This window comes from Oryzias latipes, chromosome 15 (assembly GCF_002234675.1).
Source record: "Oryzias latipes chromosome 15, ASM223467v1".
Classification (NCBI taxonomy): domain Eukaryota; kingdom Metazoa; phylum Chordata; class Actinopteri; order Beloniformes; family Adrianichthyidae; genus Oryzias; species Oryzias latipes.
In genome coordinates this window covers 21054691-21297912 of record NC_019873.2, presented here as the reverse complement: position 1 = coordinate 21297912, position 243222 = coordinate 21054691, and the positions used below count along the sequence as shown (strand labels likewise).

The 243222-nt window shown below is 39.2% G+C and overlaps 3 protein-coding genes and 2 long non-coding RNA genes across 37 annotated transcripts; 4 read left to right on the top strand and 1 right to left on the bottom strand.

Moving 5' to 3' along the window:
* Window positions 1-10961: 10961 nt before the first annotated feature.
* LOC101174691 (annexin A5) lies at window positions 10962-23163 on the top strand. 3 transcript variants are annotated; one of them, XM_020709550.2, is made up of 15 exons: window positions 10962-11087; window positions 14452-14721; window positions 14964-15037; window positions 16915-17133; window positions 17302-17389; window positions 17535-17629; window positions 17739-17852; window positions 18033-18123; window positions 18196-18275; window positions 18387-18443; window positions 18751-18844; window positions 18974-19069; window positions 20255-20313; window positions 20590-20712; window positions 20812-23163. In XM_020709550.2, the coding sequence occupies exons 2-15, from the start codon at window positions 14454-14456 to the stop codon at window positions 20869-20871; spliced, it is 1518 nt and encodes a 505-aa protein (XP_020565209.1). In that variant the 5' UTR covers window positions 10962-11087; window positions 14452-14453; the 3' UTR covers window positions 20872-23163. The 3 variants fall into 3 exon arrangements, with proteins under 3 accessions (XP_020565209.1, XP_011482725.1, XP_011482726.1); XM_011484423.3 differs by having other exon boundaries at window positions 16909-17133; XM_011484424.3 differs by lacking the exon at window positions 10962-11087 and adding an exon at window positions 11151-11252 and having other exon boundaries at window positions 16909-17133.
* A 1764-nt stretch (window positions 23164-24927) lies between these two features.
* LOC101174943 (disks large homolog 5) lies at window positions 24928-63958 on the top strand. Of its 5 annotated transcripts, none has more exons than XM_023963099.1 (34): window positions 24928-25689; window positions 38384-38452; window positions 40051-40225; window positions 40614-40757; window positions 42118-42301; window positions 43045-43304; window positions 43469-43781; window positions 44421-44651; window positions 45364-45548; window positions 46082-46207; window positions 47499-47631; window positions 47737-47864; window positions 47938-48113; window positions 48213-48316; window positions 49237-49329; window positions 51022-52068; window positions 52346-52466; window positions 52555-52699; window positions 54113-54213; window positions 54359-54448; window positions 54635-54803; window positions 55325-55402; window positions 56241-56403; window positions 56649-56782; window positions 57920-58084; window positions 58178-58361; window positions 58941-59089; window positions 60049-60219; window positions 60346-60536; window positions 60632-60775; window positions 61018-61145; window positions 61348-61457; window positions 61721-61830; window positions 61908-63958. In XM_023963099.1, the coding sequence occupies exons 1-34, from the start codon at window positions 25386-25388 to the stop codon at window positions 62009-62011; spliced, it is 6129 nt and encodes a 2042-aa protein (XP_023818867.1). In that variant the 5' UTR covers window positions 24928-25385; the 3' UTR covers window positions 62012-63958. The 5 variants fall into 5 exon arrangements, with proteins under 5 accessions (XP_023818867.1, XP_023818866.1, XP_023818869.1 ...); XM_023963098.1 differs by having other exon boundaries at window positions 54113-54246; XM_023963101.1 differs by lacking the exon at window positions 55325-55402 and having other exon boundaries at window positions 54113-54246.
* A 1319-nt stretch (window positions 63959-65277) lies between these two features.
* Window positions 65278-66147, top strand: LOC110016474. The gene is made up of 2 exons (XR_002291765.1): window positions 65278-65890; window positions 65987-66147. It is a non-coding gene; the product is annotated as an uncharacterized LOC110016474 (long non-coding RNA).
* Window positions 66148-68195: 2048 nt separating this feature from the next.
* On the top strand, window positions 68196-227289 carry LOC101174692 (calcium-activated potassium channel subunit alpha-1). 27 transcript variants are annotated; one of them, XM_020709517.2, is made up of 34 exons: window positions 68268-69534; window positions 111760-111927; window positions 139128-139189; window positions 148743-148836; window positions 149342-149453; window positions 161753-161828; window positions 162007-162082; window positions 163181-163351; window positions 165538-165629; window positions 171373-171483; window positions 171577-171682; window positions 171873-171955; window positions 172042-172111; window positions 172584-172739; window positions 173676-173785; window positions 173899-173967; window positions 174947-174958; window positions 177521-177607; window positions 177703-177779; window positions 179585-179593; window positions 184328-184501; window positions 188254-188286; window positions 188640-188720; window positions 192297-192390; window positions 196484-196610; window positions 197372-197596; window positions 198428-198620; window positions 210755-210868; window positions 214882-215012; window positions 217327-217521; window positions 218146-218264; window positions 218354-218578; window positions 219441-219469; window positions 223066-227289. In XM_020709517.2, the coding sequence occupies exons 1-34, from the start codon at window positions 69235-69237 to the stop codon at window positions 223215-223217; spliced, it is 3933 nt and encodes a 1310-aa protein (XP_020565176.1). In that variant the 5' UTR covers window positions 68268-69234; the 3' UTR covers window positions 223218-227289. The 27 variants fall into 27 exon arrangements, with proteins under 27 accessions (XP_020565201.1, XP_020565176.1, XP_020565180.1 ...); XM_020709518.2 differs by lacking the exon at window positions 165538-165629 and adding an exon at window positions 165357-165448 and having other exon boundaries at window positions 68270-69534; window positions 188643-188720; XM_020709515.2 differs by lacking the exon at window positions 165538-165629 and adding an exon at window positions 165357-165448 and having other exon boundaries at window positions 68270-69534.
* Window positions 200545-203386, bottom strand: LOC111948833. The gene is made up of 3 exons (XR_002874818.1): window positions 203207-203386; window positions 201476-201601; window positions 200545-201196 (listed from the first exon to the last, which is right to left on the bottom strand). It is a non-coding gene; the product is annotated as an uncharacterized LOC111948833 (long non-coding RNA).
* Window positions 227290-243222: the final 15933 nt, after the last annotated feature.

Genomic DNA, 243222 nt, shown 5'->3' with positions numbered 1-243222 from the left:
GATGGCAGGGAAGAGATGAGGCTTTGCTGAAGGACGCAGGAAAACATTTAGGAAGGGCTCCCTCTAGTGGTAAATCTCAAATATTTCACTTTTTACACAGACCTGTTGTGCAAATGCATTAATTCACCTTTTCTTCTTTCTTTCATGCTTTCTGGTAAATAATAACAAATACTTGACACTATACTATGTGTTATAAGATGTAAATAAGGTAAAAAATGTAATAATAATGTAGAAATAGAATAGCTATTACATATAATGTCTATATTTCCCTCCACAAACCTATATAAATGTATATAGCATATCTGACCCTACTTTTTATGTAAAACCCAACCCCAATATTCTTTAAATTCAATGAAAAAATGTGTTCCCAGTGGTCTTTTAATCATGATTATGCCAATTTTAGAGAAAAAAAACTGTGTTGTTTTCCAGGACATAGTTTTTGCAGACCAGCAGGAATTCATCAGTAATTTGCCTCGGAGTTAGCCCGGCCCCACTTCCTGTCACCCATCTATTTTTCTCTCCCGCTAGCTTACTCCTTTACTGTCCTCCTTACATTGGCTCCCAGCTGAATTTAGAGTTGATTTTAAAAATTTTACCTTTCATCTGTAGATCATTCAATGGACAAACTCATACGTACATTGCTGACTTTTTAATCCCCTATTCTTTGGCCCTGAGGTCTTCAAACCAAAAGCTTTTCCAAATCCCTCAAAAATCCACTATAAAACCAGAGTAGACCTTACATTTCAAGCTGTTGCTCCTTGTCTTTGGAGCCCCCTCCCTTTGTAATTACATTGAGTGTTTTAAAAGTCAGATCAAGATGTTTTTATTCAGAAGAGCATTTAGTTGATCTAATTTAGTCTAGTTTTACTGTGCTTTATAAGTTTAGTCTGTGATATGTGTATGATGACTGGTTGTAATTTTACTGTTTTTACTATGTTGAATTACTTGTGATTTCTCTCTGAGAAAGATGCTATAGAAATAAACATTTACTTTACTTACAACCACACAATTATCCTAACATTACTGGTCCAACTAAAATGCCCAGCAAGAACAGAGCTATCCTGCCAGAGTTTTGAACCAGATGCCAGCTCAGATGAGGAAAACAAAGACATACGTGGATCAAATTGTATTCAAGTGGATGCATTGGAATGAAGAAGAGCAGGAAGCTTGTGGCCTGCCAAGCACATTTGTGAATTCACAAAAGAGAGATTTTCCCAACGGCGTTTTTTCGTCTCCTCTTGATTCACCGTGATATGACCATGCCCAGATGGGCATGTTTCACATACGGAAAATGATAGGCCCGCCCACACCACATAAATATACTCAAGTCCTCCATACTATACAGAACACTTGGAAGGAACCAGGGCGTTTGTAAGGAAGTAAGTGTTAAATTTACCTTTAACATATCATTTTGTTATTAATTAGTGATACTTTTGTTTACACCATGTGTTCTTTTAACGGTGGATGTTTTTCTGAGAACGTCTTGTGTGATTTTCTGTGACTTCGACGCAGCTTTTTTAACCCTCTTCTGCTTCGCTTTACGTTATCGTTAAGTACAGTCTATGTTTAGTCATTGTTTATGACCTGTGTTATAAATGAGTCAACAAAAGGAAGGCATGTCGTTGAATTACGTTGAAGTAGCCATGTAACAAAATTGAACTGTTAGCTAGTTTTGCGTCCGTTGGTTATGTTGTGATTAGCCAACGCTAGCATTTCGTGCTTTACAGTTTGTTCTTCAACACTTAACTTGTGGTTTTGTCACGACTTATTATAACTTCATAACATATAGGTTAATTGGTTAATATAACTTATCCCTATAGGTGTGAAAGCGATTGTGCATGGGTGTGTGATTGTGGACACTCTACCTGCCACAAAATGGCGACCTGTCCAGGATGCCCCCTGCCTTCGCCCACAAGTAGCCACGATAGGCTCCAGCAGCCCCGTGACCCCGAAAGGGAATAAACGGAAGAAGATGAATGAATAATTATAACTTAAGTTATACTTGATGTAGGCTATGTCCCCCCTCTATTTGACATGAACAGGGGGAACATTTAAGCTGAAGTAGCTTTGCTCTTTGCAGCTACGCTGCAGTCAATATTGATTGAAGAAGGAAATGAAAAAAAAAAGTTGCTCGAAGAAGGAAACGGTGAAAAAGAAAACCACCGTTGTACATATATTTATGTACAAGTACGAGTCTAAGTTCTCTCACCTTTAGGATAAATCTCATAAGTATCCATAACACAATTAATGCATAACATATTCTTTAAGTATTGTTTTGTTGTGGTAAACAAATATAAAATGTAAGGAACGTTTATTTTTTATAGAGAAACACATCAGGAAAATACAAGAAGCTTCTGCTGAAGTTCTGCGGTGGAAGAGACAAAAAACAACCAGAAATCAAATAAATCAATATTTCTTTCATATCTCTATGCAATATAGACAACCTGCAAACTTGCATGCCATTACAATACTTTTAATGTAACACTTATGAAGTCATTCAAATGCCCTTCAGCAGCACATTATTCATTTTCTACTTATGATTCAACTAAAGGTTTCTTTTTTTTCTTCTTTATAGGTTTACTAAACGATATATTCAATTACAAATGGCCATGAAATGAATTTAACAGCACTTCAATTTAATTTGATAAATATGTATATGTTATTTTTTTTACACTTCAAACACACACCCACACTCACAGATGTGCCATGGATTGTGATTGTGAGCCATACTGGACGGAAAATGTTCAGAATGGTCAGACTTCGTAGTTTGCTTGGGGGCAAATCGAACAGCGTGACAAGCAACAACGCACACGGCGCCGGTCCGCAGAATACTAACTGTAAAAGCTTTGCTTGAAGTTGCTTGATTCCTTTGTCATTCATGTCTTCCTCACATCCAACAACCCCTAAACTACAGACAGGGACTTTTAAATGTCAAATAGTCAAGTAATCAGCTTTGGGAACCAAAAAAGAAAAAGTCTTTCCAGTTATCTGCCTTGAATTTTAACCATCTAACTCCTCTCAAAACAAGCCTCAAGTAAAGCCATCACTGAATGTGTAGTGTTTTTACATTACAGAAACAGGCGAAGATGATCAATTGACAGATTTTTATTAGTTTAATGCAGCTAAAGTTAAGCAGCAGCGAAGTTCTTCTTGGTCAGGAGCCCCTGTGGAAGCAGCCATAATTAAATACTTAGGTTTTAAAGCTGCTGCACTGCATGTCTATGTGTTTTCCTTGTCTGATTGTGGTGACTCACCTCTGTTTTCTGTGTTAGGAATGGTCCGCCAGCAAAAGAGTTTCCGAAGGGTATAAGAACTTTACATTGGATCTGGGGAAGGAACCAAAATCATTGTAAAGTTAAGAGGGGAGATTTAGAGTAGTAATTTTATTATTTGAGTGAATTATTGAAATGGTTTAGGAACATTTTAGTGAGTTCTATTTTTGTATGGGTAAATATCTGTTTTTATAGGGGAAACTTTGAATTTACCGGTATATATTTTAATCTTCTGTGTAAACAGATTATCTGTGGGAACCTGGGTAGATGGTGGCTCCCAAAGGAGAAATCCTATAAAGGTGGGAGTTGTAACCATTTGGAGGGTTGGTTAGTGGTTAGAGCTTGGGGCATGAATGTGAAATGGCAATTGAAGAAATGGAAAATAAAGATTTGAGCTAAACCCAAGTCCTGAGACTCCACTTGTTGTTCTACCATGATGATGGCCTCTGAGACTTCGAGCTGAACGTGATATGTAGGCATGTTGAAGTCCCCATTTTCAGCTCTTCCTCACCACCCAGACCCATGCATCATTTTGGGACCCAGGTTTCTGTCGGGGAATTGATGTTACCGTCGATGTTTCATTTCACAGAACAGAAACGTTCGACCTGGCAGTTAGGCCACAAAAGCAAACCAGCTCTTTATCTGGAGGCTGTAGGATCGCAGCGCTAATCAGCTCCAGCTTTAAGACTCATGTAGTCTCTGTAAATCACGCGTTTAGTTTCAGAGTTTTTCCATCATCTGTCACTACTTGTGCTGTAATGTGTGCGCTTGTTATCATTTTTGTGTGTTTGGTAAGCTCGAGTGTCGGTGCCGATGTGGAAATTAGTTTAACAAATATAAAACAGAATGTCTAGCTTTATTTTTTATTTTTTGCTGTTTCAAAACCTCTATCCAAGCATCTGCAAATGTTGAGATCTGTGTATTTTAAGTATTTGTGTGTCCGTGGCATCATGAGGCGGTTAGGAGTGACATTGGAAAAGACAATGAAGCTACTGTTACGACAGGGGATTGAGGGAAGTACCCAGGCGCAGAGAGGAGGAAGAGGCAGGAGGTTGCAGTGGAAGCTACAGTATAATAACTTAAACAAAAACTACAAAACAAAACCACTGCATAGCAGGCTAGCAAAAACTCAACACATGAGACACTCGAAGGGGTGGCATGAACTGAACTCAAAACCTGACAGAAACAAAAGAGAACCAGAACACAAAAGTAAAGAAACTAAAACCGTGACGCCCCCCTCAAGGAACCGCTCCGAGGTTCCAAAAAAAAAAGGTTATGACGTTTTTAACATTAATGAATAGTTACATTTATTTTTCATTACATTTAGTTACATGTATAAGTTATATTTGGTCCTTTGAGGACAACCACTATGCTGATGTGGCCCTTGGCGAAAATTAGTTTGACACCCCTGGCCTAAAGGGAACAGTATTCAATTCCATATATCGCAGGCCGGTCTGAAAAACTAAAAAGGATTTTCAGACAACATAACATCCCAGTCCATCTCAAACCAGTTAACACTCTCAGACAAAAACTGGTTCACCCAAAGGACACAATTCCTAGCCACATACAGAGTAATGTTGTGTACTCTATCCACTGCAAAGAGAACTGCAATGAACAGTTTATAGGAGAAACCAAACAACCTCTACACAAGCGGCTTTACCAACATCGCAGAGCCAACTCAAGTGGACCTGAGTCTGCAGTGCACCTCCCCCTGAAGGCCACAAACCACTTGTTCAAGGACAGTGAAGTCTGAATTCTAGCCAGAGAGAAAGGGAAGGTTTGAGCGAGGAGTGAAAGAAGCCATCTTTGTAAAGAAGGACAAACCTTCTCTTAAAAAGAATAGTGGTCTCAGGTTTATTCTTCCATCCATCTACGGCAGTGTTCTGAAACCCAAACAAACCGAACCAGGTCGTTGACAGCTGAATAAGATGACCAGCTTGGGGAGGGAGTCACTGGCTCCCCAACCCCCAGCTGAAGACAAAGGACTCTTAATCACCCGAAACCATGTAGGCTAAGTTGACAATACCGTCCAGTTTCAGGTCTGACTCCTCCCACACGAGCGGATATATACCAGCTCTTTAACCAGCTAATTCAGGATTGACAAAGCCTTTTGAAAAGGAGGTGAAACATCTTCTAACTTTAAAAACTAAGTCCAGATGACAGCCCCTAAACCTACTATTATAAAGTAATGAAAATCTATAGTGCTTTTTCTTAATCAAGTTAATTTATTGATTTCTCTAACCCAGCCCTAAAAGATAATGCATATTAAACATTGGTTTTATCTGATGACTCAACTACTGTTCAATTAATCTCCAGTTGGGTTTTTAAACATCCCTAAGACTAGACAATGTTTGAACAGACCTTACAGCAGATAAAACATATTTAACTGTAAAACTCTATACTAAATTGACATTTTTCCTTAATTTAACTGTTGCATGATCTCTCACGGAGGAAAAAAAGACACTCATTTAATCATCCAACTGCAGCAGTGGTTTATTTTCCTTTGATTGGTTTGCATTGGAAGTTGCAAAATGCCCCGCACCCCTTAAACTATTTCCAGACCTAATGTGTTTTCAAAATAATTTAAAGTCCTCTGAACTGAACGGCATTGCACAGTTGCATGAAACCCGGTTTCTACACATCCTTTGATCAAAAGTGACTTCATGATCTCTCTGTTTGCAATCACATGGATAAACGTGGATGGTGAATCTACCATTTATGCACTACTTTCTGTGCATGTGTATTGTTGAGGGTGGGGTTGGGGTCCTGTTTGAAATCTAGACCCCATGTGCACTACCAGCATGTTTGTCCCTAAATTTACTCCCAGCTTCAAAAATAGACCATTTATAAACAAGAACTGATTTTGTGTGCACATCAACTGGATCTATTTGAAGAGGTCAGGGACAGCAGAGCTCAGGGATTGGAGTAGACAGCACTCTCTGGACCAGTGTTTTTCAACCAGTGTGCTGTGGGAGATGGTCAGGTGTCCATTCACTGATCTAAAACATCTCTTTGTTCATACAAACAGGCCCTGATAAAACACTGAGTAGTTAGGAATATGAAAGATCATAAAATATGTTTTTCTTTGTGCTTATTTGATTCTATAAAGACAAGATAAGATTGACGGTACCTCGATTTGGCCGCAGCTTCAGCTCTGTTTTCGGAAAAGTCCCGCCCCTTTAACTGTGTCCACCAATCATTTTTGGAGGCTTAATCATATGTCATCAGTCTGACCAATCAGAAGTGGTTAAAGTCTTGACTTCATTGTTCCGATTAGCTCATAAAGTCTCTCAGTTCCAACAAAAATACCAGCCAAAGCTCGTCTTTAGCGCTGTAGCTTTTTCCGGTTTTAGAACTTGGAAAAAGTGAACAAAACAATGAAGCTCAGAGAAGCAAGTCTGTCTGCCATCTGCAGCAGTTTTCGTACTACATCTCCCATGATGCAAAGGGCTAAAGTGACAGCGTCTCAGCGTAAAATGAGTCTTCTCTGTTAAACCTCTTTAAACCACAGCAGACACACATCAAACAGTTTTTAAATCTTCTTGATGAAATCAGAGGTCAGCAGTTTAGTTCTCCTTCAAGGTTTGTGTTAATTAACAGCCAAACATCCCAGAGTTTGGTCCAAGTCATCTTTCTAACTGAAACACTTTTCTAATAACGTCTGGATTATTTTATATGTTAAACTTAAGAAGTAGTAAAAAAACATTTAAGAAACAGGATTAAGGTTAAGTGGCCAAAAGACACAATTAAACTAGATTCAAACAATTAAATTATCTAAAGAGTTTTCAAATACTTCATCTTTGATTAAGACAAGAGAAAAACTAATACAACTTCAACATGTTCACTTTTTGTGTAGCACAGAAAACATAAATGCAAAGTTAGTTTTTTTGTGTAAATTTTTATCAAACATATTGTGGTCATATAATTGTTCAAAAATTACAGTTGCCTTTGCACTAAAATTGAACTAAATACAAAAATTAATATATCACTATTTAGACAGAATAGATTTTTTGTGAGGTTACATTAAATTGCCTGTTAATAAACTGAAGGTAAAAAAACTAACAGGATAAAATTTCAAATAATTTACCGGTAGTTTAATATTATCACTGAAATCTAATTTAACTTTTATTACAACCTTTAGGAAAAACAGCTGCAACTTCCAGCTTTTTCTGCCACAGTGATCACAAAAATGCATGTGAGATTGTGGAGGGACTGTACATCAATACTGACTGTTAGTTTCTCCTTTTCTCAATTTTTGGATGCTGGTGTTCCGCAGGATTTTTGTCAAGGCAAAAGTGTGCCTTGGCTCTAAAAAGGTTGAAAAACACTGCTCTAGACAGGCCTGCATGGAAGTCTATTTAAATGCACTGCTCCCCTTTTTACTGCTGATCTATTTAATGTATACATGTACCGGTACTTAAATGTCCCACCAGATTTCTGCAGCTCTCATGGAAAACAGTCATGCAAGATTTATGGGATCATTAGGAGAGGTGACGAACTTTTGCATTACTTTGTTATATAACAAAGCAATAAGTGGCTTTGAGATTGTATCCTCTTTTAGAAACCCTGATATTATGTTCCGATTCCACCTATTTAGGCCAAATAATTAAAAAAATACTAAAAAAACAAAAAAGCAAACATCTCAAGAAACTTTTAAAAACTCTTCTTTAGAAAAAATTCTCCTTGCATTGTGATGACTGTCAGCTTGTTTCGCTGCAGCTGAAAGAAGTTGTTGAGATCAGGGGTGTAAGAAAAAACTACCCTGACTTTAACCCTGAACTCGGGCTGAAATCCGCCTGAACTTGCTTACTCTGGGTATGTCGGTTCCAAAAGACCGGATACGCTGTCGCTGCTCTAAAACTTTGGAACTCTCTGCCCCTGTCCATAAGAGTAGCTCCATCACTGACTATTTTTAAAACCCGCCTGAAAACCCATTTTTATGCTCTGGCTTTTAATACAACATTAGACTTCTGTTATTGCTGTCTTGCTGTACTGGTTTTATTGTTTTTATCTCTCTATTTTTAATCTTGTGTTTTAAGATGTTTTAGTGTTGGTTTTCTTTATTTCTCGTGTTCAGCACTTTGTGTCGGCTGCTGTTGATTGAAAGTGCTATATAAATAAAGATGAGTTGAGTTGAGTTGAGTTGAGATGAGTTGGCGTAATTACGCTCGACTTGGTAACCCTGGGTTAATGCACGTGCACTTCAAGTACATGAAGACATTCTCAATGGACCGCCGATTTCCGGAGTCACCATGGAAACGCGCTGAGAAAAAAAGAGAGCGCTATACAGTACGTGAGACAGAAAAGCTTATACCCCCATAAAAAAAAAATAATACGGCTGAGTCAGCAGAAAAATAGTTTCTGTTTGGAGACAAATAACATACAAAGTAAAGCACGAGTTCCTATCTCATGGATTTGTAGTATGAAATTTGTTGTAATTTATAATTTCTCTGACTTTAACAGTAGTTCACTCATCACTAGTGGTGCCAAATAAACTCATCATTCGCTCCCTCCTTCACAGCCATGATGCAGAAAGAATTAAACATAACAGGACACAATAACTCGGCAAAATACAGTAAAACAGCTACAACTGAACACATTTGGTCAGAAACCCACACTTTAACCCAAATCCGTCCAGACAGGCAAAGGGAATGGTATCCCACAATTCATGGGGTGCCGATCTAACAGCAGCACCAAAGTTACACCAACGTAATTGAATTATTTGAATGAAAGTAAAATAACTGTCTGATAACTACGTGTTATTTTTAACCCTAGTGCTATCCTATGACATGACCCTACCCTTACATTGACTTGTTCTCCTTACCATGATAAAGGTGGATAAAGATTTATCTTAACTGAAGCAAGTAATAAAGTTATGTGGAAAAAAGTATTATCTGAGCTTCTTCATCCACTAAATCCTCTTCAAATGGACATGCCATGCTGCTTCACCTCTCTGAAAACAAACTAACCTTCAACTAAACCTGCTCCAGACCAGGTTATGTTCAGAGCATAAGTTGCTATGGCAACTTGACATACCCTGAAACATACCTCCATTTTTGGAACTGAAAGCTGAGGTTATCCGCTTCCTTAGCCTCAAACTTACCGTGGTAACTAGCATAACCTGCTTTCTGGAATACCCTCCTGAGGATGGCAGGGAAGGACGCAGGAAGACATTTAGGAAAGGCTCCCTCTAGTGGTAAATCTCAAATATTTCACTTTTTACACAGACCTGTTGTGCAACTGCATAAATTCACTTTTTCTTCTTTCTTTCATGCTTTCTCATAAATAATAATAACAAACAAACACATGACACTATACTATGTGTTATAATATGTAAATAAGGTACAAATTGTAATAATAATGAAAAAATTAGAATAGTTATTACATATAATGTCTATATGTCCATCCACAAACCTATATAAATGTATATAGCATATCTGACCCTACTTTTTATGTAAAACCCAACCCCAATATTCTTTGAATTGAATGAAAAAATGTGTTCCCAGTGGTCTTTGTTTATGTCCGTTTTTGCCAAAAAAAAAAAACTGTGTTGTTTTCCAGGACATCGTTTTTGCAGACCAGCAGGAGTTCATCAGTAATTTGCCACAGAGTTACTTTGCACTGTTAGCGCAAAGTAAGCCCGGTCCCACTTCCTGTCACCCATTTATTTTTCTCTCCCGCTAGCTTACTCCTTTACGGTCCTCCTTACATTGGCTCCCAGCTGAATTTAGAGTTGATTTTAAAATTTTACCTCTCATCTGTAGATCATTCAATGGACAAACTCATACGTACTTTGATGACCTTTTAATCCCCTATTCTTTGGCCCTGAGGTCTTCAAACCACAAGCTTTTCCAAATCCCCCAAAAATCCACTATAAAACCAGAGTAGACCTTACATTTCAAGCTGTTGCTCCTTGTCTTTGGAGCACCCTCCCTTTGTAATTACATTGAGTGTTTTAAAAGTCAGATCAAGATGTTTTTATTCAGAAGAGCATTTAGTTGATCTAATTTAGTCAATTTTTACTGTGTTTTACTTTGTTTAGTCTGTGATATGTGTATGATGACTTTGTTGTAATTTTCCTCTTTTTACTATGGTAAAGTACTTGTGATTTCTCTCTGAGAAAGATGCTATAGAAGTAAATATTTACTTTACTTACAACACCACTAACCTAACATTACTGGTGAAACCAAAATGCCCAGTGAGAACAGAGCTATCCTGCCAGAGTTTTGAGCCAGATGAGGAAGAGCAGGGAGCTTGTGGCCTGCCCGGCAAAATTTGTGAAATTATAAAAGATATATTTTCCTTACAGCGTTTTATTTTCATCTGCTCTTGATTCACCGTGATATGAATAAAGAAATGCTCAGAAACAGTTTTAATCCTTATTATTTTAATGTATGTACTTGATCATGAGAAAAATACTACAAGAGCTTGTTAAAAAACATTTTTGTTTAAGTGGGTCTAAGTGGATCAATGATTATATGTATAGGCGCAAAGTTAAAGATAGGAGATCAAAAGTTGGCTTTAGGAGCTTTGCATTACGTCATGGGTTAAATTACTCAACATATCTACAGATACGTGTCCTACAATGGACCTGTTGTTAATTGTCATGTGGCCCGATTTGTCACCGTTTCCATTCTGCCACGCCTTCATAGTATAACAGGCGCTAAGCCGTGTTTGTTTATGGTCGCTGTGAGGAAAAGCTGGATGGGCGTGGTTCGCATATGGAAAATATAGCCCCGCCCACATCACGTAAATACACTCAAGTCCTCCATACTAGATAGAACTCCGGGAAGACACCAGGGCATTTGGAGAGCAGTAAGTGTTAAAAATACCTTTAACATATCATTTTTGGTATTAGTTAGTGATACATTTGTTTACACCGTGTGTTTTTTTTTAATGTTGGATGTTTTTTGAGACCGTCGTGTGGTTTTTTGTAACTTCGACGTAGCTTCACCACCTTCTCGCTTTACGTTATCGCTAGTAAGTAAGTACTTCCTATGTAGTCTCTCCATGATTGGTTACGAATTTCTGTCATATTTTTATGAACTGTGTTATGAATGAGTCAACAAAAAGTAAGGTATGTTGTCGAATTAAGTTGAAGTAGCCACGTAATAATATTATCTGTCAGCTAGCAAGCTAGTTTTGTGTCCGTCGGTTATGTTGTGATAAGCCAACACTACTAGCTTACTTCAGTACAGTTTGTTCAACACTTGTGGGTTTTGTCACGACTAATTATAAACTTAAATATGACGTAGGCTGTTTCTCCCCCACGATTTGACATGAACAGGCTGAACATTTAAGCTGAAGTAGCTTTGCTCTTTTTCTGCAGCTACGCTAACGCGCTGCAGTGAACGTTGCTCGAAAGAAGGAAATGGCGAAAAAAAAAAACCGACCGTAGAACAATTTCAATACTATGAAACAGGAAAGTCAAGCTTTAGGACACAATTGGACTAATGTACGTCGGCTAAACTGGAATCCGGGTAATATAACGGCTCGAAAAGGGAGTCAGTGGGTGGAAGAAAAAGACTCAAAGAAATACTTAATAACCACCCCGCATCTAATATTTGCAACTTACATGTTGCATTTTCAAAGCTAGGTAGCCATAACTTCCTGCTGTGCTGTTGGTAGTATTCCAAAAATCCCTTTGAAACTTTCATCAACAGAATCTCTTAGCTTGGGCATTTATTTACAAACAAAACATTTCTCCACAGAGTTGGAGTATTTGGAATAACTGTAATGTTGTTTATAAAAAACAAACCTCTGTTTTTAAGTAGCTGGTTCAATAATGGCATCATTTTCCTCAGTCATCTATTCAAAGAACCTGGGTTGGTATGGAACTACTCAGAATTTATTATGCAGTATAACATCCCAAGAACCGTCTGGGCCTTTGAATGTTATTCAGGGTTTTTACAGCACTCCTCCCTTGACTCTTATTCCTCCTGATGAATTCAAATCTCCTCTATGTAGTTTCTGCTACACTTCTACTAAACAGTTGAGCTCAAAAATCAGAGCTTTCTTCCAGTATAATTTGGTTTCTGTTCCATCAGCTACTTTTTTGGGGCTTATTTTATATCTAACATTGAATGGAAAAAAGTCTTTAGCACAAACATTCTTCTTAACAAACAAAGTCAAAGAAATCTCATTCAAACTAATACACAGGTTTTATCCAGTAATGCATTACTTTACTAAATTTAAAGCTGACTTAAACATCAGTTGTACTTTCTGCCAAAGGAAACCTGAAACATGCTCTCATTTATTCCGGAATTCCCTTTATAATTTATGGAAAAACATCCACAAATTCATCACCAACTCTATTTTTGCTGATTTTCAAATTCATAGTTGAAAATCATAGTTTTGAACGCAAAGATCCAGATGCTTTCTTTTTTATAAATATGTAGTTATTCATGGCTAAATTTCATATTCACAAAAGTAAATTTGCTAATAAAAACCTGAGTTCTTACTGAAATTTGAACTCCAGCAATAATTAAGTCTTTTGGATTAGTGACATAAGTTAACTCTTTTTTTACTCTTTCTTACTTTTAGTTACTTATTTATTTCCTTCTGTGCTTGTTTTATGTGGTTTTTATTGAACCCCAGGTTGTTTGAAAAACTTATATTACTTATCATTTTGTTCTAATTAGTTAAGATTTTCAAAATATCCAAAAAATGTTAAGTATTTAGAACTGTTTTTTTCTCATATTGTATTGTTATAAATGTTGTATTTTTGTATAGTATTTTACAAATGTTCAATCAAAAAAAAAACCTTTTCATTCTCACGCCTTACACCAGGGCTGTCTAATGAGGGGGCAGATTTTCTGTGATAAAAATGTTCGAGGGGCAACTATTTGACTTTACTTTTTTTTTTTTTAACTATTTCAGTAACATTTGACACAAATGAACATTTTATTACATTGGCATACTTTTATATACTCTTTCTTTTCTTCACATAAAAAAGTAGAAGAAAAAACATATACCGGTAAATACTTTTCTCTTTCAAAATTACTGTCATTTTTGTTCTTTCCCTGTTAGCTTGTTTTAGACAGGATGTCTCATCTGCTAGTCCCTCTTGATATTAAACTGCTTGAAAACAGCCATAGTTTTTTGGCATATAAGGCAGATAGTTTCATATTTCACTGAATAAATATGCCATTTTCCCCTTGTCCTGGAAGCAGTGGCCCTCCCTGTCAACATTTACCTTTTGTTTTTACAGTTGACATAAAAATGACCTACAAAGGGTCACGTGGTGATGTAGCTATACGTTTACAACTTCTTACAACGTAATTCAGCCAATCACAATCGAGAAATCCTACATCTAGTTTCGAGAAAAGACTGGGCGTGATTTCATTGTTTTTTTTTGTTTTTTTTTTCATATGAAAGAAGCCTGTGGACCTGTGGAAATTTGAATGCAGGCCACATTTGGACTTTGCCTGGCTTACACATTCAAAAATGAATTTCCTTATTGTAGCTGGTTGATTTGATATGATCGCTGTCTTCCAATGTCATCACATTATTTAAAAATAATAGTCCATATTAAAAAATCACAGATTTAATGGCAATAGTCTTCATACTTGGGATAAAGGTATACAAAGTAATGAAGACTGTTGCCATCTGCTGTGAAAATTTACCCGTTCCCTTCAGATATTAACGCCTCTCCCTTTCTGAAGCTGCATGGTAATATGTTTTTACCGGTTTTGTAAACGAGTTACGCTTTGTAAAAATCCACCAAATAAAAAAAACAAAACATGAATACTTTAGATGTACAAAATAATAGTTTGTGTCTTTTCAAAAATCTACTTTACGTATTTTTCTTGTTGCACATTTTTAAGGATTGGAAGTAGTGCACTTTTATAATTATTCCCCCATACATCTACACAATAAATCAAGATATGGAAATTCCACAATTGCTGCCTCCTGTTGCTTTGCCCCACCCTCGTTATGCCTGACCAATGACTGAAGAGATCTTTAGTCATGTGGTTTTGTTTACAAGCTTTAGTCCGGGACAGGAAAGTTCCCTTGATAGAAGTCTCAATGTTTGACGAGTAATACATAATACATACGTGTGCCATAGGTGTTATCACTAGATATAGAACTTTTTATCAATGCAGCTGCACCAAATTATTATTGTGGATTTTCTAATGACTTTTGGCTTCAGCATTGATTATTATTTCTTTGTTTGTAGAAATGAGTTACCCAGGATACCCCTCTCAGATGGGTGGATACCCCCCACAGCCTGGGGCTTACCCTCCCCAACCCGGGGCTTATCCACCTCAGGCGGGTGGATATCCACCACAGCCTGGCGCATACCCACCACAACCTGGCGCTTACCCGCCTCAGCCTGGAGCTTACCCTCCTCAGGCAGGGGGTTATCCTCCTCAGCCTGGAGCTTATCCTCCACAGGCTGGAGGCTACCCGTCGCAGCCTGGGGGTTATCCAGCAGCACCACCTCCAGGTAAACTATTTGCAATATTCTTAACAAAAAATATTCAGTTGCGTATTTTGGGCTAGTAAAATATCAGAGTGCCCAAAACCGTGATTGAGTGGAGTAAGATGTGGAGACCACCCGCCAGCAGTGGCGTGACAGGCTGCTGCTGATGATGATGAAGAAAATATCAATGTGTTATTGGTTTTCCATTAAAAATAAACTTGTAATTGGATATTTGCCATTGTGTTTTTTGTTTTTTTTTACTCCAGGAAGTTGGGGTGGAGGCCCTGCAGGTGGATATCCATCTATTGGAATGAGCCAGCTATCCAACCCTGGCTACATGGTAAGTTTAGTCCGTAGTAGTGATGGGATTTAGGGCTTTCTAGAGGGAGCTGGGTCTTACCCTTAGCACACACTGCATCCAGTCCAGCTCTGGTGCGGCCGGCAGAGTTTTTGTCGTGTGAGAAGCACTGGTCCTCCCTCTCTGACACTCCGGATCCATTTCTTTGGCTTCAAATTTTGTTCAAAGGCTGGAATTGTCCAAATGTCTAAATTAAAACGACCTAAGCCAGAAATAAAGTCATGTTAGTTTCATGTCATTAGTTAGTTAGTTTTTCATGTTAGTTTGTCATGTTTCATGTTAGTGAGATGTTCCAAAGGTTTGGTTTATCTGTGAAAGTCACAACCTTAGTCAGTAGATATGATGTAGGTGGGTGTTTCCCACCCCCTTTCCTTGAGGAATACTCTCCTGGATGTTTTCAATGCTTTTCTGCTTAAACACCTTATGCAGCTCATCACTAACCTTTTTTCAAACATTTTTCTGTACACATCATTTTGCACTTAACTGCCTGGGGTGTACCCGTCTCTTTATCTCGAAGGCCGGTGGAATATCTTCCCTAATATCCAATCATGGTCCACACAACCCTCACCCACCTAGAGAACAAGAACGCGTACGTTCGACTGCTCTTCGTGGACTTCACATCAGCTTTTAACACCATCATCCCGCAGACCCTCACCCAGAAACTACACACACTTGGACTGAGCCCCACTCTGTGCAACTGGGTCTTGGACTTCCTGACAGACAGACCACAGTCTGTAAAAATCCGCAACGTCTCCTCCTCCCCGATCACCCTCAGCACGGGCTCCCCCCAGGGCTGTGTGCTGAGCCCCCTCCTGTTCACCCTGCTGACGCACGACTGCACAGCGAGTCACCCCAGCTGTCTGATCGTGAAGTTTGCGGATGACACAGCTGTGGTTGGACGCATCTCCAACAACGATGAGTCTGACTACAGGCAGGAGGTGGAACATCTGGAGAGCTGGTGCAGAGACAACAACCTCTGCATCAATGGGAAGAAGACCAAGGAGATGATCGTGGATTTTAGGAAGGACAGATGCCCCCCTCCCCCCATTCACATCGGAGGGGACGCGGTGGAAGTGGTTTCCAGCTTCAGGTATCTGGGCGTGCACATCTCCAGCGACCTCACCTGGAGCACCAACACCTCCTGCCTGGTCAAGAAGGCACACCAGCGCCTTTATTTCCTGAGGAGGCTCAAGCGAGCTGGGATGGGGATCCCAGTCCTGACCTCCTTCTACAGGTGTGTGGTGGAGAGCGTCATGACCTCCTGCATCACGGTGTGGCACGGCGGCTGCTCTGCGGCAGAGAGGAAAGCTCTGCAACGAGTGACCAAAGCTGCACAGAGGACTGTGGGCTGCAGCCTGCCGTCCACCACTGACATCTATACGACCAGATGCAGGAAACGGGCCTCTCGCATCCTGAAAGACCCCACCCACCCCTCACACCCTCTGTTCTCCCTGCTCCCCTCAGGCAGGAGACTGAGGAGCATAAAGAGCAGGACCACCAGACTGAGGAACAGTTTCTTTCCTGAAGCAGTCAGACTGCTTAACTCCAGTTGATCACTGCACCCCCCCCCCCCCCCCCCCTATGGACAAGAAGCTAATTCCCAAGTGCAATATCACAGGGCTGTGCAATACTTAACATAAAATACTGTGCAATTTGAAAAATACTTCTGTGCAATACTCATCAGGAACCACACCATAACAGACTGATATTTACTGACATTATTATTGATATATATTATTTATGTCTGAATGTAAACGGCTGGCCCGGGACCAGAGAGCCTAATTTCGTTTTATCATGATAAAATGACAATAAAGTTTCCTGATTCCTGATTCCTGATCATGTGTTTTTTTTAGCCACAGCCAGGAGGACCCATGCCCCCAAACCAAGGGCCTGCCATGGGATATCCCAGTCAGCCCACCCCTCAAATGCCTGGATACCCCAATGCACCATCACCCAATCATTCTATGCCTGGCTATGGAATGGCCCCAGGACCCATGCCAGGGTACCCGAGTGCCCCGTCTGCAAGCCCCTCCATGCCAGCCTATGGAGGAGGGGCCATGCCAGTTGCTCCTGTAACTGTAAGAGCAATTATCAACATGAAAGGATTCAATATGAACAAATGCTGCTATAAATCTATCAACTTTTTAACATGAATATGCTATTTTTATAAATCAAAAAATATATTTTTCAAAAGCAAACTCATGATTTTGTAATAACACTATTGGCATTGTAATGATTGATCTCAGAAAGGACTTGGGGGAACCATCACTGACTTTCCTGGTGCCGATCCCCTTAAAGATGTGGAAGTTTTGCGGAAGGCCATGAAGGGCTTTGGTGAGTCGTATGAAGTTAAATGATCCTGTTGTAAATAATATTGAAAAAGTAAAATTACTTTATGTGGGAAAAAAGCAGAGATGTAAAATGTTGTATTTTTATTGAATATGGACTTCTAACTTTACAATTATGTCTGTCTTTCTAGGAACTGATGAGCAAGCTATAATTAACTTGCTGGGGAGCCGGTCCAATAAGCAGCGTGTGCCGTTGCTCCGAGCTTACAAAACTTCATACGGGAAGGTAACCGTCTTGCTCATGGTTTAAATAATGTCATGTTTTGGTCACATCGATTTATTTTTTTTCTAAGATATTTATGTACAAGTACGAGTCTAAGATCTCTCACCTTTAGGACCTGGTGAAGGATCTTCATTCAGAATTGTCTGGAGACTTTAGGAAGCTGGTCTTGGCCACATTAAAGACCCCTGCTGAGTTTGATGCATCTGAACTTCACAGTGCCATTAAGGTAAAAAATAAATAAAATAAATAAATCAATGAATAAAATTCTGAACCACCAATCATTAAATGTATTGGAATAAACATTATTGCCATTTGCCTTTTTGCATAAACATTTTTTGTATAAAATAATACATAAAATGTTTTTAGCCTACAGATATTCTCACACTACATGTTGTTTTCATGGCAGGGAGCAGGCACTGATGAGGCCTGTCTGATAGAGATCCTGTCCTCTCGCTCCAATGCTGAAATTAAAGAGATAAATCGGATTTATAAACAAGGTGGGATGCAGCGGGACTCCTAAAGCATATAGCTGTATATTTGTTTCTTCATTTTTTTATTTGTAATTTCAGAATATAAAAAATCGTTGGAAGACTCCATTAGTGGGGACACCTCAGGGCACTTTCGCAGGCTCTTGATTTCTCTTGCTCAGGTATGGCCACTTTTTATCTAAAGTTTATTTGAAGCTACTCTGATGATTTATCCTACTTACTGATTTACTAGCCTGTTTTCTAATTGTGTTTTTGCTGCTTTATGTCTGCAGGGAAACCGGGATGAACGAGAGACGGTGGATGCCTCCCTCGCTGCACAGGATGCTCAGGTCAGTCTTAGTTCTTTGCTTATAGACAACACTCACAGTTTTGACATTTTCTACATTATCTTCTGCTGTTTTCTTTGTGTATTTGGGTATTTTTGTTGAATGTTCAATCAGAGTACAAACGTTGGAGGAAAAAGCATCATGCTGTTCTAAGCTTTTTTTATTAAATTAAATCTAATTTTAGTTCTTAGTTGTTTTTGGACCAAAAAATACAAAAACATTCGGGTGTGTTACATTATTTAACCTTAGCTTTGAAACTTTTAAACTTACTGAAGACTTTTTTTTCTTCTTACTTCTTTTTCTCTCATAGGCTCTGTATGCTGCTGGAGAAAATAAACTGGGAACAGATGAGTCCAAATTCAATGCCATCCTATGTGCAAGAAGCAAACCTCACCTCAGAGCAGGTAGATAATCGTGTACTTCAAAAAAACCTCAAATAAAATGTAATATTTTATAAAGAACTAAATTAGGTATAAATGTTAAGTCTTAGGTTTATTAAAAGCTGACCACAAAGTGAACTGTGGTGTGTGCAGTGTTCCATGAATACCAGAGGATGTGTGGAAGGGACATTGAGAAGAGCATCAGCAGAGAGATGTCTGGAGACCTTGAGAGTGGCATGTTGGCAGTTGGTGAGAATGCATTTCTTCACAACAACAAGAACAAGTTTCACATTTGTTTTTCAATGTAAAGAGAATTTCTTACAGGACATATTTAATCCCACAATTTGCCAATCTAACTTCCAACTGTCTCTATGGTTCCACACTAAATGTAATCAGTGTTTTATAGTTTTTTTTTAAATGAATTTCAAGCTTCTTGTGTCAAGTTGCAATTAATGTTTTTCTTTCATTTGTCTTTTTGCAAACATCTATCAGGCGTATGGTACAGTAACTTATGACTCATGTACATTTAACCACTGGTACTCTTCATCTGTTCTTTAGTTTGCTAGTCAAATGGTGTGGACTGCAGTGTTCAAAGTTAACACAGTTTCTGTGCTTCAGTTTGTTTGTGGAAGTTTTATGGTTTTTTTCTCATTTGCATTTGTCAAAAAGATAACAAAGAATTGAAAGCTGTCTGAATATTTGACCACTAGGCATCTTGCAGCAAGAAAAAATCTGCCTGTTCAGTGGGGCAAAAAAACAAAAATCATATTGTTTTACATTATGAATAATTATTGATTTGCATGATGGGGCATAAAATAAGTATTTTGTTTTGACAAAATTTTCCGTCCATCATTTGTGATGTAACCTTAGTTTAACAATGACAGAGGTGAAATTTTTCCATCCTTCCCTTTTGAAGTGAATTTGTAATAAACATTACCGGTAGCTATCTCAATTTTTTAGGTTTCTAGTATCAGTGACTGTCAAATACTTTTTTTGCCCCACTATGCCACTATTGTCTCTTTAAAAATGATTAATAACGACAATTAAAATTACTTTCTCAATTTTTTTTATTTTTATGCAACAAAGTAATTTCCCCTCAATTTAAATTACTAACAATCTTTAACAGAGGTTTCTGATCAAAACTTATAGGTATGACACCTTGATAGACAGTTCTTTCATTCAAATAATAAAGTTAAATAAAAAAAGTCACAAGATATAATGTTATGTTTTGCTAATTCAATATCCAGAGTAAATACAAATATTGATTCAGCCAGCTTCTGCTCTGTTTTTTTCATTTTCTTTCCCACCTGTGTTACATTCTAATCATCATCTTGTGTTGAGTACATTTGCTGTGTTTTTGGTAGCTTTAGTATTCATATAATAATCTTCCCTCTATGTACATTTAATAACAGACTGTTGTTTTCTGTGTTTCAGTGAAGTGCATTAAGAACACTCCTGCCTACTTTGCCGAGAGACTTTATAAAGCAATGAAGGTTTGATAAGAATTTTCCAAACTTTACTTCAAATTTATAGACACAGTGTTTATACAATGTATGTTTTTTTATTTGATTTGAAATGCTTTATTTCAAGCAATCAAGTAAAAAAATAAAACACAAAAACATTACAATCAGTAGTTATGCATTCATACAAAGACGTATCAAAATTAGGATATTTAGACATCAAATTTAAAGATTGCTTGAAAGGGAGTGAAAGGAAGATAACTTAAACAATCCCACCCCTGTTTTATGTGTTTGTGTATTTGCTCACAGGGAGCCGGGACTAAAGACACTACCCTGATCCGGATCATGGTCTCCCGTTCAGAGGTTGACTTGCTGGATATCCGGAAGGAATATGTCAAAAATTATGGCAAATCTCTGTACACAGCCATTTCTGTAAGTATCCATAACACAATTAATGCATAACATATTCTTTTAGTATTGTTTTTTTTTGGTAAACAAATATAAAATGTAAGGAACATTTATTTTTTACAGGGAGACACATCTGGAGACTACAAGAAGCTTCTGCTGAAGTTCTGCGGTGGCAGTGACTAAAAACAACCAGATATCGAATAAATCAATATTTCTGGAATATCTTTATGCAATATAGACAACTTACAAGCTTGCATGCCATTACAATACTTTTAATGCAACATTTATGAAGTTATACAAATGCCCTCCAGCAGCACATTATTCATTTTCTACTTGTGTTTCAGCTAAAGGTTTCTTTTTTCTTCTTCTTTATAGGTTTACTAAACGATACATTTAATTACAAATGGCCATGAAATGGATTTAAAAGCACTTCAATTTAATTTTCTAATCTATATATTTTATTTTTTTACACTTAGAAAAAACACACACTCACACAGATGTGCCATGGATTGTGATTGTGAGCCATACTGGGCGGAGAATGTAATGTAGGCTTATAGCAGCTTAGTGCCTAAGTCAAATTTAATGTTTGCGTCTATAAATCTATTCAATGAAGAGTGAAAATCATGAACAATTTTGATTTTTAAAAAAAAAGGGGGTCTAATTGCTCGTTTTTTGGAAAAAAATTTTTTTTAGGACCAATAGTTATCTTAGAATACTTCTTTTATTCAACCAACATGGACAATTATTAATGCAAACCTTTGCAAATCTACTGTGGAAAACGCAGTAGTGTCTTCAAATGTCCAATAATGCAGAGAAAAAGAAGCGCAAAGAAACTGTATTTCAACAGGAAAACCAGTAATGGCTGATAAATGTAGACTAAATGAAATATCCTATTTACAGTTTATTTATAAATGTAATTTAAAATTTCATTGAATTTTAAAAAAAGTCAATTTTATTCTCATTGCTAGATTTTTAAATCAGCTTTAACCCCCTCCATTTGATCATTTTTGTGACTTTCACTTCTCAAATCTCTACACCATGTTTGCGTTTAAATATTTAGTTCATTTCTTTGTGATTTATTTAAAGAAGAAACTCCCATTTGTTACTGTTTTATGCTCAGCATTATGTTTTCTTGAGTTTTGATATTTGCCTTCAAAAAAATATCAAAATGTTGTTTTACAGTAGTTTACAGCAGTCAAGGCCTTTTTGGCAATGTCTTTATATGTGGAACATTTTATTTTTAGTTTCTACAGCTTCCCTTAAGTACAGTATGTACATCGGTGTGCATCATTTATGTGGATTCCCACACGATAGTTGATAATTGTGATCAAAATTTCAACTTAGGACGTCTCACAATCAATACTTATGATACCTCACAGGTGGTTCAATCAATAGAGACGGAGAATTTCTTTAAGGCCTGCATGTCCAGCTGTTGCTTCAGGAGCTCTACGCCTTATTAGGTTCTGTTGGCTTCGCTTTAAAAGCTGTGGACCTGCCCTGACTGTATGGATGCAGTGATGCACTTCACTGGCTTCGGCAGGCAGTGTGAGTTAACTCTGCTACAGTAAAGAACCTGGCATAAGCCTCAGGGAATTGATGGCAGTCATAAAGCGGGCCACATTAAATAAGTCTGCAAAGCCAGGCTGAACGACTTTTTCTTTATGTCATGTCTTGTGAAACTGGCTAGAAATGCCAAAAAAATAAAGGTTGGAGGCTTTATCTTTACCTGACTTGTTTTCATAGACTTTATAGGTTCGTCTCAAAAGCTTTGATATATTCTTGTCAATACTCTAACTTTACAATTACTTGACAAATATTTCTGTTCACAAATATTCTTCCAAGAATGTGCTGTCTATTAAAAAGTAAATAGTCAAACCTAAGGCTTTTTTTTTACTGTGTTTTAGTGGTCTAGTGTTGCAGAATATTGCGAAACACATGCTTTAGGTTTTTCCTGTAAGGTTAGAGGGGAAATCAAAGAAAAACTTTATTTCCAAATCCTGCTATTCAAAGTGCTTTACATAAAACAATCAAGTTTTAGAAAAACAAAAGACAAGACATTGAACTAATGTATTGTCTAAAACCCGTACAGTGCCAAGAAACCCCCCCCCCCCCCACACACACACATCGTGGTAAGAAAAGAAATGCAAGTTAGAACTTATAAGTTTTTGCCTTCTTGAGCGCATCACTGCTTCCTTTTGAAATTGAGTTCCCCCTAAATGTTGTCAAGTATTGTTTTTTTTTTTGTAATCTGCCAAACCAAACATCTTTTTCCTGAAAAAGTACAAAAACTGATGTCAACGGTGAATGTAAACTAAACCGACTGTATCGCCTCTAATGTTTCAGACGCTGTTAGTTGAGTCTATTCAGACTGGCAGCAGAAATAAAGCCATAAAAAATCTTCTGTTTGAGACCATAGGCCAAGTGTAAATGATGTATATCTTCCCTGACACTCTCTTCAATAAAAGATAAGGCTAATATCGGCTCCTTTTTGCTTTCTGAAAACAAATCTTTCAAGCAATATGTCAGAGAAGCCCCAGACAGCCAATAAACACCCATTCACTTGTCTAAATAATGAACTCATTCCTGTCCTTCAGATAAAAAGGCTTCAGACTGTCTGTGTGCATCCTCTGCACCAAGATGCAGACACAATCACCCAGTCTCTGTCAGCAGCAGGCATCCACTTCCCTTTGATGTGAATGAATTGTAATTAATTTTTCATCTGAGGAATAGCACATGGTTGCACAAGTTATAGAGCCAGCATGGCAGCGAGACCGAGCAGACAGGGGGTTGTAGATGTCAGAATGAGATACGGCGCATGCATGAAAAAGGGGCATATGCTTTCAGAGGTGTGTCTGCAGAATCATGCTTCTGTGCCAACGGTCCTCTCTCAGGTGTGGAGTGCAAGCAGAGTGCAGCCATCATTATCATACGGTATCTCAAATTCATTCTCTGATTTGCATTTCATATCTTCACCTATTGCTCATTTGTTCGTGAGGGTCCCGTCCGCTCACATCTGATCCCTTACACAGAAGGTATTCTCTGAAATTGGTGGCAGCACAGCATGCCGCATAAGCCTGAGGATACAGCAGCAGTATTATGCAGGGGATGAATATATCACATATATTTATATCTTAATGTTATTATAGAAAATGCTTTATTGAGATACCTGATTTGAAGGAACATCAAAAGCATAGAAATCATATCAATAGTAGTTTTAATGGGGTCTGACTAATAATTCTTATTTTATGCACAATCATATACATTTACGCAATCTAAATGACAAAAGGAATGTCAAACTGATTAAAAGCTTAAACGTTTTTATTTTAAATGTGAGAATTTATTTTTATGTTCAAAGGTTTCCTTGAATAGAAAGTTACATATTTTTTCTGTAAGTATCCTCTTCAATTCTCTTAAAAAGAACTTATTGAATATAAAACACATTTACGGAGAAAAATAGACAAGTGTATCCAAAAGACAGCAATGACCACAGCATGTTCACACAGAACAATTACAGCAAGGGACATGTGATTAAAAAATGGCAAACATCGAATAATAAGGAAAAATAAACAAAAGAAAAAAATGCTTAAAAAACCTTATTAAAAAATTCAGTGATAAATCCCCCTAAAATTGGCAGAAATCTGCCTTATTCTGTTTTTATGTATATACAATTTGTTTTAAAAGGTCATACATAACAGTATTTTGTATGTTTTATCAAAACTAAAATAGATACTGAATATATCTATTTATTTATCTACAAATATGATTTTTATTCCTTTTTAATTTACTATTTCGTTCTAACTTGTTCCAGAGATCAAAAGAAAATGTGTAATGATGGAAGAGGTTTAGTGCAGATTCAGGAGATATTGCAAAAGCTACAGTTACTTTCAGTCTGTGAAAGTGTTGCTAAAGTTGATCAATATTATGTACAATTTTCTTTGACTTTATTTTTAGTGCCACATTTTTCAGGCAATAATAACCAACCACCTCTTATTCCTTCTCGATTCTCGCTTCAAAAAAACACATACACAGAACATGTAGACACGTGTATCCGAAACACGATTACATTAGTTTAACACACAAAACAAATCTCTTTTCATGGACATATGTTTTTTATTTTTTATTTTTTCCACTGACGTACCACATAGTAATGTTTACGCCCATTGAAAAATATGGGTGTGTTTTTGTTCAGGGACCGCCCCCTTTTTACCATATACGGTAATCGAACCGAACGTTGATTGACACAGAGCAGCAGCTGCTGAGTTGCTCAGACATGGCGGAGGATACAGTGTAACTGTGGATTAGCGGAGGAGTTACGTGAGTTTTCCCAGCAGTGGAGTCGGCAAGGGACGCGTGAAACGATGCAGAGGAAGAGAAAAACGTGTTCGTCCGAAGCGAACTGTGAGGGGAACCGGAAAACAAGCTGAACTGCTACAAGCTAGTCTAGTGAGATGGCAAAATGTATCGCTGTTTAGTGCAGTCAACAGCCCTGGGCAACAAATATGGCTTCTTGTGCCTTTCTCAGTATGCTATAAAAATTGTTCTCCCGTGCGACCTAATGCCGTGGTGGCTCCGGCGAACTTCTGCAACCCGTGATAAGTTCAGTTCCGAAATCGCTCGGTACTTTTGATCGGAAAGGACCTTCCATCCACTCCGCCGTCCGCGTTAGCTGGAAAGCTACGGAACTACACCGAATAGCAATGGAGCCAAAGCACAAAGAGTTGCTCGACCAGTGCCACCAGAACTTATTGGAGTCCATAACCGATGCAGATCGAGTTATCGAGCTGCTCATCGTTTCTGGTACCTTGACTCAACTCGACAGGTTCGAACTGGACCAGAACTGTTCGTCCAGCGCCGAGAAAGTCGACCACCTATTGAAGATGCTGATGAACAAGGAGAACGACCATTTCTCCGACCTGTGTGCGGCTCTGGAGAAGGCATACCCCGACCTGTACGCCTCCCTGTTCGGCCACAACGGTGGGGGACCCGTGGACCACTCCACCGGTAAGACCCTCACTGGAACCCGCCGAACCATCAGCCCAGAGAAAGCCCTGCACAGCCAGGCTCCACGGTGAATGCTCTCTGGGTGGTCTGGTGTAGGAGGTCTGCGTGCAAACGTTCCTGTCCACTGAAAACGAAATAAATAGTACTTCTCCTTGTGCATTGGAGGGTCAGAACATTGCATTTTTCTCAGACAGTCATTGTTAAAACTTACTAAATGTGTACTAGAGAGCAGAACTTGATGTCTTAAGTTGACTTTTTTTTACATTTTATTTACACCACCATTGCTATTTAAGTACTGCATTGATCTAAATCTCTGCAATATTTCAGGGTGATTCAACCCCATCACAGGCCCCCCATTTGAAATCAGTTGTATGACGTGGTTTGTGCAAAAGGTACCCTGACTTGTTTCCATAACAACGGGTGTGCTGACATGTTGGACAGTATAAACCCATGCCTGCGTGCATGCTGAAGCCAAGCTTCGGAAGATCTTCTGGATTCTGGAGAAATCCTGCATATGTGGGGTGCATTTAGACAACTCAACCATTCAGAATTTGTTACTGGTGTCTCATTGATTATTGACTCTGTCCTTGAAACAATCCCCCTGACTTAAATGGTTTTGGTTGCTGTTCATGTAGAGATGAAGTCAACCAAATGTAAAAAAAAACAAAACCGAACAGAATCTTGTTTTGCTTTGTTTCAAAGATTCACTTACCTCATGATTCGGTTTAACTGTGTAACATACGGTTCAGTTTTCCATCAAGAATTGTGGCATCCCTTAAGAGTAGATGACTCTCAGTTAGTGTAGTGCCTTTAAGACCCACTCCAATCATCTTTTGATCTATTGCTATAATTATGCCGATTGTAGCCAAAATCCCTGATTGTTTTGTTTTCTAGAACATAGTTTCTGCAGAGAGGCGGTAGTTCATCAGAAATTCACCTCTGAGTTGTGGGCGGGACTCTTGGAGAGGAGTATGCCTGGCTCCGCTTCCCGTCATCCGTTTACACTCTCTCCTGCTAATTTACAGCCTCACAACCCCAACTTAACATTAACGATGCAACACAAATGGCGAGCAATACTGAAGCTATCCAGCTGTACAGCTTTGAGCCAGATGCCATGTCAGATGAGGAGAACTAAGACAAACGTGGATCTATTTGTCTACAAGTGGATGCATCATAATGTAGTGGAGCAGGGAGTTTGTGGCTTGCCGTAGTAGCTTTTATGTCACAGCTGCAAGCTTTATTAAACAGCATTTTTCCTCCATCCTGAGAAAAATGCCTAAAGAAAATGTTAAAAATACCAAAATCACAATTTGCAGTGAAGTGGGTCTTCAAGGGCCTAAATCGAGGATCTTTTTTTTCCACACTAAACACCTATTTTGACTATATTATAGATTTGACCTTGTGGTTTAAGGAAATTACGTGATGACTCTCATTCACCAAGTAGTTCAATGCCAGCAGGCACAACTTTTCCGGGAGTGCTGAGTTGGTTTCTGGCTGTTCTGCTGACGGGATCACTAAAGTACTGAGTGTTGCTGCTGCTGATGCATTCACCCTGCAGTTCTTTACCTGCTCCTACCTGCAAAATTGGTCGCTCGGTTTGCCCATTGATTTCTTTGGCATGACTTGGCAATGTGGGTTAAAGTTTTGCTGCAGTTCTTTGGCCTTTCTTGGACCATTTAGCATTTCTCTTTACATCGTCCCCGTTTACGGAGTCGTAACAGACCTGAAAGTTGACCTGCCCTGTATTGGAGAAGAGTGTGCGCACAAGTAGTGAGTCTGGATTGTCAGCCTGGGGTTATTCAACAGAGGATTAGGCCCTGCTTTGCCCCTCTTTGGTGTAAACTTTCTTTGTGAGGCATGCTTTATCATGCCTCTGCAGTCTGCTTATATATTTTTTAGCTTAGCTTTTGGCTCCCTCTGTTTTTACTTCAAACCATAATGGTTTTCTTTATTGTTTTGAGTACAGCGGTTGGGCTGATGTGATTATTGTTTCAGTGTGACTGAAAACAAGCTGCTGGCTGATAACCTTCAGCAGAAGAGGCTTGTAGAGGCAGCTCACGGGGATGAAATCCTCCGAGCTGTGGTGTGTCAGTGCGCGACGCTGGCTGTGTGTGAAGAGAGGGAATCGGTGTGATGAGTTTTGCTGATAGCAACCCACTCTCGGCTTGTCCTTCCCCCTCATGCTGCCTGCCCGCTCTTGTTGTCTGATGTGCTTCCTTTGCCAGCTGAACCGCCAGCCACTCGCGCATTCGGAATTGGGCGCGCTGGGAAAAAAAACAAAACAAAACACAACACTTTTTCGCTCCAAAGGAAGAAAAAAAAAAAGCTCACACATTAATTCTCATTTTGCTCCAAGCTCAGACTCTATAAAATGTAGTGCTTATTCTGCAGTTTGGTGCACAAGAATGCAAACTGTCTTGTTTTGCCTGGTTTACGCTTGAAAACTGTTACTTATAAGAACATTTGATATAAAATAGCAAAACATTTGCATGCTTTCATTTGCATGGGTTGATTTCACGCATTTGCATGTGCAGTCATCTACAAACGCCACACGGACATCGTTTTTATTTATTTTTTGGTTAAACCCACAGAATGGAATAATAGAGATGTACCTTGAACAACCCCTCCCCCTCCAAGTTGGTCTCCAGGGTCCATGACAGTGATTTAAACACACTCCGAGAGGGGAGCACGATTCTCCTTGACACTCTGCATCGTCCACAATCTGCTTCTTCTGCTTGCAGTTCCTTTTCTTGTCGTCGTCTTTCCTTGCTTTATTTTCCTCTTTTCTGACTCCCCATCTATTCCGTTTGACAATTTTCTCCAATTCCTCAACTGATTCCGTCTGTTAGAGATGCACCAGAAAGACAAGAGAAGGGTAATAGAAAGCGGGGAGTAAGAGGAAAGGCAGACAACAGGCCTTTTGTTGAGGAGTTGAGCAGGCCCAAAGTGCAGAGTCAGCAGCTTGCTCTGTGTATTGCAGCCTAGGACATTGGCCAGTGTTTATGTGTTGTTGGAGGGGGTGCTCTCCTCTCTGTCAATGAGTTTCTGTCCCGTTCCATAAACCACAGTGGTCTCGCAGACATAGTTAGGACCTAGGTGCTCCATCTTGGCTTCTTTAAGTCACTTCTTTGTCCTGTCAGTGTCAGTCATTCAGTAAAAGTCGCTCACCTCGTCCCCCCATTATGTTTCCACATACCCTTTTTCTATTTTATATCTGACTTCGTTTTTGTTTTTAATGTCCACTCCGATCATCTATTGATCTATTGTAAAAGCGCTCCCAGTGATCTTTTATGATTATGCTGTTTTTAGCCAAAACCAAAAAAAACTGTCGTTTTCTTAGACATAGTTTTTGCAGAGCCACAGGAGTTCATTAGAAATTCACCTCTGAAATGTGGGCTGAACTGTTGGTGCGGTGTAAGCCAGTGCTCATTTCCCATCATCCCTTTGTTTACACTCTGTGGCTTACAGCCCCGCACATCCCCAAGTTAACATTAGCAGTGCAGCCAAAATGGCGAACAATATCGGAGCTATCCAGCCAGATGTCTGCTGCGGTGAGGAAAACAAAGACATACATGGATCTATTTGTTTGCGAGTGGATGCATCAGAATGGAGTAGAGCAGGGAGGTTGTGACCTGCCCATTGTAGTTTGTACATAACTACAATCTTCTTCCAACAGCATTTTTTCGTCCGCTCTTGACTTACGATTTAAAAAAAGACTCAAAAACGCAGATTTATGTTTATTTTCCTCATGATTATAAATTTATTTTCCTCCATGAAAAAAAGACCACAAGAACATGTAAAAGCACCAAAAACACATTTTCTGTGTCTATAAAGATGGAAGGGAAGCATTAAATGAATTTGTCGCCCCTTTAGGTTTTTCTTACCCACAGTCGAGAGAACAATAACGGCACTTTATCACCGTATTTAACCCTTCACTGCACTTCACTGTAAAGGAAAATTTAAATGTCCTTCAGTCATATGAAGGTATGTAAAAATTCCACCACACTACCAAATTTACCTCTCCAGTAACCCAACCTTTCATTTCAAAACCATTTATGTCTGCACAGGTCGAACAACGCAATCAGTCCTTCTTAAGGCCAGTCAGCCTTCTTTTAAATGTACAGATGATACTTTGAAGGGTCAAACACTTGTTGAAAGACTATCACACATTAGAATGGGAAATGCAGCACAGGAGGTTACAGTCTCCACCATAAGTCTGTGCCATTGAACGAGGAGCAGCTCGTCGTCTGTGTGGCTGAGACACGGTCTACAATGAATATACATTAAACCTGCGTTTGTTCATGTTAAAGACATTTTAGAGCATGGGATCACTTCCAGTATGCCAAATATTTTGTTGAACTTTTTTGACCAAATTTGATCGATTTCAATATATCTAACAATAAATCAATTTTGTTCTGAAAAAAACGACTAAAAAGCCTTTTTTTCCCCAAACTGAATGAAGATGAATTGTAACAGAAAAGTCATCTTTCAGCCTGACAAATCCCAGAAATGGATTCAAAGGAAAGTTTATTGCATGGTTTTGATCCATTGATATAACATTTTTCAAGTGAATTTCAATTTGAGTAATTGATTCCCCTTTTTTATGATAGATTTTTTAAACCCAGCTCCACTAAATAAAATGATTGTAATAAAAAATGACATTAATAAAATGACTTACTGGGCATGTTAAAGGAAAAAAAAAGTACAGAACCCCCGGTAACCTTGTATTTTTGAATTCAGGTACTCCGGTAAGTCATTTTATAAATTAATTTCCATAAATGTATTCACTGATTTAGCAGATCCTACATTATTTGCTGGACACCAAATTTATTCTCAACTTTAATTTGGAAAATAAAGCAAAAGAACTATAGAGGTTGATGGAGCACATATTCAAAGGAAGTTTTAAGTAAGTTGCTGTGAGAAGATGTTTTCACTAACACGACCAGAAATGAGCAATTTTTCACATTAGTTTACTAGTGCTGCTGTTAAAATCTGCATCTTTTCTAAAAGGCTGATTTACATTCCTTTATTTTATGTTGGTGTCAGTGTAATGGCATTAAAAACCCTAAAATCCACATTTTTGTTTTTTAATAAAAATCTACTTTAAAAGTAACTTCATAGATTAACCAGAGGTTTGCCATTTATTTATTTTCATTTTTTTAACGTTATCACTTTAATATTTTGAAAATGAGTTTAGTTTTAAACAAAGTGGTTGCCACTAGGTCTCTGATCTTATGTATGTATCTTGTGTGTTTTTTTTCACGCCTTTTTTTAATTCTAGCTCATGGAATTTTGGTAAAAAAAATATTTTTTTTAGTATTTAGAATTTCAAAAATTAAATTACATTTACATATATTTACCACTTCCTCTTTTTTGGTGACCTTTAAAAAAACACACTTGCTCCATAATCTTTTAATTATCGCTTCATGCAATGAGTGGTTTCTGAATGACTTTCTCTTACTACACAATTCTTTAAAGTGGCAGCTTTTTACAGTGTTTGCATCAGTGACTTGTAAGAAATCAGACTTTTAAAAAAAACTATTTTTTTACTAAACCTTCTCTGGACATAGAAAAATAGTTCAAAAGGAAATAATCAGTGCTAAACACGTCCTCATTGCACAAAGAGAAAAGGTTGGGCCGATAAGCACTGTCGGGCTTTTGGTTGCAGCTGAGTCCCTCTGACATCAGGATGGACAGACGTGACCCAACATTTACCAGATTGCTTTCATAAATCAAAATAAGGCTTATCTCTGAGGTACACATTGGGGTTTAGTCAATAGTACAGAAGATCTTATTTTGAAAAATGCTAAAGGTCAGACACGGCTCGGTTTGTGTAAAGGTGAATTGGTCTGACTTGGATGAGATGAACACAGAGCTGTTAGTCGGGTCTCTAGCTTATGGTGGAGTAATCCTGGCTCATTGATTCCTTATGTTAAATGTCTTTGTTTTATGTGCAGACTCCAAGAATCAGATGATCTTTGATTTACACTGGCAGTAAGCTTTGCTGGCTTAATGCCCAGAATCCTGCTCAGTTGTGTCCTTACCTCTGCAGAAACCCCACAACTTGCCTTCATTCCTGGAGTATACGTGGTGCATATATGAGCAAATGATGGCACGTTTAATGTAGGGTTGGGTATTACCAATAATTTCCACGTGTGTTGGTTTAGACATGCATACATATTCATACATACATTTAGACATATTTGTATAGAAATACATTAATAATCTATATATGTTTTAAAGATATTTATATTAATCTGATACACTTCACATACTGTAAAATTTACTAGTGAAATAGTAAACCTATGAGACTGTTAACAATCATTATGTTCCGTCTTTCCCGGAGGGCGTGTCAGTTTGGCCACTAGGTGGAGCTCGTGCTATAATATTGCACTTTATTCCAGAAGATTTGAGCAAAAAACAGTGCTTTAAAAGTCTCCTTAAGGGTTTGGAAAATTCATGCCTGTAAAAATATAAAGCTGTTCATTTAGTCAGCAATGTATGTTTAGGTCGACCAAGCGTTAGCACTAGCCGTCCTATGGGAAATTCCATTATATGTTAGCATCAAGCTAGCGGACTTTAGTTTTACTGCTGTTATGTGTTAGGTCACCGGAAAAGGAAAGGCATAGAAGATCTAGCTCTACTTTTATGGATCAATTATTTATCTATTACGCTCGGATTGATTAATCGATTGATTAATCGATTTTATAAACTCAGCCCTAGTGTCACGTGTTCTAGATAAAGCAACCCAACAGCAAAAATAGAAAATAGTACTAAATGCACATTATTGAGACAGATGCAGCGAGTTTAACTTGCCTAAGGATGTCTCAACAGTTCAACAGCATCTCATTTTACTGTCTGGTTTTTGCATAACTAAAAATATTGTTTGTGGAATCTCAATACAGTTGGTAAATGTAAATGTCTTTAGGATGTGGCATTACAGAATTAAGATTAAACCCGTCAGTTTTGCCTAGTAGCAAATACAGGTCACAGGGATGAAAGAAAGCTGAAAGCATTCCGTTGGTTTACTGCTCAGCGTTGGAGAATAAGAACCCATAGTTGTGACAGGATTTTTGCAACCGAGACACCTCCTGTTTAAATGATGTCATCCACATGTGGAGAGCTTGGATTTAAAGCCCCACAATACTGCTGGAAGATATTCTTTCTGCTCTCTAGCTCAATGCTGACACATCCCTCAGCCTCACTTTAGCACACCATAAAAGAAGCCGTTCTGTAGTGGAAAAGGTTGTGAAGCTGAGGACGCTGACGGCGAGCGGGCTGAAGGACATATTGAACTTTGTATATGTGACCTATGTAATTACTGTTAATCTCTGTTAATGAAAAGTGGCTGACTACTGAATGGAGAATTGCTGTAGATCTGTAAAGATGATGCTGTGCCAAGTTGCTCTGTAAAAAGGCGATACATGGAAAAGGTCAAATCTTTCAGGTATAGTCTTAAGACCAGTCAATGTGTTAAAGCAGCTGCACAAATTCAGTGTTTTATGTTTGGGGACTCTTATTTTTCTAATATATAAAATCATAAATCTGAATTACGGATCCCTCAAAGGTAGAAGTGATTTTATTGAGCCTTTTCTCTACCAGCTTCCTAACTGCAAGGATTCATCTTTTTCTCCCTCACTGCAGAATTCACCTTTTATCTCATTCCGTTTCTCCATGGCAACATGTGTCATCTTGGTTAATGTGGCGGAGAACATAATCTGGTTGTTTGAAGCAACTGTAGCTTAGCACTCGGCTTGATTGTGAAGGAAAACAGACGGAGGAGTGGGGGGATGTGGAGCCTCTGGAGTGGCGAGCACTCCCCTGACCTATTTAGATCACAGCAACAGGCCTTTGTTAGCATTGCTTTAGGGCCTTCGCTGTGATATTACATTTGATGAATTGGTTTCACTCTCCATTAAAGACTGGAGATGTGTTCTGTGAAGAGCTTCCAGCAGATGTGAGGATTTCTCTGATTCGCGTGCGTTTTCTGGCTGGAGGTCAGAGGTGGAACCTCTGCTGGATTTTTCCATTGTGAACCACCTTATCTGTTCTCCCCTGAAGGGCGTCGGTTTTATAGAGGCACAGAACACATTAGCTATTGACCAAACTTATAGATTGTGCTTGGTGCTAATAGGTATCAATGATACAACGTATGTTGCTGCTGACTCTGCATTGACTACTGGATAGCTAGTGTGTATCTGACAGGCGGTCCATACTGCATTCACATGCTGATGGACCCAACTAATGAACCCTTGGCACTTATAGAAATCTGTGCACATTTATGCACATTTTTGTCCTTCAGGTCGAACCAGATTGTGAGTTATTGACAATTGGTGAGTTCCTTTAAGGAAGTACGTTTTTTATATTGCTCTTTTTACAGTAAGAATGAGAGTGTTTAACAACACAGGTTAAAAGCTGCATGAAAACAGGATAAAACAATAAATAAATTGTAGAAGATCATAAAATGTCACCTGCATTAAACCCACATTTAACTAAAAGGCTGCTGAAATCAAAAGGTCTTCATGTCCACTCACAACAGTGTTAGATTACTGGAATTTTAATTTAATATATGGTTTTGTGTTCCAAATCGCATGTTTTGAGATATTTATTTAATACGTTTTCCCTATTTTAGAGAGTGGGACTGAGGAGGATTAATATCAACAAATGGTATAAATGAAAAAGGTTGATTGAAACCCATCAGTTTAAGGCATTTGATATCATGAACCTTGTGCCCTTAGGTAGATCTAATGTTTTGTTTTTCTATAGTTTAATTGTCTCAGAATTAATTGTCTAGAGGTCTTTTAAAAATACGTTTTATGTTCCTCTGAAACCATGTCAGTCACATGCTAGGTTTTGGGTTTGAACACTTGAATAGAATTATATCAAAGCTTTATGCATCACTGTATTTACTGCAGAGAAATAATGATTGTTTTACAGTGGGAAACATTTCTACTGATGGGGAATACGTGGAATCAAATCCATCTTTTTCTGCAAATTTTTCTTTTGTTTTATACATACCAATGCTTGCATTACATTTTGCATATCTTTTCATACATTTGAGCATAGAGAGAGGTCTTTATATATAGATAAAAAAAACTCAGATTACTAGAAATCCCCTTTCTACATGGAGCAGATGAATAATCTGTCATTTTATTTCCTGAAGCTTCCTGGAAGCACTGACAGACTTTTGCATATAGCTGTTTCTCAATCGGTTAAACTGTGATTCATTCTTATTGGTTTGGATTGATTGTGTGTTTAAGGGGATCGTTTTAAAAATTATGGAATCTGAAACATAATTTCAGAAGAACCCAGTCAGAATAAAAGATGGGGTCGGGGCAAGTACATGTTATGCCCCTTTTATTGTCTAGGGCAGGGGTGGGCAACATTGGGTTCTAAAATTGGATAGAAAGGCCGGACCACGAGCAGATACATGGAGTGAGAATTATATAACATGAAATGTAGATGAAAACATTTGGATTGAAAATTAGATTCTAAAACAGAATATTCTAGAATTTTTAGTTTAAACTTTTTTCCCCATTTTAGATATTTTTTTTTATTGTGAAGCTCTTTGGTACCTTCAAGGAGTTGTAAAGTGCTATATGAATAAAGTTTCATTCATTCATGATCCTATTAATAAAATAAATAACACTATTTATGAATAAAGCAATGACCAAATAACACCATGATTTTCAAAGACAAAAATTCAGAAAAAAATATACTGATTACATTAAAAAAAAAAAATATTGGATCCTCTCCCGTCATAATCCTAATAAACACTTTGAGGACTGCAGCTCATCACTCATCTAACAGTTTGTGCTAAAACTGAGCAGCTGTGTCCTGCACCTCTGTTTCTCATCCAGTAATAATAGAAAAAACACATTTCTGTGTCTTCTGCTGCAGCTAATCATATATCTGAGTTGCCTCATTTATTGCAGGAGTTTTATTCTAAAAATAACCGTGATCAGTGAAATCCACGGAGAATGATTCCATGCGTTTTTTATGGCATCAAAACTCCTCACTGCATAAATACACTTTTCTCAGACAGACGTGAACATTTTCATCCTTTTCTCTTGTTGAAATTCTCCAACCTTCCTAGCAATTAGGTCCAGGATCTTAGAATGAAAACTGAGATCTGATCGTCGATCACAGATTTCTATAGATCTGAAGAGCCCCGCGTTTCTGTACAGGAGACACGGCACGGACTGAGGAGATTGATTGACAGGGTCTCCAGCCAATCAGGACACAGAACAGGGCGCGCTGTTTAAAAAAGGCAGCATGATCGCTCTAAAAGAATGAGCTAAACCAGGAAAGATGAACAAGATGAGACATTTTAGATGGTTTCGGATCAGGACACAGACTGCAGAAGGGGGGGAATAAAATGCCACGTCTTGATTGTATGGCCAGATAAAAAAATCAAAAACATGGGTCTCTGATGTTCAGTGGGCCGGACCAAACATGGAGGCGGGCCAGATCCAGCCCGCGGGCCGTAGTTTGCCCACCCCTGGTCAAGGGGGACCTAGAGCATAACATAAAAGTAATGTTTTTCTCAACTTTAAATTAATAACAAAACCCACCTAACTGAAATCTTACCTGTGAATGAAAAAAAAGGAAATCAATGACAAAACACTAACCTCCCTAGACTAACATAGACAGGAGAAAACATATGTGAAAGAAAATGGCAGTTCACCCCTACAGCTTCATTTAGACATCACTACGACAAACAAAAGACTACTCGGATTCACAAAATCACAAAAACTACAAAATGTGACACAAACTACAGAAAATGTGAAGAAAGCTCCCTTCTCACAGGCTGGGGGTCCACATGGTGCTTTTAAGGCTGCTGCCATCAGTTTGGGTCCAGTGGGAGCCACGCCTTCTCAGCACCACACCTGAAAGTAATCAGACAGACACACAAAAGCCGCGTTTACATGGGCAAAAGTAATCGGAAAGAACGTCTGATCGGAAAGAAAATGCATCATGTAAACCCGCCATTCGGAATACTCTGCCCCAGTCAGACTCGTTCGGATCAGAATTTCTTTCCGATCGAGATGGGTGGGTGATACCGATCGTTTATCCGATCGTGGAGCAGGTCATTCCGATCGTGTGTCACTACTGCTCTGGTTTACGTCACGCATAGATGGTGTTTCGCTGAGAGAAAGCTTTGGAGCGCATACGGGACCGACCAGCTGCTCTGCGGAGGCCCCGCGTAAAGCGCCGCTCCGCTCTCGCCCCGCTCTCGCCCCGATGGCTCTCCCCTCTCTTACACCCCTCACGAGAGAGATGCCGGGGGGATGCGTGTCCACTGACGTCTGGACCCGGCACCCGAGCTCTGCGTTCGGGTTCCGGTGCCAGTGGACCGAGTCAACCTCTCTGAGCAGAGCAGCTGGATTTATTAATGTGTTTGAGGGGAGGTTGCTTTGTTACGTTTAAAGTTGTGCCCCGACAAAATAAAGGCTGATGTTATTCCCAGACATTTACGTGCAGCCAAGCTGCAGATTGCAGCGTTTCCCGCAGGTCCTGGATTTTTCTTCGACAAAAAAAGCACTGACCACACGGATTAAATATAAAATGATGAGCGAACAGGCACTTCATAATATTCATAACATTAATAAAAGCACGTTTGGAAGATCGCCTCTTTTACCAAGCTGCTGCATAAATATATGTGACAGCAAAGGTTTGTTTACAACTGGACACATTTTCCTTGCGATATTTTCGACACTACTGCGCATGCCCAACTGATTCATTCCGACCGAAAGTGTGACCCATGTGAACGTTTCTTCTAATCGGAAAAAGGTTTTCTGATCCCATGTGCACGGGTGAATTTTAACCCGACCATTGATCCGATCAAGTTATTCTGCCCATGTAACCGCGGCTAAAGATCCACAAAAACAGCAAAGTCCCAGTCTGATAGAAAAAAAATACACAGAACAAAAAGAACAAAAGTAAAGACGGCCACAGCCGTAACACGCCCCTGGCCAAAATAAAACTTTTCCTAAACAAGCATTTATCCCAAGTGGAGCACCTACACAAAGCAGTAGCTCTCACAGAGTACGCCACACAAACTCAAGATGTTTGCAGCTCAAGACACGCTACACAAAGATTTGCTCCTAAACTACTAAACTACTACTAAAACTGGCGATCAGGTGCATCCTACTGTAGGAATGGATGTAGAAGACCACGGGTCAGTTTAGTGTCGTCAGATGTGTTAATGCTTCCCTTTTGAGCATAAGTCCTCTGCTCTATAGGGGGCTACAGCCTTTTCCTACGGGTTACGGCAGCGGCTGTAAAATATCCCTCAGTTTAACGGCGTGTACTGACGCTCATATGGAGAGCGATATTTTGTGTCTTCCTGTTTTTTTATCATCTCCACATACAAAAAAGAAATTGGAAAACCCATTTTAGCCGTGACATTCTGCCCGGTTAGCAGAAACATACGGGACCCTACATCAAAGATGGGGAGACTGCAGAATGAGAGAGGGGAGGTCTAATGACAACAATACTCTAGAGTAATAATATAGAGCCACTTTAGGGTGTTGAAGATGAGATTTAAAATCTAAATCATGCATCTGTTTAATATTGATTTTTTTTTTTTTTTTTTTTTTCCTGCACGACTGAGATTTACGGCCTTGGATCCATTCTTCCATTGCTGCATTTCTGACTGTTTCTCTGTTTTGTGGTCTTTGTTTCTTGGCAGGTTCCACATACAGCGTTCTCTCCACTATGCCGTCTGACTCGGAAAGCAGCAGCTCTCTCAGTAGTGTTGGTATGTTTTGAATGAAAATGCTTGTTGAAATTGCGCTCTGTCAGAGTGGTCAGACTCCAAACACAAGGAGGGCTGAAGTAAAGTCCACTGCTGCTTTCTGAGATAAAGAGGTCAAGAAGTCCACTCGTTTCTTTTTGAACCCTCTCAGTGTAACTCTGCAGTGTGCCCCCCCCCATTCTTTACCCAGGTTTGCCATGTTTGCCTTTCCTTACTTTTGACAAAGGGCCAGATGACTCAGCTGTGTTACATAAACCTCTAAAAGGTCCAAATGTTGACTCTAAGATGCACATAATCCCCAAATTTCCTGTCTTGGATGTTCTTTTGTGGAAAACCACCCCGAACGTGAATTTACAACGATGGTTCAGGATAACTCGCCTGTTTGGCAAACTATTACTGATAAAAAACAAAAAGGGTTTAATTCTCACATTCTTTAACAGCAGATTACTGTTATTAAATAAGTATCACAAATGAATATGAATGCTGTATTTTTGCCATGTTTCATTTCCATGTAAATATTTATGTATCAGTGATGTATGGCCAATAGAGGGAAAAAAGCTGTTACTACAAAATCATTTTAAAAATAGAAGTCTTAATAGTTTAAATTGTGTTTTTTTTGTTGTTGTCGTTTTTAAATCCAAGTGTCTATTAACATGATTTCAAAAAGCAAAATTCTTTTTCCTACCAATATGTTATCTTAACAGCAGAAAAATCATCTCTTCTGGTTGCATTGCGTTTATTTTTAAAATTTATCTACCAAAAATGAATGTGTGTGGTTTGTTTGAATTGTGTCCAGAGAATGTTTTTCCTGAAAAGAACAACATAGTTGAGACTTAAAATAATGCACAAAAAATTTAAATAATGATTTTGTCATTGTATTCTCTTAATAAATAACATTAGTGATGTGATTTTTCTTTAAAGCAGCTCATTTTCATGCAATTAAATAGCTTCAGATAGTTTTTATGTAGAAATTCCTATTTTCTTTAAGAATGGAAAGCTTCACATTCATTTAGTGTACTGTTATGTGAAGACAGTTTGTTAATTATTTGAAGGAAATCCTAAATATAAATTGAATTCAATCCCAATTAATCAGGTATTAATTGTAATTGTGACTTTAACCGAGTGAAATTGATTTATTATTTTGGCAGTGACACCAGCCCTGGTGGAGTTATATTCTAAAGTTTCAAATTAAAGGAGATGCACAACAAATAATAATAATAAAATAAAATAAAAAAATAATAATTAAAGATTAAAATCTACAGTATTTATGTCTAAATCAATAATGCTAAGATGACATTTAAATAATGACCTGCAGATATATCTGACTGCTGTAAGCCCCATACCGAGCATACATTTTCTTATTGAATAATGGATTTTATTTTTTATACACTGATTTGATATCTTGGTTCAATATTTTCTGAATGAAATGTCCTAAAATTATGACATTTTAACCACTTTAGTTTGAATGTCTTTGCCTGTAAAATGTGGAATGGACCAAATGCACTCAAATGCTTTGATTGTACGCTTTTAAGATAGAAAAAAAATGCATGAAGAAAAAAAAACACAAACATTTTTATGTCTATTTGTGCTCACTCCTGCAGGTTCACCTGTTAATGGTGAAGCTGCTTCGCCTCCGCCCGCCACAAACGACAACCGACACCCAGTTGACAGCCTGGACACCATCATACTGCAGCTCCGCCAGGTAACCAGGGAGCGAGATGAGCTTCGGAAGCGCCTGGCTTTGGCATCGCCCGGGACCACCTTTGATGACTGCAGGTGCAAATCTTGGCTCGGGTTCTTCGCCGTTCCTATTGTTACTGCTATTTTAATTTGAACGCTGGCACCCTCCCATAAAGGCAGCATAAAGCTTGGTTGTAATTTCTCCTTCAAACTTGCAGTTGTCACTGAGACCTTAAAGGATGATCTGCTTCTAGTTTTATTCATTACTCTTAGAGTAGTAGACCTAAATGTGCTCTCATCACATTTCAATGTCTAAAATGATTATAAAGAGGTGCTTTCATTTTTTACATTCTTTGTTAAATATTTTGTCATTGTGTTCTCATTATATGAATTTTCTCCCACAAGGAGAAGGTCTTTTTATTTTATTTTTAATCAGCCAATGCTGAACAGAGTTTTGATTTCTTGCTTCTTTTTTCTCCTTAAGGCCAAATTCCAAAGCCAGCCATGACTATGAGCGTCTGAAGAGTCAGTGCATGAGGGCGATGGCAGACCTGCAGTCTCTGCAGAACCAGCATACCAAAACTCTGAAGCGGTGCGAGGAGGCTGTGAAGGAGGCGGACTTTTATCAGTAAGACTACCAGACTGACTTTTGTTGTCATTCATTATGTATTTGTTTTATTTGCTTAAGTAATGGTTGGTGTGCAGCTTCAGTTTCTCAAGCTACCAATGAGCAGTTTATGTTAACTCTTTAACTTATAATATCTTGTGTTCTCCTGCACCTACACTGTGAAATGTCTGCAGATATGCTGCTGCTGTCGGCTTTATTAAAAGAAAGATTCTGTTTTACTGTTTACCTTTAAGGAGAGTCAGTGTCACAAAATCCCAGGATCGTTTAAAAACCAAGGCAACAAAATGGAATGGGATTAAAACTTTTCTTTTTTCTGAAAGCTTTGATACTGAGGCCCATATTTATGGAAAAACTAGGGAAATGTTTGTATTTTAAAGACCCACTCCATGTTTTTGGTGTTTTTAACATGTTCTTGTAGCATTTTTCTCAGGGTGGAGGACATGGATGAAGAAAATTAAGCTTAAAATTGTATTTCTGAGTATTTCTTTATTCAAATAGTCGTGAATCAAATAGCAGATGAAAAAACCTCAGTTGAAAAAGCTAGTAGTTGGGAATTAAACTACAATCGGCGGACCACAAGTTCCCTGCGCCTCTCCATTCCCATGTATCCATGTTTGTCTTTGTTTTCTTCACCTGAACTGGCTCAAAACTGTATGACTGGATAGTTCCAATGTTGCTCACCCTTTTTGTTGCACCTGTAATGTTAGGTTTGGGGTGTGAGGGGCTGTAAGCTAGCTAACTCAGAGGTCAATTACTAATAAACTAGTGCCTTTCTACAGAGACCATGTCCTAGAGATAAAGACTGTTTTTTTGATTTAGGCTAAAATCGGCATAATCATAAGGAAGACCACTGGGAACGCTTTTAGAATACAGTTGATCAAAAGATGATTGAAGTGGGATTTTAAAGCTGTCATCTAAGTAAGTGGGCAATATAATGGTCAGGGGTTTTTCGTTTCTGTTTTCCTAAATGATTTTCACAGATGAAACTTTAATCAGGAATGTGATATTTTTTTCTTTCAGTATTAGAATTAATTTCCTTCAAAAATCAGTTTGTCTGAAATCTTTAGACCCTTGAAATGGATAGATGGATGGATGGATGGATAGATAGATAGGGTCTTTAATAATCCCTGTGGAAATTTAAAAGTGAAATGGCTGACAATCATGAAACACACACACGCATAAAAACACATTAGAAACTATAAAAGTGCTAAAAGGGCTAAAAATCATTAATTTATCCATCTTCTAAACCCGTTTATCCCTTTCGGGGTCACATTCTTTATGCTTCCTGCAATTATGGGTTTCATCTTTTCCGGTTTGTTGTTTTTTTTATGCCTTTTCATATGTGCGTTTTTCCTCCTAGCATGCTGCACAGCCGTGTGTTGGGTGATCAGACGCAGCTGAAAGAGGAGATGGAAACACTTAAGAGGGACAATGCCCAGCTGGTCCGAGAGCATAACCACCTAAAGCAGAGCTGCGAGGAGCTGAAACGACTGCACAGCCAAGACCAAAAAGAGCTGGCAGACCTTCAGCTGCAGCAACAGCAGGTACAGCTTCTCCCCCTCAGACTGCGGTGTCATTGTCGACTCGTCGTTCCACACTAATGTACTGGTATGTACAAAGAAAAAAACGATTTCTCCATAGTAAGACGTCCGATTTGCTGAAGAGTCTTCATCTGGAATGCTATCAAGTGTTATGTCTGAGCTGTAAATACTTTACACCGGGTGACACAAGGGGCTGTCCCATGTATGGTTTTACTGAGGATGACAGTTTCACACAGCACCCCAGGGGACGCTACAGTAGCTATAAGCACAGTCGAGCAAAGCAGAGGCAAATGCACACTGAGCATTTTTCTTAAAGGGCAGCCAAAGAAGAAAGAGCTTGGCTTGGGTAAAGTGACCTTCTCTGCATAGCTGTATGATCAGTGTCTGTGAAGTTTGTGTTGTCGAGCCCTGGTCAAGGCTACCCTCAGGTCATAGCAGCTGTCCCAGGAATTGGGAAGACTGCATCAGCAGGAGCTCAGGATCAGAGCGGCTCTAAATAAGAATTAATGAGGCCACTCTGAAGGGCAGCTACTGGACAGAAATTAGTCAGTGCGGGTCACAGGGCTTTATAATATATGCAGGTTTTAAAAACTTGCACGATAAAGCCTAACCTTTAACATAGCTCATTATTCCTTTCTGTGCAGCAATGCCATCTGCTGGTAAGATTTGGTACAGCAGGTACAAGCTGCCATATAAATGTGGTTCAAACATTATTGGTGTGCCATAAAGTGTGTTGTCTTCTCCAGGTAATGAGAGAGAATGGATCATCAGAGGTGTTAAATAAGCTTTATGACACAGCTATGGACAAGCTTGAAGGTGTAAAGAAGGAGTACGACGCCCTGAGCAAGCGCTACAGCGAGAAAGTGGCTAACCACAACACGGACCTGAGTCGCTTGGAACAGGCGGAGGAAGAGAACCGGCGGCTGCAGAAACAGATGGATGCTTTACTGAAGCAGAGAGACTCAGCCATGCATTACCAACAGCAGTACTCTACCTCAATGAGGAGGTGAGGAAAAACGCCAAACTCCTCATCAACAACTGGCCTGAATGTCTCATGCTTAAAACATAAGGACACTTATCATTTTCTGTCATGCATTATGGCTTGAATCCACAAGAATGGAGAAAGTTTCATATTTTAAGAAAGAAAACTTAAACTTTTGTCTTTTTAAGGTTTGACTCGGTTCAGCAGGAGCTAAACAAGTTGTCGGCTCAGAACAAAGAGCTGCAGAGGGAAATGGAACGACTACAGTCAGAAGTGACGCGCTACAAGAATTTACAGCTCAAAGCGGCCAAGGACTGCGAGAAGTACAAGGATGAGCGGGATTCTGTGTTCAACGAGTATCGCCTCATCATGAGCGAGAGGGACCAGGTTATCAAGGAGCTGGATAAGCTGCAGACTGAACTGGAGGCAGCAGAGGCCCGACTGAAAAACACTTCTTCTGAGCGAGTTGTGGCGAGTGAAGAGTTGGAGGCACTCAGACAGGTATCTCATTTTTTGGAATGTGACCAGCATCATTTGATGCTGTTAACTTTCAACATTATTACAGTAAAGACATCTAACAGAGGGAGCTGGACCAGGGAGATGCTGAGGAGAGAACAGGACAAACACAAAGCTTTAAGTCACATTTCTTTTTTGAGAATGTGTTGCTGGAGGATCTGTCTGTTTGTTCTCTTAGTAAAGGGATTAGATTGTCTCTTAAAAGTATACTTTCTGAGAAAATTAGTTTACTTTTTTGATTTAATCTAAATGAAATGTATAGGTGGGATTATTTGGGGAAAGTTAGAACGATGTAGTTTCAGCCAAACAGTCAGGAATTCTGAAACTCATAACTCTGGTGATAATAGTTAATAAAGTCATTGGTTATTTATTATTATTATTAACTTTCTATTCTGACTTGGGTCAAGGATCACCTTGAAATGATTTCCTTCTAACTGCGGATTACATTACTTTTCCACTCTGAGAAGTCTGAAACCAGCAGATGCTTCCTTCTAAAGAAAAAAATGTATAGATTGCGCTGCTATTTGTGTCATATCACCTGACATTGAACCTCATGGATGTTTCCATTCCTTACATAATTTTACCGGTAATTCCTCCCTTCCCCTTGCGTTTCTTCCGGGACAGGAGCTGAACTCCTCACTGGTGGACCGTGACCGGGCCATCTGTGAGAGAAACGAGCTTTTGGAGAAGTACTGTCATGAAGTGAAGGACAAAGCGGAAGCCCAAAAAGAGCTGAGTCAGGCCTGCAAGGACATCGAGACGGTTCGGGAGGAGAGGGACGTGGCCCGCAAAGAGAGAACCGAGGCCATTATTCAAAGGGATCAGCTGCTCCGAGAATACTACCAAGCCAGACAAGTAACTACACACTGTTCAACTCCCAAAGCCCTGAAAGCATCTGCTCATATCTTTTCAATCTCCTATTCTGCTTCTCATTTCTTATCTGTGGGACGGCCTGTAAATCAGACAAGATTATTACCCAAGCACTTATACGTGTCTTCTAAATGTCATACATCTTGTGTTAAAGAGAGAAAGGCGTGACCTTAATCTTTAAAGAACTACTTTTGACGTTAGTCCAACTTATTTTTGTGATTGATGACAGCGACAGATTGAGGCTAACTCGGATTTATTTGGCCACTAAACGTCCCAATCGCCACAACATTTTATTTTATTTTTTTACATTTGAAAAGCACTTGTAAAAATCCGACAGAAACCTCATCACTGCTCTTCATCCTCCTCACAAAGATCTTTATCTTCACCTGCCAAACCAAAGTTATCACTGAGGATGTTTTATGGATAAAAGTGTCTTATAAGAAGAGAAAAAGTTTCTGATGAGCAGCGTTTGGTTAAAATACTGTTATGAGTAAAGTCTGAAGTGGCAGGAGTTGATCAAACTCTAATGAGAAGTTCTTGTGTAAATTGTGTTGTATGGGTCGGCATGTTGACACACGGCTATTTCCTGTCTGCTCAATAAACAGCCTCCTTTTCCCTTCCTTCTGCATTTCTTGGTAAGTATCCACATTTGCTGTTGAACTTCTAAGTAAAATCTCAATCATGTAAACATTCTTAGAAACAAGACTCCGCCACCTTGGACATGGAACGAGCCAATAAGGAGATCGAGATGCTGAGGAAACAATATGAAGCCATGTCTCAGGAACTGAAGGAGGCTACTCAGGAGGCTGAGGTGGCCAAATGTCGAAGGGACTGGGCCTTCCAGGAGCGGGACAAAATAGTGGCAGAGAGGGAAAGCATAAGGCAAGTGTGTTTTAAGTAAGAGATAATGGCAGACGAAGTCAGAAATGATCAGAAATGAATGCACGCCATGGAAGCCTGAACCTTCGCGGAGGACTGTTGCTTCTAAAAAACATTTTTTAGTATACTTTATTCTTGTTTTTTGTTTTTCAGTTTAGATTTGAGTTTAGAGTGTTGGTTACGTTGTGCTGCTTAACCAACCGCCGACCTCGATTGCAGCAGCAAAGGAAAGTCATACATATGCTGATCGTCACGATAAAGCATCAGTTCAGAGAGAAAGTTCACCTCTTACCGCTTGTTTTTGTCCAGATGATGAAGCAAAAGTTTGTTTTAAAGAAGCCAGCGCAGTGATATAAAACATTTAGCCTATGTGCCCGGAACTTCTTTTTTAGGTGTGCATAATCACTTTTCAATGCACACCCAGCAGCCAATCAGAATTGAGTGTTCACCCAGACCATATTAATGAGGCTGGTAATGAGGATTTCAAAGAAACACGTTGCTCTGTTTTACCATCTGTTTCCCCCCTCGTCTCACAGGACTCTGTGTGATAACTTACGGCGAGAAAGGGACCGGGCAGTCAGCGATCTGGCCGACGCTCTGCGTAACTTGGATGACATGAGGAAGCAGAAAAACGATGCAATAAGAGAGCTGAAAGAGCTAAAGTGAGATGCTTTTGTAATTTACAAAGTTTTGCTTTACTTTTTGTTTATATGTGATTCAGAGCCTGGTTATTTTTCAGGCAACATCTCCCCTCACCTAGATTCCTAGAAAGCATAACTGTTTGGGTAATTTTCAAACATTTAATCTTTAACTTACCACACAAGGCGTAATGCATGTTCAAGAATGTGCTACACGCATGTGCTTGAATGCGCTTTTAGCATACTAGCACATAGTTGGAAGTGGTGCAAATATTGTGAATGTGGAAACAGTCTTTTTCTTTCACAGCTCTATTCTGATAAATGAAAGGCTTTAAGTCATATAATTCCAACCTGGCACAAAAGCAATTATTAATTTCTCCTCCATAATCAATTTTCAAACGGTTGGCACTTCTAATGAAATAAAAGGGATGCCATCCATATCTGAGTCCCTAATTGGTTGAATTTTAACTGATTTAACTCTCAATGCGCGTTAAATTAAATGGTTGCGCGTTCTGTATGTAGAGCCCAAAAGCGGACATCTCGTAGCCATTCGTGAACGCGAGTTTTGAACCCAAAAGCCTTCGCTGTTCATTTAACTTTTCATTGGATGGGATTAAGGCCAATGTGAAGGTAGCATTGCACGTGAAAGAACCCCCTGCTGGCCAAAGTCTGCATAAACCATTTGCATTTAAAAGTTTGATTTTACACAGAGCAAAGTCTTTTATTCTCAAATGTCGATGTTGTTCGCACATATTTTTATGCGACCAAGGGGAAAAACTGTTGTAAATTCACACACATTGCTGTATTGCCCTCACGTATTTTAACCCTAACTGTAACCCCACCATAATCAAATGTGAATAGTCACTTCGATTCTAACACGACGTAACTAAACTAGTTGTTTGCTCGTCTTTATTATACCCAGTTTAGCCATCGCTTTCTGCTTTTACGTTTTTTCTTTCCGTTATGTCTGTGGTTAGTAAGATGTTCTTTGTTTAGCTGCTTGAGTTTCCTCCTCTTTTCTCCATGATGAACACAACACCAGTGGGGTTTTAATGTCATCACCACCCTCAAGGCAGGTCTCAGTGGGATGCTATATATCCTACTGACAAAGAACCTTTTCTTTTTAGTTCTCCTTTAAAGTTGAATTTGGTTTCCAGTCCATGTGATGGCGGCATTTTGAGAAAGGTCTTCCTAAAACTGTTGAACATATATATTTTTGTTATGTACCTTTTAAGTAAGATTTGTTTTTTTTTTCTTGGCCATCCATCATCCGACGACTGACCTGTTAATCTGTATACGATGTCTTCCTTTTTAGGGAGAAAATGGAGACCCAGCTGGAGAAAGAGGCCCGGTTCTGTCAGCTGATGGCCCACAGCTCTCACGACTCTGCCATAGACACAGACTCCATGGAGTGGGAGACGGAGGTGGTGGAGTTTGAGAAGGGCAGAGTAAGAACAAGGCTTTCAGTGATGTGCTCATACACCTATACCAACATTTGATCAAAGAAGCGCACCTTTATAATACGTTTTTCCATATCTATCGAATGATGACAGGATGACATGGATTTGAAGGCACTTGGGTTTGACATCGCTGAGGGGGTAAATGATCCATATTTACCAGGAGATTGTGGAATATTTGTTACAAGGGTGGACAAAGGAAGTGTAGCAGATGGAAGGTTAAGGTACGAGTCACCAGTATGAGCGATTGAAAGTTCAGTTAAGTCTATTGAAATGTTCTTTTCCTTTTGATTTCAGGGTTAACGATTGGTTGTTGAAGATTAATGACATTGACTTGACAAATAAGGACAGGAAGCAGGTGGTAAAGGCTGTCCTTAATGGAGGAGGACTGATCAACATGGTGGTACGAAGAAGGAAGTCTCTTGGAGGACGCCTGGTCACCCCTGTTCACATCAATCTTATTGGACATAAAGGTATTCTAGTATATACTAGTATAGGCTAGATTCTTACTACTTTTTGGCGTTTGTTGCCTTCTGCTTTTGTCTTCATTCCCTTTGTTTTCTGCGTCTCAGACAGTGGAATTGGTCTGGAAAGCGGGGTGTTTGTTGCCGCCATTGTTCAGGGGAGTCCTGCAGCCAAGGAGGGTTCGCTTACTGTCGGAGATCGACTTATTGCAGTGAGTTATTTTTAAGCGGTCTGACTTTTCTGTGCTTTGCTCAAGTTTCCTTGGGTCTTTAATCCCAAGTTTGATCCCTGCCAGTATCCATCCTCCAAATCCAGATGAGGTGGGTTTGGGTTTTAGGTGTTTAAAGTTAACGTAGTAGTTTTTCTTTTTCTACTTACTAAATCTTCTGCTCCAGGTAAAGCTGTCTCTAAGCACATCTGCAGAATACCCACTTCAGGAATGAGAAAGGATAAATGTCAAAAATAGAACTCTAATTCCACATCTGAGGATAGTGGTGGGAAAGCCAAATCTGCTTTACTAATTTTTGGAAGTAGTCAAACTATGTTTTCCTCATAGTAAAAATGAAACCCCTAATTGTCCATTTTACCTTTAAATTCTCTTCCCACAGATGTTCGATATTTTCCAGCAGTTATACTAGTGTGAACATGGCCAAATAGCTGGCTTTGATCAACTTTAATAATAATAAGTAGAAAGTCTTATTAATAGTTATGATATATTTTCACTATGCCTTGAATCTGATGTTTTTTTATCAGCCTTATGATCCTTCAACATTTTATTAAAAAACGTTGAAAGCAGACGGATACAAATTTAAGACTTTAACTGTCCTTCCTGGTTCTGTTTTTGGTTTTAAAGAAAAGGGTTTTATTTAATTTGTACTTTCAGTCACAGTAAAGTGACTAAAAGTTTGTCTGGTTAACATTTTAGACATTTTTGAAGTTATTGTTCTCATTGATATTGTTTCTCATTCTAACTGTACCAAACATTGAAAGATGTTCTAAATCTGCATCTCTTGTCCCTCGCTGCTAGTTGAAATGAGTATACAGTCCCATTAGAAGGAAATCAAAGGAGACCAACATGGTTGCCTCTACGTTGAACCATCAGCCCTTTTTTCAGGTGTCTCTTCTCAACAGATAAATGGAATTGCTCTGGATAACAAGTCTGTGACGGAGTGTGAGGCTCTGTTGAGGAGCTGTAGGGACTCTCTGAGCCTTTCTCTCATGAAGGTGAGTCAACATTTCTCAGTAGCCGCGGTTACATGGGCAAAATATCTTGATCGGATCAATGGTCGAATTAAAATTCAACCGTGTACACGGGCACAGAAAGTCAGAGAAGCCAGACTGAGCCCGGTTTGGACATGTTCAGAGGAAGGATAGTGGATATATTGGTAGAAGGATGTTGGAGATGGAGCTGCCTGGCAGGGGGGCAAGAGGACGGCCAAAGAGGAGAGATATGGATGTCTTAACAGAGGACATGAAGTTGGCTAATGTTAGGGTAGAAGATGTTCATGATAGAGTGAGGTGGAAAACGATGATTCGCTGTGGCGACCCCTGATGGGAAAAGCCGAAAGAGAAAGAAGACATGGGCACAGAAAACCTTTTTCTGATTAGAACGAACGTTCACATGGGTCACACTTTTGGTCGGAATAAATCATTTGGGCTTAAGCAGTAGTGTTGAAAATACCGGAAGAGGAAATGAGTCCCGTTGTAAACAAACGTTGCTGCCATATACTTTTATGCAGCAGCTCGGTAATATACGAGACGATCTCCCAAACGTGAATTTATTAATGTTGTGAATAGAATGAAGCGCCTGTTCGCTCATCATTTTATTTTTATTCCATATGGTCACTGCTTTTTTGTGGAAGAACGGAGCCAGAAGAAGCCAGGGTTATGAGGCTAACACGCGGTAACAACATTAGCCTTGTTTGATGAACATAAAATCCATGCTGGAAATGCCGCAATCTGCATCCTGGCTGCACGTAAATATGTGGGAATAACTTCAGCCTTTATTTTGTCGGGACACGACTGGAAACACAGATCCACATGATTGTTTGAACAGTTTCTAAGGACTGAGCGACATTTCTGCTTTGAAAAGCTCACACACCGCCCCAAAGCCGCTGTGTGAGCTGGAAGTCCGAGCTCTGGTCGGACCCACAGTTTGCCTGAGTCCAGCAGCCGCTAACCCAGAGCGGCAGGACGGATCACAGTCCGAAGTCTCCCAGACATAACAAAACAACAAACAGACACGTAACAAAGCACCCTCCCCAAACACAAGTTACAAACCTGGCCTGCTCTGCTCAGAGACACAGTTCGCTCGGTCCACCGGCACCCGAGCCCGGACCGCGCAGGGTCCAGACGTCATGGGGCACGAAGCGCTCCTCCCCGGCACCCCCCTTGTGAGGAGTGTAAGAGAGCAGAGCGGCGCTTTTGCACCGGGCCTCCGCAGAGCAGCCGGTCGGTCCTGTTTGAGCTCCAAAGCTTTCTCTGAAGCACCGCACCGTCTATCCGTGACGTAAACCAGAGCAGTAGTTACACGCAATAGGATTGAACCGTTTACATGAACAACGATCGGATAAACAATCGGCATAACCCACCTATCTCGATCGGAAATAAATTTTGATCAGAATGAGTCTGATCGGGGCAGACTATTCCGAACGGCGTGTTTACATGACCCATTTTTCTTCCGATCAGGCGTTCTTTCCGATTACGTTTGCCCATGTAAATACAGCTATTCTCTGAACTTCTTTATGCTTAAACATTTAAAAGCATTTGTGCAGAGCATGCAGAGGAATGTCCTGCACAACAGGTGAGCTTCAGCTGAGGATTTGTTTGATGTTGTCTCTGTTGGTGCCATGTCTCCTCATTAGAAAGCTTGAAGTTGTCTTGTTGTGGCTGATTCCTTTGTGTGTGTCTCCACAGTTTTTCCCTCACAGCACATCGGGACAGAACATCTATGAGAGTCTGCGAGAATCATGCGATAAGTCCAATGGGCGCATCCACCTGTCAGAGATACACTCCAGGAACAGCCGCAATCTCAAACACAACAGTTCCACCCAGACCGACATCTTCTGCCCTGACCTTGGAAGTGCGAGCACAAGTAGCATGTCAGGGGAGAGGAGGAAGGTCAGAGCGGAATCTGAAAATATGTACGGCGACACGAACAAACCCTTTTCCACGGGTTCCCTTCACGCCACTGGCCTTCGGCCAATGTCTGACTTGGGATCTGGTCGTTATGGGCCCAGTGCTTTCCAGGAGTGCTGTCCATACACAAAAGGACCTTCATCTTTGCCATTTGAGCCCGTCTCTCCCTCTGAGTGCCTCACTATGGAGACAGCTCTGGAAAAGAAGCACAGTGGGGGCACTTGGCCTAAAATGATGGTGGGAGGCATGTCGGTTGCTCCCGATAACTCCAGTCCCATCACAACAGCCACCCAACTTTCCATCTATAAATCCCCCAAGCAGAGAAAGTCCATCTTCGATCCAGACACTTTCAAGCGGCCTGAAACTCCTTCGTCTAAGATGGAGTACATGGCGGCCAATCAGATTTCTGCCGTTGCTGCAGCTGCAGCCTCACACTCTTCTCAGTCGTCCAAGACCGAGTCTTTGTCCTCTTCATCCACTGCGACACCAACACCTCCAACCCCTCCCACCCGCAGCGACTCCTTCAAATTCAAACACAAACATCAAAGCAGCTCCGCCTCCGACTGCACCATCACCTCAGATGGCAAGGGGGAGGCGGTCATCCCTGTGGCCGCGGGAGACAGGGAGAGAAGTGAGCGGGAACGAGACCGCAACGGAAACCACTACTTCTTGGAAGGCAAGGTCCTGACTTCACGAAAGTCATGTGATGAAGACATCGGGCGGACCAGAGGGGAGGAGCCAGAGGTGAAGAGGCCTCGTCCTAAATCTGCTCCAGCCCTTCGGCGTAGGATGACTCCCCAAACCATAACTCTTCCCACTTTTCAAGTGAGTTCATTCAGCACCTCTGTAAATCTTCTTTAGTTCATGTGTCTGTGATCACAACAAAAACATCATATCCAGCTCATTTCAGGAGTTTGTCTGTTTTCTTTTTTTGACCAAATCTCTCCAGACCCACATTAGGGACCAACATTTGTTTTACTGCTGTGAGATTGATGTGTATTTTCATTCTAGTACATCCAACAAATGGTGGAGAGCTCTCCCTTGGTGTTTTGCTCTGGCTCAGCTGGGAAAATTAGAATTTTGTGTCTTTGATTTATGACAGAGCTACTCGAATGACGAGCATTCACCAGAACCCAGGGACATGCTGCGTTCCTCCCCGGGCCGCTCTCATAGACACAGTGTGGCCTTTGTGCCCACAGCTTACAATGGCACCTTACCTCCCAGTAAGCTTCATTAACATACCCACACACTCTCGTTACCGTCATGTAGTCTAGCTGGTCTTCACCTGGATGTTTGACTTTGTCTCGTCAGATTCGGCCCACCGGGGACTGTCCCCTTGTCCTGCAGTGACTGCTGTGATGAGGAATCCGGTGTACACCGTTCGCAGCCATCGCGTTTACACCAGCAACTGTCCGTCTGTGGCGTCTCAGATCTGTCACCAGCACAGTCACACCAGGTTACCAACCTTTGCCCACATTTACAGTCTTTTAAAATCACTACAAGGAAATATAATTACTGCAAAAATAGGCCCCCTAGAAATAAGTCAAAAATTCTTCGAATAAAAAAAAAAGGTATTTAAATAAGCACAAAAAAATCTGACAATAAGGCAATTCTTATTTTGAGAAAAACATTGTGGTCACTTAAACGGGTTTTCTTAAATTAAGATTGAGTTATATATATATATTTGCATTACAGAAAATAAGACTGTTTTTCTTTAAACTTTTTGGGCCAGTTGTTCAAAGGTAAACTAATCGGATTTTGGTGATCGGATTGGATCAAATCTTGAAAATGGGTTGTTCAAAAGGGACAGAAGGAATCTGAAATCAGATTAGATCACAGAATCCAATCCTAGTTATAATCTGGATCAAACCTTCAGTTTGTGTTGTTCAAAATTTGTCAGGAGGATTTGGATAACTTTGATCCAAAAAAACTGGATTATCCTGATCCCAACAGGGGGTAGGATTTAGAGGTGGATTCCAGGAGGGAAATGTAGAAAAACTTTAAAATTGGTCAAATAATACATTTGTTTCATTTAGTGTTTATACTTGTATTTATATTTTGCACTTGACTTGTGTAACCGTTGTAACAGGGATGAAGTAGATACAGTAGACATAGGCTACCAATTAAGATATTCAGTAAAGTAAAAACAACCAAAGCAAAACTGCAGATCCGCCTCCTAAAAGCAGAGCTTGGAAATGCTGGTATCTCCTCCTCAGATAAAAAAAACTCCCTGAACATTCTTTATTTTCTTAACTATCAGACATTTAGCCATTTTATTTAAGACGTTTTCAAAATATCCACAATGTATTTGTTAATGTATATTTGTTTTCAGATGAGGGGTCATAAAGGAAATTATGAATGGAAGTGGATGTTTGTTATTTTTGTGTTTTGTCTCAGAATAACAAACTCTTACAGTGACCCCAGGTTGGCTCTTCTACCTGTTCTTTACATAGCTGGTAGCCCGTGTTGTGATGTGTTGTCCCATTTAGAGCACAGGTAATCTGGATTTGGTAATCTTGTAAACTGTATATCTGGATCAGGGTGATCCAGTCCAATGTTGCTTTGAAAAAACGGCATAAAAGTAAGAAGGATTACAGAGGAAAAAATCTGATTTCCAAATCCGGATCATTTTGATCCAGATTAAACTTTTTGAACAACTGGCCCTTTAAGATTCTTTTTTCGCAGTGAAAACTACTCACTCTTACATAAAAAAAAAAATTATGTCACTAAATATTTAAAATGTTAAAACCGTTTAAAATCCCTATCTTTTGCATGTAAATATTGATTTTAGCAAGATTTCTGTAGCAGCTGAGTGATGAAGTTTTATATGGAGCTAAATGTGAAATGTTAAGGTGTCTTTTCCCTGCAGCCCGCAGCACCAGGGCCGACTGAGTTTGGACCTGAGCCAGCAGAAGCGCGCTGGCGACTTCTCTGAAAGCTCGTCGTCCCGCAGCAGCAGAGCTTCTCACGGTACAAACTCACTGCCCTCCAGTGCACGGCTCGGTCAGTCTGACACGCACGCACCCACACAGGCAAATGAAGGGCCACAGACTCGGTGCCCCTGTCTCTCCCTTCAAACCCTTTCAGGGCTGTCATTCTTGCATCTTCTTCCCAGGTTCCTCCAGTAATGTTCAATACCGCACAGAGAGGATCAAAATCCCCTCCACTCCACGCTACCCACGCTCCATGCTGGGCTCGGACAGAGGTATACTCTGCTCATCCATCTGGCCTTTTTTTTTGGTTTTTGATTTATGATTGGCAGTGACTGATCTTTTACAATCATTCACGTGTCTCAAAAATTCTAAATACTATATGATTTAAATGTTTAAATACAGTTTCAGTTTGAAACCCTAAATTTGTCGCTTTGTGCTTCTTCCTTTTTCAAATCAAGGCTCCCTCTCACACTCAGAGTGCAGCAGTCCGAGTCTCATCACGCCTCCTCAATCTCCTCTTAATCTGGAGACTTCCTCGTTTGCCAGCAGCCAATCACAGGGCTCGGTTTCCACTTTACCCCGGATCTCAGTCAGTCCTGTGCCAATAGGGGAGCGCAGGAAAGACCGGTACAACTGAAGTTTTTGTTTATTTGACAAACTAACTGCATCTGACTAACGGATTCATGTGTTGGTGCTTTTGTGTGTCTTTGTTTTTAATTAAAACCATTGATTCTCATGTTTGTGGTAGTACAGAACAGTAACACATGGTTTGTCAATAATCGGCAATGAAGATATATCCATCTATAAATATATTTCAATTTACATCATGGTTGTTAAATACCCTCTGGGATCTTTGCTGCCCTTTTTTTCAAAGCTGTTGCTTGGTAACAGGATACAATGGCCAGATGTGCAGTTCCTCACTGAAACCCAAATGAAGATGTAATTCGACATATTAATAATTTTATGGATTTTTCCTCAATCTAAAATTAGATTTGTATCACTTCAAAGTCCAGTAGAATCGCTCTAACATTCCATGTTGTTTTCTAGATGTGTCTCAGGCATTGACTCTGTTACTGTCTCTGTATGTTACATGTCCCCCATTCTTCTCCTTATCTTCCTCCTGCCTCTTTGCAACCCTCCGCTTTCAGATCTCTTTACCGTAATCGCTCTTTTCTAAGGATTCCTCTGGCTGCAAGGCCGAGGTTCTCCTCTCTCAGGAGCCTCAGGTTTGTCATTGCTTCCTGTGATACCAACCAGGGAATGCCCCCACCCTTCCCAGAGTTCACCTTTTTCACACCGATGTAAAAACAAGAAAAAAAAATGTGAAAGCAGCATTACTCTGTGACGTTTACCTGCTCAATGTTGGATGGAAAAAAAGAATCAAATCTTTCATTTACCAACATTTAAGAGTGCTTTTGTTTAGAAATGTCTGCATGTAGTAGTTTATGTGGTGTAAGTCTTGATTACCCACACCTGAATTTTGATACTCCACTCTTTTGCCCTCATAAGTGTCCCTTCCATGTTAGAAAACCCATTAGAATCTCAGTGCATGTCCCTTTCACCCTCACTGAAGACATGGAGAGTATGCATGTTTTATTTTTTTAATGCCTATAGCTAAGACACCCTCTTCCTTTTGAGTGTTTTTGTTATGCAATGCAATTACTATTCAACATCCAGCTTCTGGGTCATGGTCCTATTTGTACACTGCCACTTTATTTACCCTCGTCCCAGGCTGCAGTTCATTTACTTTGTCTGCCTTGGTGAAATTAGAAGGCATGTCCAAAGCCATTTTGTTATGAGAACGCACAAAGTTCATTCAGACTTGATTAAACCTATAGTAGTTTCTAACCCAAAAGTAATAAACTTTTACTTATTTTAGTAGCTACATCAAATACTTATTTGACATACTTTTTGCAAAATTACCCCTTAGATGTGTGTAAAAAAAAAAAAAAAAAAAAAAAAGTCCAAATGTATTTGGACCCCACTTGTGTTTTTTGGCACCTTTGAGGTTGTTTTTGTCTTAAACTATTGTCAATTCATGCCCGTCCTTTTCTCATCCAATAGACCATACCTGGAGGAACCACGCAACGTCATAGTGCACAAGGGTGCAGAGCCTCTTGGCATCTCCATTGTCAGTGGGGAGAACGGTGGAATCTTTGTTTCTAAAGTCACTGGTGGTAGCATTGCCCACCAGGCCGGGTTGGAGTATGGAGACCAGCTGCTAGAGGTAAGAACAACCGACTGTTGTTAGAAATCAAACATCGATGTGAGAAATGTAAAAGGTAACATATTGCATATGCATGCGAGGTAGAAAGTCTTGCTAATTTTTCTACTAGTGATAAATTATTTTAGCTGGATAGTTCCAGTGTTGTAGTACTGAGTGAAGTTCAGTGAAGTAATGTCTCTGTAGAACTGAAGGAGTTCTTGTTCCCAAAGCTTTCCTCCTGATCACATTTCCTCACCTTTAATTAGTTCAACGGCATCAACTTGAGGAACGCTACAGAACAGCAGGCGCGCCTCATCATTGGCCAGCAGTGTGACACCATCACCATTATGGCTCAGTACAACCCCCACATGTACCAGCTGGGCAACCACTCTCGCTCCAGGTAGAGGCCCACTGCAAGTGTGGGTTTTTATTCTGAATGTCGCTCAAATGGCGTATACTTATATAGCGCTTTTCTACCTACAAGGACAAAGCGCAGTCACAGACCCATTCACACAGTCACACACACATTCACACACTGGTGGCCGCTCCGCTGCCACAGGCGCCCGCCTACCACCAGAGGCAAGGTGGGCTCCCTCATGTGAAAAATTCACTCTTTCTTTTTATTTTTTATTTTTTAGAAAATTGCTTTTGATGGGTTTTACCAGCAAATCAGAATGAATTGATTTATTCTTTTTTTATTTTTTAAGCCTGCATTGCCATGTAAAAGGCATTGATGGTTACTAACAAGAAATAAGAGGCTGAACTTCCAGAAAAAGTACAGTTTTGCTGCACAGCATCAAAACAAGTTGAATTTTTTAAAATTCAGTAAAGTTTTCCAACAAGAGTCCAACAACTCTCCAAACGAAACAAGTTCTTTTTCCTATAGTTCTTTTTGGGTGGGGAGGTTTTTGGGGAGATTTTTTTAAAGGTGGCAAATGAAAACACATTTTATTTTATGTTAATTTCAGGTTAACTGATATTTTTGCAGTGCTGAAATCTTTGTCAATAATGATATCAATATAGGTAACTTGGGGAGGGGGCAAGGCCTTTTCCTGAGGGACCACCAAGCCCCCCTGCTCTGCCCCCCGATGTATAGTGAACCTTTATAAAAAACTGTTAAAATATATAAAAAATGGTCAATGTCACAGCCAAAAAAATACAAAGGTATTCTATTACTCGTATTTTATCAAGAGTTTTACATATCAATTGCAGATCAATCAGTTCACAGTCAAAAATAGCAAATATTGTCTCTGTTTGTATGTTTCGCTCTCGGTCTAGAGAAATAGAAGTATGAAACATGTTTACACAAACCGGTTTAGACAGTTTTTAGAACACAGAAGTACTTACGTTCTGATGTAAATAATTTACATGACCTTATAGAGTTGCGATGTTTGTTTCAGACTGCTCACTGAAAGCTGAAAGAGATGAAAAGTGAGGAAAAAATGATCAGGCTCTGAAGATTTTTAGTCAGTTGCCATTAATATACTATGGATTTGTGTTCTGTTTGTTTTTTTTAATCAGTATTTTTGTCTTGTAGCTCTCGCCTGGAGCCGGTCAGCAATCAGTCAACCCCCCAGGGCAGCGGTGCCGCTACGCCTGACAATCACTCCACCATTGATACCCTCAGTGAGCAGGACGAGGGAACACTCACCCCTTCCTCCAAGCAGACCACACCCACTACCAGCCCCCACAATTTCATCAGGTAATGTACACGAACAACAAGGTGCTGTCCTGGATAGATTGTTTTAAGAATGCCTCAGCATAACCAGCTGCTTTCCTTTCATTCTTCTTTCAGAATGCCATCAGAGGGCAGCAGGAAAGTGGCTGAGCCCCGTCTGGTTACGGTGCACCGGCCTGGGGTGGAAGTGGGAGTCACGCTGTGTGGGGGTAATCTGCGGGGTGTTTACATAGAGAGTGTGGATGAAGACAGTCCTGCCAGAGGCTCTGAGGGGCTTCTCGCTGGAGATCTCATTTTGGAAGTATGAGCTCTGAAAAACTAATTTCATGCATGACCAAAAAGATAAAAATACATTTGTTTGTTTTTTATTTAAAGCCACACTATGTCGGTTCTTTTCAGCTACTAGGAGTTAAGCTGAATTAATTCAATGCCCACAAAAATGCAGCCATCTTACCTCATATGATTGTTTTTCTTTTCTTTTTATTGATCTATTTCTGGTCGATACACATCCTCACTTTGTACAACAATCCAAATTCACGATAAACTTTTCTCGCCATGTTCCTCCTTGCTTCTGCGAGAGTCCGCTGTCCGAATTGGCCTGCAGCTCTGTCATCACAAGGCACAACATCAATCTGTCTTTCAATCTCCTCCTCACATTTTCCTTCCAAGTACCGGTACACGACCCGAATCAATACTGCAACACTTTCTGCTGCTGAAAGCTTGGAGCAAAGGCAGCTTTCACAGTCAGGGGAAATGATTTCTCGTGTAAACATTCGTCACATTTCACTTGCTGTCCCTGTTTGCTTTATTTATTAGTTTTGGCTCATATTTTTCTAGTTTCTTCTCTTGTAACAATTCCTTTTCTCCTCTTTCTTTCCAGTATAACTTGGTGAATATGAAGAATAAAACAGCAGAGGAGGTGTATGTGGAGATGCTGAAGCCAGCAGAGACCGTCACCTTCAAGGTGCAGCATCGGCCTGATGACTTCAGCATGATCAAAGATGTCCCGGGGGATGGCTTTTACGTTAGGTTTGTCCATATTTCGATTGAGCCCCTTTTCTTAGTCCCACAAAGAGTAACAGTCTGCGTTTTCTCCAGCGGAGCCCTATAAAAAGAATTTTTCCGATTGCAGCTTTATCCCTAAGCCCCGTTACTCAGAGCGCCTAAGATAAGCCGGACCCTTTGTGGTCAAACCAAGTATGTTCCAGATCCACTTTGGTGCTGCAGCCATGGTTTCACACCACTAATTTAGGTTTTCTAATCCATTCTATTCTCGAGGGTTTTCCATGTCATTAGAAGGTGATTTTATTTAATAGGGAAATTAGGTTCCAGCATGGGCTCTTATTTGCTGCCTGTTGTCACAGCTGCTGCACTCGTCTGTTTTCATATAGGCGAAACAAGCACCTGATGTCATCTGCTGGAAGTGCACTTGATGTTTTGCTGTCACGGATGGGGCGTTCAGGCATAACTGAGGCCTACGCTGTCGATAAATTGATTTTAATTATCGTATTTTTTGGATTAGAATTCACCTTTTTTTATAATTTGGTTTGGGTACCAACTTTTTTTTTTTTTAAATATAAATATCAACAACCTTTAGAGGGAAGCGTAGGCGTGTGTATCAATATTTGCTTCTGAAGAAGCACCGCTCAGTCTTACGCCAGGCTTAGCAGAGTAGTTCCAAAACAACATTCTTCTTCTTGTTTTTTTGTTTAATAAATTTCTCTCAAAAGTAAGACTTATATATGAATTTTTATAATGCAGTTATTGGCTGCTGCCATTTCAACTTTGGAGTGACTTATAGTCAGAAAAATAAATATTTCATCTCCTCATAAGCCTTAAAGTTTGCTGATTCCCAGCGTTGCTCCTTTGATGCCTTCGTTGGCTCACAAATCCTTTTTTTTTTTTTTTTAAATCAGTTTCATACTTTAAGGTTTGAATTTGCTTTGCTCCTCTCGAGTCCTTCTCTGAATTTGTCTCTCCTCCATCAGAGCACTTTACGACAGATTTGGGGAGGCTGAGGGGGACCTCAATTTCAAGAAAGATGACATCCTGTATGTGGACGAGTCTCTGCCAAAGGGCAGCTTTGGAACATGGATGGCCTGGCAGCTGGATGAGAACGCACAGAAGATCCAGAGAGGACAAATCCCCAGCAAATACATGTGAGTGGAAGAAGCACAAGAAGTACAAAGTTGCTTTTCTCTTGGAAGCAAGAATCGTTCTGCACTGATGTCTTAGACTACGACTCCACTCGGTTTAAGCCATTGTCTTTGGTTTGTGTGCTGTAGGATGGACCAAGAGTTTTACCGCAGACACAGTGTGACAGAAATGAAAGAAGATTCCAGTAAGGCGCTCTCTGCAGCAGCCCGCAGGTCCTTTTTCAGGAGGAAACAGAAACACAAACGAAGCAGCTCCAAAGACAGCAAGGAGACGGTGGCTTTGGACACCATCAGCACCGACTCCATCCCTTTCTTTGACGGTGAGGAGGCTTCGGTGTTTGTGTTAAGACCATATGAAGCTTGAATTGGCTGACTGCTCTGGACATTTGATTGATCTGCTTCTTTTCTTGGTCAGACTGTATCAGCCTGGCTTACCAGCGAGTCCAGAAAGTGGAGTGCACCTCTCCCCGACCAGTGCTCATTCTTGGGCCTCTCAGTGACCCTGTGAAAGAGATGCTGATGAAAGAATCTCCTGGGAAGTTCTGCAGATGTGTACTTGGTGAATACACCTCCATGTTTTATTTTTTCCAACATTCCAATGGCTATTTTGCATCAAAAGTAAACTTAGAACTGAAAATAAACTTAAAATTATTGAATTAGTTTAATAAGCTTGTGTACATTCTATTCTATTCTCTCCTTTTTTATATGAATGATGCATTTTATCTAAAAGCCTTTTTAAATTTCACTGTTCATGTGACAATGACAAAGTATCTGTCTATGCATCCACCTTTCTGTCTGCAGAGGTAATGAAGGCATCGCAGCAAGCTATAGAGCGCGGCGTCAAAGATTGCCTCTTTATTGACTACAAGCGAAGAAGTGGACATTTTGACGTGACAACTGTCGCTTCTATAAAAGAAATAACAGATAAGGTAGCGCCTTTTTGTGTTTGCTTTTTTTTTTTTCCCCATCAGATTTTATCAGGTGGACTGAAGTGGCCTCTGCGTCTGCCTCCGATAAGCCTTCAGCCTTTCAGTGGTGCAAATGTTGAACAGCTTTTCATTTCACTGTATCAGATTTGAATAGTTTTAAAGATTTTTTTTCTAAAAAATAGTTTTCTTTTTTCGGTCCCAGGGCTGCCACTGTCTGCTTGAGATTGCCCCGCACGCCATCGAAAGACTCCACAGCGTTCAGATTTACCCCATTGTCGTCTTCATCCGCTACAAAAACGCCAAACAGATCAAGTAAGATGTGATCCTGTTCCAGAACAGATCTGATGGGAAAACGCAGCTTCCCTGTTCTTTTTCAGTGTAAAGCCGTTTGTGGTTGATGTTTTTTACACTCGTAATTACACCTTTGCAAAGTGTTTTGATCTTTGGGTGACTAAAAGCCTAATGAAAGGCAATCGGATGCAAAAACTGCATTAAGGGGCCTCTGCTATTTTGAAGTCAATAAGCTCAGTTGGGCAAGTTATTAATGTTTTTTCTTTTTGTTTGATTGTTTGCAGGGAGCAGAAAGATCCAATTTATCTGCGAGACAAAGTGTCTCAAAAACATTCCAAGGAGCAGTTTGAGTGTGCGCAGAAAATAGAGCAAGAGTACAGCAAATTTTTCACAGGTTTAAGAACTTTTATGTACAGAAAAATGCGTTTTTATGCAATAAAGATTCACCATCAAGTCATTTTCTCTCTTCAGGTATTGTCCAAGGCGGCACCCTCCCGTACATTTGCACTCAGATCATCACTATAGTTGATCAAGAACAAAGTAAAGTCCTGTGGACTCCACTTGGCTGCCCCTAGAGGGAACAGGCTGCCACTACAGTGAGCTGTGTCTCCTCTCCATTCCCTAAATTTTATTTTATTTTTAATTTTTTTTTTTTTTTGCGCTATTACACTACAATGGGCTAGTTGTGCAAATTGCTAGTTTAGAAATATTGGTATGGTTTGTTACCAGAGCCTCTTTTTATTTCTGACAAACTCCAGAGCGGTTAGTAGCACTGAATATCAACGTTCAAGTTCAGTCTTCCTTAAGGATTTCTGGTGGGGTATTTGTAATGCTGCATTGTAAGCGTCTGTTTACAGCCTCAATTTAAGCCTGAATTGATGTTCAATATTAGCTTGAATGCGTGTCTGCTTCCCCTTCATAAACCTCAACACTAATGAAGTTCAGTAACCTTTGTAAACTAATTGAATTATTATTTTTTTGCAAGTATGCATCCATGTAATGACTGACAACTTTTTATTTTTTACTTTTAACTTTATGGAACTAGAATGACAAAATGGATCATGGTTGTTAGCATCTGTCTGGATCAGACTTGTGGCGTTTTGTCCCTAAAGTCCATCAAACCTCCTCAAATGTAGCTGTGGTCTGGCTGAAGCCGCATGCCAGCAGCCGTCGCTGGCTCTATGCATCTGTAGCAGCTGGGTGAGTGGACGGTTAAAGGGCCTTTCAGAAGTGCCTTTGGAGAAGAAACCTGATCTGAAACCAGCCTTTGGGTCTCTGCAATAGAACGTACCATTTAAAGTTTTCTCCCGTTCTAGACTTGGATCCGCGTTTCTCATTTCCTGCTCTCCTAGGATGTTGTTCATGTTTCCTTGCACACCTGGTGCATCTCAATGCAGTGTGCTGTTGCAGGGAAATGGGTAAATCATGCAGGCCAGTGGCTTCAGAGGACCAGGACTTAGACACTCTGCATTCAATTATTTTTGCAGCCAATTTGAAGGTGCAGTCTTGAGCACATGGGACTGGAGAGACTTGAGGAGTCAGCAGAAGCACTGACTAGCAGGTTCACTTCTCAGAACGCACTCCAGGGCTAGACAGACCACTGTGTTACTATCAGTCAATCTCTTTAACATATATTTATCAATTATGAAATAAAACCATATACAGTATGTAGATAAACCAGGAAAAAAAAGATATATGGCTACATATTAAATGTATTTTTACTAGGTTATATGCCTAGGTATGTCTGGTTTTCAACTCATGTTGTAGCAGGTATTTACATGCTTTTATTATTATTTTTTAATTGTAGTTGGTTGTCAGTCACCTATTGATGTACAAATAAGACACACAATTTGCAGGGTAACACCTTCAAGCATTTTTCCTTTGTTCCATTTAAGTGTTAGTGACTCTCTTTATTGCTGTTTCATATTTTTATAATACAGGAAACAAAAATATTAATGAAAAACTTTTAAAAAAAATGCTGCCCTTCCTCTAAACCATATCCTGTATATCTTAATGTGCCAAAATACACTAAGGCAACTTTATCCTTTTATTTTGCACTTGTTTCTCTGTGAACCTTATACGCTTGTCTGTTTTTTCCAGCAGAATATGAATAGGTACTATAGTTTCTACTGTAATTACTAAATGTTTTTATGTATCACATCAGTTCCTTACATTTCATTAATGGCCTTTTATTCTAACCGAGTAAAAAGGATCACTTCTTATTTGAATTATGAAAAAAAGGGATCTATTCTTGCACAGTTTTTCCAATGAAAATTTGTCCACAATTTTGATTATTTGGCTTAAAAAAAAGTAAACCGGTAAACTGCAACATTGCTGTTTATCTGAATACTTAGTGTAATGATGAAGTATGCAGCATTACATGCTTGTATTTCTAGAAAAATGGTCTTTAAAGAGTCTAGATGTCAGGTACGGAAATAAACGTTTCTTTTTATTTTCTAAAGAATGTGATTTGTATGTTGACATTAACATGAGAATAAAACTCATTTTTCTGTATCACAACATTTATTTCTCGATTTCTATGTGTATTTCTCTTTTTTCCCCTGGTTTTTGCCCTTGATAAACTATTACATTTTTACTTGCTGTTTTTGTTTTTCCTAATCAAGCTTGTTAAAAAGGACGAAGGGAAAATGAAAAGCGTGTGATCACGCCAAGTACAACATTGTCCTTCACAGCGAAAAGATTAGAAGTTGGATCTTTTCACTGACAGCAGCAGCCAGTGGCTGATGAAAAGCCATCAATTGGTGAAATTAGATAAGCAAGTGTGGCAGTATCCGCCTGCATCTCACCAAGAGAAAGAGGTGGCCTTGCCTCGGAATAAGGAGGATGAGTCACAAATCGTGTTGTGGATTCTTTCTTAACTCAAAAAGGCAAGTATTGTCACGCCGAACAAGCTTAAAGTTTACAAAGTACTGAAAAGCTAAAAAGAGAGGTTATTTTAAAGATCCTCTTTGAAAATTGTGTACTTGTGGCATTTTTCTGATGATGGAGGACACGTATAAAGATAATTAAGATAATTACATTTCAAAGTATTTCTTTATTCAAATTTTTGTGAGGCAGGAGCAGAGGCAACAAGGGCCATTAATAAAACCTTCCAAGTTTGACGTATAGAAGCTACTAGGGCGAGAAACGAGCTTCCTGCGCCGCTCCATTCCAAGCATCAACGTGTACATGTCTAGGGCAGGTTTACTCCCCACAACTTGATGGTGAATTCCCAATGAACTGCCGCTCTGCAAAAAATGTCCTAGAAAACAACAGTTAAAAAACATTTTTGAGCAAAAAAAAAAAGTCATAATTAAGACCACTGAGAACTTTGTTGCTCAAAAGGATAGAAATCTGTTATTTTTTTTATTTTTACCAATTTAAAATAAAATTATTCATATTAACCTCTTAAAACCTGGGCTAATATTTCAACAAACCCTCTAAACATGTAACCACGTAATCATACTTAACTACAGGGACAATAAAAATCCAAAATGTGATGCCCACACTTGTGGACGGCAGGTCTAAAGAGGTTCATAAACATTCTGGGCTGTAAAAGGGAATATATTTGAAATTGTCTCCTTAATTTTTACACAGTGATTTTTCTGGTGTTTAGAACAAGATCTATTTGTCTTACAGTCTTGAACTAAACTGCACAGAAAAAATTGAACAAATATCAATTCCTCTTTGGGGTTTTTGCCAAAATAAACAAATTATCTTGAGGAAATGCTTTATATTTGAATGTTTTTTCTATTAAATATTAAGATATGAAATAAAACATGTTACATTCCTAAGATGCCTGTCATTTACAGTATATTGAATGAATGAGAACTTTGAAGAAAGGCACAAGCCAAAAGTCTAAAAACGGATATTTGTGCATCATTGTTTGCCTTGTTTTCCATCTAACTGGACAACCCGTAGCTCCACTGGAACTTGCTGGTTGATTAAACGCCTCTAGCTTGAGGTTAATTCCTCTGGGCACCTCATCTGGAGTCACATGGTCCTGTGGCCAATAATGTCCGGCAGAACCACGTCCCTCCAGGCGTCACTCGTGTTCAATGGGGCAAGAAAGCACCCAGTGTCTCAAAAATACTCATTCCAAACAATGCTTGGAACTCAAGCACAAGGGGGAAAAGGATTCCTCTTCTGGTATTACTTTACATTCTCTGGAGAAGGAGATGTAAGATTTTGCTCTCCAATTACCCGCTAAATGTGATGTGCTGTGCATGTGAAGGTCTTCCGTGGCCCACTTCCTTCTGTCCTCCAAGTCCCCTCTTGCCTGTTTTTAGACATGGGCGGGGTCTCAAGCGCTTCAGCCGGGGTGTATGTTTCAAGACAGCTGTTGACAGCTCAACTGAACTCGAGAGGTCTCAAGTCTGACAGTGGGAGGATCTTTATGGTCCTCACTTGGAAGTCATGGCCTTTCTCTGCTCACGTCTGGAATCCTTGTTGAGGTAAAGAATTGTGTTCTTTTTTTTTTTTTTTCCAGCCATCTTTCAGCTTGATGGGGCAGATTTGTATGTTTGTCCTTCTGATTCTGCCCCGTCTAGCATCTCCGGATGTCCTGCAGGATTACCAGCTGACTGCTCTCATGCTTATCTCCTCATCTGTCAAAGCTGCAACTCTCTGCCTCTGCCTCTGCTGCCTGACAGGCATCACTCACCCAGCAGCTGGCCTTCCATAGGGGATAACTAATTTATATCCTCCCCTTTAAAAAAAATAAATAAATGGCAAAAAAGATTTTGTCATGACTTAATGTTGAACAGATTCACTCACTTTAGGGTTGTAGGTTTTCTGCTTTGCTGTGGCACAAAGCAATTTCCTTGTTGGTTTCCTCTTCCCTTTGACATTTGGGGCTTTAATTTAATAACAGTTGTCTCATATTGCCAACAGGAGGACAACCTCCAAGCTCAGTCCTGCTTCTTGAACTCTTGCATATCAGATGGTGGCATCCCTGCACTGTCAGAAATTACGAGATTTTTGCAAAATAAACTGTCACTGCATACAATCTGGGTAGCATGCATGTACATTGAGTCATAACTCTTGGAAGCCATAATACACAGATTGGCTTGTCTTCACCGGTTTACAGCTCCGTCTCTCCTAAGTTTAAATGACACCAGGCTACGTTTGATTTTTATTGAAGCACTAATGAATTACAACCCGGATTCTTGTTTACTTTTTAGAAATGATCTGCACTTGAGATCCAGTGTCATAACTCTACACCTCTTATTCATTTGAGAGGAGAGGCCTGCTGATTCCTAATCTCCCTGTTAATCACAGAATGCAGGAAAAAAATTGCTTTAATGGCACTGTCGCTTAAATTAAACATTATGAAACTCTCTGGGGGGGATATATTAATGGAACTTTATTGCAAATAACCTTGAAGAAAAGCAAAGCCTGTGGCACAGGTGCCTAGGCACCTGATCCTCTTGGGGTCAGTGGTTATTCATGGCCTCCAGCTAGTTGTTTCTCAATATCTGTTGCAACTGCCTGCTTGATTGCGTCCTGCACGTAGCAATAAATTATCTAGTCATTCCTCACTATCGTCACCAATCTACACCTGTTTTTGGCCTAATAGTTAGTCAAGAGTGTTTTAGTGTAATGAACTGGGAAGGGCCTTCATTTGTCTAAATGTATTAGAGGTGTAACGATTCATTTTAACAACAGTTTGATTCATATTATAATTAGTGGTTGCTGACACGATTCATAGTGGATTTTGGTTCATTTTTAACGATCTGATTCACTCACCTAAAATCGACATTACATTTTAGTTTCATAAAGTTCAGCCCACTGTGGTTTTTCCACATCAAAATAATCCAAACGGAACATTATTAGAACATTTTACCACACTGAATGGTCACGTGTTTTTGCAAAATTCAAAGTGTTTCCACACATTAGACTGTAATGATGGTTGATCTTTTTTTTGCCATCTTATGTGTGTTGTCTGCTGTATCCACACTTGCTCGTTTTTATGTCATAATGAAATAAACCGACATCTAAATGTATTTTTCAAAATTGATATAATGGATTTATTTCATTTTGAAACAATTTCATAATATAGGTCGATTTGATTAACAAGTTGCCTCAGACAGATTGATCCTTTTGGATCATAGGAATATAAACTGATTCATTAATTAATTGTTAATCGTGATACCTCTAATATCTAGTCATTCCTCACAATCAGCACCAATCTACACATGTGACTGAACTAAGAGTGTTTTACTGGAATGCACTGGGAGGGGCCTCAATTTGTCTAAATGAAAATTGGGCCTGGCCCTGATGCAGCAGGTAGAACACACTGTTTGCTACCTTCATATCATCATCATCGATTATGTTTTATGTTGAATCCTCTTCCTGACACTACCCTCTGTATTTTTCCGGGCTTGGGACAGGCACAAGCATGACACTGGTTTGTACCCTGTTAAGGGTCTTTTTATTTTTTCTTTCAGATTTTTATTTTTAGATTTTGTATTTCTCTATTTCTTTGGCTTATGGAAGAGCATGTAAACAGAAAGCTCTCAGCATTAAATGGGCATTTTCTTTTCTTTTATGCCTGTCCATTACTTCATTTGTTTGTCTATATATCCTCATGTCCTTTTTATGTATGTATTGATTTACTCATTCATTTATTGTATTTTTTGTACTTTTCTTTTTTAGTTAACTGGACTTTTGCAAGCCATCACATTTTGGGGGGGGGGGGGGGGGGGGGTTTTAAGGGGCCACCCGCCGCCCCTCCCGTCAATTGCCTATATCCGGCCAGGAAGAGGGCCATTCTTCATTTCTCTATGACCAGCCGCAGCTAAAAGGCAGCACTGTCCTTGATGAGACTCCATATATGAACGCAGGTAAAGTGTTTGTGAAAGAATCCTGCGTGGGAGTGGGTCTCAAATGTATGACTGATCGATAACGCCTCTTTTCGAAGCGCGCTCATCTTTGCGACGTGCGTCACTGGCGCGCAATCAAGACGCAAAGGCGCAACTCTTCCATTTCCACAACCAAGCGGCAGAAAGCGGTCGCTCCTCGGAATAAACATCGTCTCCGACTCGCTGCATTCTGTCCATCTTTATTATTAGCGCGTCGCTCCGCCCTCCTACCTGTAAATCTCCCCGCTCTTCTCTGGAGCGGATCTGACAGGCGCGCTCAGCTGGCCGCTCAGTCCGTGCCAGGGCTGCAGGGAACCGAATGGAGGCAGCGACATCCACCCGAGCGCCTGCACTATTCACGCAGAACTGACAACGAAAACCCCCGTGAGAATATGTAGTCTTCTCGCCGCGAGAGAACTCTGAATCAAACTCTCCCCTCCTCTTAACCATCGCTTTTGTTGCGCACCTGAAAGCGTCCAGAAGAAAAGTCGCGGATCATCGACCGGATCCCTGAATGGAAGACGGCTAGAGAGGTCGCCGCTGACGGGCTGCAACAATCTCCACTTGTTTACATGATCGAAGCAGCCTGGACACGGTGTCTGCCATGGCGCACAGCGGCAAAGACGCGGAGAGCCCTTCAGAATGAAGCCACAGGACTCGTCATTATTGCGGATTTCTATGCCCCTCTCCACGAGAGACGCGATTTTGGGCAAGATTTGCGCCTGCGGCGTCTCGTATTTATCCTAAAACAATCGATTGTTGTAATCTTCTGAAACACATAGGGACTTGATCTGGTTGGTGATCTCAATCTACAGCAAAGAAGGGAATCCTTTCTTTATTTTATTCTTCTATTTTTCCCTTTCTTTTTTTTTATTAAGCAAAATGGCTGGTGAGTGGGGCTGGGGACGCTGGCACAGGCTCTCCAAGGCTCCTCAATGCTAGCTGAGGCGGATGGCACGGTTCCCCATGGAAGCGACAGCTCTATGAGGACAAGCAGTATCAATAACAAGCTCGACCAGGACTCTTCAATCCTAATATCCAAGATGGAAAACATGGAACGGTTTGTCATCCCGTACTCCTCCGAGGTGCCCTGCGACCATAATGGACAGCGCATGTGGTGGGCATTCCTCGCTTCCTCCATGGTGACGTTTTTTGGGGGTCTCTTCATTATCCTGTTATGGAGGACCCTAAAATACTTGTGGACTGTCTGCTGCCACTGCAACATTAAAAAAAAGGTACTGTCCAATCCCCTCCCTCTTTCTATTCTACATGAATGAATGCGGTTTGATTAGATGATAAATGTTTGGATACAACTGATGTGAAGCTCCCTCTGAAGGTCCTGCTCTGTTTTCTCAGTTTGATTCATGAAGCAAGCTTGTTGCATTCACCTGTTTTTGTTCTTTATCTTCAGCAAATTTGAATATATCCTTACGTCACACCAGCACCAAACTTCCAGATCTTCACAGTTTCACATCACTCTAAGTATCAATTTCTCCCAGTTGCAGAACTAGAACATTTTAGATGTGGGGGCGAGGAGGGGGCAGAAAGGTGGGAAATGAGAACAGCAGAGCGGAAGGCCAAAGGCCAAGTTATTAATAATAAGTTTTCCAAAAATAAGAATTTCCTCTTCCTCATGAAACGCACAGATTATGGCTAAAGCCAGGGTGCCAACGGCCAAGATGGGCCGAGATTTAATGCCCAGGGGCGTAGCAAATAAATTTAAGGGGCTCAAGATTTTATTTAAAATATTATTTTTGTCATGTTTGCAATTCTTAAAAAAGCTTGTGATAGCCCACAAAAATACACAATCTAAAGAAAGAGAAATGACAAAAAATAAACCCAAAGGCTGACGTTATTCACATGCATTTCTGTACAATAAGCACAAAAACGGATGGAAATTAGTGCACATTGCTCCTTTGCCCACACATATTTTAAGTGCGTCCAAGGCTAGAAAATATTGTTGTTGGTCGCATGTATTCACCTAACCCTAACCCTTCCTCTGAGTTCATGTGGCAAAGAAACAAGGACAGGACCGGCCGCTCGTATTTAGAAAATTACATGCGAAAACTCACTTTTCAAAACAAAAAAAGAACCAAGTGCCGGTCCCAAGGTGGGTAAATGCAGAAGGTAGTGTCAATAAGAGCTTTCAACTTAAAACTCATGAGACACAGATATGAACAGATATGAATAGATAAACAAATCCTGATTCCATAGTTATCTATGCCTTTTAGGGGCTCAAAGCAATACGACACCCAAACTCTCAACACACCTAGACCCCCCCCCCCCCCCCCCCAAACACACACACACATTCTACCTACCTAAATCCCCACTATTCACCCCTCCCAGTTAAATAAATAATTTCCATCCACAGATTTCTACATCTGAAGTGACTGATGGGGAAGACATTGTCCTGCGTGTGCACGACCAACAGCAATAAGATAATGAGGGGGACTGGCTGCTACTTTGCTTGCAGTGGTTGAATCACGGCTGATTTGGTTGTGGTTCATCCATGACTCACTTTCTAGAGCAAGTGGTTCCCTGGATGGACAGGCTGCTTACTTCCTTTATTTGACATTATTTGATTAAAAAAAACAGGAAGACTGAGAAATATCTCAGGTTATAGCTGTCAGGTTTTGTCAAGGAGAAATGGCAGCAGCATGCTGCTTTGACACAATGTTCTTTAGTTGGCTTTGACTTTTGACATGATAACTGACAGTAACTGGGATTTACCTTCATGCTAGATGTTTTAGGATTTCTGTTGCAGCTCTCTAATTTTTACACCTGAACACTCACTCCATGGGAAAGCAAATAAAGCAAACGATTGGTTTAAGGATGCGGGACAATTTTCATCTTGTCAGTGTAGTCGGGTAAGAATTCATTTAACATGAAAGTGCCTTGTTAGACAAATTCCCACTGCTTGATTTATTTTAAACGCTTCTGTTTTGTTTGATTTAACGCTAAAAAAAACCCAACTATGGTTTATATTTCTTTTTTAGAAGTTTTACTCTAGCCTTTGTTTTATTGTTTTTTGAAGACAAAGAAGACACGAATTGATGTTACACTAGTTGTTTTATGTTTTATTTATTTTTACCAATTTTCCCCTTTTTTAGATTATAGGCGTAGAAGTGACGTCTCTTTGGGTGCTACGTTTTTGTTCTGTTAGACACTGTTTTTTTAATCCCTTGACACCTAAATTTATTTCCAGCAATGAAAAAAAAAATTATTTATGTTTTTGCTTTTAAGTGGATGCTAAGTTAAGGTCATTTAAACCTGAAGTGGTTAGATGCATATTTACATCAATAGGCGTCAAGGGGTTAATGAATCAAGGTTGTCAAATATATTTATTCATTTAAAAATCGAGAAATAATTTGACAGAAATAAAACCCCATGTAATAAATACAGATGTTTAACAATAACATAAACATTAGCTTAATATAAATTATAGTTTGGTGCAAAATCGTTTTTCCCTCTTTTATGTGATTCAATGTCAAATGAGCAGAGGTTATTGCAGCTAGTGCGTCTCCCTGCTGCAATATTCTGAACATCAGCTAATGAATCATAATATTCCTTTTCTTTAATGTACGTAGCCCCCTTCCCCTTACCCCCAGACTGAACTGATTGCGGCAAATAGTTTTAATCTTACCCAATTTCATAAAGTTTTCTTTATGGCCTCGGTCTCAGTTACTTTAATTCACCTATATCAGCTGACCGGTCTTGCTAAAGAGAAGCAACTGCTATTTTTTCTAAAAAAATACTTGAAAACATGGGGCTTTTCTTTTGAAAAATGTATTACAGTCCTCCCTCTTTCACTTTAGAGTGTATTTAGACTGAACACATTCGATGCGCCTTTAGTGTACCAGGTTTCGTTTCCCCTGATAATCCGGAACAAATTTTCAGTCTGAATACACCCAAGTGGACCCTGGTCCGGGACCAGAAACCGCTCTCAGATCCATTTTTGGAGGTGGTCTCGGTTTGGTTTTAGTCGGAATGAGCTTCGGTTCGCTCCCACTGTAGCCAGTGGTCACGTGAAGTCAACAGAGTAGGAATGTAGTAACTGATGAGCCGCAGACAAATGCAAAGCAACAACTGTCACGTTACCAAAGAGGAAAAAAGGGTCATACTCCTTACCTGTTAGAACTTTTATTTTAACACAGCTGAAACGCTTCTTACATGCTTTTCTAGGTCTCACTGTGCGATGCACTTGGCGCTGCTGTGACATCATCTTAAAAGCTACCTTGTAGTTCCTTAATGGAAATCTCTTAAAATATAGCCATAGCCATAACGATGAGAACCAGCAACTCATTGAAATGTGATCGGAGGAATTCAGGCTCCTTAAAACAACTTTATAACGTGATACAAATTCTTTTCTCACTTTTTTCTCCACAGTCTATATGTCATAAGCACTTATTGACTTACCTTCTTAACTGTCTTCTTGCTAGTAACCGCCCTGCAGCATCCTTCCACTGGACCTAACAATTTGTGAGCGAAATATAAAGTTTAACCGAAGTCGCAAGACTTCCATAATTTGAACCTCTAGTTTGCCCCGCCCTCATAATTCCTGACCAATTCATTTTTATAGTAACAGTAATTTTTTGGGTTGTAGTGGTTTTATTTTTACCAAGTTTGTTTTTCTCTTGAGTTTTTTTTTTTTTGCCTGAGTTAAAATTACCCAGAGAAAATGCTAGTCCCTTAAACCTCAGAGTTGGGTTAAATACAACCCAACTTGGGTTATTTTGGTTAAACTCTGATCATTAAACATGTCCTCCTTCACTTTAAACCATAACTCTGAGAAAATAATAAAAGGCTCACTCTCATCTTTTTGTGTTAAAGCGTGGAGGGCAAAGTCACGCTGCCAGGTGACTTTGGTGGGCTTGACACTTTGCTGCAGAGGGAAATGGCCTGTTAGGAGTATTAGGACGAGGAAACTGGATCTGTGTGTGGATGACTAGTGCACTAAGCTAACTTGGCATGAATAAGAAACAGGATTTGCTTTTGAGCAGGAGGTGCTGATAGCTTTTTGTGGCAATTCTAGGAACCTGGAATTGGGGGGCAAAGAAGCACAGGTGGAAACTGTAATGTGAGGGGTTTCCAAGGGTTCATGAGTGGGTTGTGTTCTGGTTATCCTCTATCCTTTTGTGCTTAACTTCCGCTGCATCACTCTAGTATTAGACAGAATATTATTATAAATCTTTGTTCCTATTTGTAAAGTGTGGCCAAAATTAAGTACCGGTATGTATAAAATTACATTTCTTTTCCACTTTTTTTTGTGCTGCTTTTCTTACACTCTGTTATTTAATGGTTTAGTTAACCACTCTGCATTATACCACCTCCAGGAGTTCTTATGTGACGCTTTTGTTACGAGAGTTGCATGTGGAGGAGTGTGTAGGCTTTGTGGCTCCAGTTTCTGTTGAGACATGAATGGCACCATCTCCCTGTGAAAAACAAAAACATTGCAAAAAAAAAAAGAGAGGAAAACCTCAGCTGGAACAAGAAACAACACATTCAAAAAGAAGAAAATACTTAGCTATGATTATTTTGATATTTTCATTTATTTCATAAACACAGTTTCTGTCATTTTAAGAGAAAAAAAACATGACAACTTAAAGTTTCTCCAAAAGGGCAATTAATTAAGTATATTTTATGACAAGAAATGCCTTTCATGAACATCAACGAAAGAAAAAAACATTGAATTTTCCAGTTTTATCTCCTCATGTACTATATCATGTGAATGTTCTCTCTGTCCCTAAAGTACACCTGAGGAGCAAGGAGAGCGTTGACTTGCTGGAGCAATGATGCTTTTTAACCTTCATAGGGGTTTTTAAGCATCTGCTGTCCCTCGTGGCATAAAACGATGAAAAGATGACAGAAAAATGAATGTTGTGTGTTGTTATTCTAGGTTTGTTGTGTTTTGTACATTGCAAACGATAAAAATAGTTTATTCTTAAAAATATATGTAATAATTTTATATTTTACCATCACTAATATTATTGTTATTGTTTTTGTTTGATAAAATGACACATACTCCAATTCTATTAAACTGTTGTATATTATTATAATGCAAACATCTGCAATTGTCAAATGTATTCACAAAATTACTAATTTTATTTGTTTAAAATGACAATTTGATAGATTTAGGTATAATCATGTACATTTCTAAAACAACTTTATTATTTAAAAATGAGTTTCTTGGGTTAAAGCCTATTAAATCTTTGATACTACAGGGAATGTAAAAGAAAACGTAATTGTTTGTGATGCTCTGGTGACCAAAACACAGCAGGATCTCCTAAAAACAATACAAAAAATACAGTCAATATTTAATAACTCTGGTTAAAGAAGTCTCATTTTGTTTTATTTCTGTCACTTTGTCTTCTGCCTCTGACCTTGAGTGTTGTCCTTGCATCTGTGTTTGGAGAAACAATGACACAGACAGGTTTGATGTTGGGAATAGAAAATGAGAAAAGATTAGAGGGTCCTCTGCATTTTAGAAAATCTGTTCCACTCAAGTTTTTTGTGTGTAGTATTTCATTGTTTTTGCTGATGGACTTATTTGGTTAACAATAGGTTTTGTTTAAACTGTTTTGCTCTCCATTCAGGATTTATCCTCATTCTTCTGTTAGCTGCAAGATTCTACTGCCTCTACATAAAATATGGAGATCACTAACAGCAGGATCTGGAGGTGTCAGAAAAACCTGTCCAAAGCTCTGTTTCTGGAAGGGCAGACAGGGAAGCAGTGATGCACCAGCAAAGCGCCAGTCTTATCACAGGAAGAGGGTTCGGTCCTGACAGCAAACATCTGTTGCACAGGGCAGACTGGACTGTCATGCATTTTAATCCAAGCTCCAAATGTCTGTGAGAGACACACCAACATAAATCCACCTCTATTCAGCTGCAGGTGCCGTGCTGAGCAGCCTCAGCCTCATCTTCATCTCCTTTCAGGTTGGACATGAGGTTTTTCTTTGTACACAGGCTACACAACAACAATTTTCCAGAGAAATCAGTATTTATGTTTTTTGATGATCTTTTGATAAAAGTTTAAAGCTTAGAGAAAATAAACACATTTGAAAATCCAGACAAATCAGTTGTGTGCTACCCAGTCCTGTAGTTGATGATATAACTTTGTAGTGACACTAAATCTAGCAAAAGTGAAGTTAGTTAAAATTTACCAAGAGAATTTCATCCTCAGCAGTCTGGGCATGTGATGCGCGCTCAAGAACATACTAAACACGGGTTCTTAAACATGCATTTAGCCTATGGTGTTCACACTGGACAAGCAGGGAGGGGCTTCTACCTCTTTTTCTCTCTCTAATGTTTACTAGCACATATATCTGTTCTGATATATGAAGTACTTCTGGCTGGGCACAATTACTAACTTCTCCTCCTTGATCAATTTTCAAATGGTTGGTACTTCTGTGAATCAAAAGGGACACCATCCATAAGTCTCCACCAAATCCGAGTCCATGGTTGATCAAAGTTCAACCTGGTTTAACTTTCAACACGGCATCAATGGCTGCACGTTTTGAACTTACAGCTTGAAGACGGTTGTAGAAACTTGCGTAGCTACACATTAGGCCTGCACAATATACAGCAAATTTATCGTTATCACAATATCAAGCTGTGCAATATGTATATTGCAAAAGACAGTGAAAATTGCAATAAATGGTTACCTCCAATGTGCTAAAACAATCTTAAGGCAACTTGAAACATTTAACGAATCAAATAAATCCCTTTTTGCATTTGACCAATCGGATGGACCCCTTCACGTTGTTGACCAATCAGATGAAGCCCTATTATGTTAGATGTTCACCTACGAGGGTCATTTGGAGTATAATATTTAAACTGTTGCAATGAAATGTGAATGATGTTTTTAGTTGTTTTGCTCTTTGTTTATATACTGCAAGTTATATCGTTATCTCAATATTAATCACCAATATCGCATATCACAAGTTTTCCTCATATCGTGCAGCCCTACATGAACATTAGAGTTTTTTCAACCCTTGTGCTATCCTAGACACTTTAATATTGGGAGTTGGGTCATCTAGACAGTGCGCTGAACCTTTTGTCTTCAATGATTTGTGATCTTCACTGGTGTCCATGGATTACATGAAATCTTTCCACCTTTATCCACCTTTGTCATGGTAGGGAGAACACGTCAATGAAAGGGTGAGGTCTTCTAAGATAGCACAAGAGTTACCAGGATTCCAGAAACAGTCGTTGACGTAGACATTTTAATGGAAGTGGCCGTTGAAGGTGTGTTGTAGAGGGCGGTGCGAACGTAATTTAAACTGTTTTCAAGAAAACGGGGCTAGATTTAAACGTGGACGTCAGAAAAAATAGAAATGAAACATTTTTTGAACTATTACCTCTTTTTTTAAATATATTTTTTAATTTGTCCACAGTAATGCAGAGGGGTCTTGTAATATTTCTAATATTACTTTTTTTGTACTAGGTTTAGAGTATTGGACATTTTGCTCATTTGATGTGACTGGAAGGAGGAGTGCTGCTTGGCGAATCACAGGTCGAGTATTTAGGACATCAGGAGCACGAAACATATCTGTGATAACATAGTCAAAACACAGAGGTGGTGGGAGAAAACTGTTGCAAAAACATCAGTAACCTAAGTATTGATGTTTAAAGCACACGTAATATACATATTTTACACTCTAGTAATATATTTATCTAAATACACATAAGAATCACGATTGATTTCTTTTACAGAGGGGGGTGATGCATTAGGCACAAAGGCTGTATTTTGTCCTGTCTGTTGACATTTCGTTTTCAAAGTGTGTTTCATAGTTGCTTCTAATAAATGCAGCAGCCTTTTTGAACTTTAAATCATCACAGTGCATTTGCCATAACCAAAGATTGTTATTGATTTTCATGCACCAAGACTTGGCTTTCTTCTAGTGCTATATTTGTGGCAGCCTGAGTAACGACCAAAAAATAAAACGCAGAGCACAGCAAACAAGGAATGATCTGACACTTCTCAGTTTGCTCATTTCTAAATGGATTGTGGTGGAAAAACTATATTCAGCTTCTGTATACTCATGTAATTGGCAACTGATCAGCAGTATTTTTCTCTCCGTCCTACTAATCAAAGATGAACTTACTGCATGCATATTGTGTTAAAAGTATTGTGGTGTTTTATGAAATATGGTTTAAAAGGTTTGCTAGGAAATTGTAAATGGACTCCTTCATGGTCAGATGTTTGTTTGTATGTGGTTGTTGAGGCTGTCCACAAATAAATGAGTAAGCAGTTTCCACCACAGCAATCGTGCCAATATCCACTATTTAGCACTGCAGCAAATGTTTGTGTTTGTGAATTAACACTTTTCGTAGTCTCTAAAACATCAAAGTGGCAATTCTGTGCAATATATATTGCCAGAATGAAGTTGCTCTTCTAATATAGGCGTCTATTGGAATCTGCTTTTAAATATGTTGCAGATGGAAACCAAAGGTATGTTAATCTTGAGACCTAGGGTCAGCATCTCTGATCACCATATTTTTGCGTAAAAGGAATGACTCATGAATTTTTTATCTTTCAATGTACATCCTTTTTGGGGTCTTAAATCCCTAAAACTCTAAGCCTGATTGATGGTCATCTTGGGTCAATGGCAGTGTGCAGTGCTTATGTATGTTAATCCACCAACAAGACAAGCTCATATACGAGGCCAGACTATGTTTTTTATAAAGCAGACACCCCAGCCTAACCCCTACAGTACTAAACTGTGCTCCTGTCATGCCCCTACATCTTCTTCAACCATCAAGTGTACTAATAAAAGGACATCCATAGTGTCTGAACTATCTAGAGGTCAAAGGTTTGGATGAAGAGTATACTTGGCTCCACAAGGGGGATATGTTTCGAAAAGGAATTCCCATTATTGGAAATTTGAGACTGTGTCCCAACTCTTTTTCCAGACTGAGTACTCTGCAGGGATTACCATTTGTTTATGTAATGAATTGCTGAGATTGAGTCAGGACTTCTTGGATTGTCTGCAGGGAGACAGAAAATGTCTGCTGGCATTTGGGTGGTTTGTGGCAGGACTTGCCCAACAATGGCTTTGGACCTCTAGTCCCATGCGCTGGCCTAACAAATTTCTTATGTGTTACAGTTTCAGATTTTCACACACAAGATGAATGAATGAAAAACAGTCTAGTTTAGGCCCAATTGATTCAAAATTCATACCCTTTCAATCACGATATTTATCCAGATTATTATAGCAGTTTTTAAATATTCCATGTTGGATAGCTAATCAAATAGAGCCTTCTAAATTTGGCAACAATAAAGCTAGCTGGATCTGGTGGTTCTTGGTTCTATTTGACTGATCACAGCAGGAAATCAACAGCAAGTAGGTCAGGAATGTATGGAACAGGATCCAGGTTGGGAAACCCCAGTTTACAGTTTCATGCCAGCTAGATTTACCCCTTTGATGTTGTTTTCTAAAACCCTTTTAACATTCGTTGATGATTCCAGTGCACCCACATTAGGTGTACTAACCTTACATGGAAGCTAAAATGATGTGCAAATTTGACATCTATGCAGATTGACAAACTAATCAGAAAAAAAGAATCAGTCTAATAACTATCTGTGGTTTGGAGTCTGTATTTAAAGCTGTAGGAATGTTTTGTCTACAACCATCAATGCAGTTTATTTAACTGTACAGAACCTTAGTCTATTTTATTGTTCAACTACTTACATTAAAGCAAAGCATTTGATCAGAAACGTAGTTTCTTGAACATAAAACTAACTAAGCCCAACTATTTAACTCGCGTGTATCCCAATATTAAATAACATTATTGTTATGTAACATTAGATACAAGCTAACAATATTTTAGGCCTTTGCAGCTTTGACAATACTGCTATGACAATTGGTTGCAGCTCTATTAGACTTATTTCTGTATGCATGAGTTGTAGGTGTAGTAAACATACAGATATTTACATAATATTTGATAAAGATCTTTAGTTGACTTCTCCTGTTGAGTGGGTGTAAAAAACCCCACTTTTATAGCTATAATTTAAGATGGAATTACTGATACAAAAAATTAATTTAACAGACATGTGCTTTTTAAGTAATCAAAGCTTGTTTCCCCCTACATTAAGCTAAAATATTGAAGTGCCATCCCCAGTGCTGTAGGTAAATCTAGATATGGAAAACCTTTTAACCAAATTTGATTATACATTTGGGTTAATGCAATATAAAATCTCTGCTAGTGAGGCTGAATCACTAAATAAATGTGTCAGACTTCAATCTATGTGTGTTTAAAGAAAATAAATGAATGTGCTGTTTTAGCACTACACTCAAGAAAATAATTTTTGAAGATTTAAATAAATTTTTTTTTAATATAAATTCAGCTGGAAAGAAAAATGCAACCTTAAAATGCATGTTTATGTTTGTCGTCTGTATGATTTCGTTTGGGTTGTTTAAAAACATAGTATTTCATTCTTTTCTAGTTTAAAAAAGGTAAAAGGTCTAAAAAGGAAAATACATGTTTTAATCAAGTTTGAGAATGATTGGAAGGATTACATTTTTAAATCACACTTTATACGAATCCGTTAAAAAGAGTAATGCAATCTCTCTTTGAAAAAAATGCAAATTTAAAATGTGTAGTCACAAAACATGATATAGTCTATATATTTGTAATCTCATTTTAAAATTAAAAATCGTGTGGTACAATTTATTACTGATCATCAAAAATCTTTTTAACAATTTCAAAGAGCCTTTTGGTCCTCCATTATTTATAGTTTACTTTATTCATAAAAGTTTAAATTGTATTTGTTAAAAATAAAATAAAATACTAGATAGGGAATGCTGAATTATTTGCTGATTGTTTGAATTAACTGCCGACTCTAGTTAACATTTATCTTTTTTGCCAACCACATTATGACGTTGATGCGATTCCTTCAGATGTGTTAACTTCAACGTCCTCCACTTCCACCTCTATGCAATCATCTGGGTGTAATGAACCAGTGGCGGATTTCAGTGCAGTGCATTTGTACGCTGACATAAAGGTGACCTTGAGAGACAGATTTCTTTGTTAAGAACACCTTTGACTGCGTCAGGCTCTAAATGAAAACACAAGCTGAGCTTTTATTGATCGAAAGGGGTTTGGATAGTGTGAGAATTACATCCCAACATCATAGGGTCTTAGCAACTGGTCACAATTACCCTCTAAAGGCTTCAGGCTAAAATGCTAATTGGCCTTTTTTCCCGCAGGTTTTGGGTTCTCTCGTATTTGAAATGGTACGATAAAAGCTTATGTTCAATTTCTGGTTTATTTGTTAGATAATCATTGCTTATGCAATACAGTCAAATGTAATGTCATAAAATTTAAAATCTACATGAACTGAATCTTTTGTAGGCAACAAGAGCAGCCTCCTGACTCTGTATTACATTTGCCAGAGTGGTTGCACTGAATGAATAGCTTCTCTCTCAATTACAATCTTGTTTGATGCTTGGAAAAGTGAAATCCCAGGAGGTTATGCCCAACTTGGGTTTCCCACACTGCCCACCAAAGTGCTGTGAACTTAACACACACATGGACTAAGAGAGACAGAGCAGTTTCAGAGCGACATGTGCTTTGTACAGGAGCGCTTTCAGCATTGAAGTTTGAATGACTTGACATGTACAGATAAGAGCGTGGGTTCATCGTTAAAAATGGATGACAATGTGTAGCTGCCATGCTGCTCCCTGGTACCGTATTCCATTTAGTTAAAGCAGGAGTTAGCTGTTCGGCAGAGGAACCAATATCAGGTTGCATAGCCGTCCAGCTGGCAGACCTTTGGATATTAGATACTTTAATCTGCTTTGACTTTTGTTTCTTCTGCTTCTTTTTGCAGGTTTAAGTTGAAATGTGGGGGATACGGTGTTGTACAGATCAGAATAGAATAAAAAAGTTTCTGCAGTTTTTCCAGGTCGAATTTAGATGATTTTTATTTTTTCAGACACTACCACACATAAATAGCAAACAAACAATGCATGCAAAAGGCATTTGCATAAATTTTGAACAATTGAACGGCAGGATGAGTTGTCATCATTTACCTGGGACTGGGATCATCTATGTTTATCGAGGAATCAGTGTTTTGATCTATCTTAAAGTGTTTGCAAGCAAATGTTGTGCCTTTTTACTGTTTTGTTCAAACAACTGCAGGATTTACTGCATGAAGTCTTGCTGTACGATTTAATTTTGCTAAGGTTATTAGTACAATGATAGTAAATGCTTAGGTGTTGCCTTTTGATCATGTTTAAGGTTCTCCAAAGCCCTTTACACTGCTTTGCTGCTTATGACCAAGTGGGTAGTTTTTTTTTCTCCTTCCCCTACAGTCTTAGAGCCCTTGGCCTGTGAGGGACATAGGGTTACGTTTCCCTCCCTAGGGCACTTTGGCACGTGGCAAGGAATTAAGAGGGACCTCCTGATCTACTGACTAGAAGATAAATACACTATCAGCTGAGCCACACTGCTATTTGTTACAGAAATCCAACTCCTTTGTAATTATTGACAGCTCTACTAGTTCTTTAATGACAGTTCTGATGTGTCAGCAGTCCTGTTTGACCACATTTGAACGTGTCCTGCAATAATTTAGGCCTTAGGTGCTGCTGTGTGCGTATACCGGTAATTTATTTAGTTATACTATCCAAACCTTTTCTGTTTTTATTGCCAACCTCACTGGGATTTACATTTTCTTTTATTGGGACTGAAATTTATCCAAAAAGCAGCATTTTTCTCCCTAGTGTTTATGTTAGGCCTTAATGAAAACTGAACAGAATTTGGCTTATTTTTTTTAAATATGTGCAGTACAGGATCAATCTTTGAAAAACACATTGCCAGAACATTTGCATGTTGTTGTTACTTTTAGTGCTACTCAAATTGCTCAACCTTGGACTTTATCTTAATCGAGCTTTAGCTTCTTAAGCTAAAGAGTTAGCTTAAGTTAGTCCGTTTTAATGGTTACGTTTAGCATACGAGACAAAGTAATCTAAAATATAAATGAAATAAATCCACACAAAACCCTCTGAATAGAAATCGTGTTTAATAAAATAGCTATAAAAAAGGCAGAGGTGATTAAAAGAAAGACATAGCTAATAAAACAGAGCACTATACTAATTTAGCTGCATTTTAGTGGAAAACTATTCTAAATCAGAATTTCAAATCATTTAATTAGCCATTTTAAATCCGAATTTTCCTCATAAATGTTTGTGGGTGGTCTGTAGGCTCTGATGAAATGTCCTGGTCCAGTGTTACTGTTGACCAGGACAGCAGTGGGGAGTAGTTTTGAAAATTCAGACAGCGTAATTCAATCTGCAGAGCTCATCTTAGTCGTGGAATCCATTGGCCACTGTGACATGCAGCAGTTGTGCTCCAAGTCTTCGTTTTGGCAGGACACATTGCATTGAGTGCGCTGGCTCCACGCCACAACTATTCTGCACAAGTGTAAATTTTCAGCACCATGGAGAGCTCAAAGAGGAAAACTAAGCCAAACCAATTTTTTTTATTTTTTAAATGCGCATGGATGGGATGCCAGAGCTGCTGAGTAATTAAAAAAAACCTTGTTGTAGAGTGGCTTCAATAAAAGATTTTGGTTGGGAATTATTTTTAAATTTTTTTTTACTTTTTTGAAACTAGATTAGTGCTTTTCTTTAAACAAAACAATTGTTTGGTCTTCTGTCATCTAATTAAGATAACATATCTATTTTGTCCAGCTCTGTGTACTTCTAAAGTCAATAAAAGAAAATGCTTTGATGAATAGTTAAACCTTTCCCAATTCATTGTATTAAAGATTTTCTATTTGTCTTCAAGAGGAAAAATACTCTCATTAATAAAAACTATCAATAGTTGGCAAAAGGTTCAAAATCAGGTGGCAAACAACTGAAAATGTAGAGGACAAAGCAAGATTTTAAATATCATTAAAATCATTGGGAAGGTTGGAAGTTGTGATGGTTGCTGGGCAACAACAGAACTGATGGAGACACTTGTAGTTTCATAAAGTAATGCAGATGAAATTATTCTGTAAACATCATGGATGTAAACATAAAGCAGAGTATTTCATTTTAGTGAGCTCCCATCTTCTAAATGATCACCTACACATTTTATTTTAATTGTATGTTACTGGTTTTTAATTACATAACAATTTACTGTACACTTCTTCTGTCGCTCACTGATTTCTTCATATTTTAATTAAACCAGTGGCTTTATGGTCATATTTTCGGAATTAATCAGGCTGAGTCAACTGCACTTAAATTTAACGGGCTTCCTTTATTGTGGTTACTTCTATAGTCAAATATTAAAAAGAGCTATACTTGATCATAAAAATAGCTTAAACAGTTGAAATTACCATCCTTTTTTCCCTTAAATGTTAAATTGTTAATTTTGGATCAAATAAAAATACATAAAATATTAAAAATATTATTTTGTCCTAGTTACAGAATATATGGGGTTAAAATAGAATAAAAAAACAATAATTTTCCTTCTAAAATGCAATTTTATGAGAAAATTAGGAATGATTTAAACGTTTTCTTGTTAATTTTCTATCTACAGAGCTTCTCTTTTTAAAAATAGGTACTTAGAAATGAGTTCTGTTTTAATTTGAAACATTTTAAAACTAAGCTGTTAATGTTCTCGGGATTTTTCTTACAAAATGCCCTAAAACAATTAACAAAAGCAGTATGCAAATCTTCTCCAAGAGCCAAAAGTGTTCAAAGGTGTTGACTCTATTAAATATGCTAATATAAATGATATTCTTGGATGCTTATGAGAAAAAAAAATGCTTGGAAGATGAGCTAAAAGGATATCCCCCTCCGGAACTTTTGCTCATCAACTTTAATGGCGATTAGATTTTGCATATTAGATTACACTGTGTGTGGAGCTGACATCCTGTCCTAAGGGGCGTCACAGTTAAGAAACTTGTGTTAAAAGAACTGTCACAGTTCATTCTTTGGGGAGGATAAATGCATGGGGTGAATATTTTAAGGAAACATTAGACAATCAAAATGAAATGTTTATAAAATCTCTAGGATTGCATATCTAAAAATCGTGAAAATGTTGATGAAAATGTAATAATTTTGAGGCAAAAATATTCAAATGCGTAATTAATGCAATTTAGCTATTGAGCTGCTGTAACTAGTTTTCTGTATAAAGTACACTGTTGTTTAAACACGAGGTTTTTCAAAATAAAAGTGGCACAATTAGAGTTTATTTTGTGCTCTGTTTCTATCTGTTGTTATTCAGGTAATGTGTACTTTTTTTTTCATCAATTTTGTGCTTTCAGTGGACCACTTTGTTTTACTGTGCTACTACTTTTCACCAGGCTTTACTGTTGTTAGGCTGGAAACATAAAACAGAGGTCTTGCCAATAAGAAAAACATTCTAAAACACCATGCCTCTGTTGTTCCATTTTTTATATATGTGTTATTGCGATCCTTCCTATATGATGAATTGCTTTTGATCTGGACCATTTATCTTTGACCTTCACAGTTTGCCAGATAAAAAGGAATACGGTTTTACTGCTAGAGCCTGTCATGTGTTAAAAGCTGCATTAACTGTGAGAGCCCTTTATTAAAATAATTTCCAAATGGGTGTTATGGCCTTTAGGCTTGCCAGTGTTCTGTGGGATTTGCGTGATGTATAGGTATGCGCTGCACCCCCCTGCAGCCATCCACGTACCCACCAATTTGTTGTGAGCATCCAGAGTTGACCCATGGATATCAGTCATCTTCTGCATGACTGGAAATCATCTCTCTGAAGCTGCCCATCCTGTGCACTTGTACATTTTACAGTCACAGATGGCGCAAACATGTAAAAGAAGAAAATCATTATTTTAGGGGATTCTGTTTGCAGACAGACGATATTGTGGGGAATTATTTCTTAATTGGTAAAACGTGTGATGATTAGAGGTGTTCTTTCATATTTGGGGAAATAAAAAGATACCATGGACTCCTGTCTTATCTTCAACGTGTTATGAAAACACCAAGCATTTGATCTTGAGGGAATTGTTCCTACATTATGAAGTTATATTCTCACCATGATCTTCTATTATCTATTTTCAAAGCGTTCCCAGCGGTCTTTTAATTATTATTATTATTAGCCATTTTTTAGACAAAATGCCTGTGTCATTTTCCAGGACATAATTTCTGCAGAGCAGCAGTAGATCATTAGAGATTCACCTCTGAGTTGTGGGCGGGACTGTTGGCGAGGAGTAAACCTCCTCTTATTTCCCATGATCCCTACGAGAACACATTAAAAACACTCAAAACAGTGTTTTTGTGTGTGTTTTTACTGTTATCTCTGTATTTTGAACCTTTTACTACTAATGTAGAGACTTTTTAGAAAAAGCTTTTGCTTTTCTGTCCAATGAATTGGAAGTGGGATGTTGCATCTGATCTGTCAGGACAGGACCAAGCTTGAAATCCTGAGTGGGTGTGAAGCTGAAAGCGAAGGTTCAACATCAACAATAAAAACATGTTGGTGCGGCCAAAAAAAAGTTCAAATAAATATTAGGATTTTCTTCTAAAAGACTTTGACTTAGCAAAGTGAATTCATGCTCTAGCCCAGTGTTTTTCAACCAGTGTGCCGCAAGATGGTCAAGTGTGCCGTGGAAAATTGCCCTCATTAACTGATCTAAAAACATTAACCATCTCCAGGAAATCAGCTTTTTGTTCATCCAAACAGGTCCTGATAAAACACTGAGTAGTTAGGAATATAAAAGATCATAAAATACTTTTTTCTTTGTGTTTAATTGATTCTATTAAAGACATTTTGATAAGAATGACGGCAGCGCGATTTAGCTGCATTTAGCTGCTGTAGATCAAAACAGACTATGAGTTTCTGCTTTTTTTTTTTTTTTTTTGGGATGCTGGTGTGCCGCGGGATTTTTGTCAAGGTTAAAGTGTGCCGTGGCTCAAAAAAGGTTGAAAAACACTGCTCTAGCCAACACTAAACCTTCAAGTTGGATTTTTTTTTTACGTTTATTTGACTTTTCTATTAAAGACACTAGGAGTAAGTGACGTTCACAGGATGGTTTCATAAGGTTACTTATTCCCGTTAATAGTAGGGACAAATGAGTTTCTTTTAAAGACTTAAGTCAAGCAATACTTAGCCTTTTTCCATCATGCGCAGGAGAGCTGGTTTACTTGTAGAAGGCATGCAGCTCCAGCTCTTTATGTAACAATAACCTGTCCCTGACACCTTCTTCTTCTTCCACAACACATGCTCAGGCTAAACTGCAGCCACCAAAATATTGTGTTGAGCTGGGTTGCCGAACTGTAAAAGCCCCTCTGGGTTTTACTAGTTTACTGAGTTTATTATTTTTTTTAAGAGTGTGAATTTCATTGTCAATTTCTAATACAAGCTCGATGCGTAATAGAGACCAGAGGTTCAATGTGAAAAACAACCAGCAATGCTGATTTTAGTGAGGCTAAACAAACGTCAGGCATGATTTGGGTGGTAGACTAGAGAGTAAATGATTAAATTATAAAGGCCAGTTCTGTTGCCATGCTGGAATAATTTTACTCCGCTGAGATTTATTAGCTGAAAGAGGATGGATTAGAGGAGGCTGAGGTTCGCAGCTCTTGTTTTACATGCCAAGTTATCTTAAGCAAGCGACGTACTGTTGGAAGTGTTTATAATTCTACAGTGCTGCCATGTTTTTTTTATTTTTGCTGACATCCATTACTGTTTACCTTCTGGCCCTCCATATCTGGGCCTTCCCTTGTCCTCAGCTGTTTTGACTGTGCTAGCTGGGATTTAACAGAGGTAGACTTTACCTGTTAGGTTATGACACTTGGAGTCCATTAAAGAGCCCCCCCCCCCCCCCCCCCCACACACACACACACACACACTTTCTTAAGAGTGTTAACCTTGACCCAGAAATGGAAAACTGCTGCTCAACTGTGACCAGACAAGGAGCCTTAAATAGGGAGTCAAAGGTGACAAAGGTCAGCAGCAAAATTAGGCGCCCATCTGATCCTCTTGTATGACCATCCAACAGACCACCACTACTTCTGCCCCCCGTTCTATGACCATCATTATTACGACTTCCTGTTGATCATTCATAGAGGTATGAAAAACAGGCTTTATGTGATTTTACAGATGCATTCTGGGTGATAACTAAGTCACATGAGTCTGGAGATGAATCTACTTTTTTTAAATAGATGAAGAGGATCTGCTTTACTTTTGTTTAGTCTTCACTAACCATCTTCACACTCCAAAGCAAGCAACACAGAACTGCTGCTGCCCTAAGTGTAGCCTTTCACATTGTAGAATTGTAAAACAAAACAAAGCAAAAGAAACATCCATTCATTCATCTATTTTATTACCCCGCTGTATCCCTTTTGGGGTCACATTCCAGGCTACTGTTGATCAAAGGTGGGGTGCACCCTGAACAGGTCGCCAGCCTGAAATAGGAAAAAAAAGTGAAATAGTAGATTTAAACTAAAAAGATAATAAAATTTGATAAGATAAAGGGAGGCTCATCCCTGCAGTGGTTAATATGTTTGTGTGTATATATATATATATATATATATATATATATATATATATATATATATATATATATATATGTGTGTTTATGTATGTGCTTATTGATTTACCTGATTTACTGATTTGCCTTAGAGGTTTCCTGTTTAATCAGTGCTATAAAAAAGTGTACAGATCATCTTTATGCTGATGTTACAATGTACTGCATGGCGACCTCACACATACACTGTAATGTATTTACTGTATGCAGTGTATATGCTGTCTGCTTCAATTAGTGTCAGACTGAAGTTTGGTAGTTCCTCTAGCTTGTGGCCCTCGTAAAGTGTGACCTACTTTTCTCTTCCTGGAGGGATGCGATCTCCTCGTTTCCGGTTCACGTAGAAGCAGGGGTCAATGATCGTAACACACTGAAAGTGATACTCGTACAGTGAGAGGGTAGGTTTAATTTGTAATGTTAAAAAAACCCCACAAGATTTAACAATTTAGGTTATTTGTGAATTAATAAAAAACATATTTGATGCGGTTTTTGTCTTCTTTTTTTTTGAAAATCAAGGAGAAATCAAAGTAATGCATCATTAATGGGGTCGCTCGCAGGCTTTTTAAAAATGTATTAATGAGCAAAGCTGGAAATTTCAGTGACATAAATGTGTTAGTCTGTCAAGCAGACACACACAAGTTGGTTAAAGTTCTAATCTTAGATAAGGTCTTATGAATAAAGAAAGAGGCTGTGTGTTAATGTGACTTATGGACATGGATAGTGCAGCTGCATTATTGATGGCAGTAAGACTTGAAGGTGGATTTCTTTAACTGGTCATTAATGATGTCACGAGGTAGGTGTTGTTTGGTTTGTTTGTGTCTGAGGTTCTCTGAAGACTGCTTTGGCTCCACCCTGTTTGGTTCTGCGCTCTTCTTCCTGGATGAGTGAACCCATGTTCTCAGTAGAATTAATTGTTTCCTCTGTATATAAAAACTTGCGTTCACGTCGGAATGTTTTTGGTTTCTTCAAGCTTTTATTTTGAAATTTTGGATTAAATTTTCCTCTGAATTTTTCCTCCCTCTTCTGAGTCCTTAGTGCTTTTGCATTCACAATAAAAAAGGAGAATTGTTAAAATAGTTATGACAAAAATCAACTGCTCCTAATTCTTTAATATCACATACTTTCATACTTGATTATAATAAGATAATGACATTTTAATTTAATCATGTATGTATTTATACTATTTTATATTAAAAAGAAATGATGTATTTTTACCCCTCAAAATAAATAATTTATATAAATATTATAAATACTATTGCAAAAGTAAAAGCTTCAACTCATTTAACTTAAGGAAAATAAAAAGAATCTCTTTCATTAACATTTTGTTTTTATTTTATATTTTCTGAGGCACTATATTTTTAACAACCTTTATTCTTATTTAAAACTCTATTTGGACCATTTAAACATTTTACAAGAATGTTCAGTTGTTGTTTTTAACAAAAAGTATTCATGAAGAGGTTTTAAAGTTAAGAAGTTAAAAAAAAAACAAAAAAACTTCAAAATCTTTTTAGTTGCCAGGCTTTTGACACAGCGTGAGGCTTGGCTTTGCTGGTGTGTTTTATTGTTTTTGTTGGTTTGCCCTTGTTTTTATCCTGTGTTTGTATGACATTTATACTTTTTGCTTTTAATTGTTCTAATCTCTTAGTGTTTGGCTTTTAATGTTTTTAATGTACAGCGCCTTGTGTGACCCCTGTCACTTTAAGGCGCCATACAAATAAATAAATAATAATAATAGTCATTTTCCATATGTATTACGCCTGAAGTATATAATAAAATTTAAATTGACAGACTATATTTATGCAATTCAAATATAATTTTTTCAAACGTATGACTAGGATTAAACCACTTGTTTTCATATATTGTCTCAACTATTTTTGTATTTTAATTGGGCAGGTTTTTACTGCAAAGTTTGGATCTTCAATTTCATTGTACAATGGACAATGACAATAAAGCATGTCTGTCTTTCTGTCTGTCTGTCTGTCTGTCTAAATCCAACGTTGCAGGACTAACACTGTAGTTAGAAAAACTCAAATATATCTTCTTTTTTATGACGTCACTTGTTTTCTTTTGTTTTGATTTATAAATATGTTATGAATTATTTACTAAAAGCTTTACTGTAAATTACATAATAACTTATGCTTATGATGAGCCTTTCAGCAGCTTTGCTTCTGCGTTATGCTACATTCATCAATATGGAGTGACTGAAGCTGCTTGGTAATGCATCACAGTGAAAAACATTTCCATTCAGCTCGTGTGGGACCAACATGGTTTCATTAAAAAAAAAATGCTGATTTCCTTAATTGCACACAGACACACTGCACAGAGAACCAGGTGAGTAAGGGGGGGTCTTTCTGTTGCAGAATGTATTTTTAAGCACATTGGAGTCTTCTTGATCTGTAATTGTTGAACAGGGTTTAAAATAGACCGGGCATTTGCAAGCAGCTTAGTAAAAATCGCAGCATGTGATTAAATTAGAGTGCTGTTGGTTCAGTGCTGTAGTAAATGCCGTTTGCTAATCAAAAATTGTTGAAAAAGTGTCTGTTGTCACAGATTTTCTTGAATGCTGTCTGAAAAATGTACTTACTATTTCAAAATAAGAATCTTCAGAAAAATTATATTTGGAAATAATAACGTCTCATACTTGCTTTTGGGAAAAATAAGTGTGTAGCATTGTTTTTGCTTCATTTTGTGTCAAAAGAAAAAGTCTGACAACTGTTCATGTCCTTTTTGACGAGTTTTTTTTTTTGGGTGTTCTGATCCTAAAATCCCACCAGTTCCACACCTCTTTTTACATTGCAGCTCCGCCCCTCTGCATCATCCGATCCAAGGATACACGGCATTCCTATGATTTGAGACTTTCCTCTCAATTCAGTGCAGGCGGAATATATAGCAACTGTATTCAAATTATTTTAAATGAAGGTGTCAGCTTTTTTAATGTCTTATGTGGGTCACATTTAAGCAAGAGATCCTGAATAATATGTGCTAAATGTTTATTTGACACACAAAAGTAAACAATCATGACTTAAAACTTCCCCATTAAGCAAATGAATTGTTTGTTTCAAATAAAAAATAAAAAAAGCAAGTCACTAACGTAAAACAAAAAGAACATTTCAAAGTAAGCAAGATAAATATTTCAACTGCCAGCCTTTGCTTTGTGACTGTTTTTAGCTCATGGCACAATCCTTACACTGCAAAAATGGAAAAGAACACTAATCTTAAGAAGAAAAGAAGAGGTATGTATTTGCAAGAGTGTGACTATAAGACACGTTTCGCGATCCAACTCAAGTGTCACTTGTTCTCATCTGGAGCCCTCTTCAAAGCACCACAATCTGCGTTTTTACATGGTACTGCCTGCAACATGGCACAGAGTTTCGGTTCGGTACATCCAAAGCAAAAACTGAGTAGTACGTGTCTTATAACGACAACTGCAAGGCTGACCGAACATTTAGCATTTAACACAAGCTGATTCTCCCAAAATCTTGTTGTTTTGATGCGGTGTAGAGCTGATCAAAAAAACTCAGTGAGCTCTGCTGCCAACTTATTTGACAGGGTTTAGGTGGAAAATAAGAGTCGGATGCTGAAGGACGCCCAGAAATGATGACAGCATTTAAAAATATCACCAAATGATCACCAAGTGATATATCACTGAATCGATTTTCCCAACATCCCTACTAGATAGTAGTAAAATTATCTGTCCATGCAGCAAATCAATTTATTTATAAAATTTTATAATAAGATAAACAAATCTAGAAAGGAGTTCCACATAAACATTTAGAAATAGAAAAATAACCTAAAAAAGCTAGTTCATAGAAATACTTACATTGGAATATTATATAGCCCAATAATTAGTTCTTAGCGAATGATTTACATTTTTTATGTTTTTATTTACCTAATTGTCGTTCATTTTGATTACAGTTACAAAAAATAGTGCAATAAGTATTAGTGCAGTTAGTATAAAATTTGAACAAGATAGGACTATAATCTTAGTACGAGTTAGCCCATCCTCATAAATCCCCCAAAAATCTAAAACGAGTACTTATTCGTAGAACAGGAAGTTAAATATCTGGTTTCAAAACCATGAAAATGAAAGCGGTCTATTTAAAAAAAAAAACATTTATTGAATTTTAAAATGACCTCCTTAAATTTGAACTAAACAATCCAGTGCAATTTGAGTTTTTTAGAGTCCTAAATCAAGTTTGGAGTAAAATGATTTTGACATATTTTAATAATAATTTTGTATTTTCTAAATCCTAGATCCTAATAAGACAAAACAATTCTTGACTCTGCTGATTCTGAGAAAAGCTTAGAAAGATGTAGAACAAAGATAAACAAGGCAGTAAAACATCTTCAATGTCTAGAAAGAATGTTTTAAATCTTTGCAGGTGTTGAACAGTTTGCAGCGTGATTCTGGGTTTAAACAAAGCAAGAATGAACAGTATTCCCCACCAGAGATTAATAAATCATTAGAACTGAAATACACACATGAATGCAGAGACATAATCAGTTGAGAGTAAATGACAAAGTGCTTGAAGCATGTGATGGCTTTATAAAAGCCTGGGAGGTGTTGCCCTGATTGGCTGCCCACTGTGCGCTGACCAAACATGATTGCATTAAAACCTTGTGAGGATTACTGTGTTGAAGTTTCTGCAGTCCTGTTGTTGTCATTGACGTTTCCTTGAGACTTGGCTGCTGCTGGTGACATTAGACAAATGGGAAGAGTAGATGTCTCATGAAGCTCAGGGCTCAAGTATGCGGCAGCGTTGCACTTGGACTATTTTTCCATCCAACAAGTTAAATATAACGTGATGGTATTTTGGTATTTTGCCACCTATGTTATTAGAACAATTTTCCTTGGAAAGTGCTGAACCTTTAATGTGGATCATTAAATATGGAGGGACTAAATATTAATGGAGTGGAAAATAAAACCCATTAACTTCTATGTTTAAAACATAGAGACAACCAATATAAAATGACTTACTAGCATTTAGAAAGGTTATGTTAAAGATGTGCTATGTTTGGTTGGTTTGACTGAATGCACTGATATAAAAAATGGCTAAATTGTGAGTAGAAGTCTGTTTGATCAGCACAAAAATAGCAATTTTCGAATATACATATGTTTTATGCTGGCTTTGTATGGACATGGAGCAAAGGAGGGGCCCCTACATTTTTTTTTTACATTGTCGCGCTCAATTTTTATGACTGTGTATCAGGGCTGCCATAAGAATAAAAAAAAAATGAATGTGCAAGAAAAAAGTTGAAAAATTTTGAGGACAAAGTCGTAATTTTTTGAAGTTGTAAACTTATGAGATTAAATATTTTACATTATGAGACAAAGTCATAATTTTACGAGGATCATGTCTTAACTGTAAAAAGCCAAATATTTACAAGAATAAATTCATAAAAAAATGATAAAAGTTGTACATTCATGAGAAAAAAGTCAAAAATTTAGGAGAATATAGTTGTAAAATTATGAGTAAGAGGTTCAATATTTATGATAATTAAGTTATAATTTCATAAATCATAAACCGTGAATTTATGAGATTAATTTCATACATTTATGAGGCTATAGTCCATTTATTTAAAATATATATATATATAAACAACAACAAAAAATAAACCATGTTTCATTGACGTGGAGCGCTTTATAAGCAATTACTTTAGCATTGCTTTCACAAATAAATAAATACTAAGTCTTTTAGTGTGTCAACCCTGACTTATTGTAAGAAAAGGACATTGAAAAGAATTTGCAGGACACTGGATCTCTTCAGAAGAAGATTTCCAGCAGGTACATCGTATACACTTCTGGCAGTATAGTTGCAGAGGTCCAAATGCAGTATGGCTCATAGATTCCTAGCGTAAAACATAAATAAATATATATCTGCAGTGATAGATTTACTCATCACATAATGTGGACATAGAGGCTTACACCACCAAGTAGCCTATATTTTTGAAAAAGGATGGCTTTTCCATGTATAATTACAACTTATAGCTCACAATTGCATTTATTATTATTTTTATTTTTTTATGGTGGCTCTAATACTCTGTCGTAACCTTTAGTGGGTTGTTTAAAATTCACCTCTTCATACTTGTTTATTTAGAAGAATTTGTTTCAGTGGAGAATAAATTGCTGAGAATAGGTGCTCACATGAGCGCTGGATCAGGAAAACAAGTTGCAGCTGGTGTGTCAGACAGTCTCCGGGTTGAAACTTGATCAGAAAAAGTCACAAGTTCTGCAGCTCAGGTAGCATATTTGTATTATTATTCATTCAACAAAAACACAAGAAAATCACTCATATGATCAAATTTAACTGACTAAATCTGAAACTTGAGTGCTACATAACTCAAAGTTGGTACCTCATTATCATAGGATTTACTGGTGCAACACACATGGAACATCATTCTTTTTTAAGATCTGTTAAGTCTTAAGACTTCTTGTGGCACAGTTATGCAACATATATAGTGTGTCATGTGATTTTTAAAGGCCATGTGTCCTCATGGTAGCAGCAGTTTTTTTTAGTAATTTTGGATGAACACAACTTATTTTCACCTATAACTCAACTCAACTCAACTCAACTCAACTCAACTCAACTCAACTTTATTTATAAAGCACTTTAAACAGAACAAGGTTCACCAAAGTGCTGAACAATACAAAAATTAATAAAAGCACATGAAAATATAAAGCATAAAACACATAAAATAGGTCCGGATTCCAACTCAGTTAAAAGCCAAAGTGAAAAAATATGTTTTAAGAGCAGATTTAAAAATACTGAGTGAGTTTATCTGTCTGAGGTACAGGGGCAATTCGTTCCAGATTTTTGGTCCGAAGACTGAGAAGGCTCGGTCACCTCTCAGTTTTCTCCTGGTCTTCGAGACGACCAGCTGTGTCTGATTTGTTGACCTAAGGGAGCGGGGGGGATTGTACACCTGAATCAGGTCAGACAAATATTTTGGGGCGAGTCCATGGAGACATTTAAAAACAAATAGGAGAATTTTAAAATCAATGCGTAAGCAAACTGGGAGCCAGTGAAGAGATGCTAAAATGGGAGCACAAATAGTGAGCTGGGTGATAAGGCGGCAGCGTGTGCATACTGTGGGAACTATCAGTTTTTGGAGACAGAACTGCACCTCGCTGCAGCTCGTCACTCACAAGCCAGAAGGTTTTCATTGTAAGCTGGTTTCATAATAATCTCAAAAGGATGCTCAGTCATTTTGCTAATAAAACAGTTAATGATTAATCAAAGGCATGAGTTGTCTCCTCATTTTATTGGCAACATATAAATGAATCAGCTTTGCTTGTTATGCAGTAAGACTCTTGATTCTCACTGTTTAAAAATGTTCTTCTCACACTCATATTGACATTGACTTCATTCCACCTCCTCTCTTCCTTTTTTCCTCTATTAGGCTCTTTCTTTCCCCCCCGTTGCCTACTTGTGTCCCCTGAACCCCCTTGCCTCCTCCAAACCCTGCACACCTACACTTCATCTCACACACCTACTGTCTGCCTGCCAGGTTTTTGTTGCTAAGCAACAAGCAGTAAAAGCTGGACTGCTCATGCAGGAGTAACATTTGTCCATCACAATCTCATCTTTTCTCGTGTGATGTTCACTTTTTTTTTTACATTTCAGACTTGAACCAAATAATTACTAGAATTGTAAATGTCAATGATGATGTCTGCACAATTATATTTTAAAGCAAGTCTGGTAAACTAGTATTAGTTTTATTGATTGAGTGAATAATCAATAACTGATCTTATCATTTTGTTTTCATCTATTTTTTATTTTATTATTTGGATCCATTTGCAGATAATTTGCAGTAAAATTTAAAGTGAAATCCACATATGCTGAAATCTGAAACTACAAAAAAAAAACAAGCCTGAATGGCTTCTAACCCCCCCCCCCCCCCCCTTTTATGTTTCCAAGCTACACATTTTCTTGCTGCTTTACTCCTCCTGATAATTCCCTCTGGCTTTGATGCCTTTTATTTTGACAAATGGGTCTGATGCCAAGATCCAGAAAACACTAACAACACTATTGATTAACACTGGCCATTAACTGGTAAAGGGGAAATTAAGACTTTTTTTTTTTACAGTGAAGCTTCAAAGGAAAGCTGGCAGGGTGAAGGGATTAGTAGTGTGGATTTCCTTGTTGCCTCACTTTGGATCTCAGCTTTGACACGTGTCCAGCTAAACAAGAGGAAGCCGGTGTGGGCTGCCATTGCTTCTTAAGACATGCAGAATGGAGAGAATGGAGGAGAGGACATAAGCTTACTTTGTGCCAACAGTCCCGCCCACAACTCATTTCAAATGAACTCCTGCTGCTCTACAGAAACTAAGTCCTAGAAAATGAAACCTTTTTTATGTTGGCTAAAAACGGCATAATCATAAATAAAAGACTGCTGGGAAAGTTTATACAATAGACCAAAAGATGATCGGTGTGGGACTTTATATGCAGGAAGGAAATCGTTCTGTCATGCAGATACAGCCATAACCCATTTTTGTGCCTCTTCCACTCATTTGTTCTTGGTTCTCATCTGAGTTGCATTGTAAAGGAGCTCTGAGCACCAGAAGAGAACATACTCCATTTTTTTATTTGTCATGTTAACAATGTTTCCAACACTATCTAACAGCTGCAGCATTTACTTTCTGGATTTGTCTTTGTGTTGGATTTTCAGCTGTATTAATCTGAGCTCACAAATACTTTCTTTACCAACCCAGCAAGGGCCAAAATGCTTACTTTAGGAGGCTGTTCTGCCCCAGCTCAACCAAATCCTCACTTTTTCATCATCCGGACATGATAGGAAACCTCTGTTAGCCTTATACATACAGAGCAGGCATGTGTGACGCGTTCATGAATGCATTCTTAAACACGTTTTTAACATGTGGTGTTTAAACTAGACGGTTCCTATCCGATACTACCGCATGTACACATATTTACGAGAGGCTTCGTGTGAAATATCAAAGTGACTCTATTCCTATATGTCACAGACTTGGTGTCATATTATTCCATCCGGGCTCAAACCACAACTGTTAATTTCTCCTCCATGACCAATTTTAAATGGTTGGCACTTCTGTGAATTATAAAGAATGCCATCCAACGCCATCCAAATCCGAATCCTTGATAGGTCAAAGGACTTAAAACCTGTGCAGCAAAGCAAAAGCCCGACAAACACGCACATTTACATAGACTTTTTATTGGAAGTGTACATTTGAATGCGTGTTGCCGAAGTCAATGTGAAGAAGGAATAAAAGGAAATGCCAAACTAAAGTGGGAACAAGAACCCTATGGAAGATTTGTCTGGTTTTGCTGTGAACATCTTTTGATTTTGGTAAAGTTGAATGTCAATTATTCAAAGACAGACAGGATGCCTCATTCCTCTCCGGCAGCTCGCTTCACACTCCACGTCATATCAAAGATTAATGCCGTGCAAATACAGTCCGCCATTCCTCCCGAGACTCTGACCTTTTCTCCTAAACGCGCAGATGGGTTCGTTGCTCTGCCATCTTGTATAATTGAGCGAATCTCTGTGGACTTGAGAACTTGCTGCGACGTTTCATCCAGACTTCAGCCCATTGATCTTATTAACTAAGGTCAAAGACCTCTTTTTCTGGGCTTATGGAGAAGAAACACAGCCCTCCCTGTGAAGTGTGACGGGGAGGCCTGGGCGTGTGCTGATCGAGTAAAAGCCAGGACAATCCGCGGGGTGTCCTCTTCCTTTTTCCCTTTTCCTTCCTCCAGGGCTAAAACATGCAAATTCTGTTTGGAAACTGATTTATTATTCCACAGTGGGGGAGAGAAATCTAAATTTGAAGTGATTAAAAAAGCCTTAAGTGAAAAATCCTTTGTGTTCATTAGCCTCTGAGCTGTTTTCAAATCAAGTCTGTGAATCACTCAGATGATTGCCCTTTTTCTGCCTTTAACAAGAACATTTGCCAGCCAACAATATTGACCCCTGTAGTGTGGAGCAGCATTTGTAGACTTAATCAGCTCATTTAAAAACTGGGGGTAGGACATTACTTAAATCTAGCATTTAAGGATCCACTATTAGTGTAATTGCCCTTTTTACAATTATCTATCAATTAACTGAGAGTGGAACATAAATCTTCCCCTCTGCTGTTGCAGTTTCATATAAAGTGTGTGGTTTAGGCTGAAAATCTGCATTACAGAAGATCCAGGCAGTGAGATCTGTCTCTCATGCAAAGAGTCTCATCTGCTTTGTTCTTTTTTTTATTCCTGGTAGACGGTGGAGTAAAAAAAACTGAGGAGGTGAAAGAAAAATGACATGCAAAGGATGAAAGAATCCAGTGAATTCCAGTGGTTTTTGAGGTGTATCTAAATTGACAAATTTCACAAACGGAAACATTTTTTTGTTCCCGAATTTAATGAATCACGTGACCAACAACTCTGCACAGGTAGCTAGTTTGCATCCATTTTCCTACACTGCTGGGGCCACTGGACTGTCTTGGCTACTGGCGGTAGTAGCTCAGGTTGGCCAACGATTGAAGGATCGGCGGTTCAATCCCTGCTCCCCCCCCCAGTCAACTGTCGTTGTGTCCTTGGGTAAGACACTTCACTCTCCCTGCCTCCCTGTGAGAATGTGGATGAATGTCCCTGTGATGGTCAGAGGGGCCGTAGGCGTGTACTGGCACCCACGCCTCTGTCAGTCTGCCCCAGGGCAGCTGTGGCAACATCAGTGGCTTACCATCACCAAGAATGAAGGGGGGACACACCCTGGGCAGGGTGCCGGCATGTCGCAGGGCAGGCGACCTGTCTATGCCGGGCAGCCCCTGGCATGACTTAAACCCCACATGACTCAGACCAATCATCACTGCTTACTAATGATTTCTGGTTCCAACATGGTGACGTCCACGTCGCAAAAAACTGCGACTGAATTGACTCCTCTTGGTTGGAGCTGGAAGTAGGCCATTTTCTGAGTGACATCTCACTCGGTTCAGTTCTCAGAAGCATTCAATAGTTTAACAATTCCCCACTATCAGAGGAAATACATATGCTGTAAGATATAACCGTTTTGGAAACGGTTGAACTGTCTATTTCAACAAGCTTGACTTTTTTTTTGGCTTGTACGTATCTTCTTTCTGAAAATTAGGGATAGAAAGCCTTACAGGGGTCGATGACGGAAGGAAGGAAATTGGTGTTACTTCATGTTTACTGTGTCCCATTTTCGAGAAGACACTAATTCTCTGCTTCTGCTTTTTTTTTAGATGACAAAATGTTTTTTTTGTTGTTTTTACAGAAGAAAAGCTGTTGCAGTCGTCCCAGCTCTCAAAGACTGTTTAGTCATATTTGTCTTATGCAAAGACTGCAGTATGACAAAACCACTCCCACTCATGAGCCTTCGTGGTTACACATTTTTTGAAGCCACTGATTCAATAAATGACAGAGCTTTCTAACTTTTGAACATTTTAAACATTTATTTATTGACTCATATTTACAAATGTAAGTAAACCAGATTCTAGTCAGATTGATGTTAAAAAAACAAGAAATATTCAAAGAGGTATGATCTACACATTTAGAACGCATGCAAGATGCAAAAAAACACATTAAAACTAAACCAAATATAACATTTTAAAGTTAGTGTCTGTTTGTTACAAAATATTACTGCAGCCATAGTTTTGATTATCATCTACAGGTGACAAAACTAAGTAGATGTAGAAGAATTTGCACTTAAGCTGCATGCATTTTGCATTCTGGTGGTTGGATTTCATTGCACTTCCCACCACTTTGCTGATAAATAAATGTATCAGCAAGTCATATGTGGATGTTGCTCTTTATAGAGCGCCGTCATTGATCAGCGCAGGTTAGACAGCAGGAAGCCAATTAGGGAAACCTTGTAGTTTTCCGCTTGTAGAAAACACATCTCGGGATGTTGTGCACGAGTTAATGGGGCCCCGATTTCAGCTGTCTGTTGTTCACTGAGCTGTTTATTGACGGAGAGCAAGCCAGCTGTCTGTATTTAGGAAGAAAGCTCATTAAAGTGTTCTGAGGGCAACTGGGGATCAAGGTTAAGACAGGTGACTGCTTGAAAGGCCTGTAGTTGTTATTTCAGCTGCTGCTCTCTCTTGAAAATCAATGACTTTTGTGGAAAAGGCGAGCCTTCAAAGGAAAAGGTTTATTACGTCAGTTTTTAAAAGTTGACTCATTTTCAATTGATTTTATTTCGTACCCAACTTTGAATTTGGCCATTTAAGCCAAAGTAGTAATTATACGCCAACAATTTACTGTTTCACCATAAATTTGAAATGCATTTTTTAAATGTTATTACCAACTGTACAATAAATTGTCATTTTTTAAAATCTTACATAAAAATTAATGGAGGTAAAAAATAAACATTGAACCAGAGTTTTCAAAATGCAACAAATAGTAGAGTTTAATTATAAATATTGTCATGTTGCTGGTATGCTGCCTACTTAAAAATGTAAATGGTGTTTACATTTTTTCCAGTTTTGACTTTGTAATCTTTTTTGGAGTGAGTTTTGTTGCCAAAGAAACAACAGTAAATACATTGTTTTATGAGAAAAACTTTTGCCTCAATATTTATTATCATAAAAGGTTTCATGTTAAGGGAAGCTTTTAATGAAACTAAAATGTTGTCCTAAAGACAATTTCAAAGACTCACTCTGAGGAAAAATGTGTTTTTGGTGGATGGGAGCGTTTCATGTTTCTCATGATGGACAACGTATATAAAGAAAATTAAGCTTAAAATTGCATTTCAAAAAATTTCTTCAGTCAAGTCATTGTGAATCAGGAGCAGGGCAGGTCACAAGCTGCGATCCATTCTGATGCATGCACTTGGAGACAATTAGATCCATGGACCGTACGTCTTTGTTTTCCTCATCCAAGTTTGAATCTGACTCAGTTCTTTACAGCTGGATAGCTCCAATATTGCTTGCCATTTATGTTGCACCAGTAATGTTAGGTTGGGGGTGTGAAGGGCTGTCAGCTAGCAGGAGAGCTCGTAAAAGGAGAACTCTCAGTAACAGGGAGGAAGAAGTGAATGGGATTGCTCCGCGTAAACGTTCCTGCTTACAGCTTAGAGGCGAATTTCTAATGAACTACTGCTGCTCTGGAGAAACTATGTCCTAGAAAACAACACAGGTTTTTGGGGGGCTAAAAATGGCAATATCATGATTAAAAGACCACTGAGAACGCTTTGAAAATAGCTCAAAAAGATGATCGGAGTGGTAATTCAAATGAATACTATTGCTGCTTTTTGTTGCTACAGTAAAAAATGGACAATAGAAAATGTGGAAGGAATACTTTCAATTTCTGGATTGAAGCAATAAAAGCATCACATAAATAATTTTAAAGAATATCTGCAACATTTTGTATCAGAAAACTCCAGAGATTTTCCAAAAGCAAATGAAAGATGTGGTAAATTGGATTTTGTGATATTTAAATGCTTTACGACCTTGTTCTTGTCAAGAATGTCTCATTCTAAATGTCTCCTTGGCATGCTTGTGTGCATGCACAGTAAGGAACTAAATGTGGAAATGAGCCTTAGGTCATGGTGCCACTAATGGCTAAAGCACGATTCAGGGCTGATGTCATTGAAGCATGTTTCTTTAGTTTTTATTCCACCTACTTCCTGCTCTGCTTTAAACGTGTACAGTAACTGCCTGTGGAAACATAATGTGGGTTACCGTATGGCTCTTTGTGCACACTTGTCACTAACCATTCTGTATGCAGAGGATGGCTTCTGTGATGGCTGCACATGGACAAATGGGAGAAAAAACCTATAAGCCAAAGGATGGAAGTACGATTCATAACTTCTTACCTTCTGTTTGGAGACTTACAGAGGGGCACAGGTCCTGTCTGGTAAACCTGTAAATCTGGTATCAATTCTTTTTCTGCCCTTGTGCAAAGAAAAGTGTAACATTGATTTTTGAGGTCTGGCAGGGTCATGTAGTGCTTGCAACCTGAAACCTGCAGATTGAGTTATTTGCCTCCCGATTGATAAAGCCTCAGGAGCTTTGAGCTGTCAGATTAAAGAAACTGGGAATTGCCCTTTTCAATTCCCATTTGTAGATTTTTTTTATTTTAAATTTTACCTTCTTTTACTTTTTTTTTAACCACAAGTCTTTTATTTTTATCTGGGGTCACTGAAGCTTTGACTTTTGTGTCAGTGGAGGAGGTTCAGTACAGCGTTATGAATCAACACAACCAAATACTTTCAAGGTTGTTTTCCCTCCAGTTTCAGAAAGTGAAACTAACGCTGATGTATCCTCCTTCCTCGTTCTTGTTTGTGCAAGTCTTAGACTCCCAGTGCTGTAAGCAAGCTTTTACACAATACTGTCCTATTATTCTTTTCTTCCAATCGAGGAAACACCACAGGTATGACCAAAAAACGAACTTGGATTTGAGCCATTTGCAGAAATTTATTTTAATACAGATAAATATATAAAACGGTTTGTCTTCCTGTTTGCCAGGATCATGACTATCTGTTTTGGTTGATCTCCACAAGTCATGTTCTGCTGCTTTGGACAGTGGTGTTTGAGATACAGAACAGTTACTGCAACACTTAGATTTTTGACATCCTTTGTTAGACTCTTCAATCCAAAATCCCCATCTATGTCCAAAAATCACTAATGGAAAACCCAAAATTAAACATTTCCTGAAGCCTAAAGCCTGAAAATCTAGCAGAGAGTAAAGGATTGTGTCGTTTCAGACAATTTTACTTTTCTCACAAGACAACACATTTTAACGCTCCCTTTTTGTAATCACACAAATAAGGAAACGTCATAAACAACAGAAAAGAAAGTGGTTATTAATGATTACCACTCATTACCACTCCATCATGGACACATTTTTTTGTTAGTTTTGTTGACTTTCATGTGTATTTAAAACAAATCAACAAAATGTGATAGAGATGACACATTTAACAAATATTCTGTCCCCCACACTAAGTTACACATGTATTTGATTGCTTTTTACAAAAGTAAACATCAGCAAGCAACAGTTTTGGAGCCTCTTAAGTGGCACATTTCATGATTTCTGAAGTTGGATGTTAGAATGACATAATGTATGATGCAGGCATGTTTAGAACTTTAAAGACTCACTTCGATGAAAACTATGTTTTTGGTGGTTTTTAGCATGCTCTTGTGACATTTTTCAGGTCATGGTGGACATGTATTAAGAAAATTAAGCTTAAAATTGCATTTGTGGTTATTTTATTTATTCTACTGTATGTCACAGTTGTCTTTGACCTCTGACCTGATGGTAGTAAATGTGTAGCATTTCCTCATGTCTCTGTATATGGAACAGAAGGGGGAAATCTCTAGAGAAAAGTAAAAAACAGCTTTTCTCCACATGGTCTTGTCAGATTTAGCCTGCTCATTAAACTGTTCGAAAGGCTAAATACCTCCCGTTGTCTTCGGGTACAGCTGTGACCCAGTGAAGTCTGTAACCCAGAGACACTGGGTAACTGCGCTGGCATCAAAATAGCAAACAGAGGGAACACGACATATTATGAGATTCACTACTTTCTTGTCGCCCAGAGTGAGGCTAAAAATAGTCCCTCACACTGGAATAGAGTTTTCCCAAGCGATGCCTTAGAAAGCCACAGGAACAGCTGTGTTATAGCCAAGTCTTGTCAGATCAGCCGAGTCAGATGGGCACGCCTGTGTGTTGCTCTTCTTTTCTTTCTGTCTAAACCTACTTCCCATTTCTCTTGATCCCATCTGTCTCATCGCCTGTGTTATCTCTGAATGTCAACATCCATGCCTCTTATCAACTAGCCTATTTTTTGGTCTATTTTTTGTCTTTGAATCTTTGTCTGTCCTGATCTGTTATTCTGTTTAGTATTCTTAGCTTCTTGATTCTTGCTGTCTTTATTTGAGTTGTTTTATGCTTTTCCTATGGTGGCCCTGAAGCGCAATTCAGACAAACAAATCATTCAATGCAAAAGCACTTTAAAGATCACAACAATTAAAACAATTAGAAATCAAAACAAAATTCTAGAAACCAAAACAGAATAAAAATTGAGATTAAATAAAAATGGAAAAATCAAGATGAAATGTAAAAAAACAAAAAACAAAAAGCAATAAGAAACTGGAAAATTGGTAGGTACTATGGGACATCACTGGTTGGATGTTGAAGTTTGTCCGACATTTCAACTGAAAGTTGTTTGGTATGAAGCGATACTGGATATGCTCCGTAATAATTATAAAACTTTCATTGGCATGCAGACATTGAAGATGCATTTAGAAAAAATGCAAACGTCAAAACTCAAATGCCATCACCCAGTCAACCATGTCTTTTCTTTTTCTTCTTTTTTCTTTTCCGATACTTTTTTTGTTTCATTTTTTAACATTTTATTTTGATTTCTGGAAACTACTTTTGTTTGTCTAAACGCTTAAGTTTTATTTTGTTTCATTAAAAAATAATTGGTTCCTAAAAATGACTTTTTTTGAAATTGTTGTTGTGATCTTAATTATGTTTTGCATAGAGTGATTTGTTGGTGTTATTTGGACTTCAGGGACACAATATCTCACCAGATCTCGTCTTGCTGTTGGCTCCACTTTTTGTCTATTTTCTTGTGTCATACTTTTTCTGCCCCTCTTTTGCTCATTATTATCAGGCCTCCCCTGTGTGCTCTGTTAATTGGTGCAATTCTAATATTAACAGTGCTCATCTGCTTTGCTATAAAAATGTCTGCACATTTTTTAGATGAACTACATAACATGCATTGGAAAATTAACTAAAATCTGATCATTGATGCTTTCAGTATCCTCTTATTGTTGGCATACAAAAATGAAATTTAAAAAGCGTGTATGTTACAAAAGAAGAGTTAAGGCTGTTTGCTGTCTGCTGCATTGCACAGTTGTCTTAAGAAACTGTGTTGCCTGTTGCCTGCAGCTCTTATCCCAACAGCTGCTTCACATTCTTGGGAGATTCTGCCTGTTAAACATTTATTACATCACTGGAAGGAACTGTTTGGTGTGAATTAACAATAACACCATACATTTTTGATGTGGACATAAGTAAAGTTATAGATGCAAATGTTTTTAGGGTTTGGCATGAGCCAGGGATTGCTGAAGGAGTAAAAAAAGCCTTTTCTTTCCCAGGAAGTGAATGCAAGTTAAGAATTGTCGGCTTCTGTTATGTGGCCTCGCATTGACGCAGCATTTGTTTATTTCTGCCTCCTCTGGAGTTTGTCTGTAAACACATTTCCTGGCTCACGATGCTCCCGCTCTCCCCTAGCTCCCTCTCAGTGTGACATCACAGGTGCGTATACATAGCAAGCAGATGGATTCTCCCATAACAGGCTGCTTCAGTGCCTCTCTCCGGCTTAGTCTACTCCCAGCCAGTCAAATGACCTAGAAGGAATACCTTGTTTACATTATCTCCTCTGATCTGCAAAACCATCAATCTGTGACTTCATGCATTATTCATGGATTCCCCTTCCGCACAAATACGAGGGACAAGAAACTGTTCCTGCTGGCTGTTGTCTTTTTGTTTATTCACAGACCTTCAGAAAAATTGTATTTCATCCTATTAGAAATAATACTGACAATGGACATTACACATCAACATTTAGAGAAGGGTTTGCCACAATGTTCGATGTCATTCTAAAGGTAGTTTTTGGATTGTCTCTCAGTCAGCACCTAATATTGTGAGATGTTCTGTTTTGTTTTAGTGTGTGTGACATCTAAAATCTGGTGTGGACAAATCAGAGGACTTGGTCCTTCTGAAAATGAAAGTCTAGTTTCACTTGCAAGTAAATCCTGGTGTGGTTTACTGCAGTGGGAATGCAAACAGACCATCCAGCAGAAAGAGCCAAAGGTAATCAGATTTAAGTGCTGTCTACAGTGCAAAACTGCAAAGCAAAAATGAAGAAACGATGAAGAGGACTAATGGTACTTTTGGGTTTTCTTTGAGCTTTTTTACCTCATCAAAGTTTGTTTTAGAAAAATTGCCCTTAAAAAAACAGGGTTTTGTAACTAAAGGTAGAATTTTCACTCCGGGCCTGGCTTTTAAAACTTTGAGTAACCTATTTTAACAAAACTGAAAGAAATTAAACCAAAAAAGATCCATTTTTATTAGATCCATTTTCTTCTCTAATGCCTCTAATGTTTGATTGGAAGAGTCTTCTTGCTTAGACAAATGTCTGACAGACATAGAATGTCAGGAGAGTTCCGGCTCACGGACGTACTTGTACACTTTGACCTGCATGCATGCACACTTTGCAGAGTAAATGCAGCATGTGACAGAGGAGAGGATTGCTGGCAGCAGTGCCAAATGATTTCCCAAGGATGACGGACTGACAGGGCATGTCGTCCCGGGTTAAAGATGGAGCAGACTCCAAGTCAGTGCTTTATGTATTAAATCTGATTATACCATGCCTTTTTAAGGCTCATTATTTTTATTCTACTGGCCTACTCACGGTTTAACTTGTCTGCAGAGTGCTGGCATAGTGATTTGTTTGGCACAGCTCTTATATGACAGGCATTCAAGAACGCGCTAAATGTGGGTTCTTGAGCACGCATCTAGCCCATGGTGTTCAGACTGGACAAGTAGGGAGGGGCTTCCTTTTCTTTTTCTTCTGTTTGCCTGTGCATGTCCGCCACCTAGTTGGAAGAGGCTTGGTGCAAAAACGTTGAAGCGGTGCAAAAATCGCCAATCTTGTTCCAAAGGTTTTTCTTTCACAGCTCTATTCCGATATATAAAAGACTTAGTGTCAAATAATTCCGATCTGGGAGGGGTCATGTGGTAGTGATGAATGGATGATCGTTGTTTTGGGCTTCCATGTTCAGAACTTTAATGTTCACACATAGCTACGTAAGTTTCTACGGCTGTTTTTGAGCTCTAGGCATAACACGGCCATTGAACACAGTGAAAGTTAAACCAGGTCCAGGTAGTCGCCTGAACACTTGTTGCCAACGATGGTGTGATCATAGCTTAGGAGGGAGGTGTTGCTTTTTTGTTATAACAGATTTGACTGACTGATATGAAGCCCAGACAAAACAAGATGGTAGATGTAACTGTGTTAGGACAAATTATATGTTACATTTAACATTTTAAAGTAGGCCTCTGCACAATAAATGGCAAATTTATGGTTATCACAGTATCAAGCTGTGCAATGCGCATTTCGCAAAAGACTGCAAAAATTGCAATAAATGGTTACCTTAAATGTGGTAAAACTATCTTATGGTAGCTTGAAGTATATAACTGATCAAATAAATCCCTTTATGCACTTGACCAATCGGATGGAGCCCTTTCTATGTTAGATGCTCCTCTTGTATGTATACCAGGGTTGACTTTTATTTAAATAAAACTGTTGATTGAAATGGAAATGATGTTTTTGATTGTTTTGCTATTTGTTCATGTGTCACAAGTTATATTGTCGTCGCAATATTTATCATTGACATTTTCCTCATATCGAGCAGTCTATTTTAATGCCTTTTTGCCTCTTTTGATTCAACCCAAAGGAAACAGGCACCAGCCAAAAAATATAGTAAAAAAAAACAAGTATTACAACCTTTAATTTTGCAGCAGAACATATTTCCACCAAACATTTTTATTGCATAATGACATCCCCACCTCTCAACTAACCAGCCTATTTGACAATCCATTGGTTTGCCAAGATACCCAACTGAAAATGATCAGATGACATGGTTATGCTTTTTTTAGGCCTGGTTTATTGGCATCGCTGCAGGTTTGGAATTAAAATTAAAATAATGTCGGCTGTGTCAGGGCCACATTATTTTCAATTGTAATCCAATTTGCCCGCTGTCCTAGCTCCATCTGTTGCTGCGCCATCTATGTTATGATCCCTGCAGAAATACCCATCATGTATTTATATGGTTGGCTTAGTGAGTGCTGTATGAAGGCAAACATTGGTCACAATAGTGGTTTTCTGCCCTTTACTTCATACAGATTTTAAATGAAATGTTGTAAAACATCCATCCAATGTCTGTTCCTGCTGTATCCAAAATTGGGTCATGGGTGAATGCTGGGTGCACCCTGGACAGATTGCCAGTTCATCGCGTCAAAAACACACACAAAAAAAACCCCGGAAACATAACTGTCAGCACAAACTGTTTTGGCTTGTGCCATCATTTTTGAATGTCACTGGAGTCATCTAATCCAACTGCAGCCATTTGACATCAAGTGTAGTCAGAAAATGCCCATAATGTTGACAGAGCTCATAATGTGCTAAGACAGCTTCTTATTATATGTCACTTTGAAAAGGAACATTGTAAACTATGTTATATGAGGACTCTGCTGGAACATGAACCTGTCCCCTGGATAACATTTGCTAAAAGCCTGAACACCGTATGCTAGAAGACTGTGACAAACACATCTTTCTGTTGGTCCAAGACAGGAAATTTATGATTTTTGTTGCCTTATGGGCTCAAATAAAGGGAAATCTGCATATATATCTCTATGGGAGGGGGTTGGAGTGTCTGTTTGTGTCAGATGAGTGAAGGGCTGGATGGCAACAGCTGCATGTCGTGACTCTGCCAAGTAAAGCATGTCAGTAAACGTGCCATGCAGATCTGCTCATTCGCTCGGACAAGGCAAGGAACGTTAGAAAGACTGCTTGACAATTGCAGTTTTGTGTGCTTTGCCTCAAGGAACATTTGACATAAAACACACATTAAAAAAAGACCTACACACACTGTGCAATCTGTTATAGAATGTAACATCCAAACAGTTAAAGCTTATTGGTTCCATGATGCAATGACGCTCACCCTGTTTGCAGCGCTAAAAACAACATGCAAACCAACTATTGCTCTGGTTTAAATGATTACTGACAACAATATAATGTTATAAAAAAAGTTATTTTGTTGGGGTGCACAGTGACGCAGTGGCTAGCTGAACGGACTGTTCTCCTCATCCATTCATGCTCTCACAAACTCCACTCTGCAATAAGACTCAAAAGAATTACCCCCACCCCCCAAACAACCCGAAGACACAACACAATACATGGATACAGAATCTACCCCCCCCACACACACACACCCACACCCACACCCACCCATAAACAAGACTGCTGTTAAACGTACATAGTCACTTCAATCACACTGAATGCTGGTCTCTATTTTATTTTATTTCATTTTTAATTTACTTTATTCTCTTTTATCATTATTTATCTTATTTTATTGCTATCTTTATTCTTTGATTGTTATTTTATTGCTTGCTTCTTTGCACTGTCATGCTAGTGAGAAACAACATCTCTGCAAATACTATGTGTGGTGTCATGATTTGAACTTGTCTTGTTTTTGGTCCTTGTTCTGTCTTGTTTCTGTTTCCTGTTTTATTTTGAAAGTCTCCTGTCTTGTCTGTTTTCTTGAGTTTTACTTCCTTTGGTCCCCATCAGCCCTGATCGTGTCCACCTGTGTCTTGTCTGCCCTGTCTGTATTTAAGTCTTGTCTCTGCCTTCCTCCTGTGTTGGTCCATTAGTATTCCTGTTCTGGTGTTCATGCCATGTCATGCCCTGTTCCTCGTTCCTTGTCCCTCGCCACGCCACAGTGAGTTTTCGTTTGGTTTTTGTCATCCTGCTCTGCAGCGCTTTTTGTTTGTTCTTTTTGTGCATTAAAACCCACTAGCCCTGATCCTTGCCTCCTGCCTCTGCATCTGGGTCCAACCGGCTCTCGAGCCACCTCACCGTGACAGAATGGACCAACCATACTTTCTGGACCCAGCAGAGCGGGACATGAAGCTACTAGAGGCCTACTGCCAGGAAGCCGAGCGTACGAGGTCTTACTGGGTTTTTGACCAGGCCCAGTTTGCCTCGTATGCCTGGAGTGGGAGCCACCTGGACCTCACGGGGAGCCGTCTCGCCATGAGGGGGGGTCGTCGTCGCCGTCGTCCCCGCCGTCCCCTTCAACCTCCCCTTCCTGTTCCGGAGGTGGTCCGGCACGCACCACAACCCCTTCCAGTGGTGGTCCCGGATGCCCTCCAGCCCCTTCATGTTCCGGAGGTGGTCCCGGACGCACCACAACCCGCTCCAGTGGTGGTTATGGACGCACCCCGACCCGTCCCGGCTCCCAGGGGGTTGCCGCCTGCACCCCGACCCGTCCCGGCTCCCAGGGGGTTGCCGCCTGCGCCCCGACCCGTCCCGGCTTCCAGGGGGGTGCCGCCTGCGCCCCGACCCGTCCCGGCTTCCAGGGGGGTTCCGCCGGAACCCCGACCGGTCCCCACTTCCGGCTCCACGCCTGACCCGCCTGAGCTCGGCTCCACGCCTGACCCGCCTGAGCTCGGCTCCACGCCTGACCCGCCTGAGCTCGGCTCCACGCCTGACCCGCCTGAGCTCGGCTCCACGCCTGACCCGCCAGAGCCTGACTGCTGGCCCGACCCGCCAGAGCCTGACTGCTGGCCCGACCCGCCAGAGCCTGACTGCTGGCCCGACCCGCCAGAGCCTGACTGCTGGCCCGACCCGCCAGAGCCTGACTGCTGGCCCGACCCGCCAGAGCCTGACTGCTGGCCCGACCCGCCAGAGCCTGACTGCTGGCCCGACCCGCCAGAGCCTGACTGCTGGCCCGACCCGCCAGAGCCTGACTGCTGGCCCGACCCGCCAGACTCCATGCCAGACTCCATGCCAGACTCCATGCCAGACTCCATGCCAGACTCCATGCCAGACTCCATGCCAGACTCCATGCCAGACTCCATGCCAGACTCCATGCCAGACTCCATGCCAGACTCCATGCCAGACTCCACGCCTGACGACTCCACGCCTGACGACTCCACGCCTGACGACTCCACGCCTGACGACGACTCCACGCCTGACGACGACTCCACGCCTGACGACGACTCCACGCCTGACGACGACTCCACGCCTGACGACGACTCCACGCCTGACGACGACTCCACGCCTGACGACGACTCCACGCCTGACGACGACTCCACGCCTGACGACTCCTCCACGCATCTCATGCCGGACCTGCCTCGCCGGACCGCTCGGCCGTCCTCCGGACCTGCCTCGCCGGACCGCTCGGCCGTCCTCCGGACCTGCCTCGCCGGACCGCTCGGCCGTCCTCCGGACCTGCCTCGCCGGACCGCTCGGCCGTCCTCCGGACCTGCCTCGCCGGACCGCTCGGCCCCCCGGCCGTCCTCCGGACCTGCCTCGCCGGACCTCTGGGCCCCCCGGCCGTCCTCCGGACCTGCCTCGCCGGACGGCACGGACCCCGGCCGTCCTCTGGACTCTTGTGCCCGTCGAGGTTTATCCTCCGGGGCCCCCCCCTCATGTGACTTTTGGAACCTCGGAGCGGTTCCTTGAGGGGGGGGGTACTGTCATGATTTGAACTTGTCTTGTTTTTGGTCCTCGTTCTGTCTTGTTTCTGTTTCCTGTTTTATTTTGAAAGTCTCCTGTCTTGTCTGTTTTCTTGAGTTTTACTTCCTTTGGTCCCCATCAGCCCTGATCGTGTCCACCTGTGTCTTGTCTGCCCTGTCTGTATTTAAGTCTTGTCTCTGCCTTCCTCCTGTGTTGGTCCATTAGTATTCCTGTTCTGGTGTTCATGCCATGTCATGCCCTGTTCCTCGTTCCTTGTCCCTCGCCACGCCACAGTGAGTTTTCGTTTGGTTTTTGTCATCCTGCTCTGCAGCGCTTTTTGTTTGTTCTTTTTGTGCATTAAAACCCACTAGCCCTGATCCTTGCCTCCTGCCTCTGCATCTGGGTCCAACCGGCTCTCGAGCCACCTCACCGTGACATGTGGAATGAAAATAAACCAAATGTTGAATCGCATTTATCGCCTAATGGTTATCTGGTCCGAAGGTCCCTTGGTGTGTATTTGAATGTGTGTGATGAGCTGTTCAAAGTGTATCCCCCCTTCACCCAACAGTCCAGCAACCCTGTGACCGCGAAAGGGATTCAGTAGATGTTTTCTTTTTTTTTTTCTTGTGACATTTGATAAACTTAAGAATTGAATGCCTGTTCCAACCAACAATCATTCTGTCTATTCACTTTTGCTTAACTACACAATTCACTTTCCTTCCAGGAGGTTCAGAAGGTGAACAATTTTGCCAACAACCAGGCGGCAGATCGACCACCAAAGGGTCCCGATGAAAAGGAGGAGGCACCAGCCAGTGAGGTGGGATGGATGACTTCAGTCAAAGACTGGGCCGGCGTCATGATCTCAGCTCAGACACTCACTGGCCGAGTTCTGGTAGGTTTTTCATACATTTTGTTTTGCTTTTCGTGTGTTTGTAAGACCGCAAAGTCAAACACAGATAACCAACAAAATATTTTAGAAAGATAATGATTCTAGTTGACATATTTTCCCTCCAAATGCCATCTTTTTACTTACTTTAATTGCAACTCCGTGTGGGACATACTTTACTGTTGGGAAATTAGTTTGGTCCCACTGAGACTGAGCAATGTTTAGCCCTCGCTGGATCTCTGACAGCTGGTGAGCTGGCAGTGTCCAGTCTTCCCTGCGCTGCAGTGGCCTCTGAGCAGCATGCTTCGCGCTTTGGTTACACTCTGCTGTACTTCTGCCAGGCCGACACATGAGTGTACTTTTACTTATGTGTGTAGGTGTGTTTCATGGATGATTCATTTCTCAGGTGCCAGAGGAACCATACCTAACAGTTGTGCTCAATGTAGTGGACATAAAAGAAAATGTATTGGTTTCCTGAATATAATATTGAAAAATTCAACTAAGCTGCATGAGTGTAAAACATGCATCTATTCGTTTTTTTTCCTTCCTGTAATCTCTTAATAACTTTCTCAAAAATCTTTATATTAGTCCAGTTGAATTAGAACATCCAAAAAATGGAAAAATATGGGTTTTGAGCACTTTTTTGTCAGGATGAAATTAGCCTCTTTCTGTTTTATGCTGTCAAAGCATTCTCCCACATCTTAAGTGACACCCAAGTTTGGCTGGTTTTTTGCAAAGATATCCTGTGAGCATCTGTGGATTGAATGAAACAGCCGTGGGAGTAAGGAGAGGGACGCATCCAATCTGAAATACTAACACTGTTGGTTGGAATGGGAGTGATTTTTGAGAGCAGTTTGCAGTTAAGGAAGATTTCTGTATAAGAAGAGGAAGAATTCCAAAGAGAGCTGTCAATTTTGCTAAATGAGCTACTCTGTTTATCAGTTCCCCACTCTCTGAGCTCTTCTGACACAGACTCGGTTCCCCATCCCTTTCATCTTCTGCTCTGACTGAGTACTCCCAATCTGCTCTGTATGTATATTTCAGTGTGTCTGTTGGTGTGCATTTGTGTGTGACGCAGGAGAGACATGCCAGCAGAAACAGATGGGCAGATAGAGAGTAAAACTGTGTGACAGTCAGGAGGGAGATAAGGGAATGGGTGCTTCAAAGTGGGCTTAAAGGTACAGTTTCCCAACTGCGATTTGTGCTACTTCTTGTGGGGCTGATAATTTAACCCAGCAGCTTCTGTTTACTCACATGCATAATAACATGCAGCAGAGTATTTGTAAGAGTGCTCCATGAAGGTGAGGAAGACTATCATCATGTGGGGGTGGAAACATGTACATTGGCGTGTTTTTTTGTGTGTGCAGCAGTACAAGCATGATCGCTTGTGCAGCTGAGTGTGCCTGTGAGTACGTCCGCAAACACAGCGTGTGCGTGTGTGGGTGGGGTTTTTGTGGTGATCGGTCCTTCACTACAGATCAGAATTGCCTTGAGTATCTATGTACACAGAACCTGGTTGGTAACCATAGCAACTACGATGTAGTGGCTTACAGTCATCTGGCATTAGGGGGCTGTCTGCCCGGGAAGAGGAGAGCAGAAATAACACTTGTACACAGACACAGGTGGGATCACGTCTCAATGCAGGCTCACCAAAGGGATCATTTTAACAAGTTTGACACTTTAGGGCTCATTGTCCTTGTTGTCTTTAAGTTACTGATCAGGGTTTTTCAGAACAACCAGAAAAATTAGAAATCCACTAACCCTGTGGTAACATTACATTTTTCTGTAATATTTTTAAAGCCAAGGCTCTTTGAAGTTCAGTTGCAGCAACTAAAACAATTTTACCACTTTTTCCAGCTTCATAAAGAACATTGACACAAGGACAGCTATTTCCTGCAGGCAATAAAGGTGTTTTTCCTCCTCCACATGAGCTCCTCTGGAGGGTTTCTTTCTGTGGACAGAGAGCAAGCAGGACATGATGCAAAAGTTATGGTTGCAATGCTTCGTTCTTTCTTAAAAAGCACTGATTCGGTGCCATTGCATTTCATGTTGACTCACCTTAAGGATAATGTGCTTTAAAAATATTCAGCAGAAAAATAGAACAGAATCATCCAGAACACAGGCACTTTGATTGAAAATTGTCAAGGTAGGGAGGGTAACCAGATGATTGTGAGTATGTGTGTGTGAGTGCATGGGTAGGACGGACCTGGGGGCTGGCTCGCTGGGACCCTCTGGGGCTTTCCCTCCCCATCACAGAGAGGGGAGGGCAATTCAATTCAATTTCAATTCAATTTTATTTGTATAGCCCAAAATCACAACAACAGTCGTCTCGATGGGCTTCGAAGTAAAACATGAAATCAAAAGGATCACGAATACAAAGAGTTCAATAGAAAAATACTAAAATGAACTAACAAACTGACTAAGCTATACTGGCATCCCTGCCCTTAGACCCCCCTTCGCGGTAAGGAAAAACTCCCAAAAAAACCGGATTCCGGAAAAAACGAGGGCACTGAGAGGGTTGGGGAGGGGGGCTCAGATATTATGGCGGGGGGGAGGGTTGTAGTGCGTATGGTTTTAGGGTTATGGGGGGTGGCTGTGGGTGCGTGGCGATCCCTGGGTTGCTAAGGTCGCGTGCCTGGGCTGGCTTGCGGAGACGGGGCGCCGTTCGGGTGGTGGCCGGCTCATGGCTTCCGGGGGCCCTGGCTTCGTCCCTGGCCTTTGTCTCGGTGTCCGGCGCCCGGTGGCCCCATGGCTGCCGCCTGGTACGGCTAAGCGCTCTTGTCTTGTGGCCTGGGGGCCGGACACTGGGTTCGCTTGTGCCTCTGGGCATTGGGGGGGCCCCTGTAGGGGGGCCCTCTCTGTGCCTGGCTGGTGGGGTGGGCGGTCCCCTCCTCCCCCCCTCCCGGGCTGCCTGGGTCCGGATGCTGGGGGGGCTTCTGCTCTGGGGAGCTCTCCTCCCCTCTCCTGGTCTGGCTGGTCTGGCTGGGTAGGATCTGGCTCCCTTTATGAACACACGGTTCACGTCGGCAGCATGCATGTATCTCCACCCCCACGTGCACGTACACACTGCCACACTGCTCCCTGTCTGCTTCATCCCTCCTCCTTACCTACAGTGTATTGATGGACAGATTTTTTTCGCTCATCGTAGTGTCAGATTTTCACCTTTTATGTAACATTCGTCTTTCCAGCAGATCTGGTATAATTGTTACAGCTTAAAATAATAACTTATTCAAATCAGTGCTTGTATCTCCCACCTTTTCACCTTTCTTCCTTTTACTCTCTTCCACCCTCCTCTCACATTCTTCCCCTCTCCCTCCCCACACACACTAAATGTAACAAATAAATAAAAAATAATACGACAAAAAGGGGTTTATACAAATCTACACTCTAGTTTCTTGAAGCTACATAACCTCTTTTTGTGATAGTAAAACCTGTCCAACACAAAAAGCCTTCAGCTCTAACCTGTTTGCTCAGCTGTTGGACAGAACAAGTAAAAAAAAAAAAAAAAAGAAAATTGTCAATCTATCCAAGAACAAACCACAACCATTTGCAAAGTTTGCTCAAAGCAGGGAATTCCCACCTTTAGACCTCAAGGGCCACCGTCCTGCTTCTTCTCATGGAAGTAGCACCAACAGTTAAAGACCTACTCTAAGGAAAATTGTGTTTTTGGTGTTTTTTTACACGTTCTTGTGGCGTTCTTGTGGCATTTTTCTGTTTTCTTATATATATATAAAAGAAAATAAGCTGTAACTTGCATTGCTGATTATTTCTTTATTCAAATTGTTGTGATAAAAATCTTGTTTGAAAAAGAGCAAATCTGTTACGATGGGTGGACTACAAGCTCCCTGCTCCGCTCATTATTGATGCATCTACTTGTAGACGACCATATCTATGTACATCTTTTTTTTCCCTTTATCTGTGCTGGCATTTGACTGATAGTTCAGTTAATGCTCGCCATTTTTGTTACACTGGTAATGTTAGGTTGGGGGTGTGAGGGGCTGAAAGCTAGTGGGAGAGCACATATAGCACTAAGTTATGGGTGATGGATAAGGGGGGGGGCAGAGTTGCTTTGTGCCAACAGTCTTTTGTCCACAATCCAGAGGTATGTTACTGATGAACTATTGTCACTCAGCAGAAATAAACACAATTGTTTTTCCAATTTTAGCTAAAAATGACATAATTATAATTAAAAGAACCCTGGGAACACTTTAAAAACAGCAAAAGATAATTGGAGTGGGTCTTTAATGTCTGCCATTTATTGCAAGTGGGAGTGAGACTGCTGCAGCCCACAGACCACAGAGATAGGAGGGGCTCCCTGTGAAGGTCATCGAGGCGATGGCCTCTTTGCTTATTGGACAATAGAAGTCAGTATCACCAGATATTAATATTTAAAGCAGGAAAACAACAATATACTGAATTATCTAAAACTTTAACAAAATCCAAAATTTTGATGATAAATAATGATTCAGATCTTAAATCCTCATTAAAAAGCATTATATGGACCTACTCACAGTAACCAAACCCTTTAAAAAATAATCCGAGTTTGCTAAAGCTGCCATTGGGCTGAATCCAAAAACACATTAAGTTTAATGGGAAAAAAAAAACATTATGAAAAAGATTTCTAAACAATAATGTTTCATGGTGGACTAATCTAATGCAAATAACAAGACCTCTCAGATGATTTGTGCTTCAGGACTTTATTTAATTACTTTGCACTCAAATAAAAATGGAAGGGAAAACATCTCTACCCACGCTGTACTACAATTACTGACCAACTCTTTGCATTAAAATCTAATCATTCAAGTCATTAATAGACATGTTTGATGACACACTATTGTAAAGTATAATGCATAACAAGAAGCCTTTTGGTGCTCATTTAAAGAATGTGCAAAAGAAAACCAATAGCAGGCAATCAACGTTGTGTTTGTGTGCGTTTTGTGTTTATACTGCCTCACCAAGAACGTGCTGATTATTTAAAAGCAGAATTAGGGGTTTTTGGGAGAACTAAACTGTTTTGTTTCCATAAAAATGGTTTTAAAAAAACCCACCATTATTGACCGAGGAGCCGAAAAGGTCCTTTGTTTGGTGAGTGGAAGCAGTGCACTGACAGAATTTGAAGTGTGATGGGTTTTCTCAGAGCTGTCGAGGAGAGCTGTCCACAGAAAAGCAGTGCTCATAGAACATGGGGAAGAAGGTGAGCACCTCTCGTCTGTAGCAGGTTTCCCCATGTTTCTTGACAGCCACACCATCACTGCAGGAGTTTTGTGAAAAATTTCATATTATACTCTCCCAACACCCGTGTACGAATATGAAAATCTGCAGATCTAGAAAAAGGATTTTCCTTAGTTGTTAGTCTAGATTACCGCCTAATCTCATCTGATTTCTGCAATATGTAATGCTCAATGCAATCCTTTAATGACCAACAGAAAGGGCAAATATTAGAGCCTCTGAATGAAGATATTGTCCATTTGTCTCCGTGCTATGGATTTGCATGGCATGTTTGGTCTAGAAATAGGTCAGTCCTGCCATCTTTCTTAATGAGATCTTGGGCGGCAACCAGAGACCATCTGTTCCCAGGGTCTGCTCTCTAAACCTTAAGGTTATCCCGCTACATCTACTCATCCACCCTTACGCTGCATGGCACTCTGCAGATTGACCTCTGTCATCTCCAAATACAACACATCTGTCTCTCTTTATTGAAAAAAAAAAGTGACGGCACTCGTGGCTGTTTACATGAGAAATCCTGCTCAAATGTGAGAGGAGTACAGCGATGGAGGCAGTTTGTTTTCTGATGATTACACCTTTATTCTCTGCTTGGATGGGAACAGTTACTTTAACGGCTTTTGTGTGTTTTGGCTGGATGTGTGAAAAAACTGTGAGAGTGTTTGATTGTGTTTTGCTCGGTCCCTAAAACATCCTGTTGGGGAGAAAATTTGTGTTCACTCACACTCCCCATGATTGCCTTCCTTCCTGCACAGAGAACAGCTGTCATTTGCAAGGCTCTATTTTTCAGACTGAATGTGCTCATATGAACGCAGTCAGTGTGGTTTTACATCCATGTTTAAGAACATTCTAGGACTCACAGTCATGGGCATAAACATGTCTTTTATTTTATTTATTTTTTTAAATAGTGGCTGACAACTGTTTGATCTTTATTCCTGAGTTTTTCAGAAAAGTCTTCATGAGATGCAACTTCTAGTTGTTGCATGTAACGTGTTTGTTAATAAACCTATGCATGCTTAACTTTGTTTCTATTTGCAATAGAATTAATTGCATTTTGCATGTCTAAAACTGTCAGTACACAAAAATATCATGCACAATGTGATAGTTTTGTAACACTAATGGGCTCCAAAGTTGAAAGTTCTACGTTTCTGCACATGTATGACTAATATGTCATTAGATCAACACAGCTTCAGTTCTATCCCTCCAATAGTTTTCTCTGACATTAACAATAATGTATGCGAGGATTGATTCAAAAACCTAAACTAACATGCAATGTGTCACTCAAGCATACAAATTACAGCTTCCAATTACAAGTTTTCTAAATTCTTTACAAATGGTTTTAATTGGACCAATTATTGACTGTCTCACTTATGAGGTGGCTATTACTGAACTTAAATAATCTACTTTGAAGCTCCTTAACACCTCCAGGCTCCCCTGTGACCTTCCTATGGTTGAAGCTTCATGTCATTTACTAAAACTTACCAAGTCAGTCGATGACAATTCAACAGTTACTGGCATAAATCGTCTCAATGGGGATGAATGGATGTTTTTACTTAAGGGACCTCAGGGATGTTGCACTGCAGCGGGAGAACTGAGATGGAAAGGGAAGGGTGTGGTAACACTGGCCAAAACCTCTTTGGAGTATTAACTGCAGTGTAAAAAGCTGCAGCCAAATGTTGCCCCTGTTCTTCTATGATAACTAAATTGGATTAAATCTTTTTGTTTTTCTTCTGCAGGATTAATGTGATTACCAATATAGGAGACCCTTTTGTTAACTTTTATGTTCTACTCACTCAATGTTTGTAGAAGGCACTAGTAAACGCACACAGGACTAACAGGGTTTGGGGTCTGTTTTTTACGTTTTTTGCTTAAAAGGCGGGTGTTACAGGTATCGTGAATATGCGAACAAGGCGAATGCTTCTAATGTAGCGAACGTGTTACAAACAAGTTTTACAGTTACTGTGAACACAGTTGATAAAGTCTGACTGACTTATCTCTGGCTCTTGTCTTGCCTAATGCGACCTATAGCTTGACAAAAGTTTGAAAATAGATCATTAATTGACAATGCGCCTTATAATGCGTTGTGCCCTTTACCGCCGCTGGTTTGGCAAAGATTCTTTCACTGGATGGCCTTCCTGACACAACCCTGTATTTTATCTGTGCTGGGGGTCAGCACAGGGGGACTCAGACATGGGCCCCCTTGTGGCTACATAGTTAGGCAGCAGTGTGAAGAGTCTTGCCCAAGGACTCACACTAGATTAAGTTTATTGCGCCAGTCCTGCACCCAGCCAACTGAGCTATCCAGCTGCTACCCTAAAGTGTGGAAAATTAATTCTCTGGTTAAATTAATCATCAGCATGTAAAGTATTTTTTTCCCATTGCAATTTTATTTTAAAGATGTTTGTGTGTGTGAAGTATAAGCTGAATAATGAAAGGTTGCGGGGGGAGAAGGGTGAAGGGCAAGCTCTGGTAGGAACTGGCAGGATTCCCTGGTATTGTGTTTCATAGTTTTACACTGGTTGAAATTCATATGCTGTTTTCTCATCTAGAGTAGATGTAGTGCTGTTCATCTGAGAAAGCATCTGCCGTAAACACATCAGGAAGCAGATTATCACCAAACATTCTTTCAAAATTCTCAATTCCATGACAACCAAACTTAGTTTGAGTTTCAGACCCTCTCGTGATGAACTATTTTACAAGTGGCGTTTTGAACTCCTGCCAAATCTGCAGAACATCGGCGAGAGTTTTACATCCCTGAAATGGTTGAACTCAATTTGTCCTCATGACGGATTTTTCCCCGCAGTCCTCCTTAAGGCCTCTCATAATTCCGGGGGCACTCTGAAGAATGACTCATCCTTGTTTTGTTTATTTCTCTCCCTCATCTATTAACCTCTCCATTTGCCACCTGTGCCTCTGCTGCTAAAGAGCCAATGATCTACACACATCTCATGGTCTCCTCCTTGTTTAGCCCTCCTCCAAAATGTTCCACAGAGGAAAAGATCAAGAGAGCAGACCTACTATGTTTTTTTTGCTTTTACCCCAGCTGACCAAGCCTTTTCCAGTGTCTGTCAAATCAGAAACCAGTTTTGCCAAGTATACTGCAGAACCCATCCACATTAATTTTTCTTTGAACATTTTTTCTGCAGAAATGTCTTTGATGGGTTACTCTTGAAGGGTGTCCAAATCACTTAGCTAATTACTGCAAAAGCCATCTATATCTCTTGAACAAGGTTTGCCGGGCCATTAAAAAGCTGAAATCTTGCCAAGCAAAGAGAAACAGAAAGGGCATTATGTATATGAAACCTTTAAGCAGAGGAAAATGGTGCTTACATTTGATTTACATTCTCAAACACACCCGATTTCAGGCTGAAGGCAGGTACCAGGCAGGCACCATCAAACAATCACAGGGAAGACAAACGAGCAGGACGGCAATAGTTACAGAGATCTGCACATTGAAAGAGAGCACAGATATTTATCTTTTTGCTCTCCCTGCCTCATTTCTGTCATAACTGCATGGTCTTCAGGAGGAAGGCTGGGTGACTCAGTGCCTCTTGGATGACGCACACCTAATGGATCCGAAGCTGTGGATCATATCGATCCACCTACATCAAGCTCCACCATCATTGTCGGTTATATTTATTAACCCATCGGGACCTATTGTTTTATTTTAGAATACCTTTAAGAATGATTTCATTATTGAAGTAAAAATTGTTTTATTGGTTTGACTGTTGCCAAGAAAGCTGGCTTGAAAAACCCACATCCAATATTCTACATGGCTTCTGGTTTTTTATTTTCTGCGCTTTCATTTCTGTAGCTGAATTCAGTCCCTTAGTAAAACATTTTTTTTTTATCAGCTATTGACTGCATGTTTGTGCTAGACTATGGTCACATATCCCAAAATGCCACAGCGCTGCTACCAAAATGCAAGTTTTCCAGCAAATACAGCAGGTGGCCGTGCTGCGACATTTGTAATTGCAAGGCAGCAGTCGCATTTTTAAACGCCGCGCAGAAGCCATGGAGGTTTACAATTTTACGCCAGCTGGACATTTTTCAAAGAAAAAAAATCAGTGGTCGCCCTGGTACATTTTGGGGTTGCGTGGTGGCAGTCCAGTGACAGGCAAGTGGCAGGAAGGCAGCAGTGCGATAATTGACTGATAATGTGTGCCACTTTTTTTATGCCGGCGGGCTACCAGGCAGCCGGTGGCACTTGAAATGGACGACTGCCGTCCATTTCAATTTCCTAACCCAGGGACATTTACACATCATTCAATTTTGGTCGCCCATCTGTTGCCCGACTTCGTAATGGTGTCAGCCCCGCCTGAGTCTGACTGATGCCTGACGAACACTGTCTACATTCATGACCACGCCAACGATTTTCAAAATATCTGGCAGCGGCATAACATCTTGAAGATTCTGCTAATGCCTCCCCATCGCACGGTGGCAGTTGGTTTTGTGACAGCAGCATTAATGACAAAAAAAAAAAAAGAAAATCACGTAAAGATTTTTACTAGAAGAAATCCCTTTATTCTTCCAGAACGAGCATTGGGAGCATATAGCTACTACGTCTTAGCAGATAATCCAATTTTCCTTTATTTAATGCGGTTATTTTTGGGGTTTTGGAAAAGAGGAAACATAGACTTCAGCCAAAGCCAGTTTAAGGATGTGAAAGCTGGAACTGTAGTGATGAAGTCCACCTATCAGCAATGTTCTACAGTTCAATAAAGACTTGGATGTGCTCATTTAGGTTTTTAGAGCACAGTCACTGTATCATAACTGTCAGCGATTTTTTTTTTCTTTTTTCTATCCAGAATTTTAGTTTTTTACTGTTGCACATTTCAACATGTACAGCAGGATAAAGAGCCAAACAAACATTTTATTTACACAGAGTTATTACAAAATAGGAAATCATGTAATATGCAGAATACCTCTGAAACAGCACTAAATACAGTCGCATCATCTGCATACTGGTGATATGACCTGCAGTTGGCTTCAATAGTATTGCCGTTTCCCTGGAGTGGGCCTGGCATTGAGGCTGTGTCCTTGCGGGGGCTGATAAAGTAGGACATTATTAGCGCGGACCATTTTCTTGGTACAGGCTTTATACGGTGCATGTCTTTTGCTGCATGAAGCAGAGGCTGCCTCCTTTTCTGTCACACATACATTAGCAGGTCTGAGTCACACAGAGTGAGAGTGGGAGTGAAGGGATCAGAGGAGATGGGGATGACTGCTTCACAACCTTTGTTTTCTGTGGTGGACAGGTTATTACTGCAGAGGCATTGGTTGTGGAAGATGGATGCATTTTTTCCCTGCTCCTTCTAAAAACTGACCCTGAAGACAATAAGAGGGAACAGCCACACATTGTCCTCAGTGATAAAACACCTTGCTTTATTGTGCAGGTGATGCCCCCCACCTCAGTGCTAGAAAAACATTCAGATTTGTTTAGAAAATGCTGCTGCCATATTTGGGCTTCTAATTGCTTATCAGAGGAGTCAGCGCAGTAGGGACCATCTGCTAAGCCAGGTTTCAGATCCGTTTACCCCCGCTGGGATTCTGTTTCCTGGGATGGGACAGCCACACTGTGTCCCTAAAACACATCACCTCTAGCAGCTTGTCACTTACTGCTCACAGTTTCCATGAGATCATGGTGGGATGATTGCAGTTGATGTAAGAGGCAAAGGAAAGAGAAGATCCAGGAGGATTACTCTGTTGGGACAGGTGTGAGTGAGATACGGAGGGACTATGATAAAGATTTCTGCATACCCTTTGAAGCCACGACAGGCTATCTTTCTTTTACTTAAATACTCTTGATTAGATTTAATCATCAATTAACTATTTAATCTAAGATATTTAGCAAATATAACATGGTTAAGTCTTTCATGTGAGTAAATTAAAGAACAGAAGCCCTTTTTTTTGCCTATTCTTACTGATTCCTATTAGGAGTGATGACAAGGTGCTAATTAAACGGTTTGTTTGAGGGTAAATATGACAGCATCTCCTCTACGTCACAAGTAGTTACCACACGCATGACAAAGGTACGTTCCATTTTCAAGACGTCCTTTAAGGTGGCACAAGCCACAAGGAAACTGCAAGACACACCTTTGCTCCCTCTAAAATGCGACCCTCCTCCGGCCCGGACACCCAAAAACCTGCAGCACACGTACCATGTCTCTGAAGCTGGGGTGGGCAAACTTTTTGACTCACAAAGGATTCTAAAATTTGACAAAAGGGCCTGACCAGGAGCAGATGCATGGCGTGTGTTGGTAATCAACCTCATAAGAGAAAGAAATAACATGAAATCTGAAAGATTCTGCTTTAGTTTTTAGATTAAAAAAATCAATATATATCCTTAAAAACAGAACATTATAAAGTTTTAATTTCAAAACTGTGGCCTGTGTTCTAATTTCAGGGCCAATTGCACCAATTGGTTGATGTCCCTCAAGGAAAAACGTTAATCTAAAGAAATTATTTGTTCATGTGGTGTAGGAAGGATTGGAAAAAGGACTCAGAAAACGCGCATGAACGGAACAGGAAAACTATTCTTCCGACATCAAATGAAGGCAGCATAAATTTCTGCACTAAAACAAAGGTCAGTTTATTTGTAGTGCACCATCTATGGGGACACACCAGATTACAGGGAAGATAAACCCCTATAAAGGATTATCAATGTAATTTATTCCTGTTTGGTATGGGACGGCATTTGGTCCCCGGGCCGTAGTTATTCCACCCCTGCTCTAAAGCATTAGTTTCTGTTACAAGCTGTATAATTTTAAATTCATACTCTCATGTTCCTTTCCATGTGTGTTTTAGTATAACAAATCAAAGGACACCACTCCTCTGTACCCATGTATGATCGGAATGTAAATTGATTTTGAGTGTCTTTTTTTTTTAAACTGAAACAATTCATTGAAAAAAGATCATTTGTTTATTTTAATTGTTGGTTACTTACATTTACATCTTGGTTGTAAAGGTTTTTTTGAACAACAACACATTTCTGTTTCCTTGGTTACATTTCTCATACAGATTGAAATGAAAGAGTTTCTCCCTTTTTCTGTATTTGTTGGAGTGTGTTAACCTTTTGCTGGAAGGACTGTGATAACACCTCGCAAGGAATGTGGAATTAATAACACCTAAGATGGGGAAGTGGAGCATAAAACCAATGCCAATGACCATTTTCTCCCCCAGTGACAAATCTTTAAACCTGAAAATAAATATGCTAAGGGATAAGTACGTAGCACTACAATTAAATGTAAATGTATTATCTTTAATATTGCATGTAATTCTGTATTAGCTGTGTGAGATGTTTGTATGAGTTTGGTGAAAGCAGCTGCCGGGGTGTTTGTTGTGACACCTTTACCCCTCATGCTGATGGGTTAAGGTCACTAATGTGTTGAGATCACTCATGGCGGGTTCAGGGCATCCTTCCTCCACCGTGACAGAACAGGAAAGCTCATGATTGGATGTGGCAGAAAGCAAACACAAGCAGAATGCTCGAGAACCGAAGGAAAAACCGAATACCGATGGAGTTTCATTTTTTTGTGCCTCATCAGAAGTTTCTATATTTTTAGCAAGAGAAAGTGGGCTTTGACACGGATGATAAACTCCTCATTAACCTTTGGGAAATTAAATGAAACCCTGATTTAATTAGATTAAGATAATGTCACCAATGCATCTCCTCTGGAATGAAACCAAGTGTCTCAAAAGAGACACCACAATGGCACGTAGATTGTTAGACAAAGATATATGTAAGGGTTAATGGCCTCCGAAGTATGCATTATCACTTTTTAACGCATGCCGTAGAAGCCTAAACCGTCTGATCCGTGCGTTAAAAAGTGATAATGCATGCTTCAAAGGCCATTAACCTGCTTATAACCATGGTCACTTACAAAAGAAATAAATAGTAACCAGTTTTTAGTGCTTAATTCTTGTTTTTTTCCAATTTCGATCGCTTTTCTCACTATTTGTTACGTGATGCGCCGTACCACGTAACAAATAGTCCGCGTCACGCCGCACCACCGCTGCAGTCAAGACTCTGCAAAATAGCGGAGGACGGTGCGTTAAAAAGTAATAACCGTACACTTCTTCGGCCAGTAACCCTTACTTAATGAACACCCAGCAGCCAATCAGAATCGAGTATTCACCCGGACCATGGTATAAATATATATATATATGGAGGCAGCATATATGAAACATTCTTGAATCATTTGGATCATAGTTGATCTCTTTGTCTGGTTGGAAAGAAAAATAACATTAGTAATTCAATGTCTGACGGGGCCTGGCTGCTTCATCGAGTCGCCAAATACAGTATGACATGTTTCTGGGGAAGATGAAAGGTTTGGTGAAAATTTGTAATAAGGATCTCACAAAGTAATTGCTCTGCAATAGAAATGCAGCTAGTGTGATAAAATGTTGATATTATTCACATTGGCAGAAGTGATTTATGCTATGATTTACGGTATATAATGGGATTGTGTAGCAGTAACTGCTGCCTGGGCAACTGTGTAGTGACCTGAATTTATATTTTGGTCTTTGGACCACAGGCAGATTAGGATAACTTTTCAGTATTCACACAGTGAACTTTGATTTCTCCCTGTTTTAGAACCTCTTTTTGGGAACAAATCCCCTCTTCAGAAATAGTTGTTGCATGATCTAAAAATGGAGATCAAATATGAATTTTCCCTCCAGTTATTCACATTTGGTCAGGGGTGTCCAAACCCTTTGCAAAAAGCGCCAGATTTCGTGTGTCAGGCTGCGTGTGTGAGGGCCATTCAGCCTGACATTGTACCAAAACTATTCGGCCTGCAATAACCATTCGGGGTCCTTTCTACTGAGGATGACGTCACACTACGGTGGCCCCAATTGGACAAACTACATAACGTCCAGATCTGCTTTGCTCTACATATTTTCATTTCATGTTTCCTTTTGTAACCTAAAGTTATTTTCCCCTCATAAGTTGTGTCTGACATTATTCTTTGTGATGTTTATAGAGAGATTTTGCAACAACCCACTTTGTAAAAAGATCTGTGGCTGTTAGAATGAACCGGCTGCTCCACACAAGCGAACCGTGTCTCTGAGCAGAGCAGCTGTAGTCTCATAGCTTCGTGTTCGAAGGCAGGGAAGGTGCTCTGTTATAGTGTTTGGTCCGGAGAAGGGTTCGGACCGCCGTCCGTTCTGCTTCAAATGCACTTAATAATAATCATAACAATAATAAAAGCACGTTTAGAAGATATACTCGCTCTGTGTCGGAGTTGCTTGTTTATAATGGACCGCATAAGATCTTCTTCTAGTATCGTAATTTCTCCAGACCAATCCCTATCTGACACGTCATCGGACCAACGCACAGCCAATCACGTAATGTGATGTCAACATTAGTCCCAGGACCCCGAAGGACCCCAAACGGTTGTTGCAGGCCGAATAGTTTTGATAACTACACCGGACTTTGGACATGCCTGTTATAGGTTATATTTACAAAAAAACAAGTTATTTTAACTAAAAAAAGGGGGGTTTGATTGTTTGTTTGTTTGTTTAACAAAAGTTTCAACAAGAACTTTTTAAAATCTCAGAGGATTTGTCCTCTGCTCTTTATTTTTTCTTAAGCTTTATGTGATACAAGCAGGAAAGAGAGGAGGTTTAATCTGATAGCCGCCAGATCACATCTGTATCTGGAGTTCAGGAGGTCTTAGTGCTGCTGGATATCTTGTCTTTTTTAGCAACAGCTTTGGACAAAAGCTTCTTTCAGGTTTTACACACATTTGTGTGTATTATTCCCGCGAGCACAATATCCATTTCATGCCTTGGGGGACTTTCTTTAAATTTGGCTGCGACCTCATGTCTGTCTTGTTGGCACAGATTGTCAGAAAAAGCAAAGAAACTTCATTAAAAGACTCATCAATGTAGTCTTAGTCTAAAGGACAAACTTGAAATGACTGACAAAGGTTGAGCATATTGTTAGGACAATTAGTAACATATACGGTAAGTGGTGCAAAGTATGACAGAATTAACATAAACTTTTAGTAAAATTAAAAAAAGATGGTGTCATATTTACATTCATGTAAAGCTGATCCCCCGTATGATTGTGGTAGATGATAGATTATGTGATCCATAATGTGTGCTAAATAATTTTTCAAAACCTTTTGGTATTTAAAATTATTTTGAGTGTCCTTAAAATGTCACAAATATTCTGGTATGAATAGTTTCTTGATGCTTTTAAAGTGTTACATAGATTTTTCTTTCTTAGGTAAAAACTTTTCCAACTCAAGTCCAGTTAGCTGTATGTTTGTGCAGCAGTGAGTCAGACATTACATCAGCACAGACATAGTCATGGAAACTACTATAATAACCCCACAATGCTATGTTTGAGTTTGTCTGAGCCCATAACCCCTGCAAAAACAATGACTGCACAATCACGCATGCTTTATATTATCAGGCTGCTTCATTCTAAATTTAAAGCAGATTTTGACAATGTCATTATTACATTTTTTAGTAGGTTAGTTTATTAAAGTCCCACGCCAATCATCTTTTATTTACGATTGTTCCGATTTTTTTAGCCAAAATCAAAAAAACGTGTCATTTTCTAGAACAGAGTTTCTGCCCTAGTTAGTTAGAAATTTGAGTTGTGGATGGAACTGTTGGGGTAGTGTAAGACTTCCCACACTTCCCATCATGCCTTTGTTTGAATACTCTCCCAGTAGCTTATAGTTCCTTACAACCCCATCCTAACATTACCGGTGCAACAAAAATAGTGAGCAATATCGGATATATCCAGCTGTACAGTTTTGAGCAAGAGGTAAGGAAACTTCTCGCATGAGGAAACAAAGACGTACATGGATCTGTTTGTCTGCAACAGGATGCATCAGAATGGAGTGGAGCAGGGAGTGGCATTTTGTCATCTGCTCTTGATTCACAACAATGTGAATAAAGAAACAGTCAGAAATACAGTTTTAATCTTAATTTTATTTAAATATGTCCTCCACTGTGAGAAAAATGCCAGAAGACCATTTTGAAAACACTAAAAACACAACTTTCATTGAAGTGGATCTTTAAATATAATTTTTATTATGGTACTTTGAATGTATCAGTCTCAAGTCCTCGAGGATTTAGCCCTTAATCAAGGTCTTCATCTTGTTGACATTTATAAGTCATGCCATCATGACTTCTAGTTGACCTAAATTCAAGTCTCCATTTCTTGACTGTAGTGGATACTTGTATTTTTTTTTTTAAGTTCTGTCATACTACTGAAAAACATCTCTGACCTTCCCTCCTCTTGTTTATTCTATTCTAAAATAAGCAAACAGTCAAGGTTATATATAAAATAAAGGGATGTTTTTGTTATCCATGTACTCAGATAATTGCTTTTTAAGAAATGTATCTGTTTGTAGAAAACATTATGAGGAAACTGTGTGGTAATTACAAAGTTTACAACGGATATGAAACAGCAAAACATCCTGGTGATGCTGCTGTTGCCATGGGAACCAGGGATGATGCTCTGCAGAGACAATTTCCCTACGTTTATAGGCCAGTGGAAAAACAAAATATAAAATCACATATAGTTTAGTGTTAATTTGAAAACTGATGTGTGTACAAGAGTAGGTGATGAGTAAATCTGATCTCCGCTGACAATGAAACATCCCTTTGTCTGTTTATATTCCTGAGTAGATCCGTGCATTACTATTTTTATTTGTCAATTTCTTTCTTGAAAATGCTTTCTTGAAAATGTAAAATTGTGCTGCGAGTAAATAAATAGGTAAACAAGTGCTCTATTACTTTTTGTTCAGCCAGTCATACTTTATTGCAGAAAATCAAAAATAACTGCCCTCCCCCCCATTTTTTTAAGGAAGATTTTCCATTTACAAGAAATTCTCCTAATGGGTTTGTTTGTTTTGTTTTGATTGAACGTGACTTTAAACTGACTGACTGAGAGTCAAATGTATGTGCTTGTGTTACCCATCAAGTAAAAAGGATATTTAATCCATTCTTCTGGGCTGCAGCACCCAGGGCATCCTCATGGATTCATCATTAATCACTTTAATATTGCTCCCAGTTAGCATCAGTGCAACACATGGACAGTCGCATTTTACTAAAAATAATGCCGCCCTCTAGCATTCATCAATATGCATAATTGATATATTTTTAATGCAACGCTGTGGCAGCAGATTTTTTTTTATTAGATTTGGAATTCTGCAGGAAAGCTCCAGTTTTACCCCCCCCAAAAAAGAAGAAAAAAAGAAAAATCCTGTATTTAATGAGTGTCAGGTGGAAAATTATTAAGGTGGGTGAGAGATTCCCTCTCAACTGCTGTCAGCAGCTCTTTGCAGTCCCGTCACGCGCCCTCTCTCATCATCTATCTGCTGACATGATGTTAGTGGGGGTCCTTCCTCCTGTCTCATGGACGAACGTGCACACAAAGGTTGTGCACAGGCTAACGTTGAAGGCTCATGTGTGCGCTTGCACGTTAAGAAGGTAAAGATGTGCACGCAGATGCAGACTTGCTGTGGCATTTAAGCCCTTGCTGTGCCTTAGAGGACATGCTCTAATATTCTCCATTGCTGTAGCATGCCTCCTTGTCAGCAGCGCTCCCTTGCTCTCATTCTGTCTCTGCCACAAGCCATTTTCTACCACATCTTAATGCTTCGAATGTACCGCAGGGGGTGAGGGGCTCTCTCCAATTTTCTTTCATCAGTCGGTCTCCTACCATCATCACCTTCACTTTTTTATCCCCAGCTTTTTTCTCCTATTCCTTCTCCGTCCCCTTTCTCAAGGTCGTGGCCATGCTGTTCCTTGAAAAGCCTGCCATTAGACAGATGATGCTGGTGCAGTCTGCCCTTGCAGTGTCTGGATGCCTCACACATTACAGATTACCCCTATGATGGCTTTATTTAGATGTTATATATATTTTTTCTGCAAGACCGTTGTACTTTTTTTTAATATATTGTGTCATTGAGAAGCTTTTATGTAGGAATTGTTTCGACACGTTGTCCTTTGCACATGCCACAGACCCCCCAATGCTCTCCACTTCATCTCATGCTGACAGATGCTCATTTTAGAAGCTGTCAGACCTGAGAGGCTTTCCTTCATAATGACCCCCTTCCCACTTGCTCCCCTGTCAATCGCCGTTTCTGTTGCTAGGTGCAACAGTATTTGGGCATCTGTTAGTCTAAGGCCATAAAGGTTAAATGAAGCCATTTCACACAGGACAGAAACATCCTGTTAGGATTTATGAGTACATTTCTTTTCAGGTGGGAGAAAAGCAAATCAACTTATTTCCAGTTTGAAAATCTTCTTTTTTTGAAATACTGCTTTCATTTTGAGCTTCATGCCTTTCTTTATCCATCAGATTTAGAAGCATGCAGCTGTAAAACCTGCCTCCTCTAACAAACAGTGACTGTTTAAAACCTTTTCTTATGTTTTCATCACTCCTTATTTGTGCTCATTTGAAAAAATATGTTATTACTTTTCAACCAGAAGATTAGACATTGTCGACAATTTTTTTTTAAATGAAGAATGGTGAGATTAAATCCAGACTTCAGTTTCATGAACATTGGCTTCTGCTGCTAACTGGAAGTACACACTGCATTATTCAACTAATACGATTTAGTATTATATTCTCTGCTTTTAATATAGCTGAATGTCTTAAGATACGTTCACTCCACCCTCGGAAAAGAACATTCAAGCGGCTGCTTCAAATGAAAAGTCTATGAAAACTTGCTTATATTAGTGTTTTGGGCTTATGCGTATAAAATTCTAACCCTAACACTTAGCTGTGCATGTTTCTATGACCGTTTTCAGGCTCTACGTACAAAATGTGCGGCCATTTAAAGCGGATTAAAAAACAAACCAAATCAAACTTTGACCAATCAAAGACTCCGATTTGGCACCGATGTATGTGTGGCAACTGTTTGAAAATTGAGAAGAAATGAATACTTGTGGTTTGTGCCCGGCTGGAATTTTAGGGCTGTGAAAAAAAAACAACCTAGGAGCAAGATTTGCATTGCTTTGAAATTTTGCACCAAGTTTGCCAATGTAGGAGGCGGACATGCGGTAGTAAACAGTAGCAAAATAAGAAAAAGATGAAGATGAATTCCCTCCCCGCTTGTCCAGTATGAAAAACATGGGGGCTAAATGGACGTCCAAGAAGTGGCGTTTGCACGTTCTTGAGCACACATCACATGCCCAGAGATTCAAAGTGAAGATTAAAAAGAAGTCTCTTAATATTGACTACAATAAAGACAACAAACATTTTAGAAACCATGAATTCTAAATCTGTCTGATGAAACACACATTAAAGAGATCCATTTGTGATTTTTCCCAAAAGTTCTTTGTTTACAATCTTTACAGACTAAAAAAATCCACTGAACTTACATTCTTTGGTTAAACAAGGTTGATTCAATATTTTAAGTAATTCATTGTAATGTTTAACTACCTGTGTGAATTATTCGTAATAAGCAAAAATGTAAATGGAAGTAAATGGAGTTTATCATATTAAGTATCATGCTATTATCTCAACAAATTATATTTGTTCTTTTGTGCTTTCTATGAACAAAACTACAACACTTAATGTATGACATATAGAAGCTGATGTTTATCCCTTTACCTGCCTGCTTTTATATTTAACCCTTGTGCTATCCTATAACCCCACCCTAACATTGACGTGTTCTCCCTACCATGACAAAGGTGGATAAAGGTGAAGAGGATTTCATGTAATCCATGGACATCACTGAAGATCACAAATCATTGAAGAAAAAAGTTCAGCGCACTGTCTAGTGGGTCTAGATGACCCAACTACCAATGTTATAGTGCCTAGGATAGCACAAGGGTTACAAACATTGATTATGTGTTATGGGTAGCACTGTGGTGCATTGGTTTGCACTCACAGCGAAAAGGCCCTGGTTCAAATCGCGGATGGGTTCTTTTGTGCTGAATTTGCATGTTCTACCCATGCACAAATGGGTTTTCTCTGGACTTTCCGGCTTCCTCGCAATTCTAAAAACATGCTCCATTGGTGAATCGGTGACTCTGATTTGCCACTAATTCTTTGGAGTTACAATAGCCTGTATGGATAGATGGATGGAGGGATGGATGGATGGATGATTGCGTGTATTACAGAGCCATTGATCTATTTTTTTAATGGTTGGGTTGTTAAAAAGGTTGAGTCCACCAGACAAAAATCTGTATCTTTAGGGTCAAACGGCATCACTGATCTGATCAAAAGGAACAATTGTAATGAGGGTCACAATGATTCCTACATTTCTTTTTATCAGCCATCACTTTGGAATAAAGAAGAATAGACCTTTAAAAACTACATAGATAAATAGTAAGTAAAGTCAACATTACCTTACATTTACAAAATACCTAAAATCTTTTTGATGTCACAAAAATACCACATATCACCAATCAAAGCTACAACTAAAAAAGCAAAAGCTATATTTAGTCACAGGTTTTTATTATTTGCTTTGTACATTTTCACAGTTTTGCTGCACAGCATATTCTTTTTAAGGATGCATGACAGAAGGTTTTTTTTTGACGGACAGGTGGGTGTGCTTACACTAGTCCTTCATTCACCTGGCCCTTTTCCCAGAGAGAGCGACTCCAATGAACTTGAGCACTAACACAAAAGGAGCTGGCTGTGGGGAAATCGGGCAGCAGAGAATATGATAAGAGAAGAAGAGACAGGACTCTGTTGCTGTGTGCATCACAGACAGCCTCAAGTCTTTTCCCTCTTCCACACCAACCTGACAAATCAGATATAAAAACTGAGTTATCTTAAAAATAAGCTAGCACATATAGCGTCCAATGAAAAGAAATCAAGCTGACAGATGAGATGTATCAAGTGAACAGACCTCTGAGACCCCAACACAGGGAATATTAAATACAAAAAATGTATAATATTTTATAAGTGATTTCAAAGGGGCTGATTTTGTTCTGACTTACCGTCAATCATCTGTTTTGTTAACACCAATCCATGCAGATTCTTGAATGTGCGTTTAGCCCATGGTGTGCACATCCGCTTCCTACAGTTGGAACAGGCCTAGTGCAAAATGTCAAAGTGGTGCAAATCTCATTAATCTTGCTCCAGGCTTTACTTTCACAGCTCTATTCCGATACATGAAAGACTTTGTGTCGTATAATTCTGGGCTGGGCACAAACCGCAATTACTTTCTTCTCTATGATCAATTTTCAAACAATTGGCACTTCCATGAATTAAAATGGACACCACCCATACATCACTGGTCTGTACGGATCTATAATTGCTGATTGTATTGTTTTGTGTATTATTCTTGCTTTGATTGCTTAAAATCAAATCAAATCAAATGTCAACATTTGACCTGGTTTAACTTTCAACATATGTTTAATGACTGCGCGTTTTGTATGTTGAGCCCAAAAAATTGACCCAAAGAACTTGCGTAGAAACGTGTGACTGCAAGAGTTTTGAATGCAGAAACCCAAAACGTGCATTTATGGGCATTTCCATAGACTTTTGAAGGTACCTACACACCGGCCAAGAACCCTCAACATGCAGTTTCCTGAACTGAACTGAACAGTCGATGATGTTCACAGAGCGGACATACAAAGAGGAGCAGTGTTTTGAAAAGAATGCTACCCACAAATCTGTTTTCCTCATTGGTCACAGTTCAGCATTGATCCAATTTAGGAGATGCAAGAAGTTCAACCGGTTGAACTTCCAGCACAGAATAAATGAACACCCGTTTTGTATGTAGAGCCCGCAACCGGACTTAAAAACTTAGCATTCAAGAGTTTGGAAAACAGAAGTCTGAAATTCAGGTTAGACCTTTCATTAAAATTAGCCACTTGACCGTGAGTCGACGTGGCCGTTGTGTACAGTAGGTACTGGTACTACCATTGGAAGTGGTCACTTGAACATGCGTTGCTGAGGGTGGCATGAACGTAGCTGGAACTTTTAATTGCTCCTAGCAGACTTCAAAACTGATTCATTTCTTTTTACATGATCTTGCCCCTCTGATAAACACAAGATTTTAAAACTTCAGACTTTTTTGCCTGGAATTTCCCCATCATTTTTTATACTTTAAAACTATTAGTTCCTGAGTAAAGGTGTAATTGGAAAGAATTTGATGCCTCGTTCTATAAGGACAGTACTTTGGCTTCTAAAGGGTCCTTTATGCCATTATAAGGTTTCTTTAGAGGCTTATTTAGAAAAACAAAAATATACACACTACACCATACAATTACAAAGTTAGCTAAAACAGTTTTGTAAAGAAGTCTGATTGTGTGCTGGCATCACTGGTATCGCTGCTTCAGAGGGAATTGATATGCTTGTGAGGAATTTCTTCTCTTACTAAGTGTAGGTCTGTGTTCTCTGTTGGGTTGTTCAGTGTGTCAGTTGAATACAGAGTGTTTTTTTTTTTTTTTGAAGGAATGTCAAATCCTATGCACATCTGGGTAGCTGTCGTCTGCCCCCTGCCATCTGGGCCCAAGGGAAAAGGGGAGAACAGGGTGTGTTCTGCAATGTGGATGTATGCCATCAAAGTTTAATGGAGGCTTCATTTCTTGACGCTCCCCCAGATAAAGGCTGAAATCTTGTGCGCTAGCATGTGATTGCATTTTGGGTCAAAGTCTGCATTAACACCGTGGTTTGTGAATGATGGCACTTGACTTGAAAGCAAACGCCTTCAATCGATGTTGATGCCTGCTCTGCAGTGCAATGTGACAAGATGGTAAATGAGGAAAAGCTCCATTTTGGCGTTTTACGGACAAACAAATTGATATAAAAAAATCTGTAGGATGTGTGAATGAATATTTACTGAAAGCAGCTGTTGTCGTTTGCCTCAAATCTACTTTTACTTTTCATACTGTATGTTGGCAGATTAAAACACAGAAACAGTGCACTGGTTTAGCTGATCTTTTTCTTTGCTGTGGATGTCTGAAATCCTCTCTGGCTGATGCATCAATCAGACATTTTGGAGCTCTAGAACGAGCCTGGCCAGATTAATTAAGAAGTTTAACACAGTTTCACAGTACTGGCAGCCATTTTTTTACATTTTTTGACATCCCAGTAAATACAGACATCTCATTTAATAAATTTTTTGCATTTAATAAGTCAGAATGACTGGTAGATAGACAAATTGCCATTTGTTGTAATTTGGGATTAATTAAATCCGATACCAGAAAATTCATGTATTTAGTCCCTGTTTGATTGTTTTTTAGTTGACATTTTTTAACCTGAAGGTACATTTAAATTGATTAGGGTCCTACATTAGAATTAAATTAGAATGTTTCACTTCTAAGTGTTTTTCTTTTTAATTCTCCTATTTTTAAATATCCCAATGGATTGTAACTTTCTTATTCATCAAATTTCCTAGTCCTTACAAACCACCCCAAGCTCTAAGATCCAAATATGGATTTTAAACCAAAAGTCCCAGAAATATATATTTTTTCTGTTGCATGATTCTTCAGTCATATTTATTGACATTTGCCAAAAACAAGGAACTTTCAATCAGGCAAAAAAATGAATAAATAAATAATAAAAATAAATATATTTCTACGTCTTATAGATTTGTTTTGCACTTTCTTACCTTGACACTCACCATCTTTGACTTTTATATCTGAATCTTTGTCTCTAAAATAAAGTCTCTATCCTGCATGTTATTATAGTTGGCATCACCTGTCCCTGAAAGTCCTAGCTTCATAACAGGGTGCACTGAAAGGACATAGGAAGTTGTAACACGCAATGTTAGCTGCAGGAGGAAGCCAAGTACAAAATACAGGCTTAGTTTCAGGCCACTTCCACAGCCAAGCTCGTTGGCCTTTCAAAGTTCTTTAGACTGCCAAAGACACTGAGAACGGCAGCCTCCCGCATGTGTTTATATGTGTTAGTTATTATGTGTTTACAATTCTAATGGTGTCATGTGAGACCTGCCACCTTTGGGCCGGCTTGCACAACTGAAATTTGAGACCTGGACACATTAGAGTTCACTCACATCCACAGAGTACACCCGCATTTGTCACAGGCCGCTTTACTCTTGTAGCCCTTCCAGCGTGACTGCTGAAGAGCTCCTCGGAAAACATCTGACAGTTACAGCTTGGCACTTTAAATATAGACAGCAATACACCAATGAGACACTAAACGTCTAGAGATGCTCCATCGACAAGAACCAGTAAAAAAAAAAAAAAGTTACTGACACACATTTCAGGTTTGAATTGCGAGAGTAGGGAATAATAATAATAATGCTATTTTACTCTTATGATGGGGGAATGTTCTTAGTAAAATTCCCTTTTTTTTTTAAACTGTTGTGAAATTTCGTTAATTGTTGGTGAGATCTTAGATTTTGGGACACCTAGCTCTATGAGTGAAGAGTGAGGGGCAAAACAGCAGGTATAATGTTCATCTACCACCAACGTTTTTCAACCATTCTTCCTTCTGCACTGTTCTTTCTCAGTGTTTCATTTCTCTATCTATTTTTCTTTATAGGAGAAAACATAATAAATCAATAAAGTGGAGTTAAAGACCCACTCTGATAACCCTTTTGGTCCAAGCAAACGAGAGAGTGTAAACCGTTGACTGTCAAAACAATAGACAGCTCAACCACTCCTTTCTCGTGTTCCCAAAATAGAAAGTACCATTTTTTCCTGATAGGGGCGCCACTATGTTGAAACCAGTCGACAGTGATTGGTTCGAGTTGCTCTGAGTCATTTATCTATGGCAACTACTGTTGCCATTGCCATAGAGATGATGAATCAGAGCAACTCGGACCAATTACTGTTGACTGGTTTCAACATGGTGGCGCCTGTATCAGGAAGCCATGGTGAGGAAAATTTGCCTTATTTCGCGAGAGCCGGAGGTAAGGAATTTTCTATGGGTAGTCAGATTTTCTATGGGTCACACCTCGATTCATCCATTGTTTTTACAGTCTATGGTGTAAACTGTTGGATGGATAGTTTGGCCAGGGATGCGACTTATACTCCAGAGCAACTTAGATACGTTTTTTACTATACTCCGGAAAATACAGTAATTTTTGTCTCTGAACATTTTTGTCTTTGAACAAATTAAAGTTTTCATGAAATGCTGCATAACTGGTCCCATAAGTGAATCAAATACCTTAGATTTCTGCATGAAACTGTAACTGAAACTCAATATATGTATATCTTCTGTAGCAGGTTTAGGGGGATTGAGTGAAAGTGACACTTGTAACTTGTTCTGGTTGTGTAGTCCCAAGGGGAAATTTCAAACCTCCAGAGACTAACCCCATGCCCTTCAAGCTTCCTCCTCAGGCCTAGCTATAGGACGAAGCTCTTGTAGCCCCAATTTAGGTGAGGGTGTATGGATTGCACTTCGTCTGGCACCTTACCCAGGACTAATTTGCCTTGGGAGATCCTACCAGGGGGGCAAAAATAGCCCCCAGGATCTCAGTGAAACTCAATCCATTTTAACCACACGATGAGGTGATGATTCATGGGTGTCTTTCAGTGGATGTGTTTTAGACATGTCCTGCTGGGAAAAGGACTCTCAGCAGACCCAAGTTTATAGGTTACATCTATCAATTGGATCAAGAATGCCTTTAAATGTCAGAGTCTAGATGCTGAAAAAGACAGTAATAGAAAAAAGGATGAGGTCTTCTTTTTAGATTTTCCTTCCCATCACCAAATTTAGAATAAAAAATATATAGGTTTTATAGATTAATGGAATACTTTCTTTAAAACAAAGGTCCAGAAGAAGTTTTTTTGTTTAAATGATTTTAAATAAATACATTTTTTAATTAAAATGGATTTTTAAGTAACCCAAAGTCATTTTATCATTTTTCTATTTGTTTTGTGTTTTAATTCATGTAAATTGACTGTATTTTTTATTTCTTATATATCTTCTTGGTTGTCCTGTCTCAAAATCAAGCCAAAATGTCTTAGAATCATAGGCTAGATGCACAACTATATACTCACTTGTTTTATTTTTTTCTGTATAGCAATTTGTATTTTATTTACCAAATTTGATTTAAAGTTAGATAAATGCCGCTTAAAAGAGAGACAAATCTTTTGTTAACTTAAGAATATTCATGGGACTGAATAGATATTTTTAATATATTTAAAACAAGATGAATCATGCACACTTTGGCAATTCTGTGATATTTGCTGCCAACCTTTTTTTTCTTTTTCTTAACTGTGGTGTCATCTTTTCTTTTCACATATCGTTACAACAGGAGTAAACTTCAGACTTTTCCTTGTCCTTTTTATGCAGAACATCCCTTCCATCAGCAAGGTTACTCTTTCCTGTAACAATACTGAGCACACAACCATTTTTTCATCCCCCATTCAAATGCCAAACTATTAAAAATGCAATAACACTGGGGTGTTTATTTATTTCTTCAGCCACAATGCATTTGATCAATACAAAGGGACATCACATGAAAGCAATCAAGCTCTCATTATCAATAATTGATGGTGCCATCAGCAGGGCTTCTTTTGTGAGTTGTTCAAATAAAAAGAGGGATCTGAGAGGAACCGTTATTCAGCCCTTCACTGGTCAGCTGTTGGAAAGTTGGGTTGACAATAAGAGGGAATGCTGATATCAAATGCCTAGATCGGAGATTGTAGCTGGACCTGTCTGTTTTTATCCAAAGTGTGGAAATAGTTAAAAAATAAATAACCCATTTGATGTTTAGGAATTATTACATGACATGATTTATATATTTATATATAAGCTGCAGTCATCATTAAGTGCACCTAATAGTATAAATATGGTACTTCTGATAACAATAATTTGCCTTCATGGTTTTCTAATTCTATTGACTCGCTTCTGCCTCCATTCAAGTCACTAACAACATATTCGACATTCATTATTTAGGGGATGCTTTTCAAAAAATGCCCTTTCACCTGCAGGGGATTGTTGCTGTCCAATTACAGATGCTATAGCTGTTATTGTGTCTGCATGTGAGAGCAGAGTTGTTTTGGTTTGGATGAACTAGAAGTCTTGAAACCCTACCTTACACAAACTCATGTATTTTCTCTCTTTCTCTCCATAGGTGGTTTTAGTCTTTGCACTGAGCATCGGAGCCCTCGGAATATACTTTATAGACTCATCAGAGTGAGTATCAATAACACTCTTGTGTCAAAGTTTGGCAAAATGGTTAGCTAAGCTGCTTTATTGATGGGAATACGTTGCATGTACGGCATTCATTGATATGCATGCTGGATCCTAATGAAGTCCTTTTCGAAACACAGCAGTCTCTGCAAAGCAAAAACACACATTCACACCCCCACAGAGACTTTATGTGCACACATACTATACAAGGGCAAAACATACATACAGCTTTGGTTTTGTCAATGGAAAGTCTAGGAGTTACCATGGAAACAGAGGTTTGTGTTGTGTATGTGCTGGAAAACCTTCTCCTTTTGAGCGCACACTAGGGTGTTGATGTTGTCAGTTCTTGGCGGGAAGTAATCCACAAGAAGCAGCCCTGGCATTTTTCCCGTTCTTTCATATCATCTTGACACAAACTGCCTTTTAAATTAATTGTTCGGTATTTTATGTTTTTGAAACATTGCTAGTAGAGATATTTTTTAAAAGAAGGTTCCTAGCTTGGCATATATTGCACAGAGACACGGTGTATTAGTTAGGGAAGAGCAGCTAAACATATTTTATGCAGTCTAATTCCCTTTAACGGACAGGGTGTGCATTTATCACGGGAATCGCTGTTGCTGCAGACACTCGAGTATGTTAACTGAAAGCAAGAGTGAGCAGGGACTCATCCATCCTTCTGCTGCAGGGATTTAAACAGGCCTTTGGCTTTGCTGGGGCACAGATTCTGCAAAACACCATCCCGGCTCAGAGTTTTGAACTCCCACCTCTTGTACGCTTTCATGCCTGTTTGCCATTTTCTATTCACCCATTAAGCCTGATTCTGACTAAATAGGTAGTCAGATCCTACATTTAAATATAACTGGAGCAATATTTGATTAAAAAAAACTTTGCAAAATGTAATATCAGTGAAAAGCCTTGGCACTAAAATCATTTTAAAAGCAATCTAAAGCAATCAAGGTTGTGATTGGTCAGCCGATCAATCAACCCAAATTTTGCCACATTTCATAAAAAGGACTAGAATAAAAGAAAAAATGTATGTAACTATAAAAGCAGCATTAGGCAAAACTCCTGTTCAGCTGACTTGACTAAACTGATGGCAATTTTTTCTGTGCTATCAAACATATTTTAGAGGCAATTAGCTTGAAATTGGTTAGATTGTAGATTTAAAAAATTTTGAATTTCTGACATTGTCTAAAAACACATTAATAAAGCAATGGTTCTGAATTAACTTAAATCTAAAGATTTCAGGAAAAAAACACTTTATTAGACTTTTTTAGTATTTTGATATGTGTTACTGGTTAAATTTAAAACATGTATATTCTTAATGTTATGTATATTATATATGCACAAATACTACATATTAGGAATGGTAAAATCCCGTTTTCTTGTGCCTTAAAATCATTTTATCTTTACATTTTCTCTGCAAATGTCTAAGATTGATCAATAAACCCCCAAATGTTTTGCTTTTCCGTCATCTTCTTGCCTTTCTTTTTTTGTGTACATTACTTGTAATGTAATGTTACTTGTAAAGTAACAAGTAGCTTGTAAAGTTTGTCTTTACTCTTATACAAAGTGTGAAATTGTGTTACTGTCCTCGTGTCTATGAGGCCAGGAGATGCTGTATGATAATCCCATGAGAAGTAAATCTAAACTGCAATCCAATTTGTTCAGTCTTATCTTTTAGAAGCAGCAGATACATTTTTTTGTGGGCCTTCATCTTCCCACCCGTTTTTACCTCAGGATAAAAATCCTCATCTGCCTTTTCTTTAAATCTTTATCTATTCTGCTGCTCTCGTGTTTTTGCCCCGTTTGCCCATGGCACTTTTTTCAAAGCAGAAGTTTGAATCAAGACACGCATTTAAACTAAAAACATGACTTATTTGGAACTAAAATGTGCCGCTGGATACAGTATAGTCTGTAGTTTAAAAAATGATGACTGGCTAAACCCAATTACAAGAGATGGAACTTTTAAACAACAACAGGATTCAATAAACAAATTAAAATATGGAAAACATTAACTAAAATGTTAAAAACTAGAAACTTGAACATGATGTAACAAAAGGAGTGAAAACAGGGCGATCTGGCTTTAAGGGAATAATGGTTCTAAATATCTAGAGCAAGTAATAAACAAAGCAGCTGAGTTGAATAAAAACTAAAGTCTGGTGTGACTGAACACAAGTGAACAATTCGAAGCAAACAACAAGCAAAGCTTGAGAAAACCATGCCTGAAAAAAACTGAAAAAAGCACCAGTCCTCACAGTTAGTAACCAAAGCAAAAGTTTGAACCCTTTAACAGTGGAGATGGCGCTGGCGTCACTTCAATAACACACGTTCTTTGACATACCATTGACACGATCAAAATCAATCAGCTGATTCTGACGCAGAGAAAATCAGCTTTTCATATCAGTTTTGCACCGATATGCAACACAATACTGCTGTTAAGTGTTGCATATCAGTGCAAAGCTGCTTTTCTCCGCTTTCGAATCTGCTGGAACACATTGCGTAAACGATTGAAGAGTCACGGTGATCAAAAGAATTTCCACAGAGCAAAAGCTCATGTGCTAAATGTTACAAATATTAATGTTTCATGTATTTCTGTATTTCAGAGTCCCAATTAACCAAAATATTTATATATTTATGAGCACTGATGTCAAAATGATATTCTGATATAGTAGTGGCAATTTCCACCTGACACTTTCCTTTTTTCTCATGCTCTCATGGTAAAAATGCTCTGCAGAAATGTCATTTTTTTCCCATTCATTTTATAATCGGTTTTATCCCTTGGGAGGTCACGGAGCTACCGGAGCCTATCCCGGCCACTTGGGGGCGAAGGCAGGGGACATCCTGGACAGGTCGCCAGTCTGTCGCAGGGCCTAGAAACGTCCTCTAAAGTCGAATCTTTTGCTAACGTTTTAAAATTCAAGGAGGGCCGATTTATTATTTACTATTATAATGGTACAAATTATATGGTACCTGAAATTATATGGTATTATATGGTAATTATATGGTAATTATTATATTGTAATAGTTATATGGTTTAATTATCTTGGTATCAATTATTTATTATTACGGTTTTATTATTATGCGTTTGTTATTCCATTTTGCATTCCAACCTGTTGTTTTTTTTGGCTGTTGGCTGAAATAAAGATCATTCTAAGCTATTTCTGAGAAAGGCAACACTAGTGGGAGGGATTGGGCTTCGGTCTCTGTGGAAATGGTGAGGAAAGACATTTGGTGGAATAAGTAAGTGCATGTGGGTTGGATCCTTGGAGGCTGGAGCTATTATGTCTATTTCAGCAATACAGCTTAGTCCCTCGGGGCGAGGGCACACATTCATACTCAATATACCTTTCTGCAGGACCGGCATCAGTTTCCCAGGAGGCTTTTGTTTCCACCTGTATGCAGGTGGGCCTTTCATGAAAGGAACGAAGAAGGCCATCTCTGTAATTGATAATTGGAAACTCCGCTAGTTAGGCACAGAGATGACAATGTTGCTGCTTTTTTAATTTATTGAAATTAATAAAGAAACTTCAATTAGTATATTTTATTGCATAGAGATTTATTATAACTAAAAAAAAAGGGCTTCTTTCATTCTCCTGCACTGCGGCTCACTTTGGCTTAGTTGCCAAACTCATGCTATTTCAGTGATGTTGTCAATGAGAGGAGACTGTGTCCTCTCCCACCTACATCTGAATCAGCTTTAATACTTCGTCCTTTCTTTTTTCTTCTCTGTGCGCCCATGAAAAAAAAGAGGAATGTAGGACAAAGTCTCAGCAGGCTTCTCTTAAAGGGATGCCTTTGTTCCTGCTCCATTTCTGTTTCTATTCTCTCCTCTCTCAACCTCACCTTGCCACACAGGCAGACTTGTGTGTGTGCACTCTTGCACACACACAAGTCACGTTGCAGAAGGACACAGGAACACAAACTTTTGCTTGTAAACTCATAATTTTTGGGAACTAAGCTGAAAGAATCCCCAATAACTAATTTCAGCAGTTTCATGGATACAATTTTTCTCCCCCTGGGTTGTTTATGTTTTTTTTCCTACACCGTGACTCCCAGTCATTTTTTTATGACTGACTGATTCCCTCGTGAAATGTCAGTAGCACATTTATACCGATCATCGGTGTTACATCACAACTAACTTTTTATGATCAGGGAGCTGCTGCCGAGCCTAACTCCAGATGGTTGCTCGTACCGCAACATCTGGAAAGCCCTCCACAAAAGGACAGGCGCTGTCATTGAATCAACTTCCTGTTTATTAATGTCAATCCCGATCCCAGTAAAGCCAATAAATAAATAAATAAGAAAGAACAACTTTCGATTTGATTTTATTAAAAAAATATATTTTTAACTTTCATATAAATTAGAAATTGTATTACTATAAAAGTCTTGTTTTGGATAATAATCTAATAAACGATCAATATCTCAACAGTGAATATTTGTTCATGTAATGTATCATGTAATTGATATTTTTATGTTTTTTTGATAAGTAAATTAAATAAACTTGGGATTTAAAACCTCTCATAGGAATTACAATCCATTTTTAAAAAGGTACAAATAGTTAACTCAATTATTAGTGGCAGAAATTAATGTTTAAACGCTTTCAAAACAATCATTTTGATGCAATTTGGCAAATCCAATACCAGGATCTGCAACCTTCAACACGTAAAGAGCCATTCTAGTTGATTTACTGACTGCAACCCAGTAGGAGGCGCAAATACTTGAAAATAAAAATTGAAAAATTGATTTATGATTTTTCATAATGAAACATAAATTTGCACTTATTTTAACTTTTGATACTTGATCAAATTTTGCTATGAAGATTTTTGAAACAGTGTTTTGTTTATTTTACTAATATAGTATTTTATCAATCATACATGACTTTTATAAGTAACATAATCTGCATATATTTTGGATAAATGATCTGCATTTGACATGTTAATTTCTAAAACAGTCATTCTTTCATAATAATTTAAGTAATTCATTTTTGTCATGTGCTTTATTGATATTTCAGGATTCTTAATTCTGTCTTATAAAAGCTTGGAACCGGATAATGACCCATCATGTAATAAAATGGTTACGGTAGAACAGGGGTAGGATTATATCAGTTCGCTTCCTTCCACTCCCTTTCAAGCAATATTTATTAATATGTCTAATTATCCTTAGTTTGATTCGTCATTGTATGAATGTACAACTGATGATTGTATTGTTTTTGTGTATTATTCTTATTTGATTGCTTTAAATAAACCATTTCATATCAAATCAGATCAGATCAAAATACTATCTTCATTCTTTTGAAAGTAAGATACTGAGTAATATTTATGTTAATGTTTGTATTAGGATGAATATAAATTAATGTATTGTTTTGGGTTTTTTTAATAACTAAAATGCCAAAGATTTTTTTTAATCGAAATATGTAATAGTGCATACTGCATCTTTTGATAGAGATTCACATGACTTCCTTTCAAAATAAGACTCCCTATACCACATAGGTACATTTCAATGCAGCAAATGTAGTAGTTGGTAGTCTGATGTCAGCTGTGGTTTTAACATATTAAAATATTATGCACAGTTTATTTTATCCTTGTTGGTGCATCCATCCATCCATCTCCTTCTGCTTATCCGGGTCGCGGGGGCAGCAGTCTAAGCAAAGATGCCCAGACTTCCCTCTCCCCGGCCACTTCCTCCATCTTAGACAGAAATTCATAAAGCTAACACATCTAAAAAATCTAAACTAATGACCTTTAATGGATTTTTTGGACCATAAAGCTTAAAATCATTAAACGTTCTTCAACAATAGACAGTATAAGCTGACTGACTGACCTCAAATTGATTTAGTGTGTCTACAATTTGTTTTTGTTTCTCTTTGAATAAATTATGATATGAAGCTGTGGAGTAAACTTCTGATGCTTTTTCATCTTTTTTCTCTTCCTCCGGTGGAGCTGTCTTTTTTTAGCATCATTTAATGAAGTGTAGTTTGCTTCAGCAATGTGCTATTTTCATTCACAGACTGCTACAGACCAAAGCAGTAAAATGCTTGTAGCAGGAGGTGAGTCATTTACATGAAAATTTGAGTCATCTATTTTTAGCTTCTCTGAAGAGCTTATATTTGTCCACTACCCTCTAAGGTTCTTAAGTGTTTCTTAGCTTAGCATGGATCAGAATCAGTCTCTTAAGACAATTATCAGACCTTCTTTCAGTCCTAAGATTCCTTTTTTTTTTCCCCCCCGCCACTTATGCTTGTATATGCATCACACTTGAAAGGCTTTTTGAAGTGTTTGCACACTAAATATTGAGATGTACAGCGTGTTATAACACATGATGCTCAGAGATGTACTGGAGCAGGAAGACATTTTTGCGGTGAGAGAAACGACACAGATTTGGTGAATGTTGCTCTGTCAAGCAATTAGCAGTCAGTCAAGTGGGCAGCAGAGTATTGTTTTTGTTTTCTCACGGGACAACCTTGCTGTTGCTCCTTATCCAAGGTCATGCATCCAAGGATGGGAAAGGACTTGCTGTGTGGACTGCTTAAAGGTGTTTTGGACTATTTTTAGAGGGCCACTCACTTATATGCTCAGTTGATCTTAAAAACAGATACCTTGAACTATGTGATTACATTTTCTTCTGACTTGATCTTCCAATTTTTGAAAGTTAGTGAAGGGAAAAATGTTTTTTTCTTCTGAGATACTATCCATCTTTGTTGTTATCTGCAAATCATTATTTTCCTGCTGCTTATTGCTCTTTCTGAGCTTATACACCCTTTCCAAAAAATTGAACATGTATTCATTTCCATAACTCCATTCAAAAATAATAATTCATAGATCATAGATGCAGGGCCCACTGTTCAATCGATAAGCATTTAATTGAACTTTAAAAAATTAGAATTCTGTAGAGAATGACCGTTTACTTCTCAGTTTTTTAAAACGATAAAGACAGATATTATGATTACATCAAATCAGTCAAAATAAAGTATTTTCAAAATCATCAATACTTCAACAGTATGGGCAGGGGTCAGGTCCTGCTTTAAGATGAAATCTGCACGTCCATCCAGATCCTCAAGAATCAAGAATCATTTTGGTAGACTGTTGCCTTAAAATAAATACAATTTTCCCTTTCTTTTAATTGGAGTAAAATTTCAAAACATAACTGTTTGAAAAAAATGACCTTTAAAAAACAAACAAACAATGCTTCTAGTTTAGTATTATGTAAAAAAAGAGTGTCTCAGCTTTATCACATTTTAAAAACTAAAATGTTTTTTCAATATTAGTCAGAGGAAATATGGTTGATTACTAAGCCGTTTTAATCAGCTGCAGCTCTGCTGGACACGCCATGAAGGCTGAACATCTGAGTTCATGAATCATGTTTTGATCGGCAGTTCTCAGAATTTCCTTTGTTCCAGTGATATCAAACTAATAGAATTGTCTTAAATCAGACAGAGTTTAGCTAAAATGATGTCTTATAAATAAGAACTGGTACTCATTCAGGAAACAGCGCTGCCCCTGTTGTGTGCCGACCATCTCTCTATAAATTACCAAGATTGCTGTGAGTCACATGACTGAAAATGCGCTGTTATTCAGAATTAGGACAGAGCCTGGCCTGGGGGAAGTGCCACAATGACCACTCCAAATGGTGTCTTGGGTATGCACCATCTGCGTGTTTGTGTAGATACGGGTATTTATACTTTCCTTATGTTCATGTGTGTTTTTGTTTTTATGTGTGTGGAATAATTGAGTATGTGAGCAATAAGTACATTCATGGATCAATGACATTGGAGTGTAGGTGGTGTGGTTTCAAAGCTGCAGTCATGTTTATAGAAAAAAAAATTGGTTCTGCTTCTCATTTTAAGGTTTTTTTAGAGTAAAAAAAAAACTTCTGGTGATCACAATGTCTATATTTTCCACTAAGAACCTTCAATAAAAATGTTGTTGAAATGCTGAAGAAACCTAATGAGAATGCACAACACAGCGAAACAAAATCTATATTTTGAACCTCACATCCTTGACTCATTCTAAACATTGCTGCATAAAGTCAGAGTTTTACATCATCCTAAAGATCGAGTCTGTCCTTGGGCTGCTGTCCTCAAGAAAGGCTACATAATTATGAATTAAAAGTTGGGTTTTTCCCCTTAAGCAATCTGTCCTCTGCGCGTGCATTCGACCATTAGAGTGAAGTGGTATGTCTTTCGCAATGATGTTAAGAAAGTAAAGTTTCACTGCTGTTTGAAAAAAATCATCACTGAAATCAATTCTGGTCAAACTGCCTCTAAATAGCCATGCACCCAAACCGTTCTGGATGCTCCGGCTTTTTCTCACAGTTGAATTTCTTTGCTTCCCGGGAGGAATATTTGCTGCACGGCCCTGTGATCAGCTGAGGAATGAGCTTAATGCACCATTTGTTATTGCTTTTGTTGGAGACATTCTCTTCCTAATGGTTAATCATTGCCCTGCAAATAAGATGATTGATTATGTGACAGGGCTGACTGATTGCAACTCGTTCATCATCAGCGAAGCAGAATTTACAAAGCAGCACTGTCCGGGCGATTGCTAACTTCATGCACCATGAATAAGAAAGAAAAAAATCTGCTGGAATATGAGGATCTGACAGACGCTTAATAATTCATGCAAGCTCAAAGTTCCATCACATCAAAGCAGCTAGGAATTTTATTTTAAGATTGATTTTGTGTGACTGACTGTAGCTTTCATCTCGATCCAAGACCCCATGTGTGTCGGTGGAGAACATGTAGGCGGACACTGAATGATTTTTTTTTATTTCACTTTTAGCAGTTGAGGTTTTGCAGATTGCTCAAATTAAAAGCGATGAACACATAAAGCTCATTTTTTTTAAGTTTACTATTTTACTTGTTTACCTGTCATGGTTAAAAACAGTTTAAAGTCCCACCCCGATCATCTTTTGATCCATTTTCAAAGTGTCTTGTAACCCTTGTGCTATCTTAGATGACCCCACCTTTACATTGACGTGTTCTCACTACCATGACAAAGGTGGATAAAGGTGGAAAGATTTCATGTAATCCATGGACACCAGTGAAGATCACAAATCATTGAAGAAAAAAGGTTCAGCGCACTGTCTAGTGGGTCTAGATGACCCAACTTTCAATGTTAAAGTGCCTAGGATAGCACAAGGGTTAAATATAACTATACCATTTGTGGCCAAAATAAGAAGCCTGTGTTGTTTTCTAAGACATAGTTTCTGCAGAGCAGCTGTAGTTTTTAGAAATTTGCCTCTGAGTTGAGTTGTGGGCGGGTGTGATGAAGTGGAGTAAACCTGCCCCGACTTCCCATCATCAGTCAGCACTCTCTCTTTCTAGTTTACAGCTCCCCACAACCCAATGGTGGAACAAAAAAGCTTAATTTTCCTTTATTTATGTCCTGCAACATAAGAAAAAAGCTACAAGAACATGTTAAAACCACCAAATACACCATTTTCATCAGAGTGGATCTTTAAATCATGTTTTCTAAGCATTAGCTTGTATTTTGCAATATTTGACAAGAGATAATCCTAATGAAGTATTATTTCTTCTCTTTCTTCTGTGTTCCAGTCCTATTGAATCCTGTCAGAGCTTCTACGACGATTTCACGTTGCAGATCGACATGGCCTTCAATGTCTTCTTCCTTCTATACTTTGGCTTGCGGGTAAGCATGCACACATGCAACAAACTTTGCATTATTCACTTAAAGGTGTTGGTTTTGCTTGACTCAGTTTCCATCATGACTAAAATATTTGTTTCAATTTGATTGGTCATTTTTTAACTGCAGGACAGCTAATATTTCTTAGATACTCCCACCTTTGTCCTGTGCAAATAGCTACACAACATGCCTTTAAAACTTAACCCAACTTTGTTACATAGATGTTTCTATGATGTCTGTCACACCACTGCAGCGGTGATGCAAATGCAAGCCTGACATTCTGAATGAATAAATAAACTTATAAGCTGCTTACACCGCCATCTATGTGCATGACTCAGCAAGCAGGGTGAAACTCCTCCATGTTCTTTTTTTCCCCCCAAAGTATTGTGTCAGCACTGTCAAAAGAAGACACAGCAGTTTGACTTGTGATTGTGAGCTGCAGTGGCCTTTCTCGTGAAAAGAAAGTGAGGTGTCATGTTTTTCTTTTTTTTTTTTGTTTGTTCCCTGACAGTTTATAGCAGCCAATGACAAGCTTTGGTTCTGGCTGGAGGTCAACTCGGTGGTTGACTTCTTCACTGTTCCGCCTGTCTTTGTCTCTGTCTACTTAAACAGAAGCTGGCTGGGTAAGTTTGCATGCATTTAAAAGTGTCTGTTTCCAAATAAGATTATGAAGGTTTTTAGGAATCTGTAAGTTGAGGCAGGGGTCTGCAACCTCTAAGGCCAGATTCTTACAGCGAAGACAGCAAAGTCCCACCTGAAAGTTTAGAAAAATAAACTAAAAACACAATGAATCTATGTTTTTTTGCCATTAAGCCATTCATTTACCAAATAAAGCTTTTAAATATTGCAATAATTGAATTATAACAGTAATATATTTTTATATATTTAACCTTAATTATGACAGTAAAACATGCAAGTCATTTCAAAATAAAGTTCACTTAGTGTTAAATAAGATTATTCTACTGAACTAAAAATGTAAGAAAGCCAAGCCAAATACAGCATTTTCTGTGACTTATGGAGCTTTCATCCTTTTTTCTCATTTTCTATGTATTTAAAATCTGACAACATTAGTATAGAAGCCAAATTTTAAATTTATTATGAACAGTAAAACACTGAAAATGATTTAAATCTTTTACCATCAGTTGTCAGTTTTCTGTCATGTTTAAAATCTAAACATAAATGATAAAACTAATTTAAATTAAACAAAATAACCAAAACTACAAACAGTTTTTTTTCTAGATGGAGGGATAAAAGAGCTGCATGTGGCTTCGTAGCCTCAGGTTGCAGACCCCTGGGTTAGGGGACACTTTTGTGTCTCTGTTTTGAACCCACACGACACCTTTTGTGATATATTAAAATGTAAAAACAATATGTGGAACTTTAAAACATTATACACATAACATTAAATGTTGTGACACTAATCTAGGGTAGTTTTTGTTAGTATCTTTCCTACTCCAAAACTTTGTTTTCTTATTGCATGCCGACAGTCATCTAATCATAACAACATAACAAAAAAATGTAAATAAATTACAATATGTTGCTAATTTTAGTTTTTGCACATTATTACACATTTTAGTTTCTTTATTTCTGATTTTCCTTTTTCTGTGATTCCCACTCCTGCTTTTTATCCCTCTCTATCTCTCCCCCTGTCTCCTCCCATGTTTCCTTCTTCCTGGGAGGATGTCTCAAAGGCCCTGTTGCTTGGGGCTGCAGTCACTTCTCTGTTATCATGTGAAGTGACAGGGCTGGGTTCCTGTAAGGTTTCAGGGAGCACAGCCTCAGCAGAGTGAATGGACTGAGGAAAACGAAAGGGAGCCGCGGTTCTCCAACTCCGTTTGAGTGGCTGTGAATTCCATTTAGGTTTTTTTTGTTGTTCTTGTTGTGTGAAGGTCTTATATTTGTAGAAGCTCTTAAGGTGCCAATTTATTATTGCACTCTCACTGGCACACAGAAAAACATACATGCAAAAAGCATGTGTGATTGAAAGTTCATGCATGAGGAGACTGGAAAACACCCTAACCTGCATTACATAACGACCTACTTTTCCGACTGTGTTCAGAGAGCTGTGACCTGAATTATATTGCAGTATAAAGAGTTTCTTTGTAGGTGTGTTCTTTTGCAGATCTGCTGCCTTTTTGCCTAAAAAAGAAAAATATGGTGGGTTGCTGCTGCTAATTCTGCCTTCTAATGGATTCTCCAATCAGCTTTTTCAACCAAAATAAATTAACTGTGATGGTTCAAACTTGACCAAACTCTTGGGCAAATGTAGACTGTTTAAACGATGATGTCTAAAAAAAGCTAAATTAAAATCACAAATTTTCAAGCTGAATTTTTCTTCTCTTTTTACTAACTACTTGAAAAAAGCCTTAATTTTTTTTTTTGTTACAAAGTTCTTTTATTCTGTAGGGCATAAAATATAATGAATTAACCAATAAACAACCCAGACCCATTTTTACTTAAAAATAAAAATACCATATTTTTTGGACTATAGGTAACTCTGGAGTATAAATCACAGCAGCAAAAAAAAAAAAAAAAAAAGCATAATAAAGAAAAGAAAATCATATATAAGTCTCCCTTTTTAAGATAAATTTATTCGACTAAATACCGGAAGATGAACAGACAAGGCAAATCATAAAAATGGCATAAGTAACGATCTGTGATCTTTTTTGTATTGATTACAATTAATGCTTGAAACAAATAAATCTGAACAAATCAAATAATAGACTGAATGTCTGCACGCTTCACTGCTGTAACACACTGATCCTATTTAATTGTAATGAAACAAAGGAGGTATTTAGTAGAACAGGGCAACATTTGAACAATTATTCCAGTAACTATAGCATTAAGATCATGCTAGCAAGTCATATAAACTCTTTTTATCACTTCAAATCACTCACTTCATTGTCGCTTAGGAACAATTCCATGACTTATACTCCAAAAAATACGGTACGTGGAATACACCACAAAACAAGTGGACCACAAAACACATAACTGATATTTTTCTGTTATGCTACGTACACACAGGCATGTGTTGTGCTGAACGCGGGTTCCTGAGTGTGCTTTTAACATATGGGGTTCACACTGGACTGTTTCTACCCGATTCTGCCACTTGGCTTCACAGTTGGAAGAGCCTTGGTGCAAAACGTCAAAGTGTTGCAATCTAGTGAATCTTGCTACAGACTCTATTCCAGGGGTCGGGAACCTTTTTGGCCAAGAGAGCCATAAACGCCACATATTTTTAAATGTAATTTGCAAAGAGCCATACAATAATGTAGTGTCCCTTTCCCACACTGAGGCACGGAGACTTAACCTCTTTTAAAGTTCTTTATTCTGGTTACTGTAGACCGCAACAAACGCCGTTCAATTAAATCAGCAACTCCTGAATCTCCCCTGTCGACACGAGAGCGCTTCTCCCAACTTTATATTCCCCCCTCCCGCTCCAACCCTCCCATTTCCCTTATTCGGCCCATGGCTGAACCCCATTGGTCCAAACTACCTAACAACAGGCTGAGCGACAGAACTGAGAGCCAATCAGATCTCTGCTTGATGCGTTCATTGAACTACAGAACTTATAACGCGGCCCAACAGCCACCCAGTCCAACTCAGACCGCGACAATATGTTTAAAATTAAATATACAAATTAATGTGTGCATTTGATGTAATTTCAACATTTTTAAAGTACAATAAGTTTGTGGATTCCTTTGAATAACATTGTTATGTTGTTGCTGATAAATGATGAGTATTTCTCGTGGTAGTTCTGCTGATGGTCTAGTCTGGTTGATACGTGGTGAGTTTCTGCTTCATGCAGGCGTTGAGACTTTAAACGTGATCGTAGGTCTGAATGTTCTTTAGATGTGAGACAGACTGCTCACATGCAGACGGGGAGCCAAACACACACTCACACGCTGCAGTGAGTGACGGGCAGTGGGTTTTACGTTTTTACAATCCCTGCGCTATTCACCTGCTGCCTGTCCCCACAACACCTCAGCCCCCCCCTCTGCTTTCTCCCTCACACATCCCGTCCCCGCTACTCTTTCTCAGAGACGGGAGCGCGCACTTTTAGGCACGGCAATTCACAGGTTTCCAGTTGGTACAAACTCTGTGAATAATAGATAATTGTAAACTTATAGCGCTGGCGCAGATTTTTCTCTCCAAGCACCGCCACTACTGCGCGCCTCTGGCATCGCATCGCGCCCGAGAAGGACTGGTCTAATGAAAAAAAAAAAAGTATAATTAAAGATTTGTCTGCGAGCCACATGTGACCATCAAAAGAGCCATATATGGCTCGCGAGCCATAGGTCCCCGACCCCTGCTCTATTCTGATACATGAAAGACTGGTGTCGTAGTCGTCAGGCCAAGTACAGTACAAACAGTTTTTATTATTTTTTCCTTCATGATCAGTTTTTAAACATCTGGCACTTCCGTGAATCCATCTTTTTTAGATGGTACCAATGCGTCAATACCAAATCCGACTCCCTGATTGGTCAAAGTTGAACTGGTTTAACTTTCAACATGTGTTCAATAGCAATAGCGCGTTCAATAGCGCGTTCTGTGTGTAGAGCCAGAAAATGGACTTAAAAGATTATGTAGTGACGCCTGAATGAAAGAGTATTGAAAAACAGGAGCCCAAAACGCGTATATTTGTCCAATTACATAGACTTTTCTTTGGAAGTGGCTGCTTGAACTTGCCAAGGATAATGTGAACGTATGGCATTACACTCATGTCACCATGATTTCTTTGGGATTAAATAACATCAAATTTGACCACAAAAAGCCTATACAAACACACACCCAAACTGCCTAGTGGTTATTTATGCTGATGGCATTCCAGAAAAAAGGTCTCTATTGCCATTGTATTTTAGTATTTGACAACCTTATTCTTCACATCTTTGTCATTCTGTTTACTGTTCACGCTTTTCAAGTCAGCTGAGTTGTAGCGCAGTGTTACCGTGGTGTTACACCAACATGTATCATTTGAAGGTATCAAAGTGAATCTGCTTGTTTTCCTTTGTGCAAGCATTTCTCTATTCCTTTATTACCATTTCAAATGTATTCATAGGCATAATTTAAAAAAGTATGCATACATGACTTTCAGTCTACTGTGCATATGTACAATATAATCACTGGTACTGAGACAAGCCGTCAATATTTTCTACTGTAGAAGCAACCTCTTTTGCTTACGTTGTGAGGAACTGCAATGAATAAGACACGGGGGAGTCAAATAATGGGCTACTGGTATTTATGATGTAACATGTTCCCAACTTATCTGGTGTTCGGGTCTTCATGAGGGTGATGAAAGAATACGAAATAGTGGTCTGGCTGCTAGGTGATAATCTGGTGAAATTTTGCATGAAATGTAGATAAAGTTAAAGCATTAAACTGGGACATTGTGTGAAATACATCATATTTTTACAAGATATGTGAGAAAGCTGATCACTAAAATGCTGGCACTCTTATGCCAGCATTTTAATTATTATATATACATAATTACTGCGTATGTATTAATTTATGTTTTTAGAGAACTTCTACCAGAGTTATGGCAGTTAAAAAATATTGGAAAATTAATTAACTTTTGTAATACCTTTTCTTTTTCAAATTAAAAAAAATGTTGGTTTAAAACAAGAGCTTTTCATTTTTAGAATGATTGTCAGGCTGTATCTTGTAGTGTAACCACCAGCTCATAACAGCACATAAAAATAATTTTTAGTGTGTTTATTAATACATGCGTTTTTCAATTTTCCAATTATTTTAATCCTGGTAATTTCAAATAGATCAGAAACATTTTTTTCTGATCTACTGTATCTGAAAAAATATGTTTTTTTTCTTCCATAAATATAGTGGACAGGTGACTAAAACTCCCACTGATTTTGCTTAAGCTCATGTTATCTGGTCGTGTTCCCGTCCACATGTTAAAGGCTAAGTGCTGTAAAGCCTGCGTTATAAAATTAACAGTGTGTAGATTTGCAGTGGGATGTGGTGTACCCTAACAAGCTGGTGATAGCTTTCAGAATGCCAATGGTCTGCCGAAAGTGTCGGTGGGTATTCAGGCCCTGTCAAGGACAAGAATCCTAATGAGCTGCCTCCATCCTGAAATAACACGGCAATTGAGCCATGGTGGGCCTGGAAAATATTCACAATTACACGGCGTGAGAGGAGGAAGCTATAACCTCACATCTAACTTTTCTTTCAAATTAAAATCTGTGATTCTCTCATAAATTAATGACATTTTTACTTCCTTCCCAAGTACTTCTTTGAAGATGGAAAGACTCAGAAGACCAATATATGACTAGTGCCATTTCATTATGGCTCCTCAGCAGGCTTTATACACAGATGGATTGAAGGACTGGTGGCTGTTAAAAATGATCCTTATGGAATGAAATAGTTCATGTTCTCTTTCCATTCCCTGCAAAAATTATTTAAAAAACCATCACCATGCCCTCAGTTTCAACCTAAGATGTGCAGAACTACACAAGGTGACCACTGAGATCCTGTGGAGGTGTTTTAACAAAAAGGCCACTAATGGAGGTTTCATCTGTGTTGTGTGGTAGAATCTTTCTCCTCTGGGCTTTCAAGCAAGTGCACCCCGTGTGTAATTCAGCTCATGTTCTCCCCGCCTCTGGGAATTAGGCATTGATTAAGTGGATCAGAATGATGTGTGGCTAATGTACATGAAGAGTTCTTGAGTGGGAAAAAAGGAAGTAATGCTGTTGAACTACTTGAGCTTTTCTATAGAGTTCTAGCTGAGTGAAAGAAGGAGCAGTTCGATGCCATAGAGCCTTTCACATCCGTGATGTCATTTCCACACATGCTGCAGTGCAATTATAATCAGGCTTTACCAAACAACATATACAAAAAGTTGTTTTAAAATCTGCTGGTGATCTGTTTGGGTTGCTGATCTAGTGCTGAACAGTGGGGTAAAGGACATCTTTGTGGCTCTTTCTTTTAACCTGCTACTGCCTCCTAGTGGTGCACTAGTGTGCAGTTATCAAACCCTGTTTTCCTGTAGAAAAAGGCTTACAGGACCCGACAGCCATAAGTGTGTGTGCCTTATGTTGGTCATTAACCACTGACAAGAAACACGCAGGGGAGGGGAGAGCATTTTTCTGGAATTTGAATTTTATTTTATTGTGTTAAAATGGTTAAAATATTAACAGAGCAAAAATGTGTAGTTAGTGTTAAATTGATATGTGTGTGCCTTTTGTCCTGCATGAATGAGCAGGAAGAACCAGTGGCCTGTACACTAGCGTGCATGCTAAAGTGCAATGTAACGGCGTTTAATCTAATCCTGGATGGGTTGACTGCCAGTTATATCCCAGATGAGCCACCACAGACAGCTGATTGATAAAAGGTCCCAGTGTACAGAACATGTGACAGCGAGGGCATGAAAAACCTCAATGAGACCAGAGTGGGATCAGATGATGGAAGCCTTTTTGAATGAGGATCAGCTGAGCTGACACGTGCATGGGAGAAGCTTTGGCAAGTGTTACACGCGTCCAAAGGAAGATCATCTCTTTGTGTTTTTCTCCATACTCACAGAAATGACCACGCATGTTTTTTTTATTCTATTTATTTTGGAGAGGATAAGCTTCAGAACACATGTTATAGCTGAATTTCTGCTCAGGAAGAACAACTATTTAATGAATTAATTGGAAAAATATCCAATAAATTTACAGCTTGACCTACTTTCTGTTGATAGCCTTCAGTGACAACATCCTACTGACTGCATTTTACTCATTGACTGTATCTGAGAACTGGACAGAGTGAGTGTGACGTCACCCATAGAAAACATCTTACGTCCAGCTCCAGTGATATGAAGTCAATTCAGTTGCCCTTTTTTGGCAACACGGGGCGCCGCCACGTTGGAGTCAGAAGACATCAGTTAGCAGTGATTGGTCCGAGTTGGCCGAGAATACTTTTGAGAACCACACTCCCCAATCAGGAGTGAGCTTGTTGGACGTCCACCCCACACAAAATCTATCAAATGTTTTGAATGTGATACCACATACTTTTATTGAGATGTCTGATTGGCTAGTTGACTTGAAGAACTTGCACAACAGACAATATATCATGAAAAAAGGTAGAATTAGCAAGAACATGTTAAGAAAAGGCAGCAGAGCAAGAATGATTACGGTATTCTGTCAATTATAATGACTGAGTAATATGGTATTTTGGCTTATGAATGCCAGGAAAAAGAGACACTCAGTCCAGTTCTCATAAACAAGCAATGATTTAACTATATTAGGATTGAATCATAACAAAATAATTTATATCCACAAAGATATTCAACCCTGGAGAACCCAAGAGTAGATTCAATCTGGGTTTTTAAAAATGAACTTGAATTTTTTTGTTTGTTTGTTTATTTTGTGAAGCAGCAAAGTTAAAAAATATGAACATAGGAATAAAGAGTTGAACCTATCTGTTCTCCAAAATAAAACGTTTTCATCACATTATGATTTTTCAACCAGTCCTTGTAAGATTAAAAACCTCCGGACTAATCCACTGGAAGGCAACAAATGATTTCAGATTTTTTTATTTTTAAAGGTAAAATGTAATTTCAATTTCTAGAAAGACCCCCCCCCCCCCCCCCCCCCCGGATTATTAAGAATTATTTTCTTGAAAGGCTCTGTTACAATCAGGATTTTTTTTTTGTCAATTAAAGAGATCTAATTGCTCATTTCGTGCTCATTTCGTGAATGCCCAGATTTTTCACCTTTAAAAAAAGTTGACGTTTTCTTCCTGAGAAGGCCGATTCAATTCAATTCAATTTTATTTATATAGCTCCTAAAAAACTCCTAAAAAAACGGAATCCGGAAAAAACTAAGACACCTCAGGGGTGCCCACATGAAGGAGGGATCCTCCCCCAGGATGGACAGGCGATGTCCCAGAACTCTTAGAGAAGAATTAACTTATCTAAGAGAAGTAGTAAAGGCAAGCCAGAGACGAGGGACACGGTCATTCCAGGGGGAGTGGGAAAGAGGGACAGTACATGAATTGTACTGCACCAAACAGAGGCATGGAGAACTAAATGATAAGTAATGATCAAGAATAGAGAAGAGAAGGAGAGTAGAAGTAGATGAGAAAAGTGGACAGAACCCCAGTGCACCATAGTTTCCACGGCTTCAAACTTCTAGCAGCCTAATAACAACTTTATTATTATTGCTAAGTTTAATTAAAAAAAAATTAACAGTAAGGTAAATATTCTCTTAACACCAACTAGTCTAACAATAAGCCTGTCCAAAAAGGAATGTTTTAAGCCTAACTTTGAATGTAGAAACTGTCTGCCTCTCTTACATGAGCTGGGAGCTCATTCCATAAAACGGGGGCTTGGTGGCTAAAGGCTCTACCTCCAACTGTACTTTTACTAATTCTAGGAACCACAAGCAGTGTTCTGTTTGGATGGTAAGGCACTATGAGGTCTTTGAAATAGGATGGGGTTATACCATGTAAGGCCTTGTAGGTTAACAGGAGGATTTTAAACTTGATTCTAGAATCAACTGGGAGCCAGTGAAGTGAAACTAACACAGGAGTGATGTGATCTCTAACAATCTAGCTGCTGCATTCTGAACAAGCTGGAGACTTCTTAAAGAACTTTTGGGATACGCTGCTAACAAAGAGTTACAGTAATCCAGTCTTAACGTAACAAATGCATGGATGAGTTTTTCAGCATCATTTTTAGAGAGTATCTTTCTTATATTAGCTATATTCTGCAGTTGAAAAAAATCAGTTTTGCACGCCTGAGATATGTGAGCCTTAAATGATAAATCTTGGTCAAATAGAACCCCTAGGTTTCTAACTGTGGAATTGGGGGCTATACTTACACCATCCAGGTAGACTATCTGAGCAAACAGAGCATCTCTGAGGTTTTTAGGACCTAGTATAATAAACTCAGTTTTTTCTGGGTTCAAGAGGAGGTAATTAATTGTCATCCAGGTATTGATGTCTCTGATGCAGGCATTCAGTTGGTCAGGCTTAATAGATAAATACAACTGTGTATCATCCGCATAACAGTGAAAATTAATGCTGTGTTTCCTGATTATGTTTCCTAGGGGTAGCATATAAAGCATAAACAGGATTGGTCCTAGAACTGAGCGCTGTGGGACTCCGTACCTAACTCGAGTGCAATGAGAGGAATGTCCATTTACACTAACAAACTGGTACCTATCGGATAAATAGGATTTAAACCACTGGAGGGCAGATCCTCTGATCCCGATGTCATGCTCTAATCTTTGGAATAAAATACTGTGGTCGATAGTGTCAAAGGCTGCACTGAGGTCTAACAGGACCAGAATAGAAAGTACTCCCTTTTCGGAGGCCAATAATAAGTCATTGGAAACTCTAACTAGTGCAGTTTCCGTGCTGTGGTGAGGTCTAAACCCTGACTGAAAATCTTCAAAGTGGCTATTGTCCTATAGGTGGCGGTAAAGCTGCTTAACTGCAACTCTTTCTAGGATTTTTTAAATACAGGGGAGGTTTGATATTGGTCTATAGTTGGCCAAGTTGCTAGGATCTAAACTGGGCTTTTTCAGAAGATGGTGTGAGACCAAATGATAATATCCAGTCGTGAGGGTCAAATTGGTCACATGGGTCCAGGCTTGAGGCTGCAGTTCCATTGTCAGTAAATCTCTAGAAGAAATTAAATTGAAGACATTGCATAAGATTTTCTATTTATTTATTTAAATACTGAAAGAATTTCTGTTTCTGCCAGAACTAATTTCCTTTCAAATGCATCGGACAGAACTGTCACAATGCAGGGCTAGTTCCTCATTTTAAAACCAAATCAATTTTTTTTTCTGTGCATTATTTTCATCTCTGCTAATCCCTCGCAGACGACAGACCTTTTTTAAAAAATGATGTTGTGCACAGCTGTTTGTTGCTTCCAAAGGTTTAGCACTTATGCACTGACAGGAGCAGGAGAAAGGTAAATCTGCTTGTGTTGTGGGGATTAAAGGCACTGTAACAAAAATGAAAAAAGGAAAAAGCCCTCATATCAGGGCTGACATTTCTGTCGCAGAGACATTATCTGACAGGACGGAGACAAAAAAATGCACGTTCAAGCTGCGTTTGGAAGCTTTTAGGTCTTTAGCAGTCATTATCGCTTAGATTTTTAACATTTTTTCCAAGGAATAGTTTATTTTTCAAATTCTTTTCTACATCTTTCATGTACTTTTTAAAATTGAAACATTTTTTTGGGGGAAATTGTATCATATTGGACTTTAAAGGAAAACCTTAATAGGATTCAGTCGCTACAATGATTCCTCCAAAGCTGCTTGTCTACCGTCGAACACACTGTGAAGTTAATTTAGAATCCCTCCATGAGACATGGAGACGAAAAAAATCCTGTGGCGATCTTTTTCAGAATGGATATAGGATAAGGCAGGGTCATCATGGCCAAGAGGAAAAGGGAAGACAAACTGGATTTTATCATTCAGTTTGGGCCTGTTTACGCTTCCTCTCCAACTGGGGTAAGAGCATTAGTGTTGGTGTGTGGATTATCTGGATTTGCAGTCAGATGACCTGATAAAATTTAGGAAAGACATGGTTTGTTACACTACTCTGATATCATTAAGAATTCCTCACACATCACTGACTCAAACACACCACCACACACACTACACCTTTTTTAAAGTAAAATATTTACAATTACACATACCAGGTTCTGTATTCAGAATGGTTTAACAGACAAATATTTAGTGGTTCAAAGTCGGTGGTACACCCGAATGTGGCCAAATCTTAAATTAATTCTGTCAAATATCAGTAAATCAAGATTAAAAATCAGGCATAAAGATAATTTCATTCATTTTTTTTTCATGGTAAACTCAATTTTTCAACCTTTTGAATAATAAAGTCTACTTCCTTTATCAAACAATATTGTTGCTTAAATTGCTTTTGTCCAATAAATTGTAATGCTGGCAAAAAGTATTTCATTGCATGTTGTTTTTATTCTTTTTGTGGGGTGTTGGGGGGGCGTTGTTCTGGATCAGACAGGTTATATAAAATTACATTGGGATGGATCTCACATTGTTCCGTAATCCCTGCTAGGAGATTTAGACAAAAGGGCGGTTTACATAATGCTCCTAGTAAATTGTCTGAATGTAAAATTATGATTTGCAATGTAGTAGCACCCTCCACTAGTTATACTGCCATTGTAAAGTGCTGTATTTTCCTGAAATACATTAAAACAACACTAATTTAGTAATCTGGTCACATTTTATGGTATGTGGAGCTTTGGAGAGGAAAACCCTGTTCTCAGCATCCCTGTCACATCAAATGTTCAAAACTCTTGAGTTTTGAACATTTTAAATCAGCTTGTATGGTATTTAAGGTCTTTCATGGTTTAGCCCGTCTGCCATTAAATGAATTCATTAAACAGGAACCTTCTTGCAGGTTTTTTAACAGGAACTCCAGCCACTGTAATCCCGTTCTTTCATGCAAAACATTCTGTCTTACAAGGGTTCAGCTTTCTGCAACAGCATACCCATTAAAATAAAACAAGTACAAGTTTTGTCACCTTGAAAAAAACAATTGAAACTGTTGCTTCAGAAATCTCAAATGTGTAATCACATGTGAACAGGATTCAAAGCATTTTATTACTTAACAGATACTGATTTTAAAATATTTGGTCAGTTTTATACTGTTAGTATTTGTATTTTATGTTCTTATGCATAGTTTATTCTCCTTGAAATCTGTTTTCTTTCTTCAGTTCCATCAAGCTGCCAGGTGACTGCACAAAGAAATTATCCTGCAGCTAAAATCTGGCATATTTAATTTTTATTTTAAATGTTGGTTAATATGCATTGCCCCTTTCATAAATAAACATGTTGTAGATATAACATTTGTTTTCATCAAAGGTTTTTCTGTCTCAGCAGTGCATTTCATGCTAATGCAACTCTTTTTATGCTTTTTTCTCTCTGTTTCTACGCAGGTTTAAGGTTCCTGAGAGCGCTGCGGCTGATTCAGTTCTCAGAAATATTACAATTCTTAAATATCTTGAAAACAAGGTAAGAATAAGCCTTCTGTGGGGATTCCACATACAATACGGACTAATTGCTTACATTAATGTTTAACATAGAATAAATCAACCCCAAAAATGTTTCAACTATGTAAAGGTGACTTTCTGAAATGTAAAATTACAGTGCGTCAATGTTTGTGTTTTCTGATTCCTCCTCTTTTAACCAGCAATTCTATCAAGCTGGTGAACTTGTGTTCCATCTTCATAAGCACATGGCTCACAGCTGCTGGATTCATACATTTGGTGAGTGAATCACAGAGGTTCAGCAGAGGTCAACAAGTTACTGAGCCACAAACTAGATGATTCCCTGGTGCATCCACCTGTTTGATGGTCACTGGTCTGGTCCGAATTGAGATTTTTAATGAATAATTAGCAGATTAAAATTTAGATTCTAGAAATAGTCTTTTAATTTTTTGTCTGCATCTTAACCTTGACATAAGTGCAGCCTTTCAAGGAAATTTCGCTGACTGACTACAGAAAATGAAAAAAAAAAGTATTTTCTCTAGAAAAAAGAAAAATATAAAAAAAAAGTTTTTCTTTAAGTTTTGTTGTTGTTAATAAATTTTTTTTTTCTTTTGCAGTCAAAAAAGTTCAACACTTGAACAAAAAAAAAAAAGACTCAGGAAATGACATGAATGTATTAAAACATTGCTCCAATGTACACCAATGATGTATTTCAAATCAGGTTGTATAGTTTGGGAATGGATTAATATGTAAATATATATAGGGTGTGCATCTAATTGTCTCAAAAATATATATACATTCTTGAGGAAAAAAAGGTTGTTCAGAAACACCGGTCCAAAATATTACTGCTACTCACTAATATTTTTTTTGCCCCCACAATGTGATCCTGCTATACACTTGGATAAGTGAATTGAGGCCTTCATTGTTTAGATTACAGTCATAAAGGAAAATTGAATGAGTTCTTTAATTTTTAGGCATGCCTAATGAACCTTTACTTTTTCACTTTTTAAACGTTTAGATATTATAAGAGGAAACCAATACAAAAAAATTATAAGAGGTCGTTTTTTAAAATTTTAATAGTAAAAAATGTTTTTTAATCAAGGCAAATGCATTAAAAAAAATTCAAGTTTAAAATAAATAGATTTATTACGTTTATTTATACTGCAGCCTCTTTGCAACTTAACCACATCATCTCACCACTAGATGGTAGTCAAGGATCAACATATAGAGAATAAAAGACCTTCCTATGTTGTGTAAAAAGGATAATAAATGCAATAAAACTAGTTACTGCATTTTGTCAAATGTACTAAGTTGCTCTATTTTAAAAGTTTTAAATATCTCCACATTTTAGTCATCACTCCTTTTTTTTTGTTCTAGGTGGAAAACTCAGGGGACCCTTGGGAAAACTTCCAAAATTCCCAGTCGCTATCCTATTGGGAATGTGTGTACTTGCTGATGGTGACTATGTCCACAGTGGGCTATGGGGATGTCTATGCAAAAACCACCTTGGGTCGTCTCTTCATGGTCTTCTTCATCCTCGGTGGTTTGGTAAAACCAGACTTTTCTTTTCCCTTCGTACCTGTTGCCCCCCACCCCTTACCCACCCCCATCCTGAGGTCCTATGTCTGTCCCCATTAAAAAAAATGTCTAAAACTGTGGAAGACGTAAAAAAAACCCAGAATTTAAAAATGTTATTTCAGTGAAATATGATATCATAATTATTTTAAAAATGTTCAAAGTTGAACCTGTTAGTTCCTGTTTACTGTGTAGCCCTAGCCTTCTGCTAAGCCTTATGTATCTTGTCTACCTGTAGTTCCAGGTCCTCGTGGTCCTTCCTTTCCTCCCACTTGTGTGTCCTTTCTTTAACTGTTTAATTAGAGCATATATTTTTGCCTCATAATGTTGTGGTCGTTCTCTTAATAGCAGTTGCGGTTTCAGGACACCCCTCCTTCTGTGTCTCCTCCCACACTTCCAACAAACACAGGGGCAGGGAGATACGGTTTAGGCCAGCCTGACTGTTACCATGGCAACGACAGCCTCCCACTCCTTCCCTTTCACCTTCCTCTGATCTAGCATACTGTCAGGCTGCCATATATATATATATATAAACACACACTTACGTTGTGACTGTTTTTATTCATTTTTTTCCGCATCGTCTTATAAATGCTAAAAGATGAAGCCAAATCACAGTGACTGTTCTGTACCTGTGTTCCCATCAGTCCGAGCTGGACTGGATTCATACAATGGCCTTTTCCGCTGATGGGAGTTCTGGAGGCTTCAGGAAATTATCGTTTCTAAATGATGATTACACTATAGATGTTTTCAAGATTACAAAGACATTGTATTAAATGTTTTTCTCAATAAATTATGTTCACTTCTTTTTTCTCGTTTTAGACTTTATTCAAAACATCACTTTTCCTTGTTAAAGACCCACTCGGATGAAAATTGTTTTTGGTCTTTTAATATGTCCTTGTGGCGTTTATCTGATGATGGAGGACAGATAGTTATTTCACCTCTATTTTACCAGGATGTCCCTTGAGAAGAAATTTCCTTTTTCGAGAAGAAAGATCAGGAAAAAAATTGCATTTCTGAGTCTTTCTTTATTCCTATTTTTGTAAATCAGGAGCAAAGGAAAACTGAAGCAAATGGAAAAATCTTGTAGGTGTTATGTAGAAGCTACTACAGCAAGCCATAAGCTCCCTGCTGCGCTTCTTTCTGATACTTAGACATATAGAGCTAGGCTTTAAGCTAGCGGGAGAGCGTGTAAGCAGATGGATGACAGGAAGCAGGGGCAGGCTTACTCTATGCCAACAGTTCTGCCAACAACTCAGAGGTGAATTTCTAATTAACTATTGCCGCTCTGCAGAAATTAAGTCCTAGAAAACAACACAGGTTTATTGATCTAGGTTAAAAAACAGTATAATCATAATGCGTTGGGAACGCTTTGAAAACAGATTAAAAGATGATCAGAGTGGGACTTTAACTATGATGTTTTACCAGACCATTTTGTGTTCGATTTACAATCCTGTGGATTAAAAAGAGGCTGTAAAAACGTTGCAAAATGTATCCAGCTCATTTTCTAGCCCATCAAATGAGTCTTGATGTATTCTGCAGCTGTGGACCATCAGGTGGGCCTATTCACATCGACCTGCCCGATCATCTGTGTTTGTTGGACAAAACATGGCACATAGGTTATTATACTCGCTTGGCTTTTCAGACTCAACCAGCAAGGCTTTGGGTGCTTTCACAGAATGACTTAGTCATCAGCTGTGAACAAAATTCTTCTCTCAGCAACCAAACCTGTTTGCACCATTTTGGTTTAAAAAATTGGGGCTACTTTTTTGCAAAATGCCAGATTAACTTTTGGTATATTTAGATATCTCTTTTGTTTATAAGGCTTTTGTAGATGACAAAAGAGATGTTTTTACTAAAAAACTCAAAAATTCAATTATCTAAAACAATTTGGAATGATGGACCAGCTCTCCCAGAACCCACTTTGTGGCTTAGTAGTCTCTTTTTTAGTCTCTTCTCCTGTCTTCTATCTTCTCCTTAGGCCATGTTTGCCAGCTACGTCCCTGAAATCATAGAGTTAATAGGAAACCGCAAGAAATATGGTGGTTCCTATAGTGCGGTAAATGGGAGAAAGTAAGTATTCCAGATGGTTCTGCTGTTTTTCTGTGTGCGGTAGAACCCTCTCTGCATGCCTTTTTCTTTTTTCTGTTCCATGCATGTAGGCCATGTTTGCTCGCTACGTGCCAGAAATTGCTGCTCTCATCCTTAATCGGAAGAAATACGGAGGGAGTTATAACTCGACACGAGGCAGAAAGTAAGTTGAAATCCAGACAAGGTGTGGTTGTGTGACTCAAGTGCTCCCCCTTACGCTTATAGGCACAGGGGGTTAGTTAACGTGACGTTTTTAGATCTGTAAAGTCGAGTTTAGTTGCAGTAAAAGTGCATTATGTCAAGTCACACTGTGTGACTGGAGACCTTGGCCACTAGGACACACATTCATGTCCCTTTCACTCTGTCTCTCACTGTTTTCTATCTTCTTTCTAAGTCTGACCCTTTTCTTAATCTGCATCTCTCTATCCTTCATTCAAAGCTTTCCTGAACTCATTTGTGTGCTGTTTGTTTTATTTTTGTTCTCCTTGACACAGCCTCTGTTTGGCTTCAATTTGATTTGGAAAATAGAGCTTTCATGACTGCTACACTTCTGATGTTTTGCCTACTAACTTGTAGAAGTGCTATCAAATGTGTCTCAATAACACAGTCCTGCCAACAGCATCCTATCTAAAAATAAAGAGTCATGAAATCCCTACTATCCGTCTATAAAAGGATTTCCCTGCAAAACATAGAGATTTAAATATCTGCAAGTGCATTATCATTGGTGGTCTTTTTAGCATCATCAATTGCAATGAACATTGCAGGATTTACTTTCTTTTTTGGTTACTTTTTTTCTTTGTTTTTTGTTTTGCATGGCTTATTCTTTTCTTTTTTATGCATCATATTCCGCATGCTCTCTTTGACCTGCGGCCTTGTGGCTCTTTCATTGTTTGCTAACCTGATGGGAGAAGTCATCCTCCTGTTTTCTGTCACTGCTGGCACATCGCATCATCAATGCTTGACATTACTCTGGCCCTGATCTTCAGTCAGCTCCCACACCCTGAATGCTGGATGCCTCGCTCCCATTGGAGGCTCTCAAATGCTTTTGGCTTGCTTTGCTTGCTTGGTTCTCGGTGCTTGTCCGGTGTTTGTGTGGTGTTGGTCTTCAGAGGCCCCCTTGTATTTAAACGTAATTGTGATTGGCCTCCCGCAGCAGAGGCTTCATACTTTGTGAAGTGTCTGTGACTATTTGGTTTGTGCAACAATACCGCAATCCTTGTGCAGTGCTTTTGTCCTCCCTTTATGGCTCAAACCTTACTGATTTTCAGCACACTGTTTATTCCAGTCGTAAAGTCTAAAATTTTTATTTTTAATTTCTTTATCCTTGGAATTTGCTACTATCTGCTGTCGTCCTTTTCATTTATTTACAATCCTCATCCTATTCGTTTCAGTTGGACACAGTTTAGAGAATCAGCAGTAGAATGGGAGAAAAAAGTGCCTCTTTTCAGTAATGTTTGCCTGTCATTTAAATAAGATTGATGAAATGTTGTGTTTGGCCAGTGACCCCAGCCCAGGCTGAGAGAGGCCCTTGTCAAAACCAAGAATAGTTTCTCCCACACACTATATTTTTTTCCCCCATCTGCGCCCTTTTCCAACTCTCCTTCTGGTTAGACATATGGTATCAATCAGAAGATCCCGACCAAACGCACGAGCTCTGAATACGTCCAAGAATTTTCAGAACATCTCAAATGCACATTTATCTCGAAAGGAATTCTGCTGTAATAAAACCAGTTTGTCAAATGGATTTAGGACTTGCCAATGAATCCCTGTCAACAGTAGAAGTAAAGGGGACATGAAATGATGATATTAAAGTAACTGAGTGATAATATGGCTTCCAAACAGAGCAGCATTGATAAAGTAGGAGCTGTTTTGAAAGGCTTCTCTGGGCTGCTGTCATTTAAACAGACTTTAAGACTTTGGGAAAGTGAGAAGGAATCACATTGGACTCATAATGGATTTCTGTTTCAGACTGGTGTTGCTTACACAGTGGTAATCTGTGCAGTGTAGCGTGCAGCCATGACAGCTCTCACGCAGTACAGTATACGCTGATGTACAGTAACGACAAGTGTTTTTTATTGTTGGCGCCTGCTGAACTCGAAGCCCTGTGGTTTCCATCACGACTCCATGGTTTCCATTAGACACAACTTTAGCAGAGGGGCTGACACGCAAACGGATTTCAGACCTCACCGATCTTTGGCATGCGTCTTTGAGCGCGTTTTAGGACACGTAGATCCAGAATCATCGTCTCAAGAATAAAGACACACACCGGTAAAAGAGTGAAAACTTTTCTTCAAAACTGTAAAAGTTCTCTCAAAAAGAATACAAAACTAAATTAGTTGAATATTTGTGGAGTCTAATAAAAGTCTTTCTCACTGATATAGGGATTAGAGCAGTAGTAAATGAGTAACTTCTGTTGCTGGTGTTTGAGCTTTCCTTTTTGGCTTTTTTTGTTTTGTCGAATTGACCCCAAAGACGTCCTGGGATGTGTCATGAATGCATGTTTTGTTTGCATGCGCTTTGATGCCCCCTTTGCATTGATTGTGACTGTGTGCCACTTTTCCTTTCAGTTTCTGAGCCATTGTGTTTGAGTTTTTCTTATTTTTTTAATCAAATGAGTGATGTTAATGTGTTTTGGTTTTTGGTGTTATTTTTAAAATAATCTATGAAATTGCACCCAATGATTTACTTCCAAAGATGTATTTTGTCTTTTAAGGTAATTTGAATTTGTAAGTCAAATAAATCTTTATAATAAAAAAACCCAAATTATGTTTTAAATTAATGACACAATGGTAAACCCTCAATGTTATTATTATTCCTTATCAATCTGTGTATTGTATCATTGTAAAATGGATGTCTGGATACCAAAATAGGAAGTTAGAGTAGTTTTTTTCTTCTTTTATAACTGGAACCATCTTTTGCCAAGAACTGTTGGCTTTTCAGACATCCCAGCTCATCAGCCAGAAATACCTCACAGCCACTCTAGCTCTGAACAATCCTGCAATCATGGCTGCTCGTTATATTGTCTTGAAAGGACATAAGCAACATTTGGGAAACCTATTATGTTCTGCAGCATCAACAAACCACCATTACCTTGATCTGTCCATCACACCACGTTTCCAAGTCTACTTCAGTTCAAATCTGCACAGTTCATATGGCCCATATGGGCTGAACGCTGGGAACTGGACTATAATTCTAGTTGAACATCAATGAATATCTGTTTCCTTTAAACCTGCCAGACGGGGTCAGTCTTAAATCATTTTCTGTTCACTTTTTGAAATTGGCTTTTAAAGTCTAATGTGTTCACCAGAGCTTGAGTATGAAAGCACGTTAATGGATCAAGAAGAAAAGTGCCGCAACTTATTTATTTCTATGATAGAAATTTCCAAAATGTTTTTTTTTTTATTATAGGAGAAATAAATTTAAGACACACTGCTGAGTTGCTTACGACTTAAAACTAAAGTGGTTTAATTGTCTCCTGGCACATCAAGTGGTGGATAAAATCACATGGTCGTCGCACAGATTGCTTTACAGCTCTCTGTAGGGTAGTATGAGGTTCTCAATATCCCACAATAAAGTTTGGATTCAACTCAATAAGATTTGCTAACAAGTTTTCACGTTTGATATTTAACTTCAGCAGGGCAGCTCTCTTTACTCAAGGGCAAATAAGAGCTTATTATATGTCAAGCATTCATTCATGCCCTGTTGTAATTCTATGAACAATTGCATAGCAAAAATTCACATTTAAAGGCTGACTTCATGCAAAATCAAGATTTTGAGTTTTTAAGGGAATAAAGATTTTCATTTCTCACGAAGAACACCCCCAAAGCAGTATTTTAAAGCATTCACATATTTCTGAGTGCTCCTCTAAAAACCTGCTCTCTGAGCACCAGCCCCTCTCAATCAATGAAAACGTGCAGGTTCTCAAATTGTGATGTAACAAAGATAGGGACAACCCCTTCTAGGAAGAGTCTGCGCTGCCAGCACCTCCCCCAGGCTAACACACCCGCACCCACTTTCTTTGTGGAACTAGCGATGATCGGCGAAACGCTTTCCTTTTTTATCCACAATATGCACATCTATCCTTGCAATTTGCAATGGGCGGTACCCACAAGGAGAGAAAGCCGGTGCCTCAGAAATCGAATCGTTTTACTTCTGGGTAGAAAAATGAACTGTTTTGTAAATTGACAAGATTGTAATGTGTGCTCAAAATCTTAATGGCCCGCTTTTTATATAACCCCTCCCCCCCTGGCTAGCATGCGGGTTGTGATCTGGATGGCCGCCATCCAGAGACATTTACTGTACACATTGTTCAATCAGACCTGCTGCCAACCGGCTGCCACCGCCCTTTGGCCGCCCTGCTGTCGCCCGATTTTGTAAAAGCATCATCACCGCCTCACTGCCTTCCACCTTATGCAGGCATGACCATGGCAACAAATGTAAAAAATCTGACGGCAATAGCTAATCCTGAAGATTCTGCTAATGCCTCTTCATCGTGAGGTGGCAGTTGAATATGTGACCGTAGCAAAAACTTTATAGAAATCATCCTCACAGTTTGATGCCGCCATCACACAGTATAGCACCATAAATTAATATTTTAGTATCATTAGATATGAGTTGTTGTTTTGTTAAAACATCAGATTCTTGTGTCAGTTACAGCCTGCCAAGTCCTTTCAGAGAACTCCTGTTTAAATAAGCCTGACTGATCAGGTGAAAGGAAGCCTGTGCTTACTTTACCTGTACGTTTTGCCTAATTTCTGCTATGGTTCTTCCCCCTGTAGTTACTTTTTTTTAACCAGGCCTTGTTGTTCCTGATCCTCTGTTCTTGGAAAAATGTTGAAACTCCCAAAAATAGTGGGAGAAATAAATTGATTTCAACTGTGACACAGGCAGTTATAGACATTACTGGGCTTTCATAATTCAGACTGTTGAGCACAATTAGACACATCAAAGGGGCTAAAAAAGCATTTTATTATGGTTAAAATGTGAAAAAAAGCTAAATGCTTGTTGGATTGAGTCAAAACACAACCTATGAAATTGCTACCATCTGCTAAGTATTGCATAAATGTATCCTTTATTACCGACGTATGACTCATGGTGCATTAACTGAAATTTTAGCTGTTAGATCTTGGACACTCCCATTGGGCTATAGCAATTAGAGAAGCACCACAAGTTTCACGGTTCAAACGTTGACCATCGAGGCTGCCCAATGGGAGTTTTGTCTCATCATTCAGTTTGAAACCAACCCTTAGACATGAACTTCATTCAGTGAAGTCACATGGGGACACAACCTTAACCCCAAAACCATTCCAAACCACCGTCTTTTTCCCTATCGCCTCTAATCAGCTCTGTCAAGCATCCAAAAGATTCTTTTGCTTGAAAAAAGTCATGAGTGTTGCCAGTGATCTGTCAAACACTCTGCACAGAGCTTTCGTCAACCACAGGACTTCAAATCATTTTGAAAACTTTTAGTAAAGTTGTGTATAAAAGCACAAGTCCATTGATGTACTTGTCTTTGTCAACATCCATTCTGCTCACGAAAGCGTGGTTTGGCTGAGGGCAAAGTTTTTATCCTGAGAATGGATGACAGTCCAACCACTGTAGGCTGTGTAATTATATTTTAGATTTTCTAAAGTGGTTCAGAGTTGAGTGCTTGATTGCACTTGTCGTTCAGAGTTTAACCACTTTCATTATAAGAGGAAAAATATTCACTTTTGTGGCAAAAGAGATATAATTCACTTACTTGTTTGCTTTTAGAAGACATTTCTTGACAATACTATTGAGTTTTGCATTCATAATATAGTTAAATGTTAGAGTGCTTTGGTTTGACTGATTATTTTTGGAAGGCTTGCCAATGTCTTCAGTGATTTATGCTGCCCACTCAAGAAGATTTCTTCCCCCTCTTCCAGGCATATTGTGGTCTGTGGTCATATTACCCTGGAAAGTGTCTCCAACTTCCTCAAAGACTTCCTACACAAGGACAGGGATGATGTCAATGTAGAAATTGTTTTTCTCCATAAGTAAGTTAATCTTTTCCTTCTCACAGTATTAGGGGTAGGGCTGATCCATACAGGCACTAACCCCCGCCCTATCCTGTTTTCTTTGTATGTTAGTATTTCCCCTAATCTTGAGCTGGAAGCCTTGTTCAAACGCCATTTTACCCAAGTAGAGTTCTATCAGGGATCTGTTCTCAACCCACATGATCTCGCCCGAGTGAAGGTACTGTTGGCAAAAAAGTCTACCACTAATGGTCAAGATCAATTTGTTGTCTTGTGTATTAAAGGAAGGGTCAAGAGCTACTTCTGTTGTTTTTATGCTGCATCTTCTTTTGGGAGAACAGATTTGCAGGAAATGGTTTGTACATACTAACATTGAACTTTCAAGTCCTTGCCTTTTGGCTTCTTCATAGATCGAGTCAGCAGACGCTTGCTTAATTCTAGCCAACAAATATTGTGGAGATCCTGATGCTGAAGACGCCTCCAACATCATGAGGTACACTGTCATCTAAACCTTTATTGTCAATTGTGCCCAACCTAGTGACCTGCTTCTGTTCATTGTAAATGGTTGTTTGTTTGAAGGGTCATTTCAATCAAGAACTACCACCCCAAGATCAGAATAATTACACAGATGCTACAATATCATAATAAGGTAAGACTGATACTTTATGATGCAGCGATTTAAAAAAATGTTCTTTTAAAAAGGAGTTTGAGTGAGACCATGTATATCATTCCTCAAAAAAGTCTACTTTCTATGGAAGTATATTTGAAGCTATTTTTACAAATAACGTTGAGAGTAAACCTTGTTGTGGTCTGTTTTCATTGCATTGCGTCCCCATTGCGTTGGGTTGACACAAAGAAAATAGGACATTCTTTAATCAGTGGGCATGTTTACATCGCCTCCGTCACCCAATTAATAACAGCGTCTTGTTTCCGGTTGGAATTATATGACACCAAGTCTTTGGTGTTCACACTGGACTGATGTGTTTCGTGTGTCCTTTAATGCGTGCATGCCCGATGTGAACGTGGAATGACTCATATCATTCAAGCTGTATCACATGCGTTTGCCAAAAAACTGAATTATCTTCTTGTACGTGGACTTTTGTTTCTGTTGCATGACGAAGGCCCATCTGCTGAACATTCCAAGCTGGAACTGGAAGGAGGGAGATGATGCGATCTGCCTGGCAGAGCTGAAGGCAGGCTTCATTGCCCAGAGTTGTCTGGCCCAGGGCCTGTCTACCATGCTAGCCAACCTTTTCTCCATGAGGTCCTTCATTGAGGTAACACAGAGAGCAATGATCTGCTTGTTTCCCTTGTCCCTAATGTGAAACATTAATGAATTATCATGTCAAAATGTGAAAAGAGGGTGACTCAATTTTGGAGTAGATGTGAAGTTAACAGAAGTGCATGATTTAGTCATTCTGTTCTCAGATGAACTAGATCTACTTAACTGGATCCTCCCTAAGAAACGATTTACATCTTCTTCAAAGTCCCACTCCCATCATCTTTTAAACTATTGTAAAGTGTTCCCAGTGGTCTTTTAATTGTGATTATGCCATTTTTTGCCAAATAAAAAAAAATTGTTTTTCTAAGTCATAGTTTTTGTAGAGCGGCAGTTGTTCATCAGAAATTTGACCGCAGGGGGTCTACCGCTGCGCCACGGCCAGCTCAGATGAGGAAAAAAACAAAGACTTACATGGATCTATTTGACTGCAAACAGATGCATCAGAATGCACTTTGTGTTGCTTTACATACAAAGGTTGATTAAATGATTGAATGGATTGAATGAATGCCTGTTGTAGTTTGTACGTAGAATCAACAAGCTTGTTTAAACTGCATTCTTTTTGTCTGCTCCTGATTCACAATGATTTGAATAAAGAAATACTCAGAAATACAATTGTAATCTTAATTTTCTTTATAAATGTCCTCCACAATGAGAAAAATGCAACAAGGTGTAAAAACAGCAAAAACACAATTTCTGTTGGAATGGTTCTTTGAGATAAACGATCCTATTTGTGTGTTTGGGTGTGGTCTACATTATGTTTATTATACTGTGATTCTATGCATACTTCTGTCAAATCGCTGTTGACATTTAGTAAAGATGACCGATCAGCATACAAACTCAATCAGCAATCAGTCTTTGGCTGATCACAGGGGTCTGTCTTGGGTTTAGAAACTTTGTGAGAAATGTTTTTTTTTTGTTTTGTTTTGTTTAGATTGAGGAGGACACATGGCAGAAGTATTACCTTGAAGGAGTGGCTAATGAGATGTACACAGAGTATTTGTCCAGTGCCTTTGTAGGCCTCTCCTTCCCCCATATCTGCGAGTAAGTACCCTTCCACCAAAAGGTTTTCAAAACCAGGCATATGCAAGGGGATATGAGGGGTTGACGCAGACTTTTTGTGCTTATCCTCTCTAATAAATGCTTTTGTTTTACAGGCTGTGCTATGTGAAGCTGAAGTTGTTGCTTATTGCCATTGAATACAAGTCTGAGCAGAGAGAAAGCAGGTTTGTCAAGTGGTGATTTGTGTAAAAGGGGAAATGAAGTGACATTTTTGTTGCTGGCTGCAGCTTTGGTGGAGATATTTTTATAAAAACTGTGAAAACCAGCATATTGTCATAGCCTTTAAAGTGAAAACCCCCTTTTTTATTCATGTTTTGTTATCTGACAGTTACACAGAAATTCTAAAAGCCTATTTGTATAAATTTGATTTTTTTGTCACATAATTTTTAAGAATGTTTACTGCGCCTAAATGTTATAGAAAAATACAGTTTCATATGTTTTATAGGAGTTGTCATATAAAAAATGCAGTGTGTTTGATACATTTTTTCACTTTTAGAAATATGTAACCAACTTGCCAGAAAATTTGATCTGCAGGTTTTTTTTTTCTAAATGTATGTGCAGTGTTCTTTTGCAGTTGGTATATCTGCCACTAACTCACCAATGCTGGTTCTATTACCTGTAGCAACACAAAGCGCATCTATCCTTTCTGAATCCTCGACTGCCAAATCTCACCCGCCTGCGCCTTATTGCATGTGTCAAATGTTTATATGTAAACTGACAAACCTGCATGATAAAAACATAGTAATAATTATTATTCATTTGACTTAATTTTCTTAGACTCAGTTGTTTATTTCCTATTTATTTTGCAGAATTATTTTTATTCTCCTATTTTTTAAGCTTAATTTTTTTAACCCTTTTATAGGGAAACAATACAAAAGTCATATTTTTATGATTTCATTGCCTTTGCTGACTGAAAGAAACAGACACAAAATAACCTTTTACTTCAAAATCCTTTTTTATAGTAGCAATAAAACAGTTATTTTTAGGATCTTGGACTTCATCACCAGACAAACATGGTTGAGTTAAAAGGCGTAGCAGCATTGTCAGATGAATATGCGGACCAGCATTAGCAACGCTCCTTTTCTCCTCTTCTTTTTATGCTGAAATCTGTTTGATTTGAGATGTTTTTCTTGTTGTTTGCAGAAGCCGAAAGCGGTATGCCCTCAACCTTATCTTACTTCCAAAGTTCCACCCAATCTTCACCACTTTAAAGCTTCTGACTTTGGGAGTTTCCAAAGGATATTTTTCCAATCACTATGTCACAGGCCTCTTTTTCAAACTATTTTTTTTAACTGTGTCCTTTGTGCTTAATGCACTAACTTCTTTGCAGGCAGAGAGAGGATAGAAAATTTGGATTTGTTTGTAGTAGATCTGTTCTTTTGTCTTTGCTGTTGTCGGTGTACCAAGGCCAAACCTTCCACCCTTTCCATACCTACCTCTTATTTGATCTTTTCAGTTGTGTCTTTAACCAAACCTTTTTGCCTAAATTATTTCTCTCACTTTCAGTTCTTTTTCAGTGTCGCTCAGTTGATGTATGTTAGCCTTGAGAGGCATTCCACTCATTGGTGTTCTAAAATACGTGACTACCAGAGCAGTATTTTGCGGTTTTTGTCTTAGATTCAGTGGAAGAGTGTGTAATCACGGATCACAGAAAAGAGGTTGCTTTGGTGATCAATAAGAGAATGTTGTGCAGATTCAGTCTTTAAGAGAAAGTCACTGATTTATCAACCAGTAATGTAAAGCATATTTTATTTACTCTTGCTTTTTTTTTTATTGTTTGTTTTGGAATTTTTTTCTATGTTAAAATATCACACTAACAAAGGCATGAAGGTGTCAAATTTGGATAAACATTAGGTTGATCCAAACTGAAGTATAATTTACTCGCCCCTTATTCCATATTTTGCATTCCATCTCCCTCCCATGTTGTCACTGCCTCATGTCCATCCATCTGTTGCATGTTTGTTCGTCACATGTTACTATTCTGAGAGCGAGATTTTCTCTGTGTGTGAATGTGCATCTTTGTGCGTCCAAGCCACCATGTACAGTCACGCCTGTGCGTCTTTTTGAGTAGATGTTCTTAAGTGAGGTCACTTCCTGTCAGTTTGGTGTTTGAGAAACAATCCAACTGCACAGAAGTTACTGCAACCGTCTGCATCTACGTACCTGTCCCCTATATCTGTACTGCGGTGGCTATGCCTTTATGTTTGACTACTGTCCTCTTCACACTGCTTAGTAAATGCATGCTGCAACACAGTTACATACAGTGGTAAAAGCGTACTTTGTTGCTCACAGTATGAGGTTCTGACACTTAAAAAGTTTTATTTCCCCCTCCATTGAAAAAACAATGTTCTGGAAAAGTGAAAAATAAAAATCTCAAATTTGGGCAACAACGTTTGTGGAACTGTCTCACTTTATTTTCTTTCAACTGTTTTCACTAAAAAGCATGCCAAATGTGATGTTTGCTTCTTCGGGGGCCATTCAATCAGAATGGATGTTGGTTTACATCTTGGAGTGATAGTAAAAGTAAAACTTGCATGATAACATCTTAAGTTGTTTATAGATTCAATTGCTCCCCCCCAAAAAATATAGTTTTTTTCTGCAATGTTAACATTTTTGAGCTCAGAGGAAAGATGTTCCCAAGAAAAAAATCCATCTGGACTCTGGAGGGTTATAAAATTCTTTAAAGCTAATATAATCGACCAGGAAAATTTAAGAAAGAAATGTGATCAAAATGGAAAAACCATATAAGACATCTTTCATCTGGGCCTTTATTTTGAAGGACTGTTGGAGGTTTAATGTTTTAATACCTTGGCTCACACTCACATCATTGATGATTGTTGCCCACAGGTAACCATTAATGACAAGGGTGTATGTGTGTGCGTGTGTATTGTAAATGTAAGTTGTGTATACTTTTGTCATAGTCTAATTAATGGGGAATGATACAGCCAATCACTTTAACTGCTTGGGGTTTTTCATAAAGGGTGTCGTACATTTTTAGAATTTTCCTGCCTTTAAATAATGCTATTTAAAAAAACCATTTTTAAGATGGTGCTGGCAGAGCTGAACTTTATTGGATTCAGTCTACTTTTTAAGGGACACGTACTTCTAAATGAGTCCAAAAGTGAAGTCACTAGTATTGACAAAAACGAGAGCTGTTCATTCCCTTACATCCCACTGTCAAATACTAACCGGGACGATGACTTTTACTGTACATTCTCTGTACTACAGCCATGTCTCAGTGGGCTTCATAACATCTGTTTTGACTAGATGACTGTACTTGAGTGCTGAAACTCAAACCACTCCATGGCCATAATTTTAATTCTTTCTGCCCTTATCCCTTTTACTTGTACCTCTCTGTCCCTTTTCTCACCCCCAGGCCAGTCCAAAGCCATTTTGTAAAGAAAAGAATTAAAATTGAATGTGCGACCATGCTGTTGTAACTCTTGTCCATCCATGTATCACATCCACAAATTATCCAATACAGGAGCAAAAGTTATGTTGCAAACAAGACACTGATAGGAGCAATAACAAGTGAAATTAAAACCTGACAGGGATGATGTTCTGAAAAAAAAGCCCAGTCCTAGTGCAGTTTTTTCTCAACAACAGGCTTTAAAATGTGTTTGTACCATTCCTCTTGATTAGCATGTCGTGTGCATGAATTGAGTTTTGTCCACGCAGTAACAAGCTTTATGTGTCTGTATGTCTCTGATTACCCAGCATCCTCATCAACCCAGGCAACCATGTCAAAATGCAGGAGGGAACTCTTGGATTTTTTATCGCTAGTGACGCCAAAGAAGTAAAGAGGTGATCCTATTCCCAACAAAAACCCAACCAGTAATCAATGAAACATCAAATTTGTTTGTTTTAAGTACTAAACATGTGTACTTTGCCACTTCTAGAGCATTTTACTACTGCAAAGCTTGTCACGATGACATCACAGACCCCAAACGGATTAAGAAGTGTGGCTGCAAACGACGTGAGTAGCTGTGCTTTTGTTTTGAAGCTATTCTTTCCTTTGTTCCTGTCACTCCTAAACCTACCTGTCTGAGTCTGTAAACTCCTGTTACTTGCCTTAACAACAATAGTGTTTTTCGTTGTCCCACTGTTGTTCTATTTCGTGCAACATCTCCGTTATACCTGTCACCATTATACTCTTAGGAAAGTGTTTGATAAGGGTTCCATTTGAACTGCTGTGACATCCATGATAGTATGCTCATCTGTTAAATCCTTTCTGTTTCCATCTTCTAGATGTAATCGTCTTGTTTACCTATTTTTTCTGAACAAGTGGCTAACTTTACCTGAAAAGAAATGAACACAACTGGAATGCAGTAGATGTCAGGAATAAGCTTTAGAGAATTCACAATTCCTTTATTCGACGGAGTATTAGGGCCACCAAAAAGTAATATTACCAGATCAAGTTATTTTCTTGCAAATTTAAGACTTTAAATCTCGTAAATTTATGACTTTTTTTTATTTTATTTACAAGATTACAAGATCAAATTCCAAGTGAACAAACAATCCCACAAGTGAGCACTATGTGCAGCAGCAGACCGACTTTTTGTTCAATTTAACCCTTGTGCTATCCTGGGCACTTTAACATTGGGAGTTGGGTGATCTAGACCCACTAGACAGTGCGCTGAACCTTTTTTCTTCAATGATTTGTGATCCTCACTGGTGTCCATGGATTACATGAAATCTTTCCACCTTTATCCACCTTTGTTATGGTAGGAATAACACGTCAAAGTAAGGGTGGGGTCATCTAAGACAGCACAAGGGTAACAAAATGTGCAATTTGGTCAAACTTTCTTGGATTTGAACAGGTAAACTGAACGCTTAGTGATAAGGTTACAAATATAGATTTGTTTGATTTACTTTTTATTCATTGATGGATGGCTTGCAGGATCTCTGCAGTGCCCGTTGATAAAGCCATGGGTATCCCTGCATCCTTTCTTCTTCCACGAAAGACAAGATCTCCTCCAAGTCTGTGTTATGCTTCCGTCCAAAGAGCCATAGTTATTGGCATATTCTTTTCAATGTTATGCTAATAAAAATTAGATTTTAAGTCACCCAACAGGTTCAGAATTCCGGGAATAAAGCTTCACAAAATACTCCACCTCTTTTATCTTCGAGTACCACCCGATAAACAAACAACTTTGGTGTTTTTTTTCTGGTATATTAATGACTTTTTTCTCAAAAATGTATATCACAAATTTTGCACTTTATTTCGCATTTATTATTTCAAATTTAGTAAATATGACTTTATTCTCGTAATTTAACAGTTACGACTTTTACCTCATAAATGTACGTATTTAAAGTTTTATTTAAAAAAAAACAAAAAACAATTTGTTTGTAAACTGGCCCTAATACTCCATCGTACCTTTAACAACCTTTTAATAAAAACCCTTTTTGTTTTCAAATGAATATTCTGCAGCTTGTCAGCACAATTATCAGGACTTGATTTGTTTATCCTGCTAAACGGACTCCAGAAATCTCCTACTGTCATCATCAATTAGACAAACAGTCTAAATTTGTCTGACATCTTGATACATTTGCCTGTGATTATCACAGATTTGCCAACAAGAGAGTTGCATTGGAAAAGGTGACAGTTCCATTACTTCAATGGAATTGTGTCCTGGAGTATGTTATGTTCTCTCATGTTTTGTTCTCCTCTGTTACTTTTTTTCCATGTTTTTTTTCCATGATCAGTGACACACTTTTAATGTATTTCCTTCCCTGCTGCCATTGGAAAACAACCATTTTATTTTAACCTCTTACTGGTAGTGATTTATTGTGAGTAGAACAAACAACAAACAAACAAACAAAACAGACGCCCCATTTTTTTCAGAGTGCAGTGCTATTGTTTTCTTTTCTTTCGATCCTTCTTTAGCAATCTCTTAATTGTATCTGTGTTGCATGAACCAGTGTAGCTTCTGCATCCCTTTTCCTCACCTCTCATTTCTGCAGTGTGCTTAGACCAGACTTAGTCTAAAGCAGCTGAAATTGAACCCCAATCAACCTTTAAATAACCAGCCTCGAACACTTATGCTCTAGCCAGCTGTAAATTACACCAAAATGAAATGTGACACAATTAACAGTTTATGCAACTGATTATCTGGGCTGCATATGGATGAAACCATTCTCATATTTTCCATTCAGAAACCCATGTTTTAGTTTTGACGAGTTTCCATGTCTCATGAATTGAAAATATGAGAAGGCAAAAAACTAAAAACAAGCAACAAAAAGCTGACATTTTATATAGACTTGTATAACAGAGAGCTTTTTGTGACCTTTTTCCCCATTTTCAAAAAGCCATTTTTGGTAAAGCTTGTCAAATCTAAAATAAGTGAGGCTGAGCCAAAACAACAACAAAAAAACAAAAAACAAAAATCACGTGGTTCCCCTTTTGCCCCGCTTTATAATCTAAGCCATTTTCCTAAACTCTGGCTCAGGCTTCAGAGATCAGCGGGTCCCTGTCGGATTTGAAACATCGCAGCAAGTTTGGCCATTTAGTTTGAAAGTTAAACGTCATTGCACATAGTTGCCATTGGAGGGTGCTGTTCTACCAGTCCCACGAATAGCAAAAAGTAAACGATGATGTCTGTAGAGGAAATCAAGATCCCCTCAAAGCTATTCAGCAAAAGTACAAGTACCACAATTGTGTGTTAATTGTATTTTAAGGGGGGAATTAAGCCAAAAGGGAAAACAAAAAAAGACATTCATCAGTCTGATTTTACTAGTGTTTCCCCCTATTATCTGTTGATCTAACATAAAATGTTGCCTAAAATGTCAGATTATGAACCACTATTATCATTTTTCTTGTACTCTTGCTGAGAAAACACAGTTTTAGGGGACAGGGGTGTTTTAGTACAGTGCTTCCTTTGGGACATTCTTTGAATTCAACATGTAGCCATGTGAAGGTAAAAGTACAAACATCTCAGAAAGTTAGAAGCCTCTGGTCCTTAAAGAGTCTTTTAATCTCGTAAATGAAATCTATGATAACCATTTATTAGTTATATGTTTTACAGTACTTTTGCAAATGCTGGATCAAAAATAAAAATAAATACCAAAACAATTTTTTTAAAAACTTTTTTTTTACATAAACATTTCTATTTTGCAAATATAAGTGTCTAAAATGTATGCCCACCCACCTTTGTATAATTTCTAGCTTTACCTTAATGCAGTCAGATGGCATCAAATATACTTTCACTCTTCATGTGAAGTCCTTGAAAGATTGCAGGACGTTGCCCCCCCTTTCCCCATCTCTGGACATGTGATTCATTTTACTGTCCCTTAAAAACATGGAAGGCAGTTGACGAATCACTTTAGTCACAAACTCCAGTTTTTATTTTTTATTTCACTTAAACTTCTGGACGTTTTAATGCAACTGTCGTTTTTGTCCTCTTCCATAATTTTTCGAATAATCTCATCCATGAGTAAACATGCTGAAGTCCCACTCCGATCATCTTTTGATCTATAGAAAGGTGGTCCCAGTGGTCATTTAGTTATGACTATGTTGTTTTTTGCCAAAACAAAAACAGAAAAAACCCTGTGTGGTTTTCTACGACATAGTTTCTGCAGAGCGGCAGTACTTGTACACTGGCCGGGATTGGTAGCATGACATAAGCCCACCCCCACTTCCTGCCATCCATCTGCTTACACTCTCTCCTGCTAGCTTACAACCCCAACATTAGTGGTGCAACAAAGAATGCACGTTTTTCAAATGACTTTTTTTTTTTATCTGCTCCTGATTTACATACATTTGAATGAAGAAATACTCTGAAATGCAGTTTTATGTTCAATTTTCTTTTACATATGTCCTCCATCATGAGAAAAATGCCACAAGAACATCACTATGGATCTTTACTCCAGACTGAATTAACAAAAATCAGTCCTGCAAGATTATTGCAAATTTCTTTTCAGTGTAGCAATGGTCAACTTTACTTATGTTAAAGATCTGTTAAGGACCAGAGAAAAACATCCTTATTTGATAAAGTCAACATTACAAATTGTGAAGGAAGAAAATTTATTTTTCATATGGCTTTTGGCACCCTAATAGCTATAATGTTGAGTGTTTTTCTTTTTGGTGGATAACCGATGATAATGAAAGACAAAGTTTCCCAAAAGAGAGCTCATCAGGGTGAAGGTGATGTTGAATCAGTCAAGAATGTCCTGAAAGAGGCACCGAACAGTCACAGGCCGAATTCTGTGTTTCTGTGAAGTCAGAAGTAAAAGACATTTGTCTGTGTGCGTGTGTGTCTGTGTGTGTGTCTTCTGTTTTTCATTGCTCCCCTCTCACATGTGAGAAATCTCACTTATTGGTCTCTATTGCAATTCAAGTGCTAAGACAAAAAATTTGAAGTTAATAAATCGCAGCACGAAATAAAGACCTCACTGCCCATGTGTACCATGCCTCCAAAGCTCAATCAGTGCTGTGAAGAGTAATTTAATGACTTCTCCGTTGTTCATTAAGGAGAAAGACTTGCATGATTTTGACATGCTCAGAAAGCACATGCATGCCACGGGATAGAGCACTCCCTGACTGCCTTTCTGATGATCTGCGTTTCCCATTCTTTCTTTGGGCTGAAGTTCAAGCATGATGCTTCATGCATGATGGGATTTTCAGACGACAGAATGCTAAAGGGTGTGTTTGTAAAGGTGCAGATGGTTATCCTGTGTGCTCTCTTCGCACCTTGGCAATAAGGGAATGGGACCATTTTATTTTGGGTTTTTTGCTCAGAAATTTACATACAGTGTTTTAGGGATTTTCACTCCTGCTCTCCTTTGGGTTTAAGGTTAATGATACAACCACACAGCAATATGCATTCGCTATGGAAAGATTTGGTTTCATTAAAGCTCTCATTTTGACTTTTAGAAGGAAATACTTTCATACAGGCTTACCTAAGTACTGGCAACTTGTAACCAATTACCAGTTTAGGAGTGATATGAAAGTACAGTATTTTTTGGAGTATAAGTCCTTTTTTTGCATAGTTTGGCAAGGGTTTTGGCCAGGGTTGCAACTTATACTCAAAAAGAGACTTATATGTGATTTTCTAAAAACATAAATAAATAGGCTCACATATTTGTTATTTTCACGCTAACAAACCTTTTAAGAGGTTTTTTTCTAGCTAAAAACCACTAGAAGGCATATGTTCCCTGTAGGTGTGTGTTTCAATATTTGTGACTGACAGAAACGCAGAAGAACCGCTGTCCAAAACAATCATGTTGGAAAATCTGATCGTTCTCCTCCTGAACTTTATATATATTGTTTGCATCGAGACAATGTTACTCTTTTTTTTGACGTATCAAAAAACAGGCAGTGGACACGAATTTGATGTGTGAATCGCATTCGGTGTGACCGCAGCATTACGCCAGGCTTGGTGAAATTGTTCTGAAGCCTTGCGACTTATACTCTGAGAGTTTCTCTTCTTTATTGTGCATTTTTTTGCTCCTGCAACTTAAACTCCGTAGTGATTTATGTATAGTTTCTTCTTCTTTATTTTCCATTTTTTCTCTTGCAACTTATACTCCAGTGCAACTTATACTTCGATGCAACTTATATAGGGTTTTATGTTCCTGCAACTTATAGTTGAATGCGCCTTATACTCTGTAAAATACAGTAACTGTCAATTAATGAAACAAGTACAATTGTTAATGAAGAAAATAAACAGACAGTAGCAGTTTTAGAAAATGACTTTTTTTGAAGAAAAAAAGGGTTATTATAATGTGAAAAATTGATCAATAAAGCATTAGACGTTACATTTCTAGCGCTTCTAAGGTTATAGATCTTGCTTAGACTTAAAAGTCTTTTATGTATCTCAACACAAGACATTTTTCAAGTACTTATTCATCCATAAATTATATCAATCATGTTTGAGGATTAGCTAATGCGTGTTACAACACATTGAATTGATTAAAAAACACCCATTGGGAGTGGAGCAGTGAAAGTGCACATCTGAACACAGCATGATGTGGTCAGTCTAGCCTGTAGCGTAGTGTTCCACCGTGGACAGAGCCTACAGCTGCATGACGGGATTCAGGTACGTGATTCACACCTTTAGCCAAATGGATAGAGGATGTACAATTTTTTTGGAAGATTGTATGACTTTTGCTGCAAAAGACATTGCCCATGCCTCTTTTCCTTGAATGCTTCCCTCCTTCTCCCCTTCCCCTCTCCTTACTTTCCCTCAGTTCTAATTTTGTCTTTTGAACCTGTTACAGCCTTAGCACACAGCTTGACCTCTGTAGATCAGTCTTATCATATCATTCAAATTATTGGGATAATTATGACATTTGAAATGTGTCCACTTCAGTAGCACTTATTTGGACAAGAGAACTGTAAATGGCATTTCAGTGATAGCTCGTTAAAGAGTAATTCTCAATTTGAGGCTCAAGTCTGTGGGGCAGATGGCTAAAGCTTGCACCTTTCTGATGAAATTACCTTCCAACTTCCCCTTTATGAGTATTTCTCCTTTTGCCATTAACCTGCTGCTTTTCCTCTCCTCTCATCCCAAAACATGACTGTAGCCAAGATGTCCGTCTACAAACGAATGAAACTGGCATGTTGTTTTGATTGCGGCCGTTCAGAGCAAGACTGCTCTTGCATGTCAGGCAGTGTACATAGTAACATGGACACCCTTCAGAGGGCCTACCCACTTTCCTCTGTCTCTATTCATGATTGCGCAACCACTTTACGTGCCTGTAAGTTACACCGCCCAACACATGCTGTTAAATGTCTGTTGTGTGTGTCGTGTACCATGCTAGGGGCACGGTACGTGTTTGTGCGTCTCCAATGTTGTGTACGTGGCGTGACCTGTTACTTCATGGTTCGTGTAACTGTGGCCTATGTGGGTCGGTATTTATGTTTTTGGTTGAAAAATATGTTGCTGTTTTTGTTTTATCTTAAACAGATTTCTCTTTGAAAATTCAGATTAAATTCTGTTTTAAGTTATATTTAGCTTTCTGGGTGTGTAGTAGTGGATGAGTGCTGTGGTCTGTGGTGCTGCTGTACCGTATTGTAGGTGTTAGAAATGTGGCTACAGCATGCTGTATCAGTCACTCAAGATGTGTAAAAATTTCACGTTTGGAGCGTGGTGGTTGATGTTTTTGTAACTGTTTAAGGTAAGACGTCTGCAAATACAGAAATGACTTTTTTTTTTAAAGTTGATAGTTTACAAACAGCATTTTGTTGCAATTATGTTTGAAATTTTATTTTGAAGTATTTATTTTCCCTTTTTTTGTTCTTTTTGATTTTACGTTTTTGATCAGCTATATTTTTTTGCTTTAGAGAATTTATTTATGAGAGACAGGGCACTCTTTTGTTGTAGTTGTGGTACTAATTGAGTAGGGTGTGCTCATTATAAGGCTTTCAGGAAACCTTTTGTCAACCATGCATTTACCCGCAAATCTAAAAGGGTCCCTTCATACCAGAAAAGGTTATATTTCTCATTTCTATTTAAATAAGTTAGCTAGTCAGGGAAGGTCATAGGTGCCATAAAGAGACCAACGTAGTAAAGACTGAAAACATTTCTGTTGTAAATAACTGAAAAACTGTTTGTGTACATGGCTTTATTGCCAGCTAGGAAGCTAAATTAAGGCAATTTTGGTTTCTAAACTGGCTTGATGCACATTTGGATCAATAGGCGTCAAGGGGCTAACATGGCAAAATGGAATTTCTGTCTGTTCAGTCAGTTAAAATATCTAAATGAGATGTTACCATTAGGTTTTTTTTAACGCTAGGAAAAGGCCATTATTTTTTATTGCACGTACTTTTGACTTCAGTGAAATCTTCTTTAAAAACTTTGCTTACAGTAGTATCAAGGTACTGAACTTACAAGGAAGGAGGTGTGGAATGAAATGGCAGAAAGGTGACGTTTTGAGGAAGAGTAGGAGGAAGAAATGACTAACGTGTGAACTTTGAAGCTACGTTCACACCCCCCTCGGTAACGCGTATTCAAGTGGCCACTTCCAGTGTGTATATGTGCGTTCCACATTCAAAACTCTCTTGTTGATGTGTAGCTACGCAAGTTTCTACAACAGTTTTTGGACTCTATGTACAAAACGCGCGTCCATTGGAGGCATGTTGAAAGATAAACCAAGTCGACCAATCAGGGACTTGGATTTGGAAGTGACGTAAGAATGGACACCCCTTTTAATTCAAGGAAGTGTCAACTGTTGTAAAGTTGATCATGGAGGAGAAATGAATAATTGTGAATTGTATTCAGCGAGAATAGAACTGTGAATAAGAAGTCTGGAGCAAGATTGTGCAAAATTTACACCGCTTGGTCATTTCGCACCTAGCTTCTTCCAACTGTAAATGGCAGACATGCACTAGGGAACAGTGGAAAAAGAAAAAGAAAGAAGCCCCTTCCTGCGCGTCCACTGTTAACACCACGGACTAACTGTGCTTCACATGCCCGGTGTCCGTAGCTGAAGAGTGACGTCAGTCTAAACACTTGAAAGATAAAAGAGCTTCTGGAAGATCCCTCCCATTTGTTTCGCCTTTGAGGGAATGAGAAGCACAACATTTTCTGTCAATTAGATATGGCAGCACTAGGCCCGACTATCAAAGCTTTGGGTTCAGACATACAGATCTCATTTCCTCCTCAGCATTCTCCCACCGTCTGCCGAATCAGCCTAGATTAGTGTCAAACACGGCATGAGGAGTTTGGCCCGGCCTCTTGCAGTTGGGCCGGCGCTGATATCCCTTGGTACCAATTACTGGCCATTACATGGTTACTGATCTCACTTCTCCCCCAAACCCCTTTAGGATTTAACTAAAGCCTTCTCTGTCTTAGATTTCTTTCCCTTTTTAACTCTTTAATTGAAAAAAGAGAGTTTAGTGAGGGATTGTATTGGGCTTCGCCATCCTGGGATTGTTAGATTTCCTCTTCTAATTTCCTGTTTTTCTTTTTTTTAATCTTAAATCTTATTCTAAATTTAATCTTAAATCAGAACACTTTTCATGTTTTTTTGAACGCTACTTTAAATAATTCCTTACTAGTGTTATTTAAACCACACAAACACACCAGTGTTGGCAGAAAACCAGCACAAGTGCAGACTTGTACAGGGATTTTATAACATCTGAAATCCAAAATCATGCTCAAATCATTTAGAATTTTTTAGTAATACTTTTTGGTTTGTTAATTGCTTTCAGTCTGAAAACACTTTGATTATTTCTCCAGTTATGGATGTTGGGATATATTTTTGGGTTACTTTTTGGGGCAATACTAGTTTTGGGGGTTCTAGGGGTTTCATTCATAAAAATACCCATCAAAAAGTTTGTCCCATTTAAACCTTAGAGCTGGGTCAAAAACAACCAAACTATGGGCTACTTTTAATTTGGGAATTTTTCTGTGTTTTATTTCAGTGTCATGAAGAAAGTGGGTGGGTGGGTGGGGGGGGTTGAAAGAGATGCCATGGGCTTGGCCTTCGCCCCTCTACGTGCACAGCCTCATGTGCATAACAACATGCACTTTTATCTGTCTATGCATGTTTGAATCTGCATCTCATCGCAAAAGATCCGATCTATGTTGACACAGAAATTATGTTTGCATTTTCCGTTTCCCATCGTTACGGGCTCATCACCAAACGTACCCTGACAGCTCCTGTCCACCAGGCAATCTTGCCCCCCCCAAAAAAACACACACACACACACCCACACACACACACACACACACACACACACACACACACACACACACACACACTCTCTCTCTATCCTGTGCTGAATAACTAAGCCCCAGATGTTGGCTGGTTAGTCTGTTGTTGGGCTAGATTGTTGGAGACAGATGCCAGAGCAACTGCGCCTCCATGTTTTGAGGATCTTTGTCATAAAGCTGCCCTTGACCCTCGCTGTGACCTTTATTGCTGGAAGATTATTTTTGCAAAGGGGTGGGGAGCTCAGTTCAGCTGCTTACTACAACAGTGACTAAAGCGGCATCAATAGCCAGGTTCTCAAAAATGGTTGACATTAAATATTCACATTTTAATAATAATTTAGTGTAAAAATTAATACTTCAAATTTGGTTGAAATTATTTTTTTAGTATAAAAGACATACATCTTTACATAAAATGACTTTTGTCTGGTTATAGACAATTAAAAGTGCTTTTTCCCCTCATATTTGATAAAAACAGAATATTTTATCACTGCAAACTTAAAATATTCATTGAACGTCTTGATTTGATTGCAACACTTGTTCTATATCTAAGACTAGACAGATTATTGTTCTGTCTTCTTTTGTTGTGCCATCATATCATCCTATCTTCAGCTGTAGTGTTTGGTCATTATTTTTGCACCCATCATTTTGGTTTTTGCCATGCTTTTTTTGGTGATTTGATTTGATTTCTTTTCATCCACCGATCTCATTTTGATGCCGGTGTCTCCTAATGTGTCTGATCATGACATCCTTTCTTCCAATGTGTGACCTGCCACCTGTCTGCATTCTCCTCAGCTAAATATAAGTATAATGGATATGTCAGATCACGTAAGTGTTTCTCTGTCCTCCACTCTGCTTCAGTGTTTAGACTGTAGACCCCTCAGTGTGTCATCTAAAGAATACTGATGCTCTGCTTTTGTAGTTCTGTTGTCCCTCATATGATGCAATTTAATAATTAAATTTTGCAAAAAAAAAAAAAAATCACTATAAACAGTTTTTAATTTAATGTTTGACTCACATGGTTTATTATTATTATTAATAAACCAATTTGACATTTCACTGCACACTGACAGGATATTAAAGAGATTAATTCCTGTTACTTAATAACTCTAAGAAGTTTTTTTTTTTTGTTTGCTAATGTAGTTCTATTAAATATCCTTTTTGTATTGTGCTGCGTGTAGCAGCAGAGGGCGCTACAACACCAGGAAACACTGGAAGCCAAAAAGAGGCTGGGGTTCGATTCAAAGCTGATTGCAACATAGGTAAATCTTTGGTAAATGATTACCAAATGAGTTACTTTTTACTGTACTGGTTAAAAGTATCTTCAAGTTTATTGTCACTTTTAACCTGTTTATGTGACTATTATATGTTTTAACCAAGATAAGAAAGTGAATACATTCTGTTTTTTTTGTCTGCTGCTGCAAATTTTGGCTGCCCTAGAAAAGAAAATGATTTTGTTTTCTGTAATCATGAACTAAGTTTTATTTTGAGCAATGTTTACGGCGCATGAGCGAAAAGATATTTCATGCAGTTGCAATCCCGCTGAAGAGCAATGCTTGAACAACGCTTCATGCAGCAAACACACAGCAGCAAAGCCAGCTTAGCTCACGTTCACCAGCTAACCCTTTCTAATTACAATTCCTCTACTTCATCATCCAGTTTAGGTTGGGTCACAGCAATCTCATAAGGTTTGCATGCAGGACAGTACCATCACGCGATTAACATTTCAAGAAGGGACAGTTGCCGTCTGGGTTGTTCAGGATGCACAGTGGACCTGCCAGGGCGGGTGAAAACTCCGTAATGCTGCATGTGTTTGACAAGGGCCAGATGAATCCAGGAGCTATCGGTGGCGCCCTGTAAATCAAGGAGGCAGCTGACGGCTGGGATAAACGTCTGTTTATCGCCCGAGGCCACCCAAGCATGCAGTCTCCTTCAAACAACCAAGCAACCACCCTTCTACCAAAAGAGGAGGAAAAAAAAAAGCTCCGCCTCTCCCTGTTAGCTTTGCAACCAGATCTTTTTTCTCATATTCCTCTGTTGTCTTCCTGCAGTGTGCCCTGACCTCTTCGGTTCATACAAACATTCGGGTTCCTGCTTAGAGCCGCAGTTAGACATCGTACGTTTGCGTGTGTGTGTGTTTGGCGAGACCTTAGACGAAATGTATTTAATAATGTCATTACATACTGCACAAAAACACAGTTCTGGTACACAATAGAAAACAATAAATGTTTAATGATTAAAGAGGTTTTGAATTAGTAATTTATAAATTATTAGTTGTAGTTTTATTTTGTTAAGTGAAAGTGCTGTTTTATGCATTAGGCTTAAAACGGCACTGTTTGATTGGATATGACTGGCTTTAGCCGAGCAATGTTTCCACTACATTGTCCCAGAAACTAAAACATAAATGAGGAAGAAAAAAAAGGGGGTAGCTTTGCATTTTTTTATGTTTGTCACAAATAAAGGAACAATTTCACTGAATTTGCTCTAAAACTAGTTAATGAGAAAACCTTTTTCATGTTTTTACATTGAGACTATTGTAATTTAGCCACTTAAATCAAATCAAACCAAACTTTATTGTAAAGTACATTTCATACTGATGTAACTCAAGGAACTTTACATCAAAAAAACGTTTTCCAATTTAAAAACTTAAGACCAAAAGCAACCACACACACACAATTATTCATAAAAAGGAGATGCACAGTAAAAAGTTAGAATTGAACTAAAAATAACACCCACACTTCATTTTTGATGATTTAAAACAAAAAATTGAATTCATATATTTGAGCAAAAAATCTATTAATGACACTGTGTATTGTTAAAACATAAAGCAAGGACGTTTACTTTTTATTTCATAGTTTATATATTTGGTATACAAAAACACTGAATTGGGTATTTCCCCCTTTTTTTTTTTACATTGTTTGACCTTAGATCCCCGTAAAAACAAACGTCAAAAGTTCCATCAAAACCACCGACTGCATCTCCATCTCAGCTCTCAAATGCATTCCTACTCATCACTGTTTAACAGGGCCGCAGCAAACATGGGTAATAACCATAAAGGGAGCCTCTCCATGGGACCGGGGCCAGGAGATAAGCAGATCCCTGTCCAGCAGGGCGGCTGCTGAAGTACAGCTTCCGACAATGCCATGCTTCTCAGTCACAGAATGCACTGTAGGTTTCCCTCTTAGTTGAATGCATCAGTCAGTAATCAGGCCTGTCCCGTCCCTTTATTTGATCTAGTTTGCTGCATGACGGTTCATTCTGCTGGAGCTGACACTGATGCTGTTGCTTCTGCTGCTTTGCACAGATATATGCCTGCGAGTGTGGAATCTGCTGCTTTCTACTGTGAATGACTTCAAAGTTCAGGACTCATTTTTAAAAAAGTTGAATTTGAAAGATGAAGGTCATTCTTGATTTGGAACTGGCCTTAGAGTGAAAATCTGTATTGGAATCCCAGTTTTTATTCAAAAAGAAAGTATATATTTTTATTGTTTAAATGCTTTTATTATTCCACAAAGAAAAAACATTTAGTTTTATTACCAGGTAACAAGTGAAAAGTAGTGTTTTATCAGTTAACAAATGAAACCAGCAGGAGAAGCAATGTCAAAGGGATGCATATTTTCAACTGTGGCATTTTCAAAGTGCATTAAATACAGGGAATTATTTGTAAAGTGGGAATTGCTTGTGGTATTAGCTATTCTGAATGCCCAGTTGCAAAGAGGAAATGTCAGGGAATGACATTTTATTAGACAGCAAAGTCATATTTCTTATCTTTTAATAGCTGAATTAGGTGACATCCGAGAACAGCATACAGAATTCTGATAATAATGAAATTCCACAAGCGGGGAATAGTCATGGCCTGCAGTGTGCGCATTGATTTGCACTAATATCATGCTGGGTTATTGATTCCTAACCAAAGGACTAATGTGGGTTTGAAGTGATGGAACACTTGGCATTTGCGCTGGGAGAGCGTAGATGGGAGAGGAGTGTCTGGGCGCCTGTCTTAAAGCTCTTGAAGCTCGCACACGACAGCAGGGAAGATCAGACTACAATCTTCAAACAACTGGTCCTGGCCAACACCCTGGATGCTTATTCCTTTTATTTTAATTTTTTCAAGGGTGGAAAAACAAAAGTTTAAAGTAAAAACAGTGGTTGACAAGAAGTAAAACAAGGGGGCGGCATCCTGCAGCATCCTGCAAATGCTTAAAACCCCGACATCAAACACAGCAATAAATCCAAATCTGTTTCAATAGAAATCATTTCAAAATCATTTTAAAAGTCTAATGAAGGTGTCTATTTATTTGCTCATCTTACAAGTGCTAGTTAATTTTCAATTGATGTTCCTTGACCTTTATGATTTTGTTATGTTATGATAGCATGGAGAACAATATATGTGTACACATATGAAAGCAATAGCATATGCACGAGTCACACTGGAATTTTTGTTTTATTAATACTGATAATGTAAGTAAGTTATTCACCAATGATGAGGTTCACCTGGACAGCTGCAACAGTGCAATAGTTGGGAAAGAGAACCTCGGAGTTAAATCGGTTTGAGATGTGGGTCTTTAGCGGATTTTTTTAGCTCATCGATAGTTTTTAAATTGTTTTTTACCACCTTTTGCAGATTTGCTACTCTTTGTTATTGTTGCTTCAATTGTTTTATTAGGAATATTAGTTTTATAGCATTACTTTTTTGTGTTTGTTTTTTTTTCTTTTTCTTTTCTTTTCTTTTTTTTTATTGCAATGATTGATTGATTGATGGCTACTTATATCAGGTCCAGCCTTTTCCTCTCTCAGCCGTCTGTCTCTGTTCTGACATTGCGCGCATGTGTTTGCAGTTGAAGATGAGCATCCATCAACTCTTTCGCCCAAAAAAAAGCAGCGTAATGGAGGGATGCGAAACTCACCTAACTGCTCGCCCAAAATGATGAGGTAAGAGATGCCAGTTTTATTCCCCCCTTGCTGTCTTCAAACGGGGGACTGACAGGCGGGGTGGGGAGGGGAGGGGAGGGAGGGTAAAAGGGAGGGGGTGGGGAGTAGATATACTTCACAGTCATATGGTGCTGATGGTGTGATGGTGGGACTTTGGATAGATGGGTGGCAGAAAAAAAAAAAAAGACGCCAAAGAGGAGGCGCCATGCGAGGGAGAAAGGGAGGAGAGGAGCCCTGTTATGCTTGGGCTGTTTAGGCATGCTGTCAGCTGTTAATGACGGAGTTGAAATAATATTTCTGTCATGAGAGGTGGCTGTGAGGAGCTGTTTGAAAACTCCTCTGACTTTAAAGTCCCAGCTGTCACCTCCTCCAGTCTGGTCCTCGTGTACTACTTAAACAATGCTGGCACTAATGACACTAGCAACCAATCAGAGGGACCTGCGTGGTTACTTTGCCTTCAGGCTACTTCTCTATTGTGAGAACCCCTGTGAGTACTGTTTCTGGCACTTAAGGCCATATGTGAGATGTATCAGCACAATCAAATATGAATTCAAATATTACCTTCTTTTCATCCTGTCTGGCAGAATTAAATTGCTGTTAATTGATTTGGAAGGATAAAAGGGTTAGAGTTTTGTGCTTTTCTGCTGCGAGGCAGCATCAGACACTAAGCAGCATCAACACAGAGCTGTGTGGACTGTAAAAGCCGGATGAAAGCAAGGAGGTGAACATACAGGACCGAGCCACGCATGTAGTTTCTTAATGGGGTTTAAGGACACCATTATTATGATTTTAGGACGAATAAATCTTTTTTCTTTTCCAACAAATATCAAACAATCCTATAACACAATGGACATGACATTTTACAAAAAGAATAATTTGCGGGCACAAATTAGCATTTTTTGTCCACAAATTAGTCATTTGTGGCCATAAATGAGCATTTTGAGTACTTAAATTAGCAGTTTGTCTGTACAAACTAGCATTTTGTCTGCGCAAATTAACAATTTGTGGTCTAACATTGTATTTTGAGGAAACGAATTTGTATTTTGTGGGCACAAACTAACATTTCATGTACACAAAATAAGCACTTTGTGCCCACGATTTAGTATTTTGTGGGCAAAAATTAGCATTTAGTATTGAAAGTAGGAATTTATTGTACTAATATACGTACTAATTTGTGCATAAAGCCAATTAGTGTGAATGAAATGCTAATTAATGCTACTAACTTGTGGCCACAAAATGGTCATTTGCATACAGAAAAAATGCATTCAAAAAATAATTTGTGTGCTCATTTGTGTGCGTAAAATGCTAATTATTGCACACATAATGCTAATTTGTGCCCACGCAATATTTTTTGTGGACACATTGCTAATTTGTGTGCACAAAATGAGGCCACAAAATATTTATTTGACAGAATCATTTTTTTAATGTCATGTTCCTCCGTATATTTCTGATTTCTTCAAAAGTAGAATATAAACAACATATAAATCTTTAACAAAAGGTAATAGCTTTCGCTTTTAGTAGGTTTTTGCCCCCGCCATCATTACGTATGTTTTTGATTGTTATTGTGTGTTGTTGTTGCTCTCTGGCTGCATTCTTTGCATGTTAGTTCTGGTGGGTTCCCTAAGGCAGCAATCTCCCTTCTGCACTGGCATCGCCTATGTGATTTTGTCCAGTCGGCTTGTCTGCCTCCCCCTCAGTTCTCCACAAACAAGGTCTTAATAAGCCTTTACACTTGCCAAACTATTAGCTCAACACAGAGTCGTAGCCCTCAGTTCAGTTTGCAGCGCAGCATAGTTGTGGATGCCCTTGCTCAGAGGGAGAACACTGCTACAAAGACAACAAGAAACTGGCACATTTCCAGCTAACTGCTTCTTTAAAAGGCTGTTTAGTTTTCCTAACTTAAAGCACAAAACCTTTTCTTCTTATCTTACACTGCTTAGGAGATGGTCCCCATTTGCAATGTAATATATGCATCTTTGCTTTGATCTCACAGATATAATAACCCTTGTGAGTTATTTACTCAGTTTTGAAAACGCTTCAAAGCGGTGTCAAAGTTTTCTCTGCTTTAGGGGTGCTTCTGTATTCTGCTGGCTCTTGGGTACTGGGATGACAGATCCTCTGTTATAGGTGTTTTTTTTGTATTTTAGTCTTCGCCCTCAGCAGAACATCACGTTACCCATCATAATCCTCAGCCCCCACCCCCTTCCAGCTGCCCGTGTCAACGTATAACACCATATATATTAAACAGTTGCACTTTACAAGGTGGGTTTTATGCAGAATGAGAAGTGATTGTTTGAGGTTGCCTTAGGGAAACTTTATTCTACAAGCAAAAGCTGGGGAAATGCAGCGGAGCGCTAGCAAGAGAGCCAGCATACGTATCAACTACGGTTTTTACAGGACTTGCAGCCTGAAGGCCTTTGTAAATAAATAATGATCAACAGATTGGCTGTGGGCTTTTGAAAAACATGCCTTTGTCAGTTTGCATGATGGGGAAAATTTTCAAAGCAAGAGGCTGCCTTCGTAGTCTGGCAGAGAGGGATTGGGGGAGCACACCCATCCCTGGCTTGTGACTGCAGAGTGATACGTTAGAATAACTCAGTTTGAAGACTGGGGGGGACAGTGGGAGCAAAAGAGAAGGGGGGGGACATGCTGTTAGGAAAATACTGCCTGTCCTCTAGAAAACTTGTCAAATGCTGAATCTAACGTTTTCTTTTGCAAAATTGAAGGTGGATAAAAGAATTTTCTACAAAATTAAGTTGTTTCTTTGTTGTAAATCCGTTAAAGTATTGATATAAAAATCTACCCGGCACTAATGAGCTACATTGCGAGACGGCATCAGACACTTGTGATGGGTCATGACTGACAACACCCATCCAGTATCACAGGATGTCACTGGATTCTCGCCAGCTGATATCCCCTGGGCGTGGCCCTGTAGCGGAGACGTCCTGTCTGCTCTCCCTGAGCCGTGTGGTAGGTTCTACCTAAGGCACGGAGCAGAAGGAGGTGGGGTGTGTGGAGCCCGTGACAAGCTGTCAGTCACGCAGCTGACAGCTCTGTGAAAGATAGCTGTCTTGGCAGAGAGAGGTGGAGCGGCAGCCCGCCTGCATGCGCCCGTCAACGCGCGTGTGGAGGCGAGCTGAGCCGAGCAGATTGAAGTGACGGGGGCTTCGTGGAGTTGATTGGCGCAACATGCAGCTTCGGATGAAAGATTCAGACTGAGTGTAAAAACACTAAATGCTGTCAATGTTATTATCACCTGCTATAACTGATAGAGGGTAGAGGGGGAAAAGATAACTGGAGAAAGAGGGTGGCTAATTGACAGCTTTTTTTTCAGCTCCTACTTTTTTTCATGATGGCTTGAAACCCAAATGCAGGTTGAAGGAAGAGACAATTTCAAAGCCTTGTCAGTAAATGGCAGTGTTGATAGAGAATAGTCAGAGAAGTGCGCGTCAAATTCCTGAGATGTTTTCTCCCATTTTACTCACACATCCTTCCCTCTGCAGCTTCTGGAGTCTGCTCATCATTCTGCTTTACGAAGGCCCTTTACCTTTAATAGTAAATACATTAACTTTTCATCCTGCATGTATGGGAAGTGTGGGAATCGCTCTCACAGAAAAAATGAGCAGGAGCAGGAGAGGCGGTTACACAGGACTGACAGAAGGCCTTTCATGGTCAGTGTTACACTGAATAAACTTCAGCAGCCCTCCACTGTGGATTAGCCTGTTTGGTTGTGACATCCTGCTGAAACATTAATGTCCATCAGTTGGGAGAGCAAAATATGATTAGGCAAATTCCTGAAATATTTAAAGTTTGAGCTGGTTGGAGCTTTTAATATTTGTTCCACATGGCGTTGGAAACTGGAGGAGAGGGTAAAAGCTGGTAATTGGCTTTGTGTTGTCATGCCACGCAGTCAGAAGCACTCTGGTCTTTCTTTTCTCCTTTGTACCATTGTTACCAAAAGGCTCTTTGAGGGTTTTTTGACAAGAACATGGAGAAATGATGGGGCTGTACTGTTGCTGGCTAATAAAGTATAACAAAGTAGCTAGTAGATCTTTTTTTTTTAAAGTCAAAATACGTGTGTTTTGTCTTTCAGTCGACACGACCCCCTTCTAATCCCTGGAAATGAGCAAATCGAGAACATGGACATGAACATCAAGAGGTATGACTCGACAGGGATGTTTCACTGGTGTCCGTCCAAAGACATCGAAAAGGTCATCCTGGTGAGTGGAGCTGGATCTCTGAAAAATCCCTGCAAAAAAAGGGTTAGAATGCATAAAACCTAATAGTACACATGCGAGGAGCCAGAGTTTTCTCATTACTATTGCAGTAACACAATCACTAATGTATATTGAAATTTCTTACACTGCCTCTCCGTTGATTCAAGGTGAGTGTTTTTTATACATTTATGTATCTGCAGCTGCGAAGAATCTGTGGACAAGGATTCAAAGTAAACGCAGTTTTGCACAGTTTGCTCATTTTTAAGGCGTTAGCTGACCTCAAAAATGTTTGATCCTCTGAAGCTGTAGTGAACGCTCTATGCACACAGAAGTGCAGTTTTCCAATTAAGTCTAGTCGTTATGGCTTGAGTTTTTCAAAACAAAGGATTTTATATACACTTGTCACTCAAAGTTAACTCCTTCAAGTGGCTAATTTCTATTTTTTATTGCATTGTTTGTTTGGTCTTTTCACTGATATTTTCTTTTACTTGTCTCTAAAATAATATGAACTGCATTTTTCTGCATGGTTTAATAGCTCTTTTTCTCATAAAAATCCCTTTTGCCTGTTTTTAATATTTTTTCATGTCCTAGATTAAGGTCAAATTAAGTGGTATTTTTTTAGATCATAATAAAAATCCCAATAGCTAAAATGTAAACGTTTTTTAATGTAAATTGTTTTTTAAACTACTTTAATTGTGGCTAATTTTTGTCTTTGTTTTTCTTTTTTTTTCTTTTTTTCCGCTGCACCTCTTCATTCGCCGCAGACCCGGAGTGAAGCCTCCATGACAGTGCTGAGCGGCCATGTAGTGGTCTGTATATTTGGAGATGTCACGTCCGCTCTAGTGGGGCTTAGAAACTTGGTGATGCCTTTAAGAGCCAGCAACTTTCATTATCACGAGCTAAAGCCGATAGTTTTCGTGGGTTCCCTGGATTACCTTCGGAGAGAATGGGAAACTCTACACAACTTCCCCAAGGTCTCCATCTTACCCGTGAGTGTTTCAGTTCAGTGGCACATCATCTACGGTGGCCCTGAAGTCCAAGTCGGCAAATAACTCGACGCAAAAACATACTAAAGATCACAAAGCACATAATTAAAAAATATAAAACAAATAACAAGAAATTAAAACTAATTCAAAAAAGACCATGGGAACAAAAAAAATGTTATTGTCTTTTATTTTGTTTCCTTTTTTATAGGAATTGTGTTTTGGTTCCTCGATTTTTGTTTTCATTCTTATAATGTTTTTTTCTTGTTTTTTTGTGTATTTATTTAGCTTTTTCAATTACTTTTGTGAATACGTTGTTAATAGGTTTTTGCATTGAGTGATCTGTTGGTGTGATTTGGACCTCTGGGCCACCGTAGTCGTCAGCTAATGAGGCAATGACATTTTTGAGTTACAGGCATTATGGAATCTAAAGATTGCCATATCAATCTGATCACAGATTATTCAATTAAACAATCACCTTGTGAGGGCTGCGTACCCCCCTCCCTTTGGCCAGAGTGATACATCTTGCAAAGACGACACATATGAGTGGTGAAGCTGAAGTGCCCAACATGGATGGTACGGCTGTTAGGTCTGGCTTGACCCATGATTAGAGGAGAATCCCAAACACAGCCCTCAGCTCCAGCTAGCCTTTACATTAGTCTGTGAATCTCTAATGCCTGACTAGATCAGTGGAATGCCACTGCCTCAAAACAAGAATACTTGTTAACTAATTCCCCAAAGCTCCATTCCGCTCACTTCTTAAATTTGTTTTTCTCTCCCCCTTGTCTGTCTCTCCTCTGTGTTTTGCTCTGTCTCTGTGTTCTCCTCACCCTGAAGGGTACACCATTAAGTCGGGCAGATTTAAGAGCTGTCAACATCAACCTCTGCGACATGTGCGTAATACTGTCAGCCAATCAGAACAATATCGAAGATGCCTCACTGCAGGATAAGGAATGCATCTTGGCATCACTCAACATCAAATCTATGCAGTTTGATGACAGCATCGGGGTCTTGCAGGCTAATTCCCAAGGTAAGAAGTGTCCTATTAGACTCCGCGCTCACTGCTGCCCAAAAGGGACAGGTTGTGGCAGGGAGGGATGACAGAAGTCAAGAGAAAAGGAAAAGACTTTGTATGTGGGTTGGGGGGGGGGGGGGGGTGAGAAGGCCACATAGGAGGGATTGATGTAGTTTGTCAAGTTCAGAGTGTGCTAAATGCTCCTCATCAAAACTCTCTGCAAGCCTGTAGAGTATTATCCATCCTCTGACAGTACAGTGACTGCTACAGATGTGCACATGGAAAACTGTGTGTTGATTGCCTTATCAAGCCTTTAAAGAGTGTTTACCCCACGTCATTTTCTGATGATTTCAGTGTTGTCCCTGGTAATTAGATGCAGCTAAACCTCTTTGCTAATACTTTTTAATGATGTAATCAACATGACTGCGTCATTTGATGTTGTTCCCCCTGATCTGGGGCCTGGAAGATCGTCTGGAACAGATTGTTGATGTTTGCAGACAAACATACCAACCTGGCATCCCATCAGGCCTCATCATCATTAAGCAGCAAGTACAAATCACCAGGCAAGCCAACTCAGCTGCTCCTCATTAGTCACAACAAAACGGCTGCGCACGCACACACGTTGGCGTCTGTGTGCGTTCGTTTCGGCATCCGTGCCAAGGCGGTTTTATCCGCAAACACCCGCCAACAGGTATTCATCAGTTCACGATTAGCTTGAAAGCCCTGCCTTGAGCTCGGCTGTTGTGTTGTGCCACCACTGTGACTGTAGTGACCACAAATCAAGAGATGAAAGTTCAGGAGGCCATTATTTTTTAGTGCAGAACACTTCCACATGTTTTACTGGAGCGCCGATGCTGTTATTTCTCCAGTCAGGAGTGAGTGATATGATGTCAATAGAAATGCCAGCGCAGAACAATAAACAGGGAGAGACTTCGGAGTGTTCTGCTCTGGGGAAACACTCCCCTCCTCGCCAGGTTCGATGGATGGAGCAGAGTTTTTATCAATTATTGGGTTTGACCCAAACTACCCATTTAGGAACGACACACTAACCTGCAGCGCACGCCGAAGAAAATGCACCCACTTAACCAGATGCTGCTGTTGTTTAGGGATTAGGTTTAGGGCGTCCTCCTAGCGTTGCTCTCATTCAGGTGCTATCTGTGGAATTTGGAAAGTGTAAATGAATAAATAAACACGTTCGTTCCTCAGGGAGAACGTCTCACGGCTGCTGTAGCATGTAGGCAGCCACGGAGCATGGCTGTGCCTGCGGGGCTACAGGGATAAGGGAGTATGTAACCTAGATCTCACTTGTCTATTGTACACTGTAGCCAAATGCAGGAAGTGTCAGCCTCTGTGCGGCAGCAGACAGCCAGTCGAGAGGATTTCATGGCATAAGGGTGATGTCAAAATACTACTCTTAGATTTCACGTAGTTTATTTATTGACATAATTCCATACATTGGTTAAAGAGGCAAAAAATGTGGAAATGCTAATGTTCGTATTTGTATGAGTTTCTCCTGAGAGTTGGTTGAGCTCAAGAGAACATTTGTGGAAGAAGAAAATACAATTTAGAGATTGGGAATCACATGCGACTCTCTGGAGCTCACCAGCTCAGTCAGGCTTGCAGCATTTGCACTGTCAGAAAAAATGTGCAAAATTTGTACCTTTAGAGGTACAATGGCTTGTCACTGGGGCAGTACCCTCAAGGGTACAAATGTTGTACCCTTTTATATAGGTGCGTATCTGTACCCTTTCAGTATGTACCTTTCAAAGGCAAATATGTACCTCTGTGGACTAAATTGTACCTTATAGTGCTATGGTACCATAATGTACCTTTAAAAAAGGTACCAATTTGTTCTTTTAAGGGTACTGCCCCAGTGACAAGCCTTTTGTACCCTTTGATGGCAAATTTGTACCAGATACAGCACATTAAAAGACCAGTATACTGTTTATCACATTTATTAAACATTCAAAACAATTACAATTCTGACATTTCACAGTATGAATGTTTTAAGCTCCACAGTGTCACAACAGGATGCATATATTTACAATTATTAGCAATTTTACAATAATGAAAAATCTATATTTTTCCTTCAGTTCACATTGCATTCATTGTAACTATAACCTTAACATTTGATCAATTGTAAACAGCACATAGCACTTCAGTTACCATTTTTAAACCATGAAATAAAACTTGTGACATTAACAAAAGAAGCACTAGACCTCATTCTAAGTACATCTTTCTACTGCATTCTACATTTTCTAAAAATAGACAATAAAAAAGTAAACTTAGCACCAAGTTTAAATGCATAATTTAAATAATAAAATGCATAAATGTGATAAGATAATATTGATACGAATTCTAAAAAGAAGAACTATAAAACACACTAAAGATTACCAAGGATTACGTTTATGTCAATACCTAGTAGATCCTCTGCAAGCATCTCTTCTCTTGCTTCTTTGGAAACTTTGGCTAATGGAGCTTTTCTTTGAACAAGCTCAAGCACCTTTGGCACAATACTGGTAAACGCCGTCCTTGAAGCGCTGGCTTAAACTGACAGGTGATGGATGCATTCGGTCAACATCATCAAACAACTGAAAATTGAAAAAAATTAGAAAATTAATCATTCACTAACTAAAACAAACAAAAGACATAAAACATTCTAATATTCTTTGTTGCCATTTCCCTTTAGTGACCTCATTGTATAAATATTACTTGGCTTGAATGACTATATATTTATATATGGGTTTAGAAAATTACAATGTTTTTACAATTGAGTTAAAGCTGTTAATGGTCATTTTAGTAGATGTCTCAGCTTATATTGACATTCAAAATGTATTTTAAGCTGAGAACTGATTTAAAATGTCACTGACCCCTGAGGTTGTCTTCAAGAAAGGGTACTTCTTTAGTATATCCTCTCGCACCTTGCTGTACTGGATATGCAGGACATTCACATGACCGTCAACGGATGATGCATCCTCACCAATGACAGCAACCACCTATTGGACCAAATTTAAAAGTCCATATTAATAATAAAAAATACAACTGCAAGCACTGATTACTGGGGTTAAAGCACTTTGAGATGATGTTTAAAGACAGTTTGTGCAGAGTGGTTTGGAGTTGATCAGAAATTAACTTCTGAGTTGTAGGCGGGGCTATTGACACAGTAGTTACCCTCTGCTGATGTCCGATCATCCCTTTGTTTACGCCCTCTCCCTCTAGCTTACAGTCCTTCCAACCTAAAACTAACATTAGTGGTGAAACCAAAATGGTGAGCAATATTGAAGCTTTCCAGCCATAGTTTAGCTCAAGCTCAGACAAGTATGATGAAGATGTTAATGGATCTGTTTGTCTGCAGGTGGACGCATCAGAATAGAGCAAAGCAGAGGGACTCTGACCCACTTCATTTCATGTGGTGCGTCACAATAGAGACCTTCCTCAAACTGCATTTATTTTGTCTGTTCCTGCTTCATCCCAATTTGAGTGAATACTCAGATGTGCAGTTTTAAACGTGTTCTTTTAAACGTGCCCATCATGAGAAAAATACTGCGACATGTTAAAAATGGGGGACCCACTCCAATGAAAGTTATTTTTTAAAATGTAGCATTTTTATGATGACATATTGTTATAAGATTTAAGAATAAAACTGTGTTTCTGAATATTTATTTTCTCAAATTGGGATGAATCAGGAGCAGATGAAAAGATGTAATTTGAGAAAGCTTGTAGTTGTTACGTACAAGCTACATTTGGCAGGCTAAAAGCTCCGTGCTCCGCTTGTCTTCATTCTCCTCGTCTGAGTTGGCATCTGGCTCACATCTATAAGGCTGGATAGCTCCAATATTGCACGCCAATTCTGTTGCTTGGGCGTTGTGAGGGACTGTAAGGTAACAGGAGCGTAAACAATGGCATGATGGGAAGTTAAGGCCGGTTAACTCTGCAAAACAGTCCTGTCAAGAACTTGAAGGTGAATTCCAATTGAACTGCAGAAACCATGTCCCAGAAAACATTTTTCCCCCTCAAAAACTGCATAATCAATGTCTGTCTGTCTTTGCATAATAATAATGATGGATTGGATTTATCTGCGCTTTTCCAGATGCTCAAAGCGCTTACATTGTGTCCATTATTCATTCACTCCTCATTCATACTTGGTGATGGTAGCTACGGTTGTAGCCACAGCTGCCCTGGGGCAGACTGACAGAGGCGTGGCTGCCATTTCGCGCCTACGTCCCCTCTGACCATCACCGGGAGCATTCATGCACATTCACACGCCAGTGGAGCCACACTGGAGGCAAGGAGGGTGAAGTGTCTTGCCCAAGGACACAACAACCTGAGCCACTGTCGCCCGTATAGTCAATATCTTGTTAATTATGCAGAGCTTTGTTGAAGGAAATACAGAAGAATTATATGTTTGTATGATGAGGACAGTATTCCAGAATGTATTCAATGTGTTGTGACTTACTCGGTGCAATCTGCTGTTTCCCTAGAAAACTTTAAACTAGTTTGGATGATCTGCCTTACTGCACTGTTTGACAACTAAACTGAATTGGAAAGACAGCCTGACTTTGAATGCTTGAAATGACTTTGTGAAAAGATTATTTACTTACTTTGGAAAGAGAGGTGTCTTCAAGTCTTCGTCTTGTTGTAGGACTGTGTTGTAATATTATGGTGTCATCTGAGTCCACTCCAGTATCTCCACTTGAACTGCTATTGCAGCTGTTTGCAGGACAACTCGGCTGATCTGTCAAAGTATTAAAGCTTTCAGTTACTGTAATATTTAAATTACAGGGCTCGACATAGCCATTTGTCCGCTGGCCCGGTCCTGTTTTTCGAGCAGTGCGGACCACAAGACTTTATTTTTCACTTGTCCGCTCGGGCCACTAAAATATCTAACGGATAATATATTTTTCACCTTTTTCAATAAAGTATATTTTGCGAAAACGTGTAGATTTACCTCGTCTTCATAATTTACTTTTTCTGCTAGTCCTGTGTTCAGACTTCAAGGGTTTCTATGGGAAACCTTTGATCACTTCTCCTTCTCTCCCGCCTGCGCGCGCGCGGCTTTCACTGCCGAGGACCACACGGCACGCGCTCACTACTTTTTTTTTTCAAACTTTATTGAATGTAACAATTCAATACAAAACAATGTTAAACAGCAACAACGAAGGAACAAGCCAGTGGGTTATTATTACATTTGATTATAAATCCGACACCGTCACTGAAGAGAGACTGAAGCATGTCAGAGATGTGGAAGACATGGCAGGAATAGAAAGGAATATGTTAGATGGAGTAATGGGTATAATTAGTAGTATGGACAGCAAGATATTTAATGAATGCATTGAAGATGAAACTGTATGCACTAAGCTTTAAGCTGAAAAACAAAGAATCAAAGGCAACTCCAAATACCTGAATCTCAGACTCAAATGCAGTATAATGTCAAACTACTTAATTTTGTTTTTCTTTACAACACTGTAAGCAGTAAGTATTTCTAGTTAGCTGAATGATCTCAGTTAGACCTGCACGATATGAGGAATAACTCGCGATATGAGATATCAGAGATTAAAATTGCGATAACGATATAATTTACGGTACATAAACAAATAGCAAAATAACCAAATAACCATTCCCATTTCATTGCAACAGTTTAAAAATTATACTCCAAATGACCCACGTTGACATAGGTGACAAACATTTAACATAATAGGGCTCCATCTGATTGGTCAACAATCTGAAGGCGTCCATCCGATTGGTCAAATGCATTAAGGGATTTATTTGATTCGTTAAATGGTTCAAGCTGCCATTAGATTGTTTTAACACAGTTAAGGTTTATGATTAATTGCGATATTTGCCGTCTTTTGCGATATGCATATTGCAGAGCTGGATTTTGCGATAACGATAAATTTGCGGTATATTGTGCAGGCCTAATCTCAGTCATTTATTTTTATTTAGTTTTTCAATTATTTAATTTAATTAAGTAACTAAAGTAACTAAAAAGTAAATGTAACTTTGCAACAGTAACAAAAAGCAGAACGTCAAGGCAGTCAGAGCAGAAAAGTTAATAAAACTTCTTAACTATTGATTACGAATAAATGTGAAATAGTGATTAGAAGCAGCATGAAAACTTCTGAACTAGTGTTACTTACTACACTGCAGTGGTCTCTTCAAAACATCTGAAACAGACTAGAGCAGATTTAAGTTTGATATTCTCTATTTTTAGTCATTGAATAGTGTATAAATAAGTGCTAGATGTCACCAGAATGCACCAAGTTGCACCATATTAAAATTTTCCGGGGGGGCATGCCCCCGGACCCCCCTAAAGTTGCAAGCACCTGCGGAGCGGCGGGTCCCGCTGTGCGCAGTGTCGGGCCAGTAACTTTCAGGCAGGGCCAGTAACTTTCAAAAACTACTGGCCCTGTGGGCCAGTGCAAATTTCTGGGTTATGTCAACCCCTGAATTAGTATGATAGCAAAAACAAAAAAAGTAAAAACAAAGATTTTTAAATACTGACCGACTTAACAGTTTAGCAGATTTATTATCTTGTCTAAGACAGCAATAGGATAAAAAAACTCATACTTATTTGCCCGTGTTTTGTTCTCCACACTATCCTGTCAAATAAATCATTAACCCTCAGACTCCTATTGAGGAAAAAGGAAAAGGAAAAACTCAGATTATTTCCCTTGGAAATAAATTCAGGCATCAAAGGGGAATTTACCCAAAACCATTCAAAACAAAATAGATAAATTACAATTTAAAAGAAAAACTTCACCTTCTGGATTTGTATCTTCGGCCAGACAAATTTCCAACACACCAAGGTTTGGGTTTTCAACAGGAGATCAAAAACCTCCTCAACTTCTGTCTTTGAGTCATCAAACACTTTCAAGTCCAAGGTTGGGATGTTGAACTTTTTGGCAGCTGTGAACAAAGCAAAATTATGTTTAGAATACAGCACAGAAATTATCTTTAAATTAAAGAGGAATTAAAAAAATCTGTTTGCATCACAGCTGACAGTTTATCCACAAAGTTGACTGATTCCTGTAAAGAAAAATGCTGGAAATTGTGATGTTTCCACTCACCGCATTCCCAAAAGGATTTGAAGGTCAGCTGAACTTTAAAACATTTTTTTTTTGGCGTTCGACATGTTCACGCACAGCTTGCATCTTTGGTGGGAAAAAAATAATATATTACAAAAAAGAAAAAACATTACAACACCAAAAGGTACCAACACAGCATTTATTCAGATCTAAGCCCTGTTCCAAATAAATGAATACATTTTAAAATAGTAATGGCAAATATACAGTTCACACTAGCTGCCACAGCAATGTTGCAGGATTTGTAGAACTGCTAAAAAAAAAAAAACACTGACGACAATGCACTGGCTTCTAAGGACCTACAGATTTATTTCTTGAAAGTTCATTTAAAAATAAATATTTTTTTTCTGGTTTATAGATGAGTTTTTGGTATGGGAAATCGTGACGAGTATCTGGAATCACGGACCTCCATTTAAAAAAAATAATCTGCAGGAGAATGTTCAAAATCAACAACACAGTGTAAACTTCGCTTGACCAACAATGAGCGATCATGACAACCTAAACAGTCTCTGTCACTGTCTTGCATTCGATAAATGGTGGCTGCGCGCGCACAGCAGCTAAGGCAGGCTGACATATAAATGGGAAGGACCGCCATACTGCTGTGTAAAAAAAAATAAAACGTTATTGGACTCCTACACATTACAGATTAAAATGATTAACGCATTGAATTCGCCGGACCTGATAAATATCAGTAGGAATTATGGAGCTGGTCATTTCAAAAGTAGCTGGCTTCCTTACTAAGAAAGACAGAAAGACAAAAAAAAAAGGGGGGGGGGGGGTAGGCAACAACAACCGTGCATAAACGCCAGCGTACATCGGTAAAACGGCGACAAAATTATCTAGTGAAAAAAATGTATATATTTCAATGTATTTAACGGAACGCGGTACAACACCAATAAAAACAACAGCTTCATTTATTTAATGGCTGCATTTAGCTGAACTTCAAACGGCTGAGGCTAACCGTTAGCAAACTAACTCCTGCTCGTAGTTTGCAATCTCCTCACAGGCACATACACGGTGGAATAGCAGCATTCCACTACACAAAAGTTATTCCTTACAGATAAAATAACCGAACCCGCTTAAAACAAGTTTCCAACTTATTTTTGAGCAATTAGCAGACTTACCTCAGTCACAGCCTCTGTCTTCCTCCGGCCGCTGTGGGATAACAAAATGGCGGAAGAAACGAAACTTAAGAAAGTAGAGTGGGCGTGGTCTCGCTGGTTTACTCCAACATATTTCCTCTACGTTTTTACACCTACTTAAATAAAAATTACTGATGGTAACTCCGAAAAAAGTACTCTCTCATTTTTCCTGTGTAGGTACAAAAGCTAAAAGGTACTAATATGTACACTTAATGTAACGTAGTAACAGAGAAATTTACTTTTTTTATGAGAATGCATGATTAGAAAAAAAATAACTTAAATTAACAGCTCAAAGACTAGAAATTTAAATTGAACTTAGGCCAAGTTAAAGTACACCATATAAGGTTAAAAACATCAAATAATTTTGTTTACATTGTGCTTTTGCTCTAAATTAAATATAAGTATATTTTTACTTATATATAAGTTAAAGAAAAAACAGGCTCACACTAATACATGTTTAAAATGTATTATCTTGATGCTCTGCACAATCAATAAAATATAATTTGCTTGTGTACTGTTCAGAACTAGTCATAAAAGATATGTGGTCTCTTAAATATATTTGGTTATTTAAATAAATAACCAACAACGTATTAAATGATTTTGGGTGACGTTTCATACACTTTGAATTATTACTTTTGTCACACAAGTTATTGTACCTTTGTTTGTGGAATAAAGGGTCCAAATATGGGCCCTCTGATGGTTGGAAACATATTTGTACCTTTTTTATCCTTAAATGGTACATATGAGTACCCTAAGGTGTAATTATGACTCACTTAGGGTACAAATTCACCATTTGTACCCTAAGTGTTCACAAACGTACCCCAACCGTACCCTTTTTTCTGACAGTGTGGGCTCTAACCTAACATGTTGTGAAAGCAGCACAGCAGTGGGCCTCTCACCAACAGCGTCTACTGGTGAACGCTCTGCACAGAGCAAAGGCCATTCCCAGATATCTTCATACTGTCTTTGTGTTTGCCGTGATGCAAGAAGAGCAGCATTTAAGAGGCAAACCCGTTCTTGCTGCTCTCCTGAGGAGTAAACATCCTCCTTTATGGACAAAGATTATGTTCCTGCTACCTGAGATTTTGCTCCCTGGTTGACTCGTGTTGTCAGACTCTTGCTGTTTCCTAGTTCGGTAATTGTTGTAACAGAAGTTTACGCTCCTCTCTGATGCCGCATGTTGGGGGACTTTCTGCTGTGTGCCAAAATGTGTGCTGTCCTTTCTTTTGCAAAAGGCTGAAAGATCTCTTTTGTAGTGTAAGCAGCTCATTGGCTTGTCTTGACAGGAAAGGGACAAACACCCCCTACACGCACATAAACACACAAAATTTCCGATCCTTTCAAAACTTTGTGACCTGAATATATTCTCTGCATTATGTTTCCTTGATGGCGGCACTATAAGCTGACATTTTGCTGTAGTCAGCACTAAATGATGGATGTCAAAACACAGTTGATGCATTATGCATATAGCATTACAGATTTAAGGTGTTTACTTGTCACTTTGAGGAAATGCAAAAATGTGAAGTCATGTGAATTCATCCTCCTGTCACTTGCACCTGTATTTCATGGTTCTGTGCAACGCCATAAAAGGTTTTCAGGATACTCTTCTCCAATTTTAGTGGAACAAAATGAACAGCATCTAAAATTGATGTGTGCCTGTTGATGGAGGGATGTGAATACTAAATAAGTCTTAGCTGACCCCTAAAAGCAGAGTCGCTGTGTTGCAACTTTTAGACAGTTGTTCACTTATCCCTTCTTTTTTTTTTTTTTCTGTCAGTCCACAAATGTGAATGTCAGTCTAAGAAAAGAAGCCTCCTGCTGAGGGAGCACTATGTACAATAGCACTGACAGAGATGTAAGTCATGTTTCTATGCTTGTGACACCTTTGCAGTAAAAGAAAGCATGAGGGTCTTTTTCTGGTATAATTCAATACAATAAGGAGGTTGTTCCCCACTTATAAAGGTTGTAAATCTATATGCTTTTTAAAATGAATTTAATAAGAAGCTAAATCAGCCCTGCGGCAGACTGGCGGCCTCTCCAGGGTGTACCCGCCTTCGCCCAACAATGGCCGGGTTGGGCTAAGTGACCCCTTAAGATATGAAATGTTTTCGGAAAAGGGATGGATGGAAGAGGCTAACTCAGTTCAAAAAGTCAAAACGAATGGCTGGAAATCTACACAGCTGGTAAATTTAGCAATTTTAAAGAAAAGCGAGACAAAATTCAAGAGGAGCCTTCAAAATATTTCACATCATTGTCCTTTAACTAATGCCTTAGTCACAATTGCCCCTACAGGTGTCTGCAGGGCAAAAATTGGGCAAACCTGGGAGAGGCACGAAATTTTAGGATCACAGATGGTGGTGGGAGAAAAAAATCAATTATTAGAGGACACTGATAACGATCCTTAAAGGATTCCCTTGTGCTATCTTAGATGACCCCACCTTACTTTGACGTGTTCTCCCTACCATGACAAAGGTGGATAAAGGTGGAAAGATTTCATGTAATCCATGGACACCAGTGAAGATCACAAATCATTGAAGAAAAAAGGTTCAAAGCACTGTCTAGTGGGTCTAGATGACCCAACTCCCAATGGTAAAGTGCCTAGGATAGCACAAGGGTTAAAGAAAATGAGGAAAGGATTCCTGTAAATTTTTGTTTGGCCAAGAGATACTTATGCAATCCAAGTAGAAGTGTTCCTGCAAAGAGAGTTTTGTTCTACTGCAGGGGATAAAATAGCTGCTCAGAACAGCTTGTATCTGAGCATGTGGTTCAGCTTCTGTTCCTACAAAGGAACATGCACATTTAGACCACACAAAGTAGCATTTGACTTAAAATGTTGAACAGTAGTTTATTGTTTTCTTATAACTCCGGTTATTTGTTAACTAAAACGTGTTTTTTGATGTTAGGCATATGTTAGGGCATAAGTATTATTTTATTTATATAAAACAAAACTTGGTATCTCCAAGGCTACCAAGCCCTGTTCTGAAATATTTTCAGTAGCTAGCTGGACAATATTTATTTTGTCTGGCATTGAGTTAAAGAGCGTATAATTAAAGCTGGTCTAATGATAAAATGTAACATTAGCTTATTTATGGTTGTTGAGTTCAGGGAAATTTTTTCCCTTTTGATGTAAAAAATATGTTTGATAACTAACCGGAAATTTGTATGTTCCTTAAAGTTAAACAAGTATATTGATCTCCTCTTTACTGAAAAATGCACTATGGAGAAAAGTAAGTAATATTGGTCTAGTGTCTTGTGGTAAATTTACCAATCGAATCTTTGAGGAAATGAGACAATTACAGGGTGGTTTGTGTGGTCATCCTATGGGCATCCTGTGGGTGCAGCATATGCATGCGGGTAGTAAGGAGCCAATACTCGCACCTTAGTGACTTGAGTGTGGCGTAAGGGGAAGGTACAACAGCATCACCCGTGCAACATAAGTGGGTATAACTTACATAGTCCTCACACATACTCAAAGATACGTTGACCACACGCACAACAATCATACACTACATTTTCATGACGTCTCTTGAAGTGGCCACATGAGCCACGAAGAGAATGCAAGATACGACCCTCCACAGGTCCAGACAACTCAAAAACCTGCAGCACCCGTACGGTTGCATGTGACTAAGGCATTATTGTAATTATGTCAATTGTTCTATGGTTGGGTAATCTGTGGACTGTTGTTGACTATAGCTATTTCAGTTACATTTTTGAACCGTCTGTCGGACATAAAAAACCCAAATAATATAACAATGTATTTGGGTCCAAATAAAAACGACACACTGACAAAATCATTTCGACAGCACACCTGTAACAAATGGTATAAAAGATATATATATATATATATGTATATACATTTCATTTAATGATTAAGGTTTGCATTGAACTAAGGGATCTCTGGTGCTTTGTTTCTTGTGACGTTTAGGTTTCACGCCTCCTGGGATGGACAGGTCATCTCCAGACAGCAGTCCAGTACATGGCTTCGTGCGGCAGGCATCTGTCACCACCGGGTCCAACATCCCAATAATCACAGAATTAGGTAACATTGTTTCCACCCACCCCTAACACAGACAAATCCGCTCATAATTAGTTTTCAGATTCAGACACACGGAGTCGATGTTCCACAACCTCATTCCTCCTCAGAATCTTTCCACTCATTTAGTATCAGATGAAAAAAGTAGTTCCTTATGTAGAGTTGTTGTTCACTTTCATGCCCAGCTTAACTCTTTATCTGGATTATTGAATCTGGTGAGCCGTTCTCAAGTGATGACTCAACTTGAAAATGTCAGATAGGCACTTTTAGGACAAAAGCTACATCTCCTGCAATTTGTCCTCTAATGGACAAATGAAACTCTGCTGGTTGGAGAGGCTGAGAGGGGGAGAAAAAGTAAGAAAAAAAGTGCCTTGGTTGCAAAATGGGTCCATTTATTAATAACAATGCCAGTGGTTGTATTCCCACTGGTGATAGGGACTCATGAAACTTTCAGATCTCTGAGGGGCCTTCTGAAACACCAGAGACCAGCTACTCCGTCTCCCCTGACCTAATTAGGAAGCAATGGAGCATGAGACCAGCTAGGAAATGGCCGGACGGAGAAAAGAGGCTACATAAAGTCACTCTTACCCAAGCCAACAATTACCTGAGGAGAGCCTCTTCTGTTACAATGCAGACCACACGTGTAACCGTCAGAGCCGTATAGTTCAGGATGGAACCGATGTCGCACACTCAGATGCCAAAAGCTTGCTCGCTCTCAGCTTGCAAATTTCACAGCAACATGAGACGCGATAACATTGTCCTTCAGAAAGGAAGAAGCAAGACAATATGAGTGTCTCCATGTCACCAAAAGCAAATCCCATTGTTAAATGTCACGTGCTCAGGTTGCAGTGCCAGGAGCAGATTAAAGCTAAGTTTGAAGAGGAAAACATGCTTGCATGACCAGTTTAGTCTGCATGGCGCGTAAAGTTGCAGATAAGACTTTCATTCTTCTCCTCACTGTCTTAAGCTACATAAACACCGGGCATATGTGGTGAGTTCAAGGATGCGTTGAACATGGGTTCTTGAATGCGCTTTTAGCATATGGTGATTACACTGGACTGTCGCTACCCGATTCTAGCGCAGGTGCAACCCTGTGAATCTTGAATATATGAAAGACCTGGTGTCATATGATTCCGGCCGGACACAAACTGCAATTTTTCATTTCTCCTCCGTGATCGATTTTTTTTGACGCTATCCAAACGTCACTACCAAATCCAAGCCCCTGATTGATCAAAGTTCAACTGGCTTAACTTTTGGTGTTCAGTGATGGCACATTTTGTACGGATAGCCTGCGAATGGACTCAAAAACTGGCGTGGTGACGTGTGAATGCGAGACTTTTTAACGTGAAAGCACGGTAGCACATTTACATAGACTTTTAATCGGAAGCGGCCTCTCAAAAGACCGTTTCCGAACTCGTGGTGTGAACTTAACATTACCATGATGTCATTTATTGTTGCTGTAGCCACTCAGCACTGTGAAAGCCAGAGCTTTTTCCATTACTGTCTTCTTGAATCCACAGCGCTTTTACTTTTAGGCACCGGACAACCATGAAAGCTTCAGTTTGATTCCGGGTTGACACAAGTATTCTGGGATGGCAAAATGCCTTTGAAAGTGTGTAAATAACCCCACCGTTTCTCCTCCTCTTTGCGCCAACGCCGTTAGCTAAACCTGGCAAACTAATGCCGCTGGTTTCACACAGTCAGGAAAAAAAAAGTGGAACCAGCATACAAATGATAACAGAGCTGGGTAAGCTTTGTCCTCTGCTGCCGCCTGTTCCTTCGCTTCTCCACTCTGCTCCTCATCAGCTTGTCTTGATTTATCTGGCTGCCATCAAGGCCCCCGCTGCTCCCATGGCTTCACTTTGAACACATTTTTATTCTTAGTTCTGGTTGAAATTGACTGTCTTGTTTTGACCCTTTAAATCTCTTTTCTTTTATTCAGAGCATCCCTGGGCCTTTGATCATGCTCTGTTTGTCCTTGTGGCTGTTTCACAGCAAACCCCCCTCCCACCCTGGCCCTTCGCCCCCCTCGCCTTTTTTTATTTTTCTCCAAACACGTCCCTCGCGCACCCCCGCCCCTTCGCCTCTGGCCCCCTGTTCACTTCTATGGCTGGGGCCCGCTTGCATCACCTTCTTGTCTCTTTGACTGACGTTTCTGTTCCACAGCTCACAGGAAGCCAGGGATGAAAATAAAAAAAAAAGACCAAAAAAAAAGAAAGAAAAAGTGCAGCTTTTAGCCATTTCTTTAACAAATGTACAAACAAACAAATGTTCCAGTTTTGCTTTTTTTCTGGTGCTGCAGCACATTTCTGTGAAGAGCAGACAAAGCATGTCAAAGGCTTGTGTGGTGCTCATTTCTTCTTTGTCCCATCGCTGCTCATGACTGTTCCAAAAATTCATCCCACAGACAATAAAGAGTCGTGCCCAAACACACTTTGCCCATTTATGCATTCAGAGTTTTGCATCATTTTTTAACTCTTAAAGACACAAAGTATGTTTTATTACTTGGGTTAATTTTGAGTTTCAGGGAGCAGGTAAATATGCAAGATTTATTTCTCTTGAGTGGATGATGTGGAAAAACAAAAAATTAAAGCATGATTTGATAAGTGCATGGGTTTCCTATCAAAATGAGTGGCCATTGTTGAAGTCTCTGTATTTACGTTTACTTGGCATATCTGTCTGTATATTTATGTTTAAGAAAGCAGGAAAGATTTTGTCTGTTTTCATGCAGTTTTAACTGTCACAAAACTGACTGTTGTGTCTCAATTGTATTATTATTATTTTGGTGTTCATTTGTTAATTTTGTATGCAGTGGACACACTTGAGACACGGCGGTTATTGGATGATTAAACTTGGGACTTCTGCAATAGCTATTTCTGTGTCAGCACAATGTTTTTTAATTATGATTATTTCAAAGCTTTGTGAAGTGCACCCTGCATGTTATAAAGAGGGTATTTATTTTAATTATATCATGACAAAAAATACCAATTTCTATTATGCATTTATCTGTAATTCAAAAAAGTCTGAGTTTATTATTTTTCCCCTCTCCTTAAGAAATAAAATACACTTTTATTAAAGGACCCACTCCGATGAAAATTGGGTATTTGGCGTTTTTAACATGTTTTTGTTGCAGAAAACTAAGCTTAAAATTGAATTTCGGAGTATTTGCTTATTCAAATAATTGTGAATCTGGAGCAGATGAAAAAATGGTGTTAGAAAAAGCTTGTAGCTGTGACACAGAAGCTACAATCGGCAGGCCACTCTGATGCATCCACTTGCAGACACTGTACTTCTTTGTTTCCCTCATCTGGGCTGGCATCTTGTTTTAAAACTGTACGGCTGGATAGCTCCTGTAATGCTCGCCACTTTTGTTGCACCTTCAATGTTAGGTCAGGGTTGTGAGGGGCTTTAAGCTAGCGGGAGAGTGTGTAACCCTTGTGCTATCCTAGGCACTTTAACGTTGGGAGTTGAGTCATCTAGACCCACTATACAGTGCGATAAACCTTTTTTCTTCAATGATTTGTGAACCTCACTGGTGTCCATGGATTACATGAAATCTTTCCACCTTTATCCACCTTTGTCATGGTAGGGAGAACACATCAATGTAAGGGTGGGGTTATCTAATATAGCACAAGAGTTAAACAGAAATGGGGGCTTACTCTGTGCCAACAGTCTCACCCACAACTCAGAATTGAATTTCTAAAAAACTACTGCCGCTCTGCAGTAACTACATCCTAGAAAACGACACAGATATTTAGATTTTGGCTAAAAATAGAATAATCATAGTTAAAAGACCACTGGGAATGGTTTTAAAATAGATCAAAAGATGATCGGAGTGGGAATTTAGATAAGATTAGCTGTAACTCAGCAGCAACATACCTAAAACTTTCCTCTTACGTTTCCTCAGTGGATTTTTTTTTTCTTTCAGATAAACTAAACCCTCTACCCTACTTTCATCTGGTGGTTTTTGAGTGTTTGCATCACCCCTCTTTAACTCACCCATGTTTACTTTCCCTCAGTGAATGACTCAAACGTTCAGTTCCTGGACCAAGATGATGATGATGACCCCGACACAGAGCTGTACCTCACTCAGCCGTTCGCCTGCGGCACTGCCTTTGCTGTCAGTGTCCTCGACTCCCTGATGAGTGCTGTGAGTTCCCACACACATCGTGAACGAGAAATGGAACATTTCATTGTACATTTTTCTTATTTTCGCCATATTATTGCCTGTAAAAGGCAAATTTGAAGTAGTTAAATGATCATTTTGTATTTGTGTCTTTTCTGTATATATTTAGAGACATCAGATTGCTGCAAAAAAAAACACGTACTTTGTGAAGTATTTCTGCTTTCTGCTATTGACTGTAAACATTCCAGACTTCATCTTCAGTAGGCAAGCACTTATTTGGGTCGTGCAGACATATATTTCACTGGATCCACGGCTTTGGCTTTTCAAGTAAGATAGCTTGTGAATAAAATGGTGTACGTTGATCAAATATGCCTGCCAGCTTCACTGACATCAAAAGGGAAATTGTTGGTATCGCTCCCCATCTTAAGTGTTGTGAATCTGACTTTCAGCATATGTCTTAGATCTTTAAAGAAACTAAGTGTTGCAGGGTAGCACTGTGGCGCTAACACAAGCCAGACTATAACAGGGCAAAGAGGCCAGTGACAAAGTCAGCACTTGACTGCAGATGAGATGAAGGAAAAGATTTAGGCTCCCCCCCCCTCCCTCCCCCTTTTCTATTGTGATGGCTTAATTCCTGCAGTCCTCTGGGTGAATGAGGGTTAGAGGGGCCCGCAGAGCCGAGCTGAGCAAAGAGGAGAGCAGGCGTCAGCTGTAGTCTGGCAATGGTCAGAGGTGAAGCCGGCTAATGGACAGTGCTCATCCATCATGAGGCTCTGCAGGCCTGTCAGGGGCCCGGGGAGAGAAGCTGCCACTCTGCCACGACTGCTGTCTTCAAATGTGAAAAAAGCCGATTCTGATTGGCTTAAAGGACAATAGAAGCTGACAGCCAGAGAGTGCAGTCAAATGGTTTTCTCTAAAGAGAGAATGGATGTTGTACAGTCTGTAGAGTGGTCAAAAACAAAAAAGGAAATTGTTCATGTCTGTTGCAAAATACTTTTTTTTTCAGTTGATTATGATAGTCTTATTATTATTAGAATGTGTTTTTAAATCAAGATATATTGTGTTTCTGGCCAAAAAAACGTTTTTTTCCTTTTTATTTTATTTTAGAAACAATCACACATAGAAGTGTGTGTTGTCACCTACATTAATTAAAGTGTAAAAATAATTTTCGGGTTTGGGCTTTTATAAAAACATTCCATATTACAGGTCAATCTTTTTGCATAATTTAGCAAGGGGTGTGACCTATAGGGTAATTTTAAATTATAAATAAATAGCAGCAACCGCTGGAGGGCAGTGTAGGTGTGTATCTGTGTTTCCTGATGTAGAATGTAGAAGAAAAAGCCTCGGCCAGTCTTACGCCGGGTTCGGTGGAATTTTTCCAAAGTGGCATTCAAAAACTCAGTGATTTAAAGTGATATAAAAAGTTTAGTTGACTTGTTAGCATGTTCTTCATGCTATAGTTATCAGAATAATTATTCATATTTTACAAATATGCTAGAGTCCTTCTATGTTTCCTGAAGCTAAATAAGCCCCAAACTGTTGCTGTAGTGAAGTGTGCAAATATTCTGACTATTATAGTTAGCTATTCCTTTATTTCAATTTGCCTTTCAAAATAAAATATTATTTTTTGTTGCTGTATTTTGTTAAATATATTTCTACAAAAGTGGGAGTTTCATGAGTTTTTCCTCTTTATTGTGCAATTCTTTTGGCTGCCGCGACTTGTACTCGGGAGCGACTTTTGGTCTAAAACGATTGTACACATATGATGTAAAGTAAACAATACCCTCATTGTGGGCACCTGATTTTGTGTGGAAACCATTGACTGTATGAGGGAACTGGACTGAGTAATCCCTCCCACCTCATATTCCAAACAGGAAGTACCTACTGGCTCCAAGAAGTCAAGATCCCATTAACTTTTATTGAGAAATAAATGGTCATAATATTTGTCAGAATAACCATCTTAATTTTCTAATATTTTTTTCTGTAATGCAAGTTGCTCAAGTTATAAACTGACCAATCAAACATTTGACGTGAGACAAATCTGCTTTCAAGTGGAAGCGCTGTTGACTTCCAACAAGCTCACAAAAGTGTTTGGAATAGAAAGGATGACTCAAACAAATTTGGACCAATCGTGGCGGCATCAATATCGCAAAAATGGTGACCTCATTTCGTTGGTGCCGGAAGTTAGCAATTTTGTATGGGTGACGTCGCACTCACTTGGTCCTGTTCTCATATACAGTCAATGTTGGAACCTGTACTTTTTCTTTGACAGAAGATCAGGAAAAATGAAAGGAAATGTAACACTGAATGTGACTAAAGTCTTGTTTTTTCTTCTCAGACGTACTTCAATGACAACATCCTCACTCTGATAAGAACATTAGTCACAGGGGGAGCCACGCCAGAGCTGGAAGGCCTGCTGGCTGAGGAGAACGCTCTCAGAGGAGGCTACAGCACACCGCAGACACTAGCCAATAGGGACCGGTGTCGTGTCGCCCAACTGGCCTTGTATGACGGTCCATTTGCAGACTTGGGTGTAAGTGTGGTTACATCAAACATCGAAAGTCAATTTGGGTTGTTTTGACCTTCTTTATACAGATTTTGTTTTTAAGAACAGGCATTAAAAGAGGCGGTGATCGGTGAGCTTGCACATTTGTTGCTTGCTGTAATGCTAATAACAACATTTTGCCTTTGTGTTCAAGCAGAGCAGATGTAAACTTTACGCCTCGTTTCCACTGAGTGGTAGGGTCTGGTCCGATTTTTTAAGTGTTTTCATTATAAAATATACCCATTGAGCCGGACAAAACCACACCAAATTTGGGCCCTCGTTGGCTGTAGGTCCATAGAAAAATTGAACGCCCCGTTAGGGCGGAGCTACTGTTGAAACCCAGCAAAAGAAAGGGCCAAGAAAGCGGCTGCATTTCTCTTTGCCGCCTGCAATCTCCTCTCAAACAACATTTAATGTTTTGTATATACGAAGTGCCAAAAGCCAAGCGGAAAAAAAGAACTTCACCCTGAATGCACCGTGAGGTCTAACCATGAGTGGAAACGCTCAATAGCCTGAGCCATTCTAAACCGTACCAGACCCTACTTCTGGTACGGTTTAGATCTTTCTGTACTGCTGACTTGCTGAGGGTGTCTTTGTTTTGTTCCTCGTCAGGATGGAGGATGCTACGGGGATTTATTCTGTAAAGCACTGAAGACATACAACATGTTGTGTTTTGGAATCTACAGACTAAGAGATGCACATCTCGGTGCACCAAGCCAGTGCACAAAACGGTACAGTGAGCGTGTTAACAGCTTCTTTAAAAAAAATAATTCATAGTCAGACAAATTTGAAACACAATTTGTGTTCTTTTTCACAACAGATACGTGATCACAAATCCCCCATACGAGTTTGAGCTGGTGCCCTCAGACTTGATCTTCTGCCTCATGCAGTTCGACCACAATGCTGGTCAGTCTCGGACGAGCTTATCCCACTCTTCCCACTCCTCCCATTCCTCCAGCAAAAAGAGCTCCTCTGTGCACTCAGTCCCGCCTTCAAACCGGCAAAACCGCAGCAGTAAGACGAGGGAGCCTCGCGACAAACAGAAGTACGTGGGCTCAAAACGTGTCCTGTTTGGTTTTCCTGCATGCACGATGTTTGTATGTATAGAGGTGTGTGTCTGTGTGCATAAAGCAGTGACATGTGCACTGCTGGTTGCTGTGGTTTGTGCTCAGTGTCTGCACAGTTATTTTGTTTATTTATTTTCATAACCATTAGCATGTGATTTAGGTTTTCACTTCACAACACTCATACTGTAAAAAAACTTAGGAAAGCTGGGTTCGTCTGCTTTATTGAAGACCTGCTGTTTTTGATTGGATGAAAACAGTGGTTGGAAAAGAGTTTCACCTTAACTCATCCACAACTCCTGTTCTGTTTGGTGTGTTGTCGTTTTGTGTCCTTATTGTAATAGTGGAGTAACTGTTGTTGGATATTTGTGGACATGATCGGCGCTGTGATCATGGATGTAAAATGTGATTTCAAGAGCTCAAGGAGTTAAAGCAGATTAGGTTTTTGCTCACTCATCCATCAGTAGCAGTTTTGATGTTTGTTTCACTCATTGTGAAGCTTCTGCTTTTCTGCATGTTCATGTTGACTATAGGCTCAATAAATTTTTTTTTAAACATGCAATTGTAAGATTCCTTGAATTGGGTGAAATACATGTTAAATATTCCCTAATTTCTCCCCCAACTAAGTATGAATATCTTTTTGAGTTTAAAGACTGACATTGTGTCCTAAAAGCATGCAGATTTGTTACAATTGTACTAAGTAATTCATTAATAAACGATGATAAACCCTTAATACATCTTCATTTTAAGATGTATTGCTGAACTCCTTAGTAGAGTGGTAGTTTTTGTTTACATGTGTATTACTACTCACTCACAGTAGATTACTTACCTCTCTTTTTGAAGTGCAACAAGGATGAATAGAATGGGCCAAGGTATGCAAGTTAACGATTCTGCATGACTTAGCAACCTTTACCTGGGTTTCTGATCATAACTGTGTCCTCTGTGGATTCTGTTATGATGAGGGGAGTTTGTTTGAGTTATGATGCTCTGTTATGATGCTAGGAAACCATGCCTCAGTTTAAGTTTTGCTTTCATCTGAAAAGCAAAATGTCTGCTGCTGCCTCCTCCCTACCATGATCAGGCCCATCTCCACGTTGCATGAGATTGAGATGAATCCCCACCACCTCCACCTCCACCGCCACCTTTATTTGAACATTTACCTCTTATGTCTGACTTGAGTGCACTTTTCTCCGAAATTAGTATCTTTTTTTCCCCCTCTTTTCATTTTATTCTCATGCATTTTTATGATTTGGTTGAATTTGAGATGGTTTGGTTTGTGTGTTTGTGCATCTTCCCTCCTACTGAATGCCGTCAGCTGACTGTAGCAGATGTTATGGGACTAGATTAGCCGCTTGTTTTTTTATATTTCACAACAGCTTACAAGTAGGTCAGACCATCAACCCCCCCCCCCCTCCGATGGTGTCAAGTTACTCCAATTTCTCTAAAACTTTAAGGATGTCTAGCCCAGTGCCATCGGTCACACTGTGGAAAAAAAAATAAAAAAGTAGGAGGCGTGACCAATTTGAAGTTTAAATTGAAGGGGGATATGAGTCTGGAAGTTTCCCCTTGTAACCCTGTGCACCTGATATGGTGGTTTGAGGCAACATAACTTAGTTCACGCTATCAACAGCAGACTCTGGAAAGAGATGGCAGACATCTTGCTTCACCTTAGGCACAATTCTGCACATCAAATGTCTGTTCTCTAACACACAGCCCTGCAGCCTTAAGGTTGCAGACACACAAACACACACACACACTGCAAATGAGTCTTTACACATGCTAGTCTACATGTCCCGCACACGTGCACATCCACTCCCAGTTTGCTTATATGGCTAAGTCAAAACTTGATATTACATCTTCTTCCAAAAGGAAGTGACACTTTAAATGGCATTGCACATTCCTCTGAAGTGCTGGAAGAGTTTATAAACTTCTGACAGCTAGCTGACATGCATCCTTCTGTCTCCTCCAAAACGGTCCTCTCAGAATTCACTTGAATATGAAGATATTCACTCAAAAACTGACACATTCTTCTCTTTTTTCTACGCTCATCCTGACAGTGAGAGATAACTGAAAGGGATAGTTAAAAATGTGAATTCATTTGCTCAAAGCACAACATGGTGTTTTTTGAAATGTAATACAACGAATGGCAATGCTTTATTTCCTTCTCAAGCCTATTAAGAGGTTGCAAATTGGTGATTTCTGGATCCACCTAAATGAACATAATGAAAATGGATTTTCTACAGTGTTCACTTACCATAAACTGTAGGTTAAATCATTTTGATGAAGGTTTTGTTGAAGTCATCTAAAGCTTTGATCCCTAACCTTTGTCAGGTCACGGACCGGCCTGTATGATGGGTGTACAATAATTTTGTCTGTCTTTTTACGCTTTCAGTTTCGCTTAACTTTGAGGGTAAAGTTTATCCTTATCCTCTGTAAATCATTTGCAGTTGGTTCACTAGATTTTTTGTGGGAACCATTAATATATGATATAGATTTTCCAATTACCCATAATGTCAAAGTGGAAACTAAAAAATCGTCACCAACTTCAGCCTTGTCCAACTTTTAAGGTGCAACGGATAAATACAAAAAAACAACAAAAAAAAAACAACTTGTTTTTGAAACTAAAACTGCCTTCAGAATTAGGTTTGAAATTAAATGGAAAAAATTTAGTTTTTGTTTTCCTTCCCTTTTTTGCGGCGAGGCACCAACTGTCCCATGGACCAGTACCAGATTGTAGAGCGGGGGTTGGGGAGCACTGTTCTAGTCGAGAAAGAGATTTTTCATGAAGTGAACATATTCTCTGTTTTAGAAGTGGGTTTTCCTGTTAAAATAACAATTACCTAATTGGCTTTTTTATCGTGTTAGTGGGTCCTCACCCTCTATGGACTGTGACTGTTTGCAACCGCAACCAGCATTTGCAACAATTTTCAAACGATTGGAAGAAAAAAAGAGTTGACTTTTTGAAAGTAAAGTTTTTTCATATCATTTCATTATTTTATGTTTTTGATCATTTGTTCTTGAGGGTTTTATAAATGTAATCAAATTTTGTACATGTAGGGCATGTACAAACTGTTTGATCACTTTTAACCCATGTTCAATGGCTATACATTTTGTACGTAGAGTCCAAAAATGGTCATAGGAACTTGCGTAGCGATGTGTCAGTGTGAGAGTTTAGAACACCTAAGCCCCAGACACATGTAAACACGTGTTTACGTAGACTTTTCATTGGAAGTTGTGGCTTTAACATTTCCGAGCTTCACGATCATGAAAGTTAAGAAATGTTTTTTTTTATTTTCCTAAATTAGTTGGACTAAAGTTAGATGACGAATACTTCTAGCATGGGTTAAGACTAGTTCAACTTTATTTTTTCTCAAACATCTCTATATATAAAACTCAACTATTGATTTGTGGAATTTTGTTCAGGAGCAGGTACTGAGTATAACTCAGTGAAAACTAATGAATTACCAGAGGTTACAACCGCAAACTTCACAATGACCATCTCAATCAATGGAGTTTCATCAATTACATGGGGGCATAGCCCTTGTGCTATCCAAGGGCCTTTAACATTGGGAGTGGGGTCATCTAGACCCACTAGACAGTGCGCTGAACCTTTTTTCTTCAATTTTTTGTGAACCTCACTGGTGTCCATGGATTACATGAAATGTTTCCACCTTTGTCATGGTAGGGAGAACATGTCAATGTAAGGGTGGGGTCATCTAAGATAGCACAAGGGTTAAGGATGTTTTAGGATTGGTCAAGTGAGCCAAATGGTTAGATGACATACTTATAGAGGTACAGTGTGATTTCTCTAATTGTTCTGTGAAAAGTGACCCAACCCCAACAAAGAGCACAGACAAAACAGGAAAAGAACTTATTAATTTTGGAGCCAAAGTTTCTTGCAACCTTGGTTTTGGAAGATGGATAAAGGGGCAATTTCACTGTTTCAGAGAAATGGGCAGCTGGCATCAATTTATGTGAGGGGAAGTGATATATGATGCAAAACATGGGGTTCTCTGCCAGAATGACAAATATGGCCGACTTTGCTGCACACAGTGTTGTCTGTGCATTGTTGGACACATAATTATTTTGTTTCTTCACTTGTAAAAGCATTTTTAGAATTTCTAAGGTACAAAAAAGCATTTATTGTGAAAATTCATCTTTTTACACAATAAAAAAATGTGCAAATATTTTTTAAAACATTTTCTTGGCTAGATTTTGGTGGAAACAGAAATCACACAGATTCAAATACAGTATGTGAAGTCTGTCATTCATAACAACCAAAAGTTATATACATGTAATTGTTCCAAAAGTAAGCATTCACAGTTTGATTCTAATCAGAAAAAATGTTGTTAATATTTACCGTACTTATCTTGCTTAAACTGAGGCAGAAGGGTTGTGAAAAGATCAGTTTGGTGTATTTTTCTAAACTAACAAATGTTTTCTTCCTTTCTTCCCTTCTTTCCTTCAGAAAAGAAATGGTTTACAGATGAACCAGAAAATGCCTACCCAAGGAACATTCAGATCAAGCCCATGAGCACTCACATGGCCAACCAAGTCAACCAATACAAGTCCACCAGTAGCTTGATTCCACCAATCAGAGAAGTCGAGGATGAATGCTGAATGCCGGATTATCTTGTTGACTTACTTGACATCTGTAGGCTCTTCCAGAGATGGGCAGAGATGACGATACAGATGAGGATGTTGGAAGACTGAGGCATTCTCCTCCCTTGTTATACTTCGATTGGACAGAATCCCAGACTGAAAGGGACCTTTCTTTGTGTATACCTGTCAATGTTTCTTCCCTGCTTCAAACATTGTTCAATTTATTAATGTATCCATTGAGATGTACATAATGACAATCAAATACGGATTGTACAGTACCTCCACCTTAGCACTTTTTTGAAATTATTTTAGTTGACAAAAAAAAAAAGGTACTTCCTGTAATTCTTTGCAATAGTTCACTTCTTCACGTGGCAAGACTGTGGATTGGATGACTGGTTATTGTTGGATGAGGGTTGCAGCTATAAACTGATACTATTATCTCCCAAAGGTTCACTCAGAAATGTCACATCAAACCAGCTGGGTTCACTGACATGTTTCTGTTCTATTTGCACTACAACTCAGTTTCTTTTGACAGAAATGCTGGAAACATGACCCCTCCGCTCCACCGTCCCTAGTAAAAATGTCTCTCAGGAGTGGGGCAAAGAAGAAGGAAAGGGCAGCTTCGATGGCATACTAATCTTGTTCTTGGTTTGTTGTAAATTCTCTTTTTGCTTGAGGTTTGCTTCCTCACCTCGACTCGTCGAATTGAGTGAGAGCAATCTGTGTGTGCAAAGCAAAAAAAAAAAAAAAAAAAAGAAATCCCCTAATCTAAAATTCCACAGAATGGTGCAGTGTGGGCGTATGCTGGCTGAAAGAAAACCCTACATTTCCTCTGCAGATGTGTCAGATTCTAAGGCTCAGTTTCAAGTTCGCATGCAATGTGCCTGAGCCCCCCTAATAACACACACAGCGCAGTTAATTAACCTGACTCCATGGGAAAGGTTTAAAAAAAAAACAACCAAAACAATGCCTGTGCATTCGGGAGTGTTTATGTGCGCGCTCTGTGTGTAAGTGCATTTCAACCCCTTGTTCTTCTGGTGTTGTGCTCATCACTGTCACTCACCTCCCCTTCATTGGTTTCTATGTACCGGTGAAGCTCTGGAGAAAGCAGCATGTGGGATTCTCACTCTACAAAAGGAATCATGGTAGAAATCATAATAATAACATTAATTTTAATAATAATTGAAGATTTGGATCTACTAACGTGTTGCATAAAAAGTGGAATCGAATACCGCAACTATGATTGAGGTGATCTAACACGAATGGCAGCTCTGTGCCTGTCCTGAATGCATTGCCGTGACAACTGCAGCAAAATTGGGATCATTGAGTGTTTTTTTTTTTTTTTTTTTTACATTTTCAAAATATTTTGTGTTTTACAAAAAACTTCCTGTCTAGACAGGAAGGGAAAGCCACATATCGCAGAAAGTGGGCATGAATGGGCCCTCCTTTGATCAGAGGAAACGCCTGGCACAGGGTCGGCACAGAGGCAGTAAAGTGCTTGGATGTTCTCTGTTGCCAATCCAGATGTTACACACCTCAAAACTCAGGAGTGAAGCTGCTGCATTCGAGGAGATGCTCAAATATAGTTTGCGGTAATGCAACGGTGCCACTGCCTGCTGGAGGGACACTCCGTGTGTTCCTACGGCCTGTGCCCAACCTCGCTGCACCTGTGGATCCAAATCTCTGAATGACAAATTCATTTTTAAAATTCTATTTAGATATCTAAATCTCAACATTATTTTATACCCATGAACATAATCAAATTCTACTTATTTTTGTAGTCAACGAGGAGACAAAGACTTGGAGTTAATTGCAATCCACACTGCAAAATATTTATTTAAATATGTCATAACTTATTTCGCATTCTACAAGATAATATATATTTTTTTATCCTCTTAAGTAAAGAACTCCATCTCTAAAGCTTGCTTTGTGAATACAGGGCTGTCTGCGGCCTGGCAGCTCGCGCTGTTGAGTGCTTATAGTGATGAATCTGGGCTCATCTGAAGCCTCCTACAGTAGCACAGATTCATTTCAATAACCTACTATACATCCCTAGCTGAGAACACCTACATGGAGAAGTGGGGGAATCATTTAGTCGGGAGGAGGAGTAGTGTTGTAATAATGACTTGAAGAATACTAAGTTGCTTCCACTGTGTGCAGGCCTGAACTGAGTGACCTTCATTAGATGTGTCTGACCTAAATTAGGTCCCTAGTGTGTATGAAGAGTGTGTATACACAACAGCACACTGTGTCGCTTTTTTCCACAAAAAAAAAGAAGAAGAAAAAAAATTCAAATACAAGGAGGTCTGTTTGATGCAGATAACCTCCTATAGACTGTAAAAGAAAATACATTTTAAAATAGATTCACTTTGGAATATGGAACAATAACATTGTGCTATATATGTTTGTGTAAACGCAGCCCATTCTATAGACTACTTTTTTTTTTCTCCAACAAAAAGAATCTGCGCTTCAATGTCAGTCTACCAGTTGTGGTGCAGCTATTCTGAAGCTTCATACACATTGTCCTGAGGTGAACTTTTGAATTGTGGTTATATCTTTGTCCCACACTTTAGCAAATAGATTTCTTTCCAAAAAATATATAAGTAAAATGTTTGTATAATTAGGTTGTAAATGGCAGACTTGATAGCCTGAACCAGTAAAAAAAATAAAATAAAAAAAAATCATAATTGATCATGACTCATCATAAACAGTATGGCTGATAATGTTTAAAAAAAAAAGCCAAGATGACATATTTTAAATGGAAAATCCCACATTCTTGTTGAAAAAGCTTAAAGTTCTGTCTGTGACAAATATCTGTTTAACAAATCTGATTTAACAGCCATCAAAAGGATGCAAGGTAGCACCAATTCAGCAACTGTTAATAATAAGGAGAGAACATCCGTTTTTCTGTCTTTGTTTTAAGGCAGAATTTACATTCCGTGTTTTTTTTTCCACTTGTCAGTTTTTCTCACAAGCTGTCAAACTAAGTTCTTGTTTACAGACTATTTTTAAGGTACCAAGGAGACACTAAATGCAGCAAACTGGCAAAATATAAAGTACTGCGCAAAAGATTTTCAATATAGTTGATGACTCTACTTTTCCTCATTGTGTGACTCATTCTGACTGACATGATCACTTTTCACCTTCCTGTCACTTAGAGATCTTTGCATTGTATACTTTTGATGTTTTCGGGTGTTTTTGAAGTGCCATGATGCTTTCCAGTTCTGCAAGCATCCTTCAGTCATTCAGGGACACGAGCTCGCTTCACCGGAGCCAAGTCCAAGGCTTTTGTACTGTGAGAACAGGGTCTTGCACTGACATGGAGAACATCCAAGCCATCAATGCCTCCATGCCAGTGCAGTGCCAGGCGACAAAAAGGGTTCAGAGGAGGGCCCACTGTAAGTCCCACTTAAGCGAAAAAGTGGCATTCAGTAAAGTTTAAGGGCACAAACCCCATCCATTAAACCACAAACCCGCTATATCTGCCGTTAAAGGTGTGTTCTCGTGTAGTGTGATGTGGATGACTGAAAGATGCACATGGAGGCCCATAATTACGACATCACGTGTTATTTATTATTTTATTGTACTAAACAAAACCAAGAATTTGATGTGTCACATATTGAAGTTGCATCATCTTTTGTTAATTACTACTTTTGCTTTTAGTAATAAACAAGGTTATTTATTTCCTGGGAACTGTAGAAGCTATAACATACAAAACAACACACTTAGCGATTGGAGGTGGGTCTCAAGTCTTAATGATACATAAATAAAGATTTTTTTAATTTTTATTTTGCTTGCCTATCAGTTCAGGAAGATTTCAGGTTCTTGCTCTTGCGTGTCATAGATAAGATTTGTTGGCATATCGTCACTGCAGCATACAGGCATTTGACTTAGCATTCTAATTAGTTTGGATGTATTCTACAAATGAGGGATACATGGATTATTTGATGGTGCTGAGTTGATCTACCTGACTCTGTCAAATATAATCTGCTGATAAATATACTGTCTTGTACAAAACGTTTGTACATAGATTGTACATGGTTTCTTTTTGTATTTTCTCAAATTAAAATGGATGTATTTGTGTTCTAAACTTTGAGATGGTCTTTTTTTCACCTATGTCAATCGTAACTTGTCTTATTTTTCCGCTTTTTCAAATATGAATTAGAAGATGGTAACACTTCTAATTTATATTTGAAAAAGCGGGAAAATTAATAAATAAATAAAATAAGAAGATGGTAACACGGGTACTGGAAAGGAGAGTCCGTCTGATAGTCGAACCTCAGATTCAGTCCGGTTTCCGTCCTGGTCGTGGAACAGTGGACCAGCTCTACACCCTCTCTAGGATGCTGGAAGGATTGTGGTAGTTCGCTTATCCAGTCCATATGTGTTTTGTAGATTTGGAGAAGGCGTTCGACCGCGTCCTCCGTGGTATCCTGTGGAGGGTGCTCTGGGAGTATGGGGTCCGGAAAGCCTAACTGAGGGCTGTCTGGTCTCTGTATGACCGGAGTAGGAGCTTGGCTCACATAGACCTGTTCCCGGTCCATGTTGGACTCCGGCAGGGCTGCCCTTTATCACCGGTTCTGTTCATAGTTTTATGGACAGAATGTCTAGGCGCAACCAGGGGCCGGAGGGGGTCTGGTTTGGGGACCACAGGATTTCCTCTCTGCTTTTTGCAGATGATGTTGTCCTGTTGGCTTCATCGAGCCAGGACCTCCAGTGTGCATTGGGGCGGTTTGCGGCCGAGTGTGAAGCGGCTGGGATGAGGGTCAGCACAACTAAATCTGAGGCCATGGTTCTCGACCGGAGAAAGGTATTTTGCCATCTCTCGGTGGGTGGAGTGTCCTTGCCCTAGGTGGAGGAGTTTAAATACCTTGGGGTCTTGTTCACGAGTGAGGAAAGACCGCAGCATAAGATTGACAGGCGGATCGGAGCGGCGTCCGCAGTTGAGGTGGCTCGGGCATCTAGTCCGGATGCCTCCTGGACGTCAATTTACCAGTCGATCTTCGTTCCAATACTCACCTATGGTCATGAGCTATGGGTCATGACCAAAAGAACGAGGTCCCAAATACAAGCGGTTTAAATGAGCTTCCTCCGCAGGGTGGCTGGGCGCTCCCTTAGTATTAGGGTGAGAAGCTCGGTCACCCGCGGAGAGCTAGAGTAGAACCGCTTCTCCTCCACATCAAAAAGAAGCCAGTTGAGGTGGCTCGGGCATCTAGTCCGGATGCCTCCTGGACGCCTCCCTGGAGAGGTGTTGCGGGCATGTCCCACTGGGCGGAGGCTCCGGGGAAGACCCAGGACACTCTGGAGAGACTATGTCTCTCAGCTGGCCTGGGGTCCACACAGAGGAGCTGTAGGAAGTGGCTGGGGCGAGGGAAGTCTGGGCATCTCTGCTTAGACTGCTGCCCCCGCGACCCAGTCCCGGATGAGCGGAGGAAGATGGATGGAAGATGGTAACACTTTATAATAAGGGTCTCCTTATTTATGTTAGGTAATGCATAATTAGACATTAATTAACTATTTAAAACCTGTTAAGAGTCATTTATTAATGTCTTTGCATCACTTAATTATTTAATAAATGAGGTTTTAGTAATTTACAAAGCATTAAATAACGTTTCACTGTGCAATTTCTTATCATTATGTAATGCACCATCAACATGTTAGTTAATATTCATTAACTGTTATAATGGTCCCTTTATTAATAATAGTTAATGCATGAATAAATATGAATTAACATTAATTTAATAAAACATTAACAGCCATTTTTATGCATTACTTTGCAATAATAAGTGTATTTTTAACGCATTAGTTATGTTTATTATTTAATGCATTACAAAGCATTAATAAATGCAATTTCTTAGCAAAATGCGCGCATCAACTATTTACTTAATATACATGTAAAACCTGAACACTTTGAATATTAGGATAAACTAAATCTGTGAAGAAAAAAGAAGTTGAACAGCTGGCATTTTTGGAGAAAATGATAGAATTGAGTAATCTTTATTAATTTCATGTAACATCAACGGCTCACATAGTATTTTTCACATACAGAACTCAATATTATTTTCGTTAATAGTATTATTAACATTTTATATGTTCATTGATATATTTACCTATCAACATAAAAAAGATTAAGATTTTCTATGACAAATTGTTGTTTAGTTTTAACTGCTACCTTTGTTTTCCTTTTCAGCCACTCCATTCAGAGGTCGCCTCAGTCAATCACTCCATGATTCACATGTGATTTAGCTTTAGTTTTACGGATGCCCAAAAGGACCCAACCCTTGGCAGCCAACCAGGCTTGGGACTAGCTATAGAAACACTGGATTGTGCCACCAAGTAATTGCAGTAACTTACTAAACCTGGTAGTCCCAAATGGTGCCTCTAATTACAAACACATTTAATAATCAGTATTATTAACCCTTGTGCTATCTTAGTTAACCCCACCCTTACATTGACCTGTTATTCCTTGTTTTTTTTTTTTTTTTTTTTTTTTTAACTTGTCCTGTCCAACAGCTGGGCAGTCAGATGAGAGCTGAGGGCCTCTTGGGTTGGACATATTTTACTTTAACAAGAGGGGTTATTAATCTTCAGACAAACCAAAGGTATGTCTGAATAAACCCCTTTTGTAATTGAGGCCAAACTTTATTAATTTCAAACATGTCTGAAAATCTTTGGTGTTGGACCGGACGGAAAAGGAAAGAGGGGAAGAAGAGAGAGGGACGTTAGAGAGAGGGGGGGTAGGGGGTGATAATAGGAGGGGAAGGGGGATAAGACCATGAAGCAGCATAAAGCAACAAGTTTACTGGTTGTTAATCATTATGGTAAGGTTTAAATGTAAAAAAAAAAAAAAAAAAAAGGGCGGAGCCTGTCCACACACACACTCAAATGTTATAAACACACCTGTTAGTTGCAAAAATGTCCACCTGTCGACATGTACACAAAACAGATAGTGTTCACACGCATACTTATGCCTTAAAACCAACTAGTGTGAAATATTTCAGTCATTCAGTCTGTTGAGCTATGTGACGGTGTGGCACCGTCAGATGGCGAGGGGGCCCACACTGTTTTTATTTTGTGTATTTGTGTATATTTTATGAATGAAATATCTACCTGTGGTGCCACCTGGAAGATGATGAAGAGCCACGCCCAATGGGAGGGGCTCATCATTTAAAAGGGTGCATCACAGGTAGTGAGAATGAAGGAGTGAGACGGAGGTGACAACCTGTTGTGGCCCTGCATGGAGCAATTGTGGTGCTCGTGATCTGAAATAAACACAGATCCTCCTCACCTTGGCTCCTCTGCATCCTTTCTTGGCGGGACCCCGTCACAAGCTAACACCTGTGCTCAGGTGAGTGTTTATGTTCTTCTAAAATGGATGGTGGAACGTGAAAAGAAGGAGGGAGAGTGCCCAGCCATCCCCACCCCAAGACCCCCACCGCACCAGCAGCGGCAGCCGGAATCCCCCCAACGCCACACGGGAACCGGCAGGGAACAACCGCCGCCCGGGCGACCAAGCCCGCCACCCAGGCCAGGGCCAGCAGGGCCGCCGCAAGGCCCCCAGAGCCAGAGAGCAGGGAGGCACGGAGGGAAAGAGGGCGCCGCCCCAGCCCAACCAGGAGAGCAGCCCCCCCGCCGCGCCGGGAGAACCCAACGCAGGGCCCCACCGGAGAAGGACGCCCACAGCCCCAGACGAGCACCCCACCACCACCCAGGAGTTCCGGGCATCCCCCCGCCCCAACCCCAGGTACGAGCCAGGACCCCCCAAGGGAGACCCACTCCGCACTCCAGGCAGCCATCCGCCCGGCCCACGGTTGGTCCAGGGAGGAGCGAGGCAGGGGCCCGCCGCCCCCGCCCAGGAGGGGGGAACCCCGGGGAAAAAAAGAGGGCCCACAAGGGGTGTTGTATATATGGCCCGACCAGGCTCGGCCACAGTTGGAAATTTGGCGGGGCCCAGCACTCAGGAGCAAGGACCAGAACCCACCCCCCAGGGACACGAACACCCCCGGCTCAGATGTAATGTGAACCCCCCCACCGCGCAGAGAGAGCACCGCCGGGCCCAGGAAGCCGGCACCCCGGGGACACAGCCGCCGTTGCAAAGGGGCCCGTACCCCCCACCTGACCTGTTATTCCTACCTTGACATAGGTGGATAAAGGTGGAAAGATTTCATATAATCCATGGACACCTGTGAGGTTCACAAATCATTGAAGAAAAAAAAGGTTCAGCGCACTGTCTAGTGGGTCTAGATGACCCAACTCCTAATGTCAAAATGCCTAGGATAGCACAAGGGTTAATCAATATCAATAGTACCAATATTTGATTTGCTTAGAAGTATTTTTCAAGGCACTAGGGTTTGATGAGGTCTGCTCTAAGTACATCGAGTCTCTGGAAGTGGCGGGTCATCTTGGGTAACGTGTGCTCACAACATTGCTTGGTGGTGGGCAGTGTTGGGTAAATTACTTCTAAAAATGGTTAATTACTTTACTTAGTTACTGAATCAAAACTGTAATTAAATTACTTAACTCATTACCTTTTCACTTCCATTGTTATGCAGACGATACTCAGCTCTACATCTCCACCAAGCCAAATTCCTCTCTACCTCCCACTTCCCTCACTGACTGCCTTCTTGCAATAAAATCCTGGTTCACTACTAATTTCTTAAAACTAAACAACGATAAAACTGAACTTCACCTGATCGGCACCAAATCCGTTATTAACAGCATCCAGAACTTCTCAATTCCCTTAGAAACCTCCTCCATTTCCCCCTCCCCTCAGGTTAAGAGTCTGGGTGTCATCTTCGACAGCACCCTCTCCTTCACTTCTCACATCAATAGCATCACCCGGTCTGCCTATTTCCACCTTCTCAGCATCCGTCGTCTTCGCCCTTCCCTCAGTCCGCATTCCACAGCCGTTCTGGTGCACAGTCTTGTCACTTCCTGTCTGGACTATTGCAACTCCCTTCTTTTTGGTCTACCACAAAAAACTCTACGAAAACTACAGTATGTTCAGAACTCAGCTGCCAGAATCATCTCTCAAACACCTTCCACCCAACACATCACACCTGTTCTGCAGCAGCTCCACTGGCTACCAATCACACACCGGATTACATACAAAATACTTATTCTGACTTTTAAATCCATCCACAACCTTGCTCCATTATATTTATCAGATCTTGTTCATGTGGCCATTCCCACCTGTACCCTCAGATCCTCCTCCTCCCTTCATCTGGATGTCCCCACTCCTCGCCTTGTCACTATGGGGGGCAGAGCATTCAGCTGCTCTGCCCCCCGGCTCTGGAACTCTCTGCCTCCGGACCTTAGAAACATCGGGTCTATCTCACAATTCGCCAAAAAACTGAAAACTCATCTTTTCCAACTCGCCTATTCCCTCCGATAATTTCCTATTTCTGGCCTATTTATATGTATATTTTATTGTGCATTTGATTGCTTTTATTTTATTTTTATTTTCACTTTTATGTACGGCGACCTTGGGTTCCTTGAAAGGCGCCTAACAAATAAAATGTATTATTATTACAACCTTGGACAATTCGACAGTTTATGGACCCTTTTTATTTTTCCCCCACAGCATTACTTTATTATATAAAAAAAAGAAAAAAAAAAGAAAAATACAAAAAAAAAAAAAATACAAAAAGAGTAAAACAAATGATTAATCACCTTTGAAAATTGTTAAATTGATTGACTTTTGATGATAGTACTTCACTAGCTCCTAAAATTGATAAATTGATTCAAAATTTTTTCCTAATGTAGCATAACTTTGCACATGTTTTTAACTTTTGATACTTGATGAAATTTTTGCTATGAAAATTCCTGAAACAGTGTTGTGTCTATTTTACTGATATAGTATTATGTTTTAACATAATTTGCATAAATTTCAGATGCTGCATTTGCCATGTTGATTTCTAAAATAGTTATTTTTGACGTAGTACTTAAGTAATTCATCTTTGGCATGTGCTTTATTGATACCTTATGATTATTAATTCTGTCTGATAAAACCTAGGTACCGGATATTGATAAATCATGTAATAAAATGGTTATAGTATAACGGGGTGGGATTATATAAGTTCGCTTCCTTCCACTCCCTTTCAAGCAATATTTATTAATTATGTCTAATTATCCTAAGTTTGATTAGTTACCGTATGAATGTATAACTGATGATTATATTGTTTTTGTGTATTATTTCTATTTGATTGCTTGAAATAAACCATTTCAAATCAAATCAAAAATCAAAATTATTCCCTATTTCAAAAAGTAATTCACTGCTCGTTACTTTACTTTTTTTCCTCTCATATACAGATTCTAAAGGGGAAAAAACACAAACAAGATCCTCTTGTCTGGCATTTAACTTTATTTTTTAAAGCAATGACCTTATGCAAAGTATGAACCTGGTTCAAGACATAACCTAGTTTTATTAGAATTCAGAAAACAGTGTTCACAAAAATAAGCTACAATGGGTTCATGTGGTCTATGCCACCGCTAAGAGTGAGAGGGACCTGCTACACCAGGGGTTGGGAACCTTTTTGGCTGAGAGAGCCATGAACGCCACATAGTTTTAAATGTAATTTCGTGAGAGCCATACAATGTTCAAAACTAAAGACAGTCGCGTTCCGGAGTTCATTGAACGAATCAAGCAGAGATGCTGGTTGGCCCTCTGTTCTGTCGCTCAGCCTGTTGTTGGGTAGTTTGGACCAATGGGGTTCAGCTATGGGCCGAATAAGGGAAAAAGGAGGGCTCGTGCGGGAGCAGGGGAATAAAATGTTGGGGGGAGTGCTCTCGGCGGGAGAGATTCAGGAGTTGCTAAATAAGTTGTACGCCGTTGGTTACGGGCTACAGCAACCAGAATAAAGAACCTTAAAAGAGATTAGGTTTATGTGGCTCAGTGCGGGAAAGGGACGCTACATTATGCTGTTGCTAATAAATGATGAGTATTTTTTACCAATAATGTTACTTCTGGTGCTGCGTGATTTTGCCGATGGTCTTGTCTGGTTAATACGTAGTGAGTTAAAGCTTCATGCAGGCGTTGAGACTTCCATTCGTTAAACCTGATCGTAGGTTGGTCTTAATGTTCTTTAGATGTGAGAAAGACAGCTCACATGCATACGTGAGGCCAAACATTGTCAGTACAGCCATACTCACATGCTGCAGTGAGAGTATTGCTGTGTTCACCTCGCTCCCTGAGCCCACTACCCCTCCCCTGTTCCTTCTCAAAGACGGGAGCGCACATCTGCAGGGACGGCAATCCGCAAATTTCAGGCTGTTACAAACTGACATTGCATCGCGCCCGAGAAGGACTGGTCTATTATGAAAGTTTCTTTTTTTGTTTTTTTTTTATAATTAAAGATTTGTCTGCGAGCCAGATGTGGCCATTAAAAGAGCCATATATGGCTCGCAAGCCATGGGTTCCCGACCCCTGTGCTACACCAATATTCATATCAATCAAATCTGAAATTAATCCCCTTTATGGAGTGCATTAGGCGCTTAATCAAATTGACCAAAGATACAGTCACATGTAGCTTAGAGAGATTAAAAAAAAGTGAGAAAGGGTAACTTGAAATAGAAAAAAATGACTCCCAGGAAGGAGCCGGCTCGTGTCTTTCACACTAAAAAGCCGATTCTACAGTTGCAAGTGGGTCTCTGCCCTGCTACCCTGCTGCTCACCTGCTGCTCCTCGAGGATGAGAGGACTCATTGCAGCATCCCCTTTGTCTCATCTTTGAGCCAGTTTGGAAAGCAATGTGACTGCAGCAATGAGGGCATATCTGTATTTGACCCAAATCTGCGCGCACATGCATGTGCGTAAGCGCCAGTAACTCAGTTTTTTTTTTTTTAAATTAACCTCAGTTTTGTTTCATTTAACCATGGGAAAATGTCAGAGCTTAGAAAAGCTTAAGTAATAAAGTAACAAGGGTTTGTTAAGTTCCTCCGTTACTGGAAAAAAAGTAATTAAATTCCAGTAATTTATTACTTTATAATCTGTTACCCCCAGCTAAGCTTGAGAGCCCTGAACAGTATCATTACTGTTCTTAGCACTGCACTTTTCTGGACTCTAAAAGTTTTACCAGGAATCCAATTCTTCGGCTTGGGGCTTATTACCAGAAACTCTCTCCCTTGAATCTCTGGTATTTTTTTAGTTTCTCATGGTCCTTCCTTCTGATGATACCAGGTATTGCCATGTCCACCAAAACAATTTTCATCTGTCTTTTATCCACTACCACAAAGAGCAGTTGGTTTGTTATGCCCATTCTGTCAATCTGTATCTGGAAGTCCCATAGGATCTTTGCCCCCAATTTTTTTTTACCACTTCTGGAGGTGTTCCCCAATTTGACCTTTGGGTTTAGGTTTACTTTCCCTTCGAGCATCTTACACTCTGTAGTTGTGTTGAACTGTCTCAGGGGCCGCTTTGCTAAGCTTCTTGACTGGTGTGGTAGATCTGGGTTTCTATCGCTCTGGTGCTCAGGGTCTGCTGCTGTACAGCCAGGATCAGTGCTTCTGTTCCGTCCGGCAGGTCAGCTCTTTCTTGGCCTCGGTAGGATTTCTTGATAACAGCCAATTCAGTTATGGTCCAATGATACTTACCATTCAGGGGCTTGTCCTCCCACAATGATCTCTCCACCTGTACCACGTCCTCTGCTGTCTATTGCCTGAGGCATTTATTGAACACATCATTTGTCGGGGCCTTGTACTTGATGTATTCATGGGATTTGAGAGTTTCATTCTGAAAAATGGCTTTCACACTCACTAGCCTTCTGGGTCCTTCCTTGCAGATAGTGAACAGTCTAAAGGTGCTGGATTTAGGCTGAAACCCTCCACACAAGATGAGGAACTTTCATCTTATGCAGTCTTGGGCAACTGTCCTGTCTTACCATAGTTGGCGTTGGGCTTGTTTCTCCAGTGCCATTCTGTGGCGACTTATCTTGGTTAAGTTAATGCCAGATAGGAGCTTCCATGAGCTTCTGTGTGTCTTTTCAAAAGACTTTAGACTTCAGTAACAGATCATCATATTGCAAATGCAATTTATTTGTAAAAAAAAAAAAGCATTCTATCAACCAATCCCTTAAAAAAGCAAAAAAAAAAAAATCATTTCCCCCTGATGTCATCTGATGGCATTAATCTGAATAACAAGAGTTTGTGTGAAATTACAACCTATCTAGTGTCTATCTGAGGTGTCTCCAGGAAGCCTCAGATGAATGCAAACTGTATTTTATTATTCCACACCCTCCCGAAGGGTTGGTGACCCTGCCGTCCAAGATGCGCCACCATTCCGTTTTTTGTTGGATCAAGCATTAGTTTGGATTTACGTTCACTGACATGCTATTAGCTGCTCCATCACTTTCACCTGCCAGGCTGTCAATCAGTGGCGATGTGCAGTGATGGGTGGGGATGGCATTCTGTCCAAGCTGAATCATACATCTCCTCAGAGAAGCTGACAGCTGATGAGCAAAGGACATCATACTAGGTTTTCTCACTGTGCTGTCATGTCAGCAGTGTGAATGTGAATCACATCAGAATGCCGAGCACCTTTATGTTGATTTGGCCCGCAGACATAGTTATAAATTATTGAGAATATAATCCTCTTTTCCCATTGTTGGAGCAAAGAAATGTCAAAGTACCACCTTTACAGTGATAAGCATGTTATAAATAATGGGAGAATTTTTAACCTTTGCGCAGAACAGCAATTTTCCAGCTCAATAATCTGCTTTATGATACACTGCACTAAAACCTGTGTCAGTTGTGTCAAAGGGATGGCAATAACTCACAAAACTCCTTCAAACATCATAAGCAGCAGCAATTTTAGGGTGTTACGACAAGGCAGGATGACTTCTTAGACAACGACCCACTTCTACCTCATAGCCAGAAATCATTGCACATCTCATAAGTCTCTGGGTCTTTTTCCTCCTCCTCCTCCTCCACCTCTTCCTCCCCCCACGATCCTCAGCTGAAGTGTGCAATTTCACACTCCAAAGTCAAACAGCGGCTCAGAAGGAGAATGTATGACCCACCCTGGCATTTGTCCTCATTTCTCTCTCAAATGTGCAAACACTATTACCCTTGGGTTATCTAAAGTGGTGTGGTGAAGATTCGCAGCCTCTCCTGTCTCCTCCTTGCCAGACACACCATCAAAACACGTCAAGCAGTGGGGACAGAGCGGGGGTAAGAGACAGAGGGAGCTTGAGAGGGGGAGAAAGTGCTGGAAACGGAGCAGATGTTTGTGTGGCTGCTGATTTGTGGCCTGATAAGGGTGCTACAGAGGCAGCTGGAATTGATGGCTTGTTAGTGAGGACGGGCCCCCGTGTGAGATGTTTTCAAAATGATTGATTTACAATAAAGTGGCTCCGGGTGTGTGCATGCAAGCAGAACTGATGCAGATCGATCCCACTGAAATTGATTGATCAGCCATTTAGCTTGGCAGTGTGTTTACCGAATGAAACTGAGCAGGAGTCTCCTCCAGGCATCTTCCCCTCCCCATGAAGCGAAGGAGAAATGCCACCTCTCGACCTGCCTCTTCTCACTCGTGGCGGCAGCAAAAATAAGCCACACAGGGAGCATAAAAACGTAATTATACATTGAGAAATACGGGCATGAACATTTATGATTATGTATTTTATTCAGCTATTGAAGCCTCCTTCTGCAAAATGAAGATATGCCTTTAAAAATAATGATTTCTAGCCTCTAGAAGCAAGAGGAACACTGCCCTATCACAGAGTCACATTGAGACTTGTCGAAGAGGCGCAAAAACAAATAACAGTGGATTTATGTCAACAGTTCTCTCAAAACTGAGACAACACTAATCCTATACTTGGCTGTTTTGCTATCATTCAGATGACAATTTTATATAGCTGCCCTCAAGTGTTATGTTATGTTCACATCAGGCTCTAAAACGTACATTCTAGTGATCACTTCCAATGAAAAATCTATGGAAACACAGCTTCTGCGTTCATAACTCGTGTCACTTTGCATGATTTTAAGACTGTTTTTGGGCTCCACTTGCCATTGAAAGGCTGTTAAAAATGAAACCAGGTGAACTTTTACCACTACCGGATTCGGTATTGCCATAAGGGTAGCGTCCTTTTCAAAATGTGGAAGTGCCAACCGATTGATAAGAAATTAGTATTTGCAATTTGTGCCCAGCCAGGATTATATGACACTGACTGACTTTTCAAATATCAGAATACAGGTGTGAAAGAAAAAGCCTGAAGCAAGGTTTGTGAGATTTACACTGTTTCAACATTTTGCACCAAGCCTCTTTCAACTGTGAGTACATGCGCTAGTATCGGTACCGTGTCTTCATAGCATTAGATGAGACTTTTCTCTTCTGACAAGTAAAACACGGAGACTATGCTGCTCATGTGACCTCTGCGACTTGTCCTTTCATTGCTGTCTTTACAAACCATCTCTCCTCTAAGCTCAGGAATTAAATCACCTGTCCTGACTCCTTTTATTTGGATAATTGCAAACAAGAACAAGCTTTCCCATTCTCAGGACAACATGCAGTGGACCCATCATGTCCCTTATTAACAATTTTACACACTCCGTCGCAGCGAGAGGGTGTCAGGATGCCAATAATATTTACCGTCTGCTTTGCAGTTTATTCAGGAGAGCCTGAGTCTTGCTGATTGCCCCGACAGAAGCTGACAGCATCCAAACCTGAGATCCCTGCAAATCGAATCTGGTCTCTCTTTTTTTTTTTTTAACCTAATGCAGATTTCTGCCCACCAACTAGCCCTTTATGCAAATATAAAGATAAAAAAAACTTCCAATAGGAAGCAGTATTTTTTTTTAAATTTTCGGTCATTTAATAAATCACTATACTACGAAGCTTAAACTAATTTGCCAAAACAGCTGGAAGGCAAGTAAATGAAACGTCCATCATGGGAGTATTGAGCCTTCTCAGCCAATCCATCAAGTCAGTAATGATTTCCATAACATTGACTTAAAAGATGTTGACATCCATTATAGCATCTCCCTTTTGACCTTCTGACAATCTCAATTGAAAGTGTTAAACATTTCAAGCAGGCGGTAAACACACATCAATATCTCTGGCATCATATGTGTTGAAGAGACACTTTGGTTGTTTGCCTTACAGAGATGGAAAGAAAAGGAAGGATCTGAGGACTGATCTCCGTCCCGATTCAGCTGTGATGATAGTTTCCATGACGATGAGGCATGCTCAGCACATCAGTTGCGGCCCAGATAAACAGTAATCCTTTACAAAGACAAGAAGGTCATTACAGCAGCTTGTCAAATCAATGCCCAGTGTGTCCGCGTTGATTAAGACATCTCCCTTCAGCTCTGACACTCCATCAATAGCGGGGGGTGGGGGTGGCAGAATGCGTGTATGTTTGTGGGGAGTGGGCTTTCCTGTTCTTTCTCCTTTCACACACACAGCATTGCAAACACTCACACACTACTCTGATGATTGGAGTGAAATACCCATCAGTCAGGGAGGCGAGGTGGACTAATGATTCCCTGTGCTGCCTATTAGAACTACATGACAACTCAATCCTGCTCACAGAAGGAGAAATAGAGGAGATGGTTAGGTGGGATGGAAGGGAGATGCAAGGAGAGGAGAATAAAAAGAGAGTAACAGTTGAAGAAAAGAAGAAGTGACCTTGTAGCAGCATCATTTGAGGCTGAATTAAATTGGCAAGAGCAGCTAATCTTTACCTCGGGGCGATTAACAAAATTAAAGCAGAACAACAAAGGAACAGGGGTCGGCTTTTTCCTTTTTTCTGCCTGCCACTGCCATTTGTAATTTGTGTTAACTTTTTTTTTCTTCTTCTTGAGACGCTCTTCCTCCACAAACCTGTCACTGACAGTTGAATTTATATTTTTTATTTTATTTTTTTACTTTTCGTCCAACAACCAATGCCAGACTCCAGATTAAAGAAGGCTTTTATCATTTATGTTCTCTGTCACAACTTCAGTTCCAAACATCTCATTTAAATGATTTTAAATTTAGTTAAGGAATTTAAACAAGTACAGCCTAAAATTAGTTTCTTTGCTCACAGTTGTTGTCAAAGAGATAAGTGCTTTAAGTTCTTTCTCTTTTCTCACAGCGTAGTCAATATGTTTGGAAAGGCAAGCGAGGTTAGGCCCATCAGGCTTAGTAATAGAGTAGAAAAACAGAAAAAGCTGATTTTGAAATGTTGAGGCTCACAGCTGACTTTTGTTCACACATACAAGAGAAGCACAGAAACCAATAAACCTTTAGCTCATGGACATTCACTCAACTTCTGAGAGTGGATCGATATTTGGAGCTTTTGGCATGAGGCCTCTAAAAATCATAAATGCATTTGCTGTGAGAAGTAATTCTTAACACTATATAACCATTCATATATGTGATACATGCTTTTCTGTGACCCCACCCCCATCTTATAAGCATGATACAAATTTTCCTTTGTCAAAACTTGGTCGAGTGCATGTCCATTTCACTTCATTGGATGAAATGTCAAAAACACTTTCAGCGGGAAAAGCTTTGCTAATTTTCAAAAGTGTTTGGTGAGAATAACTCATATTGTTATTTAATTTTTTTAAATGACTACCTTCAGTATGAAAAAATGGTAAATTTGTTTATAATTTATTCTTCAAAATGCAGTTTCACCATGTTAAAAATGCATGGATTGAATTTGAGACAGTAGGTAAATAAGGTGCTTCAATCTTAAATACTTGTGTCAATATTTTTGCAGCTTAAACTTACATTGCTGTGACCAAAAACTTACCAAATCACCCTTGTCATAAATGATAAAATCACTATATCATACATTTTTTGTACATTTCATCAAAGGCCATAAAAAACGTATTAATTCCAAATAAATTCAATTTCCCATCAATTCTAAAATGTAGTGGGCTTTACAGGGTTAACTTATAAGAATACCGTCAGCCTTTCTGAAAAATGCTTAAATTAAAACAAACAAAACGTAAATTCAAAGATATAAGTTACACACTGTTGTTACATGTTGACTCTACTCTTGACCTCAGTCACTAGGACTGCTCTTTTTGCCAATCTTTAGGATTCACAAACCTTTGAAACTAAGGCATTATTTGTATCAATAAATTTCTTTTCTGCACTACAAGGTGCACTGTCAATGAAAACAAGATATAAGAGTCAGAAATAAGTCCATTAGTCAGCCAGACTTTAACTTAATTCATAGTACATAGTTCACACAACGTTAGCAGTGTTAGCCACTTTAGCGTATTCACAATACTTGTAACTCTCAAACTTGTTGCAACACATTAAAAAAAAAAAACAGACTGATACGCTTAAACTGTAATTACGCTAGATCCCAACCTATTTTTTAGTAACACGTAAAAAAAAAACACTCTCAATCATGCTACATTAGCGTATTTATGATAACACCCAACCTTGTTTGCAACTCGTAAAGAAATAGAACGATACCACTGAAATAAACATAACTGTAACTCCCAACCTTGTCAGTAACACCTATAAAAACACAGTCCAACACCGCAAAACGTTAGCCCCATTAGCGTAATCACAATACCGGTAACTCCCAACCTTGTCAGCAAATTGTAAAAAACAGGCTGATGCCCCTAAAATTGACGTCAAGGCTAATTTCCACTGGTCTGTCTCAGTGTGTCTCAGTTATGTTGCGTCTCCTTTGCGTTGACTCAAAAAGTAGGAACGTTCATTAATCAATCTGAATTTTGACATCGCCTCCGTCATGTCTACGAAGTCCGTCCTTCAGCAAGACAACACAACACAAGCTTTATGCAGGACATCTATTTCCTGTCAAAGCATTAATTCTGTGGTTAAAACTGTAGAAAAAAGAAACAGCTAGAGATTTCAAAATAAAAGCTTCTGTTGCACTTTCAAAATAAAACGTTATATTCATTTATTTATTTATTTTACAGTGACATGCCCACTTGATAATGCACATTAACATCCCAGATAATATTAAGTCAATTTTCACCACAGATGACAAAAGTATAATTTATGACCCAAAACCTGCATTTTACAAGGACTCTGTGAGGAAGGAGAGGGCATTGGTGCCTTTTTTGGATGTTGATGACATGGGAATAGCAGGACAAATTACTCCTCTGGCCGGGGGCTGGGGGTGGGAGGTGGGTTAGAATCTGAGATGCAGTGGAAACAATCTAAACTGACTAAGGGTCATGTGACTCTGTAGTGTCTGTGTTTCAAATGTACTGATGTCGGACCACTGGAAATTTAGAGTTGCTGTAACTACGCTAACTCGCGACCTTATTAGTAACACTTAAAAAAAAATAAAAGAAACACTGTCCAAAGCGCTACGATACCAAATTTACGTTTTTTTACTTGCTCCAAAATCTACATGCAGGAGAAGCTACGTGACCACCAAAACAGTTTCCATTAAAAGATTGGCTGCAGAGACAGGTTTTTGGCCTCCACATCTTTCATGATTCAAGGATTTTGTTTGTCCTCAGCTATACCCCAGAGAGATGGGCTGATTCTCAGTTGCCTTTAGGAACAGACCCCCCCCCCATACCTTTTCCTCACCATTACTCACAGACGTGCATCAAAATTTGGCTGTCTCAGTATGTCACTGCCTTCTGCCAAGGCCAGGTCGAGCTGTTTTAGAGCCTGCCCTCCAGAGGACCCTCAAAGATGTGCTCAGAGCGCCAGAGGAAATACCACAGTCTGACATGCAACACAACACAGCTTTCCCCTTAGGCCACTCCACTGTGGGCCCCATTGTGTGTGTAATCATACAAAATCTATGAATATTGTTTACAGTTCAAAGAAATTCATGGGAAATATTCTATTACAAGCGGAAGGGGGTGGGGGGGTCCTTTCTGAATCCTGGAGGCTTTTACCGTTGATCCAGAATGACAGCCATATTTAATGCTGCAGCCATCTGAACGTAAGACTGTGATATCATTGGGTCTCCGGGTACACATCAATTGGTTTAATGTACAATGTGCTTTTTGTTTGAGTGTACACTTGAGTAGAGCTGTACATGCAGTGCTGCAGAGGTGAGAAAACCATCTGTCTCTCCTGGAGGCTGTTTTAT

Bases quoted from the DNA above. Each gene is read 5' to 3' on its own strand.
- LOC101174943 (XM_023963098.1), top strand. From the start codon at position 25,386: ATGGAGCCAAAGCACAAAGAGTTGCTCGACCAGTGCCACCAGAACTTA. The intron at 55,403-56,240 runs GTTTGTCATTGC...CTCATCCAATAG, and splicing joins TCCTCTCTCAGGAGCCTCAG to ACCATACCTGGAGGAACCAC. The intron at 61,458-61,720 runs GTAAGATGTGAT...GATTGTTTGCAG, and splicing joins AAAAACGCCAAACAGATCAA to GGAGCAGAAAGATCCAATTT.
- LOC101174691 (XM_011484423.3), top strand. From the start codon at position 14,454: ATGAGTTACCCAGGATACCCCTCTCAGATGGGTGGATACCCCCCACAG. The intron at 17,390-17,534 runs GTGAGTCGTATG...CTGTCTTTCTAG, and splicing joins GAAGGCCATGAAGGGCTTTG to GAACTGATGAGCAAGCTATA. The intron at 18,845-18,973 runs GTAGATAATCGT...TGGTGTGTGCAG, and splicing joins CAAACCTCACCTCAGAGCAG to TGTTCCATGAATACCAGAGG.
- LOC101174692 (XM_020709517.2), top strand. From the start codon at position 69,235: ATGCTAGCTGAGGCGGATGGCACGGTTCCCCATGGAAGCGACAGCTCT. The intron at 161,829-162,006 runs GTAAGAATAAGC...TCTTTTAACCAG, and splicing joins TTAAATATCTTGAAAACAAG to CAATTCTATCAAGCTGGTGA. The intron at 210,869-214,881 runs GTAACATTGTTT...ACTTTCCCTCAG, and splicing joins CCCAATAATCACAGAATTAG to TGAATGACTCAAACGTTCAG.